The 288,358-nt window shown below is 40.9% G+C and overlaps 4 protein-coding genes and 2 long non-coding RNA genes across 8 annotated transcripts; 3 read left to right on the top strand and 3 right to left on the bottom strand.

Moving 5' to 3' along the window:
- Nucleotides 1-68,104: 68,104 nt before the first annotated feature.
- Nucleotides 68,105-179,072, bottom strand: khdrbs3 (KH domain containing, RNA binding, signal transduction associated 3). Of its 2 annotated transcripts, XR_011179670.1 has the most exons (11): nt 178,614-179,072; nt 129,546-129,664; nt 119,184-119,300; nt 111,020-111,166; nt 109,988-110,127; nt 101,373-101,553; nt 88,062-88,144; nt 74,056-74,108; nt 72,080-72,219; nt 69,845-69,899; nt 68,105-68,278 (listed from the first exon to the last, which is right to left on the bottom strand). XR_011179670.1 is itself a non-coding variant. In XM_069176751.1 (9 exons), the coding sequence occupies exons 1-9, from the start codon at nt 178,702-178,704 to the stop codon at nt 72,128-72,130; spliced, it is 1,023 nt and encodes a 340-aa protein (XP_069032852.1). In that variant the 5' UTR covers nt 178,705-179,072; the 3' UTR covers nt 71,056-72,127. The 2 variants fall into 2 exon arrangements, 1 of the variants encoding a protein (XP_069032852.1); XM_069176751.1 differs by lacking the exons at nt 68,105-68,278; nt 69,845-69,899 and having other exon boundaries at nt 71,056-72,219.
- A 38,568-nt stretch (nt 179,073-217,640) lies between these two features.
- Nucleotides 217,641-224,548, top strand: LOC138214962 (uncharacterized). Its single transcript, XR_011179678.1, has 8 exons — nt 217,641-218,064; nt 218,516-218,593; nt 218,992-219,263; nt 220,575-220,771; nt 221,965-222,132; nt 222,287-222,326; nt 222,441-222,560; nt 223,630-224,548. It is a non-coding gene; the product is annotated as an uncharacterized lncRNA (long non-coding RNA).
- A 19,685-nt stretch (nt 224,549-244,233) lies between these two features.
- Nucleotides 244,234-252,863, top strand: LOC138214829 (CMP-N-acetylneuraminate-beta-galactosamide-alpha-2,3-sialyltransferase 1-like). The gene is made up of 7 exons (XM_069176651.1): nt 244,234-244,308; nt 246,852-247,120; nt 247,255-247,451; nt 247,552-247,731; nt 249,976-250,021; nt 250,100-250,219; nt 251,368-252,863. The coding sequence occupies exons 1-7, from the start codon at nt 244,263-244,265 to the stop codon at nt 251,533-251,535; spliced, it is 1,026 nt and encodes a 341-aa protein (XP_069032752.1). The 5' UTR covers nt 244,234-244,262; the 3' UTR covers nt 251,536-252,863.
- A 3,462-nt stretch (nt 252,864-256,325) lies between these two features.
- Nucleotides 256,326-258,347, bottom strand: LOC138214831 (uncharacterized). The gene is made up of 4 exons (XR_011179653.1): nt 257,889-258,347; nt 257,695-257,734; nt 257,461-257,580; nt 256,326-256,391 (listed from the first exon to the last, which is right to left on the bottom strand). It is a non-coding gene; the product is annotated as an uncharacterized lncRNA (long non-coding RNA).
- A 1,461-nt stretch (nt 258,348-259,808) lies between these two features.
- Nucleotides 259,809-271,543, top strand: LOC138214830 (CMP-N-acetylneuraminate-beta-galactosamide-alpha-2,3-sialyltransferase 1-like). 2 transcript variants are annotated; one of them, XM_069176652.1, is made up of 9 exons: nt 264,095-264,296; nt 264,715-264,806; nt 265,260-265,337; nt 265,736-266,007; nt 267,319-267,515; nt 268,707-268,874; nt 269,029-269,068; nt 269,183-269,302; nt 270,341-271,543. In XM_069176652.1, exons 4-9 carry the CDS (start codon nt 265,759-265,761, stop codon nt 270,506-270,508), a joined length of 942 nt encoding a protein of 313 aa, XP_069032753.1. In that variant the 5' UTR covers nt 264,095-264,296; nt 264,715-264,806; nt 265,260-265,337; nt 265,736-265,758; the 3' UTR covers nt 270,509-271,543. The 2 variants fall into 2 exon arrangements, with proteins under 2 accessions (XP_069032754.1, XP_069032753.1); XM_069176653.1 differs by lacking the exons at nt 264,095-264,296; nt 264,715-264,806 and adding an exon at nt 259,809-259,845.
- A 6,122-nt stretch (nt 271,544-277,665) lies between these two features.
- On the bottom strand, nt 277,666-287,177 carry LOC138215001 (CMP-N-acetylneuraminate-beta-galactosamide-alpha-2,3-sialyltransferase 1-like). Its single transcript, XM_069176913.1, has 7 exons — nt 287,160-287,177; nt 284,347-284,615; nt 284,016-284,212; nt 283,736-283,915; nt 281,450-281,495; nt 281,253-281,372; nt 277,666-280,107 (listed from the first exon to the last, which is right to left on the bottom strand). Exons 2-7 carry the CDS (start codon nt 284,605-284,607, stop codon nt 279,940-279,942), a joined length of 972 nt encoding a protein of 323 aa, XP_069033014.1. The 5' UTR covers nt 284,608-284,615; nt 287,160-287,177; the 3' UTR covers nt 277,666-279,939.
- Between the last annotated feature and the right edge of the window lie 1,181 nt (nt 287,178-288,358).

Raw genomic sequence — 288,358 nt, 5'->3', positions numbered from 1 at the left:
TCAATAATATAATAAAACCAGGCTAATGATCTATACCCCCCCCTCATACACACACACACACACACACGCACACACACACACACACACACACACACACACACACACACACACACACACACACACACACACACACACATTATTTGCTGAACAAAGTAGAAAGTAAGTTCTTATTTTTATTTTATTTTTTATATGACAAGTCTGAAAAAATTTCAGACTTGTTTCATAGTTTCTGCCCACTTCCAGTTTAAGCTCTGCCCCATCCGAGTATGGATAAGAACAATTTAGTTGATTTAACAGATACAGACACAGATAATGCTGTACTTGCTTGTCCCTAACACATATTAATATATTTTTTTAAATATTAACTAATTGAATATTCAACAATCATGTCCCATCCCTAAGTGGTGTTTCTGGGCCACTTGTGAAACACGTGGTCCAGAAATGTCTGGTCGCATCGCAAAAAGGTCTTGAATGGTCGCGATCTGCTGGAATCCAGCCATTACAAAGTTATCTAGCTAACTCCCTATACAACCTTTTAGTTTAGAGGACAAGCCATGAAATCTAACAAAACTGTCAAGGACAACAATATATTTCAATTGTGAAATCATTAATAAAGATACAGGACATCTAATTTAATAGAAGTGTATGTTTTTGTGTATCATAGTCGATTTTTTTTGTGGTTTAGTAGGTAGCTGCTTATATAAGCAATTAACTGACATTAAATCAGCGTGAATCATACAGATGAAACCATACAGTTTAAATACATTCATGACTCATTTCAGAGAAGTTGGATAAAAATAATCAGGCCACTATTTCTCATCACATCTCTGCAAATGTTCATGTAAAATGTGTTACTGAGTTTTTACATTCACTGCAAAGACTCCATACAATGAAAATGTAATCACATATTCAATATAATCCTCCGCAAGTTAGAGAAAGGAATTGTTTCAAAGAAAGAAATTTGAGCCAGTTTGTATTCGTGGTACCTCGGTTATGACAGTTACTCCCCACAACGATTTCCTTCTCCACAACCGCGAGAGAACAAGGTCTCATCTGCTGCTTTATTTCACACTTCACTTGCCGCACTCTTTACCGAGCAGGACCTCCGACTCATCAGAGCACCGCGCACCGGCCCAGAGAAATGTTATGCAAATGTTCCTGTGGTCTGTGAGAAGTGGAGAGAGGAGGGGGGAAGCATATCTGCTCTCGGGCTAGTTTTCTTTTATAGGGCAAACTATTTCCTAGACGATACTGTAATGAAACATCTTCAGCAAAATGGGTATGCATTTCCAGAGACAAATAGCAGCAAGGCAGCAAGGTGAAGTGAAAAAACAAAGAAGTTAAATCAACGCGAGTTCGAGGGATTTAAAAGGTGAAGTAAGGTGTGGCGGTAAGGGCTTTGTATAGGCAATGAATTTGATAAATAATGGAGGATTTTTATGAGAGAAACTACAACTTGAACTCAGTTTCACCTGTGTCGCTATTTGCCCCATTTTTAGAACCAATCCTGCCCCACCTTTAACCGCTTCGCCATCAATAAAATATTGAAAGTAAGAGCAAACGACATGGTTAGATATTCGCAGGTGGACATGGTGTAATGTTGACATTATGTGTGGGGGAACTGATGAGGATTTGAGAGGTTGGTGACTGCTGCTACAACCTGGTATTACCGACTGAAAATATGTCTCTGAGGAAGATTTTTTTTTTATCAGCCGTGACATTATACTGCACATACATAAATGTCACTGTAATCCATGTATTGTCGTGTTTTGTGAATCAACGCCGACAGTTTTAGCCCTGCTCTTTGTTCCCAGTTGATACAGGGCTGGTTAACTGCTTCCTTCATGCTTTGAAACACTTGCCACTGGACTGATCTGATCCTTTTATATTGCCCTTGGCATCTAGACAGCGGGAAATGAGAGTAAATTGAATCAGTGTTGTGAGTGACAGAAGTATTATGGTCAGGGGTTGGTTGTCAGGAACCAAACTCTCAACAGGAAAGACGAACAAAAAAGAAAAAGGGAAGGCTTTGTAGCTCTCATCTATTAAGGTGCGCACTTTCTAGAGATGCAAACAAATAAGGATGCATTATTGGTGCAACGCAGAGTAAAAATGGAAATAGAGACATAAAAACACAGTCGATAAGAATCAAGGACAAATGTCCAACATTCCCTCCGTTTAGAAATGCTTGTTGTAACTTCAGATCTTATCACGATCATCAGATTCAGACCTTTTCCTTCAGTATCAGCAGTACACCAAGTGACTGTACAGTGCAAACAGGAGATGTTAACAGCCTGACTTTTCATGTTTTCCATGCTTTCCTGGTTTTGCCAAAATATAATTCAACTAAAGGCCAAAAGGTGTAAATAGTTTAGTTATGAATGTTTAGGCATTTAATTAGGCTCCCGATCAAAAGATTTTTTGTCACCGTTACACACAGCTTCACCTTGGTGCCACTTTGTTTTTGTACGTAAACAATGCTGTGACATCACCCATTGGTTTGTGAACTGTTTTTAATCCTTGAATCTCACATTTGGTCTGCCCCCATCTTGGTTTTTTTGGAGCCAGAAGTGATTGTATTTGGTTGAACTCGAGAGAAGCGAGTGGTGGAACTGACTCAATCTGGTGGAGAACCCAAGGACACTACGCCATCCCACCCATATGGGAAACCTAACTGCACACCAGGCCTGTCAATCAAACCAGACACACCGAATATTTGATTAATTATGGGATTAGTTTTAACCACCAGAACCCTGATCAGGTCATTACATTACATTACATTTAGCTGACGCTTTTATCCAAAGCGACTTACAACATACTGATGGTACACCATCGGGAGCAATTTAGGGTTCAGTGTCTTGCTCAAGGACACTTAGGCATGTGGGAAGGAGGAGCTGGGGACCGAACCACCAACCTATTAGTGTGCAACCCAGTCTACTGACTGAGCTACAGCCTCCCTCCCAGGGCCACAGAGAGACTGATGGAAACAAAGACCATTCACACTCTCATTCACACCTAAGGGCAATTTCTAGAACCACCAATTAACCTGAGGTGCCTGTTTTTTGGATGTTGGGAGGAACACGGAGTACCCGGAGAGAACATGCAAACTCCACACAGAAAGGCCCTGGCCCGGATTCGAACCCCCAACCTTTTTGCTGTGAGGCGACAATGCTAACCACTGCACTACTGTGCCACCCTCATTGGTCATTGCCCCATTGGCTTCTCTCTTTGGACCCGGAAGTGGCGTACACTTTTATATACAGTCTATGATTTAAACCTGGCCCTTTGCACAACATCACAGTAGATGAATTGTAATTGGGAACTGTCTCAAAAGTAAATCCAAAATAGCAGAGGCAGATTCTTCATATTTTTGCCAGCAGCTTTCTCATTTAGAGGGATAGCAGTATCTGTCAGTCACTCTGGCACTTTTGTCCAGTCAGAAATATCTCAGCAATGATTGGAGCAAATTTTTAGTTGCAGTGTGTCTGAATGGTGCTCTATAAATAAACGTGTCTTGCCTTGGATGGATAGCCATGACATTTTATGCAGACAATCCTTTTCCCCAGAGGATGAAACCTGAAAACTTTGATGATCCCCTAATTTTACATCAGTTCTACTAGCTGGTTAATAGTTTTCATTCATCATCTAAAATATCTCAATATCTTCTTGATCACCTGGAACAACAGTCTGTAACATTCCTGGTTCCTAGATAACATATTTATCATCTGACGCTACTATGAGATTCATATTTAGGGTTCTGAAATATCTCTGCAACTTTTGGACTGCTGGCCATGAAATTTGGTGAAGCCATTACTGTTCCCTTCAGGATGAAATGCAATTTAATGTAACTCGTGATCACTTAGTGACATTATCAGGTCAATACTTTAATTGGTCCACTCATTTCACTGATTTGTTACCAGAATGTCACAGTCTGTCCTAATCGTTTAGTTTTGTCTTCTGGTTTTTCTGGTTTTTCTGTTCATTTCCTTCTTTTTTTTTCGGGTGACTTACCTCTTGTCATTATTTTTGTTGTATTCCCGCCTTTGTGATTGTCTTTACTGTGTGTAGTTATCTCCCTGCCCTCCTGTGTATGAAGTCTGCATCCTCCCTACCTCCTGTGTCTGATCATTGTTGTCATCAAGCTCGTCGTTTCCAGTTATCTTCCAGTGTTTTTGTACGTTTTTGCGTTTAGATCTGTTTTCTCCTGGGGGACCTTGTTTTGTCTTGCCCCTTCCCTGTACCTCTGCTCCTTCTCTGTTCTTTGAGGTTATTGAGTTTCTGGATCAGTGACTGAGCTGTTGGGTTACCTTTTCAGTGACTTCTGCCTGTTTGAACTGGATTTCAGTTTGAAATCAGTGCGTTGAGTCAGTGCGTTTGAGTCCATCCATTAGTTTGTAACAATAGATAGACAACTTAAAACAACTTCATTTTCATGTGGACAATTTACATGACAACCTTCTAACAACGCGATACCCGGTTTTGTCCCTGGCTTCTTCCTTTGCTTGTTTTTTAACTAAAGACACTTCAGACCTCCTCTCGTTACATACTATACACCGTACTGTCTATGTATGCGTGGAATGTGGCCCTTTTAAGCATTTTTACATCTTTTTAGCCTGCTATTACCAAACTCGAATTCACTGCATATATATACAGTGTATGGTCCATGATCCGTTGAGGATTTTTTTCAGTCGTTCCATCTCACTAAGCATAGACCTCAAGTTAATTTTTAAACTATTGGAACAACTTTTAACCAATCGGCATAAACACCGTATAATGTTTTTTGTTTGATGAAACTTTACCACAGCCGCCATTTTTGTAACTACTTCAACGTCATCACACAGCCACCACCACTGGCGCTGAATAATATGAACAGGGTTTCCAGACTATAATCACAGCAAAGACTTACACTGTGAGCAGAAGTTGGGTGGAACCACGTTGGTATATGTTGCAATTGCTATTTCCACATTTCTATCCACACCATTATTTACATAGATTTTGTAAAGGCCCAATGTAAACATTCTGATATTTTTGCACTTAAACATATACTGTAATTAGAATTGAAGAAAACAAAAAAATGCAATGATTTTTTTTTTTAATAGCTTCTGGCCCAGTTCTAGTGTGAATATAAATCCAGATTCTTTGTGACATAAACAGACAGATTGCCACTCTGCCATAGCCCATTAATAGTTACATACGTAAAAAATAATTAAATGAATGTATCATGGAAAAGCTCTTCTGATTAAACTACTGTACATAAAAGTAAATACTTCCCTGGGAAAGCAAAGATAAAGAACTGGAGGATATATTCTAAAGGTCAGCTATTAATTCACTTTCCCCTGGGGACACAACTGCCAAGGTCATGCAGCACCATGGCCCTGAGTCTTTCTCACCTCTGAAGCAAATGAGCACCGTGTCATCTTACATCGAGACGTGATAGCGTGTAGTTTCTCAAAAGCATCATCCTGATATCACAGTGCACACTCTCACTAGAGCGGTTCATCCCGGCACTTTAGCAGGATCTGCTGTGGGACTGATGAACAAAAGGCTAAACAGCACAAAGGATAAAAACAAATTCACATATTTGATGGTAATTCATGCTCTCTGAGGATACTGCTCTTGGATGTTGTTTGGGCTTTGATTATTTGAATTTCAGTATGAGTAAACGTATTTTCCTTTTCTTATTAGTTAGTAACCCACACGTACATTTCTCACTACGGCCTGCCAATTGCTGATTTAATATTCAAGCTCTCAATACTCCAGATAACTCAGCTATAAACAAAAACTTTTTACTTTCCTGGAAGGAATATACAGGTTGAAAACATCTTTAATATATTTTCTATAGATGTGAGTTTGTGAAGTATATGCCAATAACCCTGTACTTTCATGGGAAAAAACAAAAACACTAATTTATAGTCCCATTTCACCTTGGTATCTGAAGAGAAGATAAGACGCTATTTCTCAGTGATGCATGCACGTCATGCATCAGTAAACAAATCTCTGGATACCTGTGATGGCCTGTCTGTTTTTGATCTATACGCTCTAGCTCTGTGTTGCAGGAGGCTGGAGCTGGCCATCAGACGGATTGGGAACAGCTGGGCCTGGTGTCGCCACATCATAAAGTCTCCGCCCTTCTTCACTTCAGTGAGACTTCTCCACTCACATGCATGTTTTTGCCATGCCACACAGCATCCATTCATTCATTCATTCATTCATTCATTCATTCATCCATCCATTCATTACTGCCTGAACAGACTACCACACATCATGTGTTTTCCTTTGTCCTTTTGGGTTTAACTTTGTTTTTGAGCTTTTGAGCCGGACCGTGACAAACATACAAACAATAAAATGTACCTGTAAGGCTGTATTACATATTTAAAAGTTACATTTTTATATACAGATTTGTAACAGTTGATAAAGTTGTTGAAATTAGTGGGTCAGCATTTGTTGCTGTTGGCAGTTCACCCTTTGAAACCTTATCTCTTAGCTTATTGGTAACTCAATAAATAATTACGTTGCCACTTAAAAACAATTCCTCCAAACTAGATAGAAAAACATCGACTTTTGTGGTTGGCGTGATGCCATTGTTTGATGATACCCTTTAAACCATTACAAATTATCATTAAATAGTTAATTGAAGAATTCTTTTCATTTTCTGTGACCACATTTTGCTAAATTTAGGTCACAAAAACTACTTATTTCATCTTTTTCACAATCTTTCACTAACACTAAAGGAGACTGTGTCGAGCCATGCCAGGGACTCTTAAGGGTGTACTTAATATGTTCTCTTGGGACCATGAAGATCTCTGTCAAATTTGAATGGCAATCCATTAAATCAGTTAGATATTTCACTAAAAACCAAAAAGTTAGACCTCCAGGTAGTGCAAGTGGAAAAGTCAAGGAAACACTACAGTGTGTTCATTTAATTATCTCAGGATACATGATTGTCTGTGTGGCATTTCATTACAATCCATCCAAGATTTGCAGATATATTTTTGTGTAAAATTACTGAACAGGACTACCATCCCTTGGGGTGTGCTGTTATGAAGCATGGCTAAAAAAAAATCCTTTAGACAGATGGTAGGAGACCGGTTGCCAACAACATCCATGCTGGCGTGAAAGTGATCTGCTTTGTTAACCCAACCACCCTTGTGGCCTTAAACAACATCATACTTTACCTTCTGACAGTTATTATTCAACCACAAGACGTCTTTGTTGAACATCGCATGTTCACCTTTCTTATAGACAAATAGCTAATGGGCTTTTTTCTCTTGTGGGAAAAATCTACCAACTAAATGCTTTTTAACCTGGTGGATATTGAAGGAGGCTCTAATAGTCAGATCCAATGTGCCAAACACGTTTACCTATACAGGATGTAATATCTGTAATTATTTAACCTATCACCTCAGTAGCTCAAGGAGCACATGCAGTTTATCCATAACTCAAGAGAGAGAAAGAGATTTCCTTGAGACTACTGACAATATTTGCAGGCCAACAATATTTCAGATCCAGACTTGTGCTCATGTACCTGTTCATATACCTTCAAATAAGATGAATATATGTCTGTCTGAGCCACCCTGCCAATGACTAAGCCTACAAACTAATCATCTTATGGCTAGAAATATGCTGGAATGGGACTAGTGGTATCTGAGTCTTGGCAGCTGAATATGATCTTAGAAAAACTTTCTGTGGCAATTTGCCTTGATCAGTACTTTTAACTAAAAGAACGAAAATTCTCCCAAACAACATGAATCGGTTGCTATTTCAGGCAAGGCTACAGACAGTGCCATTACCTGATGTAAAATTGAGCCTAGAATATAACAGAATAGTTTATGGTGACGTGTTAACACCATAAAATCTAAACTTTTACCCAAAAAACTAAAATGAAAATTTCTAGTCAAAGCTAATTTAACATTACATCTACACTCATTAAGGACGCACTAACCACAATTATTTTTATATCAGCTAAAGGACCCAATGACTGGGAGTCATATGAATGATGTTGCTTGTTGAAATGCACTTGTGGTGAATTATTACCAACTTTGCAGTTCCCTTCCTGCACAGCACATTGGTGCAGCCAGCTGTCGAACAAAGTGGAGCATTTAGGCCTGAAAAAGACCTTTTCCACAGGAGATGGTGAAGCCCAAAACAGAGTGTAAAGAGAGTGATCTGTGTTACACGTGTAGCAATTCCAGCACAGACCTAACACTTGAGCAGAGAGCACACAGAAAATGTTGATTCAAATTTTTGGGGAGCAGAAAGAAAAGTTGAAGGGGGGACAAATCTGGCAAGTAGAGGTGGTGAGGAGACACGATTGGGCTGTTGCGCACAAGAAAGTCAACAGGCATATTGTTATGTTGGAGAACCGAAGTGCCATTGCACCACATACAGGTCATTTGCACTAAATGTTTTCCCTCAGAAATCTTAAAATGTTACAGTTGAACTCGAGTCTGACCTTGTAGGATGAATGCACGCAAATGTAATTGTACCATTGCCATAGAATTTCTGAAGTATTCCAAGTCTCCATTGCTGATTTCCTGAATAAAATTTGATCTGAGCTCGCTGCTCAAGATCATGGTGAAATCTCAAATTCGCGCAAACAAGTGTTTACCAAGACTTGGGTAACACAGGTGTTAACATCAATCAAGCAATATCACTTGAAATCAGTTGAAAAAATTATTGCGTCCCCCTCCTTCATTCACTGCGTTGTGCAACGGAAACTTTTGTCAGAACTTTTTGATTGCACCTTTAGCTATATTTAAATGTATAAATAAAAAATGTACTGAATTTATGTATTTGCATTTCCCCTTCCAGTATTTTGCACCTTCAAGCAAAAAACACCCAATATTACATATTCATTCAGGCAAACACGCAAAATGGACAGCGAGTGTTAAATTGCACATTTGAAAGACGCGATCCTCACTGCACGTCGTTAGTAGATCTGCTTGGACATTTTTTTTGCGGGTAATGTAAAGTTTGCACGTGATTTTACACACGCAACCCTTTAATAAATCAGACCCTATGTGTGCTGAAAGCATCTGCCTGTTGAGGGCGAGAGCGGTGAGAACAAAACAAAACAAAGCTGCAGGTTGGAAAAATAAAAACAACGAGCTAAAAGATGTTATGAAGCACTGTGGAGTTGATTGAAATGTAGTCCTGAGTAATAATTCTTTGTGGGATTGAATCATTCTTTTGATGCCATTTGGTCCACTGATGTGGTAAAAAAATGTTGATCATAGCCACCTTAATCTTTGCGCTTTGTTTATAATTTTCATTTGCATCTAATTTGAATTAATTTGCAGTGTTCTTGAATATTTATTTAAGTGACTAGGTAATAATACTCCTGATTATCACCACCTGAAAAGCTCATCCACTTTCCTCGCTGCAGGAACATTCTTCCCTCTCCATCAGGCAGCCAAGATCCCTTCCTGCAACTGCTATTTGTCAGCATTCTTGACATTATTGTTGCGTGTGACACTATCTTGTTGTGTGCCATTAAGCTCTCATAAGTTGATTTGTCAACACATTGTAATGTGTCAAGTACAAAAGCATGAAGCCTGGGAGGACATGTATGAGAATAATAGAGGGCCGAGGGGGACGTTAACTCGCCCATCTATTAATTGCACTCGCTGTTGTCTGCAGCCTGACATTATGAAAGGCAGAGGCGGTGAGCAGTAAGACAACAACAAACTAAAGAGAGTGCATTAGCTTTAAGAAAATGCATTTGATATTTCTTCAGTGCGATACTTAGAAAGCAGCTCTTGAAATGAATCCTATAACTAGTGACAGTTGCACCGCGGCACCCAGAGAAATCAATGGTTGCCAACTAAATGCTTTTATTAGCTTTTGATAGGAGCAAAGCAGATGACAGGAGCGACAGAGGGGCATGTCTGTCAACGTGACGCCCTCATGAGGAAATTAATGCCGAATTTAATCCATTATTCATTATTTACATAATTGATGAGATTGTCTGGAGGCCTTATTGATATAAAGTAACAGTTCTTAAAATGAGAGGTTTCACAGGGCGACGTAGCCGGTCCAATTTATTGTCCTGTTGTCCTGATGCACCAATCGGAGAGTCTTAATCGAGTTAGGTAAATCACCACCTGTACACCAGCAAACAGGATGATTTCAGGCTGTGAGCTCCGCCGTCGTTTGTCTTCCTCCTCCTCCTCCGTTTCCCCACAAGATGACTGGGATTAAATGGGCCATATTTATCATCAGTGACAAATTTAAGGGACATGTTCCACCTGTCAGTGGGCGACACTTTGATAAAGTCAAAGCAAACAATGCGCTTTTAATCCTGCTCGGACTGACAGTGATTCACATTCGCAGATTTACAATCCATGACAAAGCAAGTGGTTGCACACGTCATTGTTGTTGCCACAAAGGTCCAATAAACCTGTAATAATTCAATCTGTATCAGTTCATCATCCTTCCTCTCCCACACTAGTAGACTTCTTGACTATCTGAAAGGCTGTGATCTATATTTGATTTTTATTTAACTTTTACTTTCTCTTTGCCTGTGGTAAAGAGACGCAGAGTGGCGATGTGCAAACGTGCTCTGACAGCTGCAATGATACTGAGCTGGTGTTAGCTGTTGGTGGAAGAGGGAGACCTTTGATGGCTAATTAGTGCAGGCAGCTGTCAGAACAGTAATGGTAGAGATTTGAAAGTTTTGATACTACGGTCATATTTATGCTTTCGCAGCTCGCTTTGTTCTCCCAGGGATTATTGGGTTGCCGAGGACGGCTGCAGAGAGAAGCAGGAGAGGAGAGGAGGGGGGGGACATCAGATTTCCTCTTCCCCGCACTGGATGTGACCACATTAATTATAGATCCTGGGAAGCAGCAGTTACATTCATTCGGCATATTTTTAGAATATGAGAGGCTGATTTATTTATTTAATCAAGGCGACAGGTGTCAGCTCAGTTCAGAAAAAAGATACTGAAAGCTGCTTAAAGTTGTCAGACGGTGGCATTTCGAGCAGGCTGAGGTGTGAAACGTCTATTTGTGAATTCTTGCCTGAAGCTAAAGGTGTAGGTGAGGGCCTAACTCACTGTGGCTCTTAAATTTAATATGGAGCCACTTACAGTATAACATGCAAATGTCATCATCAGTTATAACCAGGGTTTGACATAATATGAACAAAATTTGTTGAAGTAGAATGATACCAAGAATGAGCACAACTTTTTTAACGGATAGTTTGTGCTCAGTGCACTAAAAGCAAAATTTGCAGGCAAAGAGTTTTTTTTCCATTATACAAGTAGTTCCTACCCAGCGATCTGATTGGTCAACAGAACATTTGGAACGTGCTCAAATCAGCATGACATCACACCCTGCTCATCACTAGAAATATCACTTTGCCTCCTCAATGGGAATATATGGTTGGAATTGAATTTAATATAATATGCAGTGTTATTTGTTTTTACTTGTTATAGGTCTATTGATTATTATTATTATTGGGAGTCTATTGAGAGAGAGGTTTTTTAGAGCCCCTAGTGGCCCTCAGTGGTATTGCATTTTGAAGGCAGTTCCACGTTGGCTTTACTTTTCAGACCCTGAGGCTGCGTCCATTTTTACATACAGTTTGTGACTTTGACCAAATCTGTCTCGTAAAAATGACTAATGAATCATTTCCTGATTAAATCTGACCTAACGTAAACATTTTGGGTTGTTGAATTGAATTTTATGTTTCTGTGTTCAGTAACATTAAGGATATTGTTTCTAGTCTTCAGGACTTTGCACCGTATAAAATCCAGGGCTCTGGCCAGAGAGCTAGATGCTAATAGCTAAGTACACACTCTGAACTAACTAAGGGGGGAAATAAACATCCCGAACGCTGGTGTTGGAGCACTTTTTCCTTTTGCAGTGTCACCTGCAAAACTCAGATACTCCGAATCAAGTCGCTAAATAAACATGTTCCACCCTTAACTTATGTGATTCATGAAGTTTAACCACAAAAAAACAACTTTTCATGCTGATCTGTTGATCTGTCCCAGACATTTAGGTTTGTTTTCTGCCCCCCCTGTACGTTTACTTCTCCGTGATGATGTTGCTCGGTACCTGTAAGCCCGCTAGTGTCACATTTCCTCAGCAGAACCCTTTGCGGTGGCTAATTCCAATAATAAGACAGCATGTCTTTACACATACAGGATATTTACTGTAAACACCTCACACTGCAATAGAGGAGTTTGTTTTTTCCCGCAGTGTCTTTTTTTTAAAGCCGTTATCGGTGATTTTAGAGCACTTGTGCCCGCCTCTGAGTGCTCCCAAGTGCTTCTGAGTGCTGGTGTTGGAGCACTTTTTTCTTTTGGGGGAGGGGTCACCTCAGAGTAAGAAGCTATTTGAGGCGCTGTTCTTCTTCATACAACACTTCTTCTGTACCTGCAATTTTACGTATGCACGGGGCATGGATAGACCGATTTGTCCCGTATGTCTTTACCTGACAGAGTCACTTTCTGACACACTGACTGATCAGAGTGGAGGAGACTGAAGTCTAAAGCTGAGGTGTTCAAAGGAGTAAGAATGAAAAGTAATCACAGAAATGACCAAAGAGCGAAGAGTACAGCGCTTTGTGGAAGCATTTTGGACATCTTGTTGTTTTGTTAACGACTATGTATTGCCAAAAACAATCACTGAGAAGCACAAATCAAGATTTTCTACTTGCGTAGACATTATTGTCGATTTTAGTATTGTAGACCTCGCAGAAGAAAATGAATGTATTGGTGGATGCTTGCTTGCATATGGAAAGTCATTCTTCAAGGTTTCATATTTGGATCAGATTTCAATTAATCTGTAATCTCAACTGTATTTCCAGAAACACTTCTGAAAGGAAAAAATAATCACAACAAAAACACTGCATGAGAGCTTGGTTTTGGTTTTAATCTCTGTATGGAACGCACATTTTAGCTCATAATGGGACAATTCTATACAACAAGGCTATCCCCGACTAAAGCCAATAGTTGACCAGTGATTGCATGTTTATATTCATTTAATTATTTAAATATATATATTTTTGGGGCATCAGAAAATGGTTTGATTTCCAGGGCAGAGAAAGATTGTGATAAGTAACAATATTAACACTGTGCTGCATTATAGAGAAATATAAAACCATAATAATGAACTTTTAAAACATAACTTTTACAAGTGCAAGCATGAAGCGAGCCGCCTGTTCACGACAATGCTAACGTCAAAAGCAGTAAAGATTCTGAATGTGTCCAAACAACCAGCGATGAGACTGAACATTTATTTATTGTATTTCAACAAAGTATTTTTATGTTATCCTGATCTGTCTCAAGGCTACAACCAGATTATTGACAGCCAGGACATAGAAAGACCTGCAACCTGTATGTGTGTGTGTGTGTGTGTGTGTGTGTGTGTGTGTGTGTGTTTGTGTTTGGTAACTGGCTCCATTCTGACCAACACAACATATTTGAAAAAGCTGTCAGACTTAAACTTTTCATTATGGGACACTTTATAGCTGATTACAGAAACGTAGTCATTGCTGTCGTAGTAGTTGCTGTCTCCTGCACTTCACAGTGGCTTCTACTAATGTTACTGCTCACACACTCTCTTCCCACAACCTGGACCCACTACACATAAATCAGTCCCTGGATTACACACGAGGCCACCTTACTAAAGAAGGCTTGTCCAGCAACAAATATTTCTGTAAATTGTTGATTACATCTCTGGCAAGACGCATCTTTTTTTCTTTCACCGACCAAACAACGAATGAAATACTGGTTCCAAAAACATTTCTTGTTAACTAACGCTAAGTCTACCATTACGGAGCAGCCCTGGTAATAACCGATTTTTTTTGTTGTTGTAAAAGACAGGCATGAGTCTCTATAACACAGCTAACTTAAAAAAACACACATTATATAGAGTGGCCATAGTCAGTGTCATTCCCATGATATGAAAATGTACTGCTTCAGTAAAATAACTGTATGTAGTTACTGATTACACAAACAAGCAGTGAGTGCGTTTACTCTGACACACTGGTTGCCAACCACATCTGTCTGTTCATAGCATATCCATTAGATAGCACTCTGTGTCTAATGGATGAGAAAGCAACTTACCTGTTTTTTTTTTTTTTTTTTTTTTTTTTTTTTTTTTTGAGGGGGTGGGGGGTGGGGGTGGGGGTTGTGGATGCCATTAATGAGGCCCAGCCGAGGGACTCTCCCATTCTCACATGGCACTTCAAACAATGAGGCCATTAGGACTTGGCAGGGAACATGATACATCCCAACTCTAATTTGTTTAGTCCAGGGATTAAATTAACTCATCTAAGAGCTCATTTGCAAAATGAGAAGATTAAGTCCCACCCCATCTCTGGTGTTTGCTCGTGTCACCTTGGGTGGAATTTCCTCCAAATGTGGTGCAAAATGATCAATACCCTGAGTAGTGTAAAATGGCAGGTGACAACCTCTGAAGGGGAGATGTGATAATGGATCCCACACCACGTCTGATACCAGCAGCATGTCAGTAGCCTCTTCCTCCGACACCCCCCCCTTGCGGTCTGCGCGAGGTGTATCATATCAGCTGATTGTTTTCAATGTGACTTTGATTGATATCAGATCCACGCTGTTGTCTAGTTCACCGACCAGAAGCTGGCTCTCCCGGGGTATTGTGTACCTGCGCGTCACTGCATTACCTTCGCTACAACTCCGCTTTCATGCATGCAAACTCGCATCTGCTCCAGTTGCCCGTCCGGGATGTGTCATGTTGTGTAGATCAAAGGGAGTGAATGGAGTCACTCAATTTTGACAGATCAATACACCCTCTCAGGAATGTGTCCCACAGTATGACAGCTCGAATATCGGCTATTTCTTTCTGTCTCTATCGCTCTTCTTTTATTTGTCATTTCTAGACAATTTTTTTTTAACCACAGAAGGAAGAAGGCCCTGCTGTGGTTTGATGTGCTTCAGTGACTTCATTGTAAAGTTAAACGCTGTAAAGGTAGAACATTTTGAAGGAAGGACATACAGTTAATGGCCACAGGAAACTTGGAGTACATCACCATTCACCGAGAAATAGAGCACGAGTGCATTAAAAGTAGGACAAGATGAGGTGACGAAGGTGCTTCCTGATAGTGAGCAGTATGTGTTTTGCTGCAGAGCGACTTTGTCGTTCTGTATTTTGAAACGAGTGTCTACAAAGTGTGACTTACCCCCCATGTCCTTGCAGACCCAACTCCAGCAACTCATGATTTCCATCTAATGCAAACACTCCAACCTAGTCACATGCCAAAGCATGTTATACATCCATCAGTCCACTAGATGTCACCGTGTCAGTGTTTCGTTTTGCCTCTCCGATGCATGAAAAGTAACGTACTTCACGTAGAGACATCAAAACCACGTCGTAAGGGTCAGGAAAAGCTCACTGTTTGGGTAGAATCAACACATTTTACGTAAGTAATTCTACTTACGTCACATTAATTACTTAACATATATACATTTAATTATTTATGTCAGGAGCTAACTTACATTACTTTAAAAAAATCCAAGTTAACTTGTGTTTACTCACAGACTTGAACAATCGTCTCCCATCGTCAATTTGGTTTTTTTTTTCTCCGCTGTGTATTTATTGTTGTTATTTCCCACTTTGTGCTGAAACCTACAAACAACGTTAACACAGTTTGCTGTGATTTAGTCATTAAGAAAAAAGTATTCATCCTCCAATTTAATTCGTAACTATTGCACATGCAACCTGTAGCAGAGGCAGTACGCATTTCTTGCCCTACTTGAAAGACGCAGGATGGAGTGATGTTATGTATGATCAGGAGTCTAAACAGGGCGTTTCATTTTGCAAATTGACTGGATACCCTTCAGTTTATTCTCGAATGGTGGAAAATAGCCTTTATTGGGACTTAATGCATTGAAGGGTTAATATCAGTTTGGTCTCTGGGATCAGTGGACAGATTGGGTTCAAGGAGCACTGTGAACAATATAGTGACATCTAGTGGTGAGGCTGCAGATTGCAACCATCCGAACACCCCTCCGCTCAACCTCCCCTTTCACGCATGTAAGAAAATCTTACATGCGTGAAAGCAGGCGTTGGTTTGTCCCTTCTGGGCTACTGTATAAACATAGCAGTGCAACATGGTGGGCTCTGTAGAAATAGTTCAATGTTTATTAATAATGTCCTGCTGCTTTTTTCCCCCAAACATATGCAGTAGCCTCAGTAATCCATTTTGATCACTCCAACCTGAGCTGATGATGAGTTGAGGTGAAGAAGTGGGGCAAAGAGAGGGAAGCAGCAACCGCCTGTCCGTCGACATTTTGTGCTAAGCAAGTTCTACATATTGACACACTTTCGAAGAGCCAAGGTGGGCTGACACTCTCACAGCTGAGGTGGTTGGCCTATATCTGGATCAAGGCCTCCAGTAATTGTAATCCAGTCTGTAATTTGAGGTATAAATCCTGATAGGCTTGAGTGTAACTGTAAATGACAGTAGATGGATTGCACAGTGTAAATAATTTCAAACTGGTACATGTTAGAAAGATAATCCCCTGCTGCCCTACAAATGTGAGGTAATTGAACTTTGGTTTGTTCATTAATTTAAGTTAACCGAATTTGAGTTCAATAAACTGAAGATATCAAATTGAGTTAAAACAAACTTAGAACAATTTCCATTTTCTAATGCTGAAGGTCATTGTTCGGGCCTGTTCATCCTGCTGCAGCCTGGCCTCCACCTGCTGCTGCTGCTGCTCCTCCTCCTGCTGCTGCTGCTGCTACTCCACCTGCTGTTGCTGCTCCACCTGCTGCTGCTACTACAACCTAGCCTCCTCTGGTGGCTGCGGCCTGGGCCTGTTCATCCTGCTACAGCCTGGCCTCCACCTGCTGCTGCTCCTCCTGCTGCTGCTGCTGCTACTCCACCTGCTGTTGCTACTCCACCTGCTGCTGCTACCCCACCTGCTGCTGCTGCTACTCCACCTGCTGCTGATGCTCCACCTGCTGCTGCTGCTACTCCACCTGCTGCTGCTGCTCCACCTGCTGCTCCACCTGCTGCTGCTGCTGCTCCATCTGCTGCTGCTACTACAACCTAGCCTCCTCTGGTGGCTGCAGCCTGACCCTCCTCAATCTGCAACAGCCTAACCTATTGCTTACTGGTTTGGACATGTTTCATCCACTAAAACCTTCCTGGCCTTTTTGGCTTACAATCATTTATATTTTCTGGATCACATCAGCTCCTACAAGCTGCCTTTCTAGCAGGTACACACGGGAGACTGCCATCATTTCTAACGGTGTTGGTACATTGGACTTTAGTTTATCAACCAGGGACATTTCAACCTTCTGGTTTACAAAGACTTTTGGACTTCCCACTTGGTATGTAACAAAGCCTATTTCTTTGTATTCTCACATGTTCTTGCAGCAGTTCCACGACTCCTCCGCTTTAATTTTGACCAAACAGTCATTGAAAGATAACCAAATGCAACATTTTAGTACTGTCCTCAGCCGTGTATTAATCATTCTTATGTTATTCATCTTTGGAAATGTTCACCCAGACCCTGGGCCCGCTATTCATTGTCCCACTGCCTCTAATCTGTCGTTTAATGATTTTTGTGACCGTAAATCATTCGGGCTTTCTACATGTCAATATCTGTAGTTTGTTGCCAAAACTTGACTATTTGAAATCTTGGGTGCACACTGCAAACCCTGATGTTCTGGCTGTCTCTGAATCATGGCTTAAGAAAGGTGTCTCGGATCTAGAAATTCGAATACCCGTCAGGATAGATCCACCAAGGGTGGCGGCGTGGCTTTATTTGTAAAAGACCATTTGCAATGTTCTGTTACTCTGTCTAAATCAGTCCCCAAACAATTTGAACTGTTACTGTTAAAACTTAAACTATCAACAAATTTCATGGTTTGCTACCCTCTGCTCCAGCATGCACATTAAGAGCTCTCGGTTTACTGTTGGCCCCTCACATTTCCTCTGAGTTTGTCCTTCTGGGTGACTTAAACTGGAATATGATCAACCCCCCTAATTTAGTTACACAGCAATTTGATGCTTTAAACCTCTTTCAAATTGTATCTGAGCCAACCAGACATAATTTGAAATCACCGTCATCTGCCACACTGATCGATATCATTCTCACTAACACTCCATCAAACTACCGATCTGGAGTCTTCAGTCAAGACTTGAGTGACCACTGTGCCATTGCATGCGTTCGCTCGGCCTCTCTGTCAAACGTCCACCGGTGATTGTGACCAAGCGCTCACAGAAAAACTTTGACAATTAGGCCTTCTTGCATGATGTTTCAGCTGCGTCCTGGGAAAGAATCAATCTTATCCCCTCAGTGGAAGACGCCTGGTCTTATTTCAAAAACACCTTTAGCCGAATCATTGAGAAACACACCCCATTGAAACGATTCCGGATGAAGAATCGATACAGCCCCTGGTTTAGTCATGATTTGGCGGCTCTGATCCGCCTAAAAAACACCTCATGGCGGAGAGCGAGGTCTTTCCAGTCTGCTGCTGACTGGCTGGCCTTCAGACAATACAGGAATAAGACAACACAGGCGATCAGGAAGGCCAAAATCAGTAACTACAAAGAAGAATTCTCAGCCAGTGGCTCTGACGCCAAGAAATTTTGGAAAACAGTAAAATCCATGGAAAACAAACTTGCTTCTCCGCATCTACCCACTTCTTTGATCTTTGATGACATTGTCATTACTGATAAACAGCGCATGGCCACACAACTCAACCAACATTTTGTGAACTCGTCTAATTTCCTTGGTGCAGCTGCCCCTGTAACAGATTCACCTAACACCCCTACTTCATCACCCAGCGTTAACAGCTTCTCCCTTCAACCTGTTAAGGTTTCAGAAGTCCTGGATGAGCTCATTAAATTAGATTCAAACAAGTCAGCTGGATCTGATGGGCTTGACCCCGTGTTTTTAAAATCAGCGGCTCATACTATTGCTTCCCCTTTTACAAGACTGTTTAACCTGTCATTTCATTTGTCTGTTTTCCCCCTTGACTGGAAATCGGCTACGATTCTCCCCCTCTTTAAAGGAGGCTCTGGCTCTGACCCGAACTGCTACAGGCCGATTTCCATCTTGCCCTGTTTGGCCAAAGTCTTAGAGAAACTGGTACATAAACAACTAATTCACTTCATTGACTTAAATCATATTTTGTCTGACCTGCAGTCTGGGTTTAGGAAAGGCCACAGATGTACCACCGCTACACTGAAGGTCCTTGATGATGTCATCTCCGCCATGAACAACAAACAGACTTGTGTAGCTGCCTTTATAGATCTAGCCAAGGCTTTTGACTTGGTCAACCATAACATTATCCTGCATAGACTTACCAGCATTGGCTTGTCCAGTAGATGTTGCAACTGGTTTGCTAGCTACTTGGCTGGTCGTGTCCAGCGGGTGAAGACCGAAAACATCATGTCTGAACCTCTTACCATCTCTAAAGGTGTGCCTCAAGGCTCCATCTTAGGCCCTATTTTGTTCTCCATTTATATTAACGATGTAGCCAAAGCTGCAGGAAATTCCAGGATTCATCTGGATGCTGATGATACCATCTTATATTCAGCTGGTCCTTCACTCCACTCTGCTGTATCCACTCTTCAACTAAGCCTCACCTCCATCCAACAGTCTTTCCACAACCTCCATCTGCTCCTCAACTCCAAAAAAACCAAATGTATGCTGTTTGACCGGAAAAACCTCATCATCCCCAGCCCCCCCAACATCTACAGTGCTGATGGCTCAGAGCTGGAGTTTGTCAGCTCCTACAAATACCTTGGCTTCTGGTTGGACTCATCTCTCTCATTTAATATACATATCAATAACCTTCTAGCTAAAGTCAAAGCTAGACTGGGTTTCCTGTATCGAAACAAGGCCTCCTTCACACACTCTGCCAAACTCACCCTTGTGAAAATGACCATCCTTCCTCTATTTAACTACAGCAATATAATTTATAAAATGGCATCTAAGACCACCCTCAGAAAACTGGACACACTCCACCACTCAGCAATCCGTTTTGCCACAGGTGCCCCCTTCACCACCCACCACTGTGATCTCTACAGACTGGTGGACTGGCCCTCCCTTCACACCAGGCGGCTACAACACTGGCTGCTCTTGGTCTACAAATCCCTTTTGGGAATGACCCCTCGCTACCTCTCAAATCTTCTGCACATCTCGGACAGCAATCACCATTTAAGATCAAGTGACTTCATTAGGCTCATCATTCCAAAAGTCCGTACTGCGTTTGGTCATAACGCCTTTCATTTTGCCTCTGCAAATGACTGGAACTCACTTCAAAACACACTCAAACTAACAGCTCTCACCTCTCTCAACATGTTCAAACTAAAGCTGCAACAAATCATAGTTGACTGCTGTACCTGCTGACCAGCCCTTGCTTCTCTCTCTCTCTCTCTCTCTCTCTCTCTCTCTCTCTCTCTCTCATTTTTATAAAGAAAATCCAGTAATCTGCCTTTTTCATTTTATTTATTTATTTTTATTAATTTTATTGTTTATTTTGGTACATAGTGTTTATTCATTTACCCATGTTGTCTTTAGCCTTTTCCTCATGTGTTTGTCATACTGTTTTGTATCTGTGCTGTTTGTGTCACTGTGTGGACTGTGCTGACAGGTCATCACTGTAAATGAGAATTGGTTCTCAATTGATTTTACCTGGTTAAATAAAGGTCATATTGGTCATTTCACATTTAAAACTACTGCTTAAATTGAATACAAATAGCAGATGTCCATCAAGAAAGCTTCCTTCAAACCACAAAAAGAACAACTCCAAACTCTTAAAAGTTCTAAAAGGGTCTGACAACAAAAACTAGAAATTTGAAGTTGAAGTAACTTTAAAAAAAACTTCAACATCTTTATATTAAGGTGAGAAAAGATAAGTTGTTCACTTTAAGTTCCTGCATGATGTCTTATAGTACTGTGCAAAAGGTTAAAGCGTAATAGACAGTACCGTCAGTGAGGCGTCAAATTGTTCCCAAATTCCTCCTGCAGTATCACAACAAGACAGAAAGTACAGCCAGAGTCAGAAAAGAACTATCCTTAGAGAAAAGAAGAGCAAAAGGTCCTGCAGAAGATGGTGTAGCCCCCACAGAGCCCCAATCTAGGATTACATGAGGAGACAAAAGACATTGAGACACAGAGACAAATGAAATCCACAAAATTGAAATGGCAAGTTCTCCAAGATGCGGAACAGCTTACTTTGTACCTTGAAAAACAGTGTGCAGATGCACCGAGGTGCTGTTTTGAAGGGAAATGGTGCTCACATCAACATTGTTCTCTTTGCTGCCCTTTACATAAAGTTAATTGACAAATAAAAACAATTCACAAAATTATTTTTGAAAGCGGAGTCACAAGGGGCTTAAACTCTTACACCATGAAGAGACAAAAAAAAAAAATCTCCGAAATAAAAAAATTGAAAATAGGACTACTTTTATGAAAATTTGGCTTCTTTTTTGGCTAACGTTAGCAGGCCAGCCACGATGTTAACAGCCTTCAATCATCTTGAGGCCCTGCACCAAGCTAACCTGCTACATGTGGGTTTGTTCACCGAACAGAAACCAAAGTCGCCCTCTATCGAACACAGATACTGAGGCTTTGGGCGTCAGCCGGTTACCGACTACCGATCCGATACTAGTGTTTGATTAATTCGCTGTTTTCCTTGCTGTGTGTAATTGACTGGGATCATTAGGCTTGACTTCACTGCATGAAATAACTTCAAAACAGCTGACACTTTGTTGTTAACTTCCTCCTTTCTCCTTCGAGCAAAATGGTGGACACTGTTGATGACGTAGTTCGCACACATAGATGTAAACATTTAATTGAATAGTTCAGCCTAATTGTCACCGATACTCAAACCAGATGTTTGATAGCTGTTAGTGTTGAACTGATCTAACTATCCAATAGTTACAACCTCAAAGTCAACGCCCAAATGTTTAACAGGCTCCCAGCCCGAAACCATTTTTTGTCATATCCATTTTGTATCCAGATTTATTTTTTATAATCTGAACAGCTAAAAAACACATGAAATGCGATTCTTTTCAAATCAGATCCAAACTACATTTGGAGGTGGTTTAAATTGTGATTCCAATTGGCTTTCTACAGATGCGTCTCAGTCCGGACGCTCCGGTAGCCAAGACCGGATTTCTAGCACCACTCGCAACACAACACACGATGACGACGTCATTTTTAGAGTTCGAGTGAGCAGAATCTACGCTACTACAAGCAGAGCGCTATCAGAGAGTGTCGATTTTAGTGCTCTCAAGGACAACGAGAACAACAGTCTGTGAACAGACGGCGAGGAGGTCCATGTACACGGATCTCCATTTGTCATGCTCCCGTGTTGGAAAGCCACGGCACCAGCATAGCTATGCATACGTCATTACTACAGCAACCGATGCAGATATGATGCTAATTGCTGTGTTCAAATGAAACTTGAGCTTGTAGTTGAAGCATGCAAAGCGTCGTGCACCGTCTGTTTGGTGTGCATCGAAGGGAAAAGGTGTAGACTATTATCTAAGTTATGAAGACAAACTCTTCATGACTAAGATTTGAATATATTACCTTAACATCCAACATAAAATGAACTTCCATGGCCTCAGACATTTCCGTAAACATCAGCAAACACGTCACAATTTGTGAACTTGAGGCTTACAGGAAATTTTGAGTCCTGATGTTGTGAATACCACATGAAGCCGTTCATATGGACTCTTCTCGTGTTCGCGGTAAACGTGACCCCATTTGAACGCAGCAATGACTGGAGACACCAAATCTGATCGCTTGCAAATAACAGTGCTGACAGTCTGTCCAAAAGGCCTGATTTGACAAAAGATCTGATTTGCTGCAGTATAAACAAAGACTTGAATATACATATCCAACTGTAAACATAAAACTACTTGTTAATGACAAAAGCAATCAAACACATTCTGTAATGTGCGTTATTGCCCAACTCTGACCTTGGACACTGTAACTATTCTCATTTATCTTGAAGTGATTGACTCTGCAAAGTGGGAGCATTCTCGGAGTATAAAACCACTGAAAGCACTGTGCATGGATCAATACACAGAAAGGCATATGCAGAGAAGTATTCATTATAAACAGGTTACACAAGGATGCCTCACACCATATGGTCATCTAAATATTAACAATGTAGCTACTTATACCTACAAGCTACTTAAACCAATTAGGCATCCACAGCATCACAACTATTGCTTATTAACATTTGTGCAAAACATCCCACAACGTGTCTGCCCGATTATACAATTACATTATTCATTGGCTTTAGAATTGTACCGTATACTGTATATGCACTGTATGTGTGTGCGTGTCACATTGCTGCGTGCTGATGTATTCTTGTCTTGTCAAGGGAACCACATGTCTCCACATTGCATCAGTCTTACTGTAGACAAGTGTGCACAAGTGGCAAATCAGCCCAATTCTATTCAGCTATCTGGAGGCAATCACAGAACGAGCCTGCTGACCAAGCCGATATATTATTCCCAAAACCTATTTAGGTTCTTTTCATAAACATAAAAATGAGCGTTTTTTTTGTGAGGGAGCATGTAAAGGAGGGGGAGTAACTCAGGTATTAGGGCGCACGTTCATAAATGAACAATCGTGGTCAACAAAAACGTGGCGTGATTCCCATCAACGGAAAATGCAGACAATTTGTATAGAGGCAGCCTTTTCTTTTTTTTTGTCAGCTCTATTTGCTGGATTTCCATATCCCTCACGCCTTTGCTGTTCCACCCCCACCCCCTTCTCTCACACCGGCCAGCAGGAAATAGGCATTCAATGCTTTCTAGATGACTTCCTGAAAGAAATGAATCTCTCCCGGAAAATGAGAACAATGAATAATGAAACGCTGCATGGGATGCGCCTGACCCGTGCTATTCATACAACCTGTGCCGTCGCACAGAGCCATGTATGAAATTGAAGGTTGTGATCACGGGGCTGGAAAGAGACGTGGTTTGGACCATTAGAGTGAGGGGAAACAAATAGGTTTTTCTTGGTGCACGTATAATCATTTGATTTGGGCTGCATGCAGGCCGGAGCGATTCAGTTGTGATAAATGTTATACTTTTGCATTTGTAAGATGGATTAAATATGTTTCTTTCATTCATAACATTTTCTCAGTGGAATTTTCAATCACAGCCTGTTGACGACTATTTCAGACTGTGTACGACTGAAAAAATGTATATGAAACTTTACCCCCACCCCCCGCTGTACAGTATACTGTACGCCGGGAGTGTAACCGAATGCAAAGTTCCTCAGGGAGGAATAACAGTCAGAATGGAACGGACCATTTCCACTGTGCTTAGCCACTTTATGGCGGGAAAAGTGTCTTAACGGCATCATAACCCCACAGAGAAAATAATCCACCAATGAGAGCAAATACAGCCGTATGGTGGCAGAAGAATGGCAGGGCCAGGAGGTATTCTGGGGCTTGACAAGCGTGCTTCTCTACCTCACATTAGCCACAGCAGGACGGCAAAGAAAAGCGAGGCAAAAGAGAGAGGGAAAAAAAAAGCAATGTTTCTTGCGCCACTTTAGAAAAAAAGAAGGAAAAAAAGAGAGCGACCGCAGCCCTCCAGCTACCACTGCAATCCTGACATGAAGGAGTCAGCTTGAGCACTTACAAATCTTTCTAAGCCCTTTCAACATAGAGCAGCATTTGCCAGACCCCTGCTCCTCCAGGGTCTTAGAGAGAGAGAGAGAGAGAGAGAGAGTGTGTGAGTGTGTGTGTGGGTGCACAGGTCTGTCAGTTAGGTTAAGTTCAGATGTGCGAAGGACTTTTGAGAGTCACTAGTCGGAGAGACGAAACACAGCGGCTCCTCGGTATGAAACTCCACACTGTGCTGTTGAGCTATCATTTACTTCATGGGTGCCTGGGAGGCTTACAGCCTGCGTGCCACCGAAGGCGCGCACATGCAATTACTGAACTCTGTCAAGGCTCCTGAGTGTGTGTTTCATGTTTCCATTGAAGGGGAATGACTCCAGTGTTCATTTGGCAGTGTATAATCGTATCGAACGTCAGTGGCATGGGGTGCCTAGCTTGACACCCGCCGTCAACTGCTTGCGCTTCGGGTCACCGAGCTCCATTTACGAATCATTGATTTTGTTGTACGACAGCGAAAGACACCAGGCACGGCTTCGCCTCATCACCGACACTCCTAGCGAGGTGCCAACAAACATGGGGGAGGGGGCACCGTGAAGTGTCACAGCAGCACCAATTATGTTTTTGTAATAAGCCATTGTTGCCAGGCCAGTTGCGTGGTCCCCCGGGGGACCTTTGGCGCTTGCTAATTCTACCGGAGTCGCCAATTCCAATGTAATTCACCGCATCATTTTCATCTTGGAAAATGTTGGAATGGGTAATCAGATGATTGATTGAAGAGAGCTGCTGTTCTGACAGAATACTGACATGGACACAGCTGGCTGCCTGTCAGAGGGGACAGCTGAATGATATATGAGCATCCGCACCCAAAACAAAGCAAAAACCGCCCACATTTGCAAGGTGATACTGTAGCTCTCACTAGTATCTGTGTTCACTTATTATCCGAGCATGTGAAGCATATCCAAAGACCCCTTTTTGTTGTTTTTTGATGGCATCTGCACATTTGTGCTCCTCCAAAAACCATCTCCAGCAATGTTAAAGGATGAGACCCACCTCTGCCACTCAGCAAGCTTCTATATTAAAAATAATTTCATGCATATCAAAGTACAGCTACTTACCAGGTACAGTCAGCGATTAAAAAAAAAAAAAGATCTTAATTTTACTTTGCCAGAGAAAGAACCACTTCAGCATCAAATCACCATCTATTTCCTCCCTTATTTTAATGAATGCAGTGACTCCAGTTCGGCAGAGTGATATTGAAATGCAAGAATACTCCCACACACACACACACACACACACACACACACACACACACACACACACACACACACACACACACACACACACACACACAATCTCATAGCTCATTTTAAGGACAGACACAGTCATTAGAGGGAGAAAACACAATAGAACTACACTCCATTAAAGGTTAGCACTGTTAGATAGCTGCTGTTGGATGATAATAAGAGATACTGGGCTATAATTAATGTTTGAAATGTTAAAAATATTAAAAAAAAAAAAAAAAACACCGTAATATAATACAGTACAGCAGCAGTATGCTACAAAACACAAAAACTGCACCTTGTAAGTAATAAGAATGAGATTGCATTTCATCGTTTACTCCTTAAATCATATTTGTGAGCATAAGAGAGTCTGTAAGAGAAATAAATTCTCGGATAGAGATCCTATCATCTGATTGATGTCGAGGAAAAGTGGTATTGATTGATTAGAGTCTTTTTACCATGTTTATTGATTATGTTTTGGTGTCCTGTGGATTACAGCCCCATGTCTGGACTCTCCCTTTCAGAAGAAGACGGGGGAAAAAAGACTCCTGCTTCAGGTAATGAAATATGAGGATCTATTGAATCGGAAAAATGAATGCTTTTGAAAATATTGCTCTACAAAGCTAAATTGACGGGCTTCTGAACCGATCATTATTTATGGGGGCGGTGGTGTGTGTGTGTGGTGGAGAGGGGGGTGGGGCATAGAAGATGACATGGCTCGTACTGTTCCGCATCTTTCATGCAACAAGATATCGCAACGACTGGCTGGACTGTCTCCACACAAAAGGCTGGGCTAAGAGGAGAAAGTGCATGCGGCAATATGCGTAAAGACAGCGGGATCAATAACCAATCTACGGAGCAGAGAGGGTCAGGTTGTGCACAGGAAGGTTATCATATACTGCACCTCAACACATGTAATGGAGGAGTCCTCATTGTGTTGGACAGGTTGAGGATACTGTGTGGCTTTCATGGGAACATGTGGGGAGAGTATGCTGAGAGTGAAAGGACTTTTTATGTAGCTCGCAGAGGAGAAACCACGCAGAGTTGCAGATTTTCAAAGTTGAGTTGTGAGTTTGTACGTAACATAAACATGTTCTCTGGATTTATTTTTTTTCAATACGGAGAGTACACCTCTAGCTCACACAAAATTCACAGAATTGTAAAGCAGATTTAGACAATTGGAAACATCCATCCATCATCTTCCAGTTATCCGGGGTCGGGTCACGGTGGCAGCAGGCCAAGCAAGCTGACCAAGACTTCCCTCTCCCCCGCAACATTTTCCAGTTCATCCTGGGGGATCCTGAGGCGTTCCCAGGCCAGCCGGGAGATATAATCCCTCCAGTGTGTCCTGGGTCTTCCCCGGAGTCTCCTGCCAGTTGGGCGTGCCTGGAAAACCTCCAGAGGGAGGCGCCCAGGGATCCTGATCAGATGCCCGAACCACCTCAGCTGACTCCTTTCGACGTGAAGGAGTAGCACCTGAACTCCAAGTTCCCTCCTGATGTCCGAACTCCTTACCCTATCCCTAAGGCTGAGCCCGGCCACCCTACGGAGGAAACTCATTTCGGCCGCTTGTAGCCACGACCTCGTTCTTTCGGTCACGACCCAGAGCTCGTGACCATCGGTGAGGGTCGGAACCACGGTCACCAACACGGTCCGGTGCAGTGCCTGTTGTACTGCTGCAGCCGCACCGATCCGCCTGTCGACCTCCCGCTCCATCCTCCCCTCACTCGTGAACAAGACCCCGAGATACTGAAGCTCCTTCGCTTGAGGCAGGCACTCCGTCCCCACTGGAGGGAGCAATCCACCGGTTTCCGGCAGAGAACCACGGCCTCAGATTTGGAGGCGCTAACCCTCATCCCCGCCGCTTCACACTCGGCTGCAAACCGCCCCAGTGAGTGCTGGAGGTCGCGGTCCGAAGAGGCCAACAACACCACATCGTCTGCAAACAGCAGAGATGCGATCCCCGAACCCGATGTGCTCCTCCCTCCCACTGCTCCTAGATATCCTGTCTAGGGATCCACAAACAGGATCGGTGACAAAGGACAGCCCTGACGGAGGCCAACACCCACCGGAAACGAGTCTGACTTATTGGCGTGAATACAAACACAGCTCCTACTGCGGTTGTAAAGAGACCGGATGGCCCATTGCAACGGGTCCAGCACCCCGTACTCCTGCAGCAACCCCCACAAAAACCCCCGGGGGACCCAGTTGAAAGCCTTCTCCAAGTCCACAAAACACATGTAGACTGGATGGTAAAACTCCCAGGACCCCTCCGGTAGTCTTGCGAGGGCAAAGATCTGGTCCATTGTTCCACGACGAGGACGGAATCCACACTGCTCCTCTGGAATCTGAGGTTTGACCAACCTCCTGTCCAGCACTCTGACATAAGCTTTGCCCGGGAGGCTGAGTAGTGTGATACCCCGATAGTTGGAGCACACCCTCCGGTCCCCTTTTTTGAAAATGGGAACCACCACTCCGGTCTGCCAGTCCATGGGCACTGTTCCCGGCACCCAATGTGACAGGGATATAGGTGTAACCCCCTATACGTTTTCAGATACTGCCTCCTCTCCAGAGGGCATGGTGCCCCCCCCACACACACACACACTTATAAGCCACCTTATGCTCGAACATGGTGTTTGTTATGGCCAAACCGTGGCTAGCACAGAAGTCCAATAACAAAAAACAATCTGGAGACAATCTGCTTAATTTTGTTCACCAAGCTGCTTCAACTGGCAGTAAAATGTTGGTTTTCTGAAGCAGTGTAATCACTGTTTGTTTCTCTTTTCACTTTGAGCTTTGCATGCTTTCTGTTCCCCTGTTGGAACTCAGAGTGCAGCCCTACACGGAGCAGCGATTTCACACTGACCTTTATATCTGTCTTTTGTGGTTTAACATTGATATCTTAAAAAAATAAAATAAAAAAATAACGTTTTTGTGAATTGCTGTCTTGCTGAGATTTAACTGGTACCTTCTGATCTCATGCTTGTGTTCACTGTCAACATGAAACCAGACGATCAGCTTGACCTGGTCCAATGACAGGAAAGTCCACAAGATGTTAACTCCTGAATGGAGTTGAATTTATAGTCAAATCATTTAGTTTAAAAAATCTTGAAATTTTTAGGGCTAGCAAAAACTAAACTAACACAAATACTGACAAATTTTTGCTTGAAGTTGTTAAATTTCACATAAATGGAATTTGTCTGTTTCTAATAATTATGAATAATTTTGGCACAAGTTGTAGTTTTGTAAGGAGTTAAGTGCAAATTCTTAACTTATAACTCCTGGTTTTGTGCGAGGCTAAGCTAATGTCGTCTACATATTTAACACACACTTACAACTGGAAGGACAGAAACTAAATATGTCAAGCCACAGTTTTCTTCTCATTTCCTTTTTACAGTGATGTTATCCACTATATATATTTTTAATAGCCTAAATTTTAATACTTTCTGATGAAACTCTCAGATAGTTTAAAGTATTTCTCATAAATGTCTGCTGTTTGAATAGTTTATAGCGCAATATTGCACTTTCATTAAATTGTTTTATTACATTTACAATTGTATCTCTGTTGGGCCAAGAGGTTCTCCAAGAGACCATTTGAGTGTTGCGGGAAATAATGCTTGTATTAAATTTGAACACTATCTGTTGAATATTCTGTAAAGTTTGTCACACGATGTACTGGTATCTCACAGCGCTTCCCAAAGAAAGCTATTTTAGCTTTGTGCTTTATGCTCTCAGTAAATGCCAGTTCGAGGCTCGGGCCAAAGACGAGGCAGTTTTTCTGTGTCACAGTAAACCTAAAAATACATTGCAGAATGTTCACTTCTTACTCCTGCCAAGACCCACACTGACAGACTGACAGACAGATTCATGCTCCAGGTGTCGCGCCTCAGTTTGTCTGGTTGTTTTATTATTATTGATGTTTGCTATAGGCTGCATGGTGCATCACACTTTGTACTACGGGAAGCTGGCGGGGTGGAGTTCATTTAGTGTCCAGTCCGACCGACTCAGACATCTGTGTTCTCATATGCAGCTCATCTAGATAATGTCAAGATTAGTTCTGGGTTGCAGTGCGTGTGTGATTTCAGGGGAGATTTGAAGGGCAACTGCAACTGTTTGTACAATGAGTGCAGACGCTTCTGACAGTTGTTTCACAGGAAAGAAAACTGACAGCGTGCGGTCTTCATTAAGTGACAGCATATAGGGTCCCCGGTTATATAGCTATACGCTGTCAGTCAAAAAACAATATCCATAAAATTAGAAAATAAGACCACAGACTAGAAATACTTAGAATAAGAGCAGATGTGGATCTGACTGATCAGGTTCCTAAATGCAAATGCAAATTAATGAAAAGCTTGAATCAATCAAAGCTTAATACTGTCATGTCAGCAGATGACTCACAATATTGGGATGTTTGATAGTGTGGTGTGCTTATAAGAAATTAGGTTTTCAATTCAGATAAAACCCTTTGGATTAGTACATGTTAGATCTGATCAATGAATAGGCCCAGTCACTTTTTATTTACCTAATTGTTGTGTCACAAAAGCGTTCCACACTGTGTTGCTCCTCATCATATCTAAGTGGCTTGGAAAATTTAAGGAGGCGGTAGAGGTAGAAGTGTTTGTTAATCCTTAAAGGAATAGAAATTGAGTCATTTTATATTGTGTTTATTCTCTCACTGCACAACAAAAACTACAGCAGCGAAAAAAAAAAATTTTCAAATATGCTTTTCCCCTCACTACTGATAGAAATATCGGTATTGTTAGAAAGACTGGATGCAAATAACAGGGTCTGAGTGACCAAAAAAAATTCATGAAATAAGAAACAAGATATAACAAGCTATTTCAACAACTATTGCCATAAAAAAAAATTAAAACGGAATTGTGTTCCACAGAGGTTGATGTTTTTAATGTCCAACAATCCCGTGACCTTCATCTTCTGCCCCCGTCAGGTCATTATTTGTACTGGGAATATATCAAAATCTGTAGATCAGATTCATTCATACTCTTCAGAGAATATACCCTTTGTATTCTGGAGTCTCCCTAAACTTTCCTCCATCATCAACCTTGGACCTAAATGTCTTTTTGCATAGTACATACAGTATTTAATGACTGAACTGAGAAAAATGTATTACAAACGGAATTATGATCCCCAGAGGAAGAATGTTTTTTTTGTGTGACTGTTTTTCTCTTGTGCCATTCTAACATCATAGTTTATACTTGTACGCAAGAAAATGTCCAAATTTTATGGACAGTTTGGCATCAACATATTCTACCACCCCAGTGGTTGAACCTTGTTCAGGAGATGTCTATCCCCGGACAGATGCTTAACTGTGATTGAATCAACAGTGAAGTAATGTCAGGCAGCAGCATTGAATCCACACTAAAGCCCGACATTAAACCCTCAATGAAAGCACTCGTTATGTTTGACATTTGAAGCTATAATTACAGATCAAATACATAATATCGCAGCACAATTTTTCTAACGAAACATTAATTGAACGTAGCATTTTAGGAGGGGAGTGCTTGACTCTCTGCGCTTATCATCTCCCTCCAAAAGCAGTTGTTATAGGCTTTCTTTGTCACATTTGCATTGTGTTATTTGTCACGAAACAAGGTAATTGTATAATAGGGAAGAAGAATTTTATTTAATACAAATGTGTCCCAAATGCCATTAAATGGTTGTTCCTTAGCCCTCATTTGATTTAAGATAAGCAGACAGTAAAATTTCAGTCGGGATATTCAGCCAGTACTAATTAAATTATAGTATTTCATTGTTAAAAAAACATATTCCAAATAGCATTAATTCAATGGCACATTTTTCCCACAAATTGTGACTGTTGTTAAAATGAAAAAACTTGACTGAACTTGTGCTATCTCGGTTCACATAAGATCCATCTCACTATCCAATCATCAAACAGGAAAATACTTTTAAATTTTTATGATCTCAAGGAGATAAACATCTTTGGATTACACTGAAGTCTCTTATAATACCCACCTCATGGTCAAATTTAACCGTCACATCTACCATCAAACCTGCATATTTAGGTGGACTTCAGAAATAGTACCTTAGTTTCATTAGGGCCAGTTCAGACAAAAGATGCACATCGAGATGATTAAAAACTTCCTACTACTCGCAGCTCGCCAGTCTGCAGCGTCTTTTCGTTAATGGATATAATTTGTGACATCATAAAACATCAATGAAAATAATGATGGTGAATTATTTGAAGAAGTTGCATTTTTGGTCGTGATTAAACAGTGAAAACATGAAAAAAATGAGAGGGCCGAGAATACTCGGCTTCTGCACATTTTTGCCCAGAGTTTTAGATGGAAGATCTCCATTTTTTCACTTCCTCCATCATTTAGTCATTTAGGGGAGTTAGTGTCTTCTCTAAAAAGCAGAAAAAAACAATACTATTTTGCCTTCAACTTCCCACTTGCAATTTGACAAGCTGATACCATCAGATGGTTTGAGTCAAGCTGAGACGAGCTGCTTCACACTGCTGCAACTTGTACCTGCAACACTTTAAAACAGTGTCGTTTCAGTGTCAATATCTTTGGTTTGAACTGGACTTCACAATACAAGTAGCAAGGGGTCTTTTAAGGGGAGAATAAGGGGTGAGTAAACAGGTAAATTCTATGAGAATTCCCTCATTTAGAGGAACAATATCAGCAAATGTCTCTGATAATCTTCAATCGAAAATTTTGCAGTGATTCTGGCTGACGTTTACTACTGTAATCGCAAATTTACATTTTACCCCTTTTCGTTATTTACCCAAATCCACAAAATGAAAGAAAACTCAGTGAACATGAATATCTCAGGCGTGTTTTTTTGCTCCAGCTCTGCAGTAACCCCTCACTGAGTCCAGCTGTATTTATGGTTCTGCTTTAACAAAAATCTCAGCAGGCCTGCTCCTAAAACAGAGGAGAGTCTCAGCAGGAGCGACGTGGAAGCGTATGAGTACAAATGCAATTTAGTCTCAGATTTAGCAGCTTCAAGCAGCTCTCTTCAACAGCATTACAGGGAGTATCCACAACTGCTCTTTATCATGGTACTGTTCCTTATTCCTGAGTGTCAAATGTACCGCAAGTGACCTTTTATTGAAAAGCAGTCTCTCACTTCAGATGTGAAAACATCCCTTTAACCTGAATTCAGATAATGCTTGAGAAATGTTCTTTTCTTTTCTTATTGTCAAGATATCCCATGAAAAGGACTAAAACCAACAATGAATGTATCCTACTAAAATGTGTTGTGCACATCAAAGCAGTGCATTATTCCTCTCGAAAAATAATGAAAACCACATCAGCGAACCATGCTGGGTGCACACTGAGTGCTATGTTTCAGCTCTAAATATACACATGTACCCCTAATTCATATCAGAAAACAGTCCCCAACAGACTATATTTACTTTTGTTTCAGTATGTTTCATAAAAGCTGCAGTTGTTTTTAGAGCCTTTTAGCCGTGTTAGCAAAATCACTTATTAGAAAGCCTATTATGTGAAGCTCCGTCACATTTAGTACACATGTCCATGTCCACCTTATGTCCAATATCTTTCAATAACTTTTCATCTCATGTTGTTGTCAGGTCAAATTCAGTGTATACCCCTGACACTTTGATTTATGACCAAATACACATTCATTAGCACCGGGGAAATGGGAAAGTTCTGACCTCCGACTGGCATAATAAAGCTGTTGAACTGGGACTATCCCATTAGGAAAGTGGGGTTGTTTTTGAGAGCTCCGGTTAGGTTTGACATGGCAGCGATTGTGCTGAAAGGAAGAAATGTACTTGTTCCGAGGTCAAATAGGCAGACTTCGGCTACATAGTGAGCTAGCTGTTTTAAGTGTTAAAAATAGATAAATAAATATGCGTGGAAAGGTAGTGTACAAATAATATTGACCTTCTAAGCTTTATTTCATCCCTGTGTTGGGTTATATGTATGATGACAAGGTTTTTATTCACTTTCCTGTATTCTCACAGCAGAATCAGCACATTTTGGGGGGCTGCCTGGTTGCCTGATAGTGAACGCTCTCAAATCTGAAGTGAAACGTTCCCAAATAGGACATTTCCAAACAGCAACCAGCCGTGACTTCACCTATTGGTTTGTGAACTGCCCTTTTGAAAGCTCGAGTTCAGTATTTTGGCTGTTGCCATCTTGCTATTTTGGAGCCAGAAGTGACCATATTTGGACAAGCGGGGAAAGAGTGAGCGGTGGATCTTTCTCGATCTCAGAGGACGCTATGCAGCCCACTGAAATCGGAAACCTGACTGCACCACAGGCCTGTCAATCAAACAGACTGACCACAAACACACTGCTTTTTGAGGCCTAATATCTAAGTAATAATGGGATTATTTTCAGATGAATTGCCAGAAAACTAATCAGAAGGAGAGACTTAAGTGAATGACACGTTTGTGACTTTGACTTTGTATTTAATGAGAAGTTGAAGGGGATTTTATGGAGCCTTTTCGGAGCCAACCACTTGTGGCCCTCGGCGATATTCCCGTTTCATGCACTTCCTCATTGGCCTCACTTTTCAGACATGGAAGCTGCGTCCACTTTTATGTACAGTCTCTGGAAGTTTCCCATTTCCCAGCTGACATGGCCATGATATTGAAATTATCCATCATCCTCAGCCGTAGTTTGTGTTTTAATGCCAATTAGCAAATACTTGCATGCTAACATGTTATCTAGGGCAAATGATATACTTGCTAAGAGTCAGCATGTTGACGTTGTCATTGTGAGCATGATGTTAGCATTTAGGTCAAAGCACTGCTGTGCAACACTTAGTACAACCTCCCAAAGCTGCTAGCATGCCTGAAGACTCTTAGGTGTGTTAAAGATTTATGGATCCAGCGGGCTTAAGATTGAGTACCACCAGCAGGGTGGTGAAGTCAGAAAGTATTGAAGAACGGATTATAGCATTATTGGCTTTGTTCACTTCATGGGATTTGTCTCATTAAAAGGACTAAATTCCAAACATTGAATTCTCCCTTTTGAGAATTGTGGATTTGAATCGTTACAGCAAAGAATACGATTTTTAAGTTGTTTATTAGGCACTTTTTAATTCCTCCCATGTCTAACACTGAGGATCTATTCACATGCATAAAAAACATTGTGAACATTAAGTATAACAAAAACACAACAGAAATATTAGAATACTTTTGTCATTAATCAGATGAGATTGACTTAAAAACAAGACTTGTATCAGCTGTTACGTTATATAAATAAGCAGCTTTATGGAATGTAACACAGCAGCCAAAATAACTCACTCACTTAATTAAAACTGGTAAAAGATCAATAAACCTCCTGGTCCCTCTCTCCTAATTCTCCAGTATTAATTAAAGATACTCACTTTGAAGAGTGTTTTTTTTCTCCTCTGTATCTGGTTAATTAGAAACTTTGAAGCAATAAATGGCTCCAAACGAGATGAGTGAAGCAACAGTAGATCAAATTAAGCTGCGTGATCTTAATCAGAATGTCAACAGTGAGCCATTTTGAACTGAAATCACACAGCAATCGTTTTCATGCGACTGAATCTGGCAGTTCAATCCTGCAAGGTTGTGGTATCAGCAGTGGATTTTCAGTTTTTGAGCAATCTGGTTTCCCAGTCAGAATTTAAATGACATGTTAGGGGTCTGGGACAAAGAAGCACTGCCCTGAAATTGCGCCGCAGTGGCCTCGAGCGCCGGAATATGAGGCAAATGGCTTTCACTGCATCATAACCTTGACCGCAGCGGCTGCTCTGCTTTGAGCTTTGGCCATTGATGCACTCGAGGGCCACTTTGTGCCAGTATTAGCCCTCCATGTCGTCCTGCCATCACAGCTCAGAGCCCAGTGGCAAAAAATAATAAAATGAAATGTCAAATCAAAGAGAGGACAGAGAATGGTCTTTACCACAGGGCTTAAAGTTTTGAGTGAAATGGAAAAGTGGATTTACTGCTGCTATTCTCTGTATTGAGTGGATATGCTGCAAATTGAGTCAATGAAATATGGAATGAGCTAAATTCACACTCAGCTTCTGTGTAAGAGGTTCATCCTGTGACAATAATCTTCAGTGGCTCTGTGCTACAAATATGATTTTAAAATGGATAAAATAAAAATAAAAAAAATACATTGAAAGAGAGTAATTTTGAGACAGTAGCAGACACAACACATAATAATATAACACTATATCAGATACCAAGATGCTCAAACATTTACGGTCGATTTCTCCATTTAAATGTTATAATACTCGTGTCAATGAACAGAATTCAGGAAATCCACAGGACAGGCTTTATCCTTTCCCATTTATTTCTTTAGAAATGCTGCAATATTAAGAATTCAAATCCTTATCAGTAATATCACATCCATTAATTCTCTAAACTATTGTTCAATAGGGAGCTGAAGCGCAAACAACCATGCACTGGTCTAAGTCAGGGGTCTCCAACCTTTTTTCCTGAGAGCTACTCCGAAAAAATTAAAGTGTTCAAGAGCTACTAATGTTTAGGAGCATTTATTCACATAGCTGAGCTCCACCCAAACCAGCTGAGCTTCTTTTATGTGAACAATAAAAAGTTGATAAAGTATTTTAATAGCTCTTCACATGAAGTTATTCAGTTCTGAACAAAATGTGATTCTTGATCCAAACGGACAAGACATGTCAGGCACTGATTCAGATTGAGTTTCCAACAGATCCCGGTTCTGTGGAGTACAAGGAAATGCTTGTAAAAAGGGTGCAGAATAGTAGTGCCCTAACACCAATAAAACAATGGGATTCATGAATCATTACTGACTGAGTCCTCACATAAAGGAGCCTATTTATAGTCACTATCAACAACTGAAGCTTATTTTTGAAGAAATGAAGTATTGATAAGGTCTTACGAGGAGGACATATTTATCTACTTTGAGCTCCTGACATGTTTAAATCTAGTCCTAACATACTGTAGTCTCGTAGAACCACAGGCTACAGCCTATTTTTATAGAACAGTTGTATGCCGGACATTTTATATGGAACAGGAGGGTGGCACTCATAGGATTGCATCGGTAACATGTACAGCATCATCGTGATGTTAGCTAATGGGCGAGGGGATTGTAGGCATTATACTTAATGCAAAAATGATGTATCCAGTACATCAAAAATGAAGAAAATAAAGGTTTACTTATAAAAAAAAACCAGATCAGAATCCCCTAATGGTCAACCAAAGAGAAGCCACAGTAACAGTGAACCAAAACCTGATTCAAACAAGCTAACGAACAGAATAACTGGAAAATGTATTGCTAACTTGCTAAGCTAGGCTACGACAGCAAGATGTTTTCAGTACGCTATCTTGTGTTTTTCAGAGTCAGTCAGCCGTAAAAGTGTTTGTTTAGCCCAGTGGGACCTGCAGGAATTTCTGAAGCCTAATATAACGTCCACGACAGCAGCAAATGACTTTGTAGTGCCTACCAATGTCTTTACAACAGAAATTAACCAGGGAGACGATCTGTCAGCCACGAACTGATGGTGATGAGCTAAAAAAGATGCCAACTGTCAGAGAAAATGATTCTGAGTGCTTCAAGAGCGGTGACGGAGAAAGTGTGGGCCTGCGGCTGTTCGACAATTGTGATTATCTTTCATTTATGCAAGAAAAAAGGCTTCAATGATGAGGACTCTTTTCCTTGGATTAATAGTGTCTCAGCAAAGCGTCCCCAACAAGATGCGTGTAAAGGTTTTCTCCTCAAGAGCAGATGTTGGAAAAGAGAATGGTATGGCATCCTGATGACCTATAGCGAGGTATTGTTTGTAGAGAAAAAGAAGACGTTCCTGGTGAAAGTTTGTGCATTCTGTGAAGTCCTCAGCCTCGTCAACTCAGCGGACCATGACCATGCCACTCCAACTAAAGATACCCTTGTAGCATTATGCAGGAAGCTTCTGAAGAGTGGGTACCCGTTTTAGGGATAACCATTGTCCTACTGTCGCGTTCTTCTTCCACCTCTGCACATATCTCTTCCATGATCAGTTGATGCCAGTGACGGAGCGGCCCGTCACTGACTGCATGAGGAGCACTCAGACACACATAGACGCACACACACACACCAGCGGTTCATTCACACTCCATGCCGATTACTACGTCGGGATCCGGGAACCTTCACGGTTATTTGGCTGTCAGGAAATGATCAAGGGTGCACAGTTGATATATTTTGTATAACACCGCTGGCCAACTTACTGTGGGTCGACTCTCCTCTTCCCAGACTGGTTCCGGCATCCGGTTCAAACTGAAGGCAGAGGCCAACCAGGTGTTTAAATACGCCTTTAACGATACGCGGTTGTATGACGTCATTATGATGCGACGATCCCTGTTATTAAAAATATTGTTTTGAACATAACAGACAGGTTTATCTGTCTGAGCTAGTGGTTGGGCTCCATCTATCCATTATCTTTACCCTCTTTATCCTGAACAGGGTCACGGGGGGCTGGAGCCTATCCAAGCTCAAATTGGGTGAAGGCAGGATACAACCTGGACAGGTTGCCAGTCCATCACAGGGCCACATAGAGACAGATGGAAACAAAGACCATTCACACTCTCATTCACACCTAAGGACAATTTGTAGAACCACCAATTAACCTGAGACACATGTTTTTGGATGGTGGGAGGAAGCCAGAGTACCTGGAGAGAACCCACGCAGGTACAGGGAGGACATGCAAACTCCACAGAGAAAGGTCCGGAATCGAACCCGGAACCTTTTAGCTGTGAGGTGACAATGCTAACCACTGCACCACTGTTGGTTGGGCTCCATGAAGGAAAAATGTATTTTATTTTCCTGTTTTGGGTTCTGCAGTAGGCAGGCAAACGATTTCTGGGTTTAGAGATTGGCTGCATTGTACATTTGAGGGTAATCAATTAGCCTGATGGGAGGGGCTTAGTATATTTAAAGGGGACTCCTTAGGATGGAGGGAGTAGTGTGGGCAGAGTTATGGAGAATGTAACAGTCATTTTAATGAAGAAACTGTTGACTTGTACAAACGTTTTGGTCTAGAATTTGTTTGGTTGTTTTTTATTTTTTTATTATTGGTTTAAATACTGGGTATTTACCTGTAAATATATTTTTTGCCACAAATCTGCACTTTTGGGAGACGCTGTTGTGTCCCGTCTAGGGGTGGCCGAGACATAATATGGGTGTCTGTTTTGAGCCCCGTTTTCCCCCAGGTCCCAAGCAGCCACAGGATTACGTGAAGCGTTTTCAAGCACTTTAACAATTTATTTATACAATTAAATAATACACGAAGACTCTGAACTAAAAATGCCTTCGGGGTGAGCCAAGGCCAAAACAACAAACAAAACAACTATTTTAGGAACATAATCCTCTAACCTATCCAAACCAAAATCACAAAATCTTACCTTCCTAACCAAACCAAACACAGGAGATAAACGGTAAACAGAAATGGCAGCTCACCCCTCCCAGCTTCACCACTGGAGATATGCTCAGTCATGAAATGCAGGTGCGTGTGGCAGTTTGGAGTCTGGGGGGGAAATCCTCCTGCCGCGAGCAACGTCAGGGTTGGCTTGAAGTACTGGACGTCATCTACCGGGGCCCAATCATCCTCATCGCCCGGACGCCATCCACCAATCCGGATAGTGCACACTACACACACACTCGTTTGCATACACACTGACTGCAACTCTCAATCATATGAAAACAAATACACAGGCAAAAAAACACCACTACGACCACAGTCGTAACAGACGCACAATAAAGTACACCATCGCTACCTACGACTATGCCATTTTTGTTGTTGTTTTAGCGAAGGACTGAGGTTGAACACCATCGCAATGTCTCTCTCTTCCTTGAGCCGTTTGCACCTTCTGCCTGCTCAAGTGCAAACATTAGCTTCCAACAAGGCATCACATTGTCCTTGTCAGAGTGGGAAAAAAACCTTTGGTGGGGCTCAAGGCATGTTGGCGGCAAGCCACAGCTCCTGACCGGTAGCTAGAGGTTGACAGGTTAACATCTGGTTAACAGGTTAACATCTGACTGTTCTTTGCAAGTGGTTCTTCTGGAAGTCACTGTCCCCTGAGAATACTAAACAGGGGAGGTCTATGAGCGAATAGCCAGAGCCCAGATATCTCAAACTGATAGTGGAATATAGAAAGAATGGGTGAAATGCCCACTGAGAGCCCATGGATTGGCTGCAGGGGTTTTGCAGGCAAGTCTCTACATCGGACACTGTAGGGCTGCAGGACAGAAGAACCGACAAGAATATCATTGAATCTGTAGTAAAGCATCAAGGTGGAGTGACAACTAGACAAAAGTCAGGGACCGATCACCCGGTCTGAGTCACCCGAGTGAAGGTGTCTGAGGATCTAAGACACCCTACAACCCTGGGTTCATTACTAATGATGTGTCCAAGTCGAACCACCTGGTGGTTCAAGAAACATCATTGTCCATCAGTTTCCCCAAAAGACTAACAAAATATTGCCATCGTAGATTAGATAGAAAATGCAGAGGATGAAAGTTCAGCAGTGAGTTCTAATAATTTACAGCTAATGTTTGGGAAATTATGAGGAAATTGGCTGAAAAATATGTGTCTCATGAAATAAAATGTTTCCAACTTTAATGCTACAGAACCTCGACAACCCTAAAATGTGAAACCAACTAAGTCCAGATGGGTGGGTGAGCCTCTTTCTCCAAAGAGCCAGTTATGTTCAAGAAAATCACTGTGGCACCCCTGTGGCTGTGCCACTGAACGGAGGAATCATAGAGACAGTGGAATTAATGAACAACCTACCCACTTTCACACTGTATTATAGTGACTCTGTGCAACCGAGAAAACCAATCAGTATCTTTTAAAACATAATGTGAAATTAAATCCAACTTATAAAAGATTCAGAACAATACAATACAACAACCTCGTAATGTGAGACAGATTTCCTTACCTCTACCCTCAGAGAAGTTATGCATGTTGCTGCATCTCTCGGTCTTTGTTCATGCAGCAATATTATCAACACTCCATGGATCAAGCAGTTGTGGCATCCTCCCGAGAGTCCAGATGCTGCAGGGAGGACCTCTGTTGACCTCACAGCAGACCTGGGATCAGTGTACTGTGGGCTTGCAATGATCATCCTAGGGCCCTTTTTAGATGAGGTGTGCATAATGGGGAGGTTTCTCTCACTGAAGGATGAATCAATGTGGCATGAAGAAGAGAATTTCCACCCCATTTCCCCCCCTGATTACCCCACCACATACAGCTCCTTAATAGCTTGTTGTGTGTCATAAATCTCTTTTTACCACCATAGCATCACAGATGTATTGCAGTGTATGCCTTACATATTAAACTAAAAGTGTCATTGGGATTTGATGCTGGTAGCATGTTGAGACAGCACTGCAAGAATTCAGGCAGCATGTTTCATCTGTGAGGTTGTCAGGAATGTCTCAGCCAGCACAGGATCATGATGTGCAGCTGGCCATCTTATCTTCCAACAGTTCTCTGGTTTATAATAAAGCTGTCAATATATGGGAGGAGGAGAGGGATGCTGCTCCTTTCACCTTGCAGGTGGGACTCTCAGTGGACATTCAGGCCTGCAGGAAATAACAAAAAAAACCCTGAGGGGGTGCAGGGTTGCTCCAGGGCACTTGTATCTCCTGTCACAGTGATCACCTCTGTACCACTGTTTGAACTGGAATTCTTTGTTTGTAATCCAAAAACTAGAACTGTATCCTGGTTTACCTTTAAAGTTTGTCATTAGATTTACAAAACATACAATTAAATAACAGAAGTATGAAATAAAGATATTGTACATTCCATTTTCACTACTTTTAGGTCTGTTTTGGTCTTCACCAGCTCCTGAGACCTACCTGTCTGTTTCGCTGCTTCATGTAATTCTGCTGTTTTGGTGCTGAACAGGTTCAGTACAGTAGCTTCATAAGAGGTTTTTTTTTTTTTTTTTTTTTTTTTTTTTTTTTACTATAAACAGGTACCTGCTGTTTGATGCGAGAAACTAAAGTGAACCAAAACAGTGGTTGAAAAAAACAAATCAATGAACTAATACAAGTCTCTGTAGAGTTCTGTAGGTTTGTTACTACAGGCAACACATTTTACATTACATATAATTGATTTGAAAGCCCTGTAAGAAAAACTCCTCTTTTTACCCCTAAAAATGAGCCACACACAAGTCCCATTACCCATTAAATATTTTAGGTTCACACCGCCGGCAGGTGTAACTTAACTAAAGCTCCTACCTGGGGCATTGGAGTGCACCAATACAAAACTGTAAAAAGGAGTACAGAGACTATGTCATTTTGAAAAATTGTCAGGTTCTCTTATATTCTTTGTTTCAAAGGATTCAAAAGGTGTTGATCAAATGTAACTTTTGTGCATTTATAGCCACGGATAAACTGAGTAAATGATCCATGGGCTGCTGTACTTCTGGCAACATCTTCAAATATCTCTGCAACCTCATGGTTTTTCTAAGACCTTTCTATGCCTATCCTTAGGCATAAAACCTACAGGAGGCGAAGGTCCACATTGGTTTGTGAACTGCCAAAGTGACCATATTTGGACGAGCTGGGGGGGGGGGGGGAGTGAAGGGTCAATCTGACTTAGAACCCAAGGACACGATGCAAGCCCACCTATACCGAAAACCTGACTGCACCCCAGGTATGTTAATCAAACCAGACACACCCCAAACATACCTCTCTTTGAGGCCTAATATGTAATTCACTATGAAATTATTTTTAGAAACACCAATAGGATACTAATCAGAAGAAGGGATTTTAGCAAATGACACCATAATGACTTGTAAAAATAATGTATCGGCTCTTTGATGAGGAATATATTTGGAGCAGGAGGTCTCAGTGGTATTACACTTTTCAGACCCCAAGGCTACATCCATTTTTACTCAGTGTATGGTCATGCATCATTTACAAGTTGTGAGTGTAGCCACACTTAGGAACAATGACCTTTTTCCAGCTTCAGAAACAAACATGGCTGACAGTGTTTGATGGAATGAAGATGTACAAACTGTCTCCAGCTCCTTGTTGTGATTCTTACTTCTGACAGTCAGACTGTTTCACAGCTCTGAATCACTGCCCACATGTCTGGTGTGTCCACAGATTATTATAGGTTTGCTTTTGTTGCCACTATTGGTTGTTTTCCCTGGTGAGAGAAGAAATTGACAAACTAGACCTGAACACAATGAAGAGTGGGAACGTTATATTCAAGTATAGCTAGCTAGCTACTCAGCGACACAGATACAAAATTGTGGCAGAAAATCACAGATTAGATGGAAACAGTTTAACCAGTTCTAGTAATTCAATTTCTAGAAATAATTATTAAATCAGCGAATGTTATTTTTTATTGATCCTTGTAAAACCTTTCGTTAACTGCTGCTTTTGTGTCAACTGAAAATGATTCTTTGAGCTGGGTAGGCCACCTATCATGGATGGACACAGTGAGCTGCATGCTGAATAAAAATCCATCGCCTTTACCCAAAGCTTGACTTTGCTTGAGCTCTTTGTTCCCGGACCTTATCTTTAAAGCAGTTTTCTGTGACTGTGCATTGTGGGTTTTAACTTTTGCAAATCACCACATTGTTCAGGATGATTGGCTCTATTTTGTGAGGCAGCAATGGTCATCACCTACACAGATTTCAGTGAAATGTAGACAAGCATTTAGTTTTGGGATGGACATAAAAAAAATTCCTATTATTGAAAAAGGGCACATAGTGAAAGTCAAATAAAACAAAGTAAAAAGATCTTTGTCTTAAGAGGGTCTTTAAAAAGATCAAGTTTTTAACCTTGTTAACATGTCCATGTGGTGTTTATATTTACGAGACATATCACGAGAGGAATAAGTGGTTGACACCATGGCTGAGCATTTTTACTTTGGAAATGCAGTATTAGTCTGACACTGTCAAAAACACAGATTCAGGCAGTCAAAGTTTCTTACGTGACATAATTAAGGAACTAGTTGAGTTTGAGTGGTGGGTGGAGACAAAGGTTGGGACTATTTTCATATCCGTAGATTCATGTGTACTGAACAAGGATGTGCAAGGATGTCAAGCTACATCTAAACCACTAAGGCATTAGGGATTTTTTTTTCTTGTAAAACACTTCTTAATACATGATTTTGATAAACAGAAATGAGAGGTTTTAGAGGTTTTATCAATGCCATATCAAAGTCATATCAATTAAAACAAATTGGAGTCTATAAATAACAGTCCATTGATCATGTCTGTAAAAAAAAAAAAAAAAAAAAAAATCAACAGATATCTGTCCAGCAGTGGGTCGGTGATGCAGAAAAGCTTCAGTAGTGTTTTCATTGGGAGCACCTCCTCACCTTAGACTCATAATTGCAATGATGGCTCCAGAGGGAAATATGTATTTGTAAGTGAGGATATGGATAAACAAATTGTGCTTCAAAGTCAATCTATGTGGGATTTGATACGAGGCTCGGTATGTCTGAGTGCAGCAGCAGAGGTGCAAATGGATACACTCACTCTCTTCATCACTGGTATGTTTGCACAACTTCCTCTAAGTCGTGTCACAGTCAACCAATTACCGATGTGAGGCGGCCATCCTGCTACTTTCATGTCATCTTGTTTCAGACTGAGAAGTGCAGAGTCTTTACTGGAATACACAGACTGAACGCACAACTCCAGCTGCATTAATAGGCGATGGGATTTTTCTTTGCTGTCAGAACTACGTATGCAAATGTGACAGCAATGTAGCAACTGGTCATGAAGAGCAGTGGGAAAGCTCTCCACATTAGTCATCCCCGCAGAATGAACCGTACTGACAGAACCACTAATTAATGGTTAAAAAAAGATTCAAGAGTGATTTCCATCCAGCTCTTCTCCACCTAATCAGTTTATAATAGCGTTTTTGTCCTCCGGGATGATAACGTCTTCTCTCAGATGTCTGCTTGCTCTGTCATTAAGCCCCTTGCACAAGTTGAAGTAGAGTTTTGTGGAGGTGCTTTGTACAAATTGTACTTTTACCATAAGGATCACGGTAAATACGGCAAAATAAAAAGTAAAAAAAAAAAGTGTGATCAAAAGAAGTTGAGGATAAACACTTAGTCAGCATGCAAGGGTAGCTGCTGTCTGACACTCGTTTGGATACAGACTTAATGCCAAAACATGGCTTCACACTGGAGTTAGATGTGGATTTAATGTCTTCAGCTTCTTTGTGTGAGTTTGAGGTCACATTAAGTAAATCCAGGCCAGTAGCCTGGTATTACCAGGCCCAAAATCACTGTGTAAATATATGGGTCTGACCAAGCTTCATTGTGGATTGTTTCCAGTTTGTTTTTGTTTTTGCCCACCAAAGTGTCATTTTGCTCCCCTTAAAACTGAGATTTTTCAAGTGGCCTCCAGAGAAGGAATATCTGAAACTGATGCATTGCATTGCGTACGGGGGAAATACAGCTTTGTACAAAGAGAGACCAGACAAATGGTAACAGTGGTTTGCCATTTTGTTGTTCTCTTGAACTAAAACAAGAAGAAGAAGAAACACAACAATAAAGCTTTGCCGACTTTATACTCACTGGTAAGTCTTATATGCAGTTTGACTTCTGGTTGTTCTGGGACACAATCAGCTTACAATAAACAATGCGCTCAAAATTTCAGGAGATCACTGTGGAAATAGAAACAGTGCTGTTTCTTCTGTGGTTTTCTCTGACTAGCTGGCTGGTTTGTCCTTCATCTTCATCTTATTTCATTTAAGAGTTACCTGTTTTTGTGTTTTAATGTAGACGGAGGTATCTGCAGAAACAACAAGGCCTTCCTCCCATAAAAAAAAAAAAAAAATGCCATAGGTCGCTTGCTCAAGCATCTTATTATGTCCTGTAGTTACGTTTCATTGTGACAGTAATAGTAATTATTGCAGGAACAAAGGAAGAAGTGAAGTGACAGTTAATGAGCCACAAAGTCTGCTTAGGGAGGAGGTCACAGAGGATGGATGGATCAACAGAACAATGAACACAAGAGACAGTGCTTTATGTATAACTCTTCACCCTACATGTTTTTTGTAACTAAACCTAACCAGAGAGAGGTGAACAATATCTGTGCGGTAATACCCTTTTTGGTGTTGATGTCAAGGGTTTTGTGAAATTTTTCCAGATGAATGTGAATATAGTCTGAGGTAGTATGTTAGATTTTAGCTGTGGAGCTCATCATTATGATGGCAGGGAGCTCAGGTGTCAGCTCATTGTGATTCACTGTACGGTACATCCTCATTAAAATCTTGCTACTCAACTGAAGACAGTCTGAATCAGCACCCTACCTTGCAGCAGTATCAGCGCTGAGGTGTTCACTTAGTGTTGTACAGTATGTAGTGAAATGCTTTTAAATGTATATGAGGTCACTCAGCGTAGGAAAGAACAGTGAATGAACTGCTGCCAGTGAGTTCAAATTAGTGAGGTGAACTGGACAAAATCATTCCAATCAGCAAAGTGATGTGTACTCCATTGCCTCACCCTTTCTCTGATGTTAACCTTAATCTTTGAGTGAAGCAGAAGTTTGTGTCTGTTGCTCACAGCTTCAGTCTTTGCAGTGATTACAGTCTGGAAATGGTGTTAGCATCAGGGGTTGCTCAGCCACTCTGAAGGGCAGACCAATCAGTGACCAGCGGGAGTGCCTAAGTGCCATGATTCTATAATAGTTTCAACAACTGCACATGACATAGGGACTGTGGATAGTCTTTATCACCTCAAAACACTTTTATATTCACACATGCATGAGACTGAGCTGCCATGCAAGCTGCCATCAGGAGTACATTCACACACCGATGGTATACCATCGGGAGCAACTTGGGATTCAGTGTCTTGCCCAAGGACACTTAGGCATGTGGACAGGAGGAGCTGGGGATTGAGCCACCAACCTTCCGATTAGGGGGCAAGCCACTCAACCGTCTGAGCACAGCCCCCCCAACCACAGTGATCAATGTCGATTGTTTGAAGGCTGCTCCAAAAATTTCAAAATTAAGTAATGTTCTACGCCCACTGGAAACAATCCCCAATGGAGCCTGTCCAGACCGTTTGGGTCTCTGAACACCAGGCTAACATACTTGACTGGATTATGGACAAGTGGGCGTGGCTTACAGCAAGATACAGCGCTGTCCACACATACTTCCCTTGCCTTCTTAGTTAGATCAAGAAGGAATAAGAAAAACCACAAAACAGGCCTTTGCCACATTCTGTGGAAATGCATGCCAAGTTTTTAGCTAAAAATTAGCTGGTTGAGTAGCCACTCTGAAACTACCTTTTCAATATTCAAGATCAGTCTTTAAAAGCATTATACGAAGCATCCCACAACATTTTGACATAATTATCACAAAGATAGAAGATTATAACTCGGAAAATATTTTTAATCAAGTGTTTAGTTTGTTACAACTACAATCTTTTCCTATATCCTTATCTCATACTTGAGCGTTTAACAATGTTAGCATCGGACATAAAGAGGTGTCCCCGTATGTAATTCAGTGATTTGCAAAATCCTCCAGTACTGTAAAGTTAACTCCATTGTTGCAGATTTAAACAATGCTTCCAAAGCAATGTTTTTATATTGGACATTAATAAAGAAATGATCAATTTTATAAAAAGGGTTTGTCAATTTTCACAAAAATTCCGAATCTCACTAATGCAGCTTCAACAAAATCCAATTTTTTTCCCGACCATCCTGAAATATTTTCATCACAGGATATTGAGTGATAAGGTTTGTAAAAACACTAAAATGTTTACTGAACTGATAGCACACTGTAGACTGAGGTGGGAGGGAAAAAAAGCTGTTTTTGATGCGGCTTCTGTGTCAACTCTTCCATGAGAAAATGAATCATGTTTCCCAAATGACGAATGCAGCGTCGAGTTGATAACATCCCGAAGCAAAATTCTTGTTTCTTGCTTTTTAGTTTAATCCTTGATTCATTCTGGCCAAGCTTTAAGTTACCAAAAAAAACAAAAAAATGGTAAAGATTAAAGAAGCATGTGAGAAATTATATTTTTTTTCTTAAAGTTTAAAGACTTTGCCCACGGGTCAGGAGAAGTGTAAACCATAATTGGCAAATAAACAGAAAATATGTAAATGACAGGATTCAGAAAAGAGTAGGATGTCTTCTGAGGGTACAGTTTATTTTCTTTTTTTATAGGATATTGGTGCCCTAGGGGAAATATAAACGTCACATTGAGATATTTGCCACAGATATACTGTATAAGAACTGCTTATACAGTATATGTAATTCTATTCCAGAAATATAGACCATTTGCTTGATAATGTCAGTGTTTAAGCTGATATATTCTCTCCACATGAAAAGAATGGACAGAGAAAACAGCTGTTGTCGGGGTGACGCCGAGTTCATCCACACCTTTGCTATGGAAATAAAGTTACTGCAACACTCGGTATCTGTTCTCCTAGCCTCATTTAAAGAAAAAAAGGTGTCTGAGCAGCAACTTGTTTATCACAATAGCAATTCAATTGAGTGTTTGTCATAGACCGCTGCACTGACACTGTTTATTTAAATAAACAAAAATAAATCATCCCCCCCTCTCTTGCATGAAGCAAATGTAATAATCATGCACTGTAAGTGAAAGGCTGAGCTCGGTCCATGAAAACCCAAAGACTGTTAAGCGTGACAATAAATTGCGACTGAAATGTCTTTTTTCGGGTTTATTTTCTTATTGATTGTCGGTTTCGGTGGATCCATGTTGTTTACAAAGACAAATGTTTCCCAGTGGCTGTCTGATTGTCCTAAACAACAACAGATTTTTCTTTGTGAGAGCTGAGCAGGATTATGATGTATGTGATCACTGGCCTGCATTGATCCAGCTCATGTATTATCTGTAAACCAACTAATCAATACAACAAGAACCATGAAATTGTTACCCAATTACGCTCTACCTGATTTATATATTTTTTTTGTCTGTTTGTCAATACCATTTATAATACAGATATGAACAGTATAAACAGCCAATAAATTATACACATGGGGCTTTTCCTAAGACAAAGTCCCAAGTTCTGACTCTCTTGAGGGATTTGAGTCAGACTGATTGTCAGTGACTTACAGTCAATAGATAAACCTGTTATTACATTTTTTTTCTCACGTTTTGAGGGAATTTCTTAAAATTTCGTACCAACATTCACTCGAAGAGTAACTGATTTGATTTTTGTAGCCACAAATTCAGACTCAAACTTTTTTTCATCCAGAAGGAATTATGTCATTTAAAAATGCTACCAACATCAGAGCCAAGTCCACATCCTCACACCTTCCCACTTCCTGGGTGTGATTTGTTTTTGCTCTTTTAATACAACTCTGACGTTTACTGTTTTGAAAAGTTATGACTATTCATCCATCCATCCATCCGTCCATCCATCCATCCATCCATCCATCCATCCATCCATCCATCTATCTATATTTCATTATCCCAATAAATCCACCATCGTTCAGGCTCTAAAATAATCCACCATGAGACATGGAACATGAACATGAAGGCAGCTATTAACAAAGTAAAATAAGTAATTGAAGGCATCTCAGGCTGGTTTTATGAAGCATGCTCAGCGCAGTGACGATGAAACAAAGTCATTACGAAGCAGAGAGACAGATAAATGTATGTTTAGGATTTTCTTGAGGTAACAGACAGTATATGATGGAGGCTCACATGCATAGACTTACTAAAAATCATCTAACTTGCTGAAGTTAATATTACAGAGGAGAGTTGATATGTTTTGTCGCCTTGAACCTCAGTCCAATTACAGGTTTTAATGTCAGGTAACCTTTTCCAGACTGAGGTGGGTTTAACTCCAGGGCTGACAGAGACAGTCACTCTGCCTGTGGCCACGATACGCACTCTGCAGTCCCTAACATAACATCCTCAGGTGAGGGTTAATCTCTCTTCCATTAAAGAAGAAATGCAAAGCAAAATCAAAATGACACAGCTCACCTTGTCAAGAAATCCAGACATTTTAGATGAATATTTTTGTGTTAAAAAAAAACAAGTATGGATATAAAAAGAAAAGTTGAAATAGAAAAATCAGTCAAGTGCTCCTCTGCATAATCACTGCAAATTAAAGCCTTTCTGACATGGCAGTTCAACAAGGGCCTAATGAAAATCACAGTGTTTACCAAGCTGCTTGGATGTCCAAGAATATCCGGCAAGCGCACTCGATGAATCTGTTTCAAGTAGATCAAGTAGAACGATTATTGTAGCTGCTTCAGACGAAAGCAAAAAGAATGAGGTAACTATCATTATGTGCTTATTTCACTGAGGGATTTACAGCGTCATCCGTTTATCTCTGTGATTCCCTTTCAGAGACAGACTGAGCAGCTGAGGGCTTCAGTCAGAGTTCATGCAGACTGCAGGACAGCACTGTCTGATCCGCCTGCCGTCACCGCCGAGTCCTCCTCTGGCCCCGCATGCTGAGCAGCCACCCGGCGACCTCTGACCTCTGGCTAGTCACGGGGTTTTGATCCTACCGTCAGCCAGCAGCGGCACAGCTGTAGCAGCAGAGGGGAGGCATCCTCGGGCCCCAATTAGGCTCCAGAGTCCCAGCCGGCCCGCCGCGGCAGCTCTCCTCCAGGGAGCCGGGGGCCTGACACTGATGTGGCTGAACAGCAGCTGAAGGGGAGGGCAGCGGGAGGTGCTACCTTTGAGGCAATGCCAATAAGTGGTTTAAAAATGTATGGCACCCTTGTCAAACTTTCTTCATTTCATGGTGCCATAGCAACCGACTTGGGCTTGTAGCGTGGTTGGCGGTAAAAAAAAAAAAAAAAAAACGAGGGTCACATTTGTTCTCCCTGTCTTGCTCTTGTTTCCACACATGTCGACACACTATTCACATTTCAGTGATCCTTATGGCATGGCTGCTTCGATGAAAGGGTGTAGCATGGACTAGAATAGGAACTGGATTGAGGTGAAGTTTGTTATTTACAGCTGCAAACAAATCAACTCTGTTAGATGATCAAGGTTACATTTGCCTCCAGGGAAATATCCTAATAAAGTTGTATCTTATTTTATGTTCAAATAACGTCTCTATGTGCTTTATTTGCAGTACAGACAATTCACAGTTTGGTACGTGCCTTGGTTTGGTACTTTTCCAGCACATCAGGGGGGAAAAGGCAAAAAAATACAGAAAACAGCATTTATTTGGAAAAAAACCTAAAAATAAATTTTGGCTCATTTTCTTAATACATAATACCATAATTTAGGCACGAATCATGTAAGTGAAAAAAAAAAAGATCTGTCATTATTGATGAAAGAAAAGGTTCTATATTTGCAATCATAAAAGTGATCAAATATATCCACATATTTGTGTTTGCAGTTCACTTCAGCTGAGCTCTAGTTTAAGCCTTTCACGTTCAGTTCTGTGGTTGATGCTCATACACTGTCAGGGCTCACGATATTTAAGACTGTATGAATAAACTGACTTAGCCTCCAGGTCTTTATCATTGAAACCAAACCGGAAGTGAATTAAAGTGCAATACCACCGAGGACCAAGAGGGGTCAGACCCACAGAATATTGTTATTTATCACTCCAAATAAAACAAGGTGGGTTCTCAAGCTTTCAACCAGCAGTTCACATACCAACTGCTGTTTTTTTCCACCTGCGTCTGCCCAGTTGAAAGTGTGTGAAAAAACTAAATAAAAAGAAGCAACAGGAAGTAACATGGTGGCCCTCTGTGGTTTTGCACTTTCAGGGACTTGGCTTCACTTCTTGGACCCAGAGGATACGCTGTATTTCAGGGTTAATAGTGTCTGGTAGCTACAAACAGAGGCTAACAAAGTAATAGACAACAACTAACCGACTGTTGAAGCTTCCTGGGAGGAAATTTCCCACTTTTAAATTGGGCTAACTAACTATGTCTCTAAAGTGGGAAAATTGAACTAAGTACATTATTGTCAAGATTTGTACCGAAAGCAAGAATTCAAGATGAATTTCTTGCCACAATTGAGATTTGTGAAGTCAAAAGATGATTAGCTAACTGCTTTACTCTTAGGAAAGAAACAACTACCCTACAGCATGTACACAACACACATAAAACGATCATTTGGATGTCCTTTTTACATTTGCGGTTGTATATGACAGCCTACATGGTGTTGAATAACTTTGCAGAGGGATGCTGGCTGTTGTGCACTTTTACCTACTTTTCAATCTTGTGCCACTTTTTACTTCAACATATATGTAACTTTTTCCACCACATTATTTCACAGCTATCCTGAAGATGTAGAATCCCCATAAAAATGTATACTGAGCTGAACTCTGATGTATTTTTACATCAACAGCAGCATTCAAAGTAGCCTAGTTTAAAGCAGTCGTGTCTATGTAGCAGTATCAAACTGTCAAACTGAACTTATATCGATACGTTCACATTATATAATGTAAAAACGTTGACAGCAGGACACTTGGCTGACAGCACCTTCCCAACTTATGTTAATGAGCATGTCCCATGTTGAATTGTGGCCAGCAGCCTGGCAGTGCGAGGGAGTGAGAATCTGTGCTGTCAATTATCCAGTGTGAAAGTAGCCTGGTAGGGACAGCTTGTAGCCCCATCGCTCGGCCACCAAATATAGTCGCACCCATGCACGCTTGCCTTTCCATCAGCCGCTTTAAAATGCGTGTTTAATGCACATCAAATCAAGTGTGAGCAGTGCATTGCAAGAAACAGTTGGTTCAAAGCAGACTTTGGCTGGATTTTTTTTTCCGAAGGCAACATGTGAGGGCTCCCGACCCTGTAACTCACAAAAAGAGGCACAATGTGTCCACGAGCGGTTTTTGATCAATACAAAATGACTCAGTAATTGTTTGGCCCGGAGCTGAGGTACCTGGCTTCCATTCCAACACCCCCCCCCCCCCCCCCCCCCCCCCCCCGCTGCTCCCACACAAACACACACCTTTCCCACTCCCTCCCACTGGCACATTCAACCACTCGGCGATACAGGACGGCGCTAAAAGCAGCCAAACGGCATCACAAAACATTTCAGCTGCGAAGGTTAAAAAGTGACGCTGACACGCTGACAGCGCTGCATTGTTATTGCAGCATTTGTCACGGCGACATGTCTCTTCTTCAGCAGACGTTTGTGTTGGAGCCCCGTTATAATTAACCAGCATGCTGCTCTAAATAGTGAAAATGGGACTTGTAACGCGGGTGGGGAGGTCTGTGCCAAACACCTGGTGATGTTGGAATTTCTCCTGCTGACAAGACCTCGAAATAGATGACTTAATATCCCTTTAATTTAGGTTTCGAAACACTCGCTAACCTTTTCGCCTCTTTTTCTGGGTTTCTCAGACGGGGAGGGATTGAATGTGATCTGCTCTGAAGCCCTTTTTTTTCACCCATACATTATGTGCATCCGAAGAAGACAAAGCTTTCATTAAGGATTGAGGCTATGGTCATGGTCCTATCATATTCCACCAGACCAGCTGCTATTCAGCCCGGATGCAAACCTCCCCGGATGGACTCTCTGTGGGTTCAGCCCTTGCCAATCATTCCGGGGCTTTGTTCATTTGCAATTTTGCTCTTTTTGTCATGTTTAATTACATTTGAGAGAAGTCAATTGTTTCTCTGACATTAAAATAATTGCATTTTTCAGAAAACCCAAGTTTTGTGCTAGGAGCGGGTCACAAGACTCAAGAGGACCTCGTCAGCGGTGCAAAACGTGGAGGAAAAGATTGATGAATGAAGCTGCGAGCCACATGCTAACACAGGGTCTGAGCTTTAGAGGTGAAGGTCATGTTTTAACATCTTCTCATTGATTTAAGGGCCAGACGACTGCCTTCCCCTCTAAAACACATCAGATACAGTTGTACATCTTTGGTACATGGTATGAAAACAAATCGGTCTAGATTTTGTTTAGGAGTGAAAAAGACTGCAGTGGCCCTGATGGCTCAACACACTGGAAGTTAAGAGAACGCAAATGGACAAAACACAAGCAAATTAAGAAAATATCTTCATGGAACAAGCTGCGAATAAAGAGAACATGAAAGAAGTTTTTCTGGGGGAGACTTAACATGAACCATAAACATTTGGATTTTAGCTCATTATCCAACACCATTGATAGATAGCAGAATACAATTGATGGCTTTGAAGACTTGAATTAAAACTATTTTATAATTTCTGTCAATGTATAAATGTAGAAGACATCATGTCAAAGGAGTAGTTTGACATTTGAGAAAGACTAGGGAACAGAGACAACCCCCTTAATTAGCTATCTAATGAGACTTAGATGAATAGATCAATACCCCTTTCATATCTGTGTTTTGAATATGAAGCTTCAGCAAGGAGGCGTTAGCTTAGCGAACTTGTGGTGAGGACAAGCGTCAAACCAACAGTGGCGTCACCCGTTGGCTTGTGAACGGCCGTTCTGAAGCCTCGAGTTCGGATGTCGGCCGTCACCATCTTGTTAGTTTGGAGCTGGTAGTGACCATATTTGGACGAGCTGTGGATCTGACTCCATCTTATTAGAAACCTGAAAATACTATACGTCCCGCCCACTGATAGCCGTAATATGACTAACGGTGTGTTTACAGGTCTCTGTAAAAAGTCAATCAGACAGCTGCAGCTCGAGTCCTCACTAAGACCAAGAAAGTGGATCACATCACTCCAGTTCTGAAGTCTTTACACCGGCTTCCTGTCCAACAAAGAATCCACTTTAAAATCCTGCTGTTGGTTTATAAAGCACTGAATTGTTTAGGGCCAAAATCCATTTCTGATATTCTGCGACCTTATGAACCATCCCGACCCCTCCGGTCGTCTGGGACGAATCTCCTTTCTGTTCCCAGAGTCAGAACTAAACATGGAGAAGCAGCGTTCAGTTGTTCTGCTCCACATATCTGGAACAAACTCCCAGAAGCCTGCAGGTCTGCTGAGACTTTCAGCTGCTTCAAATTGAAGACTTTTCTGTTTGCTGCTGCCTTTAATTGACCCAGATTCAAGGATGTTGATCAATTTCCTGTATTTCTGCATTTTATTACTGTATTTTATTTCATAAACTGCTCTGCAACTTGTATTGTATTTTTTTTTAGCTTGTTTAATGTTTTAATTACTGTTTCCAATGTTTCAATCAATGTCCTTAATTGTTTTTAAATTTCCTTTTTTTTGTCTTATGTTTTGATGTTTTTAATGGTTTTATGTGAAGCACTTTGAATTACCTTATTGTTGAAATGTGCTGTACAAATAAACTCACCTTGCCTTCGTACAACGAACCATGATCCAGCTGTAGCTTTGTATTCATTGTACAGATATTGGAGCAGCATCAATGTTACTTTGAATGCTCCTCCTTACAGAGACTTTATCATTGCTTGTACTTCATGACTCTTCTTCGACCCTTGTCATACGTGTGTGTGTACTTTTCATGTGTTGGCGAGTTTTAGTTTAGTTAGGTCAACTTTTTTGTCAATGTTTTTAGTGAGACGTGGTCAGGAGGCACCGGTCATCAAACCTGGTGTTAATTTGATCAAACAGAAAACACCCAAATGTTCCATGATGACCGGGCCAGCACCTCACATGCTCGTTGTCTGCCAGTGGTGAGTGGAGATTTGAAAGAGAGGCTAATCTGTCCTGTCATCTCTTTATAATCTGTAATAAAGGCATAAATATATTAACCCAAAATATAAAAACAAATGAATAAGCATGTTTACCAGATTTCTTAGAGCCAGTTAATGAAGATCTTTATTTTGTTTTTGTTTTTCTTTCACCAGAGTTGATCTGGCATGAGATCACTGACGCTGATTCATGGTTCCGATTTTCTTTTCTTTTTTTTAGCAAAGTGATACAAGTCATTTTCTTTGTGTGTATTCAACCTATGTCTGACAACATTTAGTTATGACCTGTGTCAGGTTGAAACTGCTGTACAGATTGCAACAATGATTCTGAGCTACATTGCTATTGCATTTTCGTAAACAAGGAGCATGTCTGAAAAGGGCCGAAGTCTTCCTATTGATTGGACCGGCACCACAAGCAACCACAAAGAATGTTGGGTTTTGGATGAGTTTTGGAGTTTGTTTTGGTAAAGAAATTGCAAATACCAGAGGAAAATGAAGAAAAAGCCAGCTGTCCCTCTCTGTCTCATCTCCCGTGATGCTCTTCAATCACAACATGAGCTTCTTTTAAAATGTGAGATTGTAGAATCAGTTTTAAAAATTCGCTTGTGCTTCTCCTTCACAGTGATGAATGAAGTTTCCATTTGTTTTCTCTGCTCCTATGAACTGCTTAAGAGGGAATACGCTTAAGACATGTGGACAAATTAAAGATGGCTTCACTCCACGGGCATGAAAGTAAGAGCTGTCACAGTGGCCAACAAACAAACGGCTAGGGGGGAAAAAACACACAACCAAAGCTGAAATTAGGATAGAGTTGTGCTTCAACAAAGACAGTAAAAACAGAGAGCACCCTTGTGTATCGTTAGGGGAAGTCATTTGAAGAAGCCCGGTTTTGTTCCCTGTGAAGAATTGCTTGGCTAAAGACAAAAAAATGCAAATTCTTTTTTTCGCCAGCTCTTATGTGAACGTGACCCTGCTGGAACTCCAGGGGAGGATTTCTTGTCTGAGATGCCCCAGAGATGAGATATTTTTCCCCAAGTGATTTATTAAATAGGGACGGCTGTAGAACAGTGGAGGGGGAGGCACCGGTATAATATTCCCCACGGATGTGTGTGCGCACAGCTATGTGACAAATTAACATCAAAAAGTTGTTTCTAGAAGCGAGAAGGAAGGGGGTGAAGGCTTTCTTATTGCTGATTAATGTCATCTCAGCCCTCCCACAGACAGAAGCCACCCTGACCATCCAGACGGCTCTCAGCCACATTAAATGGAGCCATTTAATTAAATCTGAACCTAAATTACCTCATTGTATTTGCCCTAAATCTGACCCACCGTAACATGCAATGATCTCTCAGGATGAGCAGTCACATGAGATTCCTTCATCCACGGGGATTTTATGACTGTGAAGGTAAAGGAAACATAAAGCCCAGGCGGCGTGACTATTAATTGGCACGTAATAAAGAGACCATCCTTCGCGGTTTTGAAGGTTCACATGTAATTGAAACAAATATATGCAGCCCATAAAATACATCCTTCATGAGATGTGAGTATTCAGGTATTTCTGAAATATGCAAAGATATGCGAGGGTTCCACAGAATATCCTTAATATCGGTGTGTAAATGTTAGCTCCATGCAAACGTCTGCAAGAAATATTTCTCTTTTGTGCAAACACGGAGAAAAAAGTAAGCAGCAACTTAAGGATGCCACAAGGGCAAAACACCCACCTATCAATGCACAAACCACCTTAAGGCCATCCTGTGCAGACAGAGACAGAGTATTGAAGCTGCTGATAGACACAACCGGCTCTGTATGTGTGTGGGAAGCCAGATGTGTATCATATATTGGCTTATTATTCCTGTTCAAGCGGTAACCATCCGTGACATCACTCACTGGTTTGTGAATTGCCATTCTGAAGCCTCAAGTTTGGTTTTTCAGCCATCGATATCTTGTTATTTTGGATCCAGAAGGGACCGTATTTGGTCGCGCTGGGGAGGAGCTAGCGGTGGATCTGACTCAATCTGATTGGGAACCCGAGGACACTACGCCCGCCCACCGATAGTGGAAACCTGACTGCACCACAGGCCTGTCAATCAAACAGACAAGCCCCCCCAAACATACTGATTCATGAGGCCTAATATCTAATTAATGATGGCTTATTTTAAGATGTAACATCAGAACACTAATAAGAAGGAATGACTTCAGCAAATGACACCATTATGACTTGTGTAAAAAAAAATTATTGACCTTGTATTTCATGAGAAAAGTTGAATGGGAGTCTTTGGTGCCAGAAGCTTTTTGGAGCCAACCTCTAGTGGCCCTCAGTGGTATTACACTTTATAGCACTTTGACTCACTTTTCAGAGCCGGAAGCAAAGTCCACTTTTACATACAGTGGTTCCAAACCTATTCCACTTTTTTTTAAATTTTACATTACATTACATTTCATTTAGCTGACGCTTTTATCCAAAGCGACTGACAACAAGTGCATTACAACCATGAGGGTACAGACTCAGAACAACAAATTCCATCTTGTGTCTAATGTTACTTTCACATTTTGATTTGATGCCTTTTATGTTTACGTTTTTGTTTTTTTCCTGTACAAATAAACTTGCCTTGCCTAATGTCCACTCCTTTCGCTCCATAATGCTAACATGGCAGGTATCATTATTAAGAACACACAATCAGTGGCGCAATTATGACTACGCTTAAAAAAAAATATTGATTGACTGAGAATCAAATGGGTTTTTGTTGTCGCAGGGCTCCAGTGGCCATCAGGCGTGTTGCACTTAAAAACACTTGAGGCTAATGTTAACATTAAAAGCTGTTTTGGAGCATTTGCTGAAATAACTAATGCTGTCGTTTGTCTCAAGAAAACAGCCGGGCCTCGTTTTTGTTTTTTTGTTGGGTAATGTGAAATGATCCTCCCAATATTTTCCACACGACCCCATTGATCCACAGGGGGCAATAAAGCACCGAAAAAATACAACCATACTCCAGCAAAGGCAGGAAAGACGAAGACTCTCTAGTCCAGGTTTCAAAATGTTCAAGAAGTTCTCTTTGTAAATGTTTTATGAGGATGGAAATTAATTTAGCACATTTAGTAGATTTAAGCATTCACACAACACGTTTTTCTGAGAAACATGTTTGCAAGAAAAGTCCACAGGGCACCTTTAAGGGGCCATAACAAATAAAAGGAGCTAATTTTACCACGTAATTATTGTATGGTAGTTCATTCATAATTAAATTGTCATATTTTATGAACTGTGATTGTAAATTAAATGTAGTGCAAAATGTAAGAAGTACAAATAAGTACAAATACACCCTGTGATGTTGCAGAGTAGGAGTGTAGAATAGTTACATCACTCTCTCTGCTACGGAACTATGTAAGCAGCCATATCAGACTGAAGTACAAAAAGAGAATGACAATAAAAATGGATATGGGAAAGAATGAAGAGGTCAGTCTGAAGCAGAGGATGAAAGCACATGAAATCCTCTGTTACGCTGTCGGGGAAAAGAAAGGTCGCAGAGACGGACAATCCCAGAGGTCAGGAGGTCCGTCTCTGCGTCTGTGGGAGCGGAGAAAACAGTTTCATCATCTCATCCTGCGCTGATGTAACGCTGACGCCAAGACGTGATCAGACGGCTGCCCACGGTCCGTCCCACGACCTGAGACAAAATCACTGCCTGCTGCTCCACAGACATGTCGGCAGTTCTTCTCCTATTACTTTCTAACATGTTTATATGTTGGAACCAATCAGTTTAACAGTTGGTAATAAATCTGTGCTAAAGCTTTATCTTAATTTATATGAATGAAGTCAATACGATTTCTTCCAGTCTGCAGCTGTCTTTGTGAAGAAGCTGGTACAAATACCTGTAAAGGAATCCACTATTACTATTCTTCTTTTAACTACCTAATTTACATATAATATATAATGTTCTTATTGTGTATGGAAGAGACAGTTATGAAACAGACAGTGGGGATTTGTTAAGACAGGGCACCGGAGCACCGCCCCCCCTCCAACATTGAGAGAAAACAATTACTATTAAAACATGTTAAATAATAATATTCATTATTATAAATAATAAAAGCATAATACTTTACACATACGATGTGCCTGGTACTCTGCCAGAGTGAGCATTTAATATAAACTGTTTCCAAAGTGTATTTGAAACATACTATATTAAAACATGTTTTGATAATTTTGGACCACATGCTGTACCATGAGATTTTCTGGTAATTTTGGACTACATGCTATTGTATGTAATTTATGATATTTTTGACTTTTTCATGGCATGTTTTTTTTGAGGATTTTTGTAATACCTGAAAACCTTTGGGGTTTGGAGGGTTCAACCTTAAAGAAACCACCTCGGACTTGCTGGACAAGCTGGGATGGACATTTCATAAACCCAGTGATTATTCAATGAATCGAGAAAATAATAGTATTGGTAAAATAAAAGCCTTCATCACAATGCGATTCCTGGCAGGTTTCTATATCAGCCCTATCTTTTATTATAAAGAGTTCGACACCAGCCGGTATATCAGTGTGGTATCACAACGGGGATGTATTTCTTTCATTGTAATTTAACATCAATATATTCTCCTACTGAGTAAACACATTTGAAGAGATGAAGTCCTTTGAAACGAATGGCGTTTTAAGATGCCACACTAGCACAGCTTCATATATCCAATGCGATCATAATGTCATCTTTTCTTCAGTGGTGCTAAAAATAATATGCCGAAGGTTTGGTTCAAATGATGCATTATGACACAGTTTGTGTTGATTAATGTAGTATTTCATAGCTATTCTGAGTGATAAATGGGCCGACCTTAACACAAAGCTAGTTACAGTATTTGACTTCTCCTACTGATCACTTGTCTTCTACTACTCGGGGGAACATCTTCAGCTCTCTGTACCTCATGCAACCCGGCTTCCTGCTCCTCTCCCTCTACGGCTGGAGCTGCTGCCATCAAATCCGTTTCACTTTATCTGTATACTGTATATACCAGATAGCTGTGAAAGCAAAAGCTTAGCTTATTCGCCAGATTTTGCACTGAAATGTGACTTTAACAAAATACATTGCACCTGTCTGCTATTGTGCCAAACAGGCTCAATAACATTTAATGAAAAAAAAAAGGAGGAAATTCAATCGCTGGCTGTGGCAGAGCGTCTCAAGGACACACAACGGGCTAATCAATTAGGTCAAATGGATGGGTAAAGGTAATATTAGTAGAAATGTCGGTTGTTGCTCGTAGAGACGCTGATTAGTATTTAAGTGTGACAGCTGCGGACTGTGTCCAAATGATTATTTATCTGGAATTATTATACAGAATCTTATTGTACACTACATTGTTTGGTTCGAAGCCTACAGATCAAAGGACGACCATAAAAGAAACAGCAGACTAGTTCATCACATCCATTGCGTGCTTGGGAGGATGCCCAGTATGACTCGGTGCTGACAGAGGGATGGAAAAAGGACAAAACATAGCCTCTCTGTATTGTGTCCAGGTGTAACCATTGATACACCTGCATTTGTCTCTTGAAGTTTGCTCAAAAATGCAACTGTTTCTTCCACGTTCGTGTGCTTTATCTTTCTGAACAGATGCAATTTTTTGGCACAACCTAAAAAAAAAAAAGTCCTAATGTTTATTACCGCACTGTGTTTATGGCATAAAAGAGAAATAATCACTAAATAATAATTACTAAAACCCATTTAGAAGTACAATTTCACCAATTTAATGAGAAGCATTTGCGCAAAGTTTATTACTGTAGGTGAATTTATTATCAAAAGTTTGATTTTAATCTTAATTAATTTTGACTTTGTTACCTAAATTTTGACTTCATTTGCAAAGTCGTAATTAAACTCTATTCTAAACATTTGTTCATATTAGTAGAACTGTCTGTTATTTCTCAGTGATGCTGTTTACTATTTAGGTCTGACGTCCACTAATTGCATGTCCACAAGATTACTTCTCTTGGATTACTAATGGTATTTTATCTGTATCACTAAGGAATAAGCATCCTTATTAGACTGAAACCAGTGAGGGGCATTTCAGCCTTCAGTATATGTTGTGTCACTCCCCTCTTCTCTGTATAGCGCCTGCTTGTAGCTTGTGTTGTGTTACATGTTCTGTTTCTCTAAAAAACAAGATTAATAAATGGATTTTGGTAATTTTGCAGAGAAACCATTCATTAGGTTCCATGAAAAAACTGTCAAAGGTATTTATTATACAACCTGGCACACCAAAGTTTTTTTCTTCCAACGGCTTATCACTAATATATAAGGTAATAGTACATGATTTATTTATTCATTACTAAAGAAATTATTCATGACTTACAGAGCCTTCATAAATGGTGATTCCATTAGAAATGAGGCCAGTTCTTCTGCTGTTCTTCTCATTATACAGTACAGTCGTGCATTTGGAGTAAAACACAGGCTAAATTGTGAATGTGCAGCGCTCAGTTTTAGATTGAAAAGGCATTTTATAGCCCATCCACACGCTGCTCTGCAAGGCAGGAAGGAGCAATGTGGGGTTCAGGGGCTCCGTGGAGAGGTGGAGCTCGACCTCCGGAGCTGGTAATCGACTCCTAGGCTCACATTGAACTACTTGTACCAAGTTTTAATCACCTTAGACCTAACTGAGGAGCATCATATTGTACTTTTGGCAGTTGAAGCGAGAGCTGCAGTTATATACTCATTCTAGAGTTTTACTATATGTAATAAGTAGCTATAAAGAACATCACTGCACACTTGCACTCTGTCATTAAGCCGATGTTGTTGCACCTCAGCACACAGTGCAAGTAGCAAGAGTATGTGGACTCTAATTTCTTAATTACAATATTTCACCGAGGCTAATGATCCACACACATTAAAACACTTGGTGTTAATGTGTTGTGAAACCCAATCAGACTTTTCCTTTACAATACGAGCTTTCAGTTTTAGATTGAAAAGGCAATTTCCACCGTTATCTACCGTTTCTCTGGGAAGAGCTTAAGGTGTCGTGGCTGAATACGGACTGAATTTGGAAATGCCAAACACGCTCATCCTAACAGGAGGCAAATGTCATTTAGAAGGTCAGCCTTTCATGAGTGGAAATAGGTGTTAAGGTAAACAATATAGGTGATGGGCTTCTAACTTTTCCTCATGATTGTGTCTTTGCAATAACCTCTTATACTCCTGCGAGTCTATTTATATAGAGCTGGCAATATGATAGCATCATTTCTGTGTTATTTCATTCTGTCTGTTTATATTGCGTATATGCACCTCCATATGCACTGAAAGCATAAACAATTGTTTTAATCCCGTGGCTCTGCTGCAGTGCTGGTGGTTTACAGCGGGATCTCCCCCACTGCTGCAGCTGGTAGGAAAAACGGACAATACAGGAGAGGTGGGAGTTTATTTAGCGGGCTGACCGGTGCAGCCTCGGCCTCATGCTAGTTTTACTGGGGGAATACGTTATCCCTTCGGTGATTTTTTCTGATAGGTTTTTACATAGAATCACATCGAGTTTCACGTGGCAATATAACTGGGTTTCACATACATTGTATAACAGCATAGATTTTCAAAGGTAATCCCATGGGTTTTAAATTACGTGTTTCACACAATCGGCAACCAGCAGTGACGTCGCCCATCGGTTTGTGAACGGCCGTTATGAAGCCTCGATTGGCCGGCGCCATCTTGCTAGTTCGGAGCGATTTGGAGTCAGAAGTGACCATATCTGGACGAGCTGGGGGAAGGAGGGAGGGAGCGGTGGAGCTGACTTGATCTGATGGGAAACCTGACGATACTAAGTCCCGCCCACCGATAACGGAAACCTGACTGCAGCACAGGCCTGTCGATCAAACAGACACGACCCCCCCCAAAACACTGCCTTTTGAGGTCTATTTTCTAATTAATGACGGGATTATTTTCAGACCGCCAGAAAACTAATGAGAAGGAGTGACTTTAGCTAACAACATCAAGATAATGCATGGGAAAAAAAATGTGTTGACTTTGAATTTCATGAGACGAGTTGAATAGGAGTCTACGGAGCTGGAGGCTTTTTGGAGCCATACTCTGGTGGAACTCAGTGGTATTACAGTTTAAGGCACTTTATTGACCTCACTTTGAGATCTGGAGGCTACGTCCACTTTTACATCCAGTCTGTGGATAACGCACAGCAGCCAGCCAGAAACTAGTCCACACAACCGCCTGTAACACCGCGATGTATCACTTTTACACTTTTTACAGTTTACTCAAACAAGATAAATCTGCCAAATTTTTCAGACCTGAAAGCTATATCCACTTTTATATATATATATATATATTCACAATATATATTGTGAATATACATTCACACATTAGACCATAAAAGTGTTCCATGTATCACATGGGCAAAATAGTTTTCCCATGTGCACTTTATGTCACATGTGATTTCAACATGTTTCACATGTCAAGTTAACTATGTGCACAGTCACATTTGGTCATGTGGTCACATGTTTTTGCACATGTTTTTGCACGTGTTTGCACTGTGTGTTTTCTATGTAAGGGATCGTATGTTGCTACTACTCTCACCTGAAATCTACAAACACACGCAAGATGTAACTTTATGGGTCCAGAGGACCTGCTGAGCAAAAGCTCTGAAAAGAGTCCAGTCGGAAAAGCCTTCCTCCTTTTTTTTTAATCTGCGCTGATGAATAAATACAAATTAGATGGCATATTTATTCTCTGCAGTGCTCTGTGTCAGCCAACCGAGGCTGAAAGCACTCGCTCAACTGGCATCTTCTGATTTGTGCCTCAGTCATATTATGGCTGCCTTTGACTATTAAAAAAAAACAATGACTGCCTTTCGTGGCCTGTTTTTGTTTATATCTGAGTACGTATTTGATTGGGGGGCGGGGGTGGGGGGGCATGAACAGATGGACTCTAATCTAAAATTTCACACAGCTGAGAATCAACTTCAAAGTGGAATGGCCCGAAGGATGGAAGCAGAAAAGAGATGGGAGGGCGAGAGCCCAAAGAATAAAGAACAGCGGCATTTACATGAGGAGAGAGATGTTTCCAAGGTAGCGGCGGAGGGGAACATACAATATTTAAAAGGTTGGAGACTGAGACAGCCGTTTCTACACAAACTCATTTGATCTGCAACTATTATTTCAAGGGTGTATCAAGGTAAATAATACGCCTGCAGTGGCAAGGGGGTTTTGAAGTTAGAAAAAAAAAACATGCCAGCTGCCAGAAGTCATCACGAGCAGAGGAGGAATAAAACTATATTTAGTGCCAACTTGGTTAAAGTGTGTCAGTCCTCAACAGTTGTGACATTGGGATTGCTCTTATGATTTGTCTCCCGACCGGCTTTGAAGTTTGGTATCAAAGTGCAAAACAAAAGTATATTTATCGGTCTTTTTTTTTTTTTTATCAACAAGATCAACTTTATTACCAGTGAGTAGATCTAAACACGTTTTTACCGACTAGGAATGCGTCTAATGTATGAGCGCATTCAGAAGAAACAAAACATAAAGTACAATATGCACATTATACAAGTACATATATTGATATTGCACACACAAGTGTTTTTGTGCTTCACATAGAATTTGCATGTTTAATGAGAATTTCTTTCATTATTGGTATTTGCTCACCTTGTATTCACCTTCTGTTTTTCCTTCTGTTTTTCGGAGCCTTCGTCTACCCATGACTCATTTGTCTTGTTTTTAATTTCTCTAACGTGTTTTTCTGTCTATTATGCTCCCTGTGCTTTTATTCCATATGCTGTTTTTTGTACATTTTTGTCTAAGCTTTGACTAGAATGTTAATTATGAGAAAAATAAAGAAGCATATTTCCCAGAAAAATAATGAAATATTTGTTGAGTACAGTGTAAATTGGAAAGATTCTCGTTCCCTGTGTTTTTGCTATTCTTTGCCCAGGTTGACTCTTGAGTCTTGTAATGATCGATCCTTCTCAATCCGAGCTTCCACTTAGCAGGCGACACACACTGACCCGTGGTCACATTAGCACTCGCTTCCGAAGGAGACACAGGGACACTTCAACATTGATCAGGGTCTTTTAATCTCAGGAAGATTAAGAGCCCTCCAGTTAATTACAGGACAAACGGCAGGATGCGGCCGCTTTAGATCCAGAACATGATTAAGAGGAATACTAGTGGATGAGCACACATCACAGAATCAAACAGACTCCACTTTTTTTTTTTTTTTTTTTTTTCTCAGCTAAAATAGCCATGACTTAGTTAAACAGTATTTAGGGTGAAAGTGAGGCTGGTGCTCGTGCCTACATCTTCCATATACAGTCTCTACTTCTATTTGTTTTTAACTGCTTGTAATTAAAGCCGCTATATGTAGAGCTGCATAATTTCTCTCTTTGGTGCCGCCTTGTGGTTGTTAAAAAATGACACTGTGGAGACACTGAATAGAACAGGCTGTTGTTTCACTTTCCTGCAAAAAAAAAAAAAAAAATGGATACCATTAGAATACGAATACGTTTTGAGTCTTGGGGCCACTTTAAGGAAAACAACATAAGTGGAGGATAATGTTTTTAATTTTACATTTTCAGAATAAAGTTAAAATACCATTTTATAAAGTGGAAATGTATGCCTGGCACTAAACATTGACTTTTCTCAACAGCAAAATAAAAATAAATAAAAATCCCTTTAATGTAGCCCTAATACTCTGTCATAGTTGGAGTGAGAAACACTTAAAAAAGACCCTACACACAAAGTAGCCCCCAAACCTTGTTTTCAAATCATAGCATATTTAAGATTAAAAAAAAACTAAATTAAAAAACTAAGCAAATAAAAAAGGTATGGTTTGACATTTTGATGATATTTACTTTCTTGTTGTGAGTTCCATGAGTAGATCTCATGTCTGAAAGGTCATTATGGAAGCAGAAACAGCAGCTGGATCGCTTAGCTTAGTTTAGCAGAAGAAATGTAAACAGGGTGAGCAGCTCGCAGCTCGCAGCTCGCAGCTCGCTCTGTTCACAAATGGCAGAATCAAGCAACCAACACTTTTAAAGAAAGTGAATTTAAAAACAATGATTCAACCAGTTCACAGACAACCAGAGGATTCTATACGATGTTCCTGGTCCAAAAAACAGTCCCACTCAAAAACCCACCTGATTTTTTTTTTGCTTTAGATAAACCAGATGTAACATATCTATTAACAAGCTTTCAATGTGCTGGAGGCAGACATGTTGAACAGAGCAAGGTTTGTCATTTCCCTCTATTTACATCTTTATGCTAAGCTAACTGTATCTAGGACAGCGTGCTTTCATCACATTTGATTAACAGTCCTGACAACATATACAAACGACCCCATAGTTTATATTTTGATTCAAATGTTGCTGTTCTGATTGGTACACAAAAACACACATTTTGTTGTAAGCTCCGCCCACTGTAACAAATTACATAAAGACAAATACGGAAATATTTTATTGGAAATAACGGGAACTATTGTACTGTTGGCAGACACATAGTGAGTTCACGTAGGGCCGAGTCACTCGCAGGAAGAAGCTGATTCAGAAAACAGGTTCTGGTGGCCTTTAAACTAGTATTTCTGGTTTTGCTGCAGATCTCTCAGTGGTCCCAATGTTCACGACCCATCGATTTGTATTCTACTGTTGAAATGGACTTGTCTCCCTGTGACAGATCCCCCCCTGTCAGTTTTAGCCCCCCCCTCCCTTAAATGCATTCTTAATCAAATAAGCTGCTCTTACTTTATTAACTCAGACAAGCTCACTCCAGATAAGCCTGTCGCTTTAAGCCACTTCATAGTGGGAATCAGCCCCTGGAGGTGATGAGAGTTGACTCTGGGAGCCCGAGACGCGAGCTTTAGGTCGCTGTGTTATTGTCTGAGGCTTGGCCCGAGGCTCCGGAGAGAATCACTTCCTCTAATGGAAAACTATTGTCTGCCACCGAGGACATGCGACTGTGTGGAATACGGATCAGCCTATCTGGACTTATGCACAAGACAGAATGAAGCTCTCCATCCGATAGAAAGCTATTTTGGAATTGTAATATCCACCGAAGTCGATTCTGATTAAGCAATACATCTGGAGTCGACTGTATTCGTGTGCGAGGCCGGGTGGTGTTTTTTCAGCATCGCAGTGATACACACAGAAAAAAAAAAAAAAGAAAAGAAAAAAAAAACAGCATAAAAGAAGAAGAAATAGAAATAGCAACCTTTTCTCTCCGTGCTGTCCCACATTTTAACTCCGGCAAGGGGACTTAACATAAAAAAAACTGTCATTATAAAGCAACAATAAGGCACTCGGTGAATTCTTTATTCACTGGGTTGGATTCTATATAGGTTAATGAGCACAACAATTGGAGAATAAAAGTGTCTTTGCTAGAATTATAGAGTCCTTCCCTTAGCATATTGCATTATTTACCATTCCTTCCACCGAGGTGACGACTCACATCTAATGTGAGAGGGAGACACACATCCCCTCCAATAACAGTTGGAATCAAGAAAAAAATGCCGGTCAGGTTCACAGTCAGTTCAGAGCACTCCTGTGTGTATGTAAAATGTATACAGAGGCAGAGGAGCTCTGAAGGAAATATTCTCCCCGACAGATCGTCATCCCAGAGGATGAGGAACTCCATTTGCCTCACGGGTCTCCTCCCCCTTCTTCCTTTTCTCCGAAGAATGATGATGTGTGATAAATGCATTACCCCCCCCCTCCCTTCCTCCCCCTTCACTTCCCTTCCCTTCCTCCCTCCCTCCAAACCCCTCAACCCTCCCTGGTTTCTGCATCTCAACAGGTCACTCCATCTCATCCACTGCAGGATTCACCTCAGTCCACACTGTGAAAATCCACCGCCGAGGGGGGGGGGGATCCTGACTGAAGCTGGACAGTCTGACTTCATGTGGGCTTTAATGTTGAGACCCAAGTTCATGGTGTGTGGTTCATCAAGTCTATTAATAAGGAAGGGAAGAAGAAAGAGAAGTACAATATGAGGTTTAATAAAAATAATAGAAAAGAAAAGCAAGAAGGATTTTTTTTTTTTTTTTCCAGTGCTCTCCTTTGACACATTCTTTGTATTGCAGAAGTTTTCGGCGGATGCAATTAGTCCGGCATCACGTTTCTTCACTTAATACAAGGACAGAGTGCCATTTTCAAAATGCAGCTACAGGGACGCCGTTGTGGGTCAGATGACACAGAGTGTTCTTACACACTAATTGCATAGGTACAAAGAGAGGCAGCGAGTCTGGCAGGACAGGAAATCCCCTGAGAGGGCTGACGGAGGGTCTAACGGCGGAGCTGAGGGTCGAACTAGATTCAATTCTGGAGGATTTCGAGCGTTCCGGAAAAATATTTTTATCGTTAAACATCCATCAAGAGAGCATTAAGTTGCCTCAAAGTCACATTAATATTTGATGTCATGATAACACTGTGTCCTCCGCAGAATTTTTCATTTTGTACTTCTTAAAGGTTTTTAAATAGACACTCAAACGGTTCGGGACCATCATTTGACAATTTCTCTGCGGGTCACACCCTCATCCGGGAGGATTTCTTTTGTTATGACTGTTACTAACCTTAACCCAACCCACATAAAGTGCTTGAATTGCATGGTTAAGATAGATACATTAACTATTCTTCGTTTTTCTGTAGATGTTTTATGAATTTGGAAAAGTATCCGTATTCAAAATATTCTTGACCGTTTTAGGTTAGGTCTTAGGCCATAGGTTAGAATATGATTATGTTTTTAGTCATGTTATGAGCCTTATTTAACTGGTTATATGGCACTGTTTAGATCAATACCAATTATATATTTATACAGCATCACTGAATGTCCAAAAGAACACTTTCATTTTTTCTTGGAATCTTTTGACGTATCCACCTTTCAAGATCAAAACATTTTAAATTTGACCCGTTTGAGTTTCTGTACATTATCATGTTCACATGGTCAAAATCATACCAGACACATTCCATGTACTTTTTGATAATTGAAAGAACTGTTAAATTAAGTAGAATACTAAGAGTCACCAGATCCAGCCTTCAAGCATTTTATATTTTTGACCCTTATTTGACTCTGTAAAATCTGTATGATGCATTTACATGCATAAATTCATCAAAGGTATTCTCATTTAAGTGCATGGTTATACTGTATGAGTACAGTACGAGGACTGAAAGGAAGCTGAAATGAAGCTACTGACAGTTTTTCCGCAAACCTCTTGGTACCTTTTCAAGAATCCCCAACAGTCACCAGATTCAGCCTTGAACCCTATTTGACCCCAAATATTAACTATGATATGACATGAATAAAAAATGATTAGAGACATACACCTTTTAATCAGAGAAAGAACTGTAAAATTAGGCTGTTTGCCATTTTTTTCTGCGGACTCCTTTGAAGTCATTCAAGACTCTCTGAGGTTTGCCAATCTTTTTGACCCATATTTGACCCCATAGTTTCAGTTTATTTTGATGTTTACATGCAAAACAGCATCATAAACACATAACACTTAATGCAGCAAACTCACCTTTAGCACCAGTGAGATAATTGGATGCAAGGTCCTGTGTAGCCGGGACTTTGACCTAGAAAGGAATATAAACAACAGTATGACCAGGCAAGTTGTTCATATTTTATCACTAACAATATACAAACAAATGCCAACACACATCATATTTTATGGTTCAATTATTGTAACAGAGGATATATTTTATCAAAGTCTTAGGATAAAGTTATTTCACTACACAGTTTGTTGAAATATTACTGCTATTTATCAAACTTTTTTACAGTGTTTTTTTTTTGTTACAGATATCTAATTATTCCCAGCTTTGTTTCTAGATTACAGAGACAGGAAAACATGTTACATTAAAGTTTAGAGAGGGTTTATGAGCAACTACGTTAGGGGAGAGGTTAAACTGGGTCAGGTTGTTTACCTTGTGGAACGGAGGTCTTTTTAAACAGCTACTGCCATCCTCTCTCTGCGGAGGTCAGCTGGGGGTCATTTAGAGTCTCTTTAATGGACGGGGCAAAGGCAGGCTCTTTAAAGGACTGGGAGAGGGTCACATGACCGGAGGAGAACAGAAAGAGCAAAACAAGAAGAGAGAAAGAGAACCTTCCACCCCCCCAACCCCCCCCACCTCACCCTCTCCATCCCCCGCCCGACCCCCCGCACCGCACCGCACCGAACCGAACACGGCCCCCCAGAGGAGGTCAGGGGAGGCTTTTGGCGGGGTCGCTACGGGGCCGCTTCTGTCAGAGTAAACACTCAGGAAGTTAATGTGTGTTTACTGATGACGGCCCGACGTGATCGGCATTCGCTTCACATTGAATTATGTGAGCAAACAGAACGGATAGAGTTTCAAGAGTGGCGACGTCGTTATCGCTAAATCCTCTAAATCTCAGTCGGAGACATTTCCTACGAAATGCATCACATGGCGCTCAAATACAAATAGGAAACCACTCTTATCAGATTACCAAGGTCATCATCAAGGTCAAACAGCCATCCGCTGCGTGCACTGTTTATATGTACTTTTGGTAATGCCATCTTGGGATTTTAAGCTGGACCATATGATGTTTTAGTTTGTTTTTCATTTTAAGATAATAATCATCACAGTTTGAGTCGTTACAGGCTTCTACGCGGTTCCTAAATATTCCAAACGTATCGAGTGTTTTCATTTGGGTTTGTTAGTTTAAATTATGAGGCTTTTTAGGAGTCCATAATTATTCTCTTCAACACAAGTGTTTTCTTTCAAAATGTTTATTCAGCATCAACAAAGAAGAAAATATTAAAGGGCTTACATAAGCTCAAAATCAATATAGTTGATCAAATCTCCAGATGGAAGTGATTGCCAATTCATCAGCGTGTGATTTTGTAAACTTTTTCGAACTCATGATTATGCCTTCAAAGTCAGAAAAGTATCTGGTTTTTAAATCAAAAAATGACATCAAAGTTATTTATTTAGATCTAAAAGAATCACAAACATGAAAAAGCTCCCGGACTGTTTTGCAGCTCAGGTTGTTCGGTGTACATAAGAGTATGCGCAGCTATTTATAGATGTGTTTAAGTGGATGTTTGGGGGCATAATCAATGGACACAACTACACAGGCTTTTTTTCAGAATAAAACAGCTGACAATATCCACAGTTGCACACCATGCTTCTATAAGCCCTTTAACACTAACGACCTATTATTTTACAAAAAGGAGGGAAACAGCAATACAATATGTATACAGTATGACTTTTTCTCTTTTCCAGTTTGTAAATGTTTCATTTACAGGGGGACACAATTTCACCAATTACCCTTCAGAAAAATGTATCTACAGCACTGCACTTTCCTAGAACTAAGCTACTACAATTTAAAGTGATCAACCACGCAGTTGAAGGTTTAAAGAAGAGAGGGTTATAAATTACGTTGCGCTGGCAGCTGTGTAGAGGCGAACAGCTTATAGTGGTTCACTAATCATTACCGAGTAAAATAGCCCGATTCAATGTCATTCTTCACAATCACATAGCTGAGAGAGAAACTTAATGTTCTATGGAGTCTTTCTTAATCCTAACGTCCACTCGATTTCTCCTGGGAAAGGACAGATTGCTTAAATTTCTTGACACGTGTTACCCAGTGGGGAGTATGTTTTGGTATTCAGGGGGATTCCATAAACCAGTTTTGTCTCATTCGGTGTCTCGCTATCACTCTTTCATTGGATTTATTTTGCGGTTTTAAGTTTTCAATTCTAAAAAGGTGGGAGCGTCCATAAAAAATCCATTACTTGGGTTGAAACAGCCATGAGGACTCAGGTGCGGGTTGTATAAACAGTTCAATATCTGGAGTATGGCTGATCTCTGTACACTCCCTTGGTTGTTCGTGCTGCCGGAGCCTTGCCGCGATTGTTTGCCCACTCTTCCTGACCTGATTCGGAAGACAAGAGAAGAAACAGATGGGGAGTGATTACAGAGGCACCGCACTTTAATCATTCACTCATAACAACCCGTGTAAGTCTTCCAAGCTGTATGCAAATACAGTCGAGACGCTCCGTGCTGCAGGACGTCGGGAGCACTCGGAGTGTGTGGCATCGGCGTGGCTCGTAAAAACAAAAGCCCCGTTCTGAGCGGAGAGACTCCGACCAAGAAGCTTGACTTTCACCTGGAAGGATTCGTCTCCGATAATTGAATGAGAGGATCAAATAGCTACTTGAAAAGGACCCGTTTAGTGGCTCCCAGCATAAAGGTCACAATTACCATTAGCCCAAATCAGCACCACCACCCCGCCCCCTCCTCCCAACACACACACACACACACACACACACACACACACACACACACACACACACACACACACTACTGTCAATGTGAAAGTGCCAGTATCGATGGCACCCTTTGTCTGATCTTCAGCCAGCGCTGAGACTCCCCTGGAGCGGAGCGGCACAAAGGCTTGTTTTTTTGTTTTCTGTGTACTGGCTCTCTGTTGGCAGCACACAGCCAATACCCCTTAATTAAACCTGTCACCCTTCCACTGACAGTCACTTTGAAGAAACACACCAAGGTAACCTTGTGTTTTGAGAACAAGGAGGCACATCAATGCTGTTTATCTGTTTCCTTTGAACTGTCACCCTCTTCTCTGTGTGACCTGCACGGGAGCATTTAAAAAAAAAAAAAAAAAATGATGTGCAGGTAGGCAACGCTCTAATGAGCAGAGGCTGCTCTTCCGTTTGTTTGGTCCAAAAAGTTGGGAACGTTTTTAATGGAGTCGACTTACTTCCCAAAAAACGCATTTTAAATCTGTAAAAAGAAAAGATATACTGCAGGCCGTCGATCTGGTTTTATGATGCAAAAAATATGATTGCCATCTTTACACTTGGATCACCTCATAAGTACCTGTCTGTATTATAAAAGGACAAAATGTCTCAAAGGAAAATCACAACTGTATCTGTTATATAGCTTCAAGACATGTAAAAAATGTTTTGAACATACTGTAGTTATGCATCACTGTGAATAAAAAGTAGCTCATTATAACATCTGTGTGCTGAAAACTGCCTCTTCTATATCTGCACCTACATAGTGAGACTTTGTAGAAAACAAATCTGTTCACGCCACAACCGCACTCTAAATAACTGTTTATGGTGAACTCGTTTTATTCTCCGGTTCAAACAAAGGCCACACATACCGAGCGTTTATGAAAGACGGATCAACCTTCAGCTGTACAGCCGCACGGTCAACTGCGCAGTGCAGTGCTGCGTATTAGCTCCACTATCATTGGAATGCACTCTGCAGCAGGTACGACCTTGGCCCACTTCTTACTGTATCTTGTCAGGAGCTGACACAGGACTGTTGAGCATAATGCCAGCGGTGGGAGTTTGGACACAACTTGGGAAAAACTTTCTGCGAGTCAGTGGGGAAGGGTTTTGTTCGTAACGATTTTGTGAAAATGGGTTAAAACAACACAAGAAAATTTGGATTTGGTGTCCAAACATTTACAACATGTTCGTTTTGGATGGGAAGGGTATTTCCCGTTAGTCAGATGACATTAAAAGTGATAATCGTATTTAGGTGTCACCTAAATATCCAAATGAACTGAGGACATTCACTTTAAACATCATCATTTCGAATGTGTTCAAAGAAGCACACAATTAGCCAGGTGCTATGGCAACCGACATGAAGCCAGCACAGCAGAGGCAGGAAATGGAAATACATATTGTTCTGATAGTTGACATTATAAATACCGGAGGACAAAAGGTCTGCGACTCACCGTACGAATCATAGGACTCCCCGCTGTGTCCGTATTCATAGTAGTCATCTGAGCTGGAAACAAACAGAACAATCAGGCGAGTGTTAGAATCTGGAGATGAACGAAAAAAAAAACAATCCTGCATCAAACAAATTGCAACTATCAGCAAATGAATTGAATGCAACTTATTTTTACTTGTATTATCATATTCATTACGATAAAGGAAGTGTTTTCTTTTTTTTCTTCAGGTATTCATACTGCGTTGGAAATAAAAGTAAGAAACAAACTGAAGGCAGCGTTCAATCACTCAAAAGTTTGGCCACATTTGTGGTTCTACAAGGCAATTTTCTCCACCGTATCTGTGCACAACCTTCCAGTTCCATATCACTGCATATGGAGATCTATGAGAGGTGGCAACTTTAATGAAAAATAAAAAGACGGGGAGGCAAGTTGCACAGCGCTTCATTTCTCGCTCATTTCTTTCTTTCTTTATTTGCGGTCGCCAGTGAGATGCTGACAGAACAATCCTGCGTCAGTATCATTCAGCAACAGCGCTATCACTCAAGAGAGGCAATTCATCATAAGGCTGCCACTGAGCCGACACCAGCCATCACAGCTGGGTCCTCTCCGCCTGCCTGTCAGTCAGTCTGTCAGCGACAGCAGCACCTCTCTGCTCTCCAGATTAGAGGGCTGAAAGCACCGTCCAAAACCCAACACAGCACATCAACGCTGGCTGACTGCTGAGGGCACAGAGGTGACAGTAATGACACACCGGAGTGGAAGTAACGAATTTCTATTTTACTCCTGTTACCGTAAGAGAGGAGCTTTCTGCGGCACGATCTCAGAAAGCCAAACGGAGGTCCAGGAGGTTGAGCCGGTCCACTCCTTTATCAAATTACACCACAGTTAGCAGCTCGCCAGGAAATCAATTTTATACAAATTCAGCCTGCTGTTCAGTCTGCTGTCAGTGAGCAACGTCTGCTTCACAAAAACAAGCTGTACCATTGTGAAAACATTTAGTAATCATCAACTCCGCTTTGTTTATTTCAATAAGCTCCAAAAGATTCACTGATGCACCTCTTGGTGTTTCCTCCATTAATGAGGATACAAACGACTATCCAAGGAAATGATTTGGTGATTAACTATTGCATATTGCAATAAACATTTAGTGTTCATGTTGCAGAAGATCGCATTACTTTTTACTGATGGGCAATTTTAAGCTAAATGCTATCGTTTTGCTAAATAATGCAGTTGCTTCACGTTATCGTATCTGTCATCCAGCTAACTTGCTGGCTTTGCTGGCACACTGAATTGTTTGTGGCAAAATGATTCGAAATATACAAACTAATAGAGTATAATAAACCTACGTTAGCCTGTTGTGGGGGAAAATGAGGTGCTTTGCTAATACAGGCTGAATTCTGAGAAAGCAGTAGTTCAACAATCAATTCACCCAAAATAGAAAAAAAACAACAACAACAACACTTCTTTAGATTTTTTTTGTTTTAGATTAGGCTTTGAAATATCAGTGTTTTCTATTTCTGCCGCGCTAACGCAATAGAAGTGATTGAGATTTAACGTGGTGCTCACCATTGAAAAACAACATTTTAAGAATTTGACTGTAACGTGTCTTTGCAGAAACAGTGTCTCTGTCCTTTGAGTTGTCCAGGGCGATGGGGACATTATGCCTAAACGGAAACTTGAATTTTTGGTTTAATACACAAAAAATATAAACCTTCATTTTTTTTTGGCGGAGGAGGCAGAAACCTCCAAACAAATGTGAAATCTTGGGCTGAGCAAATGCAATGCAACTTTGGTCTAATCCTTATTCTGACAGCCTAACTGACACTAATAATCATAATCTGATTGGTTGTTTTCCTGAAACCATTTTTCAGGAAGGATAAACAACGCGGCCAATTGAGGACAGAGTGAGGAATCATTTTAAGAGCACTGTAGAGACTCAATGAGACATGAGACAGCCCCCTAAAGAGGCTCGCGCCTTAAGTCAGGCTTAGCATACATTTCACACAGTCCATAATTCAACCACAAACAATGCCAAGCCAGCAGAAGCAAACAAGGCTGCTCCCCTGTGCTACAGCCGCCCTCCAAGCAAGAGGCGCTGCGTTTTCCAGTCAGCCGCTCGCAGCTGAAGTGCCACCAGACATCTGCCAGGGATGTCAAGGCACTGGAATATCTCTGACACCCCTGAGAGGGAGGAGAGGGGGGAGGCCGAGTGTCACGTGACAGCACGGATGCGTTTCGGCTCGTCATGTTGTGTACCCTGAGACAAGACCTGACAGGACACTAAATAATTAGATTTCACACAATACTAAAATGCGGTGTATTCCAGAGGGGTCTAAACATCAGTTTTATGACTGACAGAAAATTTATTTGTCACAATCACAGGTGCCTGCAGACACATTGTGAAGTGTTGGGTAATTTTGGGCTTTCCTGTATGGCGCTGTCGTATTCAGCAATAAAATACACCCATATAAGACAAACCAGGGTAATACACAGCACTGCTTAAACCTTTTTAAAGGCTTGCTTACATGCTCCAGACTCTCATTTTTCTTTTAATGTATTTTCACTGTCTCACAAAAACTGGAAGCCAGGATTCCTGTAAAAAATAAAAATAAAATAAAAAAAAAGGCCTTTTTTAGCACTTAACTCTTGAAGTTTCTCTGTTGCTAATGGCGGAAAGCACCGATAATAGTAGTGTGCTGTGCTGAAAGCTGCCAGTGCAGACCTGCTCTTTGCACAAAGGAGAAGAGGGCAACGGAGGCTGTTAGGCGCCTCTAATTTCTGAAGTGACATTTTGTCAATATTGCTACACAACTTCTCCCCGTAGTTACTTTCTCCTCTCTATTACAGAGGCCGCAGTCTTCAGACGCATCCTGAAGGTCAAAGATTCTGGTGAAATTCTGCTTTGTGAAGCCAAAAGTTCGGCAGCGTCTGATGCCCGACAGCACATTTAGCATATTTTAATTTAAGCATTCTGACCTTTTCTTTTATTAATGCAGTACAGTAAAGTTCATTGATTGTTAAGAGGAGTACAACTTGCCAGAGGCGCTACAGACCAGAGAAAATGTGTTTGTGTTTTGGCCTTTTAAGCAGAGGAGTAACTGCCTTGCCCTTATTTTATTAGCATTGTATAATAATAATGATTGTCGTGCAGACGAGGCTGGATTATTTAAAATTGAGTTTTTAAAAGAGTAAAACAATGAAACTAATAAACAATAAAAAGTTTAATAAAAGTTATTCCAAAATTGACTTTTTCATTCATGTTGTTAAAAGCTATCCTGCTTGTGAGCGAGGCAAGCGAGCTAGCTGGACAGTAAGTATGCTAATGTGAACCTACTGACTAATGTAGCTGCAGGCTGTCATTTACCCCGATGGACCCGAGACTATTTCAGGGTAATTTCACTACCTTCACTTTTTATAGTTATTATACGTCATTATGGGGGGGCTAACCTTTCATGCTATATCTTGTTTTTTTCAGGACAGTCTCAGCTATCCAGATCTTTTGTCATTTGATTTGACAAGAAGATCTCTTGAGATTTCTTTTTTTATGGTTTTGTACAGGAGATTGTTTAGAATCTGGCAATATCTGAATAGGTGTGGGACACTGCATGACTCAGTAATTTGAAAACAAATTTGCTCAGTGCCTGAAGGAAAATAAATGTCATGAATGAGTCTGGGTGGCCAGGGGCCCAAACCAGGGACTCACACTGGGGGCATACGCCCCTGTGATATGTGCTAATAACTAGGCCGTTATTATCATAATTTTGTTCACAGAAAGGGGGATTTTATGTCAGCCCTATGATGGAGACAATGCAGAGGTCAGCAGGGATTTCAAAATCGGATTTGCTCAAAAAGTTTTGACATACTCAGAAAGGACGGGTATCGTCAGAAAAGGTAAGTTCGGCTGTTTATCTTGATGTGCAACACGTTGGGAAGCGATCAGGACTTTGGGAGTTATTCAATTAAGAGTAGTGGGGTGGGTGGAGATGGACGCAGTGCTTCATACTGAGTGTAACGACGATTAAATTCATTGACATTGTTGGAAAGCATTTTAAAAGGATTTCTCATGCATCTCTGATAAATACCCGCTGGGAAATTTAACGGAGAAGGGTGGCAATTTAGACGCAATTTGCGTCCACTGGGTTCCAAGCTACATGTTAGCATTAAACAGGAAGACCATTTTTTTCTTTCCACACCTTTTAGTGATTGTAATGGTAACCTTTTTAAACTGTTAAATTGTATTAGCATGGCTAACAACAAGAATACAACATCTTTAAAGGAAAACACTTTTTACAATCACGATACGATTTAGTTTGAGCGACATCTAACACACAAGATTAACAGTAAAGTTAGCGGGAAGAAACACTGAACAACTTAAACCTTAAAAACCCTCTCGACTGCCTCACTGTCACATCCCCTTACAGTCCACATTTATCATCATTGATATAAGTCAAAAGTGCACAGCTGGCAGCACCAACACAAGCATGCGATGAGGTGACTGGGGTGGATCTCACCCGAGATATCACCCTGTCATAGGTGCAAAAGTGCTTTGACTTTCTAAATAGGTCAGCTTTTGATTTGACATTCATTAGCAGGAGGCGTCCGCTGCTTTGTGTCTCCCCGAACTTCACCGGCCAAGAAAAACAAAACGAGAAAAAACACAAATCGGTGTGAAGCAGCCGGCATTGGAAGCAAACACAACACCTATTAGATAAGTGTGTCTCTTTCATCTGGCCTGTTTTCCTCATGTAAAGACCCTGCCTCTCTAACACATCTGTCATCTCTGTAAATGCTTCATCTTAAGCACTGATGCCGCTGTGCCGGGGCACTATGAAACAGATGGCAGTGTTAAATCTGAATGATGTAGTACACGTCCCTGGTGGACTTTGTTTCCTTACATTGCCATTACTCTTCCAGTCCTGTGTGATAAATTTGAAGGAATCTAGTAGGACATTACGAGGGGCGGTGGAGATGACACAGCAGCGGTCCGACAGAGGCTGCTTTTCTTCTGTTAGCCTATTTCCTGCAAATTGCACACTTTAACTGTGAATCCTTAAGCAAAAACGACTTCCTCGATGCTTCTTCTGTAATCGTGTTTTTCATTCATTCTTGGCACAAGGCTGAAAAGTAAAATGCTGATGAAAAATGTCCCACACTGAGTGCCCTGATAATAGCAGCTTAGTGAATTCCACAGACAAAATGACAATGAAAATAGATGGGGGACAAAAAAAGAAAAGAAAAGTAGCATCACCTTTTTTTTTTTTACCATTTTGTATGAAATGAAGCCTACAAATGGAAACCTTCGTTATGGATACACTGGTGATTGCTCAGTGTGGTGGCTGATTGCAGAGCTATCTTTACTGCTGACCCCGCGCTGAAGGGCCACAAAGAGGGACAAAAGGGCCTCTGGCAAAGATTTGACTTTCCAAATAAGTTGTCTTGCTGCTTTTGAGCCGACCATTTATGCTACCTTACCTCTTTTTTTGAAAACTACATTCAAGCCTCCCTCAAGGAAAACATGTTCTTTTCAAGTCCAGTCAGCCTCCGGTATTCTTTAAAACCCAACATGGTTTGGTTGTGAATCTGGAATCTGTGAAATACTTCATGTTTTATTTAAGGGGCATTAAATTTGCAATATGTGACTTTTTGTCTTGAGACACACACAGAGTGGTGTAAATCCCGCCCTCCTCCTCCTCCTCCTACTTCAGATGGTCTAATTCCCTACACAGCACCTTTCACTCATCTTGACAAGCTGTCGGCCCTGAAAACAGCATCTAGGTACCCGGCCTCTGTGAAGCCACCGCGGGCATTTCAGAAGCAGACAGCTTACACAACCGATCGGCTCGAAGAATAAATAACACAAGTATTTCTCTCACACTAACTGTCTGCCTTTAGGCTCCGGCACAACAAGCAGACCTGAAATTAGTAGCAACGACGGAGGCCAAATGACAATGACAATGAAACGCTTTGTGTCACCTCATGCAGATGAAAACTCCTTAGCGGCTTGTGACCATTGACGTCTTTCAGGAAAAGAAAAGAAAAGAAAAGAAAAGAAAAGAAAAGAAAAGAAAAGAAAAGAAAAGAAAAGAAAAGAAAAGAAAAGAAAAGAAAAGAAGGGAAAAATATGAAGAAATTGCATTTAATGGGTGAGATTACTGATCCATTTGTCTAAACAACCAGTCTGACATCTCTTTATGAACTGAAGTCAAACTCATCACAGATCCAAATATAAAACTATCGGCCATAGTTGCCATAGATGCTCAGTTATGGCCCAGTGGAAGTAGATGGCCAACTTAATGTGTCAGGACCTTTTAGCTGGGAATCTATGACCCTTCTCTGGCTACCATTTTTAGGCATGCTATCGACAAGGCTCGAGGGACGGCAATGTCGGCCTGTTCGTTAGTCGGTCAGTCTAGCGCTTTGGTCCAGACTGAAATATCTCATCAACTAACGGATAGGTTGACATGAAATCTTTCTGCAGTTCAGCTGAGTTTGTACCTTCTTTTTTTTTTTAACTAGTCAAACTCTTGTAAAGTCAGCAGCTGGCTGAGACGGCAACCCCCCTCCCAAACTCCCTCTCAACTTCAGTCAGCATTTTGACATCAGGAATACTATTTATTTTGATATTGTTAAATTTCCTTCCAGCAAGATATTATTGAGTTTATATTTGGTAAACGCTACTGTTGTTGCTGTTGTAACAATACGTTGGTCATAATACCTGGTATGAATTTATTCTTCTTTTTAAAGGATAATCTAAAACACCCAATTCTTTAGTTAAGCAAAAACAACAACAACGACAACAAAACAATCATACGTTATCCATATCCATCCCTATAGCTGGCTGCTGGATACCGATGAGAATATCCCAGTTCAGTTCCATTCACTAAAAGCACAATCTTGATCTCATTGTACGTAATGGTCACCCTCAATGATCTATTGAATATAAATAAAGGTTGAATGAATAAACATAGTACCAGTGTTTTGTGATTATTATGTTTTATGATAGCCCCCTTTAAATCCTCCACAAACACAGCGGTTAAGCCCTTTAGAAACCTACAGAAAAACCTTGATGTATGTTGAGTGTTGCCTCACTCATTTTGCTCCACTATCTCACATCTCTCACGAACTGAAATGTCCATAAATATACAACTTCCCCACGATGAGGGCTGTTTGTTAGAGCCTTTCCTCTGCGTTTAATGAGTACATGTAGCTTCACATGCAGCCGCTGGATCCTTATGAGTGTCTCCAAAGAGTGTCACATGTGACACAACAGCTGTAACTTCATTAATTACTGTCACACAGAGTCACAGTTTATGAGCTGCAGGTAAATTACTGTCACACAGCGTTCGTCCTCAGGCTGAGTATTGAGCTCCAGCACAGCTGTCGGGATAGTTTAATTTTACTGTTAATAAAAGCCTGAATAGTTTACTAAAGTTAAAAGTATTTTTTCTGTCATGTCAAGTATGTTATTATCTTGTCTTACAGCAGGATATTTGCAATAGGGACATTATTGTGCTTCCCACATAGAAGTGACGTCTCTAATCATTACAGCACAATAAAAACACATTAGGTTACTGCAGTTAACTTTTCAGAAATAATAAATATGATTCCAAGCTGACACAGGTCAAGGAAGTTGCCATGGTTTCACATATTTAGTGTTTAAATCACGAATGCGGTGTTTTTATTTGTCCCTGAATTATTAGCCGAATAGCACTACTATTTTAGGTTTGTGTGTGTGTCTCAGTGATGAGCATGTCTTGTTTTTTTCAGACTATTTCAAGTATTGAATTCCAAACTTCTCCACCATGAAACTTGGTAATCCAGCCACTCTCCTCCTCTGCTCTCCTCCGTGCCCGCTGCTTGTACTAAGATTTACTGTTGTTCCTCAGGGATGCGCCTGCCCTTTAAAACACTGTCACACAGCTATCCTTGTGCCCGCGGGCCTCTGGGATTCAGCCTTACGATGTAGTGTACCAAAGCAAGGTGCAAGGAAAGGTGCAAGGTGCCAGCAGGGGGAAGTCTCTGAGGTGTCAGGTATGAAATAAGGCTGTGATCGCACTCGAGAGCTGCCAGAGATTCCCTCGCCTCGACCTCTCCGAGCGTCCAGCCAGGGCCGTGCCACAGCTGTCATCTTTCTCATTTCCCTACAGAGGCCACACATCCTCTCCACTAATAAAATTAAAAGATGCTCTCCACACAAGCAGCCCCCTCCAGCCTCCTTGACCTTACAACTTGATTGGTAGCTAAGCGCTGTAGCTTTGGAGAACTCTCCGGAGATGGAGCCCTCTACTGCCTCTCCAAAAAAAAGATGATAGCTCGGTGCTCTCTGTTGTGTAAACACGGTAAGAGGAGGCTGTGATCTGGGAGGTTGCAGACCGACTGCCACGCCAAGGTAGTGGTTCCATGAGACTCCCCCAGGCGTCAGCTCTCTTCTGAAAGATGTAAATGTCATGAAATGTCTTCGGGACGTCTAAAAACTGCTTTTTAGCTCAACACTCATGTCTTAAGGTTGTGAGCGCCTTATTTGCCTTTCAAATGTAATTATGTCTAAATTACTCAGTTCTGGCTGTTCTGGATGACACAGTGTGTACAGTATAGTTACACAGGTTGTCAAGTTTCATTTGTCAGGGGTTACAGTTTTTTTTTTCTTTGTGGACAGTAATGTGTGACAGAACATTTGGTACAAGATAAACAGATTTGATCAGATGTAAAGTAACTGCGTATGTACACTGACATACTGTTTACATATGTAAAAGCCACTGTGTGTAGATTTCAATATAATAATAGTATTTTTGAAATGATTCTGCATGCAAAACATTCTTGGGAAATAATTTAAAATCTGGCTGCTTTTTTGAGTACTCCTAGAATTTAAGAAATGCAATTTCGATTATTTAATTAGTTGTTCAACAGAAAATCTGTTAATCCTTTTTATAATCAATTCATTATTTTTGTCAATTTACAAGCAACAATGTCAATGATTCAGTTTTAACTCCTTAGTTATGAGACATAACTGTTTTTAATTTGTTATATCTGACAATAAACTGAATATTTTAAGGGTCCCACATTGTACAAATTCAGATTTCTTGTTTGATGATAAAGCAAGTTTAGATGCAATATAAATACTGTTAAAGTATTGAAATGTCCACAGAAAAAATGCACACAGCATGTATTCAGCAACTGTGGTATTTAGACTAGCTGTTTGGGCTTCTGTGGGTTTGTGATGTCATAAACTCATGCCATTTGTCCGCTCTCAGCACAATCCACTGTCAAACCTTTTATGGGAATGAAAAAGCAAAGAGGTCATTCTGGCACAGACTAAAGAAAACCTGAGGTTGGCCTGAGTGTACGTCACTCAGAAAAGAGACAGACACAAAACAACCTGTTGTTGGTAGAGCTCCAGAGAGAAGCTTAAGAAAGAAGATATAAAACTGTATCGAGACAGGTTTTGGTGAATACTACCACAGAAATATATCCTTATGGATGTCGAGACTGCTAATAAAACACCCAACAAGTGTAAAATATGGGACCTTTAAGGTTTTGTAATGTTGATCAGACAAAACAAGCGATTGCATTACATCTTGAACTTATAGGTTATTGTCGCATTATTATTAAACTTTTTCAAGCCAGCTGTGCCATAAACACAGAAATACTTCTTACAGTTAAAGGCTGCAATCTCAAAAGTATTTCTGTTCTCACTCAAGCTATAGGTTTAAGTGTTTCTAAACACAAACAATGTATGGAAATCACAGGCTTTAAAGAATAATTGTCTAAATAAGTTAATTTATTTTTAATGCTAAAGTGCATTTTTATGCTAAATAAGAATACTTAAAACTTTACATTATTTTGAAATATAAATGCAAGACTTGTAATTTTTGTACTGGTACAGATAACTTTACTAAATCCGCAAAGTCCCTGTTTTTCTTCCATCGTAGTGACAATTTAAAGGTACCCAGAGGATTAATGCTTATAAGAGTGGGTCCATGTCTTGTCCATATGTATAAGGAAGCACAAGCTCATGACTGGACACTGTTGTTGGTAATTTACTAAGACATTTAGCTTTGCAACGGGCAAAGTAGAAGATATCTAGCAAGAAAACAGGGATGTAAATGGCTGGATGTATTTAGAGAGCCTAATACTACATCACCTCACAGACCGCTCTTATAAAAGAGACGTCTGAAGGACACTTTGAACAATGTGGAGTCTTACTGGCAGCAGGGTTGCACCTAAAGATTTTTAATTAAACATTTTATCTATAAAATGTCAGAAAACGGTGAAACAAGCCCACAGCCTTCTTTTTTTGGCAAAAATTTAAATCGAAAGACATTAAAATGACTTTAATATTTACATTTCAGCACTAATATACAGTCATTTGAACGGTGAACACTGTGTGGTGATTGTTTACATTAGCTTTAAAGGAAAAAGAGGAATCATGTCTCTACTTTATTAATATACAGGCAGGTATAGCGCAATATGATATATTTCTATTGTGTTATATTTATAGATTTATGTAATATGATGTCATACAGTAAGATATGATAATCATAATTGGAGTAACAGTCAGGAAACAGATCACCGCCTGCAGCACCAGTTATTACATTCACTATAGAAATATATTCCAACTGAATTAAAGTATCTAAAGTAGCATCAGAATCAGATGAAGAACAGCAGCCTTTAAAAACCATCCTCTTCTTTTCCTTTTTTGTGTTCACAATCGGCAGGTCGGTTTCTAGCATAAGCCACCGGGGTAACACCATGACAGAGAGACTGTAAATTGTTCTGCTTGTTATCCTGCGGCAACTGAAATCCTGCCACGCAGTCGGAGCTCAGACTGGTGACTGGGAGCTCCTTAGGCTGCGAGAAACATTGTTAGGAGACTTCTTGTAGACACACACACACACACACACACACACACACACACACACACACACACACAAATGCACACACTCTCCTCAAGGCCCTGCTGCTGGGACCTGCTACGACTTCCGTCAGGCTGGAGGTGAAAATAATCCACTTTTGTCTATCACCAAATAGGATTGTGACTGTGAAGAGTGGACACACAGTGTTGTATTGCAGGATTAATTGCAGTTGCAAAAACTAATTGTAAAAAAAATAGATCACCGTGGACCTATAAAGTACTATTTTTTATGGCATTAGCATGTCTAATATCAATAATAAATGTAATATTGCACATAGTGTATGCATAAATAATATTATCTACATAATTTCAAATGTGCTGCCTGCAGGAGTGAACAAAGAACAAACAAAGAGAATATGCCACACAATATATCCTGTGTTTAAGAGCAAACCATCAAAATTTGATCAATCTCAGGTCCACCATAAAGACTGCTATAAGCTTACATACATGCACAGTGTCAGCCTACAGGAAGAGTCATTTCTGAACTCAATGCAGGACACAGGACGCACAAATCAGAGAAGAAGTAAGTGAATCAGCCATCTCTGGGGGCGCAGGCTTCTGTGTCTGGGCCCTATTAGCTGCTTCGTCTCCCGCCAGATAAGACATGAAAATCTCTTTGAGTCCACCGAGCCTCCAGCCTCCACATGATGGACTCCCCCCATTTTTTTTCCTACCCTCCCTGCGCCGTCACCCAAAACTGGCACCGAAAACACCCCCACCATTATTCACCAGGCCGCTTTTTTAAAACAAATAGCTGCAGATTCCTGAGGCGGACTCGGCTTCCACAGCGAGCATCTGTACACCCACCCGCCGACACTTCAAGATACAAAACCTTGGTGTGTTAGAGAGGGGAGAGGAGTGTGTGTGTGTGTGTGTGTGTGTGTGTGTGTGTGTGTGTGTGTGTGTGTGTGTGTGTGAGTGAGTGTGTGTGTGTGTGTGAGTGTGTGAGATCTGGGCTAAAAAAAAAAAAAGCCACAGAGATAGCACAAAAGATGGATGAAACCTGGGTGACATACATCCTGACATCTCTACAAAAGAAAACATCGACCACCCTGATCACAAAAGGCAGGGGACAGAATAATGTCTTTTTTTTTCTCCTGTTCCTTTTCTTTTTCCAGCTGCTGCCAGATCAATCCAAGTTTTGACACCCTAAATGTGGCAAGAGTCATTCGTTCTTTGAAGCAGCACAGGCACGCATACATAAATGGAGCATATTGTGTGCAGATAAAAAAAAAAACAGCGGGACACCAAAGCGAAAGCCTTTGACCTTGTGTGGCTCGGAGAGTGTGATAGCTGCCTGGATATAAGAAAATCAATATTCTGCATTTAGCTGTGCAGGACCCTCTGCTAAATGGAACAGCATATACCACTAAGATTGTTTAGTTTGCCGACGACATGAGATGCACTCTGAGGTATATGCATCTTTCGCCAGATATTTTGAAAGGTGATTAAAACACAGATAATGTGGTTATCGCAATCAGCTGCCGTTAATTCCTCGGAGGAAACCGCGGTTGCGTCACTGAGTCTGTGGGGGAGAGGTTTATTTTGAGACCTTAGATTCAAAGATTAGCTTCTTAGCAACGACTCGGCTCAGACTTCTTAAATCTTCCACAACGGCCTAATTGTATTGTTTTTAAAGTGGAAGTGGGACATCGAAGATGGCGACGTTAAATTCTGCTTTTCAGAGTTTAATCTTAAAGGACGCCTCAAAGGTCAGTCAAAACATCTCACAAAATACTTCACAGTTCTTTGGAGTTTGAAAACGGGGCCGAAAATGAGCACAAATGGCCCCTGACAGCTTCGAGCACCATAATCCAGCTGTTCTCAGCCCAGTCGACTTCAAAATCTCAAAGTTAACCTCATATTCTCTCACATTTAGTCAAGGCCAAATGATCAGACCACAAACTCACTGCCCTCGGATGCTGCTCATGAACTCTATTTTACACTAAATACAAGTCACTGCATATTTGAGTGCTGTTTAATTCACTGCACTCATTTTCATGTTTTTGCCCTGGTAGGAAGGAAGTATGATAACATGATAACCTAGTTTTAATTTCTGAGTTATTTATTCCCCGTGCTGTACTCAGTTGCCAGTATATTAGTTACACTTCGCTGAAACTGATACAAGCTAATACAACAGTCATGCAATAAATCCGACCTGCATGATCGTTATAATGTTCAGTTTTTTGTGTAACTGTATAAGAGAGGTGTTGATTCAACTGTATTATCTTATACACATGTGTTCCTATTATTTATATTAGAATTGAGAGCAAATTCTACTTCTGTCATAAAATATTGAGAAAGGTGAGAGTTCACCAAAACGATATAGCAGCGAGCTGTAAAACTAAAACAACGAGCGGAAAGATGCTCGTATAGAGGGTAACTGCAAACCTGTGTGCTAATTTTCTGTGCATTTATCACATTTCACATGAGGCGCAGTCATTCATTTCATCATTCCATAAAAATATAGATTAGTTCAGCTTCAATTTTAACTCGGTCACATGAGGTTAATCGTGCAAGCAGCTTATTAAGACCCACAGCTACTTTTATTTGTGCCAGTGCCCTCTAGTGGTCATAGTAATTTGGATGGGATCAAAGTCAGTGTACATAGTTACAGGGCCACAAAGCCCACATACGGAGGAAGTTGGGGTAGATGGCCGGATGAACAAAACATCGGACTAACATGGGAGACTGCTGTTCGTTCCCCATTTCAAACCAACAGACTGTGTTTATTCTAACCAGGATCATTCAATAATCTTGAGCTGGACTATATCATTGCCACCATATTTTATTCCAAACCCTGATCCGTTTTTAAGCCAAACCAAGTTGTTTTTGTGCCATTAGAAATGTGGGAAGTATTCAGACGGTAGAGGGCAAATGAGCTGTACAGTATGGTCCTTTGCAATGGATGACTTGTTGTATAAAAGCCAGATATGGTAGGTATCTGTCCACCACACTGAGCCACACACATTCTACCTTAATGGAGAGCTCACTGCTTCATTCACTCAACATTATTGTGGAAATAATGAACATGTTTTATATAATAAGGTAACAGTAAGTGTTATTTGGGGGGGGGGGGGGGGGCACAACTTACTTTTGTCCTTGATTACTGTAGTTGTTGTCATACGATTCATATCCTTGGTCATCATAAGCTGTTCCGTAGCCGTCGTCATATTCCTGAAGTCATAGAGACACAATTGACCCAGTTAGATGATGCGCAAAGAGGACAAATAATCCAAAAAACGTTAACATTAATAAGACGTTGATATGACAACCTGTTCAACATTACACCTGTTGAAATGGAGAGCAAAGAAGCTGAGAAGGAATTATTTCTGAGTCCAAATAAATAGCTTCTGTTACCAAACCATGATATCCGGTTATGGATTTATTTTCAGTTTCTGTCATATTCTTACATGTGAAGTTGTTTTTTTTTTCTTTTTACTGAAGCCTTCAACTTAGCACACGTGGGTCAAAGTGGTCCATGTGCCGCTGTTAGTGTCGAAGCCCATACGCAGCACCATTAGAGTGGAAAATGCAGCCCTGCCCTTGTCTCCGTGTCGACTGACTGACAGTGGGATGTAAAGACTCTCGCTGTAGCTACGTTTCATCAGCACCTCAAAGGACGAGCCTCAAACATCTGTTTGTGCTCCAGCAATCTGCCCCACCCCCCTTCACCCTCCTCCACCCTCCCCCCGTACCCCACCCAGGCCCCCGCCAAGAGGAACATCAAAGCGAAACCAGTGCTGCACCCGTCCTAATTTGGGATAAATAGGATTTATGTTCCACAAAAGGCGTCGACCCCTAGCGACGCGTCTCTCATCCCCCACACACTTCTTGGCTAATTCCATCTGCCCCTTATTTGCATGCTTGAAATGAAATGTCTGTAAGATTTAGCAGCGGAGGCAAAAACACTCATCACATCCATGTTATTATTAAGGCCTTAATTCCTGATTAGAAACATGCATCTGCCAAATGACAGTTTTTGAATTGACTCTTTTTTCTTTAATCCTCCAGAAACGAAGTATGTGACCCGGATGTTGTAAGACTTCCTTGTTTCTGGGCAAAAAAAACACGATTTGGTGCAACAGTTGTTGAAACATTTGTTTTCTTAAACTGTGTGGGAAATCTGCCAGGTGCATTTTAGGAAATCTGCTGCATATCCTCAAACCTCTCCTTTGTCATCCCTTCGAGTGACTTTTCAAGACCTGTTTGCAGTTGCGTTGTTTGCGTGCGTGAGAGGACTGTGGGTCTTTGTCAGTTTTCTTCTATTTGTCTAAAAGTAGCTTAAAGGGAATTCAAGTCCCTCATGGCATTTGTAATTCTGCAGTTACAAGAGATTTTGCAAAGTCAACAATTCCCCATGCTAATGCGGGGACTGAGTTAAGTCAACAACTGTACTTTTGACAATATTAAACCCCTCAAACCCCTTTTAAAAACAAACAAACAATAGGAGCAGCGGCTCTCGAAAGGCAGTGCAATTTTGTCAAAAGGGATGTAAGTAAAAGCACTTTTTTAACAGCAGAGGAAATCTAAAACTTTCATTTGCCTGAAAATAGGAACAAAACAATGGCAATATTTATGAGTGACAGAGAGGGAAAAGAGGGTTGTGGACAAAAAAAGTATGCAATGCATGCTTACATATATATATATATGCATATATATATATATATATATATATATATATATATATATATATATATATATATATATATATATATATATACGCATAGTATATATAAAACAGAAGAAAAATGTTTTTGTCTGAAGTACTGGAATATTACCTACATGTCCACCTGCATGCAACCTTATATCTTGGATACAAATTTTGCTGTCATTCCTCCAAACCAAATGTCCCTTCACTGTCAGGGACCTCAGTCTCTGAAAGCATCTTGAATCAACTGTACCAATCAGTTTTGCTACTTGTTATCAGTTTAATTGTTTAAATTTTGTTTGCTTTTTTGTTTCTCACTTTGTAATGCATGCACAATTTAATGCACTGAAGCTGTACAGTAAGTGTTACCATGGTGATGCTGATAGTGCTCCATCTATGTTGTGTTCAATTTATTGGCGATTTTTAAGCTGTGATTCCTGCAAATTGTGTTTATTCAAACTTGATTGTACAGGTGTTGCCAAATAACATTCTTGGTGCCACTTCAGTGGGTGCTATGTGGATAACAGGTGATGTTCTGGCTTTGTAACAGTGTTTGGCAATATATTGTTATCATATCAATATTGTGATATGAGACTAGATATCGTCATAGAGTTTGGATATTGTAACATCGTGATGTTGCACAATTACTGTCTTTTCTTGGCTTTACAGTTGAGGTGTGTGGGTTTCTAAAATACCAGACAGTTTTAGCTGTTCTATTATTTGTCATCACTCATTTAGTCATTATATCAACATTAATGATAATTGTCTTTAGTCAAATTGTCAATATTGAAGTATCTTAAATATTGTGATATTAGATTTTGCCCAGTCCAACAATACAAAGGGTCTACATGCCATACATATACAGTACTTTCATATAAATAGATATGATGCAGTGTTTTCACATTCTGCTGCTCATGTCACTATGCAGGAATTTAGTCTGTCTAATTCATTTGGCAGTATGAACTCAAATTTTGAGTATTGTTTCTGATTGGTTCTCTTTTAATTCACACCACCTTTCATATGTCAATCAAATCAATGGGCATTGCTCTAAGCAACCACACCGAGCTTGTCGGCCATGTCATCTGATGAGATGAAGAGATGTTTAATAAAGAGTCATTCAGGGACCAGTTTTAAAACACCTGTGAACAGTATCCAGCCCTGTTGATGGTTCTGTCATCACTCAGCATGGAGTCGACCTGAATATAGACTTGGTTTGAGGTTCTGGACACATTTTTTTCTTCACTGCAGTCAGTTATGATCTACATTCTTCTTCTTCTTTTGGTGTTCAAGCTTTAAAATCAAAACATTCAGATCTTACATCAAGATATATTGAAGACTTTTTAATAAAAGTGACATTATTCAGAGTTGAGTTCTGTTGGGAGGTTTATGCTGAGTAGTTTATATTTCGTTTTTAGGAGTTTTCGGTTTTATTGCTCTGTTTAAAACATTCGTTGGAAAAATCATCAAATGGAATTGGTAACATTACTTTGATGAGGTCACTAGTAGACTGTAACCTATTACATTTCAAACATAGCCCTTCCCAGCACTGGATTTCATAATAGCAGTGGCTCTAAATAGTTGATTACACTACATGGTCAGGGTGAAGCAACACGAGCATCAATGATCACATTTGGTTGCATTAAGTCAGCAGATACTTTTATCCAAAGCCAATTACAGCCCCACCTCCACCCTTCAACCTCTGCACACTGACACTGTCACTAACAACAATATTTTAACAATGAACTTTTTAATTAATACTTTCACATTTTAAAGTAAAACAGACAAACATACACTGTTTATTTAAAGCCACATATCACATGTTTAATGGTGAAACAGCTTTCACTAATAGACACAAAATAATGTATGTTGCTTGAAATGTCTTCCCATTTGAAATGAACACAATGTCTCTGTCTTTGTCAGAAACACGTCTGTTTTTGTTTCACTCTTCGAAGGAGCGTCCTACTTCAATCTACTTAAAAGTCGACCCTATTAAACTGTATCTATTGTAGCCGGAAACTAACAAGTGTGGTGGTGAATATTGCATGATGAGAATCTTGGGTGGAGGGCAAATAGTAAACTTGTGTATCTGTGGTTATACAGGAAGCCTCGGTTGTCTAACAAGACATTTTAGTCTGCTGTCTTCAGCTGGTGATGTCACACTGACAACACACTTTTTATATATCAAATAAGGCCAGATGTTCGCTCGCCATTCGGGCATAATAAATAAGGTCTCCAAAGGGGAAAAAAAAGTTGGCTTTATGTTACAAATGTAACAGGTAAAAGTCACAATTAGGGAGACCAGGTGTCCCACTTTTCGGTGGTGTCCTACATTTTGATCAATTCAAAGCTTTCAAAAGTCAACACTGCAGCACAGACGCTTTTCTAAAATGTGGCTATTTCCAAAAGCTGTGAAGAAAGCAGAGGAGGCTGTTATTATGAGGATGAAATTGTCAATAACGAAAACTCATTTACCACACAGTGCATCTCTCCCTGTCATATGAGGTTGGGTCAGAAAGTTCAGAGACTGCTCCTGTTGCGCATGAATGGTCCGCATCACCGTGACGTGTTCGGAGCTCAGAGAATGGGTAACCTTCATAAGTAACGACTCTAAGTTTCTTCGCTTGATCAAGAGTTGAACACGCTTTTCTTTCTTCTTTCTTTTCTTTCAGAATAAGGCAAACATACAATGTCGGTTTGAAAAGGTAACTTAGTAAATAATAATGTGGAGCAATATATACAGTAGAAAACAATCCCCTCTACTGTTCACAGTCAAACTAAATCAACACAGTCAATTAGCACCTAGACATTCGAGTCCAGCAGGACTAGAAATGGAAAGAAAAGTTATAAAAATGTTTTTACAAAGTCTAGTGTCTGCGCTTCTAAGTTACATAACGTGATGTGGAACGTGCCACGTCAGACATGCGGTTGTATTTCAAGCTGAAAACTCAACGGTTAATAATGACACAGCAGCAGGATCATGAAATGCTTGTACTGAAAAGGTGGGGCTAATTAAAAATAATGAGCTGTGTGGGCCGCAGTCTGCCAACCCAAGCCACCGCGATCATGAACCTTTATCACTGTTTAATAAGTTATTTAATGTTTGCGCTGCAAGTTTCAGCTCAACGTCGACACCCAGCAAGGCTTCCACAACCAAGGACACGTCTCTCCTTCAAAATACCGCGTTTTATTTCTTTTTAAATGTGTCGTGTTGAATTCCATTTCCCTCCGTATCAGAGATAATAATTACATGTGATTGAAAAACAAAATGCAAATGTGGCATTAACATTCAGAAAACTTATTGGAACAAAATAAATGGACCACACCTGGTAAATAAACTTTCCTAGTTCCATATTATGCTGGGAGGAAATGTTATTCATGTTAAAAAAAAAAAAAAAAAAAAAAAAAAAAAAAATACACAGCAATGCTTTCTTCTCAAGTGCATTATAATTTTAGAACATTCCTGTTGCAGGGCAGCACAGCGGTGCAGTGGTTAGCATTGTCACCTCTCAGGGAAAAAGTTCCAGGTTCGTGCCTGCGTGGGTTCTCTCTAGGTACTCTAGCTTCCTCCCACCATCCAAAGAACATGCATCTCAGGTTAATTGGTGATTATGGTCTGGTGAATAGGTGCGAATGAGAGCGTGAATGTTCTGGGATATGTTACCCCCATGACCCTGTTCATGATACATGGTATGGGTATAGATAATGAATGGATGGAATCCTGTTGCAACTATATTTAGACATTCTAAATTGATTGATTTGGTAAAAAGACTGTATTTGTAATGCATTTTTATCCACAGAATAATATTAATGGTCTTTCATTTATACACACACTCACATACCAATGGTAGAAAGCTACAAAGCAAGGCACTGCATTAACCAGGAGTCATTGGGGTTTATTGTTTTTCTTAGGGACACTGTAACAGGAGCCACGGATTGAGCACCACCCTCCTGCTTTTACATGCATTTTGATTAGTCAGCTATAGTCAGTGTGTCACGTCCACGTGCTGTCCTAAAGGGTGCACAAGTTTAAAGTTGAATACTACAATCATACTTACATTAGGATTGCCACACTAACACTATTGAAAAACTGGCTGCTAGAGGCTTACATTATATCCCATTACAAACTAGGGACATTTCAAGCAAAAATACTTATAGAAAATGTTTCAAAACTCTTCGACGCATCGAGCGTTTAGGTGAATTACTGCCACCGTCTGACGGGAGTATCACATAACAACCAGGTGCCAGTAAAAATAGGGGAAATAAGGAAGAACTATTGGAGTGAACAACGTAATGATAATGTTACTACATAAAACACCAAAGGGTCATTAAAGTGCAGCTTTAACATGCACCAATTCAAAAAAGACACATCACACCTTTGCCCACCTTTACAGTTCTGTCAGAACGTCTCGTCAGAGTTACTCTATAGCTGTTTGAAATGTTTCCACACCTGACATTCAGCAAGAACTGTAGTTAAACACGCAAATCCCATTTTAACAATTAAAATTCCCACGTTTCATGGTACAGAGTGACAGAATATAAGCTATAAATAAGTGGTAGGGTTTATATTTTGCCACAAACACAAAAACACTGATCCACACTGCATTGCACTGGTTTACAGGCAGTAGATGTGGTACTAAAACTCTCAGTTGCATGTTTCCAGTCTCTCCATATACTCCAGGCTGTCTGTTGATTGCTGTATTTATGGGACTGAGGTCAGGTCCAGGGGTTATATGGGTGGATCTTAGGGATCTACAGGACAGAATTACTGGATTTTCTCTGAATAATAATCTGTTGCTTTGACCGCTTAAAAGTGCAACCAGGATCACGAGAGTGCCATTCATTTTCTCTGTGGGAATCATCGATATCTGCCACAAATTTCACCAAAATCTTGACTCCAATTGGCTTTCCACACACTCAGATATTTTATTTTATTTTATTTACTTGGAAAATATCAATTTAGTCACACAAGTTGCCAGAAATGCAGCCAAATTTCAAGTTTAGTTGTTGAAATATTTGGACCAAAGTATCCAAACTGACAGGCATCGCCTACTAGCAAGATCTAAAGCAAAAATAAAAACCTGCCTAAGCTCTCATACACAGCGTTGTGTCACCGTGGCTGATGCAGACCAGACTCAGTGGGTGCAGGGCAGGTAGTCAACCTATTCGTTTTCAGCACAGGGCATGTGCTATTACTGCTAACAGAGTCCTCCTCTCATCTCGTTGGTGACTTTATCTGGGAGCTGTCCACTCACATTGGACAACGGTGGCTGGTATTAAGGGCAACATTAAACTTTAACAATGGCATGTTATTGCCATTTATTAGAGCAGCTACTCTATAATTGAGTTACAAGCGAGCTGAGGGGAGAAACATGCCTAGTTTATAAATCACAGTGGCATATTGAAAATTATTCTTTTCTCTGGTGCGCGTGTGACGTGAAAAAAGCAGACGTGAAGCGATTATAACATCTGACGTGTTTGTGTTGGTATATAGCGTTTACTCCAAATATTTTGGAGAACACAATAGCACGACAATACTGCAACAGTGCTGTGTTTCCAGCTCTAAACAGGATTAGTGTGACAGTGAGAGGTTGAAGAGGGGAGGGAGAGACAGAGAGCAGGGAGGGAGAGGAGACAGCGGCCCCTAAGTGAGTCTTTCATTTGTATGCCAGTGGATGGCTGAGAGGCGTGTTGTTAAAAGATAAGGACTGGCCTCTGAGGCCACTGAAGACTAACAGAGGGTCTGGCACTGCATGTTACAACAGCAGTATCACAGCCGCTCCACTGTGCTCTACAATACCACTGTAACAGATAGGATACCACTGACACCCAGAACAGGCTTTTCAGGCGCTGGATTTGTTCCCTGCAGTCTGCACTAAATCCAAATGAGTTCAACAACACCCTGTCCTCACATTATGAAGTTCGCCGAGAACTGCACACGCTGCACGGCCCCAAAAAGGCGTCGCAAATGCACTAAGAACTAAGAGAGAGAATATTAACCAAATGAAAAGAAGAAGAAAGGCCAGACGACTGAGTTACGGCGCCATCTGTTCAAAGAGAAATGTCTCTGTACAGCTGTGCCACTCACTGCTCCAAACTTCTTAACGATAAAAGCAAAATAACACCCCGTGATATTGCTCTACAGAAAACAAATAATCCAGTCGTCGCAACCCCGGGTCATCTGTCTCGGTCTAAATTTTCTCAACGCAGCTACGTGTCATTTCTTCGCCTCTTCCTGCCAGCATATTTCAGAGAGCTGAACAGGCTGGAATTTACTGGAGCTTTTCTGCTGCAGGGGTAGGAAAAAAAACAACAAAAAAAAACTCCTCACGCTATCAGATTGAGGATGCCAAAAAGTTGGCCCCATGCATCAAGCTGAAGTATCACTAGCCTGTGTTACGCTTGATAAATGTCTTTCCTTCAGTCGTTTGAACACCTTTGGTTTTGATCTTGGCTACGTTTTAAGTAAAAGTCTATTAACATCTGCCAAGTGTGATATGGGGAATTCATGTCATTAATAAATTAGCCCCGCAGAGAAAAACATCTGCAGCTGTGAAATTGTGAAATTTGTTGAAAACCGGTGCCTCGGGAAAAGCAAGTGTCGTAGTCAAGTCGTGTCAGAGTTGTGAAGGACTGGAGCATATCCAAGCTCTCTAGTCTATGCAGGGCTAACACACAGGCTAACACACTCAGTCCTAGGTCCTCAGGCTACACACACACTCATAACTACACATAATTTAGAGTCACAAAGTCAAAAAGGAACATGGAGAAAGTGCTCAGTCCACCAGGACCGCCCTGACTGACCTGTGTGTTTGAACCAAGTGGGAACATACTGTAATTTACAGCATTGGTTTGTGAATTGCTGTTTTGAAGCCAGAAGACATTACAGCATTCACAGACTGAGTAGTAGCACCCCCACCCATGACCTGAAAAGTGATTCTGATGCAAATAATTGGTAGAGCTCCCCTTTAAACTAATAAAAACCAGGTGACAACCCCCTGTAATGTCACACATTTGTTTATGAATATGCTGAAGCTTCATGTCTGGCATCTTGGCCGTTTTTTGGAGCCAGAAGTGACCCTATTTGGACGAGCTGGGGAGGAGCGAGTAATGGATCTGACTGGGGACCTGAGGACATTATGCCCCACCCACTTATTACGGAAACCTGACTGCACTTCAGGCATGTCAATCAATCCAGACCCCAAACGTTGCTCTCTTTGAGGCCTATTATCTAAATAATTGTGGAATTATTTTCATAACACTGATCAGAAGGCATGAATTCAGGTAAAGACACCATAACGACTTGTAATTTATTGACTTTGTATTTCAAGAGAAAAGTTGACGCCTTTTGGACAGGAGTCTATTGGAGCCACCAGGCTTCAGAACAGCAGTTCACAAACCGATTGGTGATGTCACGATTGAGTCCGCTTGGCCTAATATCGAATTAATTCTGGAGTTCTTTTCAGAAGGACGACCACAACACTGATCTGAAGTAGTGAATTGTGACTTGTGGAAAAAAATGATTTACTTTTTACTTCAGGAGAGGAGTTGATGCTTTTTAAATCAAAGAGTTTCTTAGGAGCACGCCCCTAGTGGCCCCGGGTGGTATTGCATTTTAAGACTGGAAACTATGTCCATTTTTATATAGTCTTGTGGTTTGAACTTTTGGGATCTTTTTACTCTGATGCAGCAACAAAAGGATGTACAATTTATGGGATTTTACAATGTGCCATTTCTGATAGAAATGATTACATATAGACTAAGAGTCTACGGCCATGAGCAGTTCTGTGAAGGGCGTTGTAAATGCTAACATCAGCATGCTAATCCCAGTAAGCATGTTAGCATAGTGATCGATAGCCAGTATAACCTTTAACATGAACGTTAACAAGTTCCTGGTTTAGTGTGTTAGCATGCTAATGCTTTTTAGGATTACATACAGAGTAGTGTTGAGTTTGAGTTTGAATAAACCAAACTATCACAAGCGTCAAAATTTCACCTGCTCTCGGTATCGCAGGGAAGTCAGGGGGATTGAAAAAGCTATAGGGACTGATCCTCTGTGGAGCATAAATGTTTGAACCAAAACTTGTGCCAATCCACCTGATAAAAGCCTTTTGGATTCATCGTAAAGAATAAAGAATATGTGTACCACAGTTCACAGTTCAAGTTGAAGTTGAGATATTTCAGTCAAGCTGCTAACATGACTAAAAACAATAGAAGAAAAGTTGTCTTGCAAACACGAATTTGAGCTGCATTTATGAAAAAAAAAAAATATTAGGGGATTACTGAAATGTGTAATTTGTGGGGAAAAATACAGAAGACTGACACTTGTAAGAGATAAAAAAAAAAAAAAAAAATTAAATTGTCCTTGCAATTAATAGAAATCCCAGGTTTTGTCCCGTGTGAGTAGGTTTCAATCTTCTCTTCATGACTGGTCTTGCCTGCCACACCAGTTGGATGCAGCTTCTTTATTACTGTATCTGAAATATTTTCCCAACCATTACATCCCATTTCTATTAAAAAAAAAACGGCTACAAGGACGAGTGAATTAGAGAAACACGATTCAATTAACAATGCCTGGCTCTCAGCAGGACTGGACATGCGGAGAAGTGCCTGAGGGGGTTATTGACGTTTGTTTTGTCTTTTTTGTGTGTGTGTGTGTGTTTCAACATACAGCAAGGATTTACAATGCTCAGAACAAATTACTGTATGTGGAGGATTTAACATAAACAATACCAACCCACGTGCTTTGCACACTTCTTGGTCCTCTCACCAAAAATAATTAAGCATGCGTGTGAACAGAAACAAACACAGTCAAAGCTACTTAAACCTCTAGATATAGCATGAAAGTGAAGCGCTGCTACTTTGATTAGCCTCCTCGGATCCCGTTCCATATTGGCAATGTCGAATCTGCACACAGAAGATGTCACACAGTCTCTCTCTTAATGAGAATTACATCATGTTTAATTTTTCTCCAATGGGATTAGCAGCAGGTAAGACAGAGATCTCAATGCGCCTAATGAATTTCATGAAATGAGATTTGGCTGCAATCATAGAAACCATTCCAGACGGATGGGGCGGCCGAGACTGGATCACGGGATAATAACATTTCTGTGATTTTGTTTGGTAACAATTGGATTCAGAGTCATTTGATACTGATGGAAACAGAAGCTTTAAGGTGGATCATGTCGACCAAAAACCTTTCAGTCGGAGTTACTGTACGCTTAGGCGTCATGGTGACAAAATCAACCAGGAGGAAACCGTGGTCTGGTGTTTTTTGTCTGAGCAAGACATGAGAAGAAGATGAAGAAGAAAACGCAGAAGAATACGCCTCCAGCAGAACAAGTGTTTTGGCCTGTGGCGATGCTGCGCAGCATAAGGAGAACGGCGGGAACATGCTTATGAGCGTATGAGCGAATGCTAAGCAGCGACAAATGAAGGCAACAAATGTGAACAAGAAGCATCTCCTTGTCATTTCATTGATGAATACACGAGCCTATTTGTCAGCGCCTGGCGGAGAACACTTGTCCCGGGATAGTGATGTATTCAGATAGTACAAAGCATCTCATTCAGCCTCTAATTTGCCGCGATGTGGTTAGAGTTATCCCGCGGCAGATGTTGGGGGGGTCTCCCCCCCCCCCCCGAGCAGACACACAGGTGCATGTGTCGGGGGGATGCAGTTTACAACTGTGACAATGATGGGAAACAGCTGGTCCAGGAGTCATTCTGAGCGACCTCCACGCATTTGAATTGCAACCTCTGAATAAACCTGTCAGATGTGGTTAGGTATGGGCTGCTGGGGCAATTTTCCAACGCGGGGCCACCTCCTCTCTCCTATCTGCTAAATATGCGATGTTGATGCTGGGGTCTCTGGGGAAGTTGCCTTGACAGTGCGGCAGAAGACTCTCCTGGCAAATGCACAAAGGCTCTGACTCTTAAGCCTAATATATTCCTCTCTGGGAGGCGTTGATATTGCAGCCAGGTTCTCATAGTACTGTGCAGGTAAGCTGCAAGACCAGATCACAATAATTGCTGCAATAACAAATCCACACTCTTTATCCTAACGTTTCAGGTAGCATGACAAAATGCTAAATATGGTGGACTGTTCAAAGCTGAATGTACGTTTGAATTCAACTCGTACACACTGATACTCAAGCAGCTACACTTATCTTTTTAAAGGGCCAGTTCACCCAAATCATAAAACAACACACTGTACTTTCTTACCTTTGTAGTCATGTAGAGTTTTGTGAGCTTTATGGAGGTTTATTCACAAAAACATCCAAGTAAAAGTGTAAATTCAACTAAATTTGAAAATATGCATATCAAGCCTGTGTTTTCAGAGTTGTGAGAATAAATTAAAGCAATAGTTTGTTCAGGTGTTTTAACCACTGGCTTCCCGTTCTGTCCCCGTGATGGTGAGCCAAACTCCCAACTACTAACTTCCTGATGCTTTTAGAAGACCACCATGCATGAAGACAGTATTCAGTATTCTTCGCCTCATGCATCTCCCTCCAACTCTCCCATTGCCCCCCCGGGGAAATGCGCCTCACAGTTTGAACACCTCTGATCCACAGTAACCAGGACACTGTCAGCGGAAAAAGAACCTTTTTAGATGTCATTTTTAGATAGAGTTCAATTCACCTCCATTTTACCGGGGTGAAAAACCTGGACAAACAAAAAAAACTGTGTCAAACTGTGGCCATTACCAGATACAAGCAGAGGTCAACGTTTAGCCCAAGTACATTTGAACCATAATTTGAAATGGGGCTGCTTGACTCTGGCTAAAATGATGAATCCCTATTTTTCCTGGTTCTTTAAGACTTTAAGGACAATATATTTGTATTGCACTTTCACTTTGAAACAGAACACTGCTTTGACTCTCATGTTATGCTTCATTCCTGCTGAAGTACAAATCTTCGCATCAAAATTGGACAACAGATGGGACGAGCTGCCTGCTTCTGCTCCACACAGGTGATTTTTGCTTTGCCCGTCTGTGTAGATCACACTTCTACTCCAGAGGGTGCACAAAAGTGAAGCCAAAACAACCTCCATCGCCCCCTGGTGGCTTGGCTGACTGTGACTTAAGCAAGCGCTTGATTTGCAGTGGAGCACGTATTTGTAAACATTAATATCACAGTCGATCATAATCATTTAATTGTAGGAAGCCAAAATCATGATCGAGATTATTACTAGATTAATTTTGCAACAAAAATCTGAAAGAATTAATTGTTTATCACCACAATTCTGCTGCTCGACAAGGTCATCGATATTTTATTTTAAGCTAAGGTATGATTAGGTTTGGGCAACCAGCACTTGGTTAAGTTATAGGGACAGATCCGAGTTATGGTTAGTAAAGAAGCAAATGCTAACTTCGCCTAAAACACTACGCAGACTCTGGTCTCCTGTAATTAAGTCGAACACGCTTTACACTCATCCTTTAACTTTCTCTGTCATTGCTCATTTTAAATGTCAGTGTAGCAGATATACCACTCATCACTGGTCCACAACTTCAGCAACATTTGGGAAAACAATTTCAGAAAATGGGCAAAAACAGTGAAATGACTTGTTTACAGTTGTGGAAAAAACTGAAATAAAACAAAGAGCAACAAATTCTCAAATTTCAGAAACTGGAATGAGTGCTACCTTGGACATCATTGATTTATCAAGTATTGTAATTCAGCCCGACCACACTGACAAACACAGATATATTTGCATGTATGCTCTCAATGCTAACCTCTTACGTTGTTTTCATATACTCACATATTCGCCGTACGTGTCCTGGACTATGGGAGGAGCCGGCCGGTACCCGGCGGTCGGCGGGGCCCCTCTGGCTCTCTGCGCCCCCCTCCCTCTGGAGGACGGGGCCCGGCTGGGCGGGGCTCCTCTGGGCGCCGCACCTCGGGGCACCGCTGCATGCAGGGGAGGAACTCCTCCGCGACTCCTGACACAAGACACAAACATCCGCCCAGGTTCAGATGAAAGAGCAGAAAAAGCTAATACGTAGTTTATGTCCTATTAGCTGTTTTTTAAGAGAACGTAATAAATTCTGTGAATTTCCTGGAGGGAGAATGTGTGTGTGTGTGTGTGTGTGTGTGTGTGTGTGTGTGTAGCAGGGATGGATCAGATGCACTACGCTCACAGGATCTTTAAAGGTATTAAAAGATACCGTTACAAGGATACTAGTATACAGTATATCATCAATATGAGATGTCCGCTGCACTCCAACGTCTTCATGATGAGCTGCTATAATTTATTATGTTTGCAGTCAAACTGCCTCATCTACTTCCACTCCAGTTAGTGATTTCCTACACGGGCCAGAATGACTTGACTACAACAAGCGGAGCGATGAATGTGATGCATTCGGCAGGCAGGTTATATGTGTAGGTGGAGGGAGAGGAACAGCGAGAGTGGAGGGCAAGTTTCTCCAGTGGAGAAAAAGTGAGTCACGTCGATTACTCAAAACATAGCATGTCTTGTGGCTGAATAGCTTTCCTGTCTATTAAGGAAAGTGTAGATGAAAAAAACTAACTGGTGATTTTTGCCTCTTTCCTCGTGAATGTTTTTCTGCGTTTGTTGATTTTGAAATGGTTGAAGAACGGCTTTGCATTTGGATGCTGAACAAAAAAAAGAAAAAAAAAAAAGATTTGAACCGTGAGTGTTTTAGATATTGTTTCTGAAATTTGGAATTGTGAGAGAATACAAACAGATTTATCATAAACCCCTTCAGCAAACTAGTGAAATACTGATGTGAACAGTCATCCAGAGGAATTAAGAGAGAACCCAGAGTCTGTAACACACAGTGTACCCAAGACAGAAGTGAATCCACGCAGCTCTGTTGGAAATCAAAGGCAGTCTGACCTTGTGGTTTGGTAAAATCTTGCGCAAGCTTTGTGGACCGACTCTTTTAAAAGCAGTTAACCAATCTGAAGCAGCAGGTCACTTTATTTCTATGCTTTCCATTTCAGCAGCTTTCCATGTTTCTGCGGTGAAACATCAAAGATTTGAGGCAGGAAGAGAGGAATAAAATAGAAAAGAAGAAGCTGTAATTGTGAGCCTAATGGGGACAGCGGGGGGTGTTTACTTGATAGAAATTGGACCACCCTCAAGCAGAGGGAGCAAAAAAAAAAAAAAATACAAATAAGAAGTTGAGTACAGACAGTCAAATCCCCATTTAAGAGCAGAACTTCTCTTTGAGCAACAGCTGCAGTCAAAGTCAAAGCAAAGAGGGACAATGGATGTTAAGTCTCCACGTGAATCGCTCAAAACTAAGCACATGTGAGCGTGGATATCTAGGAAACTACATGCCACTTCCTGCGTTGGAGCCTGTGGGACTTGGGTCTTATCACGCTCATATAAGACATGCTAAATGCTAATTACAGTGTAGTTTTAAACACAGCCAATTATATTCAGACTTAGAGCAAGACAAACAGCCCGTCTCAGTGACCTTGTTTATCTGGAAATCTGATGAAAGAAGTGTGTTTTCCTTTATAAACACAAAGAGCAAACAACAGAGCCCTATTTCTATTCTTTTCTGTTGTTATTTCTTTAAAGCACAGTGTCGGTGGAGAGAGCGTTAAAGTCCTCTAATGGCCGTGAGTTTTGTATTTGGAGTCTTGTGAGGTCCCCGAGGAGCTGAAATTAGCGTGGGTTCACAGGGAGAGTTGAGAGGCAAGAATCTGCTGGAGATTATTTGCATATAAAGGCTTTTATGCAAATGTGGCTTTGCTTTGCTAATGTTTATGGAGACCAGACGTTGCATCACTAGGCAGTATTTACTATCAGTGTTGTTTTCCTATTAAAGGTGCTTGCTCACCAGCCTGACCTGTTTCATCACTCGTGGCTACTCAGTTAAAATACGGCATCGTAACATGGGCCTCCGTTCACCAACTGTACACTGGATCTGCTGTACCGCGGGGTCTTTGAGGTATTTACAAGCAGTGGTGTTTCCTATAAACATTTGAATCAGGAGAGACTGGCTTCCTGATGAAATGCGCTAATGATTAAATTTACAGCAGGATAAAACTGTGATTCTGGATTGTCTTAATGCTCCTGATAGAGGGGGAGACAATGTTTGGATGCCTTCACAGGAAGTATTAAAAGTTTCTTCTCTACTTTACAATATCTCCCACGATAATGCTTTTTTAATTGTTACTGGGGGAGTACGATGAATTCAAACTGTCTATTATTGCACAAAGAAATCACAGGGAATTATGTAATATTTGATCCGTAACTACTGTTTCAAACTTTACAACAGTATTGATACTAAAAGTGGAGGACTTCAACCCCCTCAAGTAAAACAAAGAAGTGTCTTGTCTCTTGCTTTTTTTGCTCATTATATACACTGCTCAAAAAAATAAAGGGAACACTTAAACAACACATCCTAGATCTCAATGAATGAAATATTCCAGTTGAAAATCGTTATTCATTACATAGTGGAATGTGTTGAGAACAAAATAACATAACAATGATCAATGGAAATCAAAATCATTATCCCACGGAGGTCTGGATTCAGAATCATCCTCAAAATAAAAGTGGAAAAATCTGATCCAACTTCTGTGGAAATTCCTCAAGACAAGTCAAAATGAGGCTCAGTAGTGTGTGTGGCCTGAGGGATCTCCTCCCAGACCTGGATCAAAGCATCAGTCAACTCCTGGACAGTCTGTGGTGGACGTGGCGTCGGTGGATGGAACGAGACACGATGTCCCAGATGTGCTGGATTGGATTCAGGTCTGGGGAACGGGCGGGCCGGTCCGTAGCATCAATGTCTTCATCATGCAGGAACTGCTGACACACTCCAGCCACATGAGGCCGAGCATTGTCCTGCATCAGAAGGAACCCAGGGCCCACTGCACCAGCATATGGTCTTACAATGGGTCTGAGGATCTCATCCCGGTACCTAATGGCAGTCAGGGTACCTCTGGCTAGCACATGGAGGGCTGTGCGGCCCTCCAAAGAAATGCCTCCCCAGACCGTCGCTGACCCACCGCCAAACCGGTCACGCTGGAGGATGTTGCAGGCAGCAGAACGTTCTCCACGGTGTCTCCAGACTCTGTCACATGTGCTCAGTGTGAACCTGCTCTCATCCGTGAAGAGCACCGGGCGCCGATGGAGAAGCTGCCAATCTTGGTGTTCTCTGGTAAAGTCCAATCGCCCTGCACGGTGTTGGGCTGTAAGCACAGACCCCACTTGTGGACATCGGGCCCTCGTACCACCCTCATGGAGTCTGTTTCTGACAGTTTGAGCAGAAACATGCACATTAGTGGCCTGCTGGAGGTCATTTTGTAGGGCTCTGGCAGTGCTCCTCCTGTATGTAGATGTAAATCGTGGTGTAGTAAGTGTTACCTTGTATGTCGATGAAGTTGTTGTCTATAACTAAAACAAAGACTGCAACAGTCAATATTAAAAGCACTTTATCTATTACGAATACGTTTCAGCCTTATTTTGGTAATAGAAAGTTGAACTTTTTCCTTTTATTTTGGTGATGAGCATATACTGTTGATTTTCTGTCAGAAGATTCAACATAGGGAAGCTTTTATTTTGAAGCACTCAGAAGGAAACTCAAAACACAAAACAAAACTTGGTCATTTGTTTATTTGTTGACAGTTGATCAGTTTGAAATACTCCAAGTAATAAGCAGAAGTCATAGTTAGCTGTAACTTAGAGGCTCCACACCTCCAACTCCACAGCAAAGTAACCAACTTTACTGACTCCGGCTCATGTAGAAAAGCACTCCCACTGCAGACTCTTTGTGTAGCATGAAATCCGACCACCGTTGCCCACGGCATGATGAAAATGACCAATTGATTACTGGTTCTACTGTCTTCTGATGTTCTTCTTCTGTGGTATTTCTAACAAAGCAGCTGCTCAAGGAATGTTTGCTTCACACAGACCTGACTGCTGTTACCAAAACCAGCAGGACTGACTATAAGAAGCAGATACATGAACAACACCAAATGCAAATGTAGCTGTACAGCTGGCCCCTTAAATGTATAATTTTTTGTTAAACCTGATCTGCAAATTCAATTTTTTTTTTTTTACTTTAATTGTAAAACTTTAATGAGATTATGAGATTTGCTCTGTAATATGAATATTACAATTTTAACTATGCAGGAACAATCATGCACATACCGTTGAATTTAAGCTGTTGTTATGTAACCTGTTTGGGTTGAGTATCAATTTGTTATTGTTCAGATAAAAGAAGCTTATTTGGCTGGTTTGCATGGAGCTCAGCAATGTGAATAAACGTTCCTAAACGTTCCTAAACATGAGTAGCTCCTGAACAATTTTGTCAAAAGCAGCACTCAGAGGAAAACAAAGGTTGGAGACAAGTTTAAGGGATATTTTGTTTGCAATACAGATCATTATATCCTCAGTTCATATATTTTTACATGCATATTTATTTTATTTTTTTATGTCAAGTGTGAAAAATTTGCCCTCAAAATTTGATTTTAATGCTAGCATAAAAAAGACACACAACTACCTTCATATTTATTTATAAATGTGTATCTAACACTTTGAAAAACAGCGCATTTACTGCGGCACTCCTGTTACCACATTGTTCACTTTTAAATCTAAAAACGAAAAGGTCAGCCAGGAGGACAGACGTCCTGTTCTCGTGTCCATGGAGAACCACGACTTTAGAGCTTTTCAAGAGCACAACATCAATTTATTGATGTACAAAAACAAGATATTGAATGACATGAACAGAGAGAGTGAGGTTTGATTTTTAAGAAAGGACAGCAGATATGAACAGATTGGAGCCCTGAAGTTCAGCAGGGAAGGAGTGATCAGAGAGAAAAGAGCCAAATGAGTGAAATAGTCCTCGTGATTGAACTTTAAGCTTTATTGACAGCTGCGTCCACAGAAAACTGGACTCACCAGCGTTAGATGTTCGCCTTCTCTTTCTATTTGCTGCACACAAAAAAAAAAAAACAGGCAATAAACTTAGTGTACAAGCGGCCATGTGCAGCGCTCCACAGTTTAAATGATAACAGCAGTGCTTTGTTTTTTTAGGTTTATGCCAATCATTTCTGGTTTCTCCCTTTTCTTTTGTAATTCCTGCTGAGGTCTGCACACAGTCAGCATCATTAGAAACACTGCAGCTCATTTTTCTGCCTCCAGAAGAAGCTATTTGCTGCCACTCATTCTTGTAAAATATGAGACACAGAGAGAGAGAGATAACCCGTCACATTAAACAGGAAGTCTTTTGTCTGCTGTTCCAAGTCTTTTTTTTCACTGCTGGGTCCTGTTGGAATAATTTCCGATTGGCACTGACACACTATGATACACTTTGCTTCCTGACAGTCACACCAACAAGTATTACATGACAAAATAGGCTGCTTATCACTGCTTTTCAAAATGACGAATTTGACTGTGTGTGTGTGTGTGTGTGTGTGTGTGTGTGTGTGTGTGTGTGTGTGTGTGTGAACAGTTATGGGTTTTGTAAAGATTAGGTAAACAATACTACCCAGTTGGGTTAAAGGTAAGATAGTCAACATTACACGTTCTTATCTGCTGGTAGGTGAAACTGAAGTCCCTGTGGTCACAGTCAGACACTTTGTTCACCATCTAAGAGATGCTGTAACGGCTTCACGCTGAACAGGACAGTTCATATTCACGCAACTGCAGGAGGTCAATTGTCGGGACAACAGAAACACAGACGGACAGATTTACTGAAGCTTCTGTGTTGTTTTGTGCAGTTTGTGTCATTTCTGTATGTATTTGCAAGATGTGGTTACTTCTTGGTGCATATGCATTAATGAAGACGGGTTAACAAAGAGTGTCTATTGTGTTGGATTTACTGAGGTCACACAATTTGTGATGGTCAGTTTTGCAAAGAAAATTCTCTGCCTTTAAAAAAAAAAAACAGAATTCCAAACTTATGATGAGTTTAGACCAAACGGGAATTACATTTTTCCCACAGAGCGATTGCATCCAAAGTCAATTCAAAGACGCAAATATCAGGGAATGTGCGTCCTTTGAGTTGAAAATATTTTACTTGAGCGTCTGTACTCGCGCGAGTAACTTGTCCGAACACAGCATTAGTTAGCCAGGAGGAAAAAGAGTGAAAAAAAAAAAGGCAGAATACCGTCCCTGAGATAAATACATCCTAATTTATTGTGGACAAAAAATGGACACGTTTCAGATATAAACCATCATCAGTGTTTGATGTTTATTGGTTTTATTTCTACTTTGTGCTGTAGCCTACAGACATACAGTAGTTACAACCGTTTCCTGTGTTTTAGTTGTTAAAAAAAACTTTTTTGTAACTATTTCTGATATCTTATTTCTTCTCCTTTGAAGACCTGCGTGGTAGATGTTGATGTGTTATACTATTGGGAGTATGCATAGTGTTTTATTTAGAAAATTGAGCAGATGCTCTATGCTGTTCCTGTGTCTGGCTGCCTTTTATGAAGTCAGAAGTTTATATATTCTCAAAGTTCTAAAACTTGAAGTAAATGAATGTAAAAAAAAAAAAGAAGCTCTGAACACTTTAATTTCCTCCATCAAACTGATGTCAGATCTGTCATGTGTGCCCACAAACTGTCAAGAACACCAGAGTAGAAATATAGACGTGAAAATGTGCACGACACGTCCCCTTTATGTCGGCCCTCGAGCTGCTGCCTGAATGATTCAGCCAACAGACACGTTTAGTAACTTGAGTAAATCTAACCCGAATTGTTTGGGCCTTCGTTAAAAACAAGTGTCACTGACCCACCCGTATGGAGAAAACTGAAGCCGCCGTGAAGGAAAAATTGAATAAATGCATGTCTTTTATCCTGAAAACTCACTGGATGTTTCTTGAGCTATTGTATAAGACGCAGGCGGTCGTACATGTGCTGCATCACTCCCTGTCCTCTGAAACATCCACTGGCTTCCCGACCTCAGTGGATCCAGTTCAAAGTCCTTCTCACTCACAAAGCCCTGCACAACCGGGCCTCCTCCGACCTCACGACCTGTTCCTCCACCACACTTCTTCCCCCAGCCGCCGCTCCTCTAACGTCAACCTTCTGTCTCCACCGCTCAGACCCGAACACCGGACCTGCAACTATCTCCCCAAACAAATCCGAGACTGCACTGATCTGCCCACATTCATTCACAACTGAACACCCACTTTTTTAGAGCTGCTTTTCATGTGTGATTCATGTTGTTTTACTTTTTATTAGCAGATTTTATGTAATGTTGTCTAATTTATACTTTCATTGTGCTGCTTTGATCATTTTGACCTGTAAAGCAAGGATGCCAACACTTTTTTGGCTTGTGAGCTACTTCCAAAATGGCCAGGTCAATGTAATTTACCAAAACAATCCATTGCTGAAAGTGCATATAGATGTTCTTTGCATTGCGGTATGAACCCTCCACATCGCAATATGTTTATATACCTTATTCTGATGACTGCGGGTGGCCAATAGCCCAAACCAGGGACTCAGACTTTGAGCATGTGCCCCTGCGATTTGCGTGAAACTAGGGTAGTCCCACAAATGTTAATTTTTTTTAAACTTTTTGTCATACAAAGTGAGATGTCCAGTTAACCCTTATGTTGGAGACAAAGTAGAAGTCAGCTGCGATTTCAAAACCGGATTAGTTGAAAAAGTTTTGTTGAACAGAGAAACAACGATGATCATCAGAATATTATTTTTAAATATTCGGCACGTGAAGCGATCAGAACTTCGGGTGTGATTCAATCAAGAGTAGCGGGTGTGGAGATGGATGCGGTGCTAAATGCAGCGTAACGATGATTAAGTTTGATGCAGATCGACAAGGCACTGACAGTGTTGGAAAGCTAAAGCCGTGCAGTTTCATGGGATGTGCGCCGCATGTTTCATGCCGCATGTGTGATGAATAGTTGATGCGCAATTAAACAGAGAAGAAGAGACCTGAATTCAGATCATGAAATAGTGTTGCAATGTTTGAGGCCACGTCAATGTAGCGATCTGCTCCAGAAAAGCAAAGTCTGGAAAGCTACAGAAGCCACTGGCTGCAGAGTGGCTGCTTTTTATATCAACCAAGTGGCATACTGAGGTGAGGATGACAATTTGAAAAAAAAAAAAAATCAAATGGCTTAGTTTTTTTGAATGAAGCGCGATCTACCAGCATAGGCATTGAGATCGCTCTATTGGGGACCCCTGCTGTGAAGGGTAGTCGAGTATACTGAAAAGCGCTATACAAATAAAATGTATTTTTATTATTATTGCTCCAACTCTAAATGATACAATTAACAACAGGATACTGTGCACGTCCATTTGTAGAAAAAAAACAAAACCTGGCTTCCCGGTAGCTCCTTAATTGTAAATAATACTCCCCAGCTGAACCAAAGTGCTCAACATCGCACACACATATACACACACACGCACACACACTTGGAAGCAGGTTACCTGGGAGGCCCTGGAACAGGTGTCCCTCTTCCACGGGCGGCTGACTTGCCCCTCACCGATGGCACCTTGGCGTCCTCCGAGCCGCCGTTCAGGTATGTGAGCTCCTGCAGCTGGGCCTGTCTGATCTCATCATTGTAATCCTGCACACAGAGAGGCATCGTGTTCACACACACACACACAGACAGCAAGAGACTCGCTTTCAATTACACTGTATTAAATTACGTCCTTTATCTCCAGGGCTACAGCCTCGGGAATATCTAATTAATGTACTTTACAGTACTGCCGTGACCGCTGCTCCTGAGGCAGCAAAACATTTCAGATCTCCCGTTGATAAATCCTCGGGAACCCCATTCGCCTTTATCTCCGCACACAGTTGTTTTTTGTTGCTAAATTAAAACACATAATTAATATGGAAATAGGTCTTTAATCAGAAAATGACTGATATGATTGTTGTGTGTCCGCTCTGTCAATAAATATGTTTGGTGGCGACGCCGAGGAGACGTAACAGAGGAGGGGGAACGTTGGAAGGGTCTGCCGATAATTAACGATGAGATGTAAATCATCACCGCTCGGAGCATCGGAGAGATCATCCATAATGAATGGAGGAGGAGTAAATAAGCTCCATGCTGCACGCTGCCGCTGCCAAGGAAGGTTTGGCCCATGCAGAGATTCCCTCCTGCGCTCTTTTATTCCTCTTATACCCACGACTTCCCACACAGGATCACACACACTGAATCAGACACTTACCACACACACACACACACACACACACACACACACACACACACACACACACACACACCGAAGACCCCGACAGAATTACAGTTGAAGTTACAGACAAAAAGAGGGAGTGGAAGAGCGACTCGTCTCAGGCTGGAAATGAGTTGGCCGGGGCCAAAGTGCAGCTGAAGAGAGATTCAGGAGGAGAATAAGGAAACGTCAGAGCATGTGTGTGTGTGTGTGTGTGTGTGTGTGTGTGTGTGTGTGTGTGTGTGTGTGTGTGTGTGTGTGTGGAGAGAAAAGGGAACATACCGGTATGAGAAACTTCTTGATCTCCTCCAGAGCGTGACCCATCCTGGCGTAGGCCTCAGCCGGTGGGGCAAACACCTCGATGAGGACGTGCAGGTCTTCGTTCAGGTGGTGATATTTGGCCTCGCCGCTCTGCCGTAGCTCCTCTTCCTGATGGTACAAAATAACAACAGTTTGGTGTCATATATGCGGCGTCTAGGGAATGAGTTCGCTGTCACAGTGAGGAACATTTATCTTATTTTTTCCGTATTTCGGCGAGGATTTACTGCTAGGAGGTTTTTTTTCATAACTGTCAACATAATGAGGTTTGATGCTTCGCTGCTGCAGAGTTACAAAACGACACACAGAAAACATTCAGGCGGGTTGTTGTAAACTTTTTCCTGTCACTTTTAACTGATTGCTGTTGTCTTCCTAACAAATGTATAGATGATGCACAGTATACACTCACATTGCTTGTTGCATTTTAGCTCATCAGCATCACTGTGATCAATGCAACGTCATTAAAATGAATTACACGACCCTGGGAGGAAAGAAAAGTTCTGATTTATACTTGATAGGATGCAGTATTGATTTTTGTAAAACAAGAGTGCCCTATGTTACAAAATAAATAAGTAGTCATTTAGAAAAGTCACTTAAACTGAGAAAAACTGGTTTATTTATTTATATTCCATGTAATGTGGATGGAAAGTTCCTGTGAGGTGTAGTTCAGTAAAACAGCAAACGGCTTGGCTGGAAATTGTTTTCAGATGACAGAAATTAATTGGTGGCCCCATTACATCACTGAGTGTTGGTGGATTGTTAAAACATACCGTACTTATATCAGTAACCTGACTGCACCACAGGCCTGTCAATCAGACAGACACGCCCCCCAAAACACCTCTTTTTGAGACTTATTTTCCAATTAATGACAGGATTATTTTCAGATGGACCGCTAGAAAACTAAACAGAATGAGGGACATCAGCTAGCAAATCCAAAATGACTTGAACAATTTCATATTGAATTTAAAATTCAAAATAATTTATGGGACTCAATGGAGACGGAGACTTTTTGGAGCCAACCCCTAGTGGCACTCTACAGACACTTCAGCTTCGGTCTCATTTTTCTGACCCAGAAGCTACTTTTGTAGTCTATGGCTCCTCGTCAGCCCGTCTCACAGACCAATGGGTGACGATAGGTTGGTTGGCACTTTTTAGACAAAGCACTTTGTTGTGTTAAAATCAAGGTCACCTTGTTGTCGACAGCGAGTGTTTTCTCGATTTGTTCAGGGTGTTAACGTTGTACAATTTCCACCGTCTGCTAGCTTCCTAAAATTAGCTACAAATATTTTGTAATTGCTACTTTAAACGAACTGTGCACAGTAATAACTTAATGTATTCGGATACAGGACCAATCTACAGTCTCTATCCTTTTAAAAACTGTCTTTACAAATGCATGGAAGGAGTTTTACGGAATATTTGATGACTGCAATAGGGTCAGTTTGTCAGGTGAGATACGTGGTGGTTGGCAGTGCCAGGAGTGTCTGTTCAAAACAACTGCTGTGTTCGAGTTTCACGCTTGAATCTCTAACTTGCAGCAGTTTTACAGTGGCTGATGTTTAGGCGTAAAAGAGCGCACATTTGTTTATAAGTTCCACTCAAACCCCTGAAAGCAGAGCAGATGACACTCGCTCCTGTCCACCTGCAGAGGGCCGGAGCATTTAGGCTGCAACAGAAGAGTGTAAACAGAGTCGGGCTGCACAAGGCCGTTCAGGCCCGACAGAAGCAGGCCAGTATAATGTTATTGATGGCGAGAAATAGGACAGCAAAACCCCCAAATGTCTCCCACCACATCACACAAAGGAAACAACAGGTTTGGCGTCCCAGTTTCTCCTTTTTGAACAGACACACACACACACACACACAAAAACTCTTCTCTGGGGCCTTTCCAATGGCTGCAACTTCCTCTTCCGCTTCTCCCTCTCCAGCATCATGCAAACCAGTGTCTCTGATGTCATCTAATTATAAATAACCTTATTTTAAGTGTGCCTGTGGTATGTTAATGATATGTTAATTTCCCCCATAAATCTGTGCCTTTACGAGCAGAGGGCTCCTTTGCGCATCGCGCCAGAACTGCCGGTGTCGAGCGGGGAATGTGAGCAGGGTGTCGGAAGGAGACAACTGCGAGTAGATCTGTCTCTCCTCTTCGCTTTCATGTGCTTTATTTGCATTCAAAAAAATATATGAAATACAATCATTACTGCGTGCTTAGAACTTAAAAAAACAGAGAATACAGTCTAATGTTAGCGGGTGTCGTTTGAGGACTTCCAATTTAAGACCTGTTCTTTTACTCATCACTCCATAAACGTGTCACTGATACAACTAATAGATGTCTCATTAGGTATGAAATCAGTGTGTATGTGACCACATGATTAGCATCAGTTTTAATACGTAGGTTGTCACACTCTCTCCCTCTCCCAGCGCTGATAAGAAGCAGCCGTGATCCAGCCGAGTCCTATAGCAGCTCAGCAGCCCACGGCGGGAGATTACAGCTGTCTGTTTTTCCTATCTATTGGCAGCATCTTCCTTCTGTTTACATTTTTATTTCTTGGTAAATCTGCTTACGAAAAGCCGTTCGCCCTGGAAACGGAGGGCTGCGGCGCTCGGACGCAGGAGCTCCCCGCAGACGGAGCTTAAGAGGTACACGACGAACGTCGAGCTTCAATTGAGGTTCACATTCAAATGAAATATTTAAGGGAAGATGCTGGGAAAATTCTCTCATGTGCTCTGCATGACAGGTGATGCGTTACACTGGATGCAATACAGCCATCTACAGCAGTGATGAACTACACAGCTCTATCAGCCTTGTTCATCTGCACCTCTGACAGCCAAAGTGGCTTTGAGACACAAAAAGCGGCTTTCTTCTTTAGCAGGACAAACATAGATATATTATGAAGACATGTATTTAGAGGCAGGAGCTGTCTTAAAGCAGCAAGACTCCCCTCTGTATCGGCCTTCCTTTACTGGCTATTAGTGAAATGAGAAAGTGATTTAAATATTATTCATTTGATTTAAAAGCACCACGTGCATCAGCTTTTATCTCCACACACAGATCCCTCAAATCTAGTGTCCATTCACGGCGCTTTAGGAGACCAAACACTTTCCGCTGTTGGCCGGATTTCATTGGATTTTCTCCAACTCCTGATATTCTTAAGACTCATCTTAGAATATCTATCTTGAGCTTTTTAAATATTGAGGAACCATCAATGACCACAAACTAGTTGGAAGAGATGTCTTCACATTAAGGTCTTTGCAAAAGGCCACTTCATTTCTGAAGCTTTCGGGCCATCAAAGCTCCATCAGATACACACCAGTCTATTGTTGTGCAAACTGTGGGTTTAATCTAGGGATGGGTCATGATTTTTCAAATAGTCATTAAAATATGAAAATTATTGATTCGTAGATGCGACTATCGTTCTTCCTTATTTCCCGCTTTTACTGGTGTTTGGTTGTAGTGTGTTACTCCTGTCAGAAGGTGGCGGTAATGCACCTACAAACTCTCTCCTAACCATCATTAAACTACAGAAGAACACGTTGCTGTCAGACTCTGGAGGTTTACGAGGTTAAACTGTGTGGCGCTGTGAGATTAGATGTCATGAACATAACGAACCTGTAAAGACCACTACAGACATCAAAAAGTTCTGTGTGGAACTCCTTTAAAAAATAAATGAGGATGAGGTGCAGTCAAACTCTGCAGGTAAAGCCGGCAGATCATTAGTCTACCACAGTTCTGCACAGTCGTTAGAGTGAAGCCCCGAGCAGACGGTAAATCTACTGATCAATAATCAATGTCCAGACGAAGTGAGTTTGTTGTTGGACGTGTAACGCAAACAATGGCCAAGTTGGATAGCATTTGTTGAGCCTGAGTTTACAGCCTGAGTTCATGTTCATGTCTAGTTTAAACACAATGCAAAATGAACCACTGTCTGCCTCAAACTTTTGCAGGTAAACTATGTAAAACGGAGTGTTTTTTTTAGGACCGATTCAGTATCTCAAAACATAACATCATAACATTGAAGTGTATACATTTTTTCTTACACCCCAATGTATTGCTCACTGACTGAACTCCTGGGTCTCCGTTATATGGGGAGTATTGAGTGAGTGCATTAAGGGTTGATGTCAGACTCAACCTTCCATATTAGCTTGTTAGCATCGTGAGCATGTCAGCATGCTGACGTTAGCATTTAGCTCGAAACAGATGAATCTCTGCTGAGAGAGTTCAGCACGTGGCAGTTTGTTTCTTTTACCTTTGAGCTACAGCACAGACACATTCATTTCAAATACACACAAAAGAAGATGCACACACAATACAACTCACTAGAAATCATTACAGCCTGCTGAACAAGACTGTCTACCCAGCACCACCAATACCTTCAGGGAAGACAAGAAGAAAAGAGGTATACTTTTCAAAAAGGCTGACTGTGCAAAAGGCGTGGACAATGACACTGTGGCAGAGAACGGGAGTGAAGAGCTTTACATTTGACATTTACTGCACCAGGAGCTGCAAAACAGACATCAATTCATATGACAATGTCAATACTTTATTACTTAGTAAAGCCTGTAAGTATAATGAAAAGTGTCATTTATTGCAAAACACTGCCCACCTGAATTACGTCTCCCATCATTCATGTGCTTGTTAATGTGATTTAAATGATGTGATCCTGTAGATTTTCAAATGGTGCATGGACCTGCAGCACAACAGGACCACAGCTAGACTCATATTGTGTCGGGGGAAAGCTCTTCCTCATGCGTGGAGGTATTCCTCCACAACAGTACCTCGCAGATGACGCAGGACTTACCAGAAGTGAGACAAAGAAAAGCTGATTGTTTTGTCTGTCAGGAAAATTAAAGAGGGAGTACAGGTCTCGGGGAAGGAAAATGGATGAGTTAATCACGGCGCTAACGAGGAGGGGGCGCGGAACACGGATGCCTTTACATCATCCCGCTCTGACAGCGACAGGACGACTGAGGTGCCACAGCCAGGCGGGGAGACTCTGACTCCCGACAGCTCGGTGCCTTTCAACCTCTCTGCACTCCCAGTCTCGTCAGCACGAGATCAAGGTCCCGCAGCGGCCAATATTTGTGAAATTACACCAGCTCTCCCTGCGTCTCCGCCGTATGCACGAGCTTAAAAGGGAGCGTTCTCAACATCGTTCAGAAGAGTTTTGCCCTTCAAGTAAAGCAGTAAGAGCACAATTACATTTAATGCTCTTCTGTCAGTCAAAGGCAAACCAGAAGTACAGTCTGTATCTTGTCCTATAATTAGAAATAGTCCTTAAAGAGTTCACTTTGTGCTTCTACTCAGTGTCAACCAACAGTGATGCCACCCGTTGGTTTTTCAACGGCCTTTATGAAACGTCGAGTTCGGATTTGGTCCGACGCCATCTTTGCTAGTTCAGAGCGGTTTGGAGCCGGTAGTGACCATATTTGGGCGAGCTGTAACCTGACTGCACCACGGGCCTGTCAATCAAACAGACACGCCCCCAAAAACATGGGTTTTTGAAGCTTATTTTATAATTAATACCAGGCATTTTATGAGACTAGTTGAATGGGAGTCTATGGAGCCAACCTCTAGTGGCACTCAGTGGTATTGCAGCTTAAAGCACTTCAGCATTGACCTCATTTGTCAGAACCGGATTGGAAAGTCCACTTTTATATACAATCAATGTCTTCTGCACAGATAAGACAGCTTTTTTTTGACTTGGGTCCTTCTTCTTGCTCTGCAGTGGCTCTCTGACCTACACCAGGAATTTCAAGTGTCGAAAATGACAATGACTCATGTGACACGCAGGCTGAAAACAGAAAGTCAGCAACTGGCTGAACATCAGTTTTGTCGCAAGTGAATATCCCGCCTAGAAAATAAAAAGAAGAGGACGCAGTCCTGCACCGGAGCGTCCCTACAACAGAAAGCTGTCGGTCATAAATCCCGCAGCGGGTTGGCGCAGACAGGTGAGGGCTGCCGAGGTCAGCACATCTCCGTGACAGATCTTTTCTCCAGGTACACGACAGGAGTCGACCATCAGAGACTATTGATCACAGTAATCAGAAAGGAATGCGCCGTGTGATAGGCAGAATCACCGTCGCCACCAACAAATCAGCCCTGACAAACAGAGGGAGGGGGGAGACGCAGACGAGCCAAGCGAAGTCGATTTACTCCCGTTTAAACAGCCCAGTGTGCAATCAATTCTGCTGCTAAAGATCTGCTGTTAGAGGCATTTATGTCCTCTCTCTTTACGTGCTGACATGATCGGATGTGATGGAAGTTATTCAACTAGATTGTGTTGGAAATTTCAAGCTATGTCCGTCCTCACAAAATCTATCATTTTTTATTTGAACTTTGGTGCCAATCATTACAAAGAGCATTTTTCTCTCTCCGAGTCTGAATTCATATGAAGCCATGGATTCACCTTCACTTTAAAACCTTGTTAAAGAGTAACACAATCTTTCCTGTGGACACTCTGCACATGATTGGTTGTGTGTATTCTGCAGGTTTTAAAGACGTTTGGTGTGTTTGGTGATCCCCAAGATCATTCACATTTCCATAAACTTTTGAAATTTGTTTTTCAAGATGCAGCTGCTTTTGCAAAACTCGAAAGCAGCCAACACGACCCGAGAGCTGTCAATCAAATTCGGGTACCGGGAGTGACTCGAGACTAGCAGATAAACATAAACATTTTTTGTTTCTTCCAAGTTGTAATGATAAGGAAGTGAAAAGGAACAATTTCATTCATGAGGAAGAGTCCACGTGTCTGTTTTCTGATTATCGAAAACATTATGAATATTTGAAATATTTTTTAACTCACAGGTTATAGCTGAACAAATGATCTATCTGATAATAATGGATTCATTATTTAAGAAATGTATAAGCAAACATTCACTGATGCTTGAATGTCCTCTTATATTCGATTTTCTTATATTTAATTTTCAATATTGAGTAAAAGCATAAATGTTACAATTTATTACACTTTATCTTTACTGTTTTGACACAAGACAGTGGAACAATGGTGAGTCTTGTAGAGACTATCCTCAGTCATATTTTCAAAAAGAAGGCATGTCACATGTCAGTCACTCTCAGAATGTTATTTCAGCAGCATCATTACTATAAAGCTCTGACATTAGGAATATCACTTGCGAGGGCAAACTCTATATATAGCAGAACTCTTCTCCCTGTTAGTTAAATTACTTTTAGTAATTTACCTAACTTTGGTAAAATTACTTTTATAATGAAGTTACATAAAATTCTGCTAAAATAAAGTTAAACAAAGCACAACCACTGCTGCTTTTACTCTGAAGCTCCCGACTCGTCTCAGGTTGGAAGTGTTGTCGTAGTTGCTGAATCCAGTCAACAGACGATAGAAAACAAAAGTTAGCTGAAAATTAAACTGTTGAATGTCAGCGGTGACGTTAAACATGAAGATGTATTTGTCGGAGTGAGAAACTGACTTCTGGCCACCACTTAAAGCCTCCAGTTAATTTTGTTCATGCACCGATGCTAACAGGCTTACCGGCTCGCTGCGGGGCAAACAGTTTTCTGGTAGCTTTTATTACACCGGCTCAGTCTAAAGAACAAATCAAATGTTGATTAAAGAATCATCGTTTCAATTTAAAAATCTGAAAATAAGGAATACCGATACTTACGTGACACCATTTTTTTCCATCACTCTCAATATCAAATTACATATACTTGGATTTGACCCTGTTGAACAGACAAAACTGAACTTTTTAACAGGCCAACTGTAAAGAACACGGATTAAATGCTCATAAAATGTATCTTAACTCAAATCTGAAATTTTTTTTTCTATTGTTTAATTTTATGTATAACGATGCTCATTTCTGTTGTCAGTCATCTACAGTCACTTGCGTACAAAAACTTGTGGGCTTACAATTTTTCGGGAAAAGAAAACAGCACAAAGTCGTCTAATGTTGAAGCATATCTGAATGTTATGACATGAAAAAGCTCGGGATCCTCAGGTTTACATCCTCCTTTATGAGTCTCTCTCAGAACTCTAAAGGTGGATCCACCTTCGCTTCAAACCTTGTTAAAGAGTAATAGTAGCAGAAGATAAAATAATGTGGGGGTACAGCAGGGAGAGCAGGGCAAAAAAAAAGAAATACCAGACCGGAGTGTTACCTTTTCTTTGTCTCTCATGGATCCTTTTCCCAGAATTGACATCTTTGTGAGAGTGTCCTCCTGTAGTCTCTTTAACGAGTTCCCGCGTGGCCCCAGGAGTTTGCCGACAAAGTTGAACTGCAAGAGAGCGAGAGAGCGCCGATCAGTCAGAATCTGTGTGTTTGAGATAAAGAGCAAAGGCGTTTCTTATGTCACTCGGCCTGACCAGCGGCTCCAGCTAATGAAAACTTCTCAGCAGCTTTTCCGGTCTTGATACGATCAGTGAAGAAGCATCTCTGAGATGTCTTATCCAGAGTTCAGCGGGTCACCTTTTCATCGCCGCTGGTTTTATACTGCAAGAAGATGCTTCGTGGCCGATTCTCTATCTCAAAATCTGAGCGTAACATTTACATTAACTTCACAAGGTACTGTAGCAGGGTTTGGTTTCAGACGTGGGGAAAATACAATGATCACAAACATCTAATCATGAAGAAATCATCATCATCATCATTTTTATAATTACAGCTAGCTGTGTTACAAAAAAATAATGATTATGTAAATTATAACACTATTACGGTAGTAACTCTATAATCACCCTTAGTAAAGAGAATTGCTTTTCCATCTTTCCTACCAAGGATAGTGTCATATACTGTTTTACCACTTCATCTTTTTAGACTAAACTGTACATAAAACTTCAAATAAAAAATACAAATGTATTACCCAAAATGATGCAAAGGGGGTTACAATACTAATTTAAAGTTGTTTGTATTTTAGCCAAAAATGTGTATACAGTAAGTTATAGGAAATGGCCTCTCCATCCCCAGAGGAAAACACACCCGTGTACAGTATGGGCAAAAAGTCTATAATATCAAATTACCTATGAAATGTTATCAATCTCAATTACTATGTGAAATAAATTGTCAGAATCCTGAACCAAGGTTGCTTGAATGTTTTTTTGTTTTTTTAATCTTTGCATAAGATCTATGTTTGGTGCACAAAATATACAGTATGACCTTATTGTATAAGATAATAACTAGGCATGCACAAGATGTTAGATCACTCTTGTTCAGACAAGATAACGATTTGTGCTTACACGTTATTATCCTGTACACACTAGTTAAATATCATTTTTCATCAGCATCTTTCAGGATTCTCTGAGATCTATGGAATCCCACATGATGAACATACAAAGTGTACAAGACAGTCTGATTCCTAGTTCCTATGTCAAGCTCCTCAACTTCCCACAATGCAACATTTACTCAAGTTATGCTACTTTATGTTAATTTTCTCATGCCTCCTCTGTAGCCATTGCCAGAAAAAAGGAACATGTTTGCATGCTTTTTGTAGCAGCCCCACCAATGACGAGAAAAGTGGTACAGGATTGGGGGAGTTTACTTTTAAACTGAGAATAACAAAGTGGCAACCCACTGTGAACTGCTATTTTTGAGCATCCAGGCTGGTATCTTGCCTGTTGCCATCTTGGTTTTTTAGAGCCAGAAGTGGCCATATTTGGACAAACTGGGGAGGAGCCAAAGGTTTGATCTGTCTGAGAACCTGAAGACTTTATACCCCTTCAATGTATACCAGCAATCTGATTGCACCCCAGACAAGTCAATCAAACCAGTTACGCCCCCAAACATACCACTCCTTAAGGCCTAATACATAGACTGTATATAAAAGTGGACGTAGCTTACGAGTCTGAAAAGTGAGACCAATTCGGAAGTGCCTTAAAGTGCAATACGACTGAGATCACTGGCGGTCCATCTAAAAATAATCCCAACATTAATCAGATATTAAGCATCAAAAAGCAGCATGTTTGGGGGAGGTGTTTGTTTGATTGACAGGTCTGTGGGGCAGCAGTTGTATCGGTGGGCGGGACGTAGTTTCCTTGGTTTCCAATGAGATAAAGTCAGATCCACTGCTTGCTCCTGCCCCAGGAAGTCTAAATATGGTCACTTCAGGTTCCAAAAAAACAAGATGGTGACGGCCATGATGCCGAACTCGAGGCTTCAGAACGACAGTTCACAAACCAATGGGTGACGTCACGGTTGGTTGCCGCTTGCCCTCATATCTAATTCATTCTGGATTTATTTTCAGATGGACCACCAGAACACTGATCTGTTGGAGGGAATTTAGCAATTGACAGTGTTTTTTGGAGCCAGCCCCTCGAGGCCATCAGTGGTTTTGCACATTAAGGAAATTCAGCATTGCTGCGTTCCCTTTTTAGATCCAAAGACTAAATCTACATTTCTATGCAGTCTAGAGAATAACCAACAAACAACCAATGAAATCTATTCAGGAATTGAACCAAGCAATCAGCTCATAGCCCGCTACAGGGGACTCTTCGGATTTAACTATTTAATGAATACAAAAATCTGAAAGGAGCCAGTCCTGTACTGATGTGTTAAAAACCATCACCACATTTGTCCTTACATATGTAACTGTGATTATCTCTGAAAATTATGCAGTATTAAGTCAGTATTTAGGTCATGCGAGTCCATCGCTGCTGCCTGCTTGCTTTTTCCAAAATCTTTACCTTCTGATACCAGCAGGAAACGTTTCCCCAAATGTGTTGGAATATTTGAATATGAATTTTCAGTGAGGAACATTATCATAATGTGCTTATTTGAGTTAACATTGAACTTGACCACCGCTGGCGCATCAAAGGCTTCACGGGTTGGATCACTTCACAAGGTCACCGCTTCTTTCGACGTGAAAAACACAAATGCTATGCATTACTATGTCAAGGCATGTCGTGCGCAGACACCCATCAAAGTCATACAACCTTTACACGGGCTAAACACAATCGCTCCAGCTGCCGGAGACAGACAGAGAGACAAAAGGCGAGCGGGGTGTCCCCCCCTCCACCTACCCTCTGTTTTCCCTTTAACAGTGAGTTATACAGCTGTCTCCCTCCACTATCTAGGTCATCAATTAGCAAGCAGGAGTTTAAAAAAAAAAAAAAAAAAAAAAAAAAAAAAAAGCAGGCAGTTTTGTTCTGCACCTCACCTATATCTCTCCTGCCTTTTGTTCAGAAAGCGAGTGCTTATTAGGAGGCTTCTGCCAATTCCTGGGTGAGGTATTTGAAAGGCAAGCTTTAGTGATTCGCTCTAATGCAGTAACCGACTGTTGTTGTTTTTTTATCCTGTCCAGGCAGAACTCCAGCAGCTCTCAGCTACTGTATGTTCCTTCAGCTTTTATAATTACACCAAGTCCTGTGACTGGATGTGAGCATACATGGCCCCATTCAGAGCTTCCCTCAAACTAAGTACCGCGTCCCACTGTGCTAATTCAAACCCTCCATTCCTGAAAGGGAAGAAGTGGCCTTCTAAAAAGCTTGCACCTGGATCGATGAATATGGAAGACGTGTCGAACTTCACGTTAGCGCTTCTAAATCTGTATGCTTCCTCCATCACCTGAAATATTTCAATACCTCCAATGTAATTTGCACGCTAATTAAGTCCAAATACATCGAGCAGGATATGAATTGTTGGGTCAGGAAAAATTCGATTTAAAATTATCTGAGCAAACAAAATGCCTCCTCACTCTAATGGATTCAGGTTTACAAAAGACTCATCGGAGGAGACAGCGTTGCCGGGGCAAATGGAGGGTGTCAGGAAATATTTAAAATGTGCTGAGTTTAACCGATGTCCTGCGCATCCATCATTTCCACCTGGATAGCGCCTTGATCACTGAGCTGTGCCATCTCTCGAAATGATTCGCAGAGCCGGATCACACAGCCGACATCTCCCGGCGTTAATACAGCTTTTGTGCAGCCGCTCCATCCTTCCTGACAGGTTGTGTGTCGGACACGGTGTCCTGGATGTTCTCTGTAGATATCTCAAGTCCTCTGACTCGCGGCCGGCGCGCTCACCGATGGGTAAAAACGCTCGAACAAGCAGAAAAGCTTGTTTTCTGATCGAGAACAAAGCTTTTCAATGTTATAGTGCAGGAGCCGTATCTACCGAGCGTACATTGGGCAGGAGAAGCTCATTTACAGGAGGGAGGTGACATTAATGCAGACATAAATTTACTCTGTTTGAGGTTCTGTGAAAATCAGGGACACAATTACAGACAGTCTGGCTTCCAGGTGAGCAGAGAGGACAAATGCCTTCCTTCATTTCGGTACGGAGGTGTCTGTGGTGGACAGAATCCACTGAAGGGGGAAACACGTCACTGTAGTCCTGGTTTAAATTCAATTCCAGCGCACTCCCTCATTACTCTGCGCTAACCGACCGATCCAGCAGAACACCTGAAGAAACTCTTCCTCTAACATCCTCTGAAAACTCCCCGGACTAATTACACGATTTAATTATGTCAGCTTTAGTACCCAGAGTGATTAATCCAATTACTGAGCTGTAATCTTACACTTCTGTGGTTATAAACAAAACTGAATCAGAGGCACAAAACATAAAAGATATAAAGTTTGTCAAATTATTTATATTTCTTTTCTATTCATTTATGTTGTTAAATTCTGTGGGAGGAGGTCCATTTTTTTTTTTTTTTATCTCTCCTGTCACATTGCTTTTATGTTGTTTGTATGAGTGCAAATACTAATAATAATGAAAAAGTACATTACTGGTGTTCACATTGAACAGGAGGAATGTGGCTCTGGTGCAGCTTCAACATTAAGATGCGTGCTGTAATCTCCTAACTGTCTGGAATTAAGGCTTAAAATGCACAGATATTTATTTGACAACAATAATAGTAAAGTTTGAAGAAGAGAATCAAAGATATAAATAAATATTGAATTAAGCATGAAGGGCCGGATCTGAGCAAACAGCCCCACAGACCCAAAGTTGTTTGTGGTGATTAGTTTGACTTGATCGAGTTGTTATTTTGATTCAGAACGTGGTATTATATAGCACAAATTCACATTATAAGAAACTAACCTAAAAGGACATCTGACAATGAATCAGTTTGAACTTTAAAAAAAGTAATAGACCTGATTTCTGTATACAAGTTGTGGGGAGGTGGTTGGGGTAGATGGACGGCACAGTCGAGGACTTTTGACACCGAAGACAAGAGTCCCAACTGTGGTCAGATCTGGGCTTCAAAAACACTTTCGTTAAGGTTTGGACAAGGTCGTGGTTTTGGTTCAAGTCTAACAAAGTAAATGGCTCATTCTTCAATACTGTGGCACAGTGTTTTAGAAGTAGACTTAGACGATGATTCTTCTCTAGATAGTCAAAGTCAAATAACTTAGTCACACGACCGTAGAGAAGATTTTAACGACCAATATCGCAGGCCTATCGCAGGCATATAGGAATTTCACCTTATAAGGTGGCTGATATTCGCCGAAGTAAAAACTTTTGTACAGAACACAATGTAGTTTCCCAAATTGTTCTGTTTGTGCTTTTTAATAATGATTTATAATTATCAAATTCCCAGTGACATTTACTGCATCTTTGTCATGAGTGTCAAAGGTGTTTGATAACCTCATTTGAAAGATCATGGTAAAAAAAATGTATGTTGCAATGTTTTTACTCCCTATCAGTATCAGTCACGCTCAACAAAAAAAAGTTAAATAATGCCTCGGTTGTTACCAAAAGATGTCGTGCTGCAAAAGCAGAAAACAACCATAGGAACATTCAGAGATATTATACGTGTGTTTATTAAAAATATTTCATCTTTAGGATGCTTTTATTAAAAATGTGCTGTTGCCGGTTATCTGTATATAAACAACATTTCAGGAAAGCAAGGTTCACTATTGAGGCCCTGTTTAATTTACAGCTGACTGTTTTGTACAGATTAATTTTTTTAATCCGTAAACAGTTAACTTTATTAAAAACTTTAACTTTATTGAAAAAGACACAGAGCTTCAAAAGTGGCAGTGCAGCTGCTTTTTGGCCTCAGGCTCTGAAGCAGGTTAATTCAACCATAACTCATTATAATGTTACACGTCATGTTACACATAATAAAGTGGTGTGATGTAATGGTATTTGCGGGGAGCTATTTTAGGTTCCTGACTATTTAAAAAGAGATCATGCAGATTTGCTTTGTATTTGTTTGATTAATGCCAGTAAATGTCAGAGTGAAGTCTTAATCTGGACATTTAAACACGTCGACAGACAGTCGGTACGTTTGCACACATCTCCTCATATGGACAATCCTCCAAATATACGAGTCTTACTCAACAGATAGCTGTAATCCCCGCTGTTTATCAGATATCAAAATCCGACTTCTATACGGTGATTGATGCACTGGGGTTTCGCTAATGCTTTAGTTATCGTGAGGGATTATGTGCCTTACGAAATAAACCTGCCTGGGCTTCTGCACTGGTTCATGTCATTAGAGTGTGTGAGAGGATTGTGCTGCAGCCGTCTGTAATCACCGCAATAAAAGCTGATGTGTTTAATCACAGGTTTTCACCTGCTGCTCTGTTGTGGTGTTAGCAGCAAGAAAATACAAAAAGATGCAAATGAAATACACCCCCTAAAAATAAAAAAATAAAAACAGTGAGAAAATTTGAATTGTTACATGTTGGGTGTCAGCCGGAACAAAAAAAAGATTTGTGTGCATGAGTGGAAATACAATGGGGCACAGTAGAAAGGATGTATGATTAATCACACTTAACTTGGATAGGGCTGGGGGGTGGTTGGGGGAGGGGAGGGGAGGAGGGGTGCACGTGAGATCTTTTCATCATTCGCTGAATGTATTACTGCAAATCTGGCGAAAGGTGAGCTCACAGAGAGCCAGTCGCTGAGTGTGTTGTGCTGAGGACAGCAGGACGGGAGCGACGGCAGAAAGGATAAATCACCGCTCCCAGCACAGAGGAAAGCCACAGTCTCAACTTGAAATAAACCAGTGGGACTTCCTTACGCCTCGCTAATGGCCTGCGGTGCTTTCTTGCCAAAAGATTGCCGTCGAAGAGAAGGGGTCCACAGTTCTGGGAGATGTACAGATGAGCGCTGATAATGCATCAACGCTCACAAAGCGGGGTATTTTTAGTTGCCGAGTAGGTGTGACATGATGTGTCACACCGCTTAAATCATGATTTCAAATCTTTAATCTATTTCTGTAGACAGGCTTTCAATTAAACGGTGTCGTTTTCTAAAAAAGAGAGCTCCTGTATTTAAATGCCCATTACACAACCCAGCACATCATCCAGCACTGTAATATCATCACTCGTGCCAATATCTTAGAAAGTCTAAGAATTCTTCATCGTTGGATATTAAAAATCAGTGCTGAGAAATGGTTGTATTTCATCACGGAGACGCAGCAGCCTGGAACCCGCTGCGTGCTGTCCTTGCCAGCTTCATTTTGATAAAAAGCTATGTTTGCCGAGGATGGATTTAACCTCGCCGCTCGTGCTCCTAAAAGGCTATTTGGAAAATGGCCGCGCCACTTCAATGCCAGAAGCCAAAAGGTGATGCTCGCGGCTCAGGAGGGAAGCTGTTGGAGTCAGGCTGATCACTCTTGCCATTGCTACCTGTCAGATAGAACAAATTGAATTTGTCTTCCTTCGGTGGCTTGTTGAGGCTCTAAACAGCGTATTAGTGGCTCTACTTATCAAAGCTGTCAAAGCAAATCTGTTTAGCTGTGAACCTGGGAGACTCACATCAGCCTCCAGGTAACATTACATACATACAATGTGGAGTACATACGCAGGCGGCGCCGGCCAACATTATTATGTGGAAATAATTTCAACTCGACAACATATACCTGGACACAAATGAGTCTCCTGAACAACGTCCACTGAAAACCAGAAAGTATGTTTTGATTTGGCTAAATTTGTTTTCTTAAAGACTTGTTGTTGTTGTTGTTGTTAAAAGGCTTTCAATCACTATATTTCAGTTTTAAAGTAGGTTGAACGATGTTGAAACCTGTGCTGTGTCTTAAATGGCGTACTTCCCTTAGTACACTCACTTATTGCACACTTACATGTTAGCACACTTACTTGTGTAGTAGCTCAATTTTGACAGGGTCTCAAATCGCACACTGCTGTTCTTCACGTGTCGGATATAACTGCGGCATTTAAATGCATCACCTGCCAACATATCTGCTGGCTTTATTTATTTTGCCCATAAATGAACGTTTTTTTTGTTCCCTCTGTTTAACGCAATCAACATACTGATGGCTCTAACAGCTGTTTAGTGGTACTTAGTGAAAAATAAACACTTTTGTGTGGATGTGTACTACCTTATTGTATATTGTGGGGTTCTACAATGGCGGCCGAGTCCTCAGACACTACTAGAAAAATACTTTCGGCTGGTGGTGCCTCCCTTTCCACTATGTAGCTATAACAGTGACCGTTGAGGGTCAAAAGTGTTCAACAGAGTAACTAATCCTTACAAATGTTACTTTCTTCAATTCATTGAAAGCATCTGACAATGACAAATAGCTCATCTAGAAAAATGGTATTGAGCAAACCATCATAGTAAGACCTGTAAATGAGAAAGGAAAACGATTATATAAATCAGGCTACGGATGACACATTAACACACCCCTCAGTAAACACCTTCAGAATATAGATGCGAATAAAACTCAGGAGTTTGGTGTGTGTAAGTGCAACTGAAGTGGAGATTTCTGGGTCAGAGTTTAAGTCGTTTTTGCCTGCAGAGTCTCACCATAAGACGGCTGAGGCGCAAAGAATCCTTCACCTTTAATAAAAAGAGGTAAATATATTGTAATTTTATTGACCATCCTCAAAAGGGATTGACCTGGATGTCTCGACATCTCTTGGCCATGATAGCAGTGTGGCTTCCTCTATGGATGGTAAGGTTGAGCCTCCACACTTGTTCACACTGAAGGGAAATTTTGAAACAACTGCTGCATGAGGTTTGGTTGAGATGCTCCAAATGTAAAAGAGTCATTTACTTTCATATATTTTGCCAAAGAAAAACTAAATTACATTCAAATTAGCTTCAGCTGTATTTGTGTTGAGCACTAATTGGTAAATATTAGCATGCTAACATCCTACACAACAAAAGTACCTGATACGAACCCCGGGGCGATGAAATACCAAAACAAATAAAGTACAGTAAAGAGTCGATACTGGGTTTAATGATGGCCAAAAGATTAATAATATATCTGCAACACATCAGCATGCAATCTTTGTCTCTGACGTGAGACTGAAAAAACAAGTGCTGCTTAGCAGAACCGCTAGCATGCTGGTAGACCTGTTTGACTTGTTGAACACAAATCAATAGTTGCTGGTCCTGATCAGGGATGTAAGGAAGGTGAAACAAGGCCAAACAAAGCCCTGGTATTAGAAGGGATTATTTAATGCATGTGTATTGGTAAATGTTTCCTCCGTTTTCACTCCCACATACTCCCAGGGATCGCAGGTTTTTGTTTTTTTACAAGTGTTTTACATTAAAGGGAATCGAGTTTGAGAATGTGTTTGTCACAGATGTGATTCATCTCTGCAGTGGGTCCGCCACTAACTGTTAAATTAAGTGCTGGGCGTGGACTGATATAAAACCTACTGATTTTTACACCCAGCATGTTAAACTGACTTTATTTTACTCTGCATGTAATTAAAATTCTTGTGATATTAAGCAGAAAAGCATATTTTTGGGGAACTAAACCTCGAGCTTTATTGTTTCAGACTCTGCAGTGTTTCCTTCCCACTATCCTCTGCGCTTCAGGTTGCTGCTGTCCTCCTCTCTGGGGGGGATGAGGTGAAAACTTGAGTGATGTCCCCGTCTAAGAGCTGCCCCGTTCACTTTTAGCCTCCCCACCGGGCTCCCAGTGAGAAACCTCTGTCATGTACTGAGCGGGTGCCGGTGAAGGCTCCACGAGGTGGGCGAGGCTGGAGTGCTTTCAACGGCGTTATTGTTCCAAACCTCTCCCCATTGAGGTAAAGCTGACTCCACACATGTGACTTATAGGCTGCGTTATGAAGACACTCTCCTCATACAAGCTCTTACATTTCACTGGAAAGAAAAAAAAAAGACCTCAAATCCACCATGTATCACAAGAAATCCACTGCACACTCAAGAAAATGAAATCCACTGAGATAATTCCTTTAAATCATATATTCATAAATATTCATTGACAAATTAATATACCGAGACATCAAAGCGTCATTCACCAAGGTCATCGCAACGGAGAGGTGTGTGCATGTAGGAAGGAGGAGAGATCGTTACAGGCGTAACGTTTTTAAAAGCTGAAACAGTTCTTCAGACAGGAAGTAACATCCCGAACACAATCCTACCCCAGTTCTGTCAGCCTGAACACCGGATTCCAGATATGCTACATCTAATAACATAAAGCATCAACAAAAAGTGTCGGGTGGCTGTTGGAAGGAATTTAAATCAAAACCAGAGCTACTGTAGTTGACTTCATTATCTATAAATAACACAATCTACAATTCTCTAACTGCACACATCTCATTCTTGGAGAGGTCTCTGGTGGTGGTGGCGCTGTAACACTTACTTTAGGAAACTGCTTGACTGGTATTAAAACTTTCTGGCCCAGTTTCATGTTCTTGTTGATGACGACGTCGATGAACTTCTCCTCTTCCTTCCCCTCGTCTTTCTGAATTTTATCGATTTCTAGAAAGAAGGAAGAAGAAACGTAATGAGCTGGTGTCGAAAAGCAGCAAATGAGCAGCGCCATGGTACGACTGATACTAACGCAGATCTCCATTATCAATTAAAAGAATACCTGAATTTATAAACCCCATCTCCAGAAAAGTTGTAAAATGTAGTGAAACAAGAATTCATGATTTGTTAGTTCTTTTGAATTGTTACAAACTGGAAAAACTACAAAGAAAATCCAGTCTAACGCTTTCACTGACCACATTTTGTAAATGTAAACACAATTTTGAATTTGATGCCAGCAACCCAGTCAAAAGTTGAACGTTTTCCAGAAGGAGGTCCGGATTTTTAAATCAGGAAACACTGATACGTTTTCTATACAGGAGTGAGACGAGGATATTTAGACTGATTGCATGTATACGCGTATGTATTAAATATCATGTGACGTAAGGACATGGATGGCCGAGCCTGTTTGAAAACATCGAGCTGAACTTTCCGCAGAGCTCTAAACATTTGAGTTATGTGTTGCTCTTTTGTGTGACAAGACAGGTTTGGACAACAATAATGAAACCTCTCAAGCTAACTATACTACGTTAAGACTCAAGAGAACATCTGCAGCGTCACTGGATCTACAGTCTCTAACTGTTGTTGGCCAACAAATGCTCCAAATTTAAACTGGGTCACACGTTATTGTTTGTACATGTCAATTAGCGATCTTAAGAGGTGTTAATACATCTAATTTTGAACTTTTTGGGGGAAAAAAAAGCTTAATTTCAAAACGTTGAAATCTTCCTTCAACTTAATATTGTTTTGTTTTTTTATTATCGGGAAAATTTCAAAAAGTCTCCTTAAATTTCAAATTCTTGATTTTTTCAAAATTCCAACAATATAAAAATGTTTGCTAAATTAGCCAAAGAAAGCACAACTCCACCAGTGACAGCAGTGTAATGTCTTCTGAGTGCAGACTGACGAAATAAATCATTTGAACTTGGAGGCTACACATTTATTTATTTTACGGAAAGGTAGCTTTACAAACTACAGTAGGACTCTGATTTCCAATCATTCGAGATTTGTTCAATCTTTTTTTAGACCTGAAAAACAAACCTTATCAATACAGTTTTTACCGACAACATGTTAGTTCCCTTTAGCATCAGTCCCCTCGCCGACTGGCAGAGTCTCGGTCACCATTAACACTTGGTAATTTGAACAGAGACACCAATTTACTTGAGCAGACACGACATGTGCTACAGTCCCTTTCATGTGCTCATATAAAAAAAAAAAAAAAATGAAGGGGAGGACACTGGAGCTCGTACCTCCAGGCTACCAAAAATACTGGCTGTCACGCTTCTTCTTTTCAGCAGAGGAAGACTTTGATGTATTTGGAGATGTAACCTTGAACGTTTAATCAGATGGATAACATCTGTGTTTCAGTTGCCAGGAAAATGGTTTTGTGGAGAGGGCAGCGGAGAGGTGCAGGGAGGTCTACGGCGATGACTGCAGGCTAAAAGCCCGGCAGAGGAAAGGTTGAGGCAGAGGGCGAACTCCATCACAGATTTATTTCTCCTGTGGAAAATGATTTTTGAATAGCGTGGGGTGGGGGGGTATAGAAATCAGATTAAAACAGAGCAATCACGATGGTTTAGCTTTTTCAGCGCAGGTTATTTGAAGACTAGCTCAGTGTCAGATGCGATGCTGACGAGATTCAGTTCCAAATAAGCTTCGCGGCAAATCTGAAAACACGGTAAAACGGAAAAAAACTCTCATGTTTAAACGCCACACGAGCCGACACACCTCTCACCCATCTTTGAATTACACCGAACTGAGCGTATCAGCAGCCACAAACTGGAAACTCAAAAATGCAATTGTGATTTCTCAACAAAGCTCTGCAGCATTACATTAGCAGAATGTAATTAAAACCTTTGATATGATTTTTTTAACGAGGATAAAAGAAGTACCAGTGAGATGGAGATATCTTTAAGCTTTAGCTTATCCCATGGGGGGCAGGGAGAGCACACGTTCTGAGAAAAGACAACATTAATATTAATGCATCGCCTAGCAACGTGCCAAGACAGAGTTTTCTCCTTCCACCAGGCGTTGTCCTCAAAACATCCAGCCTCGGATGCGTTGGGAGATAGTGACTAAGATTGCGTTTCAAATGCAATTTTTTTTTCCTTTTCAAGCTCACAGCACAACCCCCCAGAGTTGCTCGCAAAGATACATTTTTGCATTTCAAGTCCAAATAAACCCCAACAGCGCTCAGCAATCAATCAGCAGGTATATAAGCAGCCAAAACTGCAGCTTGAAATGAGCTGAACCTCGACGCACGCCATCGCAGAATCAAGCCACTGCGAATTAACTAACCACGGCTCTTTGTAAAGGATCTTGTTTGCGCCGCAGTTTATGAGGGAGAAAATGCAGCGACGTGAACGGAGAACCACCTCCACCTCAGTCGTTACCGAGCGCTCCAACAACAGAGATTAAACATGCATCACTGACACAACCACAATGTGCCTGTTGTTGTTTTTTTACATTCCTTTCCACAGACCCTCCTGTTCCAACTCCATTTGGCTGGTCGAGAGTCACAACGCAGGCCTCTATTGAATCCTGGAAGTCAATGAAAAATATCATTACTCGTCTTCTTTCTTTTTTTGGGCCCGTTCTTTATTTTTCCTTCAACAACAATGCTGACTCATGATGAAGAATGAAAGGAATTCAGTGGGTTGATGCAGCTTTTACAGTCAGCTGCTCAGACACAAAAATGAAATCAATGAATTCATTAAATATTGAATTCTGAAGATTTCCTGTTTGATGTTTGACTCTATAATGTCTTTAGGATCCAATTGCTCTGTAATGTATATTGTCGTACTCTCTCTATGTTAACTCCCAAGTCCTCAGCACAAGTTTTGTAAAAAGAGATTTTTTTTATTTTTTTTGGTCCATATATCACAGCTATGGAGAGTAAAATATTGAATTTTGAAGATTTCTTTTAAAGTTATGCTTCAGTCTGATTCTCCCTGGTCGGAGGAGCTCTGGAGGAGCTACCTTGACTAAACATTGCTGAATATGAATGTATATCCTGTTCCCCTGCTGAAACATGCTGGTTTTTCTTATTGCTGAAGTGCCGCAGTCATTTTTATTCCTTTACTTCTACAGTCAAGTGAAAAAATAAGTACATCCCATGGAAATCGTGGCTTTTTTTATATATATTTTTGGACAAGCAAACATTTGATCCTATTTGAAAATAGTGGCTACGGATAAAGGTGGTATACTCAAACTAATAACACACTATTGACATTAAAAGTAAGAACACCACAACATTTATCTCACCTTCAGATCCATACATTTTTAATCTCACACATTTACCTGTAGTGCACACAAATGAAACCTACTGCATGCGTAGAGCATTGTGAATTACAGGAAAATTAAACTTCTAGCTAAAACACATGATTAGCGTACCTAAATAAGCACATGGTTGGGGTTAGGAAAAACAAAAACAATTCAACATAAACATGGTCACCTCCTGGATGCTCACCTCATCGTCCCGCTTGGCAGTCCATGACTAATGCCTCCAAGCCACCGCTCCTACCTCCTAACAACGCCAAAACATGTCCTTTGTTTCCTCTGTTGAGGGCCTTTGGTCACATGATACTGCGTCACATGACATTTACGTATGCGTAAGTTTCACGCCTTCAAAAGGTGTAACTGTCACATCTTGACAGACCAAAGCGTGACTATTTCACATTTTACTATAAGGGGGCGGGCGTGTCTACTTCAAGCTTTGCCGGGATACTGGGTTGTACATTTACACTTCTGACATCTAGTTTGTTGTTGTCTTTGCTGTTGAAGTGTGTGAAGTCATCATGCCAAGATCTAAAGAGCTCTCTGAGGCCTTCAGAAAAAAATGATGTGGATGCCGATGAGTAGGGCAAGGGATTTAAACAGAGCTCCAAATTATTTGAAATAAATCATTAGACTGTAAGTAAAATCATCTTCAAGTGATGTATATTTCAAACGACTGCCAACATGTCCAGGACTGGCTGCCCAGAAAATTCAGCCCTAAAACAGACTGACTGATGTAAAAAGAGTCTCAAAGAACCATCAAATTCCATTCCAGGATCGGCAGCTAACTCTGCTGTTAGTATCAAAGTGCAGTGTTTACAGTCAAAAAAAAGATTACAGGCCGTTGACCTGAATGGGAGACGTGTCAGGAAAGAGCCTCCGCTGTCCACAAAGAACAGTATAGTGAAAGTACAGTTTGCCAATGAACACAAAGAACAGGCCTTTTGAAATAATGTTCTCTGGACATCTATCTGAGAGTTGAAATTGAACCAGAAGTGGACCTTTCAACAGGTTAATGATCCTAAGAACACAACAAATCCACCAAGGAGTGACTCAGAAAGAAGTGATTGAGGGTTATAGAATGACACCTGGCAACTAAAGGAACGTTTAATGAAGGAGTGGTCAAAAATGTTAATAAGCTGATGTCAAAGATTGGTGGATAATTGTACAAAATGCCAATAAGAAGTTATTTCTGCTAAAGGATTGAAAATGCGTTTCTGAGGCCAAGGCTGTACTTACTCCTTTTCACAGAAAAATATCACATCTTTTGATATTTTTGTTGTTGTTCATCTCCAAATCAAATGTTTGCTTTTCTTTTTCTCAGACTCTATCCGAGTTTTGAATGAGTTGCAAACTTGCAGCATACACAATTCTATAAAATACTTGGTATTCATTTGTGAGTGTCCAAAATGGTTTAACATGATTCAAATTAACGGGACAATTCTGGGGTATTACAACTTATTATTTGAGCATAGCCATCATTTTGGAAGATGGTGACATTTCTAACAAATGCACAAGACAGACGAGCTCTAATACAGGTAGACAGACACACAAAAATTACTTTATTTGAAAGCAAAAAGCAAAACAAAGCGCATTATACACAAAAGCTAAAGGAGCATTCTAGCTCCTGGGTTATTTTTACTGTACATGCACATTAGTGTTGCTCCCACTGGCCCTGTCTGTGCGATCCAGCACAGTTCAGAGGCTTTACACTGAAGGGTTGTACCGCAAATAAAAACTCCTTTTCTAGACAGTGCAACGTTTTACAAATATAGACCGAGTAGACAAAGTGCTTGTCGGATTGCTTCAGCACGCCTTTCCAGTGGTGGACAGTTTGTTTAACTTTCTTAAACCAACAGCTGGACAATGATAAAGTGACTGCCAGGTATGTGTATTTCTCTCTCAAGTTCCCCATTTTAACTTACAATTACTTCCATAATTGTTCATGTGTACGACTGCGTTTGAGGAGAGACCGTTGTGTGTGCAACGTTACCCCCATTCATCACATCGGGCCCCTTTCTGTAACAGCAGGTTTTTCAACCAGCCTTCAAGTGTGGCCATCCATAGCTCAGCTGGTATGTGGTCAGATGATACTTGCTTTGTTTTATGCATATCCTAACCTTAATGGCCGGTACAATGACGCAAGGCACCAAAATACACTCAGGATGGCCTTTGCTCTGGAGCCTCGTATCTTCAGCGCTCTCCTGGTACAAGACTGAATGGAACTGAAGGAATGAAACGGATTCAGGTGTTCTTCAGCAATAAGACAAACCGACACGTTTCAACACCCTCTCTGGACAGGATATACATACTGTACATATTCGACATTACTGAAGCCATGTGACTCCTCCAGAGCAACTAAGACCAGAGAGTCAGAGTGACGCATAACTGCAGAAGATCTTTAATATTCAATATATTATTCATTCTTTCCATACGGGTCTCCGTGCGGCTGAGACATATTGGCTTAAAAAGCTGATTTCTTTTCAATTTTCAAATAACTTCAAATGTCATCACTGTTGCTGAATGATGTCCTCAGAAGTAAAAGAAGAGAGAGTCAAACGACAAATATAAAACCAGAGTTTAAATAAACTGCAATCTCAAATCTTGTTCTCCCTGAGCCGTTCATGTTCGGAAGTGTTTCGAAAGTTTCTCTTGCGTTAAACATGTCAACTTTACAACCTTTGCACGCATTAAAAAAATATTTACAGTTGATAAAATGCCTCCGCCTGGGTGATGACACCCAACAACGGGACATCATTCCAGCTGTCTGCTTTCCTATTAGAAATGGAATCACTTAAAAGCAGCTCTGTGATTTAGGCCTTACCATTTAAAATTCATAAGCTGGGCAGATTTTGTGGGATTATGCATGACTTCAGCTGCGAGCTGGAGAGCCGAGTTGGGGACGGAGGCAATTGGGTCATTAAGTCGGCCATTTTCGTGTCGAAGGGTGAGACACATCATAAATAGCTGCAGTATCTCCACACTGTTTGAACCACATTGTTACCGGACAAGACGAAGGGAAACTGACAGCCAACAGGATCACGGAGTGAACGTGTACACCAAACCTCATTTTCATCTATAATGCAAATAGAATGAATGTAAATTGTACTTGTTTTATTTTACTAGTAAATTGGTCTGCTTGTATTTCTTAAAGCTGCAGATTTGTTTTGCTTTGTTTTTCTTATATAAAAAAAAAAAAGAAGCATTTCATGTGCCATGAAGTGGGAGAATCCAGCCACTCCTAAATGATTTGGTTTTAAATATTAAAACAGCTTTAAATTGCACTCATTTTAGAGCTAAACTTGCTGTATTCGCTGCTCGTAATTTTCAATAAACCTCTTTCAGGCCGTTATAAGCCATTTATGCTACACGCTTCAATGTGTCATGTTCAGTGGCGGTCCTGAACAACAACCTTTTCCTAAAGCTAAACACCAGCTTTCAATTAGCATTAACATCTAGCTAGCTAGTTCAAAAACACACCTTGTAAAAGCAACAATTGATTGAAGCTCTATCAACAGTATTCCTTGAAAAACAGTGGTCTGTTGATGCGCACATTGTTCTGCCCAAGCCAGACCCAAAGTCAGGTCATGAGTAGAAGAGTCCGGGTGTGCTCCATTGAGAACCGTTTGCAGTCGTTGCATCCTCGTGGTAGACCCAAGGTTCATTTTGAAACTACTGGAGCAGCTTTAACCGACCGGTGTGCCCCTGAACTGGCCGACACTCTGCCACCGCTGCAGCTGCATCTGGAAAAGAAAAGCCCTCAGCTTCAACGTCACTGCACTTAATCACCGACGCTGGGTGCCGATTGGTCCCGTCAGAGTGGCTGAACAGGGTGTCCGGGCTATGATCACAAACTGAAGCTGTTAGCAACAGTCTGGCGGAGCCAGGCTAATTTTGCCCTGCATCCAGCTAGCGTGCTAAGCTAGGTTAATCGCCTCCCGACTTGAGCTCCACGGGAGTAACATTCATATTTATCCAATCATTCTCCCCAAATAAGCAGATTTCACACCATGTGGAACTACTGAATAAATGCCATTGAAAAAGATACAGAAAAGGTCCGTGTTCATTCATTTAAGTGGATGATAGACTAAAACCCAGAATGCACTGGACAATACAGCAGCTATTAATTGCTTCGCATAAGGATAAGGGAATGTTTACTTTTTGAATGATCATAGTTTCATTTGCCATCGCTGATTACCGATAATATGAAAGTGATGAGAGCCACAGGAAGTGTGAAAACGGCACGGGGTCAGCAGTCCTCTGATAAGACAGTGTGGTGCCACTTTGGTAAACAATATGTATGAAGGAAAGGTTCACAGCGAACAAATATAACGAGAGCTCCGTCCTCCCCGTATACATCCATTCAAACAGGAATCATCTGTGAGCTCGCGGTGTCTTTGGATGTTCAAGGGTATTCTGACACCAGTTTGAGACCCAAACTTTGAATTAGCACAACACTCTTTGAATTATAGATCTAATGACACCTTTTTTTTTGTATTGTGCGAGTGGAAGCTGTGGATGAGACTGAGGTAGCAGGGAGATGAATGAAAACCCTGCCAGTGTTTTCTTTCACAGAGCGGGTGGAGCTATAAAACCGCATATCTTGGTTCAATTTAGCGGAACTGACTGCTGCTCTGGAATTAATTGTACATAAAAAGTGTTTCATGCCACATTTTACTTTATGTTAGTGACCCCAACCTACGGGTATTTACCCAACTGTGGTGTTTATCTGACGGTGGTGCCTCTGGGCAATGTACACCTCCTACATAAACCTTTTTAGTTGCCGTGAAGACAGGTTGTCAGGAGTTGCATCAGCCTTCATACTGACCTATTAATAGACGTTGCCTATGGAGGGGCAACGTCTGACATTTCAATTAAGCAGCATCGGTTTCTTTTATTGTGTTTGATGTAAAATGGTATGTGTCGAGTTACATTTGTTATCTCCAGGCGATGCAGCTCCTAATCATGAAATACAGGCAAAACTGACAATTTTTCTGTCTTCATTTGTATTTTATGAATGTTATTATCATTTGCCCTCTTCATTTCAGCACAGCACAGACAGGATGCACCTGCATAGAAAGAGCTTAGCTCTCACTGCATTTCCCTCCATACATAATTTAATTGAAAATTGGAAGACTGAGTTTTTCTTCCACGCCAGCAAGTGTCTGGAGCAATGAAAACATATCTTGTCTAAACAGCACAACGGTAATTTATCGTCAGCTTTCCGCCACTTTCTTTAAGCAGCCGATGCTATGCTGCCGTCTGCGGCAGGCAGACTCATTATTTTGTTGTTTTGCAATTACGTGTCAAATGAATGAAATGCTCAAACAGGAATGTCACATTATTATTCTCATTTTCCAGTTTCTATCCGGCAGAACATGTTTATACAAACACAGTCAGAGGACACCGAGGTCACTCACAAAGTTGAAGTATTCAAAATAAAATGTTAAAATATTCAAGATGAAAGCTTGTTAGCGTAATAAAACCTCCTATTTACATTTAAAGAGCCTGATAAGCAATTTCCTCAATCAGTTTGAAAACATATCGTTCAATAATGCAGTTTAAACAAATTTGATTGTTGAAAATACTTCTTTTTTTTTTCTTAGCTTTTCTTTTTGGCTTGAAGCTCAGCTGAAAAAGATTATTTCATGTATTTCCATGCAATGATCAGACTTCAGCAACATTTCAATGAAATGTTTTGTCTATCATAAATTATTAAAGTAAAACGGTATAACTTTTGTTCTACTGTGGCTACAATTGGCAGTTATGGTATGATGATAAATTAAATAGCTTTCTAGTCTGGCCACAAAAATAATAATGACCGTTCATTCCAGACAGAGCAGCTAATGCTGAAGCAGTTTTATAGCTTATGAATTTGTAACTTTCAATTTATAAGAGTAACAATGTGCTATTTTATTTAAAAGTTACATATAGTTTTGCTTTGATGCTTTAGAGAAAAATATACAGATGGAAACTCTGTTTTTAGGAGCTTCCATTGGTGGATGAAATATCAAAAGGGGAAAAATATGTCAATCATAATGGTGATTTATCAAAATGCCTTGTTTGTAGTATTCAGGTTACAATTAAGAAATACAAATATATTCATAAATAGAGAGTAATCCTGCTACTTGCTAAAACCTATTTCACCTTTTTTTTTGGCTTGAAACATGAATAAAAGCATGAATTGAGTATCAACACAATCTTTCAACATTCTAATCAATTGTTTCAGATCTACATAGCAGCATTCAAATCCTAAATCATTGTAAATATAACAGGCACCGAGTTGACTTCTGAGAACAGAACTGAAAACGGGACCATTTCCCAGTCTCGATAAATTACAACAAACCTCGGTGGTTTGGTCATTATTTATGTTGTCTGCTGGTCCTATAAACCATCGACACCGGACTGACTGACTGCCAAGGGTTTCAGGCTATATGGTCAGTGCCAGAGACAGTTTGCCCCGAACACATTTCATGTGTGCTAGCAGTGTGACCACACACATTTAGCGTGAATCATGGTGTCAAGGCTGTGACCCTTGAAAGAGAAACGCTTACGCTCCAAAAAAAAAAAAAAGAAAAAGAAAAAACACGCCTGGACTCGCTCCTGTCCTGAAATCTCAATTTCACTCTGGCTCCTCCATTGCCTTGACAAGGTCAGGCTGGCAGCAGGAATTCGTCTCGCCCCCTAATCTGGAGATTACATTCTCGGCGGCCGGGCGAGGCCCTCCCTCCTTCCCCTACTCTTTCTGCCTCTCTCCCTGCAACCCTGCCAGCCTGGCTCGCTACGGAGAGGTAACGAGCCAAGACCCGCTTACAGTGTAGAGATAATGTCCACGGATTAAGACAGAGAGCCCCTCGAGTGGTGCCTCTTTCATTTCAGTATCCGGCCTGTGACGCATCATAAACACACCGAGCCAGTCAGACTCCGCTCCGTGTAAGTCAAACTCTCTCCTCTTATGGAAGTGTACGTTAGCGCGTGATGCTGATCCGCCGAACTCCCCGGTAATGGCTACAGAATTTTACACAATTACAAAAGAACATTTTCACTGCAAAAATCATGGGATCTTTGGGGGTGCTCTTGTGGCCCTCGAGGTGAGTCACCAATTTAAAATGGTTGTGTAAGAACATTAAAGTTCCTTGAAGATGCCTTTGGGTGGCGGGGCTGTTCAAAGTGCATGAGATAAGTGCTCCGAGGCGTCTACCTCGTGTGACATCCTTCCATAAACGTCAGGCCTGTTGTTGGCTCATCATTTGAATAGTCACTGGGTGCATCTATCTGCTCATTTAAAGATTTGAGATTTTCAAAGTGTTCTTAACCCGACGGAAGATTTTGCACCTCGGCCCTTATCCAAGTAACTACGTAGCTGCAATAAACAGAAAGGAGGACGAGATGGTTTTCATGTGTGACAGATCCAAGAGATGTTACTTCAGGTTTCATTACCATCCACTGCAGCAAAATATGTAACTTTCATGCCTACACAGCCCAGAGCGTGGCGAGCTCACGTTTTGATGTCGTGGACGGGCGTGGCTATTTCACGCTTTGCTGTGATTCTGTTTTTTGTTTTTTTTGTGTGACGTCATATATCACAGGAAATGAAAATAGAAACACCAAAGACAAGTGAAAGAATCCTTTTAAGCAAGCAAGACAATGTGATAATGTGATCAACACACTAAATTCGTGACACTTTTTTTTTGTGCCGGGAAAACGTTTTCACATTAATAAGGAAGCGTGACAACAGAAGGAGGAGGGGAAAAAACACAAGAAGTTCATCTCAGATGATACTCATCTTTGTAATACATTTACATTTTTCCTGATCAGAGGAATCTGGGAGATGCACACTAGACACAAACTCATTGATTCAGATCATTTCTCTATCAAGAAACTCACTTGTATGACAGTCAACTTCTTGACAAGTAGAGATGCTTCTGCTGAGCTGTTCCATAAAAAAAAAAAAAAAAGAAATACAACTGATCAATAAGAAAACACTTCTGTGAACTTACTACGGAAGTACTGCACTGTATTTATGAACAATATTAAAGGACACTGTATTTTTGGGCTACATAAAGTGCAAGTACATTTCAAATCAAATTGATAAAAGTCTAAGTTAAAGATAAGATAAAAAAAAAAAAATGCTGAATTTATAATGACTTTGATCCTCAAACTTCCTATATGGGTTAATAATATTCCCCCATCCATAATTCAACATTTTTTCACACAATGGATTGGAAAACATCAGTCTGCTTCGGCGCCCCGTTTCCTAAAAGCAGTCGCTAAAACAAACCCGTGTATTTCTCACTGAATGTTTGGAGATCACAGACATTTGGAGAGAGAGGGAGAGATTTTACATGAGAACCACATCTTCCGTTTACAAAGTGTCGCTAAAAACATACAGCAGCTGTTTTGAAAACAAACTGCTACACTTTGTGTGTGTGTATTTCTTATTTCTCTCATTTGCCAGACAAAGGTGGTAGTTTTGCCTCAACTTAGTGAAGCTGTGAATACAAAAGAATCCAGAAGTGACAAGGAAGCAGTGCTGCTACAAATTACGTTAGCTTCAGCTAAAAACGTCTCGCAATCAGTTGCACAATCACAATTCGTAGTTTGTTGACTTCATGAATGTTGATATTTCTACATATTCTACTCTTCAAAATGGTAGCCTGTGGTGGTGGTGGTGGTGGTTACCAGGGGGAGCAATGTGCAGCAATTAGGTCTGCAGCGGATTCCCGTATGTCGCTGTAAGAAATTGAATGGTTATCATACATGAACAAGGGCTTATTGGCGCTATAAAGTGCAACAAATGAAGACTGCGACTCCTCTTTCCTCCACGACTGCCTGTCAGACCCAGCAAAGGGCGTCACACACAAAAATCAGCAGAGACCGAGAAAAGTGAAAGTGAATCTCCAGCTGTAATTAACTAATTCAAATCAGCGTGGGAGAACTCTGGATATCTCAGAAATGTCCTCGAAGGCCGATATCAGTTTAAAAAAAAAAAAAGTGGATGCAGCATGGCAACGAAAGAGGGAAAACATGTTGGAGAAATCCTCGGAGCAGGTCAAAGTATGCCTCCCGATCACACATCATCCCATCATAAAATGTGCTACGCTGTGTGCAGCAATGTTTTAATGACTGGCTCCATTTTGCTTATCTCATGCACAAGGAAGCAGAAACCCCCCCCCACACACACACACACACACTCCTGCCAATGGTTTCACACCTTTGCGCTGGTCTATAGGTGGCAGTGATGCACAGGCAAACAGCAATACGCCAGTAAAAGCAGAGAAGAAGAAAACTGCTGGTGAGTTAACATGAACGCAAACAATCCATATTTCAAAATGTAAAAAAGAAAAACATTAGCTCTGTAAATTTTTTATAAGGAAGGAAACACATTCAATGCACCTGAAGGATACACACTAGAAGTGTAACACTAAATGTAAACAGAAACTTTGTTTGCAAGAAAAGCCCACAGGGCACCGTTAAAGACAGTTCCCGAGCAGCATTTTAAAGCGCTTGATATACTTAACGCATTATGGCTACCATACATATCCTGCAAGGGAATTAACAAATCCACAAGAGGCAGATAAAGAACAGCTGAAGAAGGGGAGCAGTGCATCAGCATGCGAAGAGAAGTGGGCAATGTAAACTTCCTGGAGGACAACAATGGCGTATATGTTGGAGGCTGAAGTCTGAGATTACGTGTTAAAAGAGAAAGTATAACACACCACTAATGCTATGCAGTTATAATGGGAGGGAAAGTGAGATGAACACCAAATGCATTTGTAAAATAATGTACGAAACACATACGCTTGTAATGAGTGTGACTGCAGGGTCATGATCAAGGAAGAACGTGCACTCCATTAGAGGTGGAGCACATGACTGAGTTGAGCTGATAAAAGCCCTGTATGTTCCCAATACGTTGCTCTAACACGACATGCCGCTGTTCTCTGAGATTACACACGAATCACCATCTTTGTTGATCAGAAAGAGCAGCGGCTGGACTGATTTCTCTTCATCAGGCTGCAACACAGCAGCGGGTGGATGTCCTGAAAAAAGGACGACGCTGCAAAGATACATTATTTTAAAGATCTATTAATTCAAAATAAATCACTAGTCTGGTCACAACCCAACCTCAATGATATACTTGTTTTCTTCTTCTTCTTTTTTTTTTGGTTGACCCCCGACATGAAAGGACCGCATCGCAGCCACTTTATCCCACAATTAGAATCCGATGTTTATCGGTCCGACATCCCCGTGTCTAATGAAGTTTCCCATAAAACTGTCATTAGGCTTGGAGAGGAAAAGGGGGGAGGGGGGTGGGTTCAGGATGAAAATGAAAACTGTGCAGCTTAATGTGCATCATTATCTGGGACTCATCTCGGGGCCCTGTGTTATCAAAATACACTGAATCATCATAACTCATGATGTCCACACCACCTTCATTTTTTATTTCAATTACTCATCGCTTGTCAATTAACACGGCAGACAAATGCTTGTAGAAAGCATGTAAGTGCCTCTTAAAAGCCTTGTTTTGGATCTACACTCGCTGAGTCTCACATTCTGGCAAAGAGAGAAATTCATTTCCACACTAAGTCATTGAGCATTAGGGAAGCATTAAAGGCAGCGTGTGCGTTTGTGATATTATCACATGCATATTATCCTCTAACATTTCTGGTGTGCAGCAAACACGCTACGTTCCTCCCAGCAACACTCGCCCCCTAATTGCAACAAGCTCAGTCGACCTCTGCTCCTGACTGAGACCAATCAATTAGATTGCACTTTGTCGTCTTTCCATGGTGGCGAGCATCAAACAATTCAAGAAGGAAAAAGATCAATATTGCAAATAAAATAAGGCACTTGATGTTCTCCAGCGGAGAGGCACTCTCTGTGTTTGGCATTCACTTCCAGGCTGCTGGCAAAGACTCAGTTCAGCTCTACAAATACATCCTCTGTGTTTTTATTACCACAGATCATCTGAAGGTTTTGGATTTGGGATTAATGATCGATGCCACCGGCTACACGAACACGCAGTAGACGCATTCACCCGAATCAATCCTACACACTGTTTATACTTAGTAGAGAGGCCATGATATAAAAGTTGTTGATTCGACTTACTTACAAAGTTTAGTTAACTCTTCAAAGAGAACAGATGATTGAACAGCAAAGCATGTAATACACCATCAGTCCACCAGAGGGCGGTGTGTCAGTGTCACCGCTTTAGCTTACGAGGCATTAAAAACCACAAAGTGGTCTTTAGGACATGTGACATAAGGTTTAAAGGAAAAACTGGTTAGTTTTGAGCGAAAACAACACGCAGACCCACAAAAACGCACTTCCACGTTGTCGTCTTTCGGACTCAAACGTGACTTGGACTTTCCGCCGTCCCTCAGCCTCCTCATAAGCACTTCACAGCCTTTACACTTCTTCTCATCTCTGTCAGGTAATGTCCATCAATTGTCCCTCTGGCGCCGTCAAGTGTCACAAAGACACGTTGCCCTCTAGTGGACTGGCGGGTTTATTACATGCTTTTCCGTGGTACTGGACTGACAAGCAGATGAAGTCGCATGTTTCGTCACTGTGAAAAAACGTAAGTTAAATATTTAGCCTCATGTTCAGAAGTAAAGATCCAGTGGTTACTGAGCTGTAAGATGAAGAGGCTCTCAAAAACTTAACACGTGGGTTTTGCCATTGTGAGGAGTACCACTTATCCTGTGAAATCAGTTGTAAAAGATAATTTCTGGGTCAAACAATTGCTTTTACAATCGCTTTTTACCAGAGTTTAATAACAGTCTTTGGTTGCATTATGGGAAGTGTAGGACCTGCTGTCAGGGAACTTAACACATACTCGAGACTACAAGTGTCTCTGCTTCTTTGGTTTTGACCTTTCTTTTTTTTTTTTTTATCTGCCTCTTTCGAGGCTGTGGAATACGACTTTATTAAGGTTAGTATAAAGCTAATTTAACACATTTGGGATATTACAACCTTTAGAGTATAATTAGCGGGTGAGACGTTATGATGCATTAAACTCAGTGGGACATTTAAGAGAATTACCCCATGCTCATAAGTCAATAATAAAATTTTGCTGCATCACTTCCTCCTTTTATGGTGCTCCATCACCCAGCTTCCACTGCAACATCAGAACCAGCTGCAGTCTGTGAGGACAGACAGGACAGACTGGATTCTTGTATGAAAGACAACATGCAGATGCTGCTGTCTACAACTGACCACAAACTCATTCATAATCTAAATGCCAACTGGTCAAACAAATGTTGTTTTTCACTCAGCGGAAGAATAATGGCGTTGTAGCCTGCAGCCAGCGGACACCGGCTGGTTGTGTTGAAGGTATAACGCGGAGTTCTGCTTGTCGAGAAGCTGTTTTTGATTGTGCTAAAATAAAAAAAATAAATACAGAGGATTCTGTTTCAAACACAAGCTGAGAATAATCAGTGTTGACCATTTTAACCATCTAGCTGTCGACTCCGATCGGACCCCCGGCGTCATTCGCAACGCGACACACGGTGACAACGTCGTCTTCAGAGCGACAGAGTGAGAAGAATCTCAGCAAAAAGCAGAGATACCAGAAATCCACTGCGCAGGACGACGATAACAACAGTCCACGGACAGAAGCCGAAATAAACTGTCCGCTGGAAGGAAGCCGCGTCACCAGAGTAGCTGCGCGTACTTTGTTACCATAGCAACCCATGCAGATGAGTTGGTGGTGTCTGGACACACCAAATCTGATCTGTTTACTTGCAAATAGCAGTGCGGACATACAGTCCTAAAGATGATTTCAGCAACAAAAAAAAAAAATGGGACTGCAGTCTGAACAAAGCCGAAGAGCCCGCAGCCCCTCTAACGGCTCTCTGACGCAGCGCTGCTTCGAGCTAACAGCTCACCATGTTAACCATCACCGTTCAAACTGCTCGCATGCCGACATTCAAGGATCAGTACTTAAGTGCAAAGCTGATGGGATGTCATAAGTTTTCACATTTTAAATAATGACAAATTTGACCTAATTGTGGCTCTGAATAAAAAGTTAAAGGATCACCGAAGTTATTGAAAATGTGCCGTGTGGTGAACATGGATATTTGAACCAAATCTCAATTAATCAAATATTGTAAGGATATTTCACAAAAAAATGTCATGTTGATGGTGGCGCTATAGAGGACAAGTCTGGATCACCAAAGTCAATACGCTTCACAAATGTCTGTACATTATTATTTTGGCAACCTGGGTAGAAGCACTACATTCAACTTCTTCTCATCTCAGGTCTTAAAATATGAACATTTTGTAAAAGCCTGCTGGTGTCTCAGGGATACACACAAAGTGTCTTCGGGTCAGGCACCATGAACCACGTGGTTACCGTTAGAAAAAGTAAGTAATGTAGAGCAATTTGCATAAATTATGTACATTCCGTAACGTAAATGAATTACTTAAAATGAATCCAGGTTGACTTTTGTTTTATGATGCTCTTCAACACCAGTCCCCTCGTTAGTTCCATTAAACCACCCCTAACTCCCCCCTACTCAGACTTTATCACATGACCTCCTGGTTTGACCGTGGTCATCACGGCGCTGACGCCAGAGGACCTCTTGTACGTATCTCTCCAGCAGCTCTGATAGATGGGCAGTATTTGCCGTCCTGGGAATGAGAAAGGGCTGATACTTCAGTTGGTCTCACCAAAACCTTCCTCAGTTCAATTTGAGATAATAGGTCTTCTGATGCCCTGTTTGTTCCCAATATTCAGGCTGTAGTGAAAACTAACCTGCAAAATATTCACCACTGAGTGACACCAACTATGAACACTACTGTTAATAAAAAAAAAAGTGGCCACCTAACGTTCTCGGAGCACCTTGCAACACTCACACGGGAAATAAATGAGCAGGTTTAATGTAATGGGGTTGGTCTGTATATTAGACTTTGAGATTCCCCAGTACAGAGAATGGCTGCTGCAGACTAAGTACCATGTAAGTAAAGTAAAACAAGACTAAATATCAAAAGGAAAATGTCTTGGTCAAGCTGGGGGTGAGAGATCTTGAAGCATAGCCAGATGCCTAAAAAGATGGAGGTCTGCCTGCTCAGGGAGCAGACCATGACCAGGTAGGAGGGAGGTCCTAATGAGTCTCTGAAGGCTCCACAGAGGGAAGAGGGACTCCATGCTGCCTTAACACAGTTGCTCAGGCCAGCTGTACAGTTGATAGGCCTGCTACGAGGGCAGAAATCCCCTCTATCCCTCGTTTGCTCTTACCTTATTTCCTTCCTCCTCCGCTTTGCACTTACATGAACTCTCTACGGTCACGTGAATATTTTAAGGCCTCGAAGCCTTTGCGCTCCTTATTTTTTTTTTTGCTGATTGGTGCTGAAGCTTGCTCTAAAGTTGAGTCACTCAGGACGAAGGCATCAGCCGAAAATGTAAAATATCGTAACTGGTGTGTGGACCACGTTGCGATCCGAGCACCTAAATCCACAGCGGGACAAACATCTCCCAGTTTATGGATGCTCTGCTGAAAGAAAATGTTTTGACCGTGAACTCGGCTCCGTGGGGAAGAAAAACCAACAGCTGTATTTTGGGTTTGTTGAATACATTTCTTCTCTTTCCCCGTTCCCGTGGTTGTCTCAACGAGGCTGTTACAAGACTCAGCAGGGGAGGAAGAAAGAGATCATTAAGACGGTTAATGCAAATGTTTGTCTATCATGGTCTCTTTTTTTCTTTAAATTGATACATATGTCTTTTTTTTGTTGCACTGTGCCTATTTACTAAAGGCTTATTTACTGAAGGCTTACATAGTCAATGTTGACTATTTAAAAAACATGTATTTGACTTTGTTTAAAATGGCCCGCCATGTCATTCCCTCATGAATCATGAAATTTATAGGCAATGTATATGCAAAAATACTGTAATGACTTCAGGAACTAATTAAGTAGTTATGTGATATGTATTTTCCACATTTCTTTTGCTGAACCTTCATTACATGACTGTCAAAAGTTTAATTACAAGAGGAGATTAAAATGATTTCAGGATGATCAAATATTAATACAGCTAGTGCGATCATTTCTCTTGGCTGTAATATTTCTTAATAATAAGTTGACTTGGTATAAGGTATTTTTAACTCGCACATAATTTGTCTGCAGGAGACTTGACCTCAATGAAAACCCAGAGACCAATCACTCAACATGAAGCTTTTGTCTGAGGTTTTGAATCATTCAAGTACAATTAAGATTTTCACGGTCATTTCAACGGAGATATTTTATATAAAATATTACATTACTCCTCACAGCTTCGGACACAGTTTGGACAACAGTAAAAAGTACGTCAGCGCCTACTCAGCGGCCCATGATGGCGTATAGAGTTACAGTAAGTAATACCCTTGAATGGTCGAGAAACTGATCCACACTGCTCTTTTATTTCCAGGGATGCACACTGGAAGCATTGTTCACTTTTACTTTTCAGTGCACCTTTCACTTTGAAACCAAGAACGGCACACAGGTGCTAAATTTAGTTGAAGGAGACGGAGCGGTAGGCCAACGCCGGGACAGGAAGCCAAAGAGATTGGATCCGAGGTGGGGGAAAGTGGGTTTAATCTGCGGTAGCAAATTAGGATGCTAAACATTAGCCCATAAATCATTAATTCCAGAGTGGAATTACATTCACGCTAATTACTGTGCTTCAGTAGCTTAATTCATTTGACTTTAGCTTGTTTTACTTGCAAATATGGAGAACTGACTTCAGGTTCTCCTCACAAACCAGAGAGATTTCAGATATTACCATGAGGTGACTGAAGCATTATTACAGTATTTCAACTGAATCAGTGTTGTTTCTACCGTAAAATCGAATCTCAAAGCACCACACAATATTTTACCGGAGCCTGGTAGTATCATGTTCCTCATCTTGTTTTATTGTATTTTTAATAGCAGTTGGAAAACAGCTTTTAGGCACATTACTGCCACTTTCTGGCGGTAGTAACGCATTGCCACCAGGCACCAGTCATAACAAGGGAAATAAATCCTTACTTATCCCTATAATGATGAGTGTAAAACACCCCATATTGAACTCCGATTTAATTAACACATTTACATTTTATATCTACATTTTACTTTTCAACAGCGAGTTACTTTTAAATGAAAAACACAGTTTATATATTAAAGAGTTGAAACATAAAATAGTGATTAGCTTTGGAGTTATTGGCAGGAAGAACCAGAAGAAACAAGCTGTTCCCCTCATTTCAACAAGCTCTGTTAGGAGACAGCTTCATCTTTAGCATATGCTCTAACGATCAGCGTGATATACTGCCGACGTTCTATTGAACTCAGAAACAGAACAAATCGGCATATTTCCCTACATGTCAAACTATTCCTTTAAAGTTTAAGGCTGGCAGTAGTTTAAGTTAATTCTGCACACCTTCCTTGTGCCATTGAGGCTGCTTTCACACCTCCCATGTTTGGTGCAGACCTTAGGACTTTTCGGTTTGGTCCTAACCTAAATAGCAAGTGTGAAAGGTGCCTTGGACCACAGTCTGAACCAAAGGACCAAAATTTGGTCCGACCAAAAGAAGTGGTCTCGGTCCGGATCAAACTGAACCACGGTTCAGTTCTTTTGCAGTGTGAAAACAGTTTGGACTTTCAGACCAATTACAGAAAATTGAGGCAGCATATCACCACTTATTAGAGAATAGAATACAAAACAAAACCAGAAAAGAAGCAAAGCTGTAGCGCATGGAGAGAGCGGGGAAGAATTTCAAAGTAATTTGGTCTGATGTTATTTTATAAAATGTTATTTTCTGAGAGAAATAGTTGGCAATTATAACACCATGTTAACAACAATATAGAGGCAACAAAATAAATATGTTCATTCATTTTTCTCCATTCAAACAAAAAAGGCGCACGCAGTCTACAAACCAATCAATGTCAAGTATAGGGACGTAAGTATATCATGCAAAGTCCTTTAGTCCACTAGGAAATTGCCATGTGAAACCAAAACAAATGCAAAATGCAAACAATGTAACAAGAGCATAAGGTGTGAAAACTTATCAGCACACCAAATGTGCATTAGTCCACCAGTAATAATTGTCCTCCCACAAATGCACTTTAGTTTTTACTTTTTGCTAAAGGGAACTGTGTCCAGCTGTTTTATGAAATGACTTCAGCTTTTTGTGAGAAGGAAATTCTGTATCTGTGATGCATTTAAAACATTTTTGTAACAAATAGGCCACAGAGAAGGCAGGACAGTCAACATTTTCTCTATTTGAACAGAACCGGCAACGTCCTCCCTCACACCTTCTTGTTGCTTTATGGAAGCTTACTGCAAACCAGCCTGCGGTTTGTAATGCATCACTTAACATTAAATATTTGTATGTTTTCTCCATCTGCTTTTGTCCGCGGCGAGGTCAGCCGCCGACGATCAGGTAGGATAAATTTTAAATGTTTTGAAGCTTTTAGTACAGTATTGCTAGACAGAAGGTCTAGAGAGGCAAGGAAAGGCAGAAACAGAGATGTAGATAGAAGGGGGGTGAGGGGGGGAGGTGGTTAGCAGTAGGCAGCTGGGACCGACTGTGCTGAACGGGCAGCAGCCAGGCTGATGGATTACACCAGCTCTCTCCTGGGTAAACGGACACCGCCACCCCTCCCCTTTTAACAATGTCTCAGCCTGTATCGTCATTGAAATGTCTCCAAAGATGGAGGTGAACATGCAGCTGAGCCACTTAATCTGAGAGGCTACATTTTCAACCACAAGCAGTGGATTTGAGAGACCCCTTGAAAAAGATATTTTTTCTAAACAAATCTGATATAATTTTCACAGAGACGACTCGACCACCAATATTATCGGCGATCTGAGAGCGAACGCAGAAAAAAAAACCCACGACAATCCAGCCCCTCATCGATTCAGTCAAGACTAATTGCCGGGAAAGAAGCCCATATTGTTTTCATGCATATTTCCTCATTGTCATTTGCAGTGCAGCTGTGAGTTGCTCCTTTGGCCGCGGCTTGGCATGTGTTTTTTTTACAGGTTATGACGCCGGGCATCATCGTTGCTTCTGCTTGAATGAATGAAGCATTTTAGAGGCCGCTGATAGCTACACGAGCCACTTCAATCAGGTCTGTGATAAAAGGGCACACTGCTTAAGAGTGTACTCGGACTAAATAAATAATGAGTAATGGGAATGTACAAGAGCAGCGCAAATTACCCCCCCCCCACCCAAACACACACACACACACACACACACACACACACACACACACACACACACACACACACTTTCACATTTCCGCTCATAGTGTCCATGTCGAGGGGTCCTCAGGTTTCACAGGTACAAGCCGAGGCCCCGGTAAAGCCCCTGACATTTTCCCAACCACTTCATCAAGCTTTAAAGCTCGGAAATCCCACAGTCATGCCCCTGTCTGAGCGCGCTCCGTGTGCTGGAGGTGCAGCGCAACAATTCACAGACACAGAAATTCAATCCCAGGAACGGTAATCCTCTCCTGCAGCGAAACACAAACACAATAGTGAGAATTGTCTTGGAAAATAAGCAAATATTCAAATAGTGGAGAGTGTTCGAAAAAAAAAAGAAAAAGAAAAGAAAGAAGCTTATATTGTCAATTCCTCGGATGCTTGAAGACGCAAGCCTCGAGGCAAAAGAGCTGTAAAATTATAGATGAAACAATTACGCCTGTAAATAGCTGTAACGTCGTTCACATAACAGCTGGCTAATTGTAAAAGACTATTTCCAATAAAAATACTCTAAAAGGCAAGTGTCCATTAAAGCTGCATCCTGGGACACCTCAGCAACAGTCAGCAGTTTAATCACTCCTATCTGTAAATCACTTCATAGCCACGACTGTGAGTTACCATAGCAACAATATAATAATGACTTTAATGGGTGTGTAAACCAAATATATTTACCGAAACAAGGTGATTGGTAACTTTTAGTTTTCGTGTTATTGCTTGTTTTTGTCAAGCCATGCTTTAAGTGTGACAGTAAACTGGACTGCAGCTGATAACATTTCACATAATCAATTATTACTTTTTAAAATAATGGATGAATTATTAAGTTTGTAAAACAAGTCATGTACATTGACTCGTATAAGACTAGTCTTTGGGTAGAGTAGTCGTGTACATCCACAAAATCTCAGCGGGATAAAAGCTCGATCCAAATATGGATAAAATTGCAATACAAGAAACACACTGAAATAGCAAACCTGAATCGTTTGTGTGTCCTCTAAAACTGTTACAAATCACTGTAAAAAAAAATGAGTCATTGACTCAAACCCTTTCACTTGTGTGGAGTTTTGCCTCGTTCACTTTGCTCTACATTCACCACGTTGAAGATGAAGAGTCTGTAACAGGTTCAGTTCAGGAGATGCATGTAATCAAGGCTTCAACACATCGCTAACAGGAGCTGAAGTTGTGTTTTTTTCTTTCCAGCTGTTTGTTGGAGTCTCTCCTCTGAGTTTATGAAAGACCTGCAGCTCCAAACAGCAGCAGGATCCACGTGAGCGTCTCCGCAAAGGGAGAGAGTTTATACACGAGGCACAACTTCATTAAGTCCTTATAATTATAAACCATCCCGTGGACGTGGAGACAGAATCAATTAGGATCCAACGGCAAATGATACCGTTAACTTTTGCTCACGTCGGACGGGAGAGCCGTCACACACCATCACGGTTTATAAACTGCAGTTTTATTGTTTCTAGCACCTTCGAGCCGAGAGCCATCAAGGCCATCGGGATTTTCTTATTTTACAGGAATAAAAGTCTCACCTGTACTAAATATATATATTCCGTCATGTCTCCTGTTTTTTACGGTAATGACATACAGGTGCTTCGACTCTAACTTCGGATACAACAGGAAATACGGTTGCAGAGTACCAATGAAAACATGCTATTGTACAGTAAGCTGCTGTCGTTGGATAAGTCATCACAACATGGACAGAACTTTCAGTGTCGTCGCTGAACGTTGACAAAGATGGTGATACTGTGTGTCTTCAGAGGTGAGTGCACAACACAGGGACATGGAGCAGCACACAAACATGCAACAATACACTTACTACGGTGTACATCAATCTGCTCCATCCACACGTTAGTTTACCACTAATGGGCAAATACTGCTAATTATACCACCAATCCGCTAAAGAGAATGGAAGGTGACACCGATTGGTTTATTTCATGTTCCTCCATTGACTACAATATATGAAAGTGGACGTAGCTTCCGATTGTGAAACATGAGGTCAGTACAGAAGTGCCATAAACTGCGATACCACAGACGGTCACTAGAGTTTGGCTCCAAAAAGCCTCCGACTCCCTCGACTCCCACTCGACTGCTCGCATGACATGTAAACTCGATAAATCTTTTCCACAAGTTCTTATGGTGTTGTTAGCTAAAGTCTGTCTTTCTTATGAGTTTTCTAGCAGGCCGTCTGAAAATAAACCTGTCATCAATTAGCAATTCAGTCTCAAAAACCTGTATTTTTGGGGGCGTGTCTTTTTGATTGACAGGCCTTTGGTGCAGTCAAGTTTCCGCTATCGGTGGGCGGGGCTTAATATTGCGCATTTCCAATCAGACAGTTAAATCCAGCGCCCCCCACCCCCATCCAAATCACTTCTGGCTCCAAACTGCTGCCAACTAGTAAGTAAGTAAAAATCTGAACTCGAGGCTTCATAACTGCCGTTTACAAACGAATGGCTGACGTCACTGTTGGTTGCTGCTTGTTTTTATGCCCAAAGCACACCATTATTAATTAAGGCAATAAGTAAAACCTATTTGGACCATGTCCTTATCACTGCGCTCACATTATCTGCTATTAAAGAAGCAAAAGTGGGTTTGTAGAAGACCTAAATGCATTCCAGTTGTCACCTTTGCTGTATTTTTCAGCAGCACATTTTGACATAAATTTCTAAGCAAAAAAAAAAAAAAAAAAAAAAAGAGTATATTAGTGTGTAGAAATGACCCAGCCGACGGCGTTATTGATTCATTAATCTGCAGTTCCTCTTTGAAATTATCCCGTGCTTCTTTGATGGCACAATCTTCAGTAGGTCACCATATCTGATTAACCTTCAGTTTCGTGGCCAAGCTTTTAGAAGCAGGGGAAGACATGAACAGAGCCTTCCTATATTCCGCTCCCATTGCAAGTGATTAAATCAATTGTGAGCGCTTAGCCTCGCCTCAGACCCTCGCTGCCGGAGCGATAGCGTCGGCCTGCTGATTCCATGTTCGCTGAGTCACCCGGCACGCACTGCCAAGTACTTCCCAGATCCCTGGGAAGCGCTTCAAACCTGGGATTTTATGAAAGAGGATACTGCGGAGAACCACAGTGGGGAGCCGGCTTTGCGACAAGATCAACGGGGAGGAAATGAGTGGGCGGGGGGGGGGAGCTAAAAAAAAAAAAAAGACGGGGTGCTTTTTGTGAGGCTCATTGTGCTTGATCAAAGCCTGAAGCGGATGGAGCACCTCTTACTCCTGCAGCTACTCCTGCCTCTATACGGTCTGGTTGCCTGAGGTCACAAGTGGCTCGCGGGCTCCAAGTTGCAAGGAAGCCTGCAATTAATCATCCTACATGGGGGCTTAACAAGGAGATCACTTCACCGTCTTTATTAAAGATATTGAATTACGGAGCGTTTTTCATTTGTGGAGTGGATTTTGCTACCCATTTCTTTATCCTTCCCCAAAGGAGGCGATACGTGTGATCGAGTAGCGCGCAAACCGATGGAAAATAATGACTCGGTGTTACCGGACTGGCCTGTGGGCAGAGATTAAGGAAATGAAAAAGAGTTCACGGAGTCGTTCGTGCCGCTCCAACCGGTCTCATTATCGAGCACACACCAGAGGAGATGACACCCGGGTCTCGGAGCACCTGCGTCCTCGCTAACTTTGCCGTGACTCCAGACGACATGACGATGGAGAAAATTAAAGCTGGAAGCGAACGGGGGGAGGGAGGGGGAGCGGGGGAGGGGGGCTATAACAGCAGTGCTCGGTATAAGTCTTCGCTCTATTGACTGATAGCTGGGATGGACACCAACGGTGGATCCGGCCTTTAGAGGTCTTTCCTGCGCTCACAATACCCCACACAAAAAACTCGGTGAGCAATAGCTCTGCATTATGGGAAAGATAATCAACACATTGCATAAAAGAGCGAATGCACGGCAAAGTCTTATCTTTTCACCTTCTCGCTCGCTGACTTTGGTAGACACTTTTAAAATGTATCTGGAACTGGAGCAGGTGATTATCTTTGTACAGGCCACCGGAGCTGCTGCACCAACTCCTCCACACCGGTGAAAGCTTTCTGTCCAAGCATCTGCACCTTCCAAAGCACACATAAATAGTGCAAGGTAGAGCGGCTGTTGTGGGGGAGCATTCATTCTGCAGATTGGAGTTTTTTCTTCTCCAAACATTTTTCAGAAGCAGAGCTATTCTGGTTCGCTGTCAGCGTGCGGCGCGATGAAAAAAAACAAGTGGTTTGGGAGTTATATGTGCAGAAAGCTGAAAACGGTGCTGAAAGATTGTAAATAAAAATGCAACAATGTGTTTTTTTTCATTCATACCAGACGGGTAAGCAGAAATCTAAGAATAGAGCATAACAATAAAATATAGTCTCTTCTTTTTCAGCATGCATTCAGCAGCGTTCACTTGCTCCATGCAGCCTCACTTGCCAAACTTTTTTCTTATCCTTGTGCTGGTTTGGGGTGTAATAATGAAGCTGATGAAACTTTTTTACATTAACATCAAACCAATTACCTAACGTTGATGTGTTAGACCACCAACATGACTTGTTGCACCGTGTCCAATAAGCTTTTTACTATGCAGGAAAACGAATGACGAAAAGGTTTGGGGAAGATGTTTTTACACTGAAAAAAGATCGACGGATGGAATGATTACATATAATGCAAAAAGACAAGCTGATCATGACAAATAAAATACAATTTTAGTTGATGACTGTCATCCAAGTAATTGTGGTTTTATGTAACTGATTTCATGATTTAATAATGTATTTATATGCAGAAGAATTCTGCAAAATTGTGATTATGTAATAATTGTGAGAGGCCTAATAACAAACCCACAGAGAACCATCTCCGACAGTGTGGTTCAGGTTTATATGGCGTTTTAGTGTTTTTCAGATCACCGTTTTGGTTTTATGGATCGAAACGTCACTTCTTCCTCTCGCCATTCTCACCAACCCCATTTGTTTGAAGCAAAAAAGCTGCGATATCCTGCTACACACTGCACAACCAACGTTAGCAACCAGCTAGGGGATATAGTGGAACATTCAGCAGCTAAAAAGAGAGTGTGCAGTGGACCAGGTGGTCAGAAAGAGGACTTCACTTGAATGCTGTTGCCATGAAGAAGAAGCCAGTAAGAGGCAAATCAGATCCTCAGCAAATTCAAAATGCTTCTTAACCACAGCCGTTAACAGAAAAAGGCACCACACTAATTCACCAACATAACAACTGGAATGAGACTAAAATCTCTCTTCTCTCACTGACAACATTTTAAACTGATATGATGCTTCTTGAGAATTGCAAATTAATTCCAGCCTGAGTTAAGTTAAATGGATTTGAGTTTGTATCATCAACTTTTTAATCAAAGAACCAGATTTTTTTTTTTCTGTTTGTGAGTTCCAACTCTCTTGACATTGTCAAATGGGAAAAATCAATGAGACAGAACAAAGGGCTTTCAGTGTAGCTCCACCCAATTTGTAAAATAGCTCCTCACGTTTGGTAAAATAGCCCCTCCTACTTTGCTTATATTAATTATGATGAGTCACATTTTGAGATTTTGAGAAAACCCAGTTAGGCCCAGTCACGTGCATTACAGCTGCTTTGTGTTTTGTTCTGCTCTGTTCTACTTCATATTGCTCCATTGTGGGGTTATATAATCACTAAGATTTACTGTGCTGTACTGCAGGTGATTTGAGGAGTGCAACTACCTCGGCTACCAGCACAGCATCTCTGATGTTGCCTGGATACGGTTCCTGCCAGCTAGTGCAGTTTATTTAATCGTGTAGGTTAACTAGTTAACTCGGACAACCTGGCACAGTTAGAGAGTTTCATTTAGCAGGAGTGTTAGGCTTAAAAGATTAGCTCTCCTTTTGCTTTTTATTTATTTATTTATTTTTTTTTAAACCACCATTTGTGATGCCACTCAGTCAAGAAAAAGGCAGTTCTTTGACAACTCCCGTTAAATTCAAACTTGATGAATCACGTCGTGTTTGCCTTCAGAGCGCTTCAGCTTCTAAGAAATAAAACAGTTGTGGCGTTCAAGGAAGTCACTTTACAAACGGTTAAAATTCGTGAGCTTTACAGGAAAATGTGCATTGAAATATACTGTATATCGTTCCCCACTCTGCCTCAGTGTAATACAATGTGTTGTTCTCAGAAAAACAATAAAAAGGTGAGTGTTGGTGCATCAGCATCCTGCCAACAGGAATACGTCAGGATATGCGGGCGGACACAGACCTCCATCTCCCAACAGTTGCAGCCGCCGCAGCCCGGCTGTCAGGAAGATGAAAATATGCCCGGCTTCATTTAGCGCTGTGGGGATCCTGTGGAGAAAAGGGGCAGGTAGAGCTAATGGAGTGCTCTTAGGACACAGCGGGGCTGTCGACTCAGCAACGGCGCCGGCTGTCTCTCCAGGACGCGCCCATTTTTATGACGATCTCTCCGAGGCCACAGCAGGTGTGCACGGGGGCCGAGGAGTCATCAGGCTCAGTGGCCAGATTGCGCAGGATTTACAGGAAACAAAATTAATTCTCAGGGAAGTTCAGATTATTTCAGAACCTGCCATGTTGACATAAATCATGTGGGCGGCTCTTGTTGTTTGGGTTTTTTTTTATTCACTGCTGTGAAGTATTTTAGTCTTTCCTATTCAAGTCTTCCAGGAAATGGCAAGAGTCAGGTTCTTAAGTAAAATTCAGTCCTCACATGAATTGCACAGACCCCATACGAGCAGGTGTATGTTGGTCTCCCCTGTATATATTCATGCATTAGCAGGCCCATCTGTGTAATCAAACTTTTCTCACCGCTGAGCGAGAGCTATATCTATCATGAGCTGTCAGTCTAGCAGAGCAATGAGAGAGATGCAGCAGCTGCACTGACTGACAGAGAGGAAATTGAAGTGTCACGTGAAACATGTTAACCATATATCGCCGCGTGTTGTCAACTGCTGGCGCGCCTCTTCAGCAACCCCAACCCAAAAAAACAACATCAGGAGCTGAAATTTAAAGGGAGGAGATGCTGAAATAACCGAGGTTGTTTCCCCCAATTACAGAGCATGTAAAAGCACGAGGCAAGGTTTTGAATTCTTCCCTGCAGCGTCCTTTATCTTGGAGATGTGGGCCAGCTCTCCAGCTCCGGGTCTGACAGTAATGTTTGACAGTGCTGTCAATGTCAGACCTGAGACATGAGACGTATGAGCAAATAAGGCGGTGAAAATGAGAAAAAACAAACAGGGAAACTGTGAAGGGTATGCACACCCTTCAGCATGACAGTTCACAATATAACACACCGAAGACGTGGCTTTATGTCATCCGAAAGTGAGAATGTGTTCTCACACCACGGCAGAGGCATGTGTAATGCCTCGGTGCATCACCGCCCACTGCACATCATTAGCACGGCGGCTCACAGTTGAGGAATATCGGCGGCAGCTGTCCACTGCTGTCATCCAGTTCAGGTCGGAGCCGGCGCTCGGAGACTGTCGGAGCGAAATCGCACCTCATGGGGTTAATGGGGTATTTGCATCTGCACAAAAACATCTGGAGTGTTGTTGTGCCGTGACGGAGGCAGATAATAGAAAGTTTATTTGTCTGAGAGCTGGCAGTTAAAACGCCGTTAAATGATGTCTGTGAAAGTCGGGGTGTGAAACACGCCTTTGAAGCACATGCATGGAGGTGATAATAGGATGGGATCTCAGCAGCTAAAGGTCAGACACGTTTTGTGTCGCTAACTGTGCTGCTGGTGGGGCATATTTTCAGTTCCTCTTCATTTTTGAATGAGGAAATATAAAAATGCACTAATAAAACCTTTGGATTACACTTCTGACTCCTTAAAAAAACAAAACAAAAACAAGCTCCCTACTTAACATTTAAACCCATTCAAAAAACAATTTACTCACCTTAATAGAGGCAGGACAACACAAGGGGAAGTTATTTCTGAGTATCTGTGTCAGACTCATTATGTCAAGTGGTGAAACTGAAAACAGGGTTCATCAAGGACCAGAAATCTGCTTCTAAATAATCTGCATTCTCCTGCAGAGCCAAAGCCATCGTTACGCATTGTTATGCAAAAACACAACAGCACACCCTGTTCATGAGGATTTCAGCGTTGCCACGGGGCTTTATTCACCGTGTTGTAATTGTTGTGTTTACGACTCTTCTTTTGATGAATAAACTCCACGAAGTAAAACAAACCTGCGCAGGCCGCCCACACGCACTAAAATATTACTGTCAAAACACGGGCTTGACTGTCGGTGCACCTTTTAGCACCGAAGCTCAGCTTTAAATTCAGGAAATGCGACGCAGAGTTACACGACGTTCCTTCCTGGCTCTGAATGTCTGAAAATGAGCCGGTGCGACCGCTCTCCACCGATTCAATGAAAAACAGAACGATCAGCTGCGATGAAGACAGTTTCTCCCAATTCATCGGACAATTACAGTAATAATGAATTGATTAAATGTTTGGCTAAATGTCAAAATGCTCCGTTTAGACCAATAATCTATTCTGTTTACTGTCATACAGAACATTTTAAGCGTTTTTGTTTTTCATGAATTTTTTTTTTTTACTGATAATTGTCTGAATTGGATTCTGCATTTCTAAACAGGTCAGCACCACTTGCAGTGGATTATGATAAAAAAAAATAAAAAAAAAAAACAATCTTCGTGCTTAAGGCAATTCTTATAAAAAGTTTTCTCTGAATCCGGAGCCCGTAATTGATGATGTCCTCATTTAAACATGCACAACCACTGAGAGAGACAGAGCAGCAAAGTCAGCGCGGTCAGCAGGGCTTCTCTTTGTCTTGTACGTTGTAGAACAGATATGAGAGTTGCTATGACGGTGGTTGGAGCTGCAGCAGGAGTTTGCTCCTCTTCCTGCTGCTCCGATCTCCCGTGCTTCGGTCCCTGCAGACGTCTTCCGGTGCTTTTGCTCCGAGGACGGCGAAGCAGACGCACACGTCTCATTAATTATGTCTCAGTTGAACTATCAGTCCGGAGCTCCCAGCCATTTGACTAAGGCAGAGGTAATGAAACCCCGTGCATTGGAGCTAAACCAGACAGCGTGGTGATGGAGGGAGGGGCGGGGGGTGCAGGGGGGTGCCAGGTTGGGAGGGAGCTAAATGGGAGGCTGAAGCCTGTGCTGAGGTTGAATCAATTTAAAGCTACGGTTTGGCAGTACAGGGTCGGTGGGTCAGGCAAAGGTTTTCAAAAGAAAAAAACACCACAGCTTTGATCTGCAGAAGCCCATCAGACATTCTCAGAAGAAAGTCGTGACCCGAACTCAGACAGATCATGACGGTCCGGGCAACACGAGGCGTTTTGGACCACAGGAACTATTTCACAGTGCTAAGAACGGGAGGAGGCTATAACTCTGTTTTGTGGGGCTTTTTCAGCTCCTAACCTCTGCCTGGGTTCTCTCCCCTGTTACAACAGGAACTAAACAGTAAGCAGGTGAACGACAGCTACCAACGAGTTTCAGATGGAGGGACAATAGTCCGGGCTTTATTAAGACGTTACACACCGCAGGAAATACAGCGAGACTTCTGTTGAACCGAGAGAAATATCCAAAGTCGCTCCGTTTCCGTCGTACTATGCAGCGGTGTGATGCTGTTTGAAGCACCGGAGGTTGTTCTAGATGTTCTGGAGTTAGTGAAGTAACTGACAGCAGCTCATAACAAGGCTTCCAGTTGATTTTGTGAATCAGTTAATACATCTTAAATGTAATTATGATCAATTTGACTGTTCCATTTGTTTCTATTGGCCCTCTTGAATGAAACACACTTTGGATCTTCAGACAGGTCAAACTTGTTCATGAGTTTCAACTGGACACACAAAAATTAAAACTGTATTTCCTCCATTGAAGAAATACGTGGCGGAGCGTTGTTCCGGCAGCAGTGTGTCATTTAACAGTTCCTATTAGCAGTGCAAATGCAAACAGCAAAAGGCCTTAGAACCTATTTAATTCTGGGGCAAACTCTCTGGGTTGTAGTTCCCCCTCAAGAAAGTCCTGAGAACTGTTTGGCCCAGAAACGTACTTGAAATCAGCTGAATTGCCTAAAACAGCAGCAGTCATATCATACCAGCATGAGCGGTATTTAAAGCACCAGAGATCAAAGCTTATCAATAAACATGTCCTACATGTAAAGCAATGAGAAGGTCACGGTCAATTAGATGTATACAGTAACAGCGATGACATTCACCATGTCACAAAAGGAGAGGGTTGGACCCCTCCGGGACCGAGGGACAGATAGAGACGAGACGTACCGCCGCGGGACGTCAATGACTGATGCCAGCGGAGACAACAGTGTTTTTGCTTTTGTCCAAATTGAAGAAACATAACCATAAATTTGCAAGCGGTAGATCGATACAGCCCGGACGCAGCACAAGTCCTGAAAAAAGGTATCCAAGGGAAACCATTCGATAACTCCAATCAGAGAGGGACCGGTAGCCCTGCTATTAATCTTCCATTACCACCCACAGGCCAGCAGCCACGCCGAGAGGTTCGGTGACAGATTCGGCCATTAGAGCTCGCACCGATGTTTCTACCTGGCAATCAGACAGATTTCTCCGTGTATTATTGGTGCAATCTCAACCATTCATCAGACGTGCTCCGTTAGAGTGGTCACGTTACAGAAGGGCGGTACCGCTGCCTTTTGCTTTCACCAACACGACTCGGCGCGCTGCATCACCAGGAACTGAGCCAACATATTGAGGATTTCATCTGGTATTGTTTACATGACACATCATTGATCGGCCCGAGTTGGATTTCCGACATTCGAGGGCTCCTTTTTGTTTTCTCGCATTTTTTTTTGAATGCATCTGTATGAATGCAGTAACTGTAAGCTAAAACCGTACTTAGTTAGGAGCAGACGAAATGTTTCTCTTTCTCATTTTGATGACAAGTACTGGCTTGTGACTAGGCTTAATAGTAATGTTCCCATTATGCACAGCAGCATCCCCTGAGACCACCCTTAAATACGGGACTACTCAATCATGACGAGAGGAACCCATGTTGGAATGAAATGGGTCATACGATACTTTAAATAAATATGATAATGAGGCAGACAGTAGCGATTGCCAGGGGGGTTATTTGTGTTATACGGAGAGAACAGTAGGTAGACTGGAGCTGAATATTAACACTGCAGTGGATGTGGAGGGAGGAAGAAGCGGTCTACAGCAGCGAGTTAAAGCCTAGGTGAGCCGAGTGTCAACATATTCACACAAAAAATAATAAATATCACAATTTTACTTGTTTTTTTGTCGGTAATATGTGAAATGATTTTTATAAGAAACATGCTTATCAACTCTCTGCTGCAGTTTAACCTCAGTGTGCTGACTTGAGTGGGAGTGTGTTTTATTGCTCATGAGTTAGACTTCTTTTAAAACTTGTGTTGTCCAACAGTTGAAGGGAAAACACTCCTACATCCGTGGATAGTGTTTGGCCAGACAAAATCTATTTCCACACACTTCAGTGGTTGATTAAGAATTAAAGAAAATAGTTAGGAAAAATGTGGTTAATATTTATATGTAAAAACACACCAACGTCTGTCTTACTCAGGTAATTTCCTGTCTTTAGTGATAGTAACAAAGACTCTGTGTATTAGAGCTCAACTGTCCAATATCATATATTCCAATATTCGCCTGTCACAGGTATGCTACTATCAGTGTCTTTACGATTATTTACAGTTATTAATAATTATTAAATTCCCAGTGAAGTTTACCGTTTCCGGGCACTGATGACATCACGTATCTTTGTCACAAATGTCAAAAGGTGTCAAAAGGGTTTAAGACTTATTGCAAAATATGTGTTGACTGGCGATATAGTGCATGACTCCATGCACTATACTGTATCACCAGGAACTGGGGAATAACATGGTATTTGATTTGATCTCATATCGCTTGCATGATACATCATCACATAATTGATCGGCTCAGTTGGATTTCCAACATTCCCTCCAGGAAGATGTTTTCTAGCAGTTCTGGAATGTATTTGTATGAATGCAGTAACTGTAACCTAAAGGTACAGAAATAGTGATAGTGGTTCTCTTTTGATTTTGATTAGGATTAAAAGGACACACACACACACACACACACACACACACACACACACACACACACACACACACACACACACACACACACAAAGAACATCAGCCCACATATTGATATCAAGAATCTTTTGCCTCCTTATATGAGGCTCAAACCATCCAGAATCAGTCGGGCTCTAATGTGTATTTGAGATACAGTTGGACTAAAAACAGCAGATTTCAAACTGAAATGTTTCAGTGTATTTTTTACAAAGAAAAAAAGATGTTTCTTTGAATACTAATATGACACATCTTGTCTGACAAGATTGTGCTCTAAAATGAACACGCTTTCTTATAAAAGTGAAGTACAGAAGTACAGCAGCTCCGAAGTCGACAGCTGAGACATGATTGAGGTGAAGCTATGTCACAGCAGGAGACTTTGCAAGCACTCTGATTGTTCCGTGAACCCTGGACTTGTATTTCAGCGTACTATGATTTAAAAAAAAGAAACGTGGGAAAACTCGACAGGACATCTGCAACCACGCAAAAGGCAGAGAGGGTAGAGGAGAAACCATCGCAGGATCGAGCTTTAACAGAGTGCCTGGTGATGAACGGGAAGGTGGCTCCTGTAATTTGGACTCTTCCCTCTCAGCAGGGGTCACAGTTATCTCTTGCCGGGCGACCCGAGGAGCTCAGTGGGGGTAATGTACTTCTGACAGTGAGATCCATGACACGTATATACAACACAATTTACCCCACAGCGCTGCAAAGGGCCTCAAAGGCAGAGTGTGAGGGAGTGAAAAGGAGCAATAAGTCAAGTGTTGTGCAGTGATGTCACTTTACACAAAGGGTTAGATCCACGGATTAGCGCGTCCTGATATTTGGCTTTTGTTACACATCACATATCGATCTGCGATGTGATCCCGCTCTGATACACGAGGACTCCTCCCTGACCGGCGCGCAGCTGAATTTGCAGCGAAATGTAATTTTTCTGCACATCATGTATCTTTAATGAAAGTAAATGAATTATTCTGTTTGCAACATTGTGTATCTTTGTGTGTGTGTGTGCGCGTGTGTGTGTGTGTGTGTGTGTGTGTGTGTGTGTGTGTGTGTGTGTGTGTGTGTGTGTGTGTGCGTGTGCGTGCGCGTGCGTGCGTGTGTGTGTGTGTGATGATAATTTAAAGGCTACATCAGAGCCTTTTCAGACAAAACAACTCAGAATGCGTGTCACTTTTTTGGGTTAAACATAGGCAAATTCAAAAATGACAAACTGAACACAATATATGACTAACATTATGAGTCATAGTGTTACACAATTACAAAAAGACTATACAGTGTATATCATATTAGTCACATATGATTCTGCAGCTTCCTCCAGAGCTGACATACTTCTGCTGTTAAAACTGTTAAATGAACAGACTCTTAATTAAATTCAAATATCTGAAAAGCGAATGATGAATGAAGCGGGTGCGTTTAAAAAAAAAAAAAAAAAAAAAGGCAGTTCCAGCTTTGTTTTTATATACATGGGTGTGAGTGGGGCTCCAGTAAATAAAGCAGCTATGTAACAGTGACCTAAGATAAAGAATGCAGCAAGGTCTCCCGTGTTTGTGTTTTGTTTTGTGAATCGATGCACTTTCCCTCATTGATCCAGAATACGATGCTGCTCGCGCATGCAGGTGTTTAATTTATGTTACAAGGTTACAAGCTCTCTGCCCAGTGCGTGCGCCACCTGCATGCTCTGGAATTCCGTCCCTCAGCTGCGGACTTGCAGAGATACTGTTTAGCCTCCGGTTCGCGTCAGACCCGACCGTCAGCGAGGGACTCGTGCGGCTCGCCGGCCCCCCGAAAACAGCTTCGATTCACGGCCCTGAAATGCAATCCACTCCCCAGTGCGTCTCCCTAGATCCTGTGTTCTTATCAGCTCCTCATCCTAGAGGAGCTGTCAATACAACAACCACAGAGAAAGAAAACCATTCCTTCCCCCTGCTTCTCGTATCAACGCGGCACATCTTCGCACAGAAACCGGCCCTGGTCAGACAGCAATTAAAGCCCCGGGCCCCGGGCGGAGGGGGTGGGCACGCACCAACCACAGATCTATAAACCTGATTTCTATCCGTTCACCTCGAGCAGCTTTCCACCGACACGCCAGCTCAGGAGGCGTCAACTGTGTGGACTGCATGCTCGCTGTAATTACAATCATCTTTGTCAGAGATGCATTGCATATGACAGAAAACAACTGAGCTGTGGTACTTGTGATCCCGTCTCGAATGAATGAGCTGCCTACTAAACAGCTGAAGCTGGAACGACTGGAGTTTTACTTTTATAAATACCTTTGTGCACGACAAATCCTTCTATTCAGCTGTAGCGATATTCTCTATTTTTATTTTTGTCAATAAATAAATAAAGATGTTGCTAACAATTACTGCCTGCAAGGGCTGCACAATTAATCACCAACAAATCTCAATCTGGATTCATGGATCTCGTATTAAATGCCAATGATTCTGCCGAATTTTCATTTAGGACATCAGCTAAATCAAAACAAGCGCTCCTGCTCTCCCTCAACCAATAACAACACAGCGTCACACCATGTGATGCAGAGCAGCAGGAACCGACAGGAAGGCAAAATAAAAAACCACGGAGACAGAAAGAAAGAAAAAAAGAAACGCTCAGAAAAAGACTTGTTCAGAGGTTGTATTATATAAAAGAAGACAAGAGACTGAACTTGATTGTTTTAACGTGCCGTTTCAGATTCATGAAGCTGCTGCATTAAAAGCTAAAAACAAGAGCTTTCCCTTTCTGTTGAGAACTGCATGCACCTCGCAGGGCCGCCGCGCACAGCTACGTGGAAAACGACCAGACACGGTCGAAGTCGTAGGTCTACTGTTTAAAAACGATGCTATCTTCTTTGTCAGGTTAATCAATGATGATAAATTGTGCGGATAAAAACCATTTGATTCCAGTCAAACTTGGATTTGAAGTGTCACTATTGAGTGATAAGGGCTGCATGCATTTTTCAGGAGAACTGATTGCAGCTGCCGGGTGAAGCGGTACCCGTTATTTCAGCCGAGGTCATTATAAAATGTGGATGTAATTCTTGAACAACTCGGCATGACTCCGGTCGCGGATCAGGGACCGTGAGATTTTCTTCTGTACCAGGTAATTGAGTGCACTACTAACATTTCTCCTGAAAGAAATCATGAAAGAGAATCGTCATCTCACTTCTCAGCACAAAAAAAAAACCAACCTGATTCTTGTAGTTCCAGAGTCGTGCAGTCTCACTGCCTCTGTGTCCAAAGCCTTTTCTGTGTAACTTGCACACAGCAACAAAAAGCACGGCTGAAAGCAGCTCCATATTAGAGGAAATAGTTCCAAAATTACATAAAGTACCTTTCTGCAATTCTCATGTATTTTGTTGCAGTTGAAGGTTCTTGAAATTATTAATAAAAACGTTTTCAGTATTTTGTCCTCTTATCCAGAATATTGTTATTGCAGAAAAACTGTGAAAGACTGATTTTATTAAGAATAATTGATTCTTGGTCTGTCCCACATGCCTCACTGAGCTCCTGTAAATACACACTTGCACACCAAGTGTATCAATCCGCAGCTGGAAATAGTCCCTGATAAAACACCTATTTTCTCCAGTTTGAGGAACATTTACTCTTTTCCATGTTGTTTTTGGATATTCAGCCTTTTTTTTAATGAATGACACTATAAATGTAGTTGCGACATATTGTTATACACTAACAAGGAAAGGGGCATGAGGTATTATTAAGAGGCAGTTTGGCATGTAGTGTCCTTTTGTTTTGGACCAATTGCTTACATTTGTCTAGAAATGGACAGTTCACCTTAAAGCGATTCCAAATACTAATTTACATTATTCAATAAAATAATGTGGAGTCTAAATCAGTAAAATGTCAGCAATAGACACTGTAGGGTTAAATATTTAACTATTGCTGAGAATAAAGCATCATTAAATGGATTCAAACGAAGCAGCGGCCTCATCCAGTCTTGTTGAACACTGACATCATTTCTAGGAAAGACCTGAAACAGGGAAACTGTGCCTGAACACAAATAATTATTTTTGGTATAATTGTGTTTCCTCAACTAATGTTAGGCTCTTAAATTAAAAGGGTTTTCTTCTGTATTAATATACATTGTGTTGTCATAATAACAAGAACTAATTATTGGGTAAGACAATGTCCACTTGCAGACCAGCTGTGCCTCTTAAATAAAGGTTTGTGCTGCTTTTGTGAGAGCCGTGCTCTCCGAACAGTACGCCACACGGCCTGTTTTGTTCAGGCGATATAAAAAAAAACGACGACTCCAGAGAAGCTCCAAACAGTTTCCGCACACTTAATGATGGCCGTCGAGAGAGGCAGGGATTTAACAAGCAGACGGACAGATCTCCATTTCCAGGTCAAACTTTAACAAGGCTCTTATTGGGCAAATCCTAGGTCAAACTCTAACAAGAAGTGCTGCCACATGACACCGCGAACCGGCGGTGAGAACGGGGTTCCATTACCGAGGAGAGAGCGGATAATTGGGCTTGTTGTGAGGGTCGTATACCCTGATTTGACCCTTTGTTTACGCTTTCACTACAAGAGTTAATGAACGCTTTACAGCCAATTGGAACAGTTGCAACACGTGACCCCTGCGCTGTATCAATCACAATGAGGATAATTCAGTCAATATGTTTAAAAGCAGCCATTTTAACTTCAATTTCAATTTGAATTTCAATTTGTGATTTTAAATCACAAATTGTGCTTTGTGCTAAATGATTTTGCTGGTATGCGAACGAGAGAGGAAAAAAACAACAAAAAAAAGGGCACGAGATAGCAGAGGGAGACGTCCCCTAAAAATCTGTGAACACAATTAGGCTTTAATATCAGGCTCCTAAAATAGAGACGGGAGACACAGCGAAGCAAGCAGCCCAGCAGGACACGGGGAAAGGTCTCCCGGCACCGGTGGTAAACGAGCATCCATCACCCCTCCTCTCTCGGCACATCACAGGAGAACTTCTCCTGCTCCAAAAACCCAGAAAATGCACTTAACTTTGGTTTACTGATACCCCGCCACCCTCGCTCATTAAAGATTCATGCCCACCGCCGCCAAAGCCCGTCCGTTCGTTTTTCTCTTCTCAAAAAAAAAAAAGGTCGGCAGGACATTTAATACTCAACGTGACAAAGAAGATTAATGCTCTTAATAGTTTCTTATGAAAGAATGATGACGCCTGGCAACGTTTTGCCTCTTTGCATTACATCAAAACAATACTTGACACAAATGTGTGATGACAGAAGCATGTAATCTGCCTCTGTTTAGTTTTTTTGGTGATTGGATTTGCAGTATCCGTGTTCAACATGACACACGGTAGGTGAATGTTCTGCTCTCCTTGTCACTTTGTGTGTTCTGCGACGACATAACAAGGCTCCTTTAGTAAAGACTGCTGTATAAGTCAGTATAATGTTTCTGTTAAAATACTGAATCAAAAACAAAAGTTAGGAAATAGACTTTACCTGACAGCAGAACACCTCTAAAATAACAGATTAGGCCCTAAAGAGAGTTTTGTTTATGGAGGCGGTGCAGATGACAGAGAGGCATTCAAGAAACAAGACGGAGCAGCGTCTATTCTTTCCTTTCATCCTCACTACTTGTTGGGCGGCAGCATCTGCTGTTCGGCACAGGCGAACACACCGACACCGGCAGCGTCTCAAACAGCATCGCCTCGACAGCAAATCTGAAATCAGTAGCCAAAGGGCATGAATACATTTAAATGCGCGAAAGAAATGTAAAGCAGAGCACAAACTCTACATTCAAATGAAAGAAATAAAAGTTGTGTTTTCGACGTGGTCGGGCAATCCGAGAGCCCTTGAACTGTGAAAAAAAAAAAAAAAAAAAAAACGATTTGCAGGCTTTTATTGTGGGCTTTTGATATCTCAGGCCAAGGATTAGACTCACGGAAGTAATAAAGGAGGCTGTATACATAGTGGGCACATTAAATCAAAGCGGGCGAGGGATGGAGGGCTGACTAAACTCTACAAATTCCCACAACGACAAAAAGAAGGTTACGATCTCGGGCGTTTTTTTCCCGCGTCGTACTGCTGTTAAAGGGGAGCTCCAAAACACAATATTGTAGCTGAGACATTATTTACTGAGAGTGTAGGTGACTTACACCATCTGTTTATAAAGCAACAGGCTCAGGCAGACGCTCTGCCAGCGAAGAGGCACAAGGTCCCCGGGCTTATCTCGGTAGAGGTGTGCTGCTGCTCCTCGGCACCAGCGAGGTGGAACGATAAACATAATTAAATTGAGTTGGATTACACAAAATGGATCGGATCAGTTGGGAAGGCGGAGAAGCTAATCCAGTGCAATCCTCTCTATAGAGGTGCCAACCACACAAAACAACATAAATAAAGAGGAGGGAAAGGGGAGGCTGTCACGTGGAGATCAAGGCGAAGCGAAGGACCCCTTCAAGTTAAAAAAAAAAAAAAAAAAAACGCACTCCAAAGTCAAACATTAGTGCAGTTTGGAGCCCAAAAAATAAGAAAGCGGGCAAAAATACATCTGATTCTCTGCTGGATCTCAAGCAGAAATCGAGCGCTTTCATGATGAAAGGACGTTACTGTACGTGCGCGGCACACTGGATGTGTTTTGGAGAGCGTTCGTGGTGTCAAAAAAGGAATAAGGAGTGAATTTACACCACAGTTTTCCTTTTGAGGAAGTGGGGAAATCACACTCATCTTCCATCACTTCTGTCATGACAAAAGATGTAGTCATGAGTGGGAGGTGCCACTCCCTCCTGCTTCTCACCTTGTGTTTTAGTTATAGGCGAGATAAGGCGTGACAGCCGGACTCAACAGCAGCAGGGATCTGAACTTTTTTTTATTTATCACTTCTATGGCAACACTTTTTTCTTTTTTTTTCCCCATTCCCTTCCTCCATTTTTTTTTTTTCCAATTGCATTTTCCCTTTTGTAACTGACTTTGGTACAATCCCCTTACAAATAACCTTCCCCTGGGGAAAGAGACTCTTACTTTGTGTCCACCCCTGCCAGCCCACTCCCACTCCTCTCTTTCTTTTATATCCCCGTCTGCCTTTGTCTCTGCGCCTCAGACACAGCAAACACATTGATACAGTCTGGGAGTTTTCCACTGCTCTTCAAACTAATCCAGTGTAATCCTGCTCTGTCTGCGTCCCGTCTTGGGCATTATCATCCAATAAAATGATGATTAATGGATCCTCATAAGTAATGCAGGGGAAGCCTAAAGCGAGGCTATACACTGTCGAGGTGATGACATGGCCTCCAGCAATAAAAGATCTAAACTGCTTGCTCCAACTGAACGCTGAGGCGTTTTTCTTTGGCACCAGGTGTGGAAAAATGTCAAGTAGTAAAAGTCAGCCTTTAATGACCGTTTGCAGTCTTTATACACACAAATGTATCTTTCATTGCTCTTCTACTGCTGCTTGGGATGAGACTATGTGCAGCATTTAAGCACTTTGAAGAAAAAGATATCTCGAAAAATATTGTTGTTGTTTTTTTTTTTTCAAAAGATACCTAAAATTTTAAACCATACCCAGCTCTACCAAAAGCCCCAGATACACACACCTCTAAATGATCTCCTTACCAGAGGGGTGAAATATCAGCTTTCAGCATACGCCTGCCTAAACAAGTGCAGTTTGCATTATTAAAACCGCCCTGGCTGGCTGCTTTAATTGAGTCTCCTCTTGGATAGCCGTCCAAGCAGACAGCTCAAGGCAGCCCTCTCAGCAATGTATGCATGCAGGTGGAAGCGGGAGGAAAACGCACATCTCCGTGGCATTTGAAATATGAATGCTGCATTTATACCCGGGCAGAATGTCTGACATGGAAATCTGACAGCCTCGACATTAAATCAACAAGCCGAGCCCAAGGCGAGCTTTGGGCCAGGCCGAGACCGTAAACTGTACAATATGGAGATGGGATGGCGCCGACAATGATGGAGATGTAAGGAAACACCAAGAGGCAACAGCTGGGGAGGATTGAACGATTATTAAGAGCTGGTGTTCTGCCATCAGCAGAAAACAGAGGGAAACGTCAGGGTCTTCATTCTGCAGCATAAAGAGATGTATGGATTTAAATACTCACTGTACCACTAGATACTGATAGGAACAATTCTAAAAAAATGACTTTCTTTTGACAAAAATTAGGGAAGATATTTCAATATCGCCAAACTCTTCAGTATATACAATCAGCCACATCAAAAATGTACTAAAATAAAAGCAGTGACAAATTACACAAAAAATGCAAAATGTGAATATTTTGCATCAAAATTCTTCATATGGCGCAAAGTTGTTCAAAAAAAGTTTGGAATAGATTTTTGTCAGCGCATTCTTTAGAAAAGTTCTGGTTCAATTCAACATCCTCCAGTGATGAAGTTCTTGACCAGCTCTTCCTCTCTTGACAAAAGAAGAGGAGATTTTGGTTCATTAGCTAAAACCTGCTGTGATACTGTTGCCTGATTACAACCAGTATCAGTTACAAAGGCCTTGTTCAGACTGCCAGCCCAAATCCAATTTTTGTCATAGCCAGATTGCTTCTGGATTTATTTTTGAAAGTCTGAATTGCAAAAAAAAAAAAAAAAAACACAAAAAATGTGATTTTTGCAATCTGGATCCAAACCACATTTGCAGGTTGTTTAAAATCCGATTCCAATCAGATTTCTACAGACGCGTCTCAGTCCGGACGCTCTGCTGGCTCAGATTGGACTTCGCGCGTCACTCTCAACCTGATCCACGGAGACAACGTCATTTACAGGCAGAGTGAGCAGAATCTATGCTGCCACCGAGCAGAGATATCAGAAAGTGTCGATTTTAGTGCCGTGGAGGACAACGATAACAACAGTCCACGGACAGAAGCCGAAATAAACTGTCTGCTGCCAATTCAGTGGCGGCAGCTTCAGTGGTGGAAAGACGCGTCACCAGCGTCGTGTCTGATTTGATCACTTGCTAATAACGGCGCAGTCTGTTGTAAAACCAAAACAACGAGCTGAAAGACACTGAACGCTCCATCAAGCTGAAGCAAATTCAACATACAGTAAGTGACAATTCTCATGATTTTAAGCAGGCCCTTTAACATTAAATAGTCATTTGATGCATTACTCATGCATTTATTGATTAGTGCACCAGGCTCATGCTTCGAATTGTTTATTGTATTTCTGCCACATTGTTTCTTTGGGCTATTTTCCAGCAGTCAGTCTGGTTTAATTCTGTTAATCCAAGTGAAGTTACAACACTGCAGAAGAAAGCCATGTTCTTGCAGGCCTGTTTGATTACTTCTCACCGATAACCAGTGCGTCTGTTTGTTTACATGCAGCGGCGTACGGATGAGTCGTGTTGATATTCCAGTGATCGCGTTAGAGCCCATCAGGTGGAGTAACTGGGTGAGAAAAGAGTGAAATCCCACCAATTGTCAGCTCGTTATTGCTCTCGAAACAAGTGAGAAGCTGCCTTCAACATTAGCAGCGGAACTAAAGGTGTCACGTGACGCACCGCGTCGGCACACGAGGTGTTGTTAGGTTTTCTAGCCGTTAGTCCTGGCCTACATTTCACCCCTGGATTCCAGAGGGAGCCGCGGCGAAGCAGAGGAAGCGCAGCGCTGCAGACGCCTCTCAGCCACAGCAGCACTTCCACTACTCGCCCGGGTGCAGAGCGAGTTTCCGCAGCTTCTCCCGCCTCCGTCTGCCCTCTTGCAGTTCACTTGCAAGTTCAGTACATCTGCGGGTCAAAATCAGCGGTCGGGTCTCGGCCTCGGACAGATTGGGCGCCGTGGCTGCGCCTTCACCTCCACCTCGCTGTGTGGCTCAGCGTGTCAGCCAGCCGCGGATCCACAGATCATTATCGCTATCTAGTTCTGTTTCCCCAACAAAACGATATCGCTGACTTTGATCCGATGCCAGAGCTTATTTTTGTTCACTTCTGGGCATCCTAACCCAGGAACTGCTCTACCTCGGGGCAAAACGCAAGCAGGGCTAAAAATACCCCTCTGTTGTGATGATGAGATGGGAGCGTATGAAGTAACGATGGAGCACGGATAGTCTGGAGTACACTTACTGTCTCACACCTGTACAGATAAGGCACTTTTTTTTTTTTTTTTTTTGTCGTTGTTGCTGTTGTTTTTCTCTGTGTGTGTGTGTGTATGTGTGTGTGTGTGTGTGTGTGAGAGAGAGTTAATGTCATGCAAACATTGTGCCTGGCTCCTACTGTGGAATATCCAATTAAAAAGCAGTGGATGCGGAGCTCGTGTGCAGGACCGAGGTTACGTCGTCCAAACTGGGCCAGAGGTCCTGAAACATTCAGAGCCGGGCCGCACACTGCTCTGCATCCACATCCCGAACAAACAGAATCCATCTGCTGCAGGGAGACACTTTACATTTTTAACCTGGTATTATTTACAACTACCTTCTGTAGGAAAGTCACATAGAAACATGACTCATCCTACTTCAAAGTCAGTTCTATTCTAATGATTTATAATTATGATAGTTGTGTACAAAAACAGTGGAGATAATAACAAACATCAAAACTACAATCTCTAACGAACCAGATGATAGAATGTAATTGAGTGACTAGCACTTCAGTCTAAAGCTGAAACTTAGTTCAGAGTTGACAGAGAAAATGTAAGCAGAAGGAGCACAGTACAAGAACATGACATGAAGGTGTATGAGGAACATGGTTCCTTTCATGTAGCAAGAACACGATCGATTCGGGATTTTTGGGGCCAAGATATTGATGCAAGGAGGTAAAAAAAACAATTCCAATAGGGATATATATCGACTGAAATGTTGTTATCAAACCCTTGGAGATGAAGATATGTAATACAAGTGGGATATTTTACAGTTTAACGATAAACTTTATTGTCCAAAGTGACATCGGTGAACTGAAACAACAGTAAACGTGATACTCATAAATAACTCTCAACTTAAAAAAACAACTTTGTATTATGTTCTGTAAAAAAAACAAGTTCTCAACATGGCACATACACGTACATTTATACCAATATACTGTATATGTGATAATATAGGCTGATAATGATGGCTGATAAATCTGTCGGGCTCTGACATGTTGAAGATTTTCAGATGAGATTTTGATATGCTAAAATGCAGATGTTCAGAAAAAAATATATATATTTGTCTGTTTGAATTATTTATCAACAAAGTTTTTCCATATAATTTCAGATGAAACATCTTTGGACTTTAGTTTTTAAATATGGTGTAGACGTACTGTTATTCACAAACTAAAATGACTAACATCAGTTCTTCCCAGAAAGCCTTTCAGCTGCGATTTTCAGTCGTCCAGCTCACGTTTTTGACGTTGCATTTCAGGTCTAAAATACAACCTGAAGTGTATTTTTACACTTCCAGTCTATCTCCCTGCATTTTACACGGCGAGCAGCACCACACCGACCGTTCGTTGGACTCTAAAGCGATTTCCCGAAACGCAGGTGACCTCCTGCTGAACGCCGAGGCCGAGCGCCTCCTGGGTGAAGCTGCCGCTGCTCTGCTAGCCTGCTGTGCACACACGGCTTAAGGCAGCTGCATTTTGCAAAGTCAGCAAACAGCCTCACTTTTCATCCACTATTTTCCCGCACGTTACTTCTCAGACGCTTCAGTGTCATTACTTGCCGGTGCGGTTCCTCGTTCTCTCCATTTTTGCGTTCGTGAGGAAGAACAACAGCCTTGTTTGCTACTTGGAACGAGCCATGCAGCGGGTCAGAGTGAATATACTTTTTTTTTTCTTCTTTTTTTTTGCCTCGTGAGGAAAAGGTGAGTAGAATTGGAATAATAAAAGTAGGGTGAAGATTTTTGTTTCTGTCCAACTGCTGTTTCCAAGGTGAAAGAGTGAACTTTCACACTCAAACCAACAGTTACATCCACACTGGAAACAAATGAGTGTTATTCACAGAGCTCTAAAGAGGCGTTTTCATACCTGGAAGCCCCTCATTAGTATGCTGCTGAGGATGTTACATCCCATGTAGACTGCTGGTCCTGCTTGTGTCTCATTTTGGCGGAAGACATTCCTCCAGCTCCGAGTGCCCGCCGCCGCCCGCATGAGGCTTGTCAACAGCGGCAGAGATATGGTCCTCCTGGGAGAGGAGCTCCGCGAATGGCCCGTACTTATCAAAGCAGCCCGCCCTGTCCCAGAGCTTCCAACACAATGCGCCCCCCACCCCCCCCCCTACCCCCCCCGCCCCCAATTTTTCCCTGAATACAAGTCTCTCCAGACCTGGAGTAATCTCATATTCGCCCGTTTGCACGCAGTAACTCGAGTTACTCCGGCTCTGTTCCCTGCATCCCCTGCCAATTGCATAATCAAGTCCAGAACTCATCAGCAAGATGGCAGAAGAAGTGCTCTATTAAGCTGCATCATGTTCCATCTGTTGTGTAAGAGAGAGATAACAGTATTTACAGTTTTGGAGTTGTGGCAGACTGTTTCGGCCAAATTTTGTGCACCGCAGAGTTCTGCTTACTTCATAAAATGTCACGGATTAATTCTGCCACTGCGACGTTGTCCAACTGCAGTCTTTGCCCCCCGACAGAAATATCACAAACTAACTTTGTTGGAAGTGTTACATCAAGAACTTGTGTTTGGTAAAACTGTTTAAATGCCTGGTTTGTCCGGGCTCGCACTCAAAAAAGTATTCCATCGTTTTTTGTTTTTTTTATTCCATTTTTAAAGAACGGCCATTATTTGCTGTGACTCTACAGAGGACCTGCCGTGTGGATAGAGGACTCAGAGACGTGAAAACACGGCCTTATCAGCCTGGAATGAATTTACTCTCAGTGTTTGAATCAGCTCACCTACACAGGCATTAACACGAGTCTGTACTTTCAAACAAGACTCCAGTGTGGAACTGAGACTCTGGGCCATTACGTCCATTTATCCAACACACATTGGACAGATGACAGTTATTCTACAAGAAGTACTTTGTTTAACTCATCAGGGTTTAAAGTGGTGATCACAGACTGAATGATGGTGAAAACTAGAATCAGTGGATCTCATATATTTCAGTCTGCAGTTAATAATGTGCTCATTTGTTTTTTTTTATTAGCAGGCCAACCGAGGACATGACAGGACACTTAACCCATTCACGCCAGGATCTCCTAATAGTTCAAATATCAGTGGTTAAATGTAACCAAGTACTTTTACTCAAGTCCTGTACTTAAGTACAAATCTGAGGTATTTTTACTAGACTTGAATGTTTCCTTTTTATGCAGCTTTATACTTCTACTCCACTCAACTCAGGGGCAAATCTTTTTACTTTCTTTTACTCCATTACATTCAACTGACAGCTTCACTTACTTTTGAGATTCCCGCTTTTTATCCCTTTTCTGTCCAGTGAAAACCATGTATCTCCAAATTTACTAATATCAATTTTTTCTGATCACCTGAAGTACTAATTATTATCATGTATTATTTTTAAGCTAAACTGTTTTTAAAAAAAAACTTAGATTCACTTGAAAATGCTTTTTATTCAGTTGTTGACTTGTCAGAGAAATGTGTTTTTTACAGAAACACCACAAACATATGATGAACTTATGGAATATAATGAATTAGATCAAACTAACCGACAGGACATAAAGTAGTTCACATACTCACAACCTCAAATAACTACAGCAGTAAAAAGCACAGTAATATTCATTCAAAAACATCATATATAGTAAAACACTGACAGGAAGCATGTACTGCACAGTGTGTATTTTTACTCATAGATTACTATTATAGATATTAGGTTACTGAAGATACTTTAAGTATATTTTGATGATATGTTTTCATGCAGGACTTTAAATTGTAGTGGAGTATTTCCACAGTGTAATCAGTAACTGAATACTCTGCTATCATTGCCAAAAATGCTCAAACAAATCAGGTTTAAATTAACGTGAATATATGGCTGGAAGAATATCCGTGCATTTTTCATAATTTGATAAAGTCGAGCTCTAAAGCTGGAAGTTAATCGACAAGTGAATCAAACTGTTTGAAAGCTACACAAGCGTTTCAATTTGCTGCTTTTGTCTTTTTAAAATGACTGTAAATTGAGTATTTTTGTGTTTTGGACTGGTAGTCAGACAAAACAAGGTCTGTGAAGACGTCATCTTTGGCTTCAAGGAATTGAAAAGGTGTTTATCACAATCTTCTGACATTTTCTACGCTTAGCTTAATCGATTAATTGGGGAAATAATTATCACATTCATGAAACTGCTCATGAGACGAAGCCCCTGGAATAACTGAATATTCATACTGAGGTTGCAGAAGGTGACAGACTACTTCGGAGCCCTTTTAAAGACCCCAAGAGGTCCCTAAGTTTGAGGAGCAGCAACTAGGAGAGATGTAGCTGTCAGAATAAAATAAAAAAAATAAAAAGCTTGGTTGCAGGCGCTGCATCGGGGGATTCAATAGAATTAGTTAGAGTGTAGCAGACTGTTTACAGACGAGACTCCTTGTCTGTTACCTTAAAAGACAACAACAGCCTCTCAACAAAGCCCATGAGTGGGACTTGAAGGATGCACTTGGATGCTATAACAGAGCACTTCCCACACGGGGAGCTCTAAGGTGCTGCTTCTCCAGAAGTGTTTGCAAAAAAATAAATAAATTCAGACAGCTTCAAAGCACAAAAAAAAGGCTGTGCAACGGATTAATTAAAGCGTCTGCTGCTGCTCCATCCGCTCAGAATTCCATTTCAGTCACGTCCACTTCTTCAAAGTAGGGAAACACATGTACATTTCAATAAGAGGGCGATTATTCCAACACTTCCACACAACAGCTTCCACATGTCTGCAACGGGGAGAGGGATGACTGCAGTCTGCAAACTGGGATGTCAAGTGGTTTTAGCTTTAGTGTCTCACTGCTGCTGCTTCCCATTCTCAAACTCTGGGCTCTATGTTCACATCGTGTCATGTGAAATAGTCACTTTGTCATCACTTCTCCTCATCAACATGCATCCAGCTTTGTGCCAGATCAAAAGCAGCACGGAAAATAAATTTTAAAAAAAAAAGGTGCCAACAGGCAGAGTTTTCATCATTTATACCCACGTTTGTCCGATTTAAATGGAAAGTTCAGGGCTGAAGGTGCAGTTTTTAGTTGAACCTGCCCCGTTTTGCTGAGTTCTACAGCACAGCATGCTGCCTGACGCACCTTTTCTCCATAACTACTCGGCAAAACAGCCACGATGCTAAAAGGACCTCGCTGTTTTAGTGTGACCAAACAGGAAATTGTAAGTAGACCCACAAACCTCATATTTATAACTCCAAGTAGGCGGACTGGTGGAGTCACGTAGCCTGCAGCACAACACAGCGTTAAACCTGAACACTGTGATAAAGGCTCAGGCAGTTTTCCTCGCAGCTAAACTGTTTACGTTCCTATTTAACCACGGACATTTACCTTGATCCAGTAGCCGCAGGGAGTGCTGAAAAGACGGATCCAGCGTGTCCTTCTCTGCCATAAGCTCCGGCAAGTACTTTTCGCTCCCCATCTCGTCCCGCTGGGTTTTGGGCTCCAAAGGAAAGCGACTCAAATGGAATTCAAGTAAAAAAAACAAAACTTGTTCAGCGTCCAGACGGCTCCCAAGTTGCGATATTTATTTGATGCGAAACCGATAATGTCATTCGCGCTCGCGCTACAAGAGCATGTCTCAGTCCTCGCGGAAAAAAAAAAAAAAAAAAAAAAACACGCTCGCGCGCGCGCGCGCAAACACACACACACACACACACACACACACGCACGATGAACGTTTATATGTGAGCGGCAGGTTTTATCCCATCCGAGTGTTGTTCAGCCCGCATCACAGCCGGAGTGCTCCTTTCCTCTCTGGGTGAACAGGCTCTTTGAAGCTCCCTCTGTTGTATCCAGAGCTGAACTGAGGCGCAGGCAGCTATTGGTCGCCGCGCGCGACGCACAAGCGGTAGAAGGGGCGGAGCGATACGCCGGAGCTGTCCGCGGTGCTGAGTCCCCCAATTATCATATCATTATCATCAACTCTCCATGTACAGGAGCGGCAATTCACAGAAGCCCAAGTAGGGCAAGTTTGTCCCTGCAAACAGACTTAACGGAGCCAGTTCACTTCTCTGTAGTGTAAATGATACACAATATCTCCACAGCAGCTCATCTCATTGTGTGCTCATCTTAGTTTTTTGAAGACACACAGAACACAAAGAATTTGCAAACATGCCGTGGTTAAAAAGCTGAATGCATACACAGCAAACATTATTCCTCAAAACTTCCATTCATTCTCAGAAGAACAGGCCAACTAATGTGAAACAAACTAAAAAAAAAACATCTGATCAGTCACCATAGCTGTGATAAATGTGATTAACATGACCACATAAAAAGAAAAATAAATGGCAGTTTACATGTTTTATTTTATTTTTTTTAAATCCAGGGACCAACAGTGTTGGGAAGCAACTGGTGGCATAATTGAATTACAAAATACATGCAAAAGTAAATTAATGATAAAGAAATGTGTAGTTGAATTACGGTTACTTTTCAAAAGGCGAGTGATTACATCTGCATCTATTCTTTTCAATAAAAAGTAGGATATGATAGTCATTCTGTTGCTTTTCATCTTTTTTCTAGACAGGAAATGTATTCTGCCTTTGGCAGTATGTTCCTTAAAATTGTTGGCTTTGATTTTGATTGGTTCTCTTGTTTTAATTTGCTCTGCCTGTAATCTGTCAATCAAATCAATGTGCATTACTCTTAGAAACCAGACCAAAGCAGTTGCCAAAGTTGTCACATAATACAATGAGATATTTAAAAACAGTCATTCAGAAGCCAGTGTTAAAGTATAGTGAACAGTAGCCAGCCCTGTTGATCACTCAGCATGGAGTCGACCCGAATGTAGACTTGGTTTGAGGTTCAGGGAAAAATGTTCCTTCACTGCAGTCAGTTGTGATCTACATACTTGTTATTTGTTTTGGTGGTTATGCTTCAAAATCAAAACATTTCAGTCTTAATTCAAGCTTCATTTAAGAACTTTTCATAAAAGTTTGACAGTAATCAATTCATTTTCTGGGACTTTTCAGCTTTATTGCCCAACTTAAAACATGTTTAAAATGTAATAAAATATAAGTAGTTACATTCCTTCATAAAGCAATTAAAATAGTTACATTACCTATTACATTAATTAGCAGAAAAGTAACCTTCCCAACACTGGAAACCTACTAATACTTGTAGTGGAACACTAAACACAAGACTTTTTTTGCACTATGAGAGCACTAGTAAAGCTAAACTCATAAAGCTGACATGATGAGGCATGGCCCCTCTGAAAGACAGGGAAACATTAGGTAATAATGCAGGATTATATTTCATATCATACTTCAACATTGCAAATGCACAAATAAATTCTGCAAATAATCAGAGTCCCAAAAAGCAACACTGTGGATGTGTTGATGATTATTGTTTTCTAGCTTTAAACAAACCATTCTTGAGTCTTTGATTTTCCACTGATGTGACACATTAGCTATCAAATATCAAATAATATGAAGTTATTCAATATATAAACTATTGTTTAATTGGTTCTAAAAAGCCTTGTATTGTTTCTTTTCTTATCGGATCTATTTTCATTACATTTTGTGTCATTCATTCAAAATGGAATCAAAAAGACACAGTACAGATACGACAATGAGAGAATGAAAAATAGCATTAATATCTATGAGCTCCCCAATGAGTAAGAGACGGACAGTGAGTCAGTTGACAGAGATTGTTTTTATGGTTAAATCTATTCTGAAAATATATTTTCCCAAGTGTTTTCTCGCATATAATGTCATTAGAAATAGAAACACAAGGTGTGGGCATACAAATGACCCCCAGTAGACCCCGACAGATCCAACCCGGCAGATGCACACATAGAACTAGATCATTAGACTGCTTGCACAGGACCGAGACACGCTGTGGTCTTTGGGGGTCAGAGTATAAATAATATCTGTTTGTATGGTATAGAAAAGGACTTGGTGTTATGATGATGTATGTTAATCAAGGCACATGTGTCACATACAGATGCGGGAACATCTCAGGAGGCTATATAATTGTCCTCTTTACTCATTTAAGTAATTGATTAGGCCTGCATGACTCCTTAGGTTGCTTTTACTTGTTAGGACAACCTGTCAATAGTCCTCAGGAAATCCATTCACCTTCCTATAGGTCAAGCATGCTTTTCTCCTGGGCGTGTTTATGAATTCATTAAATAAGAAAATCCTGTTGTTTAGCAAACACAGCCGCATAAAGCCCCTCCGGTCATCATCGGAGCCAAACCCCAGTGAGTCTTCATTTTCATAAAAGAGAACAGACGACGGCACCGGGCGTCATTTAAGAGACAGATATCGAGTTTATCCAGGCAGCGAGATATCACAAGATACATGCCACAAATCCACTTTGTCAGACAGAGCTTTCCCGGAAACATACAACGAATGCAAAACTGTCTTTGTGAGAATTTGGGATGTTTAGCAGACAGGAGGGAGACAGGATTTGTACACAAGCTTCACATTTGTTCGAAAATGTGGAGAAAAAGATAAGAATTCTGTCAATATTTGTGGAGGATGCTGAGGTAGCCTCAGGTGGGCGGCTATCTGTAGGCTGATCAGCACTGGTTATATAATTGAGATTTTTTTTTTTTCTGCCATTCTATTTCAATAACTTGGAGAGAAATGTGACCCAGAGGCTAAAACTGAGATGGGTTTATGTATATTTATCAATGTTTATAGCCTTCATGAACTTTGGAATATGCTATTGGTTATTTTGCTTTTATTGCATGATTTGTGCTCTGGAATAGCCACTGTGGGCATTAATAAGGATTATTTTTATATTTATAGATATTATGCATGGAAAATAAATTAGTTGAACCATGCACAGGGAGGTCTGCAGAGTTGAGGGGTCTACAGTGACCTGGTTGAAGAGTTCTTTGTAAAGATGCTTGACAGAAAAAAAAAGTTTTTTCCACAGTGGCACATACAATACAATAGGATACAGTCTGATACGGTACAATACAATACGATACGATGCGATGCGATGCGATACGATACGATACGATACGATACGATACAGTTCGGTATGATGCGATGCGATACGATACGATACGATACGATACGATACGATACGATGCGATACGATACGATACGATACGATACGATACGATACGGTACGGTACGGTACGATACGATACGGTACGGTACGGTACGATACGATACGATACGATCCAATACAATACGGTGCGATACGATACGGTACGATACGATACGGTACATTACATTCTAATGTGATACAGTACGATACGATACGATATGATCCAATACAATACGGTACGATACGATACGGTACGATACGATATGATCCAATACAATACGGTACGATACGATACGGTACGATACGATATGATCCAATACAATACGGTACGATACGATACGGTACATTACATTCTAATGTGATACAGTACGATACGATACGATATGATACAATACGCTACGCTACGCTACGCTACGCTACGCTACGATACGATACGATACGATACGATACGATACGATACGATACGATACGATACGATACGATGCGATGCGATGCGCTACGTTACAGTATAATGCGATACAGTGCGATACGATACAGTGTGGTATATATATAAATATATACTTAACACAACTTAAGTCAGCATATTACAGAATTCACCAAAAAAAAGACAGTACACACTTGAGGAATATTGCACAAATGAGACTACATTACATACCTCAAAAAAACCTAAAACTCTAAGCTAAAAAATGAATTATTGCACAGCCAGTCTGCATATAGTACATCATACTGGATAGTGTAAGAATACATTCAACAGCTTAGATATTCCTCATGTTGCATAATCATATTGCACTATTAAGGACTACGTTTGAGACATACTGTAGGATACATGGGGCAAATATGTGGAAATGTTTACACATGGGAATCTACATGGGCTTCACACCAGAAATGTGTTCCAAAACCACATTTCCCATGTGCACAATATGCGGTCACGTGAAATTAATGTCGTTTTTCTGTAAGGGTTTAAAAAAAAATCTCATTAAAAAGTGAAGCAACTGGTAACGTATCATGAAACTAAAGCTGTCCAAACGAGACAAGTGTCATATAACTTCCCGTCTCAAGCATGTTGTAGGGTTTATACTTTTTTTTTTAACTCTGATTCTTCCCAGACACTTGTTTATGAGTGATTCACGGCAAAGAGAAGCGCATTATGAATCAGCTTACTTTTTAATCTCTCCCAGAGACCATTAAAAACTGGCTCAAATGCACTAATCTCCTATTCAGAAGAGCGACTTATTTATAGATATGCTTGCCATCTGTTGCTAACCGCCTTCATAAACAAAAGCCCCGCATTGTCATTGATGTTTGAATCAAAGTTGCGGGGCCCGTACGTCTTCCTCAAGATGCTTGTTTGTGACTGAGACACATCAGTTGCAATGAAAATAATCATGGTTTATGGGGCAACGTTTTTATATAAGTCACAGCCGACCACAAGGGCAGCAGCCCTGGTGTAAACAAAGCTGTGAGAAATGTTCTGTCAGACGGGTGTAAAGAATGAAGAACAGCGGGCTATTACATTGACAAAGTGTTATTTTGATCATTGGAGAGCGGCTGCCCCCTTCCTCGCCCCGCAGCCTGTCCCAGCCCACTAAATATGATGTTGACTGCACCTTCTCGGCCCGTGTGGCGCCCCAGGGCGTCATATATGGCACATACACCCATACTGTTATGTCTGCACTCACCCTGCCTTCACAGTCAATGTTTCTGCCTCTGCTAACAAGAAGCAGGGATGGTCAGAGCTTCTTCCTCTGTGACGTGATGCAAATGCCAACTGATTTAAATGGAAAGACTTGTCTTGTCAGCTTTCAATCTTTACAAAATCCCCAGAGAGAGGACGTCACGTGGCTCTTGTCACCTGAGGAGTAATTAGACCCTGATGTCTCCGCCAGCTGATTGCTGTGTCACTTTGTGTCATGCAAAGGACATGAGCTGGGAATCCACAGGCTCATGGAGAGGATGTGTGTGTGTGTGTGTGTGTGTGTGTGTGTGTGTGTGTGTGTGTGTGTGTGTGTGTGTGTGTGTGTGTTGGGAGGGATGTGGGAGGGGGGGGCTTCACTGAGTTTCCCCACTTTGTTTCTCCCTTCCAAATGGACGGGATTGCAGCAGCAAATGAGGAGCACTTTTAACACCTTAGAAAGGGTGGATTCCCTCCATCAGTGGTGTGAGCAGACGGATTGCCAGGAGAGTGACAACACTGCCTCCTTGTGACCGTGTCTAATTATTTAGGCAGACATGAGAAGTTCATGAGAAACAAGAGTGTTTTCTAGCCTGTTAGAGGAGAAGTAGGTTGGAAATAAAGCCCTGTACGAGTTAGGAGTTTGTGTGTGTGCTGAGAGGTTGGCTAATTGCCATAAAGCTTTGCTGTAAATGAGGCAGTTTGCTTAATTTATCAGCACTTCCCGTGTATAATGTGCAGCTCTGTCGATAAAAGCATAATTAGAGATGCAACTGGCTTGTAATTAAATGCAAAATTGAAGGTATTTGGAGAAACTAGTTGTGATGGGTAACAGAATTATTAGAGGATTTTTTTTTTTAAATGTCATTTTAATGCCCCCTTTTTGCATTTATCCTCAATCTCCTTCTGCTTAAGAGGTTTTAGAAACTGCATGTTAGCTATCTGAAAGAATAAAGCCTTAATAATGTAAAGTGTGCTCTCTCTTACACTTTGAAAATACTTTCAATTCTCTCCAATAAAAGCGGCATAAAGCACAATTTGTCCCGCAGTCGCTCTTGTCTTCCAAAGTAATTTTAACAAAGCTCCCTCTTTTCGAAGATATCGTTTTCTTCCTTGCCCCAACAATGCTGCTCCAGTCACAAAAAGGCGCCTTATTGTGGCTACTAAATGGAGCGCTCGCATCCATTAAAGAGCCATCCAACAGAATTATATTGCCAGCGCCAATTTATCTATCTATATAGGTACATTGATCACGCATCGTCGGCTGTGGAGTGCAGACTCCGGTCTCCTCTCCTGGAAGTGTTGTGCAAAAGAAACCTAATGAGAAACTGTCAGCAGCGCACAGGTAAACAAATCAATGGCACCCAGCAGTGCTCTCAAGGTCGACACACACACGCACACACACACACACACACACACACACACACACACACACACACACACACACACACACACACAGCATCACTCCCCTTATCCCCCTCCAAACCAACCTGAGGTTGGAGCCTCTGCAGTGTGTAAAGGGCGCTGTCAAGATTTGACTCGCAGCAGATAAACAGGGTTCAGACGGGATTACTTACACCAACATCATGCGTTAACTTTGAAGAATAGTTTGACATTTGGGGAAAATGTGATTCTTTGCTTTCTTGCCAAGAATTAGATGAGAAGATCGGTACCTCTCTCATGTGCGAGTGTTGTATGTGAAGCCGGAGCTCACAGCTAGCAGCAGGTTGGCCTAGCTCACAGCACAACATACTGAAACGGGGTAAACAGAGAGCCTGGTTCTTCCCGAAGGTAACGCAGTCTGTCTAGCAGCAACTTTGCAGTGCTCTGGTTTTTTTTTGTTTTTTTTTGCCTGAGTAGCTGTTTCCACCTGTTTTCAGTCTTCATGCTAAGCTAAGCTAACTAGCAGCTAATAGTAGCAAGGTCAGGGAAGGCCTTGACTTCCTGGGGCTGGCAGGTGTGTGGAGTGTCAGACCAGCGGTCCTTACCCTGCTCAAAACTGCTGTTGAAGTGAGTGACTGTGCCTGGAGGATACTGGTCAGTCGGGAACCTGCAGTGATACGGAAACCAGATTCCAATCGGGCCACAACCTTATTGGACCTTATAGAAGGTCTTGTTCTTTGGTTCCAGAGTCCTAGATGCCCAGTAGTCTCACTGTTCCTCGGATTAACTGGTTCAGTTTCTTTTGAGGCAAACCTGTGAACTTCCTCGGCAGGTCGATGTCCAGGAGGTGCTACTGCCCAGTTTATGTCTGGGTTTTAGGCAACGCTGATCCTGCAGGAAGCAGCTCTAGTATCTGAAATGTACAGGTGCAGCTAAAGTGTTGGAGATCTAAGGGGCATCTGCTGGTCCTCTCTGATTAGTGGGTAAAGTGTATCTAGGAGGGTGAGCTGGATAAAGAACTAGAAGCTGCAGTTGCGAGTGTCAACGTACGTGCTGGAACAGCTGCTACACGGAGGAGATATTTCTTTATAGGGGTGCTGCAACTTGCACCAGTCAGCAGGAGAAACAGCAAAGATCCAGAGGTGAGCCAAACATGTTGAATGAGCTACCCCGAGGACGGTTGTGGTTCAGATCATAGAGGGTTACCCGATAATCATAAGGTCAGTGGTTCAATGCCAAAGTGTCCATGGGCAAGACACTGAACACAAAGTTGCTTCCAAAGTTGATGTGTGTGCGTGAATAGCTGTAAACTGCTTTATGGACTGCTGTGTAAGTGCATGGTAGGTTTGTGTACACATGGAACCCTCAACAAGAAAGCCAGTGAACGTATTCTACAAAAATGTTAACCTATTCCTTTAAATATGTATCTACACATTTAAGACTGCTTTATTCTTGAATAAAAACTCAAAGTTTTGCTTGTAAATTTCACTGAACAATTCTGAAATATAAGTCCACATGTATAGTACATATGTAGAGCATGTTACCTCAATGTGAAGTCGTGTCCAGATGCTGTACACATCTGTGGAATAATTCTCTAAAAATGGGGCATTTGCATAAAAAAAAACTATTAAAAAAAAAAAAAAAAAAATCAGACTGCAGTGAAAAACAAGTCTGCATGTTTCTTTGCAAAAACAGAAATGATACCAAGTAATGTAAAAGTGTATAAATAGAAGGTGACTCAATTGGATTGTGTTTCTTCGTCTTTAATGATTGAAAGCTTAATAGAGCAGCCTGAAGAAGACCAAGAATATGTGGAGACTAAGTGTGTGGTGGGAGTTCTCATAGCGCACTTACATGCCGGAGAGGCACAAGGTCAACAGCAGTAATTATTCTGTGGGAAGCGCCTTGGTCTTCAGTGGGTGATTTCATTTCCTGTCATTAGCCACAGCGATTAAGCACAAGAGCAATGATAGTATGATAGCATCAGCAAGCACCACACAGCCCCAGGCTGCTCTCGGTATCCTCAGATATTGTCTAAATGTCGCTTTGCGTGGGTTAAGCCTCCTGTTGTCCGTCCGCCCGTCCGTCCGTCCATCCATCCATCCCTTATGGAATTATGACAGTGACTAAGTTTCAGATAAAGGAACAATCTCCAACCATGTGCCTGTTGTCACATGATCATAATTCCATGTTAAGGTCAAATGAAAACAGCTGAACCATATCCACACAAGATCCATTGAAATACACACCAGTGATACACACTGTTACACTTCGTTTCTCGTTGTGAGAAGTACCAGAAGACTAAATACCAGAAGACTAAATTAAGAAAGAGGATCTCCCACACTTGGTTTCATTGAAATTAATTTATCAGCACCCTAACATTTTAAATTAAGCAACAAAGTGGTTGTGTGAAATTCATTTTACACTGTTGAACTAACATCATCACATGTAGTAGTAGGTCACAACATGCAGAAAAAAACAAAACGTGTGAAAGATGACAACAGGAATGAATAACAATGTTTCTGGAAAGTACTGACTGAATGAGATCCATAATGTTAACATTAGGAAGCATTTTTTTTTTTCCAATGGGAAATATGGGAGAGAGAAGACAGAAAAACACTTCCTCTAACTTCCCTGGAAAAATCAGGATATATGGGACAGATAAATTGTAGAGGCAGAAACAAAAACTCACAAGGGGCCAAGTATGGATTGCAATATTCATCACTAAGGTTTCCTTAAGTGGCAGCACAGCCTAATGGTACAAGAGTTCACTCTGTAACCAAGAGGTGACCGGAAGGTCACAGGTTTGATCTCAATGGATGTCAATATCCATTAAAGTCAAAGCTGTTCTCTCACTGCAAAGTCTGTCTGGGTAATAGAGTTGGTCATTACTTCACGTCCTGTAAAGGAAAAGATGATAGCAGGTGGAGATGCTTATTTGTAACGTTATATATTCATTTCAGGGGACGGAAAATCATTATCCGCAATTCACCATTCAGCTGCACTTAAATCAGAGGAACTAATATGTTGAGGTGTCTCGAGTTACAGAAGCAGCATGAAAATATTTTGCTTTTATTCATTCTTATCTGCAGGTTTCACCTTTCCTACATGAAGGTTAGTAGGTTTTAAATCTGTCTGTACACTGTAAGTAAGCACAACTCAGTGTTTGTCATTTTTTTATATCTACTACGGAGATTAATTATTAATCAAATTTAATGGAGTCAAAGAAATTTGTTCAGACTGAGACAAGTCTTAAAACGCAGAGTAAAGTACAAGAATAAAAACATCAAAACAATGAGCTGGAAGGAGATAAAATGCCCCATTACACATGGCTACTTAACCCAAAGTTGTTGTGAAAATGCTGATTAATACAGTTTTAACTTTTCCCTGTCCTTTATACCCACATCTCCACTTCGTTCATAGTGCTAATTGTGTCAAAAGTAAGAATACTAATGCGACAGAGTTAACAGGAGAAGGTCTTTAATTATGAAGTGTTTTGAACTAAAGGGAGCTAAGTATTGACTCCAGGTTAGGCAGAGGCCAAAACAACAAAGAAACAATTCTAACAGGGAAGATGCTACAAATATAACCAAACACATTAGAGAAACCAAATTACAACTACTTACGTCCCTAACTAAGATCCACAAGAGAAAACAAGACAAAAACAAAGAGGGCATTTTAGTCCTAAAAAATCCTGGAGAGCAAAAAAACATCAATGCAGCACTGATTGTAGGCTCCTATAAGCACCGGGAGTCCGTGGACCAGTCACCGCAGCCTGGTACAGATCTACTTCCCAATCACACCTGTCACACATCGTGCATGAAACAACAGAACAAATAATAACCAAGGAAATAACAACTTCAGATTAAGATGGTGTGGGTGGTAAACATTATAGGTGAGAAATGTCGGCATGTTAAGTTTAGTGTTTTTGTCAGATTGTACACATGTGATCTGGTTCGTTCTGGTTCTGCACTGCAATTGTTGTGAGTTAAAAAAAAATGGACTGATTGGTTTGTGTGCGTGTGTTATCAATTTGGCCAATTGGCTTTTCCACTTGAATGGAGAAAAATGAATGAACAGATTGATTTTGTTGCCACTATATAATTGTTATTATGGCGTTAAAACCAGCAAATGTTTTATTATTTTCCTCTCAGAAAATAAATAATACGTTTTGTCATTTTTGTGCATTTTGATTTTTTTTTGTCTGACCAAAGTTCAGTCCTCTCCTCCTCTTCCCATGTGATACAGATTCTCTGTTTTTCTTCGGTTGGGATGATACGCTGCCTCATCTTTCTACAGTTGGTCTGAACCATCCAGAAAAGGTTTTCACACTGCAAATGAATCAAACCGTGCCCAGTTTATTCCCAACCAAGACAACTTCTTTTGGTTAGACCAAATTTCAGTCCTTTGGTGGTACGAGGCACCTTTCACACGTGACCAAACTGAAAAGTCTCAAGGTCCAGATCAGGATGTAGGCTTGAGAGCACCCTGACTCATACAATATGGGTTGTCTTTTCTTAGCACTAATGTTGTCTTTGCATATAGTTCTAAGCAAGTATTTAATCATCAATTTAGCGAGACTTCAGTTTCACTACTACTTGAGAAAGAGGATGTGAGGTATATAACGAGCTGTCAATGACTGTAAGGACTGTAAATAATATATTTCTCAAACATGACAGCACAGGTGTCGTTTTGTGTGTATAATCAGTACTAGAAGAGGAGATGAGAATCTGAACTATTATAAAGCCACAACTTTGAAACACAGAAATAAAACTTCAAGTATGGCAAAACAAGCAAAAATGCATCAATATGGAAATCCAGCGCCAAAGTACAAACATCCAGTCAAAAGTAGAGCAGCACAATCTGTAACAATAAAAAAAAAAAAAAAAGGACCAGGCAAAAAGGCTTGGTCACAGAGGTAAGTAAACAGGTGAACTGTATAGGAAACACTGGAACAAGGTGGTGCGAAGGACAACAACAATCTGGCACAGGAGGGATGGTAGACTCAGTCTATATGCACATAAGCGCAGGGATAATTGAACACAGGTGGAAACAATCAGGGCGGGAAAGACAATCACGGTGGCAGGAAGACACGAAGAAGTCAAGAGACCTAAAATGAGAGACAAGATGAGGTTCAAAATAAAACAGGAAATGGACATAAACACTGAAAATAAAAGAAAACCAATTTAACTGACGAGGGCAAGTTGTGACATGAACAATATGGCTGTGGTTCATTTGATCTTAACCTTATTCAAGATATGTTTCATCTTCACTTTAATGAGCTATAAGTCATTATTTTAGTCTAAAACATTCAAAAATGTGCTATTAAATCATCTATAGAATGTGAAGAAATTACACTTTTGATGATATGCCAAAGACACCTATGAAATTTACTGAAGCTTGTGGCATCCCAGCAGGTTGTTATACCACCCCGTTCCACAAGAGGTGATAGGGAGTCACTGTAGCATGCACAGTTTGCCCTTAAACATAAACATTAGTGGAAGACACGGTTCAGACCCAGCAGCAACCAAACGTGACGTCACCCATTGGTTTGTGAACTGTCGCTTTGAAGCCGGGAGTTCCTCGATTTTTCATCTTGCTATTTTAGAGCCAGAAATTACCATATTTGGACAAGCAAGTCGTGAAATGGATTGAGAACCCGAGGACGCGACACTCACCCTCCCATGGTGAAAACCTGACTTCCGCATTGGCCTCACTTTTCATACCCAGAAGGTACAGCCACGTTTTAAGGCAGTTTATGGTTCAGGCCTGTTTCAGTAGCCTTGGATAGCCCAATTAACTCATCAACTAACTGTCAACCAACTAAGGCAATTTAGTCTTGCAGAGAAACCAAGTGTACTGACCAAATCGAAACAAATCTTTAGTGCACCTATGACAACACAAACTGTACAGAAAAACATGTAAATGTTGTCATTATAAAGTTTTGCTGTGGCAGTTTTTTGCCACTGTGGTCTTGCTAAAAAGCAAAAGTCAGAGTATATATATGAGTTAGTAGTGTTTTCTCAACCAGCTCTCAGTTTCAGCAGTTTGGCCCTGCTGTTAGAGAGTAGTTGGCTTTGTTTCAATTTTCTTTTTAAATAACAATAAACTTCCATTGTATGGACCCAGTAGCTGATCAACTAAAAATAATGAAGCAAGATTGAAAATTCCACTATACATTCATGAGCACATTGTACGCTTTACTATGCATGTCTAACTACACTACCATTGTTGCAGTTAGTATGTGAAAGATTTTGTGGTAATGCACTGCTTCCTATTTGTTTGGAGTCTGGATTATGAATTACACAGTCCTTGGCCGATGCTCACACATTGCATTTTTATTGGCAGTTGTCCATCTATTGTGAATAAGGTTTTAGTCTTGGACATTGAAAGAAAAGAAAGATTTATAGAATAACCATGAAAAATATAATATCCCCGAGCACTCTTCATAGCAGGGAAAACCTCGTTTTCATAGTCCAATGTTTTTTCTCAAGGAATGAACATGTTTCATGTCCAGGAGGCAAATACAGATGACAAAGAAAAGCTTTCATCTGAAAAACCGGCCTGAGTAGGATTATGGTTTATGCTAAATGAAAGACACATAGAAATTTGATGACTGGAATCATAAGTTTTGATTGGAAAAATAATTTGAAAAAGATCAAAATAAAATTAGGATGTAACACTGCATATCTGGATTGGGTGGTGGGGAGGGGGGGTTGTACAGTAACCAGGCCGAAGGTGTCCATTAGCACCGTCACAGCAAACCTTCATTATCCCCTGTTAGCTGCAGAAAAAAAACCCGAAGAAGATAAAAGTGCTGAGGAGGAAAGGGATAATTGGCTCAGACTCTCACAACCAGCAGCAAGCACTGCAGCGGTCTGCTGGAACCGGGGAAACATCTTTGTCAGCACAGGGATGAGGGCAGCTTATTACACAGGGAGCAGCAGTGAGTGGCAGGTACAAAGGAGGAAATTCTGAGGAATGATAATTATCTTTTAAAGTGGAAATGCTCGAAAACAAGCGCTGAGGCCAAGGGGGGTAATGGCAGCTTTGCTTGACAGTTTGGATAGAGCGTTGTGTCGGTGAGTGGAGGGAGAAACCGCACTCCTCCTAAACCTGAGATCATCTGAACCTGAAAATAACACTGGAAAAGTGACATACTGTTGAAATGTGTAATCATGTATGCATTTGAGGTGTCTACACACCTTATAGTATTTTGTCACATATAGACTGTTCATATTCGCATCATTTTGAATTGAAAAATAATGATATTTCCACAGGGTGGGTGTCCAAAGTGCAACTAACGTTTACTCTATCTTACAAATCAGTATTTAGTTGTTTTGACTTGAGATTGTAGTTATGTAAAATACGAATTTAGCAGAATTAACATTTCAATGTGATTATTCAACAGCTGTTGATTGTTTTCAGATTCTCAGCCTTTAATTATTGATCACATTTGAATAATTAACTTTATTAGCATGTAGCAAATATTTTCATCCTACAATTAAGGCAGTTTTAATGGCAAAAAAGAAACTAAAGAAATAATTTTTTGAAAGTACCAATATAAACATAAAGTGTCAAAAATTGTCAATTTCAAAGGCAAGACCTTAAATGCTTTAAAAAAAAATTGCATTCAATTTAGACTTTCTTGTGATGCATTGTCAGTGTAGTTGTAATGCTTATTCTTCTCAAAGTGATCAAATAAAGTGTTCACAGTTATCCTGATCCAGTTAAAATTAATGTATTATTTTAAGTGCTTAAAGATCCAATCATCTCAAAAGCATGTCATGCAAGTGAGCCAATAAAAACAAAAATTAAATTGTCAAAGTTGTCATTTTGACTTTAAAGTGTATTGATTGATTTGTGACGTCAACTCAAAGCGTCGTTTTGATCCGCTACCGTTTGCCCTGTTAAAATAACTGCATTGTAATTTAAGTCAATAGGCAATATTATTTGAACTATACAAATTTGAATAATCTAGCATGATTGTCGACAAGGAGTTTCAAGATATGAAGTGTCTGTAAAGCTTTTTGTTTGGAAGAAATCTGTCTTTGTGATGAGGGTGTTTGTCCATGACACACTGCATTTTTATACTGATATCAGCTTAACTGTTATAGGAATGAATAATATCTTACTTTGTGTAGTAAGGCACGAGACTTTGAGTTTCTCAAATTAATAGATTAAAGAACATTTGTGTCCAAAAGTTACTTGAATGAGCACAGACATTGAATAAATGAGAAAAGAAATGAATCTCCTTTTAGCAGCAGGAACATAAGTGAGAAACATCAGGTTTATGAAGTGTGAATTAATTAATTCTTTTGGATTGTAGATTTGTCAGATTCTAATATAGATTTCTGTGACTTCATTGGTGAGAAAAACTCTGTTCAATTCAGTCTAAACATTTCTGCTCATGTTGCTCAATAATACTGACTGAAGAGAAGTACAAACAAATTGTGATGTATCCTTTCCACCAGTTCACAGTCAAGGGATTACTACTGAAAAGGTTGATATGTTTGAATGAGAGACAAATATTTGGAGGATATACAGTTAAGTACTCTGAATGGTGGGAGAGAGAAATGTCTAATCCTCAAATGGATGAATTCTTCATCGCTACATCGGTTTTATTCTGCACATAACATGTTGATTCTTCTGTAAGGTGGGGAGAAGATGTGCTTTAAAGCAATCTTCTGTGTCAAAGGATTGTTTATGGAAGCAAAAATCTCACTGCAGCATCCCGATCAAACACAAAGCAAGGAATAAAAAAAAGAAGGAATTATTTCAACTAAAACAACTTTGGTAACCTCGTAATTCCCAACTTGCCTTCACAGAACTTAAACCTGAGCATGAGTGAAAAGTCATTCCACAGGACATTTTAATCAGTCAATTATAACAGAGTAGAACTGCTGTGTGTAGTGAACGCCAGGGATAACCTGAACTGACACAAAGGGGTTTCAATAACAGGCGGCCACCCCAGTGGGTGAGGGTGACCTGACAAAGCTGGCTGCTTATGAAAATACTAAAACTGAAGAAAGGAAGAGAAGAAGACAGACCACAACCCAGGGAGCCAACCAGTGAACCTGTGGATGGCAAACCAAAATTCAAGCAATTCACAAAATATGCCGTCACGAACTATACGACCATCAGAACGGAGTAAACGCACAGCACACAAATGACTGGAGGCCACAACGAGCCGCTGTGTCGGAAACCAAAGGAAACATCATTTAGAGGCTAAAATCAAGAGTGAAATGAAAAATGCTAAAAGCACGATATGGCAAGTTTATTTGTACAGCACATTTCAACGGTAAAGCAATTAACGTGCTTTATATAAAATATAAAAGGCATTGAGGGAAAATCTAAAACAAAAGTCAAAATTAAAAAGAGTTAGGTAAAAGAAAAAAAACAAGAAATACAAGAGTAAACGTTATAGTGTAGTAGAAGAAGCCAGTCATTTTAGTTTAATAAAAGGCAGCAGAAGGAAACAGAAAAGTCTTCAGGCTTGATTTGAAAAGAACTGAGAGTTGCAGCAGACCTGCAGCTCTCTGGGAGTTTGTTCCAGATATGTGGAGAATGAAAAGCTGAACGCTGCCTCTCCGTGTTCAGTTTTAATTCTGGAGAGAAAGCAGGCGACCTGACAGGTCTGGATCGTTCGTAAAGTATAATAGCACATCAGAAATGTGCTTTAAAAACAAAAGGTTCTTTGGCAATAAGAAACTGTAGTACTGGTACTACTGCTGTTCTTATGCCCTGTGTTGTTTAGTCATGGTGAAATAATTTGTGTGATGTGTTACCAGAAAAACGCAGATGTCAGCGAGTTGCTAACTCCGTGTCGTTGTCGGTATCTGCCCTGTGTGATCGCTCACCAGCTCTGGTGTGAACTTAGTGTGGTGTGGTGAGATAAAAGTTATATTCATTGTCACGAATGATCCTTCTTTCTGCAAGTACGCATCTAAATATTTATTGAACGTTTAAGCTAAAAGTACAAGAAATTACTATATGGAGCTGTAAAATAAACAGCAGTCTGTGCTCTGCCCAAAGACAAACAACATTACAAACATTACCTGAGGCTTTGGGGGCTGTCAACCTGTTCTCATTCAAGGGCGTCATTTACTGCCGTTTTATCAAAGCTGGGACATACGCACAAAGGTACCAAAACCCACAAGTTTAGGTTTGGGAAAAGATCATGGCTTGGGTTCAAATGAATAATTTTAAGTAACGTTATGCATGACTTTTGCTTCCTCATGGTTTCAAACACCAGTTTCCCAAGTATAAGACCTGTATTCAGTCCATCCAACCACCCACAGCCTCCCTCCTACATGGACTTTGTCACTCTTATTACTCCATCTTTCCTTGATGAGGAATGTTTGCGGTGAGAGTGATATAGAATAGCAACTGATACAAGTATAGTTTAGGACATCTTATGTAATAGTTAAAAAAACCCAACTTATTTGTATTTATCTGAGGCTAACTGCTTTGACAAAATGGCATAATAATAATAATAATAAACTTTATTTGTATAGCACTTTTCTAAACTCCAGTTACAGTTGCTTCATATATAATAAGCTGTTAAAACAAAACAAGTGAATTCTAACAAGTCTCAACAACCCAATGATCGTATAAAACAACCATAAAAACAAATTAAAACAGGCTATAAAATAAATAAGAGTTGATCACTAAAATCAAGTAAAATCAGCAAAGGCTCGCCGATAAAAATATGTTTTAAGAAGAGATTTAAAAGATGCTGCGGACTCTGCAGATCTTACTTCCTCAGGCAGCTCGTTCCATAACTTGGGGGCTCTGACTGAAAATGCTTTGTTACATTTAGTTTTAAGACGCGTCTCCGAAACAGATCAACGATTTTTGTCTGAGGATCTCAGACTACAGGCAGGCTTATATGGGACAATCAGGTCAGCTAAATAGGGGGGAGAGAGGCTGTGAAGTGTCTTAAAAGTCAACAGTAAAATCTTAAACTCAATTCTAAAACATATTGGGAGCCGGTGCAAGGAGACTACAACGGGGCGACGTGGTCCCTTTTCTTAGTTTTAGTTAAAAGTCTGTCAATTAACCAATCAGCAATGACCACCTTATGCACCAAAACTCTCCCACTGCTGCAACTACATTTAGAAAAAAACTCACACTGGTTGCCGATTGGTCCACCCTTCAGAGTGGCATTGACAATGTTAATGTGAACGGGGTTTCCAGACTTTAATCACAGCAAACAACACTGAAGCTATGAGCAATAGTACAACTAGATATCTGGATATTTCTGCAGTATATGTCTGATCACCAGCTGTGTGTTATGATAGATGTCCAATATTTCAACAGCTTGTGGTGCCCAAAAAAAAAAAAAAAAAAAAAGACTTAAAAAGCTCTGTATTCCAGTGTTCTGCATCTGTCTTTCTGTCCTTCATACAAAAGTAGCAAAACAAACAGCATGTCTGAGAATATATCAGAGAGCATGTCCCTGTCGGCACTTTGTCCCACAGCAGAGCATCTCTACGCTCCTCCAGCGGCTGTCAGCGGGCCCGTCTGGCTATTAGGGCTGGACGAGCGGCTTCTGCTCTCCATTAGAACTGTCAGCTCCGCTGAGTGACTCTCTTTAATCACTTCAAATATCATTTCACACAAGGAATTTCAATCCCCTCCAGAGCAGCGGAGAAGACGAAGGCGCATCAAGTCAGCGTTCGCCGGCTGGCAGCTGGAAACGTCTCACACACGGAGTTGTGACTTTTTTCAGAGGGAACATGCGAGGCTGTTTTGGTGTGAGAGCGCTAAATGAGAAAAGATGAAAAGAATCAGAGTTGATTACCGTAAATCCAACGCGCTCATCAACACAGCGCGAGCATCCCTCCCTTTGACTCATGACGTGCTCTCACATATAGCGCACATCCTTTAAGCCATGATTCTGATATGACCAAGTGATCCCTCATGATGGATCAGATCAAAGACTCCATTTTCTGCTTGTCTGATGTTTCAATGTCAAAACTATTTGCTGGGAAGCTTTGTTTCCGCGGTCCTGCCAGCTGACCCCCCATTGGAATAACTATCTGCCCACACTCGTGTTAGCTGCAGAGGAGCACTGGTATCTTCTCTGACTGTATCATGCTCTTTCCCTCCCGCCCAGACACGTACCACAAACTCCACTGTTACATGTTCTGCTTGCGATTGCTCTATTATTGACCTTTGACTTTCATTGAGGTCAACAGTCATGAGTTTGAGGAACTCGCTGATGCAGTAGCTTTTCTCCAGGGGCTATCAGCTCCAACATACGCTCTCTTTATGTATTCAGCAGTGGGCTGGAAAACCTGCACTGGTATTTTTTGAATTGGAGAGGTCAAAGGTCAGGTTTGTGTGTGGAGAAGCCAGGAAGTTATTCTTGGCTAAATGAGTGTTGGATTAAATTATTCATTTTTTTTTTTCTTTTTTAAGAAAATATGTTTTCCCTGCTTCAATTTGAAAAAAAGAAACCAAAATGTTTTTCACCACAAAACATAAACTCTGACTTTTTAAGAGTCAGTAAAAGGCTTCCGTTTGCTGTATGTGCTGATACTTTGACTGGAAGTTTGTTTCTCCTGTAATATATATAAATATAAGACAAGAACAAGACTGTGTCAGCCTAACGCAAGTCTCTGTAACTTCTATTTAACCATGCCACTGTGGCCGCAGCTCAGAATCACACCAAAGCTTGAAATACACCTGAGAGTCCAGTGGGGCACCGAATGTCAGTGTGATGGTTGGAGTTACAGTATATAGACTTCTAAATTACTCAGCAGCTCTACAACAACACTTTTTTTCTGCTTCCAGCAGGTAGAGTTTGGTAATTGGCCCAAATTACCCAATTGCTTCAACTTTTTCCATTTAACTCACAGTGAAGCTGTGGGGTTCGACCTTCGACTATATATGAAAATGTATGGAGCTTCCGAGTCTGACAAGTGAAGCCAATGTGGAAGTGCCATAAACTGCAATACCACCGAGGGCCACTAGGCATGGCTCAAAAAAGGCTCAGGCTCCATCGACTCCTGTTCAACTTCTCTCATGAGTCAATCATTTTTTCTCAGTCTTTATGGTCTCATTCTTAAAGCCAGTCATTGTTATTAGTTTTCTTAAATAATCCTGTCATTAATTAGATATTACAGTTCAAAAAGCAGTATGTTTGGAGTCGTGTCTGTTTGATTGACAGGCCTGCGGTGCAGTCAGATTTACGCCATAGGTGGGCGGGGCATACGCGCTCTCCCTTGCTTCCAAATATGGTCACTGCTGACTCTGAACTAGCGGTCACCACACCATAAAACCGAACTCGAGACTTCAGAACAGCATTTCACAAACCAACGTGTGCAATCTGAATTTAATATAGATGTTTTTTATTGCATAAGAATTCAGTTTTTTATTAATAGAAAGAATGTAACATAAGTTGATAATGTAAGGTTTCAATTTCACAATGTAAAGTGACCTTAGATGATCTTGGACTGTTATAATTCAGCATTAACTAAATAAAACTGAACTGAATTGAACTCAATATGCTGTTTCCTCTTTCAAATGTCACGCTGTCATTCTTTGGGAGCAACTGCACTTCTCCAAATGCTAAATGTCATAAAGTCTGACTGACAATTAAGCGTCAGTGGCAGTCTGGGTTTTTCCTGTCACGAACCGGAGCTCGTGCTATCCATTACCTGTGTCCTCTTCAACCTTTGAGGACCGAGGGCCCATGTTCCTGTGTGAAAGGACATGGCTCCAGCATCGCGTGGCACATCCCTCTCTGTCTCTGCGGGGGCCTGCTGGGACCTCTTAGGTGACAGCGTCACTCGAGCTGAGGTTGAGGGCTTCCTCCGGCCGGCTGCTTGGCTGCCTGCCCGCCTGCCTGCCCCTCTTCCCCCCATGCTCGATGGACATTGATCCCCCAGCAGCGACATCGTGTCCCAGGGAGGGGTAAGCAGATCCACCTCGTTGCCTCCAACAATCATTCTGCCCCTGTAGGGACAGGTCGTGGTAAATTAATAGTGTGCTTGCAGCGACTAGATATTGTTAATGTATTTGCTATTGATGGAGTGAGATAACATGAGTAGCTTCAGCCTTACTTAACACAAAACATAAATCCTCCAAGGCCATTGAGGAGGAGCAGCACAGGCACTGAGGAATTTCCAGCTCCCAGCGAAGTTATAGCACAGAAGCATGAATTGAATACATGAGTAATACCATAAGCACTATTAGAGGAAGTTTACGTATTGATCTGTATGTGATTTACACCATACAGCCAAAGTCAAGTATTACAAAAATTACAGTTTAGAAGATGTGGTTTTAATTTTGCTTTCCTGACAGTTGAGTGGCCAACAGCACTTTGTTGGCACAGACATTGTTTTTTTTTCAGTTAAGAAACATTGGGAAATTAAGAAAGGCTGTGACCAAAGCGGAGATGTAGATGATCATTAATGCGTTTATTTCTCCTCTTTTAGACTACTGTAATGCTCTTTTCAGCTGTTTCAGTCAGTTCTCTTTGAATCGGCTTTAAACCGTCCAGAAAACAGCTGCTCACCTTTTAACCGGACATAACAAGAGATCGCACTTCACTCCAAATCTATCCTCACGTCACTGGCTTACAAAAAGTTCCTCCTTCATTTTGAAATTCTGTTGCTAACCTTTACTGTGTTCAGATCAAAGGCAAAACGAATGTTCGCCTCATGTTACTTGCACAAGTACGGTTGCTCAAGTTAAACATTTACAATTTGCGCGGACACAGATTTGCGTCATTTCGCATCACCCGCCGCGTATTCGCGGACATTCGTGTCTTTACATTGACTTTGTATGTAATCGCTCTGCAGGAGTAATTCGCTTTGCGTTTGGTCTGAACACAGCTTTAGAGCTCTCCATGGTCAAACCCCCCATTACATTGTTGATCTCCTACTTCCTGACATACTAAATTGCACACTTAAGTCCGCTGATCAAAAACTACTAGCCGTCCCTTGAACCGTTTTAAAACCCGGGGTGACTGAGCTTTTCAAACTGTTGCACTAAAGTTGTGGAGCGTTCTCCCTCCCATCACTAAGATCTCTCGATTGCTGCGACATTCTTTAGACAGTTAAAAACGTTTATATTATCACAGGCTTTTGGTTAGCCTGTAACCCTTTAACGGTTTATCTCTTCACTTGTGATTTCAATTTAAATTGTGATTTTATCTATTATTTTAACTGTTGTTGTGATTTTAACTGTTCAAAATCATGCTGTTTTGGGGCTGTTTTATTAATGTAAAGCACTTGGTGATTTTATATCTGTGAAAGGTGCGATACAAATAATCTTTACTTACTTACTTCCTTTGTATGAAAGACAATAATCCATTAAACCTTGTAATTCTCTGCTCAAAACCATGACAGTCGTCTGTTGTGTTGAATACATCAAAATGAATACATGCTCCAAAAAATTGGACTCTCTGTACGACTTCTTTATTCATTGCCAACATGATGCTTCGAAAACGTGATGTTATTGCCTCTTTAATGAGGCTCTGTTAGGTAATCACCTGTTAGCACCACTTAAACACCTATAAGACCCAGTTTTCACATCCCTAGCAGAAAAAAATATCAAAGTCATTTATTTCCTGAAAGGTGCACTTTACCTAAAACCTGGGGCATAATCCACTTGATCTTTCGTAAGAGCTGTCACACTTCTACATATACACTGTCTAAGCCCACTTTGAAGTTCTGGATTTGACGGGCTTTGGTGTGCTGTAACATGACTTATAAGACAGATCTGCTTTAAATTTGCTCTGAGAGGAGAGAAAAAAATAGACCTCAGAGGATGTCCATCATTTAGCAGCATTATTCATACATTCAGTGCCTACAGAAGATCATCATACTAATTTGAAAGAACCAAGAACTGTTTTACAGCCTGAAATCAAAACCCATTTCAAATGTGTTTTCTGGCTTTATTTACACTGTTTCTCTTTGAGCATTCAAGTCACTGTCATGGTTTTAGTATGTTTAGCTGTTTATTGATCTGTTCCCTGTGTCCCTCCTGTGTCTCCTGCCAGCCACGCCCACCTCACCTGTCCCCAATCTGCCCCACCTGCAGTCACTCTACAAACACCAGGCCAGTATACATCAACCCATTCTCCTTCCCAAGGCATCAAATACTGATGTTTTGTCACAACCGTTGGCGACAAAGAGATACGCACAAATTACCCTTTGGTGTCTAAGACATGCGCACAAGGTACCTTATGTGTTACACATCATGATGAGCCAGGTCATGAAAGGTCCTGTGAAGAGGTACAGAGAGGGTGAAGACCTAGTCGGAAGGAGATTGAAGGTGGAACAAATCCAGGACCTGGAAGAGTGGTGTTTGAGTCCATGATAAAGCTAAAAGCAACATGGATTTCTTTTAAGTAACCCAAATCATGACAGGCCAACAAGACATTAGTCTATGTTTGACACGTGAATAAATGTGACCGCTTTAAACCCCCCAAGCAGTATCTGTCACCAACTTTAGCAGTAAGGCAGCAGTTTAATATAGAGAACTGCTACCTGTGTGTAGAAAAAAGTGTCGGTGGCGGCAAGAACAGTGTAAAAACTGATATTCGTGGTCTTTAGCATGAATAAAAGTCAGAAGCTGCCAGGCCTTAGACTCTTAAATGATCAGTATTCTAAGTGAAAATTAAAACGAATCAAGCTTAGCTCTTGTTCTTAATGGAACTGAATGACTCCTGATAACCTTGACTCTTCTATTTTACTTTCTACTTACTTTTCTAGAGAACAAGACAAGAGAAGACAGAAGAAGCACGTGTACAATCACGGACTCAAACATATTGAAAATCGAAAGGTTGTGGCCGCATTATTGGTTTCTCTGCTGCATGGAAATACAAATGTATCACGACTGTACGGCATGTTTCTGCTTCATCATGTAAACATGCAGGTGCTTTTGACTGGAAAGGAGCCTGAAGACCTAACCTGTAAAACAGCAAGAGTTGTGGGGGGGTCCCAGTCAGCAGTGATGAGTACCGACAAACGGCGGTCCGAGGAGGGACAGCATGAACCAGTGATGGTTGTTGGGGAAATTGCTGGCACCAGTCTGAAAAGTGGCAGCTCTTACTGACTTGGTGCAGGACTGATCTGCTGCTAATATCTTGGTGCCTAATACCTTCAGACGTTTATGCAGAGGCCAAATCTCGATGGGTTGCAACTGTCACGGCAGATCGCAAGGATCCAGGAGCCTATTCAGCAGAGGGGGTCATAATGTTGTGGTTCATCATTGCATGCAACAAATTAATCCCAAACCTCACAACTGTTCCTTAACCTAACACCTGGTAACACACGGTTTTGGCCTGTTTCTAAGGTTGTGGAACCACAGTCGAGGCAAGTTAACAAACAATAGTCACTAATATTTGTTTCCATCAATTTGATTTGATGGAATGTTTCACAATAAAAGCCTTGTTTAAAAAAAAAATGAAGGGTTTCTGCCCACTGCAATGCTAGGGAGCTTTTAATTTGAAACAGATACACAAATGGTTCAGTTTGTATCAACATGTGACACAGTGACTTTACCAGGGCAAATGGTAGCGGATCAAAACGAGGCTACAAGTTGACATCATGAATCAAACAGTACAAAGTAAATGATCCATTTGGTTTTATTGGCTCTCTTGCATAACATGTTTTACAGATGGTTGGATCTTCAAGCACTTAAAAATGTAAGTGAATGTCAACTCAGTCAAGACAACTTTGAACATTTTATAATAATAATTTCCTCACTGAAGGAAAATAAGTGTCAGAGCGTTGTTCTGGTGTGCTCCAGCAGCACTACACTGTACACCTCTACAGAAAATGTTGTACCAAAATACTTCTGACTCTACTGGAAGACAAATACATTTTAATCACATTTTGGCATCAACATGGGCCTAAACAATCCAGCAATGTAGACATTTCAGAGAATGTGTGCCGGGACTGGCTGGGTCTGTGCCACATGTGGTAAAGATGGATGAATTGTCAAAATGTAGAGAGTGAATCTGTGTCTATTGCATAAGATTCTTAATGCTGTGTTAATATCTGCAGGACTCACTGGTGAGCTGCTGTACCAGGAGAACTGACCACCCACTCTCTAACACTGGTCTTTGGCATTTTATTCACCATTGTTCACCAGAAAATAAAGCTTGTAAACAATCAGTTACTTTTTTTTTTTTTTTTGCTTGACAACTTTGCTTGGTTGCTAATGGGCCAAAACAAAGCCACAAAGTTCATTGAAAAGATGTGCAGAATTTGTTTGATGAGTCCTGCAAACCATTTATTGTTTGCCAAAGACTTAATCAACCAACAGAGGACATTATATGAATGTGAATGGTGCAACAATCTTATTTTAGATTTCAGTTGTTCTCATTGGAATGAGCTGAAGTTAAAGCACAGGTTTTCCATTTAAAATTCTGGTGTGCAACTCTTGGCATTTGCAGTTTTAGACTGTGTCATTGTGATTTCTGTTCATGAAGCGCTTTGTTTCGAGCATTTTTTTTTTAGTGTTGTATTATGCATATGTATGTTTTCTGACTTGAAATGCAATTTCCCTGTTGCTCACGCTTATATCAGGCTCAGTGTAAATTGTAAAACACGTTTGCATGCAATTAACTTGTTATCTTAAAATTAACATTTTGCTCACCTCTTATTTCACACTCTCAGATTAAAGTTATTCATTGTTTCATTCAATAATTTTTAGCAAGCCCAACATGACTGACAGATATTCTGTTTAGCAGCAAAACGACAAAGTTGTTCACAAAAACTCAAAGTGAAAAGTACTGTTCTAATATTAGTTTCTGGGTAAAAAAAAAAAAAGAGTCTGATTACAACATTAGGGCAAACATGAAATAAAACAATCGATATTTTGGCAATGAGGTAGAGCTCGGTAAACGTGAATTACACATGCCCCCCTAACAAACATATTTTAAGCCCTCATAGCAGCATGACTTTCCAGCCTCCCCTCCCCAGTAAAACTACCCAGACACACATTTCACAGGAACTTTGAAATTACAAAGAGTCTGTATTGATTCTTGTATTTATCACTTCACAAAAATGTTCAAGTTTAAAAGCATAAAGGACCATTTGTTGCTGAAATAACCTCACATGCTTTAATTTGATTGGTATTTCTTTGTTTCTGTGACAATGTCAAGGTAGAGGGTCGAATCTGTGATTTAGCATCGCGCTTTCTAGCAAAATTTAATTGTCTTCATGCATTTTCATATTGGTATTCATGTTTTCTTGAAGATACTGTATGATCTCATGTTGATAATTACATTTAAGGTTACTTTATATATCTATTAATTAACATATATAGTTCTTGTGCATTGTCCTCATTGTGATCCTCTTTCTGCTGTGTTGTCGGTGCTTCTTCACTTTACATGGATCAAAACGGATGGTTTAAAAATCATAGAAATGTAATTTTTAAAACCATTTTTTGACCCAAAATGTTACTTGTTCTATTATTTAAAACTTAAAGTATTTTATAATTACTTTACAATGGTTTGAGAAATTAAATGTAACGACTTTATTGTATCATTGTAGGAGAAATCTAAAATTAAACTTACAATCTAAGAAAAGAAAAGGAAGCCAACATATATTATACATAAATATATATATATATATATATATATATATATATATATATATATATATTTATATTTATATGCCTTCCATGTTTTCTCAGAGACAACATCTGGTTCAATTACTCCACAGAGCTTAACATGTTTGTGCTAACTATCTGAAAGCACATGACAACACATCTCTTTAACAGCGCAGTTGCTTATGAATCTATTCACATCTCGCAGAAGGCCCGACAAGGAGAGACTGTTCCAGTCGGCTGCACAGAGAAAATCAGTCTCTCTCATAATAGCTCTGGGCAATTTCAGACCACACAGAATGACAAGGGAATCAATTTCCCTGGTTAGGTTATAGATGGATTTTCTTCGCCCGCTCTTTTCATTTGAAATAACTGAGATATGTTATATGAATTATTAAGAAATCTTCCGCAGTGTTATATTATGAGGGCTAAACCAGTTTTTTTTTCTTAAAACTAATGAATATTGGTATTATTATACATTGAGAGAATTTTTAATTTTTTTGTATTTGCATTTGGTGATCTTGCTTTACATTTTTTGACCAAAGATTGGGTACTTAGAGTAATCTAGCTACACATCTGTGTGCTCTGAATATTAAACAGTGAATAAATGTCCTGTAATCCATCACAAGAGTTCACAGTAAACTTGGTTGTACTGCATATTGAAGGGGATGGTGGATCCAGCCTGACCTCATGTGGAGGATAAGGTACAAAGCAGTTCCCAGAGAAGAGTAACAGAGGATTATGGTTTGCTTATTTTTCTGATTATGTCGTAACATAAAAGTTACTCTTAGTGTCCAATCTTTCTCAATATGTCATTAATAATGCTTTTAATCCTACATGTTTAAGAGATAAGTAGAAACATGCAGTGCACTTTGCTTGCTCACAAACACATGCAAAGGTAAAGATGAGAGTCATACTACCCATACTGATCTCCGATGTATGAAACATGAGAAACTAAAGTCACTAATTAGCCTAATGAATGCAGTACATGTCAAATATGTCAGCAGGCATGTTGTCATTTAAACCACTGGTGGGATAAAAGTCCGTACCTTAAAACATTGAGACATTATTCCACAGCCACGAGACACATCAGCAGGTGAACGCTGGAAGCTACGAGGTGTTTGCCAAAGTGTATTTCATCCTGCTTGACATGTCAGGCTGAAGTAAATTTTGTGCGACTGCCAGCCAGTTATTGACAGACCACATAAGTGTGTCGGACTGGACTGACCATTTCCCTCAAGCGCTGATTGAACCGAGCACTCTTGGAGGTTAAAGCAGAGTCGAGGCCGGCAATCTGGAGGAATATAAATCACTGTGCAGCCTCCGACAAAGTTTGAAAACATCAACATTTTCAGGACACTTGTTTTCCACAGTTGTCTCGCACACTTGTGAAATTTGAGTTAAGGGTGAATATAAGTATTTTAGATTCAAATTTTCATAATTTACCTCCAAAATGTAAAAAAAAAAAGACCAGTGCCCAAAGTGATGTCTTCCAGTCATTAAATGTGTGACAGATATTTTAGTCTTAGCAATGGTTATTTTTTTATTAACTGATTCATCATACATTCTCAATAAACCTTAAATCTTTTAAGTAGGCTATACAGGCTTTTAACATAATATTATAATAATATAATATAACTTTTTTATAAATAATCTTTTAAAATGAGTTTATCAATGTCAGAAAATATCGAACAATTCCCATTATAATATTCCAGGGTCCATTTGGTGTCTCCTCAGACGATAATCACATATAATCAGCAAATCACCACATTGAAGAAGCTGGAAATGGAAAATGTTTGACACCGTTGCTTAAAAAAATGTACTGTAATTGTTAGTAAGAAATCAGCATAATTAGTATAGATATATACAGTATAAAATACAATGCAGAGTATTTGCCCAGATGGACATCCTGAATGCATCTCATATGGAAAAATACCCAACTGCACAAAAATACATTACATAGAAACAATGCCTTTCTTGACGACATATTCTTTTTTTATTTTAAATAATAAAATTATACTTCAGTACCTACAACTGTGTTAATGAACTCCAGTATTTCCATTTGCTGATACTTTATACTTCACATTTACCCAGTTACAACGACCTGACGGCTGTATCTAACAACAGAGTCAAATCATATACACAAAACAGCACATGACATCACACAACAACATATTAAGAGCTTGATTGTCATCTGTCACAACAAAATTACTGCCAAGTCCTGCCAATAATTATCAATATAAAAGTAGTGAAATGACCAAATGTAGCCTGCAGCAAACAACAACTGAGACAAACAACAACACGATTCAAATTAGCTCCACTGCAAATGACCAGAACATTAAAGGTGATGTTGACCTTCGTTAACAACATAATCCAACACAGCTCTCCTGTTCGGCATCATGAATGTAATAACACATTTCTCTGTGTTGATTTGTACTTGGTTAATATTTAGAATTCAGGCTTTGACTCTGACATGTGTGAGTCTATGATGCATTTAGGATCTAAACACCTTTTTTTTTCCCGCCCCTGCTGTTCAAACCCAGCTGGAGCTTTTGGCTTTGACTCTTGTCGACATTTGACTTTTACACACGAGACCGCTGCAGTCAAGAGGAAAGCGCGTTTTATGACCGGCGTGAATGTCAAGTGTAAAACGTAAACGCAATTACACCCCCTCCTCCCTTCCCCCCCCCCCCCCCCTCCCGTCTGTCCGGGCTCGCGGTGGGCGGGGCTCTGTTGCCATGACAATGACGTCAATGTTGGTGTCGAGTAACCAAAGGTCAAAATAAAGACAAGTGAATGAAAACGGAAGGAAACTTACGGAGTGGGGACGGAGCACGGCCGAAAAACCTGCTCGAACTTCAAGCCGCTCCACCACGGCCGGGACGTCGACGCGGTCCCCGTCTGGGAATAACGACGTTTTTTAATTTCGCCGGTAAGGGGACACGTCAAGCGGCGGGGAGGGTTACAGGGTCACAGGCGAGCTAACCAGCAGCTAGCTGTGTCAGCGAGCTAGCCGCAGCCTCGGTCGTTGTTGGCTAGCAGCAGCTCGTGCTAACACGTCCCACGTTACGCTGCCGACCGGACAGACGAAGTTAGGGACACCGGGACACCGGGTCACCGGTGTCGCAAGCGAACCGGTGACCTCGCGGCAGTCAGCGCTTGTCACTGAAGGCTATGTTGCTATTTAAGTTAGCTTTTTTTGTTGTTGTTGTTGTTGTTCCTGTGTTGCAGTCGAGCCAGGTAGGACACAGGTAGGACACAGGTAGGACACAGGTAGGACACAGGTAGGTGGCCTTGCGACAGCTGAGAGGTAACTTCACTGGGGGGGGACATCATGACTGGGGGGGACATCATGACTGGGGGGACATCATGACGCCTCACCACCTGCTGTCATTTAACGCGACTTGGCGAAGCTCGCTGGTTAATCTCTCAAAGCAGCGAGTTGAGACACACAAGGTTGTTTTTGATGGAGTGGTGAATCCCAGGAGCGAGGTGAAACCTTTTAGACTTCAGACAGCTGGATATCTTCCACCCTGGTCGTTGAACACGGCCTCAGCCGCACTGTAACCGAGATGAAGTCAGGGGGAAAAAAAACTCCTCTTCTTCTTCTTCTGAAGTTTAGTTTGCATTTATTTGTTCGTTTGTTTTTTTAGTCAAATTAAAGACCGCAAACAGGAATACAATCGGTGCTGGATGTCCTGTAGACATCACACAGAGGGGACCAGGCTGGCTGGTGTCCTGGTCCCGGACACGTCTACACGGTGTTCCTCCTTATTATGCAGGTGACATCAGTAAAACAACAACAACAAAAAGCGTTGTTTTCCACAACTGTCTCATACAATTGTGAATATCAGAATTAGGGCTGCAGAGAAGTAGTTTTATTTGTCAGTGATCTAATGATTAGAATTTGAATTGTTTACATCCAAAATGTAAAAAAACAAAACAACCTGAGCCCAAAGTGATGTTTTCCAAATGAATTGTGTGACAGATAATATTATATATATTTTTATTACAATATGTACCATAGTTTTGATATATTAGATAATGAATTAACTATATATACAAAATATACTTCTAATCCTTTGGATACCCATAATATAATATAATATGATATATAATATATAATATAACACATGTTATGATATAATACACACATTTCCATTATAATTTCCCAGGGTCCAAATAGTATCTTCTAATCCACTGATCAAAACTTCAATGATAATTGCTTATAAGAGAGAAAAGTTGCAAATTATCAAAATGACTTTGATGATTAATAAATGATCAGTATTGTTAGAATACAACGTATACATACAGTATACTGTAGGGTTTTAGTAAAAAATAAGCTTTTAAGTGGACGTTCATGCTTGTTTTACTTCTAGTTGCTGTGGATTGCAGTTATCAGTCTCAGACAGGTTTGTTATGTCGTTTTTCAGGTGAGGTTAAATCAGGACTTCTTTAAAGAGGGTCTTATTATGCATGTCACAGTTCTCATGCAACATGGGGAGGAAGAACGATCTCTGAAGATGAAAAACGTAAAATAGTGTAATGTCTTGCAAGAGGCATGACGATAATTTGTATTTCATGAAAACTCGGGAGATCATTGAACAGTAAAAAGATTTGTGAGTGACTCAGAGGGAAGACGAGTTCAGTCAGATAAAGGCTCTTTAAAGAAAGTTTCTGGGAGACAAATGAACAATATTGAAACGGCAGCTGTAAGAAAGAGAAAAAAAAAAGCAACTAACAGGTGAATAGAACTGCTGAGTTGCGTTTTGGCCAACTGTAAACAATGCTCACTAAGACACCTGTTTTCTGTTGGCTCGGAAATATATAAGGAAAACAAAGTTTTATTCTTTGAAGAATGCCGCTACCTTGTTTTAATAAGACCGCGACGTCAGGAAGGAGTTACGGGGAGTGATGATCCGGGCTGAGATGGCCGACTTTTAACATCCTCCAGTGTGTCAAATTGACCTCCACACGGTCTGTGGAACATCCTTGACTCCCTGGTTGCTGCGGCATAAAAGAAGAAAATGGTGCAGTCATATTCCTCTCCTGACCTCAACCCTACGGACGACCTCTGGAGCATCCTTAAAGGAAAGATTCATAAGAGTGGGCGGCAGCGTACCTCGAAACAGCTGCTCTGGGAGGCAGAAACACACACACACACACACACACACACACACACACACACACACACACACACATTTAGGATATGAGTTTTTAAAGTGATGTATAAGAAGGACTCATTTATTGATATGTAGATTGATCAGTGAATTTAATTTAATGTTTGGAAGACTTAAATTCCTGCAGCAGATTTACTTGTTTTAATCCACACGCAAAAAAATACATTCTTAACTGTACTGTAAACTGTAAAAAAAATAATGTCATCTGCATAATAATGTGGAACAAGTAACACCTGCTAGTAAACGGCCAGGGCATCACAATTTAGGAAAATACGAGGTCTTAATAGTTGAACTCCTGCTCAGTTTACAAAATTGTGACTTTGTCTCTGGTTGTGTACATTGCAGCGTCACCTGTGACCGAGGTTACGACTGAACTTCGGTGGTTTGGGGCTGTAAACATCCCCGACTGGAAGCTGTCTGTCCACAGAGCTTTCAGTCTGATGTTTGCTGCTGCCGACTGCCACCGGCTGCACAGACACGCAGGAGCCAGGTAAATGTTCATTCATCTGAAGTGACGCCTTAAAGTCCAAACTTAATCCCACCCACAATCCCCGTAGACCCGCCTACTCTGCCTCTGATTGGCTAGCGCTGGTCGCCTTCCTTGGTTCGGTTTAGGCCCGAGGAGGGAGTCGGAGGAAGAGGCGGATCTTTACAGGGTAACGGTGGGAAACAAAATAACATAGTGGCCCACATCCTCCATAACAGTTGTCCAGGCTCAGTTTATGTAAACATCCTACACTCAGCTGTAATCAGCTGCCGCGGAGGCTGAGGGAAGGTTGTTTACTTGCACTGGCTGGGAGTGACACCTGGACAAACAGCCCGTGACGCCTGCATTCACATCAAGGTCAAACATCAGCGCCTGCTGCTCACGCTGCATTCGTGGATTGATAAATAAAAAAATAATCAGGATGTTGTTATGTGATTGTTATGTAACGTGTAAACCCATCTGGCCTTTTCAGTCAGACAAATTACTTCAAGACATCATCTTTGTCTTTTCTGACAAATGATTCCTCAGTATAAATTATGTTATTAATGGAAATAATCAGTCAGATTCATGATAAATGAAATGAATACACAACATGTATACACTGACTGGTGTGATGCTGTTTTGTTGTGTGTGTGTGTGTGTGTGTGTGTGTGTGTGTGTGTGTGTGTGTGTGTGTGTGTGTGTGTGTGTGTGTGTTTTTTTCCCCCCCTCAGGCTAGTTAGGCTGGCCAGTTAGCTAAAGTAAGAAGTTGGCTGTTGGTCAATGTTTATACTGGCATGAAAACCACACAAGCCGGCTTAAAGATGTGATGTAATCATCACTATATTTTTGTTCATTGTTGGATAGAAGGTGAATGGTAAAAAAAAAAAAACATGTCTGTTAATGGAGGAACAGGTTGGACGTGACGTAAATTGAGTACAAGCTATAAGAGAGAAGTCAGAGGGAGCTGCATTTCATCAGATTTCTGCTTCCTGCCTCTACGTTGACCTCTGAAACAGATTTCTATAAATAGAGGCTTTGGTCCATGGCTGACTGGAACAGTCTGATTTCTCTTTTCATCCATTAAACAGCAAATGCAGGAAGGTTTTTCAGGAAATAAGGTTGTTTATTTTTTTTATCACAAATATGTAATGTTACTGTAATGAAAACTAAAGTGTTGACTGTAGATTTGGACAGTATTGTGGCTGCAATGGCAAAGCATTAATACCTAAAGGTTTTTAAACTTCATTATTGGACTTATCAGGTAGGTGTTTGAGTTGTTTTCAAAGATTCAAAACTTCATGTTTTGCATGCATGTAAGTGACATGAAAAATGTTAAAATTAATAAAATTGACAATCTGAATGAATCATTCTATTTTCTTCAGAGTAATAATGAGCTATAGACATGTTCGTATACATTTATTGGGGAACCCTGAAATTGTCAGTGGGCTTGTTGGCTGTAAGGCGTGAAGACTGGAACATGCAGTCATTCACCACTAGATGTCAGACTTGTGCTTCTGTTCAACAGTGTATTTCAACAACTCGCTGCAACTGGTTAGTTCAGCCACTGGGGGGCGCCTTGGTCCTTTGTTTTCCGATCACTCCTGCCTCAGATCTGTAAAGGTCTAAAAAGTCACGTACATTTTTTTCAGCAAAAACTGCTGTTTCAATATGTCTGCTCTTGTAAGGCCTGAATTTTAAGTGACTGAAATGACTAAACCAACACACAATATTTATTTTTCTGTTTATTTAATGTCAACACTAAATTATAAGCTTAATCATAGTTTATTGATACACCTTATAAAGGAGAATATGCATTTGTTACCTTAGAATATTGAAACATTTCAATAAGAATTACATTTCTGTTTGTCTTTTGATGTTAATAATAACAATACCTTTATTTCTGTAATGTTTTTAAAAACAAGCTACAAAGCACTTTACATACTGTATATTAAAAAACAATAAGAAACAGTTAATAAAATATGATAAAATGCAACGCAAGGTAAAACAAACAGTAAAATAAATCAAATAAACAGTAAAAATCAATAATAGTGAAATCAATATAAAGCAAATCTACAATAGTCAGCTTTTAAAAGTAGCTTGAAAGAAGACAGTGTTTTAGCTTCCCTGATCTCTTCCGGCAGGACAGTCCACAACCGAGGGACCCAAACAAAAAAAGGCCAAGTCACCTTTAGTTTTAAGGTTTGACTGAAGAATGGCCAGCGGTCTATCAGAGGATCTCGGGTTGCATTAGGGGTTGTAGGAGGTCAGCTCTATATTCTGAAACAAACCCTCTACGAGCCTTAATAGTAATCAGTAATTTTAAAAACCTATTCTTAAATGGACTTGGAGCCAGTGAAGTGGTTTTAAACCGGAGAGCTAGTCTCTCTCCTACTGGACCTGGTTATGAGTCTGGCTGCGGCATTTTGCATGTTTAGGTTTTATTTATGAGGCAAAAACAAAGTGAATTGCAATATTCTTATATCACATCTTTAAGTTGTTTTTTTTTAAACAAATGTTGTAAAGGGCAGATATAACTTAAATAACTGAAATACACACAGAAATTACTGACAGTAACAAGTACCAATAATCAAAACTGGCAGATGCACTGAGATGATGACGTTGAAAGAGCGACAGTTAAACCTCAAATGTGGAAAATGACCTGGAAATAGTGAGAAATCTGACGTGACAGCTTCATCCAGCTGTTTTTACACAGATGAGTTGAATCAGTTTTATGCAAAACATCGGTCAGCTCATCAGGTGATGATGTGATGATTGTTACAGGCATAGCCACATTGATAATGAAGACTGCCTTACTCCTCTGCTAAACTCAGCCATAAATATGTATTCATGTGGTGGAACTAATACATTTCTTGAATTAGTCAGCCTCAAAATTGAGTTTTCAAGTTTGAAGAAACAGAAAAAAACAGCTAAATTAGCTGAAGCTCAGTCTAACAGCAGGCCTTCACTGTGTTGCCGTTTGCTTTTTACTTCTGTTCCCAAGGAGATTTGCACAATAATTACCTGTCCACCACACCCACTTCATCTGCTTTTTAACCGTCTACCAACTCCAGTTCAGTTCCTGGTTCTACATCCTTTGTTTGTTGTTTGATCTTTTCATCAACCCATCTGTCTGTTGCTGGCAGCCCTGTCAACCAGCCTGTATCTCCATGCAGTAAAACCGTCTCTGCCTGCCTGCTGGTTTTGTTTGGATTGAGGTCCTCCTGGTTTTCCTGACACAAGCGTGACATAAAGTACTAATACTGTGTATTATACCTTCAGGGCACAGGTATTCTGACAGTCCTGACTCTGGCAATTATTTTTCAGTGACATTAAAAGTTTCAGATTAGTTGTTAAGCTGTGGTAGCATGACTTGAACAAGAAAAAAATGAATCCTATTAACTTCCGGCTTGGAAATAATACTGTTGGTAGCTCTCTGTTGTTGGCACTTAATCCTTTTTGTCCATTCCATACCAGCTTGTCCTGTGCAGAAGAGCAGTACCCATTCATACACGCTCTGAAAGCCAGCCTCTTCTGGTCATTCGAAGAACTGCAGTTTTTGGCACTTTTGCATTGACTTCATTTTTCAGCCTCGCAGGTTGCCACATCAATGCCATTAGCTTACTTTTCTCTGTCCACCAGCTGGTTGACATCTTTTGGCTTTAATGAAATAATTCACAATATTTTTCCTGGATTTCTATGTATAAGATTTGGTTGACTTGCATTAACATGTTAGGCCAAGATAATGAACCCTCATTTATCCGATGCACTGCTAAATCTGTCACTTTACCTCAAATCACCAGTTAAGCATTGGCCTTTATCGCAGCAGATATTGTGACCTGTCAAAGAAGGAAAAGCAACATTGAAACCAATTACATTAATAATGCTGAGTTCCCATTAAGTGTTCCAGTAAGCCATGATGACAAATCTGTCAGGGCTATGTTCGTATGCTCTTATTTTGTTCATACTTGCATTGCTTTATTTTATGAAATACCAAAGGCAAGAAGGCATACATGAGAAAATTGCATGACTTTTCAGGAGGAATGAAGCATTGTTTCAATGAGCTGTTAAGAGTACCAATAAATTCCTCCATGACAGTGTAATATCATTATTTTTAAGCAATAGTTCATTACATTACATTTCATTTCACTTAGCTGACACTTTTATCCAAAGTGACTTACAATAAGTGCATTTCAACCATGAGGGTACAAAACCCAGAACAACAGGAATCAAGAAAATACAATTTCTTCAAGAAAGCCAAACTACAAAGTTCTATCAGTAAGTTCTATTTTAAGTTCTACTAAAGTTCTACTGTTCAAGGTAAAGTCTGAAGAGGTGTGTTTTTAGTTTGCGGTGGAAGATGTTCAGAGTTTCCACTGTCCTGATGTCGGTGGGGAACTCATTCCACCATTTAGGAGCCAGGACAGCAAACAGTCGTGATTTTGTTGAGTGTTTAGCTCAGTGAGGGAGCAACAAGCCGATTGGTGGAAGCAGAGCGGAGGGAGCAGGCTGGGATGTAAGGTTGGACCATGTCCTGGATGTAGACTGGACCTGATCTGTTCGCAGCACGGTACGCAAGTACCAATGTTTTGAAACGGATGCAGGCAGCTACTGGTAACCAGTGAAGGGAGGAGGAGGAGGAGGAGGAGGATGAGGAGGAGGAGGAGGAGGTGGAGGAGGAGTAGTGGGAGTGAATTTAGGAGGTTAAAGACCAGTCGAGCTGAGGCATTCTGGATGAGCTGCAGAGGTTGGATGGTACTAACAGGTAGACCTGCCAGGAGGGAGTTACAGTAGTCTAGACGTGAGATGACCAGAACCTGGACCAGAACCTGGACCAGAGCCTGGACCAGAACCTGCGCCGCCTTCTGAGTGAGAAGAGGACGTATTCTCCTGATGTTGTGCAGCATGTATCTACAGGAACGTGTCGTTGCAGCGATGTTTGCAGAAAGAGAGAGTTGACTGTCAAGTGTCACGCCGAGGTTCCTAGCAGTCAGGGTCGGGATAACAGAGTTGTTGAAGGTAGTAGTCAGGTCGAGGGTGGGAGAGTCTTTCCCTGGAAGGAAGAGCAGTTCAGTCTTGTCGAGGTTGATTTTCAGGTGGTGTGAGGACATCCACTGAGAGATGTCAGTCAGACAGGCAGAGATTCGTGTGGCTACCTGGGTTTCAGATCGGGGAAAAGAGAGGATCAGTTGGGTGTCATCAGCATAGCTGAGGCAGGAAAAGACATGCGAGTGAATGACAGAGCCGAGAGAGTTGGTGTACAGAGAGAAGAGGAGGGGACCCGGGATGGAGCCTTGAGGGACACCAGTAGTGAGAGGACAAGGTTCAGACACCGATCCTCTCCAAGTTACCCGGTAAGTGAGGTCGTTGAGGTAGGATGAGAACAGGGAGAGAGCAGAGCCTGAGACACCGAGGTCCTGAAGGAGGAAAGAAGGATCTGGTGGTTCACTGTGTCAAATGCAGCAGAAGGTCTGGAAGGATCAGGACAGAGGAGAGAGAGGCTGCTCTAGCAGTGTGAAGCTGATCAGAGACAGAAGGAGGACCGTCTCTGTTGAGTGGTCTGTTGAAACCAGACTGGTCAAGAGGGTCAAGAAGGTTATTATGGTGGAGATAGGAGGAGAGTTGGTTAAAGATAGCTCGCTCCAGAGTTTTGGACAGAAAAGGAAGAAGAGAGACGGGTCTGTAGTTGTTTACATCAGACGGGTTGAGGGTGGGTTTCTTCAGGAGAGGGTTCACTCTCTCCTTCAGAGAGTTCAGGAAACAGCCAGTTGACAGAGAAGTGTTAATGTAACATGTAAAAAAAAAAAAAAGACCAGTGCCCAAAGTGATGTCTTCCAGTCATTAAATGTGTGACAGATATTTTAGTCTTAGCAATGGTTATTTTTTTATTAACTGATTCATCATACATTCTCAATAAACCTTAAATCTTTTAAGTAGGCTATACAGGCTTTTAACATAATATTATAATAATATAATATAACTTTTTTATAAATAATCTTTTAAAATGAGTTTATCAATGTCAGAAAATATCGAACAATTCCCATTATAATATTCCAGGGTCCATTTGGTGTCTCCTCAGACGATAATCACATATAATCAGCAAATCACCACATTGAAGAAGCTGGAAATGGAAAATGTTTGACACCGTTGCTTAAAAAAATGTACTGTAATTTTTATTAAGAAATCAGCATAATTAGTATAGATATATACAGTATAAAATACAATGCAGAGTATTTGTCCAGATGGACATCCTGAATGCATCTCATATGGAAAAATACCCAACTGCACAAAAATACATTACATAGAAACAATGCCTTTCTTGACGACATATTCTTTTTTTATTTTAAATAATAAAATTATACTTCAGTACCTACAACTGTGTTAATGAACTCCAGTATTTCCATTTGCTGATACTTTATACTTCACATTTACCCAGTTACAACGACCTGACGGCTGTATCTAACAACAGAGTCAAATCATATACACAAAACAGCACATGACATCACACAACAACATATTAAGAGCTTGATTGTCATCTGTCACAACAAAATTACTGCCAAGTCCTGCCAATAATTATCAATATAAAAGTAGTGAAATGACCAAATGTAGCCTGCAGCAAACAACAACTGAGACAAACAACAACACGATTCAAATTAGCTCCACTGCAAATGACCAGAACATTAAAGGTGATGTTGACCTTCGTTAACAACATAATCCAACACAGCTCTCCTGTTCGGCATCATGAATGTAATAACACATTTCTCTGTGTTGATTTGTACTTGGTTAATATTTAGAATTCAGGCTTTGACTCTGACATGTGTGAGTCTATGATGCATTTAGGATCTAAACACCTTTTTTTTTCCCGCCCCTGCTGTTCAAACCCAGCTGGAGCTTTTGGCTTTGACTCTTGTCGACATTTGACTTTTACACACGAGACCGCTGCAGTCAAGAGGAAAGCGCGTTTTATGACCGGCGTGAATGTCAAGTGTAAAACGTAAACGCAATTACACCCCCTCCTCCCTCCCCCCCCCCCCCCTCCCGTCTGTCCGGGCTCGCGGTGGGCGGGGCTCTGTTGCCATGACAATGACATCAATGTTGATGTCGAGTAACCAAAGGTCAAAATAAAGACAAGTGAATGAAAACGGAAGGAAACTTACGGAGTGGGGACGGAGCACGGCCGAAAAACCTGCTCGAACTTCAAGCCGCTCCACCACGGCCGGGACGTCGACGCGGTCCCCGTCTGGGAATAACGACGTTTTTTAATTTCGCCGGTAAGGGGACACGTCAAGCGGCGGGGAGGGTTACAGGGTCACAGGCGAGCTAACCAGCAGCTAGCTGTGTCAGCGAGCTAGCCGCAGCCTCGGTCGTTGTTGGCTAGCAGCAGCTCGTGCTAACTCTCCCCTGGCAGTTTGCGCTGCTGCATTTCAGTTAGTTGCATCACCAAATTGTACAGGATCTTTCTCACCTCACCGGCCTGCATTATATTTCAACTGTTGCCAGGTAAGAGAAAATATATTTTAACACATTGGGATTGACTTCAAAAACCGTGACAAAATGATTTGTTTTGGTTGAGTGTAGATTGGAAAATATGTGTTCTGTATCTTGATCAAGGCAGAAAATAATTCAGTTGTGCTGTTGTAGTTAGACTTATTGTTAATGTACTGTAACATGTGTGACATTAACTTTCCGATGGAAAAAAACAAATGAAGAATATATACTTCAAAACCAATAGTTTTCTGTTTATTAATAGATTTAAGTCCTAATTTCATGGCTGTAATACTTAGAGCACCCATTATTAAACCTCACAATTACTTTTGTGACCCCTTTTCCTTGTTAAACAATTAAAGTATACATTTTTTGTTATATATCTGTTTTTTAAATAAACAAGGCTTATTGCGTTGTGTTTCCATGTTACCTCTGTCATTAACTGGTTTACGGTGTTCTTCCTCAGAGATTATTTTGGTCTCCGTGGAGACAATTTGAATAACACTTGGAACAACATCTACACAACAGTGAAACCAGCACTACAGTAAATACAATACTTTTATTTTAATACAATAGGAAAAACCCAAGCAATGTTTTTCATTCTGCTCATTATGGTGCTGTTTTAATTATCTCCTTACTGAAGGCAGCTCTAAATAACAGGTTTGGTTCCTAATATAAACTGAAAATGAAGTGATGGTTTACACTTCTAAATGGCAGATGTGTATGAAAGTTTCCATGAAGTTAATGTTACTTTTAAATCAGGATCAGATTGATATTTTCAATAGGGTGTGTTTTATGAATCTAATTAATGAATGATGTTTTTTGTACTGCTATTACTATGGTAAACTACACAATTTGTTTTGCTGTAGGCTTATTCATGAAACATTTTCCACATTCATGAATTTACTCACCTGATTATTTCACCACTAATTGTGTCCACAGATTGGATCTGTTCTTCATTCAAGATGCGTCACAAATTCACAGCCAGGATTCTCATTTCCCTTCTCCTGTGCATCCTAGCATTTGCTGTTTTTTTTACCTCTTCATGGAATTTATCTGTGCGTTCCCTTTTCCCTCGGGAGTCAAGACTTTGTGCCTGCGACAAATGTTTACGAGAGAGTACTCCATGCGTAGCAGAGATTATCGAATCATCTCCTGAGCCTTTCATGTCAAGAAACACTACCGCCACAGAGGATGAATTCAACTGGTGGTCGGTAAATATCCCCTTTACCCTAAAATATACAGCACAGGTGTTCTGCTTGTGTTGCACTCTTTGGGTGCTATTTTCATCCACCTATGCAATGCGCCAAAAGCGCAGGGTGTGGCCAACTTGTTTAGTATCTTGGTAAACACTGATGGAAGCACGTCAGTGGCGCAGTAGATAGCGCGATAGTAGATAGAATAGATGGAAGATGTGTCCCAGTCAACTCCAATCAAATCAGCTCTTGTCAATCCCTTTCAAATCACTGTGACATGGCGCATTGTTTCATAATGGATGAAGAAAGAGTAGACTTGCAAAAAAACTTGCATCTTGTAGATGCCAAACACTGGCATCAATTATATGTCAAAGTGAAGAAAGAACACTCATCCAATATAGGGAAATCAGGTGCTGGAAGAATGTTGAGGAGTGAGCAGAAGTAAATAAAGCACATTTAAAGCTCCCAAAACAATTCATTTATGAACAAAACTGATGAAGAGCAATTCGCTCCAAACATCACTGATGTTGTGGTGTTAATAAATAAAGTGCATCGGAAGCTTTGAGTGTGAATAATTTACTTTACAATCATTAATTAAATGACCCAAATTGCTGGTTGTAAATTGCCCATCTTTTGTTTATTAATGACACAGTGTCACACTCCGCGGTCTTGCACAGCTGGCTGGTTTACTAAACCAGATCAGTGGGTTAGAAGGCTTTTGAATTGAAACCCCATTTTGTGTTATTTAATTGCAATTAATTTGCACTTAACCTGTGAGCCTTTTGAAATGTAATGCCTGAAATTGACTGCTGCACCATGACCTGATTCACATGCACTTAATTAAGAGTCAGCTTTTTTTTTTTTTTAGATGATTAATTGAATTGGAAAGTTGCATTGACAAAATCTTGTTTTAGTTATCTCTGCAAGTGGACATCCACAAAACCTCTGTGATTTTGGATGTGTCTGTTCATGTGCGCTCGGCCCACTGGAGCCACAAAAGTAGCCCACAATTTCACCTCAAAATTAAAACTAAAATTGCATTGCGTAAGGGCATCTTTGCCGACATGTCTCTTGCTGCACCGTTCTGATCAGCTCGGCAAAACCAGGTTCACGTTGAGCCTTGAAAACTGCAAACCGGTGCAGGCATGGAAAAGATAGGGCCCTTAATTGTTATAGACATTGTGACCATTTGGCCACAACCTTGTTTTTTTTATTTATTTTTTATTTATTACCTTTTTAAGAGGCTCCTTCATGATTATATTGGATTTCATGTGAGTGCTTTACATCTAAAACCTGCTACGTAACACTCTTTTCTGTCATGTGTGTCAGACCCTACAGGGCAACAGGGCAAACTTCTCTGTCTTCAGTGAAACACTGGAAAGCTTGTTTCAGAAAATACAACCCATTTCAGGTGTTACCAATTTCAGCTCCGACCGCTGCAAGACCTGTGCTGTGGTGGGAAACTCTGGTAATTTGAAGGGATCACATTATGGACCTCTGATAGATTCTCATGATTTCGTAATAAGGTAAATCATCATATAGTTCAAATTTTATTTTTATTGCTGGGTAATATCAACATTATTCTATCCTTCCTTAAAATACAAACATTATTGTCAGTCATTTTCGAAAATCTACTTTGAACAATGGTGTTGACGCTAAGACAAATTCAGAAAAATGCTCTGATGTGGATTCACAAAAACTTCTAAAGGCCAATTTATGGTTTCAATGTGTGTGACCAATGTAGGTTTTGAATGACACTGCAAATGTGCCTGTGGTTTCGTTCAGACTAAAATCTGGTTACGCTTTGCGCAGCCACGTAGACGCAAGCCACAGTCGGCTGCCTTCTCGTTCAGTGGCTATGTTCACACAGCACGAGATTTCGGAAGAATTGGAAACGTCTCACCATGTTTAGGCGGCATTAGTGGAAAGGTGGCTAAAATCAAAGCATTACCAAATTGTGGCAGCAACTAATTCTGTTATGAGGTGGCAGGATAGGACTCGATAGCAGACACAGAGGCGTAGACGGTGGCAATACAATGTGATGTTTTATTGTAACAGGAGTTGTAGATAGGCTGTGCAGGCAGAGGAAGACCAGGTGGCTTCCAGGCTGGTGGTGAGTCTGAGGGTTCGAGAGAGAGAGAGAGAGAGAGAGAGAGAGAGAGAGAGAGAGACAGAGAGACAGAGAGAGAGAGAGAGAGAGGGAGGAAGGAACTGGGAGGAACTGGGAGAAACCGGGAGGAGGTGGGAAGAGGTGGCAGAGTGGTACTGGGTGAGTAGATGAACTTACTGACAAAGCAGGAGTGCAGGACCAGAGTTGATATACTCCCAAGAGGTTATCAACTTTATTGCCAGCAGCTGTGCAGACCAATCAGGGGCGTGGCCATGGGAGGTGTCTGGAGGCAGGAAGAGGAGAAACAGAACAAAACAACAAGCACATGGTAGACAACCACAAACAGGGGAATGACAGAACACATGAGAGGAGATCAGCAGGAACAAAGGTTAAAACACAGAAGGTCAGACAGGGATGCTGACAACTTCACTTAGAAATGGATCTACTCCACAGGTCTCATTCCTGTATGTCATGCACATTGATACAGAAATCATGAATTGGCCAAAAGATTGAAAAGTCTTTCGAATTTCCATGTAGTGTAAACTTTGTTCACCTATAATTGTCATTTAACTATATGTAATTCAATATTTATCTCTCTGTACTCTTTAGAATTAACCGTGGACGTACCGAAGGCTATGAGGCACATGTTGGGACCAGAACAACTCATCATGTCATGTATCCAGAGAGTTCTGTGAAACTGGACAACACCACTTATCTTCTGTTTTTTCCATTCAAGACAAGAGATTTCTATTGGCTCAACATGAACCTCAATGTAAAGTAGGTCAAACACAGCGACAAAAACCTTTGGGCTTAACAAAAACTGCACAGCAGAGTTTCGGCTTTACTATAACAATTCAACATTTGAATCGAAGTGTTGTTTAATTATAACCAATTAATACCTGCTAAATTTATCAATTAACTTTATCTGCAGCGGTCCCACAGTGTCAAGGCCAGTAGCTTCAAAGGACAAGGTGAGTATTTTAAATGATTTTGCATATTAAATTATATAGATATCTGATAATAAAATGTAGCGCGTTGTTGCAGAAAAGAATTGTTGATAAAGGGCTATTTCTAATTCATTATAGGTGATGATCCTTCGTCCGGGTTTCATGAGATATGCTCATGAAAATTGGCTGGGAAAAACAGGCTATTACCCATCCACTGGCTTTCTGGCTTTCGCTGTCAGCACACTGCTTTGTGATGAGGTAGGTTCTGTATTCCAGATTATTATAATGACTTTCTTCATTTGTGTGGTATTTTGCAAAATGCTCAGCCTTTTTCTTCGCACCATCTTCGTACGCCTAAAGCAGGAAAGTGTAGCACAGCAACGGTTTGCTACCTAACCAAGACATACATCAAACCCACTGTCTTAATCATTGGTTTGACCTCATCTGGAGGGGACCATTGATGAGGGAGATTATTCTAGCGCTCTTTACAGTTTTGAGAAAGTGCCTCGTCTAGCCACGGCCAACCCTTTTGCTTCGCTGTTTCACTGCTACGACTTATTGACACCTTTTGAATCCGACAAGCGTAACCGCATGCACTCTTAGCATTGCATCACCCTGGAGTGGATGGAAGTTCCTAGCGGTACCACCACTGGCAACAACAGTGGCCCGCCAAACTTAACAAGATATGGTCTTTTGGTTTATAATAGATTTTATATAACACAATGACTTCCAAACAGCTAAGGCAGCTCCCATCTTACGGCCAGGTTCCTCTGATACATCTGTATTCTCTATTTAATCATCCTCCATCTTGTTCTGTTCAGATTTTTATGCAACCTGGCTGGCTAGTGTACCCACCATGCTGTTAAGTGGTATCATTTTTAAATGTTCAATTATCTGTTGTCACATTATTGTGTGCCATGGCATTATGACCTGTTAAAGAGAAGTAGTTGTGGGTCATTAATTCTTGTGTTATAGTGTTACAACCGTTACAAGGAAGGTTAAAACCCGTTCACTCTCATTTTGCCACTCATAACACACTGTAACAAACAACTTACTATATAAACAAATATAGATGACTGACCAATGCAAATTTTTGGTTCTTTCTATTTCAACATCTATTCTCATTATCAGTTTTTAAATTGTGTCAACATTTTCAGAGTTCCTTTTCAAGAGGTTTGTTTGTTTTTCTAAAATATTTTTCATTGTGTTCGGTGAGAAAATAGACAAATTGAGATTTAACCTTTTAAATAAACCTCTTAACCCATTTACTTAACAATACAAATAAGAAGTACAGCTGAGTATCAGATTGAATGTGTTATTTTCCCAGGTCAGCGTTTTTGGGTTTGGAGCAGACTCGGATGGAAACTGGAGCCACTATTTTGAAATACTGACAGACAAAAATCTGAAAACTGGAGGGCATCCTGGAAAACGTGAATACGAAACTCTTAGGAAATTAGGCAGGAAAAAGGCAATCCAGTTTTTTAAAGGATGGTAAAAAAAAATGTTGGTGGTGGGGTGGGGGGCATTAAATGAAGACGTATGTGATCTGTATTTTGGTATTTTTGAAAATATTGCATTCAACAATCAAGGTTTTTTTATTTTAATTTTTGGTTAATTTAGGACTCTCTTACTATCTCCTCTTGTTATCAGCCAGCAGAGTTACATGCATCATTGCGTCATTTGACCACTTTTGAGCAGTTGTTAGGTTGCTAGTTTGCTGGCTAGTTTAGTCTTCCCTAGTAAAGCATCAACTTACAGCAACGTTATGGTGTCTAATGAATGCATCGAGTTCAGGCAATCGTACACTTACTTTTTGTTCATTATAATATTTGTTTTATTTATCCGGCGCCTCAATGAGTAAATTTCGGATCATTTTTTGAAAATCTGTTTACCATTGAGAACTTCATTTGAATTTCACTAGTTTCATGTCAATTCTGCGAGAGAACTAATACAACCACTTTGATTACGTTTATTAATGTTTCTGTTTGTGCAAAAGCTGTCATTTAAAAGTGATCAGTTAATCACATGTTCGGACTTGTACTTTCATGTCGTTATGGTGTTTTTAGAATGAATACTTAAGATGCACAATATGTTCCGTATTATTTTATCATATATGGTATGTACAATGTCTTAATGTTGGTAAATTCAATAATGAAATAATCAGAATTAAATCAAACTTTTCTGTTAATCAAAACAAGATTTTGTTCTTGATGCGTTTTAACCATAAAAATCTCCTCAAGACATCATTGGCGTATTGAATTCATTCCAATTCCTTTCAGAGAACAAGGCCCCAAGAGCCACCTGCCTCCTTCTACTATGTGTTCTTCACTAATTTGGTGTTTGCAGATTGCAGATGATTGCTGGCAGATGTATTCATCATCTGTCTGACAAAGTCCTTAGATTCAGGTACATGCTCCAGGTGGTAGCCTGTCAGATTGGCAGGCTTTGTGGCTTCTGAGGAGAGATTACACATTGTGGTGTCCTGTCACTCTCTACTCTTACTCTCTACTGATAACATACTTTTAGTGGGCATTTGAGCTATTTTCAATGTTTCTTTGTTGGCTTAGCTGGCATGAGAAAGGAAGTACCGTAATTTCCGGCATATTGAGCGCACCTGAATATAAGCCGCACCCACTGAATTTTATAAAAAATATTATTTTGAACATAAATAAGCCGCAGGTGCCTACCGGTACATTGAAGCAAATGAACTTTACACAGGCTTTAACAAAACACGGCTTGTAACAAAAATAAAAATGTCAGCGTGACGGATGATTTGCCTTTCCTGTTGACAGTCCGAGTGAGAGGCAGGTCAAAGGTCAGAGGAACCTCATCCATGTTCATGATGTCGTGCGGGCCAATGGTATGCTCCGCTATCTTTGCATCAGTGAATTTGCGGAAGTTTGAAACTTTTTCCTCGTAGTCGGGAGGGAGCTGCTGACACAGACTCGTCCGTACCCTGATGGACAGGCCTTTACGTCTCATAAATGTGAGACACCACGATGGTCCACCTCTAAAATCCTCAAACTTCACTGCGGTGGCGATTGTTTTGGCTTTCAGTCGGATCTGCACAGTTGAAACACCTTGGCCGTCTGCTCTCTGTGTGTTGACCCGGTCTTCGAGCTCATTTTCTAGTTCGGGCCATCTGCTTTTCTTCCCTCTGAAAGCTTCAGTTGTCTTTTTGAACTGAGTCAATTCCTCACGCTGCTGTTTCCAACGTCTTCTCATCGACTCATTAATACCAAGCTCCCGTGCAACAGCTCTATTTCCTTTTCAACAGCCAGATCGAACGCCTTCAACTTGAAAGCTGCATCGTATGCATGTCTTTGTGTCTTTGCCATGATGAGGGTGACAAAATGACGACCGTAATCAGAATGATGGGAAGTTTGAGTGCGCTCAATTCAATCTAAACAGTAAACTAAATAGTTACATTATTTCACCTTAACCCGTTCGGCAATTTCATTGGTCTAATGAAAGCTTCATGCCGCCAAAAAACTGAGCACCGTCACAGAATGTGGTTTTTTGCTCAGTTTTTTGGCGGCATGAAGCTTGTGAAAGCGGGAAAAATCCATAAATTAGCCGCGTCATTGTTTAAGCCGCGAGGTTCAAAGTGTGGGAAAAAAGTAGCGGCTTATAGTCCGGAAATTACGGTATCAGAAAAGTGTGTTTAACATGTACATACGTCATTTTTATTAGTGAGTAGACTTCAAGCTATTATATACATGCGTACATCCATTTCTCTTGAATGTAATATCTCAAGAACGCTCTGTGGGAGTTTGTTAAAACTTGGGACAAACATCCATTTGAACTGAAGGACGAACTGATTAGATTTTAGTGGTCTAAGGTCGCTGTAACTTCACCATACACCTATGGGCTTAACTCAAGAATTCATACGCTATATGACAACATTAAGAATGGAAGATTGTGACCATATTTAACATCTGGTCAGACACTGAAACGATGACATTATTCTTGGTGGTCAACCTTGAAAGTGGAGTGATTGCATAGATATTCTGTGCTGTCGGGTTGAAGATGTGTGTGAAGCATCTGTTTTCTCATTTGTTGCTTTGCAGCAACTTCCATTGTATAGTCAAAGTCTACATATAGATATCAACAACATTATACAGGTCTGGACAGATATGGATTTGAAATGCTGCTCGATTGGTTGGCGATAGCATACAACTATGAGGTGGTAAATCTAGTTGTTATAAAGGCCTGACTGCTGTCTCAGCAGGTCAACCATCACATCAGGCACTCGAGACAGAGATTCTTCTGGTCATTGATCCAACAGGTATTATTGGGCAGAATGATAGCAGCAGACGCTCCAGTCTTCCTCTGAGACACATCCATCAGTCAAGGAAGGAGACTCGCTTAAGTCCAGCAGGACAAGCAGCCGTGCTCAATTAGTTCTGGCTCTAGCTCTGTCTACCTGATCTATAGGACGCATTTAGAAAAAAGCCCAGTGAAGGCCTAGTCATTTCTTTCTGCCATACCAGAAGCGTCAGTATGACTGCCTTGTTATTTTTTAGAGTTACGTATTGTGTTTGAAAGGTTGGGAAATTCTTCTGTAAGCGGCCTGCCCACAATCGGAATGCAGTAAATATGTTAACCAGAATCTAACGTTAAACACAATCAGAGCTGAGAAGATGCAGCTAATAATCATCTCTGTTGGGTGTGGTTGGGAAGAAACAGTTGACTTGGTTGTGTCAAGGCCACTGGCACTGTATCACTCATCACAGTGTCTGTAAAGAACTTGATATGCAACAGATACGGTGCTTTAAACTTACTAAATATCAACGTAGTAGCATTGTCATCATGAGCCCGACAAGTACAGCGTCACAGAGCCTCTAACATGGATGTGAACTCTCTCTATCTTGTTTTTCTCTATATGATCTACTTTAGTATCATTTTTTGACATTTATTCAAAAGCTGACAGCAAACCTACTGTTTCAAAGGTTTATTTCAGGCTCAGTCAATCATTGGCATTTAAACATGTTCCCATTTTTACCTGTCTTTTGGCTCAGTGGCATGTGATCGTGATTATTATTCCATAAATAAGTTCGAATGAGATCCAATTAAGAAGTACTTGCAGTGCTGCTGAGCAGTAACGAGATGCTAATGAAAACCTCTGGCTCGTGATGGGAGTGGGTGTGGGAGATTGCTTTTAGGATTCAGCTGCCTCACCAGTTTTTCTCACTGGGGATGAGGAAATTAGACAGCTCGGGTCTGATTCAAGGAAGTCCTGGCTAATTACTTTCAAATCCTAGAGAAGTCCATTTGTGGCAATAATTGCTCTGTGACTGTCTTTGCACCCTCTCTGGTTTCAACAGACCACTCAACAGAGACGGTCCTCCTTCTGTCTCTGATCAGCTTCACACTGCTAGAGCAGCCTCTCTCTCCTCTGTCCTGATCCTTCCAGACCTTCTGCTGCATTTGACACAGTGAACCACCAGATCCTTCTTTCCTCCTTCAGGACCTCGGTGTCTCAGGCTCTGCTCTCTCCCTGTTCTCATCCTACCTCAACGACCACACTTACCGGGTAACTTGGAGAGGATCGGTGTCTGAACCTTGTCCTCTCACTACTGGTGTCCCTCAAGGCTCCATCCCGGGTCCCCTCCTCTTCTCTCTGTACACCAACTCTCTCGGCTCTGTCATTCACTCGCATGTCTTTTCCTGCCACAGCTATGCTGATGACACCCAACTGATCCTCTCTTTTCCCCGATCTGAAACCCAGGTAGCCACACGAATCTCTGCCTGTCTGACTGACATCTCTCAGTGGATGTCCTCACACCACCTGAAAATCAACCTCGACAAGACTGAACTGCTCTTCCTTCCAGGGAAAGACTCTCCCACCCTCGACCTGACTACTACCTTCAACAACTCTGTTATCCCGACCCTGACTGCTAGGAACCTCGGCGTGACACTTGACAGTCAACTCTCTCTTTCTGCAAACATCGCTGCAACGACACTTTCCTGTAGATACATGCTGCACAACATCAGGAGAATACGTCCTCTTCTCACTCAGAAGGCGGCGCAGGTTCTGGTCCAGGCTCTGGTCCAGGTTCTGGTCCAGGCTCTGGTCCAGGCTCTGGTCCAGGCTCTGGTCCAGGTTCTGGTTCAGGTTCTGGTCCAGGCTCTGGTCCAGGCTCTGGTCATCTCACGTCTGGACTACTGTAACTCCCTCCTGGCAGGTCTACCTGTTAGTACCATCCAACCTCTGCAGCTCATCCAGAATGCCTCAGCTCGACTGGTCTTTAACCTCCTAAATTCACTCCCACTACTCCGCTCCTCCTCCTCCTCCTCCTCTTCCTCCTCCTCCTCCTCCGCTCCCTTCACTGGTTACCAGTAGCTGCCTGCATCCGTTTCAAAACATTGGTACTTGCGTACCGTGCTGCGAACAGATCAGGTCCAGTCTACATCCAGGACATGGTCCAACCTTACATCCCAGCCTGCTCCCTCCGCTCTGCTTCCACCAATCGGCTTGTTGCTCCCTCACTGAGCTAAACACTCAACAAAATCACGTCTGTTTGCTGTCCTGGCTCCTAAATGGTGGAATGAGTTCCCCACCGACATCAGGACAGTGGAAACTCTGTACATCTTCCACCGCAAACTAAAAACACACCTCTTCAGACTTCACCTTGAACAGTAGAACTTTAGTTGCACTTAAAATGACACTTACTGATAGAACTTTGTAGTTTGGCTTTCTTGAAGAAATTGTATTTTCTTGATTCCTGTTGTTCTGGGTTTTGTACCCTCATGGTTGAAATGCACTTATTGTAAGTCGCTTTGGATAAAAGTGTCAGCTAAGTGAAATGAAATGTAATGTAATGAACTATTGCTTAAAAATAATGATATTACACTGTCGTGGAGGAATTTATTGGTACTCTTAACAGCTCATTGAAACAATGCTTCATTCCTCCTGAAAAGTCATGCAATTTTCTCATGTATGCCTTCTTGCCTTTGGTATTTCATAAAATAAAGCAATGCAAGTGTGAACAAAATAAGAGCATACGAACATAGCCCTGACAGATTTGCAACAGGCAGATGGGTGGATGAAAAGATCAAACAACAAATACAGGATCTAGAACCAGGAACTGAACTGGAGTTGGTAGACGGTTAAAAAGCAGGTGAAGTGGGTGTGGTGGACAGGTCACTATTATGCAAATCTCTTTGGGAACAGAAAAAAAGCAAACGGCAACACAGTGAAGGCCTGCTGTTAGACTGAGCTGCAGCTAATTTAGCTGTTTTTTCCTGTTTCTTCAAACTTGAAAACTCAATTTTGAGGCTGACTAATTCAAGAATTGAATTAGTTCCACCACATGAATACATATTTATAGCGGAGTTTAGCAGAGGAGCAGTAACTACTGTTTGTTAAGCAAAATAATTAGTGTACAAGAAAGGAAGAGGACATGCTTGGTATGTTAGTTTCTCTGCAGCCATCACAATGTTCAACAAAAGGCTTTGTTGGGGTTTGACGCAGCGTCTCTGGAAATGATTCATAATCAGCCATAAAAGGCCTAAAATCTCTCTGTGTCTCAGGCTCTGCTCTCTCCCTGTTCTCATCCTGCCTCAACAACCGCACTTACCGGGTAACTTGGAGAGGATCTGTGTCTGAACCTTGTCCTCTCACTCCTGGTGTCCCTCAAGGCTCCGTCCTGGGTCCCCTCCTCTTCTCTCTGTACACCAACTCTCTCGGCTCTGTCATTCACTCGCATGGCTTTTCCTACCACACGTCCTCTTCTCACTCAGAAGGAGGTCCAGGTTCTGGTCCAGTCTCTGGTCCAGGTTCTAGTCCAGGTTCTGGTCCAGGCTCTGGTCATCTCATGTCTAGACTACTGTAACTCCCTCCTGGCAGGTCTACCTGTTAGTACCATCCAACCTCTGCAGCTCATCCAGAATGCCGCAGCTCGACTGGTCTTTAACCTCCTAAATTCACTCCCACTACTCCGCTCCTCCTCCTCCTCCTCTTCCTCCTCCTCCTCCTCCTCCGCTCCCTTCAATGGTTACCAGTAGCTGCCTGCATCCGTTTCAAAACATTGGTACTTGCGTACCGTGCTGCGAACAGATCGGGTCCAGTCTACATCCAGGACATGGTCCAACCTTACATCCCAGCCTGCTCCCTCCGCTCTGCTTCCACCAATCAGCTTGTTGCTCCCTCACTGAGCTAAACACTCAACAAAATCACGTCTGTTTGCTGTCCTGGCTCCTAAATGGTGGAATGAGTTCCCCACCGACATCAGGACAGTGGAAACTCTGGACATCTTCCACCACAAACTAAAAACACACCTCTTCAGACTTTAGGTAGGTAGGTATATACTTTATTAATCCCCGAGGGGAAATTTTTTCGCCACAGCAGCATACATACAGAAGCAATAATAGAAACAATAGAATAAAATAATAGAATAGAATAATAGAATAGAAAAGCAATAAAATAAAATAGCAGTAAATAGCAGTAAAAAATATAAATATAAAATGCACAGTATATACAGTATATATACAGTACATTATACATCTATATATATTATATACAACAAACCAATAAACACAGTCAACATATATATATATATATATATATATATATATATATATATATATGTATATATATACATACAGTACAGTATATATTTATATATATATAATATACAAGCAACCAAGAAACACAGTCAACAGTGTTATTGTACTGTGATGGATTTTGCCAGAGGTGAGTTATTGTAAAGTCTTATAGCAGTGGGCAGGAATGATCTCCTGTATCAGGAATGATCTCCTGTATCTGTCCTTGTGACAGCGGAGCTGGAGGAACCTTTTAGAGAAAGTGCTCCGCTGTCCCTGCAGCAGGTGGTGGAGAGGGTGGACAGGATTATCCAAGATGGACAATAGTTTGTTCAGCATCCTCCTCTCCACCACCTTTTCCAGACTATCTAGTTTGTAGCCGATGATGGAGCCGGCCTTCTTAACCAGCTTGTTAAGTCTGTTGGTGTCACCGGCTCCAATGCTGCTCCCCCAGCAGACCCCAGCGAAGTACAAAGCACTGGCCACAACAGACTGGTAAAACATCTCCAACATCTTGCTGCACACATTGAAGGATCGAAGTTTCCTCAAGAAAAAGAGTCGACTCATCCCCTTCTTGTAGACAGCATTGATGTTGGTCTTCCATTTCAGTCTGTTGTCGATGGACACACCCAGGTACTTGTACTCCTCAACCATGTCCACCTCCTCTCCCAGAACTCTCAGCAGTTGTGGAGCCGTCGTCTTCCTCCTGAAGTCGACCACCATCTCTCTGGTCTTGGCCACGTTCAGGAGCAGGTGATTTCTTCCCGCCCACTCCACAAAGTCCTCCACTACTGCCCTGTACTCGTCCTCCCGTCCATCCCTTATACATCCTACCACTGCAGAGTCATCAGAGAACTTCTGCAGATGGCAGGACTCTGAGTTGTACTGGAAGTCAGTTGTGTACAAGGTGAACAGAAAGGGGGACAGAACAGTCCCCTGTGGAGCTCCAGTACCACTGACCACCGTATCAGACAGCACACTGCCCAGACGGACAAACTGTGGTCTGCCTGTCAGGTAGTCATTGATCCAGGAGACGGTGGGCGCGTCCACCCCCACCACCCGCAGCTTCTCACTCAGTAGCAGTGGTTGGATGGTGTTGAATGCACTGGAGAAATCAAAGAAGGTGATTCTCACAGATTCACCGGTTCCATCCAGGTGAGACTGAGCTCGTTGCAGCAGGTAGATGATGGCGTCGTCCACTCCCACATGAGGCTGGTACGCAAATTGCAGAGGGTCCAGAGAAGATTTCACCAGCGACCTGAGGTGGGCCAAGACCAGCCTCTCCAGCACCTTCATCACATGAGATGTGAGGGCAACCGGTCGGTAGTCGTTGAGGCCAGATGGAGTCGTCTTCTTGGGGACAGGAACCAGACAGGACGTCTTCCACAGCACCGGGACCTCCTCCTGCTTCAGGCTCAGGTTGAAGAGGTGTTGTAGGTCCTCAGCCAGCTGGACGGCGCAGGTCTTCAGGACCACGGGGCTGATGCCGTCAGGTCCTGCAGCCTTGCGCTGGTGGATTCTCTCCAGCTGTCTCCTAACCTGGCCAGTCGTCACAGAGAGGGGGGTGAGGGGTGTGTGTGTGTGGGGGGGGGGGGTCGAGGTGTCGATGGAGGAAGAGCCCTTTGAGATTGAGGGCTCTATGCAGTTCACCAGGGGGCGCAGAGGGGGGAGGGGGGAGCAGCAGAGGTGTTTTGGAGGTGTGAGGTGTGGAGGAGACAGATGAGGGCGGTGAACTAAACCTGTTGAAGAAACAGTTTCGTTCATTTGACCTCTCCAGGTTCCCCCTGGTTGTTCCTCTCCAGGGAGCCCCCTGGTTGTCTCTCTCCCCTTGAACCCAGTAATCTCCTTCATACCGGTCCACACCTCCCTCATGTTGTTCTGCTGGAGTTTTGCCTCCAGCTTCCTCCTGTAAGAGTCCTTGCACTCCCTCATCTTCTCCTTCAGGTGGCGCTGCACTCTCCTGAGCTCCTCCCTGTCCCCAGACCTGAAGGGTGCTTTCTTCTTATTAAGAAGAACTTTCAGGTCACTGGTGATCCACGGTTTATTGTTGGGGAAGCATTTTACAGTCCGGGATGGTACGGTGGTGTGTTCACAGAATTTGATGTATTCTGTGATACAGTCCGTCATGCTGTTGATGTCCTCCCCATGTGGTCCACACAGCACATCCCAGTCCGTGGACCCAAAGCAGTCCTGCAGGGCATCTTTAGCCTCCTGTGTCCACCTCCTCACAGTCCTGGTGGTCACAGGCTGCCTCTGCACCAGGGGGACATACCGAGGAGTCAGCAGGACCAGGTTGTGGTCTGATCTACCAAGGAGGGGAAGGGCAGTAGTACTGTATGCATCCATGGCATTAGCATACAGTAAGTCCAGGGTTTTATTGTTCCTTGTGGGGCAGTTCACATACTGGTGCAAAGTTGGCAGTACCTCATCCAGACTGGTTAAAGTCTCCAGTAACTGCCAAAAATGCACCGGGATGCTTAGTCTGTAGTTTAGCCACAGTGGAGTGGATGGTGTCCACTGCTGCCTCTGCGTCAGCTGATGGAGGAATGTAAACAGCGATAACAATGGTGGACGTGAACTCCCTTGGCAAATAGTAAGGGCGCATCCCCACGGCTAGCAGTTCAATGTCCGGGCTACAAAAACGTTCCTTCACACACACGTGGTCGGGATTGCACCACCTCTCGTTCACATAGACTGCAATCCCTCCACCTTTCTTCTTGCCGCTCCGAACAACGTCTCTGTCCGCCCGAACAGTCCTGAAGCCGGGTACGGCCGCGCTGTGGTCCGGGAGATGTGAGTGCAGCCATGTCTCGGTGAAACACATGATGCTGCACTCCCAGTATTCCCGCTGGGTCTTTACCAGCGCGCCGAGCTCGTCCGTCTTGTTGGCCAACGACCTCACGTTCCCCATTAAGATCGCCGGTACCGCTGGTTTGTATTTCCTCCTTTCCGCCTTTAGCTTAGCTCCGGCTCTGCAACCCCGCCGTCTTCTCCGAAGTTCAACGGGGATCTCAGGCCTCGCTCCGGGCAGCAGCAGTAGAGGGCTACTCAGCGCGATCAGCTGATCACGCGAGTAAACAATAACAGTGCCCCCAGCCAGAAACGTGGAAAAATTACAGTCTATTACGGACCGTTAACTTAACACGAGAGAAAGAAAAAAACAACAACTCCGAAGAGAGGAGAAAGGCTTAAAAAATACTAATAATACTAATAACAAGGGGAGGGGAGCTGCCGCAACAGGCTGCCACTAGCGCGGCGCCATCTTGGAATTACCTTGAACAGTAGAACTTTAGTTGCACTTAAAATGACACTTATTGATAGAACTTTGTAGTTTGGCTTTCTTGAAGAAATTGTATTTTCTTGATTCCTGTTGTTCTGGGTTTTGTACCCTCATGGTTGAAATGCACTTATTGTAAGTCGCTTTGGATAAAAGTGTCAGCTAAATGAAATGAAATGTAATGTAATGAACTATTGCTTAAAAATAATGATATTACACTGTCGTGGAGGAATTTCTTGGTACTCTTAACAGCTCATTGAAACAATGCTTCATTCCTCCTGAAAAGTCATGCAATTTTCTCATGTATGCCTTCTTGGCTTTGGTATTTCATAAAATAAAGCAATGCAAGTATGAACAAATTAAGAGCATACGAACATAGCCCTGACAGATTTGCAATAGGCAGATGGGTGGATGAAAAGATCAAACAACAAATACAGGATCTAGAACCAGGAACTGAACTGGAGTTGGTAGACGGTTAAAAAGCAGGTGAAGTGGGTGTGGTGGACAGGTCACTATTATGCAAATCTCCTTGGGAACAGAAAAAAAAGCAAACGGCAACACAGTGAAGGCCTGCTGTTAGACTGAGCTTCAGCTAATTTAGCTGTTTTTTCCTGTTTCTTCAAACTTGAAAACTTAATTTTGAGGCTGACTAATTCAAGAATTGAATTAGTTCCACCACATGAATACATATTTATAGCGGAGTTTAGCAGAGGAGCAGTAACTACTGTTTGTTAAGCAAAATAATTAGTGTACAAGAAAGGAAGAGGACATGCTTGGTATGTTAGTTTCTCTGCAGCCATCACAATGTTCAACAAAAGGCTTTGTTGGGGTTTGATGCAGCGTCTCTGGAAATGATTCATAATCAGCCATAAAAGGCCTAAAATCTCTCTGTGTCTCAGGCTCTGCTCTCTCCCTGTTCTCATCCTACCTCAACAACTGCACTTACTGGGTAACTTGGAGAGGATCTGTGTCTGAACCTTGTCCTCTCACTCCTGGTGTCCCTCAAGGCTCCGTCCTGGGTCCCCTCCTCTTCTCTCTGTACACCAACTCTCTCGGCTCTGTCATTCACTCGCATGGCTTTTCCTACCACACGTCCTCTTCTCACTCAGAAGGAGGTCCAGGTTCTGGTCCAGTCTCTGGTTCAGGTTCTAGTCCAGGTTCTGGTCCAGGCTCTGGTCATCTCATGTCTAGACTACTGTAACTCCCTCCTGGCAGGTCTACCTGTTAGTACCATCTAACCTCTGCAGCTCATCCAGAATGCCGCAGCTCGACTGGTCTTTAACCTCCTAAATTCACTCCCACTACTCCGCTCCTCCTCCTCCTCCTCCTCTTCCTCCTCCTCCTCCTCCTCCTCCCTTCACTGGTTACCAGTAGCTGCCTGCATCCGTTTCAAAACATTGGTACTTGCGTACAGTGCTGCGAACAGATCGGGTCCAGTCTACATCCAGGACATGGTCCAACCTTACATCCCAGCCTGCTCCCTCCGCTCTGCTTCCACCAATCAGCTTGTTGCTCCCTCACCGAGCTAAACACTCAACAAAATCACGTCTGTTTGCTGTCCTGGCTCCTAAATGGTGGAATGAGTTCCCCACCGACATCAGGACAGTGGAAACTCTGTATATCTTCCACCGCAAACTAAAAACACACCTCTTCAGACTTTACCTTGAACAGTAGAACTTTAGTAGAACTTAAAATGACACTTATTGATAGAACTTTGTAGTTTGGCTTTCTTGAAGAAATTGTATTTTCTTGATTCCTGTTGTTCTGGGTTTTGTACCCTCATGGTTGAAATGCACTTATTGTAAGTCACTTTGGATAAAAGTGTCAGCTAAGTGAAATGTAATGTAATGAACTATTGCTTAAAAATAATGATATTACACTGTCGTGGAGGAATTTCTTGGTACTCTTAACAGCTCATTGAAACAATGCTTCATTCCTCCTGAAAAGTCATGCAATTTTCTCATGTATGCCTTCTTGCCTTTGGTATTTCATAAAATAAAGCAATGCAAGTGTGAACAAAATAAGAGCATACGAACATAGCCCTGACAGATTTGCAACAGGCAGATGGGTGGATGAAAAGATCAAACAACAAATACAGGATCTAGAACCAGGAACTGAACTGGAGTTGGTAGACGGTTAAAAAGCAGGTGAAGTGGGTGTGGTGGACAGGTCACTATTATGCAAATCTCTTTGGGAACAGAAAAAAAGCAAACGGCAACACAGTGAAGGCCTGCTGTTAGACTGAGCTGCAGCTAATTTAGCTGTTTTTTCCTGTTTCTTCAAACTTGAAAACTCAATTTTGAGGCTGACTAATTCAAGAATTGAATTAGTTCCACCACATGAATACATATTTATAGCGGAGTTTAGCAGAGGAGCAGTAACTACTGTTTGTTAAGCAAAATAATTAGTGTACAAGAAAGGAAGAGGACATGCTTGGTATGTTAGTTTCTCTGCAGCCATCACAATGTTCAACAAAAGGCTTTGTTGGGGTTTGACGCAGCGTCTCTGGAAATGATTCATAATCAGCCATAAAAGGCCTAAAATCTCTCTGTGTCTCAGGCTCTGCTCTCTCCCTGTTCTCATCCTACCTCAACAACTGCACTTAACGGGTAACTTGGAGAGGATCTGTGTCTTGTGCTGGTCCTGCTGGACTTAAGTGAGTCTCCTTCCTTGACTGATGGATGTGTCTCAGAGGAAGACTGGAGCGTCTGCTGCTATCATTCTGCCCAATAATACCTGTTGGATCAATGACCAGAAGAATCTCTGTCTCGAGTGCCTGATGTGATGGTTAACCTGCTGAGACAGCAGTCAGGCCTTTATAACAACTAGATTTACCACCTCATAGTTGTATGCTATCGCCAACCGATCGAGCAGTGTTTCAAATCCATATCTGTCCAGACCTGTATAATATGTTGTTGATATCTATATGTAGACTTTGGCTATACAATGGAAGTTGCTGCAAAGAAGCAACAAATGAGAAAACAGATGCTTCACACACATCTTCAACCCGACAGCACAGAATATCTATGCAATCACTCCACTTTCAAGGTTGACCACCAAGAATAATGTCATCATTTCAGTATCTGACCAGATGTTAAATATGGTCACAATCTTCCATTCTTAATGTTGTCATATAGCGTATAAATTCTTGAGTTAAGCCCATAGGTGTATGGTGAAGTTACAGCGACCTTAGACCACTAAAATCTAATCAGTTCATCCTTCAGTTCAAGTGGATGTTTGTCCCAAGTTTTAACAAACTCCCACAGAGCGTTCTTGAGATATTACATTCACGAGAATTGGATGTACGCATGTATATAATAGCTTGAAGTCTACTCACTAATAAAAATGACGTATGTACATGTTAAACACACTTTTGTGGTACTTCCTTTCTCATGCTAGCTAGGCCAACAAAGAAACATTGAAAATACCTAAAATGCCCACCAAAAGTATGTTATCAGTAGACAGTAAGAGTAGAGAGTGACAGGACACCACAATGTGTAATCTCTCCTCAGAAGCCACAAAGCCAGCCAATCTGACAGGCTACCACCTGGAGCATGTACCTGAATCTAAGGACTTTGTCAGACAGATGATGAATACATCTGCCAGAAGAAAGGAAATGGTGAACCACCCACAGACATTTTAGCAAGAGGCCAAACACAACCAGAGAAAAACTCATGCCAACATCTTACATCAACACCCATCATTACTGCATATCAGTATCATAAGGGTTCAAATCTGTTAGCATGACAGTGTACTAAAATGAGTAATACAACCAAACCTCTTTGGTAGTTTTTCCTTTAAAACACTGAATGACCTTCTACAGACTGGACTTTGTGTCTGAGTGGACTCACAAATATTTGAATGTATTGGCTGGAAACAATTTCTTTGTGATTCATGATTCTCAACCTCCTCAAAAACTAATTTGACCGGTGAAAAGCAACTCATTCCTCTCTGCAGGAAATCTCCAGTCAAACACTGCGAGAAGCTTGTTTATCACCTAATAAGATGTTGTCATTGTGTGTGTGAAGAATGGGCTCTGCTGTGGAGGGCAGGCAGATGGCTGTGTTCACTAAACCACACTGACAACTCCCTCAGTCGTTGCGATTGTAATCATCCATCAGAAGTGGGCAAATACCTTTTCGCTCATCCCACCAAAGAAATCAAATTGCCACTCCTTCATGGAGACGCCTAATTTGTCATGCTTGACCAGGAGCGGCACCGGTTCAAGGTGGCGTGGCGTCACAGCTGTTTCAGAGAAAACAGTTTGGCTGCAGATAATCTTTGGCGAGTGTAGGGGAACTTGTGGTAAACCAATGGTTAGGATGAAAAGTAGGACGTTTGGACAGACTTGTGTATAGCTTGTGCAAACAAGACTTGAAGCTAAATGACTACAGTCAAGGTTGTCAATGCTCTGTTTGGTGTTTTTACTGAATTCTGCAGACCTGTATATGTATATACAGACTATACAACCTGCGGATTATACATTCCCGCTCCATCTACAACTTCTGTTTACAATAAAGCATTCCATTTTATTCTCACCATCTACGCCTGTGTGTCTGCTCTTGGCTCCACCACCTGCTACCTCACAACACGTTCGGGACAGTCTTGCACAGATGTTTTTCTTTATACATAGTTATGCAAAAACTATCAGCAAAAAATGACAGGAATCCATCCAACAGTTGTCGAGATATTTCTCTTGGAACAACGAACCCCAACCTGCTGGTGGTGCTGAAGGAAAAGTCAGAATATTAAAGGCTATAGGCTTCATCCTCAGATGACCATTAAAATCTGTCCATAATTTCATGGCATTCCATCGAATAGTAAAATCATTTCTGTCTGGACCAAAGTGGAGGATCAGTCAACCTGCTGAGTGACATATACAAACCTGGGCTATTATCAAACTGTTGACTTGATCTTTTACAAATTGTAAACACATCCCTTCTCTCAGGTGTCTTCCCACAGGTCCTAAAAACTGCAGATATTAAACTACTCCTTAAGTAGGCCAATTTAGACACCGCAATAATAACAAATTATAGGCCAATATCAAACCTCCCATTTTTAAGTAATTAAAAAAAAAAGCAACACATTCATTTAAAGGAGAACACAAATGTGGTTAAAGTCAAATGTTCTTGTGTGTTAATGATGAGGCCATTAACTTACTCATCACACTGTCTGCCATTTCTTTCTGTCAGCTGAAACTGCTGATTTTAGTTGTGATAATGCGTTCTTGTTTTTTGTCAGATTTTATTCCCTTAATCACCAGCCATAAATAAGCAACCAAAAATACCAAGTATATATATATATATATATATCTATATATAGATATATATATATAAAAATCCATCTTTTTAAAGCAATTTATACAAAATAAAATAGTTACCCCTCAGTAAATATTTACTCTGTAGTAAATGTTGTATTTTTTTTTTTTTTAAACAATTCTAATGGCAAGGACACCACTGTGTAGTACTCAGGGACAGTTGTTTAATCAGGTCCTCCAGGATTCCAGAGTTTTTTTGTGATTATCGCAATCAAAATGTTTGATTTTGCAGCAGATGTTTTTCAAAACTTGCCATGTAATTTGTTTAGTTTAAAGTACGTTTGGTGGTGAGAGTGACAATTGCACTGTTGAATACAAAGCCACCAGTAGCTAAAGTTTAAATAAGTCGCTGAAAGCTGAGTTGGTCTGTCTGTTACTGTACCTCAGTTCAGCTCTGGTGAACATAACCTGCTGTGTGGCAGAGGTTCCCAGCCTCGGGCCTGGCAAGGAAACAGTATATGTTGTGGAGGTGATGCTTCGGACTGTATGGAGAGGTTACGAATAGTGATGTTGGTCTTGGGGTGTCGGTCAGAACACACAGGACACTCAGCTTCAGTTAACTGCTCTTTACTGGGTTGATTTGTCACACAACCGCACTGTATTTCCTCCATTAGATAAATTGAAGGTGCAGTCTAGAATAAGAACAAATACAAATCAGAAGAATTAAACTATTAACTTAATATCAAGGATACACATAATGGTATTACTTCTAGTACCAATAAATCTAACATCATCTGGTAGCTATTGAAAACAATACTTAAACAACAAACAAGCAGCAAAGTTACATTACCCCAACTGTAAACACACAAAGGAAATGACTTGTTGCCTCTTTAAATGGCAGTGCAAACATCCTACTTTAATACAAACGTAACCCAACAGTTCTAACTCAACTCGTATGTAACACTTAACGAGCATTAGTGGAAACGAGCCACATAGCAAATAGCCGAGCTTTATCTCAGCCTCCAACCAAAACCTTCACCGTCAACTGAAGCCGTTAAAGGCTGCATAACGTCCCCTCGTCAGAACCAATCGAGTTTACTTATAGTTCGTCAGAGTCATGCACCGCTCACACCACTTGTGAGCTAGAAAGTCCACTCTGTAATCTCTACTGACGACCAGTTTCTGGCTACTCCTAATTCCCATTGACCGCACAGCTCCATGTGCTCGATCAGCACTGCTCTACACTTTCACATTGGCCACCAGAAGGGGTCAGCTGAATAGTCTACAGCAGAGGTCTTCAACAGGGGGTCCGAGACGGTGTCCCTCCAAGCCATCTGCCTCCTCCAGTTTAATACAAAACACAATTTTATACAACATATATAGTAGGGGGTCCCTGCTCCATGCCTCTATCAGTTTGGGGGTCTTTGGCCTGAAAAACGTTGAAGACCCCTGGTCTACAGCCTTTGCAACAGTACAACTTAGCAGAAAAAAAATAAAATAAAATACAATAATCACATAACTTGATAATCAATATCGGTAGTAATAACCTTTATTTTTGCAAAGTCTGCACATCATTTGTCTTCATTTTCTTGACATCCTCATCAGTATGCTAATTATGAATTACTGTCCAAAGGTTACCAGTCTGTCACGACCATCTCGCAGCCTTCATCAGTACAATATATCTGTGTGTGGCTACAACCCGAGCGCTGCATGGAGGTGTATTTATTTTTGTATTCAGTAAAATCCCAGTGAAAAGCCATCCAAATAAAGGTACTTTTGGTTTACTTTAGCTTCCACATAGCTTTTCTATAGCTTGGTCTTTCTGCATCAATGTTGAACTCGTTTTTTTTTTTATAGTTTCATGCCTGTGATGCACTTTGAATTCTTTGAACTGTGAGATTGTTCAAATAAGTAAATTTGAGTTACTGGTTGTTGGCACCGATCAGTATCAGCCTGTGACACAACATTTACATTTTTGGTCTTCCTCATTCTCTCATACCCAAGTTCCTTAATGTCAGCGAGAAAACTGACACTGTTTAGGTGTGGCATACAATAAACACGGGTTAGTTGTGTTTGCAGAGACATGCCGGAAATAATATTTCATTCTTTACTGAAAGGTCAAACACGGTCTCGGGTTATGTTATTATTAATCATGAAGATAAAGAAAGTTATAATCGTTAGACAGGTTATTCCTCTGTACGTCCAAGGTTATGACAGGATTCTTGATGTAATGTAAACTTTTGTAATAGTGAACATGCTTTCGAACTAACTTGGAGCTGCTACTCTTACTGTATTATTATTATCATTTTAAACAGCTTTTGGCTCATATTTCTACAGGAAATAGTTTGTCTCCAGGCTGTTTGTAGCATTACCTTTCATTAGCATATGCTGTATTTATTAGTATAGCTTGTGCTCAATTTTAGCAATCATAAATATTAAAGTGCTATTCATTTTCTAATACTAACAGGGACTAAGAAAATAAAAAAGCACCACCTTAAATCACATGCTGTAGTCTTTTGTTTCTCCACAACCAGCTGGAACAGGATGTGCCTGAGGAGTGAGGTACATTCTGCACATACCAAGCTTGTTCCCAAACCAACTGGTAGTTCAGTTCCTTAGAAATTCCTCCGGATGCACTCTGTGAAAGTCAATGAGGCTGACTGGGAATGACACACTTCTGTTTTACTTCAGACTCATCCTTTCTGCTGCATCACAGCAGGAACACACAGCTGCACATTCATTAAACATAATAACTGACAATAATACAATCAACAGATATTTTTGATGATGAATAAACACAATTATTACATAATAAATTACATAATAATACAGCATCACGTGAAAGAAACAAATGCGCAGCAAAACCAATATGATGTATACAATTTCCATTGTCCTGGTAATATCTGCATTGTGGGTGTACGGTCAGGGATATTTGAGCTGTTAGTGAAAAAATTCCCCCCTGCAGGTCTAAACATCAAAGCACAACACATCGAAATGAAAACACAAGCGACATCTTTAATGTCAATGCCCGGGAACATTTTTGACATCTCTTTGGCATCTTCTGTTTATCTGCCTTGACAGAGCTGATGTTTGGCTCTCTACACACTTGAGGCTACTGGAGGAGGAAAACTGCCTCAACTGATTTTAAAATCCTTATAAGACCTCCTGAACTCATTATCGATGTTAATTTTTCTGCTCTCTTTGAAAGTATGATAACATACTTTACTTAAGTACTTTACTTATATATTTACTTGACCATTTTTTTTCTCATTCTTGGGGCACCTTATGTTTTATACTGTTTATATTATTTTTATTCCTTGCACTACTTTTCACTCCATGCACCCTCGGATTGGATGCCAAACTGGGTTTCATTGTCTGAGTACTTGCCCCCATGACAGGTTGAATCCAATCTAATCAAATAACAAGACAGATCCCAATTCCTACAGATGTCTGAATTAGATTGGGATGTTTTCAAATGAATATTGAATCGGTTAGGCCCTACAGTAAGTTTTCCCCTTCAAAATAAAGTCATTAACAGCTCCACGACTGTGATTAAGAGATATTTGGGAGTTTTTAAATGCAATAAATCTCTTTGTCCCAATCCCATGAGAGCTGAAATTTATATAATTACAATAATTAAATGATTATTATGCAGATTAAGGAGTCATGCTTTAATTATTGTGAAATTTCATTTTAGATTTAGAATGTGAATTTTCTGTAAAATAGATTACATTTTAATGAACTGTAATTTCACATAACACAAACTGTCAAGTTGAAACTCAGATAAAGAGGATTAAAAGGTAGTTTAAATGATACACAGGAACAAAAAAGGTGGAATTAAAGTTTCCCTAAGCCTCTGGTGGAGCCATTAATTCAGTGAATAGCTGAGGAGTGGAGAAAAAAAACAACTAAGGCCAAATCCCAATGTTGACCGTAAAGCCTAAACCCTCCCGACCTAACTGACGCACACCTGTAGTGTTTGAGTTCATGAGGGCTGAAATGGTATATAAGGCTAAATGAACCACTCCTTCGTGACATCACACAGGCGGGTCGTTTACATCTCCGAGGAACCCCCACGGTAGCGCAGACCTGCTACAGTCTGTGTCCTCTGGCTGCGGTCCTGATCAGCCTGCACAGCTGCGACAATCCAGCTGATTGCCACCTGCCAGTATATCAACCCTGGTCCTGCTGTCCTGGGTTGTCGGTCCATACTATCTGCTACGTCCACTCACCCGCGACTCTTTGGAGCTGCACGCCCGCTACGTCTTTGTGTGATTGGCTGCATCATCTGTTTGATGGTATTCGTGACAAGGACTGACCACATCTTTTCCTTCAAGTTTGTTGATTACAAGCATTATTTCGTAAAGTTTAAAAGCTGGCAGTGAAGCCAGCAACTTGAACCAACGGAGAGAATGAGTGTTATAAACTTGTGGATACGTATTAAACATCTCACTGCATTTATGGTGTACACCTGCTGGAGTTATTAACAGCCTCTGCAATGATTGATTTTGAATTGTTTTGGAGGAGCGGAAGACTCCGCAAGCACTTGATTTGTTTTCACCTTGCTTTACGCAAATTGACTACAATCTCCTTCCTCTCTTTTTTCTTTACAGGCTAATCATACAGACTGGATAGAATTTGCATGCTTTGTTTGTGTATTGAATTATTTACTTCACAGCTTTTAACATTATATAATGATACAAAAGGTTAAGAAACTCAAACATTGGCGCAGTAAATAAAAAGCTCTTTTTGACCAGATCAGACCACACCCTCAACACATAGGTAATCATCCTCTCCTGAAAACCTCCTCCGACCTGTTCTACAAGACTATTCATCGGGAGACGGTCACAATTACGTCCTGCTTTATCACCACTCGTGCATGTTTATTAAATCATTTGGCAGAAGCGGACTTACACTTGGATCAGGTAAGAAATACATTTAATTAACATTTATATATTTTATTTAAGGGAATTTCTTTATTTCGTTTTATTATAGTAACATACATTTTTGTATTTATTTGGTTTATATGAAAACTACAACTAATAAAGTTGTATTATTCATTTTATTGTTGTTATTATGTATTATTATAGGACAGGTGAAGTGTCTGTTTAAGCTTGCTTTTATTAGTTTGCGCAGTATAAAAGGGTGAACAGTATGCTCTAAACCAGGGGTGTCAAACTCAAAGCAAACTTCAGGTTGCGGGCCGAACAGGATGAACATTTATTGAACACACTGAAACTACATGTTTGAACATAAATATGAATAAAACAGACAGGAATATTATTTCAGAATAAATCAACTTAAACTTTAAATAAAATAAAGTATTTTGCTCTCCATAAAAATATATCCTGTCAAAATTATACAAGTTAGAAATATGAATATGCTGCAAAAAAAAAACTGAAAAAAAATAAATAAAAATAGTGCTTTTAAGTAAAATAAATCAAAACATTTTTCTTTGCTGTTATGCCATTTTGTCAGAGCAGGATGTTTGGCATCTTATTTTTGGCAATAGGATCGTTTAGGTTTGGTGTGAGTTCCTGTGTTGTGGAGATCCTCAGGATGGACTGCAGGTGTTCGTCGGTGAGACGACTCCTGTGTGCTGTTTTGTTCATCTTCATCACTGAGAACAGCTTCTCACACAGATATGTGCTACCAAACATGCACAAGGTTTGAGCAGCATGCAGACGGAGCTGGGGCATTGTTTCAGGAATGGAGCGAATATACTGTGCGGGCCCTGCGGTGTCGTACTTTGTTTTGGTGTCTCATTACACTGCAGCTCAATCAGCTCCATCTGATTCTGTACAGGAGCAGTTTCCACGTCGACGGCAAACGGGTTGTGAAGCAGCTCGAACTTCTTTTTTCGTGCTTCAAAGTCACCGTTGCGCCGTGCGAATTCAGTGCGTAGTGCGCTCAGTTTGTCAGCAAAGTGCGTATTTGGGAACACTGTTGCACCGACTTGGTTCAACATTACTTGGCAACAGGGGAAGTGAGGCAAGTTGGACTGGTGCATTTGTGTCTCCCATAAGAGCAGCTTCACTTTAAATGCCTTCACTGCATCGTACATGTCAGTGATTATGCGGTCTCGTCCCTTTCGGTACTTTCATCAACAGCAAGAGAACATGCAGTAAAGTCTTTGCTTCTCTCACTCAACTGTGTTTTTAAATCAGTGGCCATCTCACAAATCCGATCAGCAACCGTATTTCTACTCAGGCTTACATTTGCAAACATCTTCTTTTTTTCTGGACACAAGACATCGCACACCTTCATCATGCATCCCTTCAGAAACTCTCCCTCGGTCAATGGACGGGCTGATTTGGCAGATCTCCTCTGCCACAATAAAACTTGCTTTCACAGCAGCTTCACTTTGGGATTTTGCTCTGGTGAAAAACGTCTGCTGAAATCTCAGAGTCTTCTTTAGCTCTTCTACTCTCTGTATCTTCTCCTCTGCATTCAGGTTTTGCAGCTCCTGATGTTTTGTCTCGGAGTGCCGTCGTAGATTAAATTCCTTAATTACAGCCACATTTGCTCCACAAATGAGACACACAGGTTTACCGGCAATGTCAGTAAACATGTATTCAGCCTCCCATCGGTTTTGAAAAGCTCTGTTTTCAGAATCAACTTTTCTCTTCTCCATTGTGAGGGGCATCGCAATAACTTTTCAACAGGGTTGTAGCCAGTTGTAGCGCAACAGAAGCTGACTTGATTGACGTGGGAAAGTTCCCGGGTATCCGAGCGTCCGTAAAGGCAACTGAAGCACTGCATTATGGGATCTGTAGTTTGTGTATTATCAGCGCTTCATATCGCCGGGCCATAATAATAGATCTATATAAAATTATCTGGCGGCCCTGATATAATTGCACGCTGGGCCGGATCTGGCCCGCGGGCCTTGAGCTTGACATACATGCTCTAAACAAAGAACCTCAGTGCACATACAGAATTTGCATGAAAGAATGTTTGCTTCCATTTTCTTTAATATCATCATCATGATTCGGTTGTTCTTGACCAAGATATTTTACCTTATTATAAACACTAAGATATAATTAGACAATTTGAAGACAACACATCATGACAACACTCTTACTGGCATTGTATTTGATATCATGTTCCATAATAAACATCGAACATAATATTGAGAAGCTGCTGGAGACCAACACTATATGGACTAAGAACCACGATATCCAATCAAGCATCAAGTATTACAGGTTTTCCCTTGCTGGGACAGACACTATTTTCTTTAGTTGATTAAAGATGTAAATAAATAATATAATCTCAAAAAAAAAAGTAAAATCTAAATGTACAAGTTTGACTTGCTAAATAGAAATATTATGTTAAAGTTGGTTAAATGTATGCCATGTTTATATTACATCATTAACACATGATTAAATTGCATTTTGTGAATTATTTCTATTACAGTTCTTTCCTCATTTATAAACTCCCTTGTGTATTTCACCACACTCTTTGTCCACAGATCGGAAAATGTTTCCCATTCACAAGTGTCATCAATCCAAGATGATGTCAAAACGGAAGATGTTCCTTTTCTTGCTGTTTGTCACTGGCATCGCTGTGTTCATAAGAACATATCCCCGTTTATCTGACGGGTTCCAGCTTCAGGATGTGTGTGCTTGTGAGAAATGTTTAACAGAGGATAACCTACTACTGCATCATGGAAATACATCTGTACAGCCATTTTTGTCCATGCAATACAATCTCCCCGAAGATGTTTTCAACTGGTGGAAGGTAAGTTGTCACCAGGCAGAAAGAAAAGAGTCCCTCCTACAGATGCGGACCAGGTACTTTGTCCATGCAAATTGTCTTGCGTAACATTTAAAACACACCTGGGAGATGGTTTATCTTTTTGATATGTCTGCCAGCGCTTACAGGCAGAAGGGCGCAACTTCAACACCTATAAAACAGCAGTGGCCAGGATGTTTCAGATGTTCCCACCCAGTCCGGATCTCATAGAACAGAGCCCTGAGCTCTGCAGGAGCTGTGCTGTAGTGGGGAACTCTGGTAATCTCAGGAGATCACACTATGGGCATCGTATAGATACCCATGATGTCGTCATAAGGTACATTGTCAGCTAAAGGAAGTCTACTTTAATAAAGGTCACCTCTCTAAAACCAAAACCAAGCAGTGTCATAAGAAATATATTCATATGTGCTTTTAAGAATGAACGGTGGTCGTGTCGAAGGCTTCGAAAAAGACGTCGGGACCAAAACGACTCATCGTGTCATGTATCCAGAGAGTGCCATAGACTTAGACGACACCAGTCATCTGGTGCTGTTTCCATTCAAGATACTGGACATCGAGTGGCTCACTGGGGCCTTCACAACAGGCTTTACAGGAAAGTGAGTACAATTTTACATTTGTGTGCATATGTGTTCAATGTAGTGTAATGAAGAGGATGTCATTACACAAATACTCAAATGAATACTTTTTTCAATCTCTAAAATAGATATGACCTATGAATCAACTGCAGCAATTAAAATGACTTCTTTTCAGTGTGACCCGAGGTGTCGGGGGAAGCCTGTGGTCATAGAGTTATGATGTGAAACTTCAATCCCACTTCAACAGACTACCCACTTTGAAAGGTTCTGTAGGCTTACGAGGGTGGATCAATAATTCCAAGACTGCTCCTGTCACACGTGAATAGTGCACAGCATTGTGACATGCACAGAGACGCTATAACCTTTGTGTGTAAGTACTCCAAGTTTCAGGGGTTGATCAAAATCAACACCAGCAAATCGAGGTGGGGTGGGCAAGCAACTTGTTCATTTTCATGGCGCTGTGAGCGGGTGCACTGTCATGTAGAGAAGTGCCACTCCAGCACAGTTCAGGTCCTTTGCACTAAATGTTTCCCTTCAGACACTTTAGAAAATCACAGTAGAGCTTAGCATTAAGAGTCTAACCCTGGATGAAAACCATGTGGAGGTTAAAGAAAACCCACCTAATTGCGCACCTGACCTGATTTGCCTTTTTCTTTTTGGACAGTTCTGCCCCTCGGAAACACGAAAGTCACTCAAAACACGTCGCCTGGCTCATTGCTTCATTGCTGTAGGCTTCCTAAAATAATTTCAAGGTATCCGTTGCCAATATACATTTACTCCCCAGTGCATGAAGCAGCGAGCCCTTAAATGTGAGCAAAGTCAAAAGTAATGACTGACTGCCATGCCAGGGACTGGACTTCATGACTTTTCCCTCCTTTTCAAGACATGTACAGTAGATCTACAGTCTGATGGAGACAGGATTCCCTGCTGATTTAAGTCCATCGGGAGTAGCAGAGGTTAGGATAAGCAGAGGAGGAGGTGGCTCAGTCATGAATCAACTGAAGCGTCATTCCCTACATTAAATGTTGACAATACACTTGTCCGACTGTATCACATCAAAGCTTATAATGCACTTTTCAGTCCACTAAAGGATAGCGTGTCAGGGTTGTTTTGCCTCACCTAAACTTGGAAAGAAAGGAGTAGGAAAAAAAACGACTTGGCGAGGTTTAGAAAGAGATCATGGTTTGGATTAAATTAAGTAATTTTACTTTACTTTACGTATATCACGCAATATGTTACGTTATATAAATGACTTATGATACTTTAAAGAAACTTACTTTATCTTCTCACGGACTTGAACCCTGCTCCACTGGATATAAGTCCTTGGTTTGATGCTTCCACCACCCCTAACCAGCCCCACTGCCTCAACTGTATCACTCTTTGGACGATGCCCAAAAAGGTTGGGACACTGTGTAAAATGTAAATAAAAACAGATTGTGGTGAATTACAAATCATTTACATGCTTAATTAATTGAAAATAGAACAAAGACAACATGTTAAATGTTGAAATAAAGAAATGTCATTGTTTTTTGAAAAATAGATGCTCATTTTGAATTTGATGCCAGCAACACGCCTCAAAAAAGTTGGGACGGGGGCATGTTTACCACTGTTTTGAATCAACTCTTCATTTAACAACACTGTAAGACCAGTTACTGGAGTTTTGAAAGTGAAATGTCGTCCCATAATTCAGCTTTTTTGATACCCAATCATGTTACTGATCTTTTGCCAATTAAAATAATTTGTAGTGAGACGTTCCACTGGGTGTTTTTAATTTGACATTTTTTCCTTTACACAACTTTACCAGTCTTTTGTTGGCCCTGTCCCACCTTTTTTGAAATATGTTGCTGCCATCAAATTCAAAATGAGCATATATTTTTCAATAAAACAATAACATTTCTCATTATTAACATATGTTGTCTTTGTTCCACTTTGAATTAAATATGGTCCTAAATGATTCACAAATCATTGCGTTATGTTTTATTAACATGTTAGACAGCATCCCAACTTAATTAGAAACAGGGTTATACTTCATCACATGACCTTCCTCTTCGACGCTACTAAGACATACATGTACTTTTACGACTAAACAGGACAAAACGTGACACAGACACAGTGTCCTCTGATATGTCTGTGCTACACAGTCTAGCATAGACTATGTGAAATAATACCATTTTAGTTGGCATTCTGAGAGAAAACTAAAACAACGTCATATTTTCAAGTAATTCATTTGATTTTGGATTTGTCATTTCATGCCATTTCCAACAGATCATACATGCCGGTAAAAACAAAGATGAAAGCTAACAAGGATTTGGTAAGCATTATTTTTTAAATGTATTCAGCGACAAACTTCATAAAAATAAGGTTAAAAGCTAATTCTGATTCCTAACAGGTGATGGTGGTGAATCCAGCTTTCATGAAGTATGTTCATGACCAGTGGCTGGACAATAAGGGAAAGTATCCATCCACTGGCTTCATGACATTTGTTCTCGCACTGCACATTTGTGATGAGGTAAGTTCATTTTTAAAGTTGAGTTTCTATTTAAAGTTTGCTCCAAAGTAAAAAGCAAAATGTTTGTGATAGACCTCCAAAATGATCTACGGTACTCAGGTTTTTCTTTTTGTTTAAAAAAATATAAATCTGTCCTGTTTTTATTTGTTGCCTTCAATAACAAGTATGACCAAAAGTATCTCTTTGAACTATCACCTTTGTAAGATTACATTATATTGGATAATTTCAAGTCTAGTTTTATTCACACACCATTTTCTATTATAAGAGTTGCAATTATTCCTCCTGCACATACTGGCCATGAAACAACCCCTTCTTAATGCGACCACACTGAAAGAAAGAGGACAAAATAATCAGTCCTTCTACAACGGAAAAATGCAAAGATCCACCCTGACCTCCTCCATAAGAGGTTTTGTGGAGCTATGAATACATACATGCTACTCCAGGAAGTAGTCCGACTTGAACCGACTTAGCAACAATGTAGCAACAGAGACGAGATGTAGTCTGTTTTATTACTTTATAGAGATCGTTTATGAATAACTACAGCACATAGAAACACTAAACTGCTTAGCTCGCTCAATCTTGTTGTAATATAGACATCTGCTGAAAAAATAAATCGATGTACTCGTGTATTTTTAAGATTTTAGCACCGTGTCGTGTTAAAACATAACCGGTCAAGCCAGCCGCTGCCAAGATTTTAAGTGCGTGACTGTCTGTGGTGTTATGGTAACAGTGCTCAGCGACAAATAAGGACCAAAAGAGACCCAATTTCACCAAATAGGTCACATTTAATTAGACCTATAACAAATAAAAACAACATTATATTGCATATTGTATGAAATTCAAATCCAATCATATATTCCCACTGAGGAGTCAGAGTGATATTTCTGGTGATGAGCAGGGTGTGATGTCATGCTGATTTGAGCACTTTCCAAATGTTCAGTTGACCAGTTTACATGACTAGTTTACATTCAATTTTTAGGACTTCTCAGGATATTGCCCAGTTTAAAACATTTGTTAGAAAATAAAATCAAAATGTTATAAAATGTAATAAGTTCCATTACTTTAATGAAATAGTTAAAATGGTTATATTACTTTTCAACAGGGTAACTATATATCTAACCTATTACATCATTTTTCTCTTCCTATAGGTCAATGTGTTCGGTTATGGAGCAGACACCGATGGAAACTGGAGCCACTACTGGGAAAAACTCAAAGACAAAATGTTGAAAACTGGAGTGCATTTAGGACACCATGAGTACGACATCATCAAGCAGTTAGCCCAAAAGGGAAAAATTCAGTTTTTTACAGGCGTTTAACATTTCTTTCATCATGTAAAGTTTTCAGCAAAACAAGACTATAGCTGAAGCCTGAAGATGTGAATGTGATCTAATTTATTCAGTTTCTGCTCACCCATAATCTATAGACAGTACAGAACTGAAACCACATGTATACAGATACAGCTGATCCTACTGAGACGATTTAAGATGATTTAATGAGATTAACTGAGAACTGTAACTGTGAATCCCATCCAAGGGAAAGTATACTGGGTTTTATTTACCCATTTTTTTCTTGAAAAAAAAAGAAAAAAAAAAAAGATGAGTGATTATGTATTTTCAGATCGGTGAATAGTTGGCTTAATAAGATCTGTAATGTATCAATACTTTTCTTTCATTGTTGTAAGAAATCTATGAAAATGAAATATTCTTTCAGGGTTTGGACAAGATCATCTAATTTGTAGGTTTTTCATTTGAAAATCACCTGCTGCTGACTGGAAGACAAATAGTTAATGATATTGAAGGCAAATGTGGACACACAGATACATACTATATAAGTCATCAGCTGTGGAGTGTCAATGCACACAATAATATCGCATCGACTGAAGTAGTCTGCCTTAGACAAAAAATAGCATCTCCTTCTTATTTTCTGAGTGTATTTTTTAAAAGAGGTTTAAGTTTAAGAGGAAGAAAACGTGATGATGAAGTGTATAACTGTATTGGTTTTGCATTTAACTCGTGATATGGTCTCTGGGGTGTTTTTCTTTTCATTCTAGCAAAAACAGCATATTTATAAAACCGAAGCCCAAATACACATTATATCTCTCTGACCATGATGCTTTTTTATTTTTTATATATTTTTTTTAAGCAGCATGAAAGACAAAAAAAAGCAAATGTCTCAAGAATAATTCAATTTATATTTTTCCTATTTTATCTTTTTTATTTTGCACACTGTGGGACTGTCAGAAACAATATTTAGATCTCTCTGTATGTCTTGTACATATGGTGAATTGACAATAAATTTGAAGAATAATGTTTTTAAGTAAAATGATAAAAACTGCAGTGCTAGAAAATTGTTCTCAGCTATTTTTTTTATACTTGATTGAAAAATGACAAATACTACCTCCATATCTGACGAGCTACATTTTAAAATTGTTTAAATGGAAATGAATGCTCTCAATTTTGGTATGGAAATAAAAAAAATTGTTATTGCTGTCTTTTCTTCTCAATATGGGTTCCAATATATTGTTTTATTCTCTTTTGCGTGTCTTATTGCTGACTATACTTTTACTGTATGTAAAGGTCACTGAATTTACCTGTAACATCAACACAAAATGTAATGAATTTATTATGATCCAACCACATAAATGAACTGCTTTTAATATTTTAAAATGTGTTCAGTATTCAGTAAAAGTTCATACAGGTATTTTGCTCTGAAGAGCTCAAAGGATCAGCCAAGTCACCGACACTGTGACATCTTACATCAGTTTTTGTGAGGATATGTGTGTGCCGACCAAAACATTCTGCACATACAACAACAACAACAACAACAAACACTGGTTTACAGTAACACTCAGGCAGCACCGCCAGGCCAAGGAGGAGACCTATAGGAGTGGGGACAGAGTCTTGTACAACAAGTCCAGGAACACACTGACAAAAGAGATCAAGGCAGAAAAGAAAAGCTACGCTGAAAGGCTTGAAAACAGCTTTTCAGTCAATGACCCAGCGTCAGTGTGGAAAACCCTGAAAAACCTGACGAACTACAAGACCCCATCTCCCCACACTGTAGAAAATCCCCGACTGGCTGACGACCTAAACCTGTTTTACTGTAGGATAAGACACTTTCACACCCCTCACCTACTTTCCTGGCAGTGGATTACAAACTTCCTGACTGACAGGACGCAGCAGGTGAGGCTGGGAAACATCACATCCAGCACCCGGACAATCAGCAATAGCGCCCCCTAGGGGTGTGTGCTCTCCCCACTGCTCTTCTCCCTCTGCAGTCTCCACCAATGACTGCACCGCAGGAGACTCAACTGTCTAACTCCTGAAATTTGCAGACGACACAACGGTCATCAGCCTCCTCAGGGACGGTGATGAGTCTGCATACAGACGGGAGGTTGAACAGCTGGTTCTCTGGTGCAGTCAGAACAACCTGGAGCTGAACCCGATCAAGACTGTGGAGATGATTGCACGGACACCCTGTTTCAGCTCCTCCCCTCTGGGAGGCGCTACAGAGCACTGTGTGCCAAAACAACCAGAAACAAGACCAGTTTCTACCCGCAGGCCGTCACTCTGCTCAACACTTAATATGTTCAATATAACTGAACTGGATTTGGCCCTGTGATGGACTGGCGACCTGTCCAGGGTGAACCCTGCCTTCGCCCAAAGTGAGCTGCGATAGGCTCCAGCCCCCCGTGACCCTGTTCAGGACAAAGCGGGTATAGATAATGGACGGATGGATAACTGGACTTTTTGCACTCCACCCATCTGCACCATTGTTTTAGGTGTATATATGTATATATTTGTTTCTTTCTTTCTTAGCTGTATATATGTCTATTTATGTTTATATGTCTATTTATGTCGGACTGTTTTGTTTTTTTGCACACTGAGAGCTCAAGTTACAAATGTCAAATGTCTTGTGTGTGTCAACGTACCTGGCCAATAAAGCTGATTCTGATTAAACAGCCTGAATAAGCAGCTGCTGGAGACAAAAGGGACAACGTGAACAAATGTTTCTCAAACAAAGCTATTCTTTGTTTTCAGTTATCTTTATCAGTTTCCTCATGCTTATCAGGGGATACATGTTTAAAATTAGGCCAGGCACCCTGTCATCACATATAGTGATACATAGAGGGTGCTCTTTTACTTCTTACTGTTATATTTGGATGTGTGCAGTGGAGTCATACTTAATAAATGCACCTCAGGCAGCTTCTTCCATCCTCCATGACTGAATATAGCTTCTTGAGTATAAAGCCAAACTCTGAGTGACACTGAGCACTTTTAAGCTCTTTGCATTAATTGGGTTAAGGCCATTATTGCAAAAACAAATGGGACATGTTAACAGACACAAGTCACATGGAAAATGTTGTACATGAATACATGTGTACATACATTTGGACATAAACAGGGGTTTATAAGGGAATTAGTTGAGAGCCAGTCTGTCTGCATTAGTGTCTGATCAGTCCAGATTAACGCACACATCACCAATCACTAGTACCATAAACTAACAAACTAAACTATCCATCCATTATCTACACCCGCTTTATCCTGAACAGGGTCATTGGGGGCTGAAGCCTATCCCAGCTGACTCTGGGTGAAGGCAGGGTCCACCCTGGACAGAAACAGACATGCACACTCGCATTCACACCTTCGGACAATTTAGAATCATCACATTATCTAACATGCATGTTTTTGGATGGTGGTAGGGAGCTGGAATATCCGGAGAGAACACATGCAGGCATGAGGAAAACAGGCAAACTCCACATGGAAAGGCCCCAGCCTAGGTTCAAACCTAGGACCTTCTTGTTGTGAGGTGACAGAGCTAACCACTTCACCACCAAGCAACCCCCACAAACTGAAACTAAACTAAAACTAACTAAATTAGTGATGGGAGGGGAGAGAGGAATAAAAGTCAGAGAAATTTCAAACATGTAGGAGTAACAGGCAGCCATCCACGATAGTAACACACCTCTGTATCGATGTAATGTTAAATTCAGTCACCATATATAAATATGTATATCCTCTGTACCATTTAGAATGAACAAGGCTCGTACCAAAGGTTTTGAAAGAGATGTTGGAACCAAAACAACACACCATGTGATGTATCCACACAGCTCTACTGAATTGGACAACTCCACTCATCTTGTGCTGTTTCCATTCAAAATATCTGATTTAGAGTGGCTCATCAACTCCTTCAGTAACAGGTATGTGCATAACACAAAAATCCTATTTCCATTTTTTTATCTGGGGAAAAAATGTAATGTAATTAAAAAGGGTGATCAATAGTCAACGATAAATCAATAATGCCAATTTAAAAATAATGTATTTTGAAGAAATCATATTGCCTACAGGATTAACAGTCAACATATTGGACTTCAGACTGCAACTGATTGGTCTCCAAATGTGACCACTTACATTTAAGGTGCAAGGGATTTTTTTGTTTTTTCAAATGCTGTATTAGTGAAACTGCAAAATAAATCTGCTGTGGTCTTGTGCCACTTTAGAAATGGTAATCAGAGATATAGCAGCAAATGACGCAATGATGCATGTAACTCTGCTGGCTGATAACAAGAGGAGATAGTAAGAGAGTCCTAAATGCTCATGCATCCATTTAGAAATCACACAAATCCTCAAACTCAAGATTTGGGTCTAACACCTTATGATGACTAATCCCCAGATAACATTCAAATAAACAATGTAATCAAAACAATAAACACAAACAATTTTGCATTTTGCATTTCTTGTAGTTTTTAAATATGATTATTTTAAATTAAATTTATATGGAAGCATGGATAAATTCAGAAAAAATATTTCAGCCAAGCAAATGATTAAGTTAGATGTATTATTTTTGCATTACCTATCATCTTTTGCCAGAATTGAACCTAACAAACCAAAAAAAACAACCAAAAATTAAAATAAAAAAACCCTTGATTGTTGAATGCAATATTTTCAAAAAAATACCAAAATACAGATAACATACGTCTTCATTTAATGCCCCCCCACCCCACCACCAATTTTTTTTTTTTACAATCCTTTAAAAAACTGGATTGCCTTTTTCCTGTTTCGTATTCACATTTTCCAGGATGCCCTCCAGTTTTTAGCTTTTTGTTTGTCAGTATTTCAAAATAGTGGCTCCAGTTTCCATCCGAGTCTGCTCCAAACCCAAAAACGCTGACCTGGGAAAATAACACATTCAATCTGATACTCAGCTGTACTTCTTATTTGTATTGTTAAGTAAATGGGTTAAGAGGTTTATTTAAAAGGTAAAATCTCAATTTGTCTATTTTCTCACCGAACACAATGAAAAATATTTTAGAAAAACAAACAAACCTCTTGAAAAGGAACTCTGAAAATGTTGACACAATTTAAAAACTGATAATGAGAATAGATGTTGAAATAGAAAGAACCAAAAATTTGCATTGGTCAGTCATCTATATTTGTTTATATAGTAAGTTGTTTGTTACAGCGTGTTATGAGTGGCAAAATGAGAGTGAACGGGTTTTAACCTTCCTTGTAACGGTTGTAACACTATAACACAAGAATTAATGACCCACAACTACTTCTCTTTAACAGGTCATAATGCCATGGCACACAATAATGTGACAACAGATAATTGAACATTTAAAAATGATACCACTTAACAGCATGGTGGGTACACTAGCCAGCCAGGTTGCATAAAAATCTGAACAGAACAAGATGGAGGATGATTAAATAGAGAATACAGATGTATCAGAGGAACCTGGCCGTAAGATGGGAGCTGCCTTAGCTGTTTGGAAGTCATTGTGTTATATAAAATCTATTATAAACCAAAAGACCATATCTTGTTAAGTTTGGCGGGCCACTGTTGTTGCCAGTGGTGGTACCGCTAGGAACTTCCATCCACTCCAGGGTGATGCAATGCTAAGAGTGCATGCGGTTACGCTTGTCGGATTCAAAAGGTGTCAATAAGTCGTAGCAGTGAAACAGCGAAGCAAAAGGGTTGGCCGTGGCTAGACGAGGCACTTTCTCAAAACTGTAAAGAGCGCTAGAATAATCTCCCTCATCAATGGTCCCCTCCAGATGAGGTCAAACCAATGATTAAGACAGTGGGTTTGATGTATGTCTTGGTTAGGTAGCAAACCGTTGCTGTGCTACACTTTCCTGCTTTAGGCGTACGAAGATGGTGCGAAGAAAAAGGCTGAGCATTTTGCAAAATACCACACAAATGAAGAAAGTCATTATAATAATCTGGAATACAGAACCTACCTCATCACAAAGCAGTGTGCTGACAGCGAAAGCCAGAAAGCCAGTGGATGGGTAATGGCCTGTTTTTCCCAGCCAATTTTCATGAGCATATCTCATGAAACCCGGACGAAGGATCATCACCTATAATGAATTAGAAATAGCCCTTTATCAACAATTCTTTTCTGCAACAACGCGCTACATTTTATTATCAGATATCTATATAATTTAATATGCAAAATCATTTAAAATACTCACCTTGTCCTTTGAAGCTACTGGCCTTGACACTGTGGGACCGCTGCAGATAAAGTTAATTGATACATTTAGCAGGTATTAATTGGTTATAATTAAACAACACTTCGATTCAAATGTTGAATTGTTATAGTAAAGCCGAAACTCTGCTGTGCAGTTTTTGTTAAGCCCAAAGGTTTTTGTCGCTGTGTTTGACCTACTTTACATTGAGGTTCATGTTGAGCCAATAGAAATCTCTTGTCTTGAATGGAAAAAACAGAAGATAAGTGGTGTTGTCCAGTTTCACAGAACTCTCTGGATACATGACATGATGAGTTGTTCTGGTCCCAACATGTGCCTCATAGCCTTCGGTATGTCCACGGTTAATTCTAAAGAGTACAGAGAGATAAATATTGAATTACATATAGTTAAATGACAATTATAGGTGAACAAAGTTTACACTACATGGAAATTCGAAAGACTTTTCAATCTTTTGGCCAATTCATGATTTCTGTATCAATGTGCATGACATACAGGAATGAGACCTGTGGAGTAGATCCATTTCTAAGTGAAGTTGTCAGCATCCCTGTCTGACCTTCTGTGTTTTAACCTTTGTTCCTGCTGATCTCCTCTCATGTGTTCTGTCATTCCCCTGTTTGTGGTTGTCTACCATGTGCTTGTTGTTTTGTTCGGTTTCTCCTCTTCCTGCCTCCAGACATCTCCCATGGCCACGCCCCTGATTGGTCTGCACAGCTGCTGGCAATAAAGTTGATCACCTCTTGGGAGTATATCAACTCTGGTCCTGCACTCCTGTTTTGTCAGTAAGTTCATCTACTCACCCAGTACCACTCTGCCACCTCTTCCCACCTCTTCCTGGTTTCTCCCAGTTCCTCCCTCTCTCTCTCTCTCTCTCTCTCTGTCTTTCCCTCTGTCTCTCTCTCTCTCTCTCTCTCTGTCTCCCTCTCTCTCTCTCTCTTGCTCTCTCTCTCTGTGTCTCTCTCTCTCTCTCTCTCTCTCTCTCTCTCTCTCTCGAACCCTCAGACTCACCACCAGCCTGGAAGCCACCTGGTCTTCCTCTGCCTGCACAGCCTATCTACAACTCCTGTTACAATAAAACATCACGTTGTATTGCCACCGTCTACGCCTCTGTGTCTGCTATCGAGTCCTATCCTGCCACCTCATAACAGAATTAGTTGCTGCCACAATTTGGTAATGCTTTGATTTTAGCCACCTTTCCACTAATGCCGCCTAAACATGATGAGACGTTTCCAATTCTTCCGAAATCTCCCCCACGGTAGCGCAGACCTGCTACAGTCTGTGTCCTCTGGCTGCGGTCCTGATCAGCCTGCACAGCTGCGACAATCCAGCTGATTGCCACCTGCCAGTATATCAACCCTGGTCCTGCTGTCCTGGGTTGTCGGTCCATACTATCTGCTACGTCCACTCACCCGCAACTCTTTGGAGCTGCGCGCCCGCTACGTCTTTGTGTGATTGGCTGCATCATCTGTTTGATGGTATTCGTGACAAGGACTGACCACATCTTTTCCTTCAAGTTTGTTGATTACAAGCATTATTTCGTAAAGTTTAAAAGCTGGCAGTGAAGCCAGCAACTTGAACCAACGGAGAGAATGAGTGTTATAAACTTGTGGATACGTATTAAACATCTCACTGCATTTATGGTGTACACCTGCTGGAGTTATTAACAGCCTCTGCAATGATTGATTTTGAATTGTTTTGGAGGAGCGGAAGACTCCGCAAGCACTTGATTTGTTTTCACTTTGCTTTACGCAAATTGACTACAATCTCCTTCCTCTCTTTTTTCTTTACAGGCTAATCATACAGACTGGATGGAATTTGCATGCTTTGTTTGTGTATTGAATTATTTAAAAAATTTCCCCTCGGGGATTAATAAAGCAAATACCTACCTACCTACCTACCTATTTACTTCACAGCTTTTAACATTATATAATGATACAAAAGGTTAAGAAACTCAAACATTGGTGCAGTAAATAAAAAGCTCTTTTTGACCAGATCAGACCACACCCTCAATACATAGGTAATCCTCCACTCCTGAAAACCTCCTCCGACCTGTTCTACAAGCCTGTTACGTCCTGCCTTTTCACCACTCGTGCATGTTTATTAAATAATTTGGCAGAAGCGGACTTACACTTGGATCAGGTAAGAAATACATTTAATTAACATTTATATATTTTAATTAAGGGAATTTCTTTATTTCGTTTTATTATAGTAACATACATTTTTGTATTTATTTGGTTTATATGAAAACTACAACTAATAAAGTTGTATTATTCATTTTATTGTTGTTATTATGTATCATTACAGGACAGGTGAAGTGTCTGTTTAAGCTTGCTTTTATTAGTTTGCGCAGTATAAAAGGGTGAACAGTATGCTCTAAACCAGGGGTGTCAAACTCAATTGCACAGGGGGCCAAAACTCAAAGCAAACTTCAGGTCGCCGGCCGAACAGGATAAACATTTATTGAACACACTGAAACTACATGTTTGAACATAAATATGAATAAAACAGACAGGAATATTATTTCAGAATAAATCAACTTAAACTTTAAATAAAATAAAGTATTTTGCTCTCCATAAAAATATATCCTGTCAAAATTATACAAGTTAGAAATATGAATATGCTGCAAAAAAAAAAAACTGAAAAAAATAAATAAAAATAGTGCTTTTAAGTAAAATAAATCAAAACATTTTTCTTTGCTGTTATGCCATTTTGTCAGAGCAGGATGTTTGGCATCTTTTTTTTGGCAATAAGATGGTTTAGGTTTGGTGTGAGTTCCTGTGTTGTGGAGATCCTCAGGATGGACTGCAGGTGTTCGTCGGTGAGACGACTCCTGTGTGCTGTTTTGTTCATCTTCATCACTGAGAACAGCTTCTCACACAGATATGTGCTACCAAACATGCACAAGGTTTGAGCAGCATGCAGACGGAGCTGGGGCATTGTTTCAGGAATGGAGCGAATATACTGTGCGGGCCCTGCGGTGTCGTACTTTGTTTTGGTGTCTCATTACACTGCAGCTCAATCAGCTCCATCTGATTCTGTACAGGAGCAGTTTCCACGTCGACGGCAAACGGGTTGGAAGCAGCTCGAACTTCTTTTTTCGTGCTTCAAAGTCACCGTTGCGCCGTGCGAATTCAGTGCGTAGTGCGCTCAGTTTGTCAGCAAAGTGCGTATTTGGGAACACTGTTGCACCGACTTGGTTCAACATTACTTGGCAACAGGGGAAGTGAGGCAAGTTGGACTGGTGCATTTGTGTCTCCCATAAGAGCAGCTTCACTTTAAATGCCTTCACTGCATCGTACATGTCAGTGATTATGCGGTCACGTCCCTTTCGGTACTTTCATCAACAGCAAGAGAAAATGCAGTAAAGTCTTTGCTTCTCTCACTCAACTGTGTTTTTAAATCAGTGGCCATCTCACAAATCTGATCAGCAACCGTATTTCTACTCAGGCTTACATTTACAAACATCTGCTTTTTTTCTGGACACAAGACATCGCACACCTTCATCATGCATCCCTTCAGAAACTCTCCCTCGGTCAATGGACGGGCTGATTTGGCAGATCTCCTCTGCCACAATAAAACTTGCTTTCACAGCAGCTTCACTTTGGGATTTTGCTGTGGTGAAAAACGTCTGCTGAAATCTCAGAGTCTTCTTTAGCTCTTCTACTCTCTGTATCTTCTCCTCTGCATTCAGGTTTTGCAGCTCCTGATGTTTTGTCTCGTAGTGCCGTCGTAGATTAAATTCCTTAATTACAGCCACATTAGCTCCACAAATGAGACACACAGGTTTACCGGCAATGTCAGTAAACATGTACTCAGCCTCCCATCGGTTTTGAAAAGCTCTGTTTTCAGAATCAACTTTTCTCTTCTCCATTGTGAGGGGAATTGCAATAACTTTTCAACAGGGTTGTAGCCAGTTGTAGCGCAACAGAAGCTGACTTGATTGACGTGGGAAAGTTCCCGGGTATCCGAGCTTCCGTAAAGGCAACTGAAGCACTGCATTATGGGATCTGTAGTTTGTGTATTATCAGCGCTTCATATCACCGGGCCATAATAATAGATCTATATAAAATTATCTCGCAGGCCGGATATAATTGCACGATGGGCCGGATTGAGCTTGACATATATGCCTTAGATTCAGGTACATGCTCCAGATTGGCTGGCTTTGTGGCTTCTGAGGAGAGATTACACATTGTGGTGTCCTGTCACTCTCTACTCTTACTCTCTACTGATAATATACTTTTGGTGGCCATTTTAGCTATTTTCAATGTTTCTTTGTTGGCCTAGCTAGCATGAGAAAGGAAGGTCCACAAAAGTGTGTTTAACATGTACATACGTCATTTTTATTAGTGAGTAGACTTCAAGCTATTATATACATGCGAACATCCAATTCTCGTGAATGTAATATCTCAAGAATGCTATGCGGGAGTTTGTTAAAACTTGGGACAAACATCCATTTGAACTGAAGGACGAACTGATTAGATTTTAGTGGTCTAAGGTCGCTGTAACTTCACCATACACCTATGGCCTTAACTCAAGAATTCATATGCTATATGACAACATTAAGAATGGAAGATTGTGACCATATTTAACATCTGGTCAGACACTGAAACGATGACATTATTCTTGGTGGTCAACCGTGAAAGTGGAGTGATTGCATAGATATTCTGTGCTGTCGGGTTGAAGATGTGTGTGAAGCATCTGTTTTCTCATTTGTTGCTTCTTTGCAGCAACTTCCATTGTATAGTCAAAGTCTACATATAGATATCAACAACATATTATACAGGTCTGGACAGATATGGATTTGAAATGCTGCTCGATTGGTTGGCGATGGCATACAACTATGAGGTGGTAAATCTAGTTGTTATAAAGGCCTGACTGCTGTCTCAGCAGGTTAACCATCACATCAGGCACTCGAGACAGAGATTCTTCTGGTCATTGATCCAACAGGTATTATTGGGCAGAATGATAGCAGCAGACGCACCAGTCTTCCTCTGAGACACATCCATCAGTCAAGGAAGGAGACTCGCTTAAGTCCAGCAGGACAAGCACAAGACACAGATCCTCTCCAAGTTACCCGTTAAGTGCGGTTGTTGAGGTAGGATGAGAACAGGGAGAGAGCAGAGCCTGAGACACAGAGAGATTTTAGGCCTTTTATGGCTGATTATGAATCATTTCCAGAGACGCTGCGTAAAACCCCAACAAAGCCTTTTGTTGAACATTGTGATGGCTGTAGAGAAACTAACATACCAAGCATATCCTCTTCCTTTCTTGTACACTAATTATTTTGCTTAACAAACAGTAGTTACTGCTCCTCTGCTAAACTCCGCTATAAATATGTATTCATGTGGTGGAACTAATTCAATTCTTGAATTAGTCAGCCTCAAAATTGAGTTTTCAAGTTTGAAGAAACAGAAAAAAACAGCTAAATTAGCTGAAGCTCAGTCTAACAGCAGGCCTTCACTGTGTTGCCGTTTGCTTTTTACTTCTGTTCCCAAGGAGATTTGCATAATAGTGACCTGTCCACCACACCCACTTCACCTGCTTTTTAACCGTCTACCAACTCCAGTTCAGTTCCTGGTTCTAGATCCTGTATTTCTTGTTTGATCTTTTCATCCACCCATCTGCCTGTTGCAAATCTGTCAGGGCTATGTTCATATGCTCTTATTTTGTTCATACTTGCATTGCTTTATTTTATGAAATACCAAAGGCAAGAAGGCATACATGAGAAAATTGCATGACTTTTCAGGAGGAATGAAGCATTGTTTCAATGAGCTGTTAAGAGTACCAATAAATTCCTCCATGACAGTGTAATATCATTATTTTTAAGCAATAGTTTATTACATTACATTTCATTTCACTTAGCTGACACTTTTATCCAAAGCGACTTACAATAAGTGCATTTCAACCATGAGGGAACAAAACCCAGAACAACAGGAATCAAGAAAATACAATTTCTTCAAGAAAGCCAAACTACAAAGTTCTATCAGTAAGTGTCATTTTAAGTGCAACTAAAGTTCTACTGTTCAAGGTAAAGTCTGAAGAGGTGTGTTTTTAGTTTGCGGTGGAAGATGTTCAGAGTTTCCGCTGTCCTGATGTTGGTGGGGAACTCATTCCACCATTAAGGAGCCAGGACAGCAAACAACCGTGATTTTGTTGAGTGTTTAGCTCAGTGAGGGAGCAACAAGCCGATTGGTGGAAGCAGAGCGGAGGGAGCGGGCTGGTATGTAAGGTTGGACCATGTCCTGGATGTAGACTGGACCTGATCTGTTCGCAGCACGGTACGCAAGTACCAATGTTTTGAAACGGATGCAGGCAGCTACTGGTAACCAGTGAAGGGAGCGGAGTAGGAGGAGGAGGAAGAGGAAGAGGAGGAGGAGGAGGAGGTGGAGGAGCGGAGTAGTTGGAGTGAATTTAGGAGGTTAAAGACCAGTCGAGCTGAGGCATTCTGGATGAGCTGCAGAGGTCAGATGGTACTAACAGGTAGACCTGCCAGGAGGGAGTTACAGTAGTCCAGACGTGAGATGACCAGAACCTAGACCAGAGCCTTGACCAGAACCTGGACCTCCTTCTGAGTGAGAAGAGGACGTGTGGTAGGAAAAGCCATAAGAGTGAATTACAGAGCCGAGAGAGTTGGTGTACATTATCAATCATGCTCTTATTAGTGTGCTCTGCCTTTAGTTGCTCGTGATACCAGATCCTCATCTGTCACTTGGCCATTATTTACATGTTTAGAATTTGTGGGAACCAAGACCAATAATCTTGTTCAAACTGTTTTTAACCCTATTGCTCATCATAACAAGCTGATTGAGCAAACCAATTTTTTTAGAGACTTGGGATATGAATGGACATGAAAAAATACCTCTACAAAATGGAATAAAGTTCAAAACTATTTCAATATTTACTTAGGGTTGTCACGAAACTGGATAAGTGACTCTCCAGTAACACAACAATTCAGTGACGCGTTGTTATCACAGATTCCAACCCTTCTCCAATCCTCTCCCCTGGCAGTTTGCGCTGCTGCATTTCAGTTAGTTGCATCACCAAATCGTACAGGTTCTTTCTCACCTCACCTGCCTGCATTATATTTCAACTGTTGCCAGGTAAGAGAAAACATATTTGAACACATTGGGATTGACTTCAAAAACCGTGACAAAATGATTTGTTTTGGTTGAGTGTAGATTGGAAAATATTTGTTCTGTATCTTGATTAAGGCAGAAAATAGTTCAGTTGTGCTGTTGTAGTTAGACTTATTGTTAATGTACTGTAACATGTGTGACATTAACTTTTCGATGGAAAAAAACAAATGAAGAAGGTATACTTCAAAACCAATAGTTTTCTGTTTATTAATAGATTTAAGTCCTAATTTCATGGCTGTAATACTTAGAGCACCCATTATTAAACCTCACAATTACTTTTGTGACCCCTTTTCCTTGTTAAACAATTAAAGTATGCATTTTTTTTGTTATATATCTGTTTTTTAAATAAACAAGGCTTATTGCGTTGTGTTTCCATGTTACCTCTGTCATTAACTGGTTTACGGTGTTCTTCCTCAGAGATTATTTTGGTCTCCGTGGAGACAATTTGAATAACACTTGGAACAACATCTACACAACAGTGAAACCAGCACTACAGTAAATACAATACTTTTATTTTAATACAATAGGAAAAACCCAAGCAATGTTTTTCATTCTGCTCATTATGGTGCTGTTTTAATTATCTCCTTACTGAAGGCAGCTCTAAATAACAGGTTTGGTTCCTAATATAAACTGAAAATGAAGTGATGGTTTACACTTCTAAATGGCAGATGTGTATGAAAGTTTCCATGAAGTTAATGTTACTTTTAAATCAGGATCAGATTGATATTTTCAATAGGGTGTGTTTTATGAATCTAATTAATGAATGATGTTTTTTGTACTGCTATTACTATGGTAAACTACACAATTTGTTTTGCTGTAGGCTTATTCATGAAACATTTTCCACATTCATGAATTTACTCACCTGATTATTTCACCACTAATTGTGTCCACAGATTGGATCTGTTCTTCATTCAAGATGCGTCACAAATTCACAGCCAGGATTCTCATTTCCCTTCTCCTGTGCATCCTAGCATTTGCTGTTTTTTTTACCTCTTCATGGAATTTATCTGTGCGTTCCCTTTTCCCTCGGGAGTCAAGACTTTGTGCCTGCGACAAATGTTTACGAGAGAGTACTCCATGCGTAGCAGAGATTATCGAATCATCTCCTGAGCCTTTCATGTCAAGAAACACTACCGCCACAGAGGATGAATTCAACTGGTGGTCGGTAAATATCCCCTTTACCCTAAAATATACAGCACAGGTGTTCTGCTTGTGTTGCACTCTTTGGGTGCTATTTTCATCCACCTATGCAATGCGCCAAAAGCGCAGGGTGTGGCCAACTTGTTTAGTATCTTGGTAAACACTGATGGAAGCACGTCAGTGGCGCAGTAGATAGCGCGATAGTAGATAGAATAGATGGAAGATGTGTCCCAGTCAACTCCAATCAAATCAGCTCTTGTCAATCCCTTTCAAATCACTGTGACATGGCGCATTGTTTCATAATGGATGAAGAAAGAGTAGACTTGCAAAAAAACTTGCATCTTGTAGATGCCAAACACTGGCATCAATTATATGTCAAAGTGAAGAAAGAACACTCATCCAATATAGGGAAATCAGGTGCTGGAAGAATGTTGAGGAGTGAGCAGAAGTAAATAAAGCACATTTAAAGCTCCCAAAACAATTCATTTATGAACAAAACTGATGAAGAGCAATTCGCTCCAAACATCACTGATGTTGTGGTGTTAATAAATAAAGTGCATCGGAAGCTTTGAGTGTGAATAATTTACTTTACAATCATTAATTAAATGACCCAAATTGCTGGTTGTAAATTGCCCATCTTTTGTTTATTAATGACACAGTGTCACACTCCGCGGTCTTGCACAGCTGGCTGGATTACTAAACCAGATCAGTGGGTTAGAAGGCTTTTGAATTGAAACCCCATTTTGTGTTATTTAATTGCAATTAATTTGCACTTAACCTGTGAGCCTTTTGAAATGTAATGCCTGAAATTGACTGCTGCACCATGACCTGATTCACATGCACTTAATTAAGAGTCAGCTTTTTTTTTTTTTTAGATGATTAATTGAATTGGAAAGTTGCATTGACAAAATCTTGTTTTAGTTATCTCTGCAAGTGGACATCCACAAAACCTCTGTGATTTTGGATGTGTCTGTTCATGTGCGCTCGGCCCACTGGAGCCACAAAAGTAGCCCACAATTTCACCTCAAAATTAAAACTAAAATTGCATTGCGTAAGGGCATCTTTGCCAACATGTCTCTTGCTGCACCGTTCTGATCAGCTCGGCAAAACCAGGTTCACGTTGAGCCTTGAAAACTGCAAACCGGTGCAGGCATGGAAAAGATAGGGCCCTTAATTGTTATAGACATTGTGACCATTTGGCCACAACCTTGTTTTTTTTATTTATTTTTTATTTATTACCTTTTTAAGAGGCTCCTTCATGATTATATTGGATTTCATGTGAGTGCTTTACATCTAAAACCTGCTACGTAACACTCTTTTCTGTCATGTGTGTCAGACCCTACAGGGCAACAGGGCAAACTTCTCTGTCTTCAGTGAAACACTGGAAAGCTTGTTTCAGAAAATACAACCCATTTCAGGTGTTACCAATTTCAGCTCCGACCGCTGCAAGACCTGTGCTGTGGTGGGAAACTCTGGTAATTTGAAGGGATCACATTATGGACCTCTGATAGATTCTCATGATTTCGTAATAAGGTAAATCATCATATAGTTCAAATTTTATTTTTATTGCTGGGTAATATCAACATTATTCTATCCTTCCTTAAAATACAAACATTATTGTCAGTCATTTTCGAAAATCTACTTTGAACAATGGTGTTGACGCTAAGACAAATTCAGAAAAATGCTCTGATGTGGATTCACAAAAACTTCTAAAGGCCAATTTATGGTTTCAATGTGTGTGACCAATGTAGGTTTTGAATGACACTGCAAATGTGCCTGTGGTTTCGTTCAGACTAAAATCTGGTTACGCTTTGCGCAGCCACGTAGACGCAAGCCACAGTCGGCTGCCTTCTCGTTCAGTGGCTATGTTCACACAGCACGAGATTTCGGAAGAATTGGAAACGTCTCACCATGTTTAGGCGGCATTAGTGGAAAGGTGGCTAAAATCAAAGCATTACCAAATTGTGGCAGCAACTAATTCTGTTATGAGGTGGCAGGATAGGACTCGATAGCAGACACAGAGGCGTAGACGGTGGCAATACAATGTGATGTTTTATTGTAACAGGAGTTGTAGATAGGCTGTGCAGGCAGAGGAAGACCAGGTGGCTTCCAGGCTGGTGGTGAGTCTGAGGGTTCGAGAGAGAGAGAGAGAGAGAGAGAGAGAGAGAGAGAGAGACAGAGAGACAGAGAGAGAGAGAGAGAGAGGGAGGAAGGAACTGGGAGGAACTGGGAGAAACCGGGAGGAGGTGGGAAGAGGTGGCAGAGTGGTACTGGGTGAGTAGATGAACTTACTGACAAAGCAGGAGTGCAGGACCAGAGTTGATATACTCCCAAGAGGTTATCAACTTTATTGCCAGCAGCTGTGCAGACCAATCAGGGGCGTGGCCATGGGAGGTGTCTGGAGGCAGGAAGAGGAGAAACAGAACAAAACAACAAGCACATGGTAGACAACCACAAACAGGGGAATGACAGAACACATGAGAGGAGATCAGCAGGAACAAAGGTTAAAACACAGAAGGTCAGACAGGGATGCTGACAACTTCACTTAGAAATGGATCTACTCCACAGGTCTCATTCCTGTATGTCATGCACATTGATACAGAAATCATGAATTGGCCAAAAGATTGAAAAGTCTTTCGAATTTCCATGTAGTGTAAACTTTGTTCACCTATAATTGTCATTTAACTATATGTAATTCAATATTTATCTCTCTGTACTCTTTAGAATTAACCGTGGACGTACCGAAGGCTATGAGGCACATGTTGGGACCAGAACAACTCATCATGTCATGTATCCAGAGAGTTCTGTGAAACTGGACAACACCACTTATCTTCTGTTTTTTCCATTCAAGACAAGAGATTTCTATTGGCTCAACATGAACCTCAATGTAAAGTAGGTCAAACACAGCGACAAAAACCTTTGGGCTTAACAAAAACTGCACAGCAGAGTTTCGGCTTTACTATAACAATTCAACATTTGAATCGTAGTGTTGTTTAATTATAACCAATTAATACCTGCTAAATGTATCAATTAACTTTATCTGCAGCGGTCCCACAGTGTCAAGGCCAGTAGCTTCAAAGGACAAGGTGAGTATTTTAAATGATTTTGCATATTAAATTATATAGATATCTGATAATAAAATGTAGCGCGTTGTTGCAGAAAAGAATTGTTGATAAAGGGCTATTTCTAATTCATTATAGGTGATGATCCTTCGTCCGGGTTTCATGAGATATGCTCATGAAAATTGGCTGGGAAAAACAGGCCATTACCCATCCACTGGCTTTCTGGCTTTCGCTGTCAGCACACTGCTTTGTGATGAGGTAGGTTCTGTATTCCAGATTATTATAATGACTTTCTTCATTTGTGTGGTATTTTGCAAAATGCTCAGCCTTTTTCTTCGCACCATCTTCGTACGCCTGAAGCAGGAAAGTGTAGCACAGCAACGGTTTGCTACCTAACCAAGACATACATCAAACCCACTGTCTTAATCAATGGTTTGACCTCATCTGGAGGGGACCATTGATGAGGGAGATTATTCTAGCGCTCTTTACAGTTTTGAGAAAGTGCCTCGTCTAGCCACGGCCAACCCTTTTGCTTCGCTGTTTCACTGCTACGACTTATTGACACCTTTTGAATCCGACAAGCGTAACCGCATGCACTCTTAGCATTGCATCACCCTGGAGTGGATGGAAGTTCCTAGCGGTACCACCACTGGCAACAACAGTGGCCCGCCAAACTTAACAAGATATGGTCTTTTGGTTTATAATAGATTTTATATAACACAATGACTTCCAAACAGCTAAGGCAGCTCCCATCTTACGGCCAGGTTCCTCCGATGCATCTGTATTCTCTATTTAATCATCCTCCATCTTGTTCTGTTCAGATTTTTATGCAACCTGGCTGGCTAGTGTACCCACCATGCTGTTAAGTGGTATCATTTTTAAATGTTCAATTATCTGTTGTCACATTATTGTGTGCCATGGCATTTTGACCTGTTAAAGAGAAGTAGTTGTGGGTCATTAATTCTTGTGTTATAGTGTTACAACCGTTACAAGGAAGGTTAAAACCCGTTCACTCTCATTTTGCCACTCATAACACACTTTGACTGACCAAAGCAATTTTTTTTGTTCTTTCTATTTCAACATCTATTCTCATTATCAGTTTTTTAAATTGTGTCAACATTTTCAGAGTTCCTTTTCAAGAGGTTTGTTTGTTTTTCTAAAGTATTTTTCATTGTGTTCGGTGAGAAAATAGACAAATTGAGATTTTACCTTTTAAATAAACCTCTTAACCCATTTACTTAACAATACAAATAAGAAGTACAGCTGAGTATCAGATTGAATGTGTTATTTTCCCAGGTCAGCGTTTTTGGGTTTGGAGCAGACTCGGATGGAAACTGGAGCCACTATTATGAAATACTGACATACAAAAACCTAAAAACTGGAGGGCATCCTGGAAAACGTGAATACGAAACTCTTAGGAAATTAGGCAGGAAAAAGGCAATCCAGTTTTTTAAAGGATGGTAAAAAATAAAATTGGTGGTGGGGTGGGGGGCATTAAATGAAGACGTATGTGATCTGTATTTTGGTATTTTGGAAAATATTGCATTCAACAATCAAGGTTTTTTTATTTTAAGTTTTCGTTGTTTTTTTGGTTTGTTAGGTTCAATTCTGGCAAAAGATGATAGGTAATGCAAAAATAATACATCTAACTTAATCATTTGCTTGGCTGAAATATTTTTCTGAATTTATCCATGCTTCCATATAAATTTAATTTAAAATAATCATATTTAAAAACTACAAGAAATGCAAAATGCAAAGTTGTTTGTGTTTATTGTTTTGATTGCATTGTTTATTTGAATGTTATCTGGGGATTAGTCATCATAAGGTGTTAGACCCAAATCTTGAGTTTGAGGACTTGTGTGATTTCTAAATGGATGCATGAGCATTTAGGACTCTCTTACTATCTCCTCTTGTTATCAGCCAGCAGAGTTACATGCATCATTGTGTCATTTGACCACTTTTGAGCAGTTGTTAGGTTGCTAGTTTGCTGGCTAGTTTAGTCTTCCCTAGTAAAGCATCAACTTACAGCAACGTTATGGTGTCTAATGAATGTATCGAGTTCAGGCAATCGTACACTTATTTTTTGTTCATTATAATATTTGTTTTATTTATCCGGCGCCTCAATGAGTAAATTTCGGATCATTTTTTGAAAATCTGTTTACCATTGAGAACTTCATTTGAATTTCACTAGTTTCATGTCAATTCTGCGAGAGAACTAATACAACCAGTTTGATTACGTTTATTAATGTTTCTGTTTGTGCAAAAGCTGTCATTTAGAAGTGATCAGTTAATCACATGTTCGGACTTGTACTTTCATGTCGTTATGGTGTTTTTAGAATGAATACTTAAGATGCACAATATGTTCCGTATTATTTTATCATATATGGTATGTGCAATGTCTTAATGTTGGTAAATTCAATAATGAAATAATCAGAATTAAATCAAACTTTTCTGTTAATCAAAACAAGATTTTGTTCTTGATGTGTTTTAACCATAAAAATCTCCTCAAGACATCATTGGCGTATTGAATTCATTCCAATTCCTTTCAGAGAACAAGGCCCCAAGAGCCACCTGCCTCCTTCAACTATGTGTTCTTCACTAATTTGGTGTTTGCAGATTGCAGATGATTGCTGGCAGATGTATTCATCATCTGTCTGACAAAGTCCTTAGATTCAGGTACATGCTCCAGGTGGTAGCCTGTCAGATTGGCAGGCTTTGTGGCTTCTGAGGAGAGATTACACATTGTGGTGTCCTGTCACTCTCTACTCTTACTCTCTACTGATAACATACTTTTGGTGTGCATTTGAGCTATTTTCAATGTTTCTTTGTTGGCTTAGCTGGCATGAGAAAGGAAGTACCGTAATTTCCGGCATATTGAGCGCACCTGAATATAAGCCGCACCCACTGAATTTGAAAAAAAATATTATTTTGAACATAAATAAGCCGCAGGTGCCTACCGGTACATGGAAACAAATGAACTTTACACAGGCTTTAACAAAACACGGCTTGTAACAAAAATAAAAATGTCAGCGTGACGGATGATTTGCCTTTCCTGTTGACAGTCCGAGTGAGAGGCAGGTCAAAGGTCAGAGGAACCTCATCCATGTTCATGATGTCGTGCGGGCCAATGGTATGCTCCGCTATCTTTGCATCAGTGAATTTGCGGAAGTTTGAAACTTTTTCCTCGTAGTCGGGAGGGAGCTGCTGACACAGACTCGTCCGTACCCTGATGGACAGGCCTTTACGTCTCATAAATGTGAGACACCACGATGGTCCACCTCTAAAATCCTCAAACTTCACTGCGGTGGCGATTGTTTTGGCTTTCAGTCGGATCTGCACAGTTGAAACACCTCGGCCGTCTGCTCTCTGTGTGTTGACCCGGTCTTCGAGCTCATTTTCTAGTTCGGGCCATCTGCTTTTCTTCCCTCTGAAAGCTTCAGTTGTCTTTTTGAACTGAGTCAATTCCTCACGCTGCTGTTTCCAACGTCTTCTCATCGACTCATTAATACCAAGCTCCCGTGCAACAGCTCTATTTCCTTTTCAACAGCCAGATTGAACGCCTTCAACTTGAAAGCTGCATCGTATGCATGTCTTTGTGTCTTTGCCATGATGAGGGTGACAAAATGACGACCGTAATCAGAATGATGGGAAGTTTGAGTGCGCTCAATTCAATCTAAACAGTAAACTAAAAAGTTACATTATTTCACCTTAACCCGTTCGGCAATTTCATTGGTCTAATGAAAGCTTCATGCCGCCAAAAAACTGAGCACCGTCACAGAATGTGGTTTTTTGCTCAGTTTTTTGGCGGCATGAAGCTTGTGAAAGCGGGAAAAATCCATAAATTAGCCGCGTCATTGTTTAAGCCGCGAGGTTCAAAGTGTGGGAAAAAAGTAGCGGCTTATAGTCCGGAAATTACGGTATCAGAAAAGTGTGTTTAACATGTACATACGTCATTTTTATTAGTGAGTAGACTTCAAGCTATTATATACATGCGTACATCCATTTCTCGTGAATGTAATATCTCAAGAACGCTCTGTGGGAGTTTGTTAAAACTTGGGACAAACATCCATTTGAACTGAAGGACGAACTGATTAGATTTTAGTGGTCTAAGGTCGCTGTAACTTCACCATACACCTATGGGCTTAACTCAAGAATTCATACGCTATATGACAACATTAAGAATGGAAGATTGTGACCATATTTAACATCTGGTCAGATACTGAAACGACATTATTCTTGGTGGTCAACCTTGAAAGTGGAGTGATTGCATAGATATTCTGTGCTGTCGGGTTGAAGATGTGTGTGAAGCATCTGTTTTCTCATTTGTTGCTTCTTTGCAGCAACTTCCATTGTATAGTCAAAGTCTACATGTAGATATCAACAACATATTATACAGGTCTGGACAGATATGGATTTGAAATGCTGCTCGATTGGTTGGCGATGGCATACAACTATGAGGTGGTAAATCTAGTTGTTATAAAGGCCTGACTGCTGTCTCAGCAGGTCAACCATCACATCAGGCACTCGAGACAGAGATTCTTCTGGTCATTGATCCAACAGGTATTATTGGGCAGAATGATAGCAGCAGACGCTCCAGTCTTCCTCTGAGACACATCCATCAGTCAAGGAAGGAGACTCGCTTAAGTCCAGCAGGACAAGCAGCCGTGCTCAATTAGTTCTGGCTCTGGCTCTGTCTACCTGATCTATAGGACGCATTTAGAAAAAAGCCCAGTGAAGGCATTGTCATTTCTTTCTGCCATACCAGAAGCGTCAGTATGACTGCCTTGTTATTTTTTAGAGTTACGTATTGTGTTTGAAAGGTTGGGAAATTCTTCTGTAAGCGGCCTGCCCACAATCGGAATGCAGTAAATATGTTATCTAGAATCTAACGTTAAACACAATCAGAGCTGAGAAGATGCAGCTAATAATCATCTCTGTTGGGTGTGGTTGGGAAGAACTGGTTGAGTTGGTTGTGTCAAGGCCACTGGCACTGTATCACTCATCACAGTGTCTGTAAAGAACTTGATATGCAACAGATACGGTGCTTTAAACTTACTAAATATCAACGTAGTAGCATTGTCATCATGAGCCCGACAAGTACAGCGTCACAGAGCCTCTAAACTGGATGTGAACTCTCTCTATCTTGTTTTTCTCTATATTATCTACTTTAGTATCATTTTTTGACATTTATTCAAAAGCTGACAGCAAACCTACTGTTTCAAAGGTTTATTTCAGGCTCAGTCAATCATTGGCATTTAAACATGTTCCCATTTTTACCTGTCTTTTGGCTCAGTGGCATGTGATCGTGATTATTATTCCATAAATAAGTTCAAATGAGATCCAATTAAGAAGTAATTGCAGTGCTGCTGATCAGTAACGAGATGCTAATGAAAACCTCTGGCTCGTGATGGGAGTGGGGGTGGGAGATTGCTTTTAGGATTCAGCTGCCTCACCAGCTTTTCTCACTGGGGATGATGAAATTAGACAGCTCGGGTCTGATTCAGGGAAGTCCTGGCTAATTACTTTCAAATCCCAGAGAAGTCCATTTGTGGCAATAATTACTCTGTGACTGTCTTTGTACCCTCTCAACTCACAAAGCTGCTCACAATATCATTAGAATTTCTTACAGACTGTCTTGTACAGCACTGGTAGTTACTAGGAAGCTGGTCCATCAAAATTAGTTATGATCAGTATTTTAGTGATGTAAACCTGAGCTGAGTGACTGGTCATAGGTAAAAATGTATATGCGGTATACAAATAATCCTCTGATGCAGTATGAGCGATGGCCAGCTTCACAGTTATCTGCTCCATTATAAGGAGCGTTTAACAAGATGGAGGAAATGCTGATTTTTGCAGTCTCTAGCTTTCTAATTTGCTACCACCTGTCTCAAAACAAATGTCTATAACCCTCCCCTTTCTACACATTTAAAGGTAAAGGGGGGTACTGTGGCTCAGCAGTTTGCCCTCTAATTGAACTGTTGGCAGTTTGATGCCCGGATCCTCCTGTCCACTGTGCGATTCTGTGCTCGGCTATGTTTACAATAATACTATATATGTATGCCATATTATATTCCTTATATACAATCTCGTATTAATCAACTATTAATCCTCAGGCTATGCAACAGGCTGTTTCTGTGGAGGTCAGCGATACTGCTAAGGTCAGAGATCCTGTTGGGGTCAGCATGCTGCTGTGCATAATAACAAGGCCACAGGCTGTAACGGCTGATGGCACGACCACGAGTTTCACCTCCTTTCTTTCTTATTTCTTCCGAGTCATAAAACAGGAATAAGTTACTGACCTGAGCAACACGTCCCCCACAAGGCAAGACCCCCACCATCATGTTTTTTGCAATATAATAATTTGTATGGAATTGGGCATGCACCTCCAAGGTAAAAGATTTAATTGAATTGCAAATTTGTTAGAAATTTTTAACAACAAATAGAATATCATCTATCATGGTTCCTTTATCCTCCATCTTGTTGCCCTAGTTGTGAAGAAAGAAATGTAATTGTTACATGTACTGTATTTATATTCAGAAAAGTTAAGCTTTATAATTTGCGTTAGTACTGAACTCCAAAAATGTAGACAAGGTAGTTAAATATTATTCCATTATTAAACTACTGTCCTATGTTCCGCGTATAATATGTCAGAAAATGGTTGAAGCCTGGCTATCGACATGTTCAAATAGCTTCTTTTACGTGATGAAAACTCAAAACTCGCATATGTTTATTGTGGCAGAAAAATGTCCTTTGGGAAAACATGTAAATTGAGATGTTTTTTGAGCAAATTTGTGGGGGATGCCGTTGTTGTTGAAGATCTAAGCTTGGAGTTTGTTGAGGCTGTTTCAAACTTTGTGTTGGCAGCAGTAGAAACACCTGCGAAACTGGCACAGTGAATGTCATTACATACATGATTGTGTCTCAGCCAAGGACACTCCACTAACCACTCCTGTATTTTTAGCTGCACTTCCTGGCGCTCCTGCCTTGTCTGCAACATCTTTAGCTTGTTATCAGTAGCCTTCACATGTAACCTGGATTCATGTCCTTTGACTTATCCAGCGACAACCAACCTATCCCCCGTCACTTAAGCTACTTTTGAATTCCATGAATTGATCTCCATGACATTACTTTCATCACATGACCTCTGTCTTCGACCCTGTTCATATACGTGCATGTACTTTTCATGCCAACACCTCTAGTGGACTGAGTGGTGTATTACACTCTTACCAGGCTAATTGTTGCTATGACTGGACTGTGGCGATATGTCCTTAGCTGTCAGCTTGCATGCTGCTATATCTCTGATTACCATTTCTAAAGTGGCACAAGACCACAGCAGATTTATTTTGCAGTTTCACTAATACAGCATTTGAAAAAACAAAAAAATCCCTTGCACCTTAAATGTAAGTGGTCACATTTGGAGACCAATCAGTTGCAGTCTGAAGTCCAATATATTGACTGTTAATCCTGTAGGCAATATGATTTCTTCAAAATACATTATTTTTAAATTGGCATTATTGATTTATTGTTGACTATTGATCACCCTTTTTAATTACATTACATTTTTTCCCCAGATAAAAAATGGAAATAGGATTTTTGTGTTATGCACATACCTGTTACTGAAGGAGTTGATGAGCCACTCTAAATCAGATATTTTGAATGGAAACAGCACAAGATGAGTGGAGTTGTCCAATTCAGTAGAGCTGTGTGGATACATCACATGGTGTGTTGTTTTGGTTCCAACATCTCTTTCAAAACCTTTGGTACGAGCCTTGTTCATTCTAAATGGTACAGAGGATATACATATTTATATATGGTGACTGAATTTAACATTACATCGATACAGAGGTGTGTTACTATCGTGGATGGCTGCCTGTTACTCCTACATGTTTGAAATTTCTCTGACTTTTTTTCTCTCTCCCCTCCCATCACTAATTTAGTTAGTTTTAGTTTAGTTTCAGTTTGTGGGGGTTGCTTGGTGGTGAAGTGGTTAGCACTGTCACCTCACAACAAGAAGGTCCTAGGTTTGAACCAAGGCTGGGGCCTTTCCATGTGGAGTTTGCCTGTTTTCCTCATGCCTGCATGTGTTCTCTCCGGATATTCCAGCTCCCTACCACCATCCAAAAACATGCATGTTAGATAATGTGATGATTCTAAATTGCCCGAAGGTGTGAATGCGAGTGTGCATGTCTGTTTCTGTCCAGGGTGGACCCTGCCTTCACCCAGAGTCAGCTGGGATAGGCTTCAGCCCCCAATGACCCTGTTCAGGATAAAGCGGGTGTAGATAATGGATGGATAGTTTAGTTTATGGTACTAGTGATTGGTGATGTGTGCGTTAATCTGGACTGATCAGACACTAATGCAGACAGACTGGCTCTCAACTAATTCCCTTATAAACCCCTGTTTATGTCCAAATGTATGTACACATGTATTCATGTACAACATTTTCCATGTGACTTGTGTCTGTTAACATGTCCCATTTGTTTTTGCAATAATGGCCTTAACCCAATTAATGCAAAGAGCTTAAAAGTGCTCAGTGTCACTCAGAGTTTGGCTTTATATTCAAGAAGCTATATTCAGTCATGGAGTATGGAAGAAGCTGCCTGAGGTGCATTTATTAAGTATGACTCCACTGCACACATCCAAATATAACAGTAAGAAGTAAAAGAGCACCCTCTATGTATCACTATGTGTGATGACAGGGTGCCTGGCCTAATTTTAAACATGTATCCCCTGATAAGCATGAGGAAACTGATAAAGATAACTGAAAACAAAGAATAGCTTTGTTTGAGAAACATTTGTTCACGTTGTCCCTTTTGTCTCCAGCAGCTGCTTATTCAGGCTGTTTAATCAGAATCAGCTTTATTGGCCAGGTACGTTGACACACACAAGACATTTGACATTTGTAACTTGAGCTCTCAGTGTGCAAAAAAACAAAACAGTCCGACATAAATAGACATATAAACATAAATAGACATATATACAGCTAAGAAAGAAAGAAACAAATATATACATATATACACCTAAAACAATGGTGCAGATGGGTGGAGTGCAAAAAGTCCAGTTATCCATCCGTCCATTATCTATACCCGCTTTGTCCTGAACAGGGTCACGGGGGGCTGGAGCCTATCGCAGCTCACTTTGGGCGAAGGCAGGGTTCACCCTGGACAGGTCGCCAGTCCATCACAGGGCCAAATCCAGTTCAGTTATATTGAACATATTAAGTGTTGAGCAGAGTGACGGCCTGCGGGTAGAAACTGGTCTTGTTTCTGGTTGTTTTGGCACACAGTGCTCTGTAGCGCCTCCCAGAGGGGAGGAGCTGAAACAGGGTGTCCGTGCAATCATCTCCACAGTCTTGATCGGGTTCAGCTCCAGGTTGTTCTGACTGCACCAGAGAACCAGCTGTTCAACCTCCGGTCTGTATGCAGACTCATCACCGTCCCTGAGGAGGCTGATGACCGTTGTGTCGTCTGCAAATTTCAGGAGTTAGACAGTTGAGTCTCCTGCGGTGCAGTCATTGGTGTAGACTGCAGAGGGAGAAGAGCAGTGGGGAGAGCACACACCCCTAGGGGGCGCTATTGCTGATTGTCCGGGTGCTGGATGTGATGTTTCCCAGCCTCACCTGCTGCGTCCTGTCAGTCAGGAAGTTTGTAATCCACTGCCAGGAAAGTAGGTGAGGGGTGTGAAAGTGTCTTATCCTACAGTAAAACAGGTCAGCCAGTCGGGGATTTTCTACAGTGTGGGGAGATGGGGTCTTGTAGTTCGTCAGGTTTTTCAGGGTTTTCCACACTGACGCTGGGTCATTGACTGAAAAGCTGTTTTCAAGCCTTTCAGCGTAGCTTTTCTTTTCTGCCTTGATCTCTTTTGTCAGTGTGTTCCTGGACTTGTTGTACAAGACTCTGTCCCCACTCCTATAGGTCTCCTTGGCCTGGTGGTGCTGCCTGAGTGTTACTGTAAACCAGTGTTTGTTGTTGTTGTTGTTGTTGTTGTATGTGCAGAATGTTTTGGTTGGCACACACATATCCTCACAAAAACTGATGTAAGATGTCACAGTGTCGGTGACTTGGCTGATCCTTTGAGCTCTTCAGAGCAAAACACCTGTATGTATGATCAGAGAGATATAATGTGTATTTGGGCTTCGGTTTTATAAATATGCTGTTTTTGCTAGAATGAAAAGAAAAACACCCCAGAGACCATATCACGAGTTAAATGCAAAACCAATACAGTTATACACTTCATCATCACGTTTTCTTCCTCTTAAACTTAAATCTCTTTTAAAAAATACACTCAGAAAATAAGAAGGAGATGCTATTTTTTTGTCTAAGGCAGACTACTTCAGTCGATGCGATATTATTGTGTGCATTGACACTCCACAGCTGATGACTTATATAGTATGTATCTGTGTGTCCACATTTGCCTTCAATATCATTAACTATTTGTCTTCCAGTCAGCAGCAGGTGATTTTCAAATGAAAAACCTACAAATTAGATGATCTTGTCCAAACCCTGAAAGAATATTTCATTTTCATAGATTTCTTACAACAATGAAAGAAAAGTATTGATACATTACAGATCTTATTAAGTCAACTATTCACCGATCTGTAAATACATAATCACTCATCTTTTTTTTCTGTTTTTTTTTTCAAGAAAAAAATGGGTAAATAAAACCCAGTATACTTTCCCTTGGATGGGATTCACAGTTACAGTTCTCAGTTAATCTCATTAAATCATCTTAAATCGTCTCAGTAGGATCAGCTGTATCTGTATACATGTGGTTTCAGTTCTGTACTGTCTATAGATTATGGGTGAGCAGAAACTGAATAAATTAGATCACATTCACATCTTCAGGCTTCAGCTATAGTCTTGTTTTGCTGAAAACTTTACATGATGAAAGAAATGTTAAACGCCTGTAAAAAACTGAATTTTTCCCTTCTCGGCTAACTGCTTGATGATGTCGTACTCATGGTGTCCTGAATGTACTCCAGTTTTCAACATTTTGTCTTTGAGTTTTTCCCAGTAGTGGCTCCAGTTTCCATCGGTGTCTGCTCCATAACCGAACACATTGACCTATAGGAAGAGAAAAATGATGTAATAGGTTAGATATATAGTTACCCTGTTGAAAAGTAATATAACCATTTTAACTATTTCATTAAAGTAATGGAACTTATTACATTTTATAACATTTTGATTTTATTTTCTAACAAATGTTTTAAACTGGGCAATATCCTGAGAAGTCCTAAAAATTGAATGTAAACTAGTCATGTAAACTGATCAACTGAACATTTGGAAAGTGCTCAAATCAGCATGACATCACACCCTGCTCATCACCAGAAATATCACTCTGACTCCTCAGTGGGAATATACGATTGGAAACGAATGTCATACAATATGCAATATAATGTTGTTTTTATTTGTTATAGGTCTAATTAAATGTGACCTATTTGGTGAAATTGGGTCTCTTTTGGTCCTTATTTGTCACTGAGCACTGTTACCATAACACCACAGTCACGCACTTAAAATCTTGGCAGCGGCTGGCTTGACCGGTTATGTTTTAACACGACACGGTGCTAAAATCTTAAAAATACATGAGTACATCGATTTATTATTTCAGCAGATGTCTATATTACAACAAGATTGAGCGAGCTAAGCAGTTTAGTGTTTCTATGTGCTGTAGTTATTCATAAACGATCTCTATAAAGTAATAAAACAGACTACATCTCGTCTCTGTTGCTACATTGTTGCTAAGTCGGTTCAAGTCGGACTACTTCCTGGAGTAGCATGTATGTATTCATAGCTCCACAAAACCTCTTATGGAGGAGGTTAGGGTGGATCTTTGCATTTTTCCGTTGTAGAAGGACTGATTATTTTGTCCTCTTTCTTTCAGTGTGGTCGCATTAAGAAGGGGTTGTTTCATGGCCAGTATGTGCAGGAGGAATAATTGCAACTCTTATAATAGAAAATGGTGTGTGAATAAAACTAGACTTGAAATTATCCAATATAATGTAATCTTACAAAGGTGATAGTTCAAAGAGATACTTTTGGTCATACTTGTTATTGAAGGCAACAAATAAAAACAGGACAGATTTATATTTTTTTTAAACAAAAAGAAAAACCTGAGTACCGTAGATCATTTTGGAGGTCTATCACAAACATTTTGCTTTTTACTTTGGAGCAAACTTTAAATAGAAACTCACCTTTAAAAATGAACTTACCTCATCACAAATGTGCAGTGCGAGAACAAATGTCATGAAGCCAGTGGATGGATACTTTCCCTTATTGTCCAGCCACTGGTCATGAACATACTTCATGAAAGCTGGATTCACCACCATCACCTGTTCGGAATCAGAATTAGCCTTTAACCTTATTTTTATGAAGTTTGTCGCTGAATACATTTAAAAATAATGCTTACCAAATCCTTGTTAGCTTTTATCTTTGTTTTTACCGGCATGTATGATCTGTTGGAAACGGCATGAAATGACAAATCCAAAATCAAATGAATTACTTGAAAATATGACGTTGTTTTAGTTTTCTCTCAGAATGCCAACTAAAATGGTATTATTTCACATAGTCTATGCTAGACTGTGTAGCACAGACATATCAGAGGACACTGTGTCTGTGTCACGTTTTGTCCTGTTTAGTCGTAAAAGTACATGTATGTCTGAGTAGCGTCGAAGAAGAAGGTCATGTGACGAAGTATAACCCTGTTTCTAATTAAGTTGGGATGCTGTCTAACATGTTAATAAAACATAACGCAATGATTTGCGAATCATTTAGGACCATATTTAATTCAAAGTGGAACAAAGACAACATATGTTAATAATGAGAAATGTTATTGTTTTATTGAAAAATATATGCTCATTTTGAATTTGATGGCAGCAACATATTTCAAAAAAGGTGGGACAGGGCCAACAAAAGACTGGTAAAGTTGTGTAAAGGAAAAAATGTCAAATTAAAAACACCCAGTGGAACATCTCACAACAAATTATTTTAATTGGCAAAAGATCAGTAACATGATTGGGTATCAAAAAAGCTGAACTATGGGACGACATTTCACTTTCAAAACTCCAGCAACTGGTCTTACAGTGTTGTTAAAAGAAGAGTTGATTCAAAACAGTGGTAAACATGCCCCCGTCCCAACTTTTTTGAGGCGTGTTGCTGGCATCAAATTCAAAATGAGCATCTATTTTTCAATAATCAATGACATTTCTTTATTTCAACATTTAACATGTTGTCTTTGTTCTATTTTCAATTAATTAAGCGTGTAAATGATTTGTAATTCACCACAATCTGTTTTGATTTACATTTTACACAGCATCCCAACCTTTTTGGGCATCGTCCAAAGAGTGATACAGTTGAGGCAGTGGGGCTGGTTAGGGGTGGTGGAAGCATCAAACCAAGGACTTATATCCAGTGGAGCAGGGTTCAAGTCCGTGAGAAGATAAAGTTTCTTTAAAGTATCATAAGTCATTTATATGACGTAACATATTGCGTGATATATGTAAAGTAAAGTAAAATTACTTAATTTAATCCAAACCATGATCTCTTTCTAAACCTCGCCAAGTCGTTTTTTTTCCTACTCCTTTCTTTCCAAGTTTAGGTGAGGCAAAACAACCCTGACACGCTATCCTTTAGTGGACTGAAAAGTGCATTATAAGCTTTGGTGTGATACAGTCGGACAAGTGTATTGTCAACATTTAATGTAGGGAATGACGCTTCAGTTGATTCATGACTGAGCCACCTCCTCCTCTGCTTATCCTAACCTCTGCTACTCCCGATGGACTTAAATCAGCAGGGAATCCTGTCTCCATCAGACTGTAGATCTACTGTACATGTCTTGAAAAGGAGGGAAAAGTCATGAAGTCCAGTCCCTGGCATGGCAGTCAGTCATTACTTTTGACTTTGCTCACATTTAAGGGCTCGCTGCTTCATGCACTGGGGAGTAAATGTATATTAGCAAAGGATACCTTGAAACTATTTTAGGAAGCCTACAGCAATGAAGCAATGAGCCGGGCGACGTGTTTTGAGTGACTTTCGTGTTTCCGAGGGGCAGAACTGTCCAAAAAGAAAAAGGCAAATCAGGTCAGGTGCGCAATTAGGTGGGTTTTCTTTAACCTCCACATGGTTTTCATCCAGGGTTAGACTCTTAATGCTAAGCTCTACTGTGATTTTCTAAAGTGTCTGAAGGGAAACATTTAGTGCAAAGGACCTGAACTGTGCTGGAGTGGCACTTCTCTACATGACAGTGCACCCGCTCACAGCGCCATGAAAATGAACAAGTTGCTTGCCCACCCCACCTCGATTTGCTGGTGTTGATTTTGATCAACCCCTGAAACTTGGAGTACTTACACACAAAGGTTATAGCGTCTCTGTGCATGTCACAATGCTGTGCACTATTCACGTGTGACAGGAGCAGTCTTGGAATTATTGATCCACCCTCGTAAGCCTACAGAACCTTTCAAAGTGGGTAGTCTGTTGAAGTGGGATTGAAGTTTCACATCATAACTCTATGACCACAGGCTTCCCCCGACACCTCGGGTCACACTGAAAAGAAGTCATTTTAATTGCTGCAGTTGATTCATAGGTCATATCTATTTTAGAGATTGAAAAAAGTATTCATTTGAGTATTTGTGTAATGACATCCTCTTCATTACACTACATTGAACACATATGCACACAAATGTAAAATTGTACTCACTTTCCTGTAAAGCCTGTTGTGAAGGCCCCAGTGAGCCACTCGATGTCCAGTATCTTGAATGGAAACAGCACCAGATGACTGGTGTCGTCTAAGTCTATGGCACTCTCTGGATACATGACACGATGAGTCGTTTTGGTCCCGACGTCTTTTTCGAAGCCTTCGACACGACCACTGTTCATTCTTAAAAGCACATATGAATATATTTCTTATGACACTGTTTGGTTTTGGTTTTAGAGAGGTGACCTTTATTAAAGTACACTTCCTTTAGCTGACAATGTACCTTATGACGACATCATGGGTATCTATCAGATGCCCATAGTGTGATCTCCTGAGATTACCAGAGTTCCCCACTACAGCACAGCTCCTGCAGAGCTCAGGGCTCTGTTCTATGAGATCCGGACTGGGTGGGAACATCTGAAACATCCTGGCCACTGCTGTTTTATAGGTGTTGAAATTGCGAACTTCCGCCTGTAAGCGCTGGCAGACATATCAAAAAGATAAACCATCTCCCAGGTGTGTTTTAAATGTTACACAAGACAATTTGCATGGACAAAGTACCTGGTCCGCATCTGTAGGAGGGACTCTTTTCTTTCTGCCTGGTGACAACTTACCTTCCACCAGTTGAAAACATCTTCGGGGAGATTGTATTGCATGGACAAAAATGGCTGTACAGATGTATTTCCATGATGCAGTAGTAGGTTATCCTCTGTTAAACATTTCTCACAAGCACACACATCCTGAAGCTGGAACCCGTCAGATAAACGGGGATATGTTCTTATGAACACAGCGATGCCAGTGACAAACAGCAAGAAAAGGAACATCTTCCATTTTGACATCATCTTGGATTGATGACACTTGTGAATGGGAAACATTTTCCTATCTGTGGACAAAGAGTGTGGTGAAATACACAAGGGAATTTATAAATGAGGAAAGAACTGTAATAGAAATAATTCACAAAATGCAATTTAATCATGTGTTAATGATGTAATATAAACATGGCATACATTTAACCAACTTTAACATAATATTTCTATTTAGCAAGTCAAACTTGTACATTTAGATTTTACTTTTTTTTTGAGATTATATTATTTATTTACATCTTTAATCAACTAAAGAAAATAGTGTCTGTCCCAGCAAGGGAAAACCTGTAATACTTGATGCTTGATTGGATATCGTGGTTCTTAGTCCATATAGTGTTGGTCTCCAGCAGCTTCTCAATATTATGTTCGATGTTTATTATGGAACATGATATCAAATACAATGACAGTAAGAGTGTTGTCATGATGTGTTGTCTTCAAATTGTGTAATTATATCTTAGTGTTTATAATAAGGTAAAATATCTTGGTCAAGAACAACCGAATCATGATGATGATATTAAAGAAAATGGAAGCAAACATTCTTTCATGCAAATTCTGTATGTGCACTGAGGTTCTTTGTTTAGAGCATATATGTCAAGCTCAAGGCCCGCGAGCCAGATCCGGCCCAGCGTGCAATTATATCAGGCCCGCCAGATAATTTTATATAGATCTATTATTATGGCCCGGCGATATGAAGCGCTGATAATACACAAACTACAGATCCCATAATGCAGTGCTTCAGTTGCCTTTACGGACGCTCGGATACCCGGGAACTTTCCCACGTCAATCAAGTCAGCTTCTGTTGCGCTACAACTGGCTACAACCCTGTTGAAAAGTTATTGCGATGCCCCTCACAATGGAGAAGAGAAAAGTTGATTCTGAAAACAGAGCTTTTCAAAACCGATGGGAGGCTGAGTACATGTTTACTGACATTGCCGGTAAACCTGTGTGTCTCATTTGTGGAGCTAATGTGGCTGTAATTAAGGAATTTAATCTACGACGGCACTACGAGACAAAACATCAGGAGCTGCAAAACCTGAATGCAGAGGAGAAGATACAGAGAGTAGAAGAGCTAAAGAAGACTCTGAGATTTCAGCAGACGTTTTTCACCACAGCAAAATCCCAAAGTGAAGCTGCTGTGAAAGCAAGTTTTATTGTGGCAGAGGAGATCTGCCAAATCAGCCCGTCCATTGACCGAGGGAGAGTTTCTGAAGGGATGCATGATGAAGGTGTGCGATGTCTTGTGTCCAGAAAAAAAAAAGCAGATGTTTGCAAATGTAAGCCTGAGTAGAAATACGGTTGCTGATCGGATTTGTGAGATGGCCACTGATTTAAAAACACAGTTGAGTGAGAGAAGCAAAGACTTTACTGCATTTTCTCTTGCTGTTGATGAAAGTACCGAAAGGGACGTGACCGCATAATCACTGACATGTACGATGCAGTGAAGGCATTTAAAGTGAAGCTGCTCTTATGGGAGACACAAATGCACCAGTCCAACTTGCCTCACTTCCCCTGTTGCCAAGTAACGTTGAACCAAGTCGGTGCAACAGTGTTCCCAAATGCGCACTTTGCTGACAAACTGAGCGCACTACGCACTGAATTCGCACGGCGCTTTGGTGACTTTGAAGCACGAAAAAAGAAGTTCGAGCTGCTTCACAACCCGTTTGCCGTCGACGTGGAAACTGCTCCTGTACAGATTCAGATGGAGCTGATTGAGCTGCAGTGTAATGAGACACCAAAACAAAGTACGACACCGCAGGGCTCGCACAGTATATTCGCTCCATTCCTGAAACAATGCCCCAGCTCCGTCTGCATGCTGCTCAAACCTTGTGCATGTTTGGTAGCACATATCTGTGTGAGAAGCTGTTCTCAGTGATGAAGATGAACAAAACAGCACACAGGAGTCGTCTCACCGACGAACACCTGCAGTCCATCCTGAGGATCTCCACAACACAGGAACTCACACCAAACCTAAACCATCTTATTGCCAAAAATAAGATGCCAAACATCCTGCTCTGACAAAATGGCATAACAGCAAAGAAAAAATGTTTTGATTTATTTTACTTAAAAGCACTATTTTTATTTATCTTTTTCAGGGTTTTTTTGCAGCATGTTCATATTTCTAACTTGTATAATTTTGACAGGATATATTTTTATGGAGAGCAAAATACTTTATTTTATTTAAAGTTTAAGTTGATTTATTCTGAAATAATATTCCTGTCTGTTTTATTCATATTTATGTTCAAACATGTAGTTTCAGTGTGTTCAATAAATGTTTATCCTGTTCGGCCCGCGACCTGAAGTTTGCTTTGAGTTTGACACCCCTGGTTTAGAGCATACTGTTCACCCTTTTATACTGCGCAAACTAATAAAAGCAAGCTTAAACAGACACTTCACCTGTCCTATAATAATACATAATAACAACAATAAAATGAATAATACAACTTTATTAGTTGTAGTTTTCATATAAACCAAATAAATACAAAAATGTATGTTACTATAATAAAACGAAATAAAGAAATTCCCTTAATTAAAATATATAAATGTTAATTAAATGTATTTCTTACCTGATCCAAGTGTAAGTCCGCTTCTGCCAAATGATTTAATCAACATGCACGAGTGGTGAAAAGGCAGGACGTAACAGGCTTGTAGAACAGGTCGGAGGAGGTTTTCAGGAGAGGATGATTACCTATGTGTTGAGGGTGTGGTCTGATCTGGTCAAAAAGAGCTTTTTATTTACTGCACCAATGTTTGAGTTTCTTAACCTTTTGTATCATTATATAATGTTAAAAGCTGTGAAGTAAATAGGTAGGTAGGTAGGTAGGTATTTACTTTATTAATCCCCGAGGGGAAATTTTTTAAATAATTCAATACACAAACAAAGCATGCAAATTCTATCCAGTCTGTATGATTAGCCTGTAAAGAAAAAAGAGAGGAAGGAGATTGTAGTCAATTTGCGTAAAGCAAGGTGAAAACAAATCAAGTGCTTGCGGAGTCTTCCGCTCCTCCAAAACAATTCAAAATCAATCATTGCAGAGGCTGTTAATAACTCCAGCAGGTGTACACTATAAATGCAGTGAGATGTTTAATACGTATCCACAAGTTTATAACACTCATTCTCTCCGTTGTTTCAAGTTGCTGGCTTCCCTGCCAGCTTTTAAACTTTACGAAATAATGCTTGTAATCAACAAACTTGATGGAAAAGATGTGGTCAGTCCTTGTCACGAATACCATCAAACAGATGATGCAGCCAATCACACAAAGACGTAGCGGGCGTGCAGCTCCAAAGAGTCGCGGGTGAGTGGACGTAGCAGATAGTATGGACCGACAACCCAGGACAGCAGGACCAGGGTTGATATACTGGCAGGTGGCAATCAGCTGGATTGTCGCAGCTGTGCAGGCTGATCAGGACCGCAGCCAGAGGACACAGACTGTAGCAGGTCTGCGCTACCGTGGGGGTTCCTCGGAGATGTAAACGACCCGCCTGTGTGATGTCACGAAGGAGTGGTTCATTTAGCCTTATATACCATTTCAGCCCTCATGAACTCAAACACTACAGGTGTGCGTCAGTTAGGTCGGGAGGGTTTAGGCTTTACGGTCAACATTGGGATTTGGCCTGAGTTGTTTTTTTTTCTCCACTCCTCAGCTATGCACTGAATTAATGGCTCCACCAGAGACTTAGGGAAACTTTAATTCCACCTTTTCTGTTCCTGTGTATCATTTAAACTACCTTTTAATCCTCTTTATCTGAGTTTCAACTTGACAG

Source organism: Embiotoca jacksoni, unplaced genomic scaffold (genome assembly GCF_022577435.1).
Source record: "Embiotoca jacksoni isolate LCO1_2020_lvr unplaced genomic scaffold, fEmbJac1.0.p SCAF_7, whole genome shotgun sequence".
In the NCBI taxonomy this organism is placed as follows: domain Eukaryota; kingdom Metazoa; phylum Chordata; class Actinopteri; family Embiotocidae; genus Embiotoca; species Embiotoca jacksoni.
The sequence above is the reverse complement of the archived record's forward strand: the minus strand, read 5'-3'. Positions and strand labels throughout refer to the sequence as shown.

Bases quoted from the DNA above. Each gene is read 5' to 3' on its own strand.
- khdrbs3 (XM_069176751.1), bottom strand. From the start codon at position 178,704: ATGGGGAGCGAAAAGTACTTGCCGGAGCTTATGGCAGAGAAGGACACG. The intron at 88,145-101,372 runs GTGAGTATATGA...CTATGACTTCAG, and splicing joins AGGACACGTACGGCGAATAT to GAATATGACGACGGCTACGG. The intron at 72,220-74,055 runs GTGAGTCGCAGA...CTTCCGAATCAG, and splicing joins GGAGTCCTATGATTCGTACG to GTCAGGAAGAGTGGGCAAAC.
- LOC138214829 (XM_069176651.1), top strand. From the start codon at position 244,263: ATGTTTATTAAATCATTTGGCAGAAGCGGACTTACACTTGGATCAG. The intron at 244,309-246,851 runs GTAAGAAATACA...CTTTGTCCACAG, and splicing joins CGGACTTACACTTGGATCAG to ATCGGAAAATGTTTCCCATT. The intron at 247,732-249,975 runs GTGAGTACAATT...CATTTCCAACAG, and splicing joins ACAACAGGCTTTACAGGAAA to ATCATACATGCCGGTAAAAA.
- LOC138214830 (XM_069176653.1), top strand. From the start codon at position 265,759: ATGCGTCACAAATTCACAGCCAGGATTCTCATTTCCCTTCTCCTGTGC. The intron at 268,875-269,028 runs GTAGGTCAAACA...CTTTATCTGCAG, and splicing joins AACATGAACCTCAATGTAAA to CGGTCCCACAGTGTCAAGGC. The intron at 269,069-269,182 runs GTGAGTATTTTA...AATTCATTATAG, and splicing joins CAGTAGCTTCAAAGGACAAG to GTGATGATCCTTCGTCCGGG.
- LOC138215001 (XM_069176913.1), bottom strand. From the start codon at position 284,607: ATGTTTCCCATTCACAAGTGTCATCAATCCAAGATGATGTCAAAATGG. The intron at 283,916-284,015 runs GTACATTGTCAG...TGTGCTTTTAAG, and splicing joins ACCCATGATGTCGTCATAAG to AATGAACAGTGGTCGTGTCG. The intron at 280,108-281,252 runs GTAAGTTCATTT...CTCTTCCTATAG, and splicing joins CACTGCACATTTGTGATGAG to GTCAATGTGTTCGGTTATGG.